Genomic DNA, 288,358 nt, shown 5'->3' on the forward strand with positions numbered 1-288,358 from the left:
TCAGGCTCCATACTGGGCTCTGTGCTGGCAGTGCGGAACCTGCATGGAATTCTCTCTCTCTCTCTCTCTGCCCCTCCCCTGCACTCACTCTTTCTCTTTCTCAAAATAAATAAACTTAAAAATATACTTTAAAAAAAGAATTCATTCTCTATCCTAATGTCATGGAGACATCTTCCTATTTCATCTGCTTGAAATATCACTGTTTTACTTTTCATATTTAAACCTATAGTCGACCTAAAATTGATTTTTGTGGATGGCAAGATAGGGGTGAAATATCTTTTCTTTCTATATGGATTCTCGGTAGACCCAGAATCAAAAGGCATACTTTCTACAGTGACCTTTACCTTTGTCATAAATCAAATCCATTTGTAACATTGGTTCCTCCTTTTAATTTCAATTTCAACCTTACTGTGATCTTATGCTTCAGAGTCATGTTTCATAAATGGCACTTAGGTTTTCTTTTTTATTTGTTTTTAATCTGACTTTTAAATGGTTATTTAGTCTATTCACATTTATTTTGATTATCATATACTTGGACTTGTTTCTACTTTCTTTTAGATTTTTTTCGGTCCAATTTCTTTTTCTTTCCTTTAGTACTTTTTAAAAATTCTGACTGAATACTGTCATTGTTCCTCTTCTCCTTTGTGTGTTTCCCCTTAAAGTTTTTCTCTTTACAAATCTGGCATTTATTTCCTCTACTTTTATTCTGTTGATAATAACTCTTAAAAATTTATCAGGAGCACCTGGGTGGCTCAGTCATTTAAGCATCCCAACTCTCGGTTTCCACTCATGTCATAATCTTGTACTTCATGGGTTCAAGCTCTGTGTCAGGCTCTGCACTGGCACTGCGGAGTCTGCTTGGGATTTTCTCTCCCTCTGCCCCTCCCCCTGCTTGCACTCTTTCTCTCAAATTAAATACATAACTTTAAAAAGTTATCAACTTTTATCAAGCATGTCTAACACAGTCTTAAAACTGAACAACTTCTCATCTACCTCAGATAAAAAGACTTTAGAACATTTTTGCTTAGGTGTTTTTAAATTTTATTTGGAAATAATTTTAGATTTACAGGAAAATTGCAATAGTAAAGAGAATTCCTTTCTACACTTCATCCAGCTTCTCCTAATATTAATAGTTTTCATAATCATAGTACAGTCATCAAAACAAGAACACTACTAACTAAACAACGAACTTTATTTGAAATTTATATTTTTCATTAAGGTCTTTTTTTCTGTACTATAATCTAACCCAGAATCCCCTGTTAAATCCAGTTGTCAAGTCTCCTTAGTCTCCTATAGTCTGTGATGCTTACGAGTCTTTTTTTGTCTTTTATGTCCTCAATATTTTTGAAGATAACTGACAGTTATTTTGTAGAATGTCCCTCAATTTGGATTTGTCTGATTTTTCCCCCTGATTTGACTGAGGTTATGCATTTTTGGCAAGGAAAGTAAAAGAGTAGGAAAAAAATCCCAGCATTTAACATATTGCTGGGGCTTATAATATTTAAAACTTTTATAATGTTTAGAATTTTTGCCTTGAGTAAAGTTGGCCTGTAATTTTTCATACTGTCCTCACTAGGTGTTGATGCCAATGTTAGTGCTAGTATCATAAAATAAGCTGGAAAATGTTCCCTCTTTTTTTTTTATTCTCTTGGTGAATCTGTGAAATGTTGAAACCATACCAGTTTAATAGAAAGTATTTAATATAGAGAGACATGTAGACAAATATTGGAGACCAGAAAAATAAAAAGGGAAACTTCAGTAACACAGAAGATAGTAAAGGATGAAGGGACCAGGGAAAGAGGTTGGGTTATTAAGAAATATACACTCAGAAGACAGACTTACAAAGCTGGGATCCAGACCTCTGAGGGGGTTGCTGGCAGCTGTGCAGATCCTTCAGGAATCACACAAAGGACTCACAGTTAGGCTTCACTTAAGTTGTTTTTACTTCTAGTTATTCTTACAGAAGTCATCTCCCTTTCTTAAGATATTTTACTTCCATCTATTAGAAAGTTATCATAATGTACTGAATTTGTTGGGAAAAGACACTTCAGTACCATAAGTAAACCTACAATGTCCACAATGCAAATGGCACTCTGCATGTCAGGGAGGTGCTGGCATTTTGTCTTCCAAAAATTTGCTGAATTCTTTCATTCCTTCACATTTCTTTTCTCATTTTCTTTGACCTTTTTTATTCCTTTCTATATATTTTTTAAAAATCTTAAAATATTTTTTAAAATGTTAATTGATTAAGAAACTTTGATGTTTATTTATTTTTGAGAAATAGAGAACATGAGAGAGGGAGAGGCAGAGAGAGTGAGGGACAGAGAATCTGAAACAGGCTCTGTGCTCACAGCAGAGAGCCTGATGCAGGGCTCAAACCCACCAACCATGAGATCATGACCTGAGCCAAAGTCAAAGGTTAACTGACTGAGCCAGCCGGGCGGCACAATGTTTATTTTTGAGATGGGGGAGGGTGTGAGCTGGGGAGGGGCAGAGAGATTGAGGGTCAGAAGATTTGAAGGGGCCTCTGCACTAACAGTTAAGAGCCAGACGTGGGGTTCCAACTCATAAAATGAGATCATGACCTGAGCCAAAGTTGGATGTTCAACTGACTAAACAACCCAGGCACCCTTCCTTTCTATAATTTTAGTATGATTTCAAAAATATCATGTGATAAATGCATACAATCAATAAACTATTTTTATTTATTTACTTTTTATTTTAAAAAGTTTTTAATGTTTTCTTTATTTCTGAGAGAGAGAGAGAGACAGTGTGAGCAGGGGAGGGTCAGAGAGAGAGGGAGACACAGAATGTGAAGCAGGTTCCAGGCTCTGAGCTGTCAGCACAGAGCCTGACGTGGGGCTTGAACCCACGAACCATGAGATCATGACCTGAGCCGAAGTCAGATACTTAACTGACTGAGCCACCCAGGCGCCCCTCAATAAACTTTTTTTAACTAGCAACCATATATAAAATTAACATATTAGTTATAAATGTATTATTTTTGTATCTATTAAATTACTCACTATAGAATAAGAATTATTTTAAAATTAATTTGTAGTTTTGACATCTTTATTATATCTCTTCTTTTAACATCAACATTTGTTTTGTAGGTTCAAAGGAGAAATTTAACATGAAAATTAAAATTGAGTTATAGTCTTGTATTGGTATAAAACATACCAGCAAATAAGATGTCTGAAAAGGAGGGTACTTCAGAAGAGCTAGAAGATATCACTAGTCAACTTAGGAAAGAATCTGGATTATGGTCAGAAGAGCCTGAATTTATTAAAGAAACATCAAATTCTTTAGAGGAAGTTTGTGATGGGAAACCTTCCAGTCAGATTTGTGAAACACATCCTAGAAATGATAAATTAGGTATATATGATGATACATCAGCATTGTCCCCTGAAAAGTCTGAGAGAAATGAAGATCAAAGGAAAACTCTTCAATCTTCTGAAACAATCGCTCTATCTGACACCTTCCAGTCAAAAAGTGATATTTCACAAAGTCCACCATTATCAATGACTGAGGTGGTTGCTGAATATCAGGATTTTACTGGTTCCTCTCATGAAACATTAGAAAAAACCAGTCCACAACTCTCTGAGGAAAATCAGAAAGAACTTCGCTTAGGATCAGATAACTTTACAGTTAACCTCAAGGCCAAAGGTTTACAAGAATTCCCTAAGGACATCTTAAAAGTCAAATATGTAAAATATCTATATTTGGATGAGAACCAAATCAAAAATTTTAAAGGGGCAGACTCAGGTGATCTGCTAGGACTTGAAATTCTGTCCTTGCAAGGAAATGGGTTATCATCTCTACCATCTGAAATTCAATTACTTCATAATTTAAGGATATTAAATGTCAGTCACAATCAAATATCACATATACCTAAAGAAATATCACAGCTTGGGAATATCAGGCAACTCTTTTTTAATAACAATTACATTGAGAATTTTCCTTCTGGCTTAGAAAGTCTTGGAAACTTAGAAATTTTAAGTTTGGCTAAAAATAACTTAAGACATATACCAGACACTCTGTCTAGTTTGAAAAACTTGAGGGTTCTCAATCTGGAATATAATCAGTTAGCAATATTTCCTAAAGCTCTGTGCTTCCTTCCAAAGTTAATTTCACTAAACCTTACTGGAAACCTGATAAGGAGTTTGCCAAAAGAAATTAGAGAGCTTAAAAATTTAGAAAAACTTGTACTGGATCATAACCAGCTTACTTTTTTGGCTGTGGAAATTTTTCAGTTGCTCAAAATGAAAGAAATTCAACTAGCTGATAATAAACTGGAAGTTATTTCACAGAAAATTGAGAATTTTAAGGAACTCAGAATTCTAATACTTGATAAAAATTTATTGAAAGAAATACCAGAGAAAATTTCCCACTGTGTAATGTTGGAATGCCTTAGTCTTAGTAATAATAAATTAACGGAACTTCCTAAGAACATCCATAAGCTCAAAAATTTAAGAAAACTCCATGTAAACAGAAATAATATAGTGAGAATACCTGAAGATATCTCACATCTTAATAGTATGTTCAGTCTAGAATTTTCAGGAAATATAATCACAGATGTTCCCATTGAGGTAAAAAATTGCAGAAAAATAACTAGAATTGAACTGAGTTATAACAAAATAATGTATTTTCCAGTAAGTTTGTGTGCCTTAGAATCTCTTTATTATTTGAATTTTAATGGAAATTATATTTCAGAAATACCTGTAGATATATCTTTCAGTACACAAATGCTTCATTTAGAGTTAAATAAAAATAAACTCCTCATATTTTCTGAGTACTTATGTTCTCTTACTAATCTTGAGTATCTAGATCTTGGTAAAAACCAAATAAGGAAAATTCCACCATTTATCTCAAATATGATATCACTCCATGTTCTTATTTTATGCTGTAATAAATTTGAAGCTTTCCCTATAGAAGTATGTACTTTAGAAAATTTGCAAGTATTTGATCTTTCAATAAACCAAATACAGGATATCCCTTCAGATATCTGTAACCTAAAAAGAATCCAGAAATTAAACATCTCAAGCAATCAATTTATATGTTTTCCTACTGAACTGTGCCGACTTCAATCACTGGAAGAGCTGAATATAAGTCAGATAAATGGAAGAAAGGTAAGAGATTTATATTTTCGGCTTTAGAGGAAAGTTGGCATTGGAGGGAATTAGAATCTAAACTGTAGTGTATGTGTGTCTGTTTTAAAATTAGCTGGAATATTTTATTTTTTAAAATAGGCTTTTTTATTTTTAGCCCCAAACATGGCTTAAAAATATATTTCTCAATCTGAAAGCTTCATAGGAAAATATTTCATTAAAATAAAATTCCAAGTAACTATAGCTGACAATTTTATAGATTTCTTTTTATTTCAGTTTGATTGTAAAAGGAGTTTTAAAGTCATGGGATTATAATATAAACATTACAGAAATTTTACAAAATTGAGAAAAGCAAAAAAAAAAATCATTCCAGAAACATACCATTGTAAGTATAACTATTGGTCACTGGTCATATGTTGATACAACTTACTTTCAGTCTTTTTTATGTGTATGGTTTTATAAGCAATTATAAAAAGATTCTACACTCAATTTTAGTTTCTTCTATTTTCACTTAACGTAAGCATTTCCAGATAATATAACACAATCTTCCCAGTAATTAATTGTGAGAGCCAATACATGATTTATGTAACTAATCATCTGTTCTTAAATATTTAGAGATATTGTAATTTTTCCTCATATATAATGCTGTGATGAACTTCTTCATAAATACAACCTTTTATTCATATTTTAACTATTTCCTTAGGGAGCTTTCCCTAAAGAACTGCGAGATCAATGGGAATAAGTGTTCTTATAGTTTAGCATTTTACTTGAATGTAAGAATGAATTTTATGGGAATACTTAAAAAAAATCAAACAATGTTGATTTATATTAAGATCTTAGTAAACTAATGAAAAGGGCCCAGCTATCATCTGGTCAAGCTTAATTTGACTACCAGTCAAATTAAAGTGCTTTGACAGTGCTGGACTATTACCTAGAGCAAGATTTCCCAAAGTCTGTCCTTAAAAACACTAGTCCTGTAAATGCTCCTTAAAAGAAATGGTGGGGTGTGGGAGAGAGGAGTTCCTGTAATCAACTAGCTTTGAGAAGCACTGGTTTCTTCTCTTAAAGATTCACAACGAATTTTAGTGTATCAAAAGCCCTGTCGAGTCCTGCACTAAAGAAATTGGTTTGTCTCTCTTTAACTCACATTTCCCAAACTTACTCAACCTTTTTAAACCTAACACCTGCTATATAATACATTTCTAGAAAGCCTACTCCAGGGAATACTTGCTTAAGTCGCTGGTTCTGCATTATAATCATCAACTAATTCCTTGGCTGATTTATAATCCTCTCACTTTCTCCTCCTGTATTTTACTATGCAGATCTAGAAGGTTGTGTCCTTAATCTCCTCTTTTCTATTAACTTCATCCCAGACCTTACCACACCATGCACATGACCCTCAACTCTGCATAACTGGAACTGATCTCTCACTACTACTTTAGTACCATAGTTCCCAGTTTCCCTGGAAATTCCCTGTTCTTCTATTGTCTCAAACTCAACATGACTTCAAAGTCAAACTCCTCTTTCTTCCCAACGTAACTCCCTTCCCAACTTCTCCATTTCTGTCTCTAATGTCGCTTTCTTCAGACCTACCAATCTAGAAATCATGAAATCAGTTTTCTTTCCTTTCCATCACTAGTTATACTGAAACTTATACCAACATTGTCTCATTTTTCCTCTGACAAAGCTCTTGGATCAACTTCTTCATTTTCCAGTGTCATTATCTCCAACCTGATCCATGCTTATCACTCACTTCATTCCTAGACTACTCCAGGAGCCTCCTGAGTATTCTCTTTGATTCAGTCTCCTCTTTCATCAGGACTTGTCAAAGCTATCAGATTTCATTATTGAGAAAATTACAGAGTACTATTCTCAGGAATCCAGACTACATATCTATTGCCTATTCATGGCGAGTGGTTGCCAAAGGTAACATTATTAACATCACTTCAAAGATCACCAGATGGGGGTGCCCGGCTTGCTCAGTCAGTAGAGCCTACAACTCTTGAACTTGGGTTGTGAGTTCCAGCCCCATGTTGGGCATAGAGCTTCCTTAAAAAACAAAACAAAAAAGAGTATGCAACCATGTAAAATAAAGCCAGATATCCTTTAAAATTTTTTAAAAAGTTCACCAGATGGAAAAATGATTTATAAGAACTAGTTTCGGGGCACCTGGGTGGCTTACTTGGTTAAACATCTGACTTCGGGTCAGGTCATGATCTCATGATTCGTAAGTTCGAGCCCTGCGCTAGGCTTGGCGCTGACAGCTCAGAGTCTGGAGCCTGTTTCAGATTCTGTGTCTCCCTCTTTCTCTGCCCCTCCCCTGTTTACACTCTTTCTTTCTCTCAAAAATAAACAATAAAAATTTTTTTAAATAACTCTTTTCAAAAAGTATATATAATTGGAAATATCACTTTGATAACCCACTTAGGGTGGAGGTGAAGTGCCCAAAGGATTAATTTATAATGACAGATGGTCACTAAAAAGTCATCTAAAGAAGATAAGTTCAGGTTCGTCAGAGGGCTTTTATTTTACTAAGTGAAGGATAGCCAACAGGGGTCTTTCTTCCATAGTAGCTCTACTATCACACAGTTCTTAGGTACTTCATCTAATAAATGTTGAGCAAACAGTGAAAAATAATTTTTGTCTGAAGGGAAGTCAAATTATGAACCTACCCACCTGTCTTGACCTGACTCCTACTTCCTAGGGCCAACTCTTGAGGCCTGGTTCCATATTCTTTCTCCAAACATATCTTACTCTGCATCTCATCACCTCTCTTTACTATTAAGCCTCTCTCTGGCCCGTTAAAAAAAAATTTTAATGTTTATTCATCTTTGAGAGAGAGTGGGAGCAGAGGAGGGGCAGAGAGAGACACACACACAGAATCCGAAGCAGGCTTCATGAAAGCTCTGAGCTGTCAGCATAGGGCCTGATGCGGGGCTCAAATTTATGAACTGTGAGAACAGGACCTGAGCAGAAGTTGGATGCCTAACCAACTGAGCCACCCAGGGGCCCCTCTCTGGACCATTTTTATGCACGGTATTTGTCTCGCCTAAAGTGTTCTGTGACTTCCATTCAATCCCATTTATGCTTTTTAAAAAATATATTTACTTATTTATTTATCCCACGAACTGTGAGATTATGACCTAAACTGAAAACAAGAGGTAGATGCTTAACCAACTGAGCCACCCAGCTGCCCTCAGTCTTATTAATTCTCTTAGGCCATTTGACTCCTATCTGCTACATGAAGCTTTCATTTAGTTCTCTGATTTGTACTGATATACATTCTCTAAACTTCCATATATCTGTTATTGTACTCTTTATTTTGGCACTGGATTACCTATCATTTAATGCTGTTTCCTGATGGTTTCATATGTGTGTATTTTGTGTTCTGAACTAAATTTTAATCTCCTTTAAGTTAGGGATTGTCTTTTATGCTTCTTTTATATATGGAAGAACACTGAGCACAATATTCAGTATTTACCGTGTTTGTTTCTCAATTCAAAATTCTCTTGTTTACTTGTAGAAGTTCCTTTGTTTCAAAAGCCATTGGTGATGGCCATATTTTCTCTAAATACATGTATTTCTTCTTCACCATAGCAGGGTATCTTAATTCCTGTTATTTAGCAATACTTTTTTGAGGCTACACAGCCAAACTGTGAGTCCATTCTAAAGGAGTTTACTGAGCATTTACTCAAAATATATCATGATTGGGAACATGACAAAAAGTATAAAATGTATACCATGTCATTTAAAAATCCAAGGAAAATACACACAAGGGACTTATAAAAACCAATGCAGATGAGAACAGGAATAAAGAGATCAAATGTGCTACAGAATAGTTTGGGGAAACTTTGGGGAGGAAAGAAAGAGATTGTAAAGAACATCAAGTGCTGGGAGAGTGAAGAAAGTGGGTTAATAAGCCATAGGGTTGAATGGTTAGCATTGGTCAGACTGGGGAGGTACTTGGATGCCACACAATATATTGTGGATTTTAGCAAGGAGGGTGAAAATATTCCTTTTTAAGACCAAAACCAAATTTCCATTTTAGACAAAGTCTTAGTCATAGAAATACTTATTAAAGATAAAATTGTTTGATCTTTGTTACAGTTAACAAGACTTCCAGAAGAGCTGTCTAATATGACTCAACTTAAAAGACTTGATATCTCAAATAATGCAATCATAGAGATTCCAAGAAATATAGGGGAATTGAGAAGTTTGGTTAGTTTAAATGCATACAACAATCAAATAAGTTATCTGCCACCATCTTTTCTATGTTTACATGATCTCCAGCAACTAAATTTGAGTGGTGAGTGTCAAGTGTAATCAATACATATAATTAGTAAGTAGAGTATTCATGTCTAGGTTTCAAGACTTGCTGACAAGACAGAACAGCAGTCAATATATTGCATTAAGTGCTCATTGGAAGGAAATGACCATCCTACATACAGAACATGAGAGCACAGCACAAGGTCCTGTTGCTTTCCTGAAAGAGGTTATAAACCAGCGGAGCACCTTGAACATATTCTCATTTCTCTTCTGTCCTCTCTGCCTATACCCAGGTATTCAGTATTTTTTCCCTTTCTGAATCTGACCTCATCTCTTCCTCTACACAAACTTCACAACCTCAGGTCAGCATTTTCTGTATTTTCCTTTCTGGCTACCCTATTCCTACCCCTATATACTGCAATACTCAGATACCTTATAGTCTTCTACAAAGTAAATCATTACAATAACAACAAAAAGTAAATCACTCACTCTAAAGGCATCAGAAAAGATTTCCCAAGGTACAATAAATACCAGATTGGTATTTTCTTAATAGTTTTTATTATGGCGGTGCCTGGGTGGCTTAGTTGGGTAAGTGTCCAATTCTTGATTTCGTCTCAGGTCATGATCTCACGGTTGATGGGATTGAGCACCATGTTGGGCTCCAGCTGACATCATGGAGCCTGCCTGGGATTCTCTCTCCCTCTCTCTCTGCCCCTTCACTGCTTGTACTCTCTCTCACAAAATAAATAAGTAAACTTTAAAAAATAATAAGTTTTATTATGAAATACTTCAAACTTACAAAAATAATAAATACCTAGGTACTTACTCTGAGATATAAGCAATATTAACATTTTGTGATATTTGAGATATTTTTTAATTGTTAAGAAATAAAATAATGGAGTTGAAATTTCTTTTCTTCTTTTACCCAAACTAAAAGTAGCCACTGTACTGAAATTGGTATGTATCTTTTTTCTTCCATGTTTTTATACGTATATATATTTATATCCATTAACAAGTAATACTATTTTGAGTTTTCAAATTTTACTAAATCTTATCATACTATATGATATGTAATTTACTATTCTGTAAACTTGCTTTTTTATTTGTCATATTTTTAAAATTAATTCATATTAATATATACATAGACTTATTTCATTCACTTTAAATCTTGTATGATATTCAATTATATGATTAAATAACAATCCATTACATGGTTGATAGACAAGTAGGTTGTTTCCAATTTGTTTGCTATTATAAACATCCTGTACATGTTCCTTGTGTACATCTGCTTGAGCTTCTTTAGTGCATATGGCTATAAGCGGAATTGCTGCATTGGAGGGTATGCACATCTTCAGCATTACCAGATTTGGGCAACTTGATCTCCAGTGGTTGTACCAGCTAACCACATGAACCATTGTAATGTATGAAATTTTCTCTTTCAGTTGGAAGTAGTATTTACAACCAGAGCCCTGTGCATCTTTTTAGATTTAGAGGATTTTCAGAATAAAACAACAAAGTTCATCTTTTTTGGTCAATTGTCCTAGTATTATAGTAAAACCTACAGTTGTGCATAAATACTTAGATATAATGCAACTGGCATTTGTCCCCTGAACCTCCAGAACTCCCAGTAAGCTGGCTGTGCAGGTAAGTATCAGTCATTTCACTAATTTTGCAACAACTTGCAGTGAGTTGTAAAAACTCAGCCTGGCACCTGAATTTTCTTGTTTAACTTTTGTGTTTTGGCCAAGTTTTACTCTATTTTAAGGTTACCTATTATGTCCAAGTGTAGGGTACACTGCACTCACCTACCATTTGTACACGAAGAAACAAAAACAAAAAACAGAAGCTGACAAGAGCCCCCTGGCCCACTGGAAAACACAACGACCCATCAGAAGCATGATTCTCTGGAGGCTTTCTAGTACAGAATGAAGACAGAATGGGAAGATCAAAGACTTCTGTAAGCTTTACCTGTTCTCTGCTGGTCCCTACGAGAATTAGGAAAATATATCAGTCAGGATCCAACCAGGAGACAGAAATCATACCTTAATAACTAAGGATATATACATGGTATTAACTACAGTACTGAAAGGGTACAAGAGAATTCGAGGTTAATCATAAAGTAGCAATGGCAGAAAGCAATAACCACCCTATGGCTAAGAGAATAAAGCAGAAAAGGCAGAATGATTAAAACTCAGAAGCTTGGAGGAAGGGGCTACGCAGGGGTCAAACAGGCATCTGAGAATGGAGAAGTGTTTGGCGGGTGCTAGTTTCTCTAAGCTTGGGGGTGGTATGTGTATGAGTGCGCGTGCGTGCGTGTGTGTGTGTGTGTGTGTGTGTGTGAGAGAGAGAGAGAGAGAGAGAGAGAGAAAGAGAGAGGAGAGAGAGAGGAGAGAGAGACAGAGACAGAGACAGAGACAGACAGAGACAGAGGAAGACAGAAGGAAGAAAGCCGGGAGAGAGAGAGAGAACGCGCACGCGCGCGCAGCGCTAGTTCTGTGAGGGTCGGGACAACTACAAACTGCAATACGTGCTGCTGGTGGAGTAAGAGTGTTGCCAGGGTGACACTAAAAGAAAAACAGTCAAGAAACCCAAAGAAGTAGGTTTGGAGCTAAGTGACAGTCGGTAAGCAACCAGCTTTTATTGCCACGTCACCAGCCTTTATTGCCAAGTTTGAAGTTAGAAGAGGTGAGTTCAAGTCTTGTCATTTAGTCTGTTTCCTCTTATTTATAAAGTGAAGCTGACTGGAATATCCATGCCATAGATTTGTTTGCAGACTGAATGAGACTTTGAAAGCAGATAGCATACTGGGAAAGCACTATTCAAGCAAAAGATGTTTATATACTCTTGTGAAATAATCCTGTCTGTCACAAACTAGCAAATTTAGGAAGATAACCCTTCTGAACCTCAGTGTTTTCATCAGCAAGACAGAAAAGTTACGACTTCTGCTTGTGGGAATATAACTAGATAAAACTTATGAAAAAAGCTTCACAAATGGGAGGTAATGAGCCAATGAAAGGGATTTAGAGATTGATTCCTTTCTTTCCTCATAGCATGGGCTTTGGAGTAGAACAGACCTTCGAATTCTAGCTCCATCTTTCAACAGGAATTTTTTTTTGAACATTAATTTTCTGTTTCCTAATCTGTAAATGGAAATAATATCTACTCTTTGATTTGTGAGGGTTAAATCATTAACTACTAAGCACAAAGACTGATACAATATAGGTTTTAAACAGATGTTAGAGCCTCTCTCCAAGGAGCCAAAATAACAAATGAAAGGAAGTGGGTTGGCATGAAAAGTGCCGGTTGTCGTCCTCAGGGAGGACAGTTCTGAGGACAGTTCTCTTGCCTGACGGTTCTCTCTACAGGCCTTGGTAATGCTTCCCTGCAGGCTTCCATCTTCTTCTACCTGTAAGACAGCTAATTAAGCTGATATTGTTGTATCTGTTGTTTACAGCTGGCATCTGTTCTGATGGATCAGTGCTTGTGCCAAATAAGCTGTTAAATGTATATATTTTTAAATTTTTAAAAATATGTTTAATGTTTGTTTTTGAGAGAGAGAGTGAGCACGTGAGAGACTGGGGGAGGGGCAGAGAGAGAGGGAGACACGGAATTTGAAGCATGCTCCAGGCTCAGAGCTGTTAGCACAGAGCCTGACGCCAGACTCGAATTCAGGAGCAGTGAGATGACCTGAGCTGAAGTCAGATGCTCAACCAACTGAGCCACCCAGGTGCCCCAGTTGTTAAATATTTTGAATAGCACCACTGCTTACATGTACTAATGTAACAGCCTCTGAAAGGACTCCTACCTATAGCCTCTCTCTCTCACTTTGTTGCTGTCAGTATTTAAAAACACTTTTTATTAAAGTATAATATGCATACTTAAAAAAGTACATATTATCTCAAAAGATTAATATTAAAAGTAGAACTACCATATAACCCAGCAATTATATTTCTGGGTATTTATCCAAAGGGAAAGAAATCAGTAACTCAAGATATATGCTCTCCATGTTCATTGGCATTATTTACGGAAGTGTCCATCAATGGATGGATAGATAAAGAAAATGTGGCATGTATACACACACACACTCACACAGACACACAATGGAGTTATGTTCAGCCATGAAAAAGAAGGAAATTTTGTCATTTGCAACTACATAGATGGATCTTGGGGGCATTTCGTTAAGTGCAATAAGCCAGACAAAGACAAATATTATACTATTTTACTTATATGTAGAATCTAAAAACACAAACAAAACTGAACAAAACAAAACTGAACTCATAGATACAGAGAACAGATTGATGGTTGCCACAGGTGGACCTGGGCAAAATAGAGGGGAACAAAAGGTACAAACTTCCAGTTATAAAATAGCTAAGTCCTGGGATGTAATGTACAGCATGGTGACTATAGTTAATAATACTTTTGGTATATTTGAAAGTTGTTAAAAGAGTAGATCCTAAAAATTTTTATCACAAACAAATGTGTAACTATGTATTTTTTTAAATGCTTATTTATTTTTGAGAGAGAGAGTGCAAGTGAGGGAGGGACTGAGAGAGAGGGGGACAGATGATACAAAGCAGGCTCTGCATGGACAGCAGCATGCCCAATGTGTGGCTCAAACTCACAAACCCTCAAGACTATGACCTGAGTGGAAGTCATAGTCACTCAACCGAGTCATCCAGGCACCCTGTAACTATGTGTTGTGATGGATGTTAACTAGAATTGTTATGTTGACCGTTTTATAATATATACAAATATTGAATCATCATGTTATACATCTGCAAGTAAAATGTTATATGCCAATTATAATTCAGTTTTTTAAAAGTACATATTTTAAGTATACATCTCAATGAACTTTCACACACTGAACAAACCCATTTTCAGAACCTAGATCAAGAGACAAGACATTCCCAGAAACCCCTTCTTGCGTCCTTCCCATCATTTTTCTCCTTTCTCTCAACCTAGGGAAATACTATCATGATTCCCAATAGTGGGCCTTAAGTGAAATCATGAAGTATATACTCTTTTATATCTGGCTTCTTTCAAAACTCAACATTATGTTTGTGAAATTCACTCATATTACTCTGTGTAGTTGTGGACCATTCACTTTCAGTGCTATTGATATTCTGCTGTTGATAAACATTTAGTAGAAAAGCAATTCTTGTGGTCAGATAACAAACTATGATTTTAATCCTTTTAAATTTATTTGGACTAGCTTTATGGCTCAGCATATAGTCTACCTTGATAAACACACCATACACTTTTTTTTAAAATCTAAATTTTAGTCAACAGTGTAATATTGATTTCAGGAGTAGAATTCAGTAATTCATCAATTACATTCAACACCCAATGCTCATCACAAGTGCCTTCTTTTACACCCATCACCCATCTAGCCCATCTCCCACCCACCTCCTTCCACCAACCCTCAGTTTGTTGTCTATTGTTATGAGTCTCTTGTAGTTTCTTTTCCTCTCTCTTCTCAACACCCCCTTCCCATACTTTCATCTGTTTCATTTCTTAAATTCCATATATGAGTGAAATAATATGGTATTTGTCATTCTCTGATTGACTTATTTTGCTTAGCATAATACATTCTAGCTCTAACCACATCATTGTAAATGGCAAGATTTCATTCTTTTTGATGGATGAGTAATATTCCATTGTATATACATACTACATCTTATCTATTTATTGACTATTGTTGATAATGCTGCTATAAAAATTGGGGTACATGTACTCCTTTGAATCTATTTTTGTATCCTTTGGGAAAATACTAGTGCAATTGCTAGATCTTAGGGTAGTTCTATTTTTAACTTTTTGAGGACCTCCGTACTGTTCTCAAGAGTGGTTGCACCAGTTTGCATCCCACCAACAGTACAAGAACATACCATACACTCTTTATAAAGTATATTCTGAAATGTTAGCTACAGGGCTTTATGAATATCATGTTAAGTCCAGGTAGTTGATAGTTTTGTGGAATCTTCTGTCTTTACTGGTATATTGTCTTGTTATGCTTTAGAGAACAGTGTTAAAATCCAAAACTATGGTTGTGGAATTGTGTATTTTTTGCTTTCATTGTCAACTTTTTTCATGTATTTTGAAGAACTGTTATAAGAAAAATGCACGTATATAATTATTATGACTTTCAATCCTAATAATTTTTTTATCATCTGAAATCCCCAAATATCCCTCTTTATCTCCAGTAATTATCTTGAAGGGTATTTTATCTAATATTAAGATAGCCACTCCAGTTTTGTTAAACTTACTGTTCACATGTTATATCTTTACGATCAATTTACTTTCAATGTATCTGTGTCTTTATGTTTCAAGTACATCCCTTGGGGGCACTTGGATAGCTCAACTGGTTAAGCCACTGACTCTTGATTCTAACTCAAGTCATGAGATGAAGCCCCGTATCTGGCTCTGCATTGACAGGATGGAGCCTGCTTGGCATTCTCTCTCCGTCTCTCTCTGCTTCTCTAAATAAAATAATAAATAGATAGATAGGTAGATAGATAGATAGATAGATATTAAATAATAAAGTACATCCCTGTAGACAGCATCTGTGTCTTTATATTCAAAATGCACCACTTAGAGACAAAATGTAGTTGGGCCTTGATTTTCATCCTTTCTCGCAATCCCTGCCTTTAACTGGAGTATTCAGTCAATGAACATTTAATGTAATTGTTGGTATAGTTGGACTTAGATCACCATTTCACCACTTGTTTTCTGTTTCTTTCCTCGGTTAACTCTTTTTCCATCTTCTTGTTGAACCATTCTTGTTTGGTTGCTTTCAAGATGTTCTCATCTTTGGTTTTCAGCAGTTTGATTATGTTGTGCCTAAATGTGTTTTTTATTAAAATTTAGGTGAAATTCACACAACATAAAATTGACAATTTTAAAGTGAACAATTTTAGTGGCATTTAGCACATTAACAAAGTATTACAATGTACCACTACCTCTATCTGGTTCCAAACATTTCATCAACCCCAAAGGAAGCCTTTGCTCATTATTAAAGTTGCTCTCTGTTCTCCACTCTCCTTTCCCTCTTGTAACTGTCAATGTGCAAGGCACCTCTTGAACATGCCTAATATTATGGATATGTCATACAAATGGAATTGTATAATATATACCTTTTCTGGACTGACTTCTTTCTTTTTTTTTTTTTTAAAAAATTTTTTTTTTTTTTTTTTATTTCTAGGAGAGAGAGAGAATGAGACAGCGTGAGCAGGGGAGGGTCAGAGAGAGAGGGAGTCACAGACTGAAACAGGCTCCAGGCTCTGAGCTGGCAGTCAGCACAGAGCCCGACGCGGGGCTCGAACCCACGAACCGCAAGATCATGACCTAAGCGAAAGTCGGACGCTTAACCGACTAAGCCACCCAGGCGCCCCTGGACTGACTTCTTTCACTTAGTGCAATGTTTTCAAGTTTCATCCATGTTGTAGCTTGTATGAGTAGTCCCTATCATGGCTAAATAGTATTACACTGTATGTATCTACAACAGTTTGATGATCCATTCATCCTCTGATGGACATTTGGGTTGCTTTCATCTTGCAGCTATTGTGAATAATGCTGCTATGGACATGTGCACACGTGTTTATTTTGGTATGTTTTCAATTATTTGGGGGCATATTCCTAGAGATAGAATTCCTGCGTCATTTGGTAGTTTTGTATAATTTTCTGAGGAATTGTCAAGTTGTTTTCCACAGAGGCAGAGCCATTTTACATTCACACCAGCAAATGTATACCAAGTCCAATTTCTCCATATCCTTGTCCATATCTTGTTTTACAAGTTTTGGATTACAGTTATACTAGTGAATGTGAAGTGGTATCTCATCATGAGTTTGATTGAAATTCCCCTAATGACAAATGATGTTGAGCATCTTTTTTAGGTGCTTGTTGACCATGTGTATATCTTTTTTGGAGAAGTGTCTATTCAAGTCAGTAGCCCATTTTTAAATTGGGTTTTAATTGGGTTATTTTGTTGCTGAGTTGAAAGAGTCCCTTATATATTCCGAATACTAGATCCTTATCAGATATGTTTTACAATTAATTACTCCCATTCTGTAGGGTGTCTTTCCATTCTGGATAATGTCCTTTGATACATAAAAGTTTTTCATTTTCAGGAACTCCAATGATCTATATTCTTGCTTTTTGTTGCTTGTGTTTTTGGTGTCATAGCTAAAAATCCATTGCCAAAATCCAAGATCACTAAGACTTCCCTATGTTTTAAGAGTTTTTATAATTTTATCTCTTGTATTTAAGTTGTTGATTTGTTTTGAGTTAATTTTTATATATGGTGTGAGGTAAAGGATCCACTATGATTCTTTTGCATGTGGGGGATTTGTAGTTATTATAGCACCATTTTATGAAGATTATTTTTCTTCTTGGCATGATCTGAGCATTCTTGTTAAAAACTAACTGTCCATAATATATTTATTTATTTCTGGACTCTCAGTTCTATTCCATTGGTCTGTATGTAGAACCTATGCCAGTCTCATACTACTTTCCACTTAGTTAACATACAATGTACTATTAGTTTCAGATGTACAATATAGCGATTTAACACCTCCATACATCAGCCAGTGTTCATTACAGGTGCACTCCTTAATCCCCATCACATATTTAACCCATCCCCCTACTGCCTACCTTCTGGTAACCATCAATTTGTTCTCTGTATTTAAGAATTTGTTTCTTGGTTTGCCTTTCTCTCTCTCTTTCCCCCCTTTATTTGTTTTGTTTCTTAAATTCCACATATAAGTGAAGTCAGTTTCTCTGACTGACTTATTTCACTTACCATAATATTCTCTGGCTCCATCCATGTCATTGCAAATGGCAAGATTTTATTCTTTTTATGGCTGAGTAATATTCCATTGTATTACATGTATCACATCTTCTTTATCTAGTCAACAGTCAATGAAAGTTTGGGCTATTTCCATAATTTTCCTATTGTTGATAGTGTTGCTGTCAACATTGGGGTACATGTATCCTTGTGAATTAGTATTTTTGTATTCTTTGGGTAAATAACTAATAGTGCAATTGCTGGATCATAAGCTAGTTCTATGTTTAATTTTTTGAGGAACCGCCATACTGTTTTCCAAAGTGGCTGCACCAGTTTGCATTCCCACAAAGAGTGCACAAAGGTTCCCCTTTATCCACATCCCTGTTGTTTCTTGTGTTGTTGATTTTAGCAATTCTGACAGGTATGAGGGGATATCTCATTGTAGTTTTGATTTACATTTCCCTAATGATCAGTGATGTTGAGCATCTTTTCATGTGTCTGTTTGTCATTTGTGTGTCTTCTTTGGAGAAATATCTGTTCTTGTCTTCTGCCCATTTTCAAAATGAATTATTCATTTTTAGGGTGTTGAATTTTCTAAGTTCTTTATATATTTTGAATACTAACTCTTTACTAGATATGTTATTTGTAGATATCTTCTCCATATTCCATATGTTGCCTTTTAGTTTTGCTGATTGTTTCCTTCAGTGTGCAAAAGCTTTTTATTTTGATGAGGTCCCAATAGTTTATTTTTGCTTTTCTTTTTCTGGCCTTAGGAGACATATCTAGAAAGAAGTTGGTACAGCTGATGTCAAAGAACTTATTGCCTGTGTTCTCTTGTAGGATTTTTATGGTTTCAGGTCTCACATTTAGATCTTTATTTAATTTTAAATTTATTTTCATGTATGGTGTAAGAAAGTGGTCCAGTTTCATTCTTTGGTGTGTTGCTGTCCAGTTTTCCCAGCACCGTTTGTAAAAGAGACATTCTTTTTCCTATTGGGTATTCCTTCCTGCTTTGTCAAAGATAAATTGACTATATAATTGTGGGTTCATTTCTGGGTTTTCTATTCTGTTCTTTTGATCTATGTATCTATTTTTGAGTCAGTACCATATTGTTTTGATTACTACAGCTATGTAATATATCTTAAAGTCTGGAATTGTAATACCCCCAGCTTTATTTTTTTCAAGATTGCTTTGGTTGTTTGGAGTCTTTTGTGATTCCATACAAATTTTAGGATTATTTTGAAAAAGGAGCAAAGTTGAAGGACTCCTACAAACTGATTTTAAGCTTTATGAAAGGCTATGATAGTAAAGAAAGTGTAGTATTGTCAAAAGAGCGGACATAGACCAGTAGAACACAAAACAGTCTAGAAATAGACCTATGCATATATGGTCGATTGATCTTTGACAAATATGCAAATGTAATTCAACAGAGAAGATGGTATTTTCAACAGATGATGCTGGAACAACTAGATGGCCACTAGCCAAAAACCAAAAGAAACTGCAACAATAAAAAAACTTTGATCCAAACGACATACCATATAAAAAAATCAACTCAAAATGAATCACAGATCTAAATGTAAAAACTAAAACTATAAAACTGCTAGACAGAAACATAGAAGAAAATCTTTGTAACCTTGGCAAAGATTTCTTAGATATAATGCCAAAATCACAATCCTCAAAAAATTAATAAATTGCACTTCATCAAAATTAGAAACCTCTACTCTTCAAAAGTGTTGTTAAAAGAATGAAAAGAAAAGCTACAGACTGGAAGAAAATATTTGCTGAATACATAAAAAGTAACTGTCAAAAGTCAACACTGAGCAGTTAACTCAATAAAAAGTGGCATACAAGTTTGAAAAGAGCCCAAATGTCCATCAACTGATGAATGGATAAAGAAGATATGGGACGTATATACAATGGAATATTACTCAGCCACAGAAAAGAAAGAAATCTTGCCATTTGCAATAACATACATGGATCTAAAGAGTATTATGCTAAGTGAAGTAAGTCTAAGAAAGGCAAAAAACCGTACGATTTCACTCATATGTGGAATTTAAGAAACAAAACAGATGACCATAGGGGAAAAAAGAGGCAAACCAGGAAACAGACTCTGAACTATAGAGAATAAACTAAGGGTTACTGGAGGGGAGATGGGTGGGGGATGTGTTAAATGGGTGATGGGTTAAGGAAGGTACTTGTAATGATAAGCCACTAAATTCTACACCTGAAATTAATATTACTCTCTAAGTTAACTAGCTGGAATTTAAATAATAAGTTGAAAAAAAGAAATAAAGAAAAATTGGCATAAAGTTTGAACACTTTACGAAGAATGTGTATGAATGGCAAATAAACACAAGAAAATATACTCAGATCATTAGTCATGAGAAAAATGCAAATTAAATGACAATGAGATCTTTGTATTAGAATAACCAAAATTAAAATATGATAATACCAAGAGCTACACCTGCAACTCTGATACACTGATGGTAGGAATGCAAAAGGGCAAAAGGAATGAAAATGGTTTCATAATTTCTATAAAGTTATATGTATATTTACCATACAACCCATCAATCACACTCCAACTACACTTTCATTTTGAGTAAAATGAAAACTTATATTCAATAAAAAACTGAGTAAAATATATAGAGTGGTTTTATCCATTATTGCCAACAAGTGGAATCATTCTAAACATCACTTATTTAGTGGTAGATAAATTATGACATCCATATAATGGAATACTTATCATTAATAAAAAGGAACAAACTGTTGACACATCAGTAAACAATAAACCTCTAATGTATTATGCTAAATGAAAGCCAAACCCGAAATACTATATGTTGTGACTTATATGTAGTATACCTATGCATAAACATGTATTTCTAATTATGTGCTTACAATGTATATTATAAAACCTCATATACATATGTAGGTATGTATTTGTACATCTATATACGCATGCCCATTCCCAAAAGCAATGAGCAAAACTAGTATCAAGACCTCCAGATCTTGGTTTCTTTCTTTTTTGAGAGAGAGAAAGCAAAAGCATGTGCAAGCAGGGAAGGGAGGGTCAGAGTGAGAGGGAGAGAGAATCACAAGCAGGCTCCAAGCCCAGTGCAGAGCTTGATGCAGGGCTCTGTCCCCCAACCATGAAATCACGATCTGAGCCAAAATCAAGAGTCAGATGCTCAACTGACTGAGCCCCCCCAGGTGCCCCCAAACCTTGGTTTCTGAATCCCATTCTTCATTAAAAGGAACCAGATTCCTTTATTTATGACTATAAATAATATATTTATATTTATAGTCATTTGTAATTTATTATAAATTATTAAATTTGTTATAATAAATTATTATAAATTATTATTATTTATTAATACTAACTTATAAATACTATATAGTACTTATACTATGAATAATATAACTATAAATGTATAAATAAAGGCAAACTTTAGGTCAGTTCCTCTCTAAATGATTACAAATTCTTCTCAGTTACCACAATTTTACTTTTTTTATGTTCAGTTTATACTGATTAAGGTGATGTTGAAAACATTACATTTAGGGAAGTAGAGTTTATCCTATTCCTTGACGGTGGACTAGACTTAGTTTAGTTTGGAACTCAGTTCCAGAAAAAATAGAGTATGGACAAGTTAAAAATGAAAACATTCTTTGGAGAAACTTGGAAAGACACTAATTTAGCTGTGGGATAAAGCTTAACTTCGCTAAGGGTATCATATGGGTATGATACCTTTCTGGTATTCACCTCTGTGATATTGTTTCCAAAAACCCCATAACCCAAGTCTTATAATGAGAAAATATATCAGATAAACTCAAATTAAGAAAAATTCTACAAAATACCTAGTCAGTTCTATTTAAAACTGTCAAGATCGTGAAAACAAGGAAAGGCTGAGAAACTGTCCCAGACCAGAGGAGATTAAGAAGACATAACTATATGCAATGTGTTATCCTAGAATGGATTCTGGAACAGAAAAAGGACACTGATAGAAAAACTAATGAAATCTAAAATTGTCTGAAGTTTAATAGTAATGTGCCAATGTTAGTTTCCTAGTTTTGACAAAAGTAATATGATAATGTGAGATGATGACATTAGAAGAAACTAAATCTGAAGAATATAGAAGAATTCAGTCTCTGCAACTTGCTATAAATCTGAAATTATTCTAAACAATCTAATTATTCTTTAAAAGTTACTATCATGCTTACTCTGTAAAAGCCTTTCCTGTACTATAAGAGGACAGCCTCTTAACTCATTTTTCCATCCTCTGAGAGAAAGGAACCACAACTCTGTTTCTATACATCCTCCTTTTCGCTCCTTGCAAGTGGACTTCAGTAAGAATTTGCATCTGCCAGCACTTTAAGGGTCCTCTGGTACTTTGCCAGCGAGACACAGTAAATGCTCCATAAGTAGTTGTTACTTATCTTCATATTTTTCGTTATAATTCAATTATAATTTTTTTCTACTAGGAAATAATCTGACAGATCTGCCTAGTGGTATCCACAACCTTTTTTCACTGAAGGAGATAAATTTTGATGATAACCCTTTGCTGAGACCTCCAATAGAAATCTGTAGAGGAAAACAACTCTATACAATTACACACTATCTACAGAGGGCAGATCAAAGAGATGGTAGGTGATGAGTGAGTGACTGACTAGCTTACATGGCATTTTCTAGTATTATCTATAAATTAAAAGATAGTTTGCTTTCATTAGAGGTTTTCAATCTGGCAGAGGAATGAAAAATTTTATCATCTTCCCCTTTCTGAATGTTAGGGATTTATATTATTTAATCTGTGTCCATACAAACTAAACCATTGAAAACAGGCAAACTCAAGTGGAGGATTGGGCTGCTTTCCACCTGTTGGCCTCAATGCCTTTAACAGGTTTTTCATTATGGTTGTGGCCAGACTTAGATATTCCACACAAAAATGTATTCACTGGTTCTGATCTATAGTTGTTCTAAAACTCTTATCTGGCCTTGAAGAAAGTCCTTAGATCTTTCCATTAAACCCAATCAGGTTTTGGCCCACTATAATCACCTGTCTGCAGTCTGTGGGTAGTCTTCATTTTTTGTTCTTAAGCATTCCTTTGGTTGTCCCTGATTATTTCACACAGCAGGTCCATTTTCTTTAAGTGTCTTTCCACTGGACCAGATAGAGACTGGTTTCTCCAAGCCTCTGAGATGGAAGTTTCACTGTCCATTTTTTTTCCTTGGGGCTAGGTTCCCATCAACTAAGCTTTTTCCTAGGATTCTGACTTTGCTTCTCATTGTCAGTCCTTAGACTGGATCCAGATATTGGTACTCCAATTCAATGCAGTACTTAAGAAGTATTAAATCAATTTAATAAGTACTGATCCAGATGTGGGGAAAGGGAATATACAAAACTCTCCACCCAAATCATTCTATTATATTCCCTGTCTGTGTAATCAGAAGCTTACATCAGCATAATCTCATAGTTTAGTGATATGGTCACTAAAAATGTACAGTCCTTTTTAAGCCACAATATGCATTCATATGCATGGCTATCAGTCACAAGTTTTTGCAAGACTTGGGCCTCACTGACGGAAGGAACCTCAGAGATAAAAGTTACAGTAGCTGTTTTCTCTAACATGCTAAGCAAGTTGGTTCTGCTAATTATTACCATAAAAAGGAATATTTTTGGTAACTATTTCTATAAAATAAAGTTTTTAGAAGTGTCCAAGGATCCATAAAGTATTCCTGTTAGGAATACAGTACTTTAGAGAAGGGCTGTAAAGTTACACAATTGAACTTCCCTGCTAAAATTCTGTCACTCAAGTTCCCAAGGAAGAGGGATTCATATTATTCTAGCCTCAATGGGGAAAGTGCAATGGGAAACGGCAACAGATCAAAGTCAGCAAAAATGAGAGAACCCTAGTCACTTATCTCCTTTCTATGTTCAATAGGACTTCATACTGCAGACACTCAGGGACAGTGGAGAGGAAGTTGTCATGAGAGACGTATTTATTCCCCAGTTAACAAAGAACATGGGGTTCCTTCCTTATAATTTTGCTTAGGATAGTGGGCTTTCATTTATATTATTAGCATACAGTGTAGCATGAGGGACTGAGATGATTACAATGGGGTACGAGATTGCTAGTTCTTTTTTATTTTTTAATTTTTTAAATGTTTTATTTATTTCTGAGAGACAGAGAGAGAGAGAGAGAGAGAGACAGCGTGAGCAGGGGAGGGTCAGAGAGAGAGTCACAGACTCTGAAACAGGCTCCAGGCTCTGAGCTGGCAGTCAGCACAAAGCCCGTCGCGGGGCCCGAACCCACGAACCGCGAGATCATGACCCGAGCGAAAAGTCGGATGCTTAACCGACTAAGCCACCCGGGCACCCCGCGAGATTGCTAGTTCTTGAAACTTCCCAAAGTACCTTAGTCAACGGAATAAATCTAGTCCAAGTTAGTTAGAAGCTTAAAAAAACAAAACGAAACAAAACAAAAAAATCTAAAAACTCTTCTACTTATATCTAAGCTAGCATTCATTAAATAAGTGATTTGAATATAAAATATACATATACACACTATATTTATATAGTAGATATGAATTTGGTTTCTCATGATGGTACATAAAGCCAATTAAAAAGCCAGAATCAAAGGAAAGAGTTAAATTCATTTCAAACTGTGAAAGAATTAAAGAAAGGATTTAAAAATCACTTTGAGGTTGCTTATAATATACTTTTATATGGCCATTTTATGTTATAGGTTATTCAGATTTTAGAAAAGATAGAACAAATGATCCACATTTCAGTTTGTAAATGAGATCTGCATCTTCCTTTTCAATTCTACTTGACATAGACATTTGATAGGAGCACAGAAGTAAGGAACACATATTTAATATTAACCCAAAATAGAGTATGTCTTTCAAAAGAGATGGCTTACATTTTCTTTTATGTTCAAATGTAGAGAAAATCCTAGAGAAGATTTTCAACATAGTTGCCAAAAACATCACTGAAACAAATTTTAAGGTTTTGTGTCAAAAACTAAACCTGGCAATCTCAGAAACAGACATGTCTACAAAGAGGTATGTGAATGACTACATGGGGCATAAATTTATTCTCATGTTGATTTATATCATACTGATATTTTAAGGTTTTGAAACAGTCATATTAACATGAATTCTGATTTGTTGTAAAAGACTCTGATTTTAGTTTACTATATATTTGAGAATTAGGCGAGTAGAGCAGTTAAGGGTAAGAGCTCTCAAGGCAAACTGCTTGGCTTTAAATCATAACTAATTTTGTGGCCTTAGTTTCTCCACTGGGTAAAATAGATATACTTAACTAAGAGAGTTGTCATGAGATTAAATTATAAAGCATGTAGTACTATAGCAGTAATATACTGCCTGAGAATAAAAAGCCCCCACAATTATTGTTTTGAAATCTTTAATAAATTTCTCTTAGAACTGAATGTTAATTGACTGATGAGTTGATTTTCTACCAGGAAATAAGATTTGGCATGGAGCTTACATTCATTCACTATTTGCCAAGCTCTGTGCTAAATTTTATATGAACTTTCTTCAGTTAATTTAATCCTCACTTCAATCTGGTAAATTGGTTTGAAAACATAGGGGAGCATTTAAGTTACATTTAAGTAACTTAAAACAATCTTCTCAATTGGTAATTAAAATAATATTATCTTTAAATTTTTCAGCACTGTTTCATTAAGTGAGAGAGTCCACCAAGCACTTAATAGGTGGAAAACGGACAGTAACAACTTGTCACTAACTACAGCTGCTTTAAGAGACCAACTAACTCGGACACTAATGATGATAGGAGCTTATGAAATTATGGACAAGATAACAGCTTTAAAACTTTTTACATGTGCAATTAAATTCTGAACAGTGTACACATAATAAAAACTGAAAATTTATGGTGTACTTACATAATTGAAACTGGATATAAGAGAATTGCATGTCATGTTTCTTTTCATGCATTTTTAAAAGATAATGACAATTTATGGCTATCACTTTAATCACTGTGATAATAAAATATCACACACACTGGTTTGTGTATTTGTTATGTTGCCCTGGAACTATGGTAATAATAAAAAAATTATGTTTATTTTGAGAAAGAGAGAGAGAGATCGCTTCTTGGCTTTTTGGCTAAGATCAAGTGGAGAAAGAGAGAGAGAGCAGGGGAGGGGCAGAGAGACAGGGAGAGAGAGTATCCCAAGCAGGGCTTGATCCCATGAACTGTGAGATCATGATCTGAGCTGAAATCAAGTGTTGGATGCTTAACCGACTGAGCCACCCACGTGCCTCAGTAATGATTTTTACAAAGAAATAATTCTATTTAAAAATTCTTTTTTATATAATGCTTTTAAACAACCCAGGATTTATAGGTAATAAGGTCATTAGTAACTTTCATTGGAGTTAGAAATCAGATCAATTTCATTTTAGATGCTAGCTTAAAAATTCATTCCTCCATTTGGAATGCAAGAACTCTGTTAAATATAAACCAGAGCCAAGATCAGTAATCCTCTACAGAGCTCCCTCAACTTTTAACGGGGTTCCATCCCGATAAACCCACTATAAGTTTAAAATAACATAAATCCAGAAAGTAGTTTATACCACATCTTCTTTACATGGACACTTGGGCTGCTTCCAAATTTGGCTATTGTATATAATGCTGCAGTAAACCTAAGAGTGCATGTATTCCTTTGAATTAGTGTTTTTGCAGTTTTTGGGTAAATGCCCAGTAGTGTGATTACTGGATCAAGGAGTTCTATATTTTAATTTTTTGAGGAACATCCAAACTGTTTTCCACAGTGGCTACGCCAGTTTGCATTCCTATGAACAGTGTAAGAGGGTTCCTTTTTCTCTACATCTTTGCCAATACTTGTTATTTCTTGTGTTTCTAATTTTAGCCATTCTGGCAGTTGTAAGCAATATCTCATTGTCATTTTGACTTACATTTCCCTGATGATTAGTGATATTCAGCATCATTTCATGTGTCTACTGGTCATTTGTATGTCTTCCTTCAAGAAATGTCTGTTCATATCTCCTACCTATTTTTTAACTGGTTTACTTGGGTTTTTTTTGGGGGGGCGGGGTGTTGCGTTGTATCAGTTCTTTATAGATATTGAGTACTAACTTTTTATTCGATATGTCATTTGCAAATATCTTCTCCCATTCACTAGGCTGCCTTTTAGTTTTTGTTGAATGGATAAAGAAGGTGTGGCATATATACACAATAGGATATTATTCAGCCATAAATAAGAATAAAATCTTAATTTTTTTTTAATTTTGGAGAGAGAGAGAGAGCATCAGTGGGGAAGATGGGCAGAGGGAGAGAGAGAGTATCTCAAGCAGGCTCCACACTCAGCGCAGAGCCCAATGTGGGCCTCCATCTCACAATGCTGGGATCATGACCTAGGGAGACATCAAGAGTCAGATGCTCAGCCAACTGAGCCACCCAGGAACCCTAATAAGAATAAAATCTTATCATTTGCAACAACGTGGATAGAGATAGAGAGCTAAATCAATCAGGGAAAGGCAAATACCATATAACTTTACTCATATGTGTAATTTAAGAAACTAAATGAGTTAAGGAAAAAAGAGAAAGAGACCAAGAAACAGACTCTTCCCCCGACCCCACCAAGAAACAGACTGATGGTTACCAGAGGGGAGGTGGGTGAGAAATCAGTAAAATAGCTGATGGTGAGTCAAGAGTATTCTTATTATGAAGAGCACTGAGTAATGAACAGAATTGCTGAATCACTATACTTTATACCTGAAACTAATATAGCACTGTATGTTAACAATAATGGAATTAAAATTAAAAATTTAATTTAAAAGAAGTAGTTAACACAGCTAATCTACTGAACATCATAGTTTACCCTAGCCTACCTTAAATGTGCACAGAATACTTACATTAGCCTACAGTTGGGCAAAATCATCTAACACAAAGCCTATTTTATAACAAAGTGTTAAATATCTCATGCAACTTATTAAATACTGTACTGAAAGTGAAAAACAGAATGGAAATATGGGTACAGAATGGTATTTGTTCTTTAACTCTCTTTCATCATGGCTGAGGGGCTGCTTCTAGGGGTTATTCCACAGCACTTCTGGCCTACCCAGACTAGCCAAGAGAAAGCCCTTAAGTTGGAAAGTTACAGGTACGTACATTAGACAACATTATCTATAACATGAATAGGACATGTCTAGGAGATTTGAGTAGGGCATCAAGAATACTATATGGGGTAACAATATTTTGCAGGATTGTTGTTGTGGGGATTTAAAAAAAAGGTTTGAAATGGGGTGTTGCTGCTTATCTGAGACTCAATATCTAGAATCCTGCTTTGTCACAGCCTCTGATGACCTGAAGAAGGCCCTATGAATGGAGAGTGAGATCAAGTAAATGCTGTTTTGTCAAAACTCTTTCCATCGCAAAGGACAGAAACCTTATCTAGTTAAGCTAAAAAAACAAAATGAAACAAAACAAAAAACTCCACAAAAACACAAAAGCCTACTCATGTAACTGAAGCCAGAGAAGACCTAGGTGAAACTAGCTTTGAGTTAACTGTGAGGAAGAAAAGTTTAATGAAACAAAACACATTGCACTGTGTTTGGGTTCTAGACAAAAAGTGTTTAAAACATTTTATTAAATTTTACTTGTAGCAAGAAGAGAACAAAATAGTTAAAATTGTAGTTTCTAGAGTTCAATGCATTTTTTAAAAAAAGCTGAGGCTGACTGTTTGATAATTTACATAAACAAATACAATGTAAAACTGTGTCTAATTTTTAGAATTATTATTTATGAATTTTTAAATTAGCTAAACAAGTTTTTACGAACATTTGAAGCAATAAAGTCAGTAAAGTCTTCATTTGTGTAACAGAGAAGTGAACTAGTTAGTTTATTTGCACTAAGAAAATTATCTAGTGAAAAGTAAGTTGTCAAAACAAAAATGTGGTTTTTTTGGCTTTCTATCTAGCTAACAAATTTTACTGATAAGAAGCTAACTTCCAGGGTGCCTGGGTGACTCAGTCAGTTGAGCGTCTGACTTCGACTTGGGTCATGATCTCATGGTTCGTGGGCTCAAGCCCTGCATCGGGCTCTGTGCTGACAGCTCAGAGCCTGGAACCTGCTTCGGATTCTGTGTCTCTCTCTCTCTCTGCCCCTCTCCCATTCATGCTGTGTTTCTCTCTGTCTCAATAATAATAAACATTTAAAATTTTTTTAAAAAGAAGCTAACTTCCATTCTTAAGGAGAAAGTTAATATTTTTAAAAATACTTTTTCCCCTAATGAATGAGAGAGCCTTCTACTTTTATTTCAGAGCGACATGATATACTGAGCAGTTTAGGGATTCTTTTCTTTTGACTCAGATTCCATGTTTTAGCCTCATTTTCTCAGTCTCTAATCTGTGACAAAGAATGCCTTTTGGTAGCGCATTGAAAAAAACGTTGATTTATTTCTTTGTATCTAGATATTCTAGAAAAGGAGTGCAATTAGCTTGGTTTGCACTGAGCCTACATCTTGGAGTGATATATCTTAGTGGATTATAAACAGAATAGATAAGTACTTACTTTTATCCCTAACCTTATTTTCACAATTCTGATGAAAGACAAATTCTGATGAAAGACAAATTTAAGAAGAATACCAGCAAAAGGAAATTGTTCATCCTAAAGCCTAGAACATAGCGTCATCCATCCACTCCCCCCAGGCCAACCTAAGGCATATGTGGTTACTGTTACCACTTACCTCAACAAACCCCATTTTCTTTTCCTTTTTTGGCATGCTACCAAACTACATTTCTAAACATCCCTTGTGGTTATGGGGGTCTACTGTGATTGAATTCTCACTACTGAAACATAGGCAGAAGTGACTAAGTTGTTTCCAGATCTAGTTTCTAAATAGACATTCCATTCCTTAACTGGAGGTCCTGTTTTGTGGGCATGGTACATCCACAAAATTAAGGAATCTAGGTCCCTGAGTCTCAACTCAGAACACAGCTCCTCAACTAGGCATGACTATTTTGTACTGTTGCATAAGGGAGAAATAAACTCTTATTGAGAGTCTGAGGTCTTGGGATGTTTTGTTGTAGCAGTTAACCTACCCTAACCATAGGAGTGACCCAAGAAAGACCAGATGCAGGACTGTCCTAGTGCCAAAGTCATGGAAGAGAAATTTGTAAGGATTCTATGATTCAGTAAATACCCTTACTTTCCTTTCACTTATATTAGCATTTCTCCTTATTGGTACAATTAAAGGAAGTATTATAAAAATTGAGAGGAGGCTGAAACTTTCTATAGAGTCATCAAAAGAAAAGTGCTTTATATAAAGAAGATGCTTAAGAAATAGCAGCCTTTAATAGAGTTCTGTTTAACATTTAATCATTGTAAGCCCTGTTAACCTTTATCACTGTCTATTATGGTCCTTCAGGGGGAGCCTGGGTGGCTCAGTAGGTTAAGCATCTGACTGGCTTGGATCATGATCTCACGGTTCGTGGGTTCTAACTCCATGTTGGGCTCTGTGCTGACAGTCAGTTCAGAACCTGGAGCCCATTTCAGATTCTGTATCTCTCTCTCTCTGACCCTCCCCTGCTCACGTTCTCTCTCTCTCTCTCAGAAATAAATTAAAAAATAAAATAAAATAAAATACTGTGCTTCATCAGGAATCTATAACTGAATTTTCCACACTTTACCTTGGATTATTATCATGTATACTATACATCTATTTTATTATATTCTAGTTAGAAAACATGGTGAAAAACAGTAAAAGAAGTTTTTAAAAAGGAAACAACATAATTTAAATTTAACATTTACATTTAAATATAATTAAATTTAATTTAATTAAATCTAGAGGGGCTGAGATGACAGTTAACTTTAATTTTATTTTTGCTCATTTGTATTTTCCATTTTTTTCCCGATGAGTACATGTTGAAAAAAGAGTAAAAATGGGGTGCCTGGGTGGCTCAGTCAGTCAAGCATCTGACTTTGCTCAGGTCATGATCTTGGAGTTCGAGCCCTGCATTGGGCTAAAAATAAAATAAATAAAAACATTTTTTAAAAAAAGAGTAAAATTAAAATCACATAATCCTATTCTCTTAGCACAACCAATTTAATGTTTGCATGTTATCTTTTACCTTGGAGTTTATAACATATGCATATAGTTTGTTTTATATAATGGCAGTACAGTAAAATACTGGACTTTGGAACCAAACTATTTTTCATCCCTACTCTACCCCTAAGTAGCTCCTTCGTCTTGTGAAAGTCATTAAAACATTTTTTGAAATGTTTATTTATTCTTGAGAGAGAGACAGAGCATGAGTGAGGGAGGGGCAGAGATAGGAAGGAGACACAGAATCTGAAACAGGCTCCAAACTCTGAGCTGTCAACACAGAGCCTGATGGGGGACTTGAGTTCACAAACTGTGAGATCCTGACCTGAGGTCGGATGCTTAACTGACTGAGCCATCCAGGCAATCCTCTCGTGAACATCATTTAATCTGTTCCTTGATTTTCTCTTCTGATAAAAAAATTCCTAAGGTGTCATGCTGTAGTGAAGATTTAATGTATATAATGTATTAAATGCAAAAAAAAAAAATCAAAACAATTTCTAGCACATATGTTTTTGTAGTTAGCAACTATTAATATATATTAAAATTGTATATTTCCCCATTTTCTATATGGTCATCATAATTATATTTTGGTAAGCATCCCATCTGTTATTTAATATTCCATTATGAAATATAGTAATAAAGAATAATTGACCCTTGAACATCGGGAGGTTGGAGTACTGATCCTCCAGGCAGTTTCAAATCTGTATATGACTTTTTCTTAATTAAAAAATATTTTTAATGCTTATATTTTTGGGACAGAGAGACAGCACAAGCTGGGGAGAGGCAGAGAGAGAGGGAGACATAGAATCCGAAGCAGGCTCCGGGCTCCATGCTGTCAGCACATGGGGCTCGAACTCACAAACTACGATATCATGACCTGAGCCAAATCTGAGCCAAAGTCAGACACTTGAATGAATGAGCCACCCAGGAGCCCATTTATATAACTTTTGAGTCCCCCAAACCTTAACTACTAATAGCCTACTGTTAAGCAGGAGCCTTACCAATAACATAAACAGTCAAGTAATACATATTTTGTATGTTATATATATTATATATTGTATTTTTACAATAAACTAGGAGAAAAGAAAATGTTATTAAGAAAATCATAAGGAAGAGAAAATATATTTTCAGTACTGTACTTATAAAAAAAATCTACATATAAGTGGACCCACACAGTTCAAACCCATGTTATTCAAGGGTCAACTGTAGTTTAAAAATGTTGGGCAGTTGACATTTAGGTTGCTTCCAATACTTGACTTTCATAGCCATTGCTGCATTAAACACTTTTTTTCAAAATTTTTATTGCAGTAAGATATACAAAAAAATTTACTATCTTAGCTATTTTTAAGTATGGTGTTAAGTATATTTATAGTGTTATACAGTCATCATTACCAACATCTCCATGACTTTTGTCTTACGACACTGAAAGTCTAATTAAACCATAACGCCGCATTTCTCCTTCCCTCCAGTCCCTGACAACCACCATTCTTTCTGTCTCTATGATTCTGACTACATTAAGTACTTCATATAAGTGGAATCATAAGGTATTTGTGTTTTTGTGACTCTTATTCATTTACAGTTAAACTAATTACTGATGGAGGATTTAAGTTCTGTCATTGTGCTGTATGTTTTCTATATGCTATATAACATTTTTGACACTCATTTCCTGTCTTGCAGTCGTCTTTTGTACTTAGCTGATTTTTTCAGTGAACTGTTTAAATTCCCTTCTTATTTACTTTCATGTATATTTCATAGCTATTTTTTCTTTGTGGTTACCAAGATTACATTAACATGCTTAAGTTGTAACACTAATTTGAATTTATACCAGCTTAACTTCAATAACATACAATACAAAACTGCTTCTTTAGAGCCTTGTGCCTTTGGTTGTTATGTCACAAAATTATACAATGTGTGCCCCTCAACATAAATTAATAATTCTTTTAAAGGAATTAATCTCTTAAGTATGTAGAAAATATATAGAGTTACAAACCAAATTTATAATATATTAGCTTTTAAAACAGCCTATGTATTAAGGCCAACATTACACTGATACCAAAACCAGAGAAAGACACTACAAAAAACAGAACTATAGCCAATATCTCTGATAGGCATAAATGCAAAAGTCATCAACAAAATATTAGCAAATTGAATCCAATAATAAAAAAAATCATTCATCATGATCAACTGGGATTTATTCCTGTGATGCAATGTGTTTCAATATTTGTAAATCAATCAATATGAGGCATTACATCAATAAAAGAAAGAAAATTATATGATGATTTCAGTAGATGCAGAAAGAGCATTTGACAAAGTGCAATATCCTATTCATGATAAAAACTCTTAATAAAGTAGGTTTAGAGAAAACATACCTCAACATAATAAAGGTATATATGAAAAACCCACAGCTAACATCACACTCAATGATGAAAAACTGAGAGCTTTTCCCCTAAGTCAAGGATGTCCACTCTCACCAGTTCTATTCAACATAGTACTGGAAGTCCTAGCCATAGAAGTTAGACAAGAAAAAGAAATAAAGCCATCCAAATTGGTAAGGAAGAAGTAAAACTTTCACTATCTGTGGATGATATGATACTACACAAAGAAAACCCTAAAGACTTCCCCCAAAATGATCAGAACTGATAAATGAATTCAATAAATTTGCTGGGTACAAAATATATAGAAATTAATTGCATTTCTCTACACTAATAATGAAGTAGCAAAAAGAAAAATTAAGAAAACAATCACATTTACAGTTACATCAAAAATAATACCTAGGAATATACTTAAGGAGGTGAAAGACTTGTACTCTGTAAACTATAAAACACTGTTGAAAGAAATTGAAGATCACACAAACAAATGGAAAAATATTCTATGTTCATGGGTTGGAAGAACAAATACTGTTAAAATGTCCATATTATCCAGAGCAATCTATAGCTTTAATGTAATTGCTGTCAAAATACCTTTTTCACAGAACTAATACAAACACTCCTAAAATTTGTATGGAACCACAAAAGACCCTGAATATGAAAGCAATCTTGAAGAAGAAAACCAAAACTGGAGGTATCACAATCCCGTATTTCAAGAGATACCACAAGGCTGTAGTAATCAAAATAGTATGTTAGTAGCACAAAAAATAGACGCACATATCAATGGAACAGAATAGAGAACCCAGAAATGAACCCACAATTATATGGTCAATTAATATTTGACAAAGGAGGCAAAAATATCCAATGAGAAAAAGAATGTATCTTCAATAAGCAGTGTTGGGAAAATAGGACAGTTAGATACAAAAGACTGAAACTGGACAACTGTCTTAAATTATATACGAAAATAAACTCAAAATGGATTAAAGACCTAAATGTGAGATCTGAAAGCATAAAAATTCTATAAAAGATCACAGGCAGAAATTTCTATGACAATGGCCTTGCAATATTTTTCTAGGTATGTCTCCTGTGGCAAGGGAAATAAAAGCAAAAATAAACTAATGGAACTACATCAAAATAGAAAGTTTCTGCACAGTGAATGAAGTATCAACAAAACTAAAGACAACCTACTAAGTGGGAGAAGATAATTGCAAATGACATATCCAGTAAAGGATTAATACCCAAAATGTACAAAGAACTGATGCAACTCAACACCAAAAAAACAAACAATGCAATTAAAAAATGGGCAGAAGACACGAATACACCTTTCTCCAAAGAAGAAATACAGATGGCCAACAAATACATAAAATGATGCTCAACATGGTAAATCATCCGAGAAATACAAATCAAAACCATAATGAGATATCACTTCACACCTGTCAGAATGGCTAAAATCAAAAACACAGGAAACAACCAGTGTTGGCAAGGATATGGGGAAACAAAGGAAACCCCATGCACTGTCAGTAGAAATGCAAACTAGAGCAGCCACTGTGTAAAACAGTATTCCTCAACACAGACTCCTCCTCCTCAAAAGATTAAAAATGGAATTACCATATGACCCAATAATTCAATTCAATAGTTACACTACTGGGTATTTACCAAAGATTATGAAAACACAAATTTGAAAGTATATATGCACCCCTATGTTTATTGCAGCATTATTTACAGTAACCAAACTATGGAAGTAACCCAAGTATTCATAGGTAAAGTGGTAGGTATATACAGTGGTATAATAGCAATTCAGCAATAAGAAAAAAATGAAATCTTGCCATTTGCAATGACACGAATGGATAGAAAAAGCATAATGCTAAGCAAAATAATTCAATCAGAGCAAGACAAATACCATATGATTTCACTTATATGTGGAATTTAAGAAACAAAACAAACAAGGAGCGCTTGGGTGGCTCAGTTGGTTAAGTGTCTGACTTCGGTTCAGGTCCTGATCTCACGGTTTGTGGGTTTGAGCCCTTCATCGGGTTCTGTGCTGACAGCTCAGAGCCTGGAGCCTGTTTCAGATTGTGTCTCCCTCTCTCTGCCCCTCCCCCACTCATGCTCTGTCTCTCTGTCTCAAAAACAAATAAACAAAATTTAAAAAAGAAAGAAACAAAACAAACGAACAAAGAGAAAATCCAAAAAACAGACTATTAACTATAGAGAACAAACTGATGGTTACGAGAAGGGAGGTGTATGGGGCATGGGTGAAATAGATGAAGGGGATTAAGAGTATACTTATCTGGACAAGCCCTGAGTAATTTATAGAATTGTTGGATAACTATATTGTATACCTTAGGCTAATATAATATTGAATGTTAATTATACTGAAATTAAAATAAAACAAATAAAATAGCCCGTATATTTACCATTCCTTATCCCAATCCCCTTACAGGCAGTTGTGCACATGTTCCAGGAGCAGCCTGCAAATATCAGATATCTGAGCTCTCTGGCTGACCGCTGCTTCTATACACAGAGGTATAGTTAATAAGTGGGTGGCCATTATTGCACCTCTCCCAAATGTTGCAAGACCTTCCTCCTCAGGCTGAAGTGACTTCTCTGGGATTTAAAGGGCTAGTGCCCTTCCCTTCTCCCTTCATTTTTCCTTTTCCTCTTTTGGGAGCCAGACATTAAAGATCAGGACATTCAAAAACAATTGCATGTGCAAGGAAAATCAGAAAGTGAGCAATCTGCAGGGAAAGACCCAGAAAAGGCATGAAGTTTAAAACTCAGGCTGATCCTCAGCACAGCCAGCCTACAACAATCAAAACAAAAAACAGCAAACCAAATTATTAGGTCCAAATGCCCTATATGAGACCAATATTATCCTGATACCAAAACCAAACAAAGACATTCCAAGAAAAGGGCAGATTAATATCTCTTATGAATACAGATGCAAAGGTCCTCATCAAAATACAAATCAAATCCAGCAACATACAAAAAGAATTATATACCATGACCAGGTTGGCTCAACAAATGAAAATCAATCAATGCAATATGATATATTAATAAGGAACCAGAACCACATGATCAGCTCAGTAGACATACAAAAGGCATTTGAAAAAATGCAACACCCCTGCAAGATAAAAACACTCAACAGACTAGGAATAGAAGGGAATTAACTCAATTTGATAAAGAATATCTACAAAAAACTCACAGCCAGAATCATACTTAGTGGTGAAACAGACAGGGATGTCTGTTCTTACCACTTCTAGTCAACATTGTGCTGGGGTTTCAAGTGATGGCAATTAGGAAAGAAAACAAATAGAAAAAATCATACCGGAAATGAAAAAATAAGATTATATAGGCAGATGACATAATCTTATACATAGAAAATTCCAATGAACTACTGAAAACCCATTAGAACTAGTAAATGAGTTCAGTAAGGTAGCAGGATACAAGATCAATTTACAAAAATTAACTGTAATTCTGTACAGTTGTAATGAACAATCTAAACATGCAATTAGGAAAATTATCCCATGTGGAGTGCCTGGGTGGCTCAGTTGATTAAGTGTCCGACTCTTGATTTTGGCTCAGGTCATGATCTCATGGTTGGTCCTGAGATTGACCCTTGTGTCAGCTCTGTGCTGGGCATGAAGCCTGTTTAAGATTTTCTCTCTTTCCCTCTGTCCCTCCCCTACTGGAATGCATGGGCACACTCTCTCTCTCAAAAAAAAAAATCCCATGTATAACACCATGTATCCATGTATAACATCAAAAATAAAATATTTAAAAATTCATTTACCAAAAGAAGTGGAAGGTTCATGAACAGAACACTTTACATCATTCAAATAAATTAAAGAAGATTTAAATAAATGGAAAGACATCGATGTTCATGGATTGTAAGGCTTCATGTTGTTAAGACGGTAATAGTACCCAAGTGGATCCACAGATTCAATGCAATCCCTTTCAAAAGCATAGCTGGCTTTTTTTTCCTTGAAATTGATAAGCTGATTCTAAAATTAATATAAAAATTTGAGGTACACAGAAAAACCAAAAGAATCCTGAAAATTAATAACCAAGTTGGAAAACTCATACTTTCCAATTTCAAACTTACAAGAAAGGTACAGTAATGAAGACAAAATTCATATGTTGAAGTTTTAAACCCTATGTGCCTATATTCAGAGATAGGGTCTTATGTAAGGATCTGATAAAGATTAAAATAGATTATAAGGGAGGGACCCTAATCTAAGGTTGATGTCATCCTTATAAGAAGAGAAAGAGACACTAGAGTTCTCTCCACCATGTGAGGACACAGCCAGAAGGTGACAGTGTATAAGCCAGGGAAAGAGCTCTTGTCAGGAACTGAATCAGCTAGCACCTTGATCTGGGAATTCCAGCCTCCAGAACTGTGAGAATATTAAATTCTGTTGTCTAGGCCAAAAAACAAACAAACAAACAAAAACCCCTCATATTTTGAATTATGTGCTTTAGAAAATAGCCACCCCTTCTATTATATTTGTGTATTTCTTAAGACGATATTAGGCTTGGCGTGAGGCATTCTGGCAATAGGGTCCTGGGGAGATGAGCTGAAATCTGAGACGATATTCCTATGGATACAGGAGGGGCTCTTCTTGAAACTAGGGAATAAACAGAGAAATTTTTTTTCCAACTCACATAAGGAAGAAATTACAGGTCCATAATCTGTATCTGAGACCTTCAGAATAGATTATTTTGCCGTCAGAATTTTTCACATCTTAAAAATGAAAGACATGCAGATTCTTCACATTTAACACCTTCAGCAGAACCTGGGGTACCAAGGTACTATTATCAAACCATATTTCTGTAATGAAAAATATGAGTACCCACACTACATGGGATAAAGATTATAAATGTCTGCTAATCAGTTTAGGTCATGTTATTTTTAGTTTAAAAAAAATTTTAAGTGTATTTATTTTGAGAGACACAGAGACAGCATGAGTGGGAAAGGGGCAGAGAGGGAGAGAGAGAATCCCAAGCAGGCTCTGGGCTGCCATCTCAGAGCCTGATTGATGCAGGGCTTGAACTCACAAAACTGCAAAATCATGACCTTAGTGGAAACCAAGAGTCAGATGCATAACCAACTGAGCCACCCAGGTGCCCGTTTTTAAATTTTTAACATTTATTTATTTTTGAGAGAGAGAGACAGAGTGTGAGCAGGCGAGGGACAGAGAGAGGGAGACACAGAATCCGAAGCAGGCTCCAGGTTCCTAGCTGTCAGCACAGAGCCTAACGTAGGGCTCAAACTCACGACTGTGAGATCATGACCTGAGCTGAGGTTGGTCTCTTAACCAAATGAGCCACCAGGCGCTCCTAGGTCATGTTTTGATGCCAAATGACTTTGTACCAAACTTCCAAATAAAAATCTGTCTCAAGAGCTTTTTAGTTTTCCTCTCTGTGGGTAAATATATATATTATTTCCTCTCTGTGGGTAAAGGATTATTATATATATTATTAATATCCGTGGGACTGAAAAGTCTGATTTGGAGTGGAAGATGTCAACTCTTGTCTCTAAATGGACTTTTTTCTCTTGGTTCTAACTTTCTGGCGGAGAGGTAGAGCACAGAGAAGAGGATGGGAGTCTGTGATGCCTGAATCTCAAATCAGGCCTAGCTTCCTGTTAACTCTCACATTTAATTTCCTTTTGTTAATCCCTAACTCGATAGTTACTACATGGTCTCCTATGAAGATTATGGAGAAAGATTTTCCTCTGTCTAGGCGCACTGCAATAAAACATTAAAGCCCATTGATTCTGACATTTTATTTTATATTAATGGTTAATAAGAAGGTGAATCTCAGGACAAGATTTGAGGTAAGAGGATGAATTATATTTTCCTTCCTGGTGGTTGGTTCTTCTTCCATTTCCACCTTGGAGAATTTTGGTTTGACTACATTAAAGTGGGCAATGGTCCTTTTTTTATTACTGTTTACTTACCTTCACAATATACCTTAAACCCACGAGCACTAACTGCAATATCAGTGGTCTAATGTAGTGAGAACACAGATCTGGTACTTGTTACCAATGGCAGCAAGATGGATCCTGTTAACCTAAAAACATACATGGAATTAATTGTTAGAGCCATAGATATTTTACCTAACAAAGTTGAAAGAGCATTAAAAATTATTTTATCAAGTTCCCAAGCTTTGTATAAACATGCACATACATATGCACACACACACATATATATGAGTTTATTACATATTAATTAGCAGTCACTCATCAAAGGAAATTATTGTAAGTTTATAAATTTACACTTATTTATGAATATGTGTGTATTACTGAGAAGATGATGATGGTGGTACTAGAATAAGGATAGACCTATAGATCAATGGAATGGAATTGAGAGTCCAGAATTAAACCCTAATATATATAGTCAATTGATTTTTGACAAGGGTGTCCAGATAATTCAGTGAGGAAAGGACAGTCTTTTCAATAAACAGTGCTAGGACAACTGACTATCTACATGCAAAAGAATTAATTAAAGCCCTATCTTATAACATACACAAAAATTAATTCAACCAAAGTTCTAAATATAACAGGTAAAACTATAAAGCTCATAGAAGAGAAGAGGGGCATAAGTCTTCATGACCCTGGGTTAGGCATTGGTTTCTACCTATGACACCAAAGTGTAAGCAACAAAGAAAAAATAGTGATAATTTGCTGTGACCTAATATTGTAAAGATATAATTTCAAAGCACTGAAAAGTACACATCAGCACTAGATAATCCTGTTATTTCAAATGCTGTATTTGGCAATGGTCTGAAACCCAGAGGATGCACAATGTGAAACCACTTCTCTTTGCAAAATCATATATAGTACCGTCTCTATTAAGAGGAATGAGGGGTGCCTGGGTATCGGATTAGTTGGTTGAGTGTCTGATTCTTGATTTCAGATCAGGTCATGATCTTAGGGTTGTGGGTTTGAGTCCTGCGTCAGGCTCTGCATTGAGCATGGAACCTGCTTATGATTCTCTCTCTCTTTCTCCCATCCCCCCCCCCCACCATGCCTCTCTTCTCTGCTCAAGTGCTCTCTCTCTTAAAAAAAAAAAATAGAGCAGCAAAGTCTGTGTGAATTTAGCTGCATTTAAGAAAATGTTTCTCTTCCTTTATTTGTCTTTGCATTATCCCAGAGCTGAAAAATATTTCTCTTTGGGGTGTGTGTGATCCAGTAAGTTACTAGAAGACTATAGGAGAAATGAAGATGTACATTTCATTTCACACTGGTATAGTGTTTCTCATTGAGGTGTCTAATGAGACAGTTTTGCTTAACAGCCTCTTACTGAAAAACTCAGACTTAGGGAAATGTATTGTGGATTTGTGTCCTATGGACTTCCCTTCTGTGGAGTGGGGCAGCGTTCGGGTTTGGGTGTGGGTGGGCGGTGGATCCTAGGGTGAAATAAATTTCTGTGGATAGGGATTAGAGTTCTCCCAAATGGTGATTTTTGCTACAGTAGAGATTAAAGAAAACCCCTTCAACTGAGGAACAGCATAGAGGTACGTTTTACACAGGAAAAACAGATGCTGTTCTGTGTCTATGAAGGGAACTCCCAGTCCCCATTACATATTTCACATTTTGTTCGTTTGACTTTAGAAATAGTCATATTTAGAGGCACCTGGATGGCTCAGTCAGTAGAGCGTTGGACTTCAGCTCAGGTCATGAGCTGGGTTTGTGGGTTTAAGCTCTGCAAAGGGGTCTGCGCTGGTGGGTTGGAGCCTGCTTGGGATTCTCTCTCTCTGTCCCTCCTCCACTCCCGCTGTGTGTGTGTCTCTCTCTCAAATTAAATAAATTAACTTAAAAAATTGTCATATTTAGCATATGGTTTTAGTTCTCTTGGGTTCTAAAATTTTACTTTGTTATCTAAAATCCTTCAGTAAAATTGTAAAGGTAAGGTTATATGTTGAAATGTGGTTTGGGGGATTTTAAAGGAGTCGCCATTCCTGTCAGAGAGCAGCATTTAATTGAGGAATTATGGGAGAGCAAAGGTTTAGGGCTGAGCTGAATGGGGAAGAGCTCTCTTGAGAAATGGCCAGAATTTATACTGTAATTAATATAATCCTCCTCCCCCTGAAAAAATATATATGAGGAAGGTTACAGAAGAAAACCATTTTCTAACAAAATTATCCTAGCTAATTTTCAGCCAAGCATCTCATTATGTAAATATTACAAAATATTGAAAACTTTGTCTTTAGTCACGCATGCTTTATTGTTACCCAGAATTTCAGTTCACTTTTAGTTCACAATAAGGAATTAAATTTAATTTCAATAATGTTAAGAGTGGTCTGATGAGAAGTACGGGCAGCATAAGAAAAGGATAAATTACTACACTCAACTGATAAGATAATAGTAGGGTTTATTCCATGCTGAATCAACAATCTCCTTTTTCTTTTTTAAATTTATATTGTTTAATTTACATCCAAGTTAGTTAGCATATGGTGTAAAATGATTTTAGGAGTAGATTCTTAATGCCCCTTACCCATTTAGACCATCCCCCCTCCCACAACCTTACTAGCAACCCTCTGTTTGTTCTTTATATTTAAGAGTCATATGGGGCGCCTGGGTGGCTTAGTCGGTTAAGCGTCCGACTTTCGCTTAGGTCATGATCTCGCGGTTCGTGGGTTCGAGCCCCGCATCGGGCTCTGTGCTGACTGCCAGCTCAGAGCCTGGAGCCTGTTTCAGTCTGTGACTCCCTCTTTCTCTGACCCTCCCCTGCTCACGCTGTGTCTCCTAGAAATAAATAAAACATTAAAAAAAAATTTAAAAAAAAAGAGTCATTTATGTTTTGTCCCCTTCCCTGTTTTTACATTACTTTTGCTTCTCTTTCCTTACATCCATCTGTTTTGTATCTTCAATTCCTCATATGAGTGAAGTCATATGATATTTGTCTTTCTCTGACTAATTTTGCTTAGCATAATACCTTCTAGTTTCATCTGTGTAGTTGCAAATAGCAAGGTTTCGTTCTTTTTGATTGCCGAGTAATACTCCATTGTATATATATATACACACACATTTATATATATATTATATATATATAACATATATATTATATATATATATATATACGCCACTTCCTCTTTATCCATTCATCCATCGATGGACATTTGGGATCTTTCCATACTTTGGATATTGTCCATAGTGCTGCTATAAACATTGGGGTGCATGTGCCCCTTTGAAACAGGACATCTGTATCCCTTGGATAAATACCTAGTAGTGCAATTACTGGGTCGTAGGGTAGTTCTATTTTTAACTTTTTTGAGGAATCTCCATACTGTTTTCCAGAGTGGCTGGACCAGTTTGCATTCCCACCAGCGGTGCAAAAGAGATCTTTCTCTGCATCCTCGCCAACATCTGTTGTTGCCTGAGTTGTTAGTGTTAGCCATTCTGACAGGTGTGAGGTGGTATCTCCTTGTGGTTTTATTTTTATTTCCCTGAGGATGAGTGACATTGAGCATTTTTTCATATGTCGGTTGGCCATCTGGATGTCTTTGGAGAAGCATCTATTCATGTATTTTGCCCATGTCTTCACTGGAGTATTTGTTTTTTGGTTGTTGGGTTTGTTAAGTTCTTTACAGATTTTGGATACTAACCCTTTATCTCATATGTCGTTTGCAAATATCTCCTCCCATTCTGTCGGTTGCCTTTTAGTTTTGATGATTATTTCCTTCGCTGTGCCGAAGCTTTTTATTTTGATGAGATCCCAATAGTTCATTTTTGCTTTTGCTTCCCTTGCCTGCAAAGACATGTTGAGTAAGAAGTTGCTGTGGCTGAGGTCAAAGAGGTTTTTGCCTACTTTCTCCTCTAGGATTTTGATGGCTTCCTGTCTTACATTTAGGTCTTTCATCCATTTTGAGTTTATTTTTGTGTATGGTGTAAGAAAGTGGTCCAGGTTCATTTTTTTGCATGTCACTATGCAGTTTTCCCAGCACTGTTTGCTGAAGACACTGTCTATTCCATTGGATATTCTTTCCTGCTTTGTCAAAGATGAGTTGGCCATACGTTTATGGGCCCATTTCTGGACTCTCTATTCTGTTCCATTGATCTGAGTGTCTGTTTTTTGTGCCAGTACCATACTATCTTGAAGATTACAGCTTTGTAACATGTCTTGAAGTCTGAAAATGTGATGCCTCCAGCTTCGGTTTTCAAGATTGTTTTAGCTATTTGGGGTCTTTTGTGGTTCCATACACATTTTAGGACTGTTTGTTCTAGCTCTGAAAAATGCTGGTGTTATTTTGATAGGTATTGCATTGAATATGTAGATTGCTTTGGGTAGTATCAACATTTTAACAAGGTTTCTTCTTCCAATCCAGGAGCATGGAATATTTTTCCATTTTTTTGTGTCTTCTTCAATTTCTTTCATAAACTTTCTATAGTTTTCATTGTATAGATTTTTCATCTCTTTGGCTATGTTTATTCCTAGGTATTTTATGTTTTTTGGTGCAATTGTAAATGGGATCGATTCCTTGATTTCTCTTTCTGTTGCTTCATTATTGATGTATAGGAATGCAACTGATTTCTGTCTATTGATTTTATATCCTGTAACAATTTATTGAATTGCTGAATTCATAGATCAGTTCTGGCAGTTTTTTGGTGGAATCTTTTAGGTTTTCCATATAGAATGTCATGTTATCTGCGAAGAATAGAAGTTTGACTTCCTCTTGGCCCATTTGGATGCCTTTTATTCCTTTATATTGTCTGATTGCTTAGGTTAAGGCTTTCAATACTATGTTGAATAACAGTGGTGAGGATGGACATCCCTGTTATGTTCCTGACCTTAGGGGGAAAGCTCTCAGTTTTTCACCATTGAGGATGGTATTAGCAGTGGGTCTTCCATATATGGCTTTTATGATCTCAAGGTATGATCCTTCTATCCCTACTTTCTTGAGGGGTTTTATCAAGAAAGGATGTTGTATTTTGTCAAATGCCTTCTCTGCATCTACTGAGAGGATCATGTGGCTCTTGTCCTTTCTTTTATTGATGTGATGGATCACATTGATTGTTTTGCAGATATTGAACCAGCCCCTGTATCCCAGGTATAAATCTCACTTGGTTGTGGTGAATAATTCTGTTAATATATTGTTGGATGGTTGGCTAGTTGAGGATTTTTGCATTCATGTTCATCAGGGAAATTGGTCTATAGTTCTCCTTTTTAGTGGGGTCTTTGCCTGGTTTTGGAATCAATGCAATGCTGGCCTGATAGAAAGAGTTTGGAAGTTTTTCTTCTATTTCTATTTTTTGGAACAGCTCAAGAAAATAGGTGTTAACTCTTCTTTAAATGTTTGGTAGAATTTACCTGTAAAGGCATCCGGCTCTGGACTCTTGTTTTTTAGGAGATTTTTGATTACTAATTCGATTTCTTTACTGGTTATGGGTCTGTTCAAATTTTCTATTTCTTCCTGTTTCAGTTTTTGTAGTTTATATGTTTCTAGGAATTTGTCCATTTCTTCCAGATTGCCCATTTTATTAGCGTATAATTGCTCATAATATTCTCTTATTATTGTTTGTATTTCTTCAGTATTGGTTGTGATCTCTCCTCTTTCATTCTTGATTTTATTTATTTGGGTCCTTTCCTTTTTCTTTTTGATCAAACTGGCTAAAGGGCTTATCACTTTAGTTAATTCTTTCAAAGAACCGGCTCCTGGTTTCATTGATCTGTTCTAGTGTTTTCTTTTTGGTTTTGATAGCATTGATTTCTGCTCCAATCTTTATTATTTCCTGTCTTCTGCTTGTTTGGAGTTTTATTTGTTCTTTTTCCAGCTCTTTGAGGTGTAATGTTAGGTTGTGTATCTGAGACCTTTCTTCTTTAGGAAGGCTTGGATTGGTATATACTTCCCTCTTATGACCACCTTTGCTATGTCCCAGAGGTTTTGGGCTGTGGTGTTATCATTTTCATTGGCTTCTATTTATTTTTTAAATTTCCTCTTTAATTTCTTGGTTAGCCCATTCATTCTTTAGTAGGATGGTCTTTAGTCTCCAACTATTTGTTACCTTTCCAAATTTTTTCTTGTGGTTGATTTCAAGTTTCATAGTGCTGTGTTCTGAAAATATGCACGGTATGATCTAGATCTTTTTGTACTTGTTGAGGGCTGATTTGTGTTCCAGTATGTGATCTATTCTGGAGAACGTTCATGTGCACTTGAGAAGAATGTTTATTCTGCTGCTTTAGGATGAAATGTTCTGAATATATCTGTTAAGTCCATCTGGTCCAGTGTGTCATTCAAAGCCATTGTTTCCTTGTTGATTTTCTTTTTAGATGATGTGTCCATTGCTGTAAGTGGGATGTTGAAGTCCCCTACTATTATGGTATTATTACCAATGAGTTTCTTTATGTTTGTGATTCATTGATTTACATATTTGGGAGCTCCACGTTTGGAGCATAAGTGTTTACAATTGTTAGGTCTTCTTGGTGGATAGACCCCTTAATTATGATATAATGCCCTTCTTCATCTCCTGTTACAGTTTTTATTTTAAAATCTAGATTGTCTGAAAAAAATAAAATCTAGATTGTCTGACATAATCATGGCTACTCTGGCTTTCTTTTTTGCAACCATTAGCGTGATACATGGCTCTCCATCCCTTTATTTTCAATCTGAAGGTGTCTTTGGTCTAAAATGGGTTTCTTGTAAACAGCATGTAGAAGGATCTTATTTTCTTATCCATTCTGTTACCCTATGTCTTTTGATTGGAGTGTTTACAGCAATGACGTTTAGAGTGAGTACTGAAAAATATGAATTTATTGCCATGAAGTCACCTGTAGAGTTGGAGTTTCTAGAAGTGTTCTCTGGTCCTATCTAGTCTTTGTTGCTTTTGCTTTTTTTTTTTTTTTTTGTCTTTTCTCCACTCAGAGAGTCCCCCTTAAAATTTCTTACAGGACTGGTTTAGTGGTCATGAACTCCTTTAATTTTTGTTTATCTGGGAAACTTTTTATCTTTATTTTGAATGACAGCCTTTCTGATAAAGAATTTGGCTGCATAGTTTTATGATTCAACACATCGAATATATCCTGCCACTCTTTGTGGCCTGCCAAGTTTCTTTGGATAGGTCTGCTACAAACCTGAGTTGTCTTCCTTTGTAGGTTAAGGACTTTTTCCCCTTGTTGCCCTCATGATTCTTTCCTTGCCTGAGTATTTTGGGAATTTCACTATGATATGCCTTGTTGATGGTTGGTTTTTGTTGAATCTAATGGGAGTCCTCTGTGCTTCTTGGATTTTAATGTCTGTGTCCTTCCCCAGGTTAGGAAAGTTTTCTGCTATGATTTGCTCACATAAATTTTCTACCCCTTTTTCTCTTTCTTCATCTTTTAGGACCCCTATGATTCTGATGTTATTCCTTTTTAATGAGTCACTGAGTTCTCTAATTTTTATTTCGTGCTCTTTTGCCTTAGTCTCCCTCTTTTTTTCTGCTTTATTATTCTCAATAAATTTGTCCTCTGTATTGCTGATTCACTGCCCTGCCTTATCCATCCTTGCTGCTGTGGCACCATTTGAGATTGCAACTCAGTTATAGCATTTTTTTTATTTCATCTTGACTAGCTTTTACTTCTCTTATCTCCACAGAAATGGATTCTAATCTATTTTCAACTCCAGCCAGTATTCTTATTATCATGATTCTAAATTCTGGTTTAGAGATCATGCTTGTATCTGTGTTGATTAAGTCCCTGGCTGTCATTTCTTCCTGTCCTTTCCTTCATTTCATCATTTTGGAGGAAGAAAAGCAATAAAGTAAAAAAAAAATAAATAAATTAAAAAATTAAAAACAACATGAAGAAATCAAATAAAGGATGCTAGATCCTAGGTATGTTTTGGTCTGGTTGCTGAAAGAAGCTTGATAGATCAGGAAAAAATGGGAGAGATAAGAAAAAAAAGAAAAAAGAAATAAAAAGGAAAAACGTTTGAAAATTTGAAGAAATGAATACAATAAAACAATAAAACGGAATGATGAAATAAAATAGAATTTAAAACACAGAAAGTAAAAAATATAGAAGAAAAATCTTTTTAAGAAAAATGGAAGATAAAAGTAGATTTTTTTCTCTTTCTGTATTCACGAATAAGAAAAGAAAACGAAAGAATAAAGAAAGTGAATAAAAGGACCAGGGAACAGAATGAGGTACGATTGAATTTACATCTGGTTTCCCCTAGAAGTCAAGCTATGAAAGTATTTTATAGTCTGTAAACTAAGCAGGCAGAGATACTTGTGTTTGTGAAGAGCACTGTCGGTTCAGTTGGGCAGGGTTTTGCTTAAGGCTCCCTTCTCCACTAGATGGCGCTGCTTAGATTACTGGGATGGATCGCTGTGGCACGTGTAGGCGTGCATGCGCATGTGGGAGGTGTGAAGATGGCGTCACCCACCTACCCAGTGTCTAGTATCGGAACTCTGTGCTCGGCACACGTGGCAATCACACACCCGTCCTTTGTCTCCAGCTTCCATCCACTCCCAGCTTCTACACTGTCTGTGACCCAGCGGTCAGGCTGCCCTGCGGCACCTCCCTCCCGAGTGTTATCTCAAATGGGGCTGTATTTCCCAGCTCCTCGCTTCTGCGGGACCGCAGCTTTGACTTGTTCAGACCTTCTTGGAGAGGGTTGGGCTGAGCAATGGATGGGTGCTGGTCCATCCCTCGGAACGTTCGTGAGACTGCACTGCTGCTGATACCCAGAGCCTGTAGCTGGGTGCCAGCCCACCCCAGAAATAGTTCGTATGATCTTGTAGCAACAGCGTTTCATGGTTTATGGAAAATCACAACACAGATCTGCTGCCAGGCTTTCACCCTTCCTGTCCTTGTTCCAGCACCAGTGAATGTGGCTATTCTCCGGGGTCTCTTGGGGATGTTGCCTGTGGCCACATAACCTCTGCCAATTGTTCTCCCAGCAGGGGAACTGCCTCTCCCTGTGTGGCCCTTGGACCTTCCATCCTTGCTCTGATCTTGGGGATTCACCCTTCCCATCAAAGCACCACCAGGTATTGAGCTGTGGAGTTTCAGACTCTGTGCTCCCCCTATTTATAGAATCTTAATGGAATTTAAACCTTCTCGTTTTGCCTTTCTCCCTATTTTGTTCAGTCCCTGCAGCTGTTTCCACTTTCTCTCCAGCTGTTTTTTTTTTTTTTTTTGGGGGGGGTGCTTTTCCGGTACTCTTCCCCCATCTCCATCCTTTCTCCACAAGCAAAAGCACGTCCCTGCCCTCTGCGGCTTCTCTCTCCCACAGTCCACCTCTCTGTGCTGTGTACCTGCCGAGTTCTGTGGTTCAGGTTGTGCAGATTGTTGTGTTAATCCTCAAATCAGTTTTCTAGGTGTGCAAGATGGTTTAGTGTTGATCTGGCCGCATTTCAGGGATGAGAGATGCAAAAAAACCTTCCATGTTGTTCTGCCATCTTGGCTCCTCTCCCAACAATCTCCCTTTTCAATTTATGATGTACTTTTGAAATATCACTTTGGAAAACTCACATTAAACTAACAAAAACTATGGTTATACTATAACAAGAACTACCTCGAAGTTTTGATGAATAAACGGTCTTGCTTTAAAACTATTTCACACAAGGATCTTACTGGTGGTATAGAATGTGGTTCCAGAGAGAACAAAAATTGAAAACCTGGGAGCGCCTGGGTGGCTCAGTCAGTTAAGTGTCCAACTTTGGCTCAGGTCATGATCTCATGGTTAGTGAGATCTTACCGTTAGTGCTGACAGCTCAGGGCCTAGAGCTTGCTTCAGATTGTGTGTCTCCCTCTCTTGCTGTCCCTCCCCTGCTCGCACTGTCTCTCTCTCAAAAATAAACATTAAAAAAAATTGAAACCCCACAAGTCAAATTGTAGGTCAGCAGTTTTCAATGTTTTTGGTCTCCGGTCTCTTTCACAATCTTATAAATTATTAAGAGCCCTAATAATTTATAAGAACTTAAAAAAAAATTGGGTCATATCTATATGTATTTACAGTAATGCAAATTAAAGTGGAGAAATAAAAATACTAATTTATTTATTAAAAATAACCCATGGTAACACAAACATGTGCATTTTATTTTTTTAAATGTTTTTTGTTTTTAAAATTTATTTCTGAGAGAGAGAGAGAGACAGCGTAAGCAGGGGAAGGTCAGAGAGACAGGGATATACAGAATCTGAAACAGGCTCTGACTAGCAGCTCAGAGCCTGACATGGGGCTCGAACCCACGAACCGTGAGATCATGACCTGAGGTCAAGACATGAGATCATGACCTTGAAGTCAGCCGCTTAACCGTCTGAGCCACCCAGGTGCCCCAGACATGTGCATTTTAATGAACATAGTTACGTTTTCAAATCAGAAAAATAGAAACATGCTACTATTTCAGATTTTTGCAAATCTCTTTAATGACAGGGTTACCGGAAGTTAATTGAATTCTTATGTGTGCTCCTGTATTCAATCTGTTGTGCGTTGTTTTGGTTGAAGTATATTAAGAAAACTTGGCTACACACAGATGTATAGTTGGAAAAGGTAGGAACATTTCAAAAACTTTTTCAGATAATTATAGATATTTTCTTTATGAGTAATAGTATCTTAAAAGTTAGTTGCAATGTAGAATCTGAAAGCATGTCAGTGAACTTTTTATATTACATGAAAATCTATTGGTCAATCTTGTACTTTGAGTGAGAGTTTTACCCACACATGATTTTGTAACATCATGCACTGGTCATCTGAAAATAGTCGTTCAATGAATTATGCAAAGATTCTAATATTGACACATCTTATACAAAATCCATTTGTTACTAAATTTTCGTCTCAAAAAAGTCTCAAAAATTAGTAAGTTGTCAAGTTGACAGTGGTAAATATGTTCTCTAAAATTCTTAATTTTAATTTAAAACCCTTAATTTTATTACTGACAACAGATATTGCTAATGGTTTTCTTTAAAAGGACAGACGGTTGATTTAATTTTCAAGAAAATGTCAAATTACTGAATCTGAATGACTGGCACTAGGCAGTTGAACTTTGAGAAAATTAACATTCACTGTTTCATCAAGGGCATTCTTAAGTGAAATAGACCTTCCCCCCCCCCGCCCCCCCCATTGCAAGTGCATGGCGGTAAGAATAATGATTCAGTCTGGTGCCCCTGCCTTTCATTTGTGCTGAGGAGGAGAAGCTTTATTTACTATTGATTTTACACCATCAGTGCAAATTCCAGCAGTTAAAATGAAAATTACAGTATTATTATAAAGAGCTTTGACTTTGCAAATACCCTGAAAAGGTCTTGGAGATACCCAGAAGGCCATGGATCACAATTTGAGGACAACTATGGTAGGTATTAGGATAAATTCAAAATATAAAAACAATTACGGCATGATCCCTAGTCTCAAGTTTATCTTTTAACAGAGGAAACCTGTAGACATGATTACAACATAGCTTTAGAGATACAAGAAATGGCAACAGTGGGAAGGACCCGTTAAAGAGAAGAAGTAGAGAGCACATAGAGTATTTGCAATGTAGACAAGCAATGATGAGGCCTGACCGTACGTAATGTGGAGTGGAGAAAGTTTCAAGGTGGTGGAATCATAGGATGTAGTTACTGATTAACTGTAAGGAATGAAAGAGGCGGGCAGCGGAGTGGATAACGATGCCCTTCCTATATACGCATTACAGGAGGGGCAGGTTGGCCGCGGGGTGGGAAGAGATAATAAATGCAGTTTTGGATTTATTGACATTGAGATGAATGTGTGGTCTCTAGAGTTGTACACTAGGCAATTCGGTATTCCTGTTCTTCCCGACAACGCTGCAGTTTTCTCACTCATTGGTGTATCCCCAGGACCTAGCTCTTAATGTTGACTGAATTAAATACATAAATATGGTCAGGAGCTCGTGAGAGTAATATAAAAGGAGAATTGAATTTGGTAGTCATTATATATATTATATGTATATAATGTGTGTGTGTGTGTGTGTGTATACTTATTTGAAACCATAGGGGTGGGTGGCTGTAGGAATGAACTCCCGCTTTGTATCTCTGGCCGCTCAACAGGTGAAGTGGAGTTCTCGGGGAATGTTGCCTCAGAAAGGTTGCAACGCCCTATAATAAATTTATTTCGGAAAACCTGTTTCTGTATAATCCAGAAAACAACCGAGATTTGTTACCTTTATGCCGGATATTAATACCCGTCCGACTGGTTTTAATTGGGGTGGGATGGGACTGGCATCATCCCACCCTTTAGCGTAAAGGCATATTTCACCATCTCCCTTTCCGGATTTTGTGGGCGGTTTCTCAGAGGCTTTAGCACCCGGGCCTTCAGCAGGATCAGGTGCGGCCGCCCCGCGTGCCCCGGAGAGGGGCGGCGCTCCGGCCTCCCGCCCAGCTGACGCGATGTATGCTGAGATCACCTCACGCGCACGCGGTGCAATCATCGAGCGCGCTGCCGTCCCCGCCGTCGACTCGCAAACCTCGCTCTGAGATCCCTCCGCCCGTCCCCTCCCCGCACCGAATCGTGGCGACCCGCACCCAGGGCGCTCAGGCTCAGGTTGTCCGCGATTCTCAGGGGTGATCGCCTCGTAAATTCACATTCTCTCTGTCTCTGTACTAGCCGTACCGTAGGCGCAACTTGCTTTTTCAGGCCCCCTTTCCTGGCGTAAGGAGACCTCGGTGCTCTGAAGTTCTACGTGAGAGGCGTGGCCAGCATCGGGTCCCGCCTCGTTGTGTGACGCCGACGGTGGTGCGCGTGGGAGCCATGGGTAGGGGGTGGGACGGGGTTTAGTAGGAGAGCTGGGGGCTGGGGGGCCGGGGCCGACTGGGAACGCCAACGCCCGTTTGCCAGGTTTTCTTGCTCCGTGGATTCGGAGGAGCGGCGGCGACCTCGGCCTCTAGCGTCTCCAGCGAACTCTAGCGGATGCTGCGGCGGCCAGGATGCTGCTGCTGGGATTACTGCAGGCGGGCGGGTCGGTGTTGGGGCAGGCGATGGAGCGGGTGACCGGCGGCAACCTCCTATCCATGCTGCTAGTCGCCTGCGCCTTCACGCTTGGCCTAGTCTACCTGTTCCGCCTCGCAGTCGGCCACCTAGCCCCCATGCCGGCCGGGGCGGTACGTGCACCCCAGGGATCCGGGCGGGGGACGCAGCGACCGCTGTGGCTGAAGGATTAGCGGGGTGACAAAGGCGGCCAAAGGGCTAGAAGGGGTGTTGACCACGGCCGTGCTCGGCTGGGCGGGGGCAGCGGGCGCGCTGGGGGCTGGTTCGTGACCGCAACTCTGCAGCTTGTGGTCGAGACTGCCTTGACTTTGCTCGCCTTGGTGCTGGGGGTCCCGGCTGGCCTGGACCCCCAGGGACCATAGAGGCGTTACAGACTTTGGTGGAGTCCCTGGTGGGGATGCCTTTGGCAGCTTCGGTCCTTGTGGCGGTCGCCTTGATGACTGCCCTTGGGTTCAGTGTCCTGCGGGCTGTGACACTGCCCCTAATGGTGACTTATATCAGTATGAAGGGGGAGTGTCTCGTAGGGTGGGAGTGACTGGATTGTCACTTTATGCCAATGAAGCTTCAGTTTCTGTAATTTAGTGCCTTTGTTGATCATTAGCTTCATACTTACCTAATGTATTTGATGAATACATCCTTAACCAGCAACACCAAGTAGCTCTTAAATACTGCCTTTTACTAACAATGGAATGTACGAACTAAGCTTTATGAAAGTACCTTTTATAGTGAGTGCTAAAGCGTTCCTGCTAGGGCTCATATACCCTTTTTTTGAAAAAAAAAAAAAATCAGTGGATGAGATGTGTTCTGTTTACTAATAAAAACGTAGCTTCTTAAACATTTCACTTTCTGTACTTCAAGTTACTGTTTGTCTTTTTCTATACCTTCTTTAGGCAAGATTCTGGGACTAAAATTGTGAGTGGTAGTGGTGAAGATACTGTTGCTTGATTGTCCTGTTCCCCCACCCTCGCTGCTATTGATTAAGAAAGTTGTCTCGAGCCACAAATAAATATTCTGGACAGTTTAGCATGTTTAGTTGCAATTTGTGTTTGTCTAGTCATTTATGTTACATTTATCTAGTCATTTCTCTTACACCATTCTGCGTTTCTGTTTACTATGGCTACTCCTAAGATCTTTGCAGTTTAATTGTTCTTAAGTTACTATTGATGCTTTATTTTTTTGGTAACTTTTTTAGTACTTGTGGTAAATTTCATTTGTTTGGTCATGAACCTAAACTGGATTTCTCTTTTGGAATGAAATGTGAGTTCAAATTTTGTTTTCTCTTGCAGAAAAGTCCACCATACATTTCCTCTCCAATTCCATTTCTTGGACATGCCATAGCATTTGGGAAAAGTCCAATTGAATTCCTAGAAAATGCATATGAGAAGGTAAGTCTTCCAAACAATTACAGGAAACGAAATTAGTGCTTTTCAAACTTTCTTTTAGATGGTAGAACATTAAAAAAAATTTTGTAATCTTGTGCTTATCCCCAGTATAGGAAACAGATTAAATTAGAGCTTCTCCTGCTTAAGAATTGGAAGGGTCTTCGAGACCCTCTTAACCTTTCCACGTCCTGGGCGATCTCTGAGACATCACCTGAGGAAACCTGTAGTTTTGTAGTTCTGGCAGCTATGGTCTAAACATCACTAGCCTAAATTTTGTACTTGATTGCTAAAATTGATACTGATTGACCCTTCTTTTTCTTAATCAGTCATCTGTGGGATTTTCTAACCTGTTTTAAACATCTTCTGTGACTTCGGTTCTGTCTTCTTAGATGATGCCATGGCCACTCAGATCTTTGGCCTTCTCTCTAACGAGCTTTCCTGTGCTGATTCAGTCATTTACTCCAGTCCCACTTTGAATGGTTGTCAACTCTTAGATGTTTCATTTCCACAGTATAAATTTAAGACACTTTATTCTTTTTTTTTTTTGTAATTTTTTAAATTACAGCACAGAGCCCAACGCGGGGCTCGAACCCACGAACCGCGAGATCATGACCTAAGCGAAAGTCGGACGCTTAAGCGACTAAGCCACCCAGGCGCCCCTAAGACACTTTATTCTTAAACCACAACTTCTTTTCCCAGCTTGCCTGTGCAGCTCCTTCCATTGTAACCATTCTTTGGCCTCATTAGATCTTCCAGTCCATTGTCCCATTTACTTTTTCCTGATCTATTACTAGCCTCTTTACTTTCCTTCTTTTTTCCAGTCTGGCACCGTGGTGCATCGTTTCAGTTACACTTTGGCCAATATCATATGTTTCCTTTTCATCTTACTTACATGGTAAAATCCCAATCTTGGAGGGAGGCTATTAGTCATTTTCTTCGTCCTTGCACCAGATTAGTTGCTTCCTAACTTCATGATTCCCTACCTTGAATGAAAGTTCAACACTGCTCAACAATCGTATTATGCTAAAGTATGGTTGGCAAACTTTGTACTTGCCACAGTGACCATTCACACCTTAGTCTCCTAAACTTCTAAATAGATGACTCTGTCTCCTCTTTTTTTTTATTTCTAGGGGAGAGAGAGAGAGACAGCATGAGCAGGGGAGGGTCAGAGAGAGAGGGAGTCACAGACTGAAACAGGCTCCAGGCTCCGAGCTGGCAGTCAGCACAGAGTCCGATGCGGGGCTCGAACCCACGAACCGCGAGATCATGACCTAAGCGAAAGTCGGACGCTTAACCGACTAAGCCACCCAGGCGCCCCGACTCTGTCTCCTCTTTAAAGAGAGCTATAGAACCATCCAAAGAGAACTGTCATGCTCCCACTTTCAACATACATTGTCTTTTCTTCCTGTTACACTAATTATAAAACACTTCGTGCCAATACTGGGTGCTTTAGACAGTTTATCTCACTGAAGCTCCCCAAATTTCTTTCAGGTATATCCATTTTATATATGATAACACTGAGAAACATGTTATATAATTTGCTCTTGGGCTCACTGCTGGTTAGTGGCAAAGGCAGGATTTATACATGGTCTGATTTATGACTCTGTATGCTTTTAATAATAATAATAGTAATACGACACATGTAATGTTTATTTTGGCCAACACGCTTTTTGGCCAACACGCTCTTCTGTAATATGTCTATATCCAATATACACAGACATATCATGTATATGATATATTTAATCTTGACAATAGATCAAGATTTCCATTTTATGGATAAGGGAAACTGAAGTACAGAGAAGTTAAGTTCTCTGTAGGACCAAGGTCACAACAACTAATGCGAGGAGCCAGGATGTGAACCCTGGTAGTTTGGCTCCAGAATCTTGGGCTCTAGCCGACTATGTACTGTCACCTTGGTTTTTACTATTTTGTTTCCTATCGAAAGTTAAAGTCTCAATCCATCTTTTGTCTCCGGAACATTATGCTGTTTTTCTTCTTACTATAGTGACTTCTTCAACTGGATCTTTCCCATTTTCTCTGAAAAAAGTTTCAAAGGTCAAAAGGACTAGAGCTTCTGTTGACCGCTCAGTCTCCTCTCATGTCCTTACCCCGTTAGCAAGTTTTCTGTACTTACTGTCTCTGTTCCCACATCTGATGTTTACTCTTTAGTCCACCTTTGATTAATGCACTCCATGTCCTAATTCAATGAACCTGACCTCTCAGCTGTATTTGTCACTGGTTACCACAACCACTCCCTCCTCCTTAAATGTGGCTTCTCTCATTTTTTTCCCCGTGTCTTCTCTCCATCATTTGTGGGCTCATGCCTGGGCATTTACTGTTGGGGTTCAAGGAGGTTTGGTCCTTGGCCTTTAGTCTTTCCTAGGTGATCTCCTCTCTACCTGCAGCTTCAGTGAGCAGCCATATGTGGACACCCAAATTAATGAGCTCCAGACCTGGATGTTCACCTCTAACATGATTCTTTTCTGAGTTATCTCAAAGGCACCAGAAATCCAGTATTTCTAGAGTCTAATCCTTGGTTTTTGTCTCTCCAATCCTGGTGTCCTGTTCTTTCTTCTCACCCTTGTTGTTTCTGTTTTGAAGTGTACCAGAAGCCTAGGATTCATTCTTGATACTTCCCTCTCCCTCTGTCTACTGCCGTCTGCAGATTCTCTCTCCAGAATAACTCCACATTCATCTGCTTCTATGTGCATTGCCCCCCATTACCATGTGGCAAGTTTACATCATCAGTCTCCTTTAATAGGCTCTAACTCCTCTTCTGATATGCTTTCTGCTCCTGTTCCTCCCTCTTGTCCCCATAACAGCTAGAGGGATCATTTTTTAAAATATGTATACATCAGTGTATATACTACATGCAGGTTAACATCTCCCATGGCTTTCCATTCCTTGTAAGGAAAAAACCGCTGAATATGGCTTATGAGACTCCTGTGGTGTAGGCCCTGCAGACTCTATGCTCATCCTTCCTTTCCTCCACTCTCTCATTCAGGACCTTTGTGCATGCCTGCCCACCGTGCTGATTCCTTCTCCTTCGAGCCTCAGCTCAGGTGGCCTTTCCTCTCTTTGGTCCCCCTTGTATCAGTTCTTTTATCACAGAGTTGCTTTCCTTCCTGTAGTATTTGTTACATTTGCAGTTTTACATTTGTTAATATGATTATTTGATTAAGTGGTATCTTTTTCAATGTAGAGTAAGTGTCATGGGTCTGGAACAGTATTTTTGTTCACGATTGTGTCCTCAGAGCCTGGTCTTCAATAATAATCACAAAGCAGCAAGGGAAAGCATTTAACACTCAAGCAGATTAACAAAAACTTAAAAATGAAATCATTCAGTGTTGGTGAGACATTAGTAAAATGGATAACTAAACTTCTGAGGTCTTTACACAGCAAGTACTGTAACTTGTATAATAATGTAAAGGTCATAACCTTTGGTGACTCCTATAAGTTTCTTTTTAAGCAAGGGAAAAAAAAAATCTATATACTCAGCGATACTCATTGCAGAATTATCCATAATGAAAAAACTGACACATCACCCATTTGTCCAGTAATGAAAGAATATTAAATTATGTCTGTTTAAAGGATAGTAAATATTTTCAGTATAAACTGAAAAAAGCAGAATGAAAGTTAATTCATATTTCATTTGGAACTGGATGAACGTAATTATAAATTTGCACAAAGACTGGGTGAATAACTGCATAAAGGCTTACGCATGTTTTGATTTTCAAAAATGAAGAAGGTAGTAATTCTTTAGTGCTCCATATTTTTTAGCATCATCACTAAGGCTACTTTTCTTTCTTTAGTATGGACCCGTATTTAGCTTTACCATGGTGGGCAAGACATTTACTTACCTTCTGGGGAGTGATGCTGCTGCACTGCTTTTTAATAGTAAAAATGAAGACCTGAATGCAGAAGATGTCTACAGTCGCCTGACAACACCCGTATTTGGGAAGGGAGTTGCATACGATGTGCCTAATCCAGTAAGTGATGCTCTTCTCGCCAAGAAAGGCACATCTATACTATAATCTTATAGGTAGTAGTGTAATATTGTACATGGAAAATGTAGAGACAATTCATTGCTTGGTTCAAAAATCTGAAGAATGAGACGTTCAAAAGACGAAAAGCTCTGGGTAACTGACAAAGAATGGATATTTGTTTTATAGTCGCAGGCATGGGCTAAGCAATTTTCAGCGTTTTCCTGCACAAAGAAATACAACCAATGATAACAGCATATTGGAATTTGTAGTGGGTGACAAGAAAATCCCATTATTTCGTCAGAAGAGCCTCCTACCATCCCACTCCTGCCTGAAATTCTAGCATAAGAACTTGTTTTGAGCTAGAGATTGTTGGCTTTTAGAAGCTTGTGTGGTTTCTTTCCCCCTCCTAAAGTCTACTATTGAAGTGCTGCAAGTTGATGCAAAACGCAAATGAGATCATTGGCTCAATTGCTTGATGTGGGCTCTGGCTGAGATCCTACCACACATTACCTGGTATCCCAGTGCAGCAGTTGGGGGTAACATCAAGTGTTATTTCTGGGGATGGGGGAGGAGGGCATGCGGGGGAATAAATGGCTCCTCAAGGCTGAAAGCAAGAGCCCTGGAAAATCCCTGTGGTCAGATATATCTATTCATTTTTCATACTGCTGCTAAGATTCTTAAAATAGAAATGTCCCAGTGGGTTAAAAGCATTAGTTTTATCTTAGAGTGAGTTTATTTCAGTCAGACTATATTGAATGGCAATTAAACTTCTGGAAGATCATGAAAGGAATGATACTTGTTTGGGAATAGAGTGGGAGAATATGTGAAGTAGGATAAAAATGATATCAAGGCGTAATGAACCTTTGGGAGATGGTGTTGGTATCTGGGTTGGGTTGGAATACCAGCAGATATCAGGATAGGAGAGGGAAGCCCTGAGGTGAGAAGTGGCAAAACATATGTAGGAAGGAAGGTGGAGGTGGGGTTCCTAATTTATCATTAGTCTAGGGCCCACACACCAAGTGTTTCTCCACATGTTACTTCAGATCTGCGTAAATGCTCTAAGTTTCCCATGTCTGATGTAGTTAAAAAAAAATCCTTTTTATTTTTTCAACTTTTTTTTCAGAATATTTTCTTTGAGTGTTACAGAGTTCTTATAATAGTCTAAATAAATCTTGTGATAAAACAAAAATGTGTTTTAATGCTTGGTATTATACCATTAATATTTTTAAGGTGTTTTTGGAGCAGAAGAAAATGTTAAAAAGTGGCCTTAACATAGCCCACTTTAGACAGCATGTTTCTATAATTGAAAAAGAAACAAAGGAATACTTTCAAAGTTGGGGCGAAAGTGGAGAAAAAAGTAAGCAAAATGTTTTGGTTTTTCATTTATCTTAATATTTCTACTTTTTTGTGACTAGAAGTATAAGACTATGTGGTGTGTATAAAAAAACTACAGCATTTGTAAAACCTCCTAGATTTAATGGAAAGAACATGTTTTGATAACCATAGAGTTAAAAAGACCTGAGAGGAAGTGATTATTGCCACTCATTTCACAAAACTTTTAAAATGGGTTATCTAACATGCAGTTTTCTCAACTCATTTGTACAAATAATATAAAAATGGTTTTTTAAAGTTTGAAATCAACTGAATGTAAAACTTTTTGCGAGGTCATTTTAAGACAATAAATAAAATAACTTTAAACCCCCATTGGGTAGTAAAAATCTAAATGATTTGATTTTATATATAATACCTTATTTAATATTTTATGAGAATGATTTATTTCATGAAAAAAGTAAATTTAAATACATAGGTTTACTCTACCACCAAATGTATGATATGCTCTCTCACAAATATTATGTACAGAGTATACGGAGTATAATTTGACATTCTTTGGATATTTATGTGAATCCATTGTGAACACTGGACAGGAAGTGTTCCTTTCAGAGAAAGTTGTAATGCCCAAAACAAAGCAGGAAGCAACATCTGCCAGCAGAGCATCAAGACCTTTTTGTAGGTCGTTGTGTTCTTCTGGGCGTGGTCTTCAGTTTCTGTAAAAGGTCCAGAAATTTGATTTTGTTTTTCATATACCTAAAGTTGATGTGATCTGTTTTTAACCATACAACAAGCTGATGTATAAGCTAGAATGCCAACTTAATGAATACAAGTGACACAAAGTTGCAGCACTGAGAACACCAGAATTTGCTAAACTTGATTGGCAACTCATTGGAAAGCCAGGTGATAACTGGAAGTTCATTTGGTACATGTGGAATTAAACAGCAAGGTGTAACAAAATTTTATGACATTTAAATGTCATCCAAATATGCCTGCCTGATGCACTGGTCTCCAATTTGGGATACACTAAGTGGTGATTAGTTAGTTTTCTTTCACATATGGTTAAGACTTCAAATTGTAGTCATGATTTTCCTGCTTTTGACCTGGGAAATAACCCATTCTTCAGTCTTTGGACTGCTGTTCTTTGGGAAGCACCTCCTATGCACTAAATAACCTTTTACTGCTTTTGTTCTACTGCGGCCTGAAACTCCTGCAGCCATATTCATTTTTATATTCAATTTATCTTTTCAAGTTGAAGAATTATGAGTGAGGTTTAGAGATGTCTTTGTGGCCTCTGTTTTGGCCACCCGGGAGTGCTACCCATCATGAGTTTCTTGCCTCTCTTTGTTGTGTCCACATATCTGTCTGTCTAGGCTTTTTTTTTGATGATATGAACAGGATTTTGTTCTTGATTTTGTTCTCAGTTTTCCTTTTTATAATGATTTTATATCTCTAAGAAAACATTTCAAAAAAATATTTGGTAATAGAATGGGAGTGATCTTTTTTCCTCTAGATTTGTTTGAAGCTCTTTCTGAGCTCATAATTTTAACAGCTAGCCATTGTTTGCATGGAAAGGAAATCAGAAGTCAGCTCAATGAGAAAGTGGCACAACTGTATGCAGATTTGGATGGAGGTTTCAGCCATGCAGCCTGGCTGCTGCCAGGTTGGCTCCCTTTGCCTAGTTTCAGGTATGGATAAAGAAACTGTACTTGCTTATTTCACTGTAGAACTGCTGTATCATCGGTATGCTTTATGTTAAAGATTAAAAAAATAAAAAACATAAAACAGACAAATTGGGAAATTATGAGCCCCCATTCTTCTATAAGAATTCAAGAGACATTTTCTGTATATAGTGAGCGCACTGAAGGTAAGTTTCTGTTTATTAAAGAAGCAATTTATTGTCTAGCTGTTTGAATATTTTAAAACCTACTTATCTCACATATTCCTTGTAGTCAGAAAAGTCTCTGGACTCTATCTGAAGGTGATACACCTCTCTATGCCCTTATTTGAAAATATTTGACTTTTATAGTATATTGTGAAGTATCTTTCTTTTGAAGTATTAGTGGCTTTAATTTTCTCTGTCTTCTTATAACTATACTGTGATTTTCATTTTATACTGCTTATTTTCAAAATGTTATTTTTTAGTTATTTTCATCTTTGAATTGCAGACGCAGGGACAGAGCTCATCGAGAGATCAAGAATATTTTCTATAAAGCAATCCAGAGACGCAGACAGTCAGAAGAAAAACCTGATGACATTCTCCAAACTTTACTAGATTCTACTTATAAGTAAGAGCTGTTTTAGCATGTGTCATGCTAATGCAGGAAATTACACATTAAAACATAGTTAAATAATATCTCCAGTTAAAAAGTAATGATGGTGACAAAATTAGTAGCTATCACCCTTGGACTTTTTCAATGGATGAGACCTAAAATACTGGGATGCTATGCCTACTGAAGTCCCAGTGACTGTGCATGGTAAAAAGTTTGCTGATAAACTGCAGGGAAGGCTTTTGTAATCAAAATTTTATTTTTCTTTCATCTGTCTCCTTAAGAGGGGAAAATTCTTACTTGTGATGGGCAAATGCAAGAGACTATTCTACCTGAAAAATTGTATTCACCGTGCCTATTTAAATGTTGAGGCAACGGGCGCCTTTGTGGCTCACCGGGTTAAGCCTCCGACTCTTGATTTCGGCTCAGGTCATGATCTCCAAGTCATGGGATGGAGCCCCTTGTCGGCCCCCGTGCTGGGCATGGATCCTGCTTATGCTTAAGATTCTCTCTCTGCCTCTCCCCTGCTCTCTGTTTCAAACTCCATATCAAGCGCCACTGTGACAGTACGGAGCCTGCTTGGGGTTCTGCCCCTCTCCCCCATTTGCACACTCTCTCTCTCAAAATAAATACATAAACCTAAAAAATAAAAAAACGTTGAGGCATGAGATGAGTCTGCCACAGCGGTAAATTTTGTTTGTGATTGATTCCACAGGGATGGGCGTCCTCTGACAGATGATGAAGTGGCCGGCATGCTTATTGGACTGCTCTTGGCGGGGCAGCATACATCCTCAACTACGAGTGCCTGGATGGGCTTCTTTCTGGCCAGAGACAAAACACTTCAAGAAAAATGCTATTTAGAACAGAAAATAGTCTGCGGAGAAGACCTGCCTCCTCTAACTTATGACCAGGTTTGTGGATTTTGAGTTTTATTGCTGCCTTATGACTTTGAGTATCTAATGGTTAAATTGATTAAATTCTTTATTTTTAGAAAATTACGCATAACCCTCCCTGAAACGTCTTAATGTTGGATTCAGTTTGCTGGTACTTTGTTGAGTTTAGGATCTAATCATAAGGGATACTAATGTGTAGTTTTATTTTTTATTTTTGAATGTGTAGTTTTATCATGATGTCTTTGACAAGGTTTGGTATCAGAGTAATGCTGGTCTCATAGAATAAGTTTGTAAGTGTTTTCTCTTTTATTTTTTTGCAAGAGTTTCTGAAGGATTGGTATTGATTCTTATATGCCTGGTTAGAATTCACCATTGAAGCTATCTGAGTCTGCTTTTCTTTGTGGGAAGTTGTTTGACGACTTACTATAGATCTGTTCACGTGTTCTGTTTCATCCTGAGTCTTCAGTTTGTGTCTTTGTAGGAATTTATGCATTTCATCCGGATTACCTAATTTGTTAGTTTACAATTGTTACAGTATTCTCTTACAATCCTTTTTATTTTTGTAAGGTTAGCAGTGATGTCTTTTTCATTCCTGATCTAGTAACTTTTAAAACAATAGCTTAATTGATACATAACTTAAATACCATAGAATCCAATTAGAGTGTACAATGTAGTGTTTTTTGGTATATTTAGAACTGTGAAGGCATCATAATTTTAGAACGCTTAAATCACTTCCAAAGGAAAGCTGGTACCCATTAGCAGTCAAGCTCCATCTCTCTTGTGTCTAGCAACCACTAATCTACTTTTTGCCTGTATGGATTTGCCTTATTCTGGACATTTCTTATAAAATGGGACTGGCTGCTTTTGCTTGGCATGTTTTCATGATTCACCCATGTTGTAGCATGTACCAGTACTTTGGTCTTTTTTATTGCCAAGTAATACTCCATCACGGATATGCCACATTTGTTTATTCATCATCAGTTGATTAACATTTGGGTTTATACCTTTTGGCTATTATGAATAATGCCACTCTAAGCATTTAATTATAGGTTTTGAAAAAGCCGACACTGAGAATTTTTGCTAGTGTTTTCATTTTTTGGACAAGCAAATTTTTGCAGGTCCTTACTATTCCATTCTTGACGGTGATTACCTCTCTTACTGGTATCTTACCTCCTTTGTCTTGGCTGTGGATAGTAACAGAACATGATAATCTCAGCAACTGAACTAGTTACTTCTGTACTTCTACCAGATTATAAACTATCTTATGATAACCTAGAGGTTTAAATAATACTGTGTACTACTGAAGTAAGTTAAAATTTGTAAAAGTCAGGAAATGTTTTCCCTTTTTAGCTGAAGGATCTAAATGTACTTGATCGCTGTATAAAAGAAACATTAAGACTTCGACCTCCTATTATGACTATGATGAGAATGGCCAAAACCCCTCAGGTGAGTCTCTTCGTTAGATTTCCCCTTCCAGGGGCGCCTGGGTGGCTTAGTCGCTTAAGCGTCCGACTTTCGCTTAGGTCATGATCTCGCGGTTCGTGGGTTCGAGCCCCGAGTCGGGCTCTGTGCTGACTGCCAGCTCAGAGCCTGGAGCCTGTTTCAGTCTGTGACTCCCTCTCTCTCTGACCCTCCCCTGCTCACGCTGTCTCTCTCTCTCTCTCTCTCCTAGAAATAAATAAAACATAAAAAAAAAAAAAAAAGATTTCCCCTTCCATGCACCCAGTTTTTAATTTTCAAAAGGCAGAAATAATAGGAAAGAGAATTTTTCTGATTAGAAAAGAATAACCATTTCCATGTAATTTCAATTTTATATATTCTAACTCTGGATATATAATTATATATATTCTATTTATATAGATATTTTTATATAATTATAGAGAACATACATGCTAATCTGTTCCCTGCATTTTTACTTAACAATTAGGGTTTTTAAAATGGTAATATATTTTTTCTTGGTTTAGAAAAAAACCTGTTTTGTTGTTAAAAAAATCTGACAGTATGAAAGTATATGAATTGGATTATGAAAGGCTCCTTGAAATCCCTCTGCTACCTCTGAGGCATTTATGGCTTTTTACTATTTCCAGTCCAGTGTTGGGTCACTTGTAAATTATCTTGAGTTATAATAATTTTCAGCTGGGGCGCCTGGGTGGCTCAGTTGGTTAAGCGTCCGACTTCGGCTCAGGTCATGATCTCACGGTTCGTGGGTTCGAGCCCTGCGTCAGGCTCTGTACTGACAGCTAGCTCAGAGCCTGGAGCCTGTTTCAGATTCTGTGTCTCCCTCTCTCTCTGACCTCCCCCTGCTCACCCTGTCTCTCTCTCTCTCAGAAATAAATAAAACATTAAAAAAAGTTTTTTAAAAATAAAATAATTTTTAGCTAGCCTACCATCTAGCTGGTTTTTAAATCTATGTATAGCTCATGTGTGTTAATGCTTTATTACACAGTGGTCTGGTTAGTTGGTAGAATATTGTTTTATTATCTAAGGAAATGCGTTGCTTTCTTTTGTAGACTGTGGCAGGGTATACCATTCCTCCAGGACATCAGGTGTGCGTTTCTCCCACTGTCAATCAAAGACTTAAAGACTCATGGGCAGAACGTCTGGACTTTAATCCTGATCGCTACTTACAGGACAATCCAGCATCAGGAGAGAAGTTTGCCTATGTGCCATTTGGAGCTGGTAAGATACCATTTTACATTTGAAATGTTAGTTCTGAGAATGTGTTTATGTATGTCAAAATACCCCATGTGAATTTTATTTATAAATATCTTCCTTTTCTCATAGGGACATTCCTGTAAATATCTGTAGGAGTATAATCTTTGCCAAGTTAGAGAAAGTACTTTATTTGTACTAAAGGAAATAGTTTTACTAATTCCTACATAATGTTCTTTTACCTTCTAACCAATTTAGTTTTATCAGGGTTAATTTTGATAGTTCACTCTCTTTTCCCAGTTATTTCAGACTAAATATAACATTATCAGTGTGTCAGAAAAGAGTAAAAGCAGTCTTTAAATTGAAGCTTTTCTGGATTGTTAACTTTTCGGTTCTCTGCCTACGTCCCTAAGATAAAATGGTCTTTAAATTTGGTCAGGTTGTGCATAAGCTTGCAAACTGCTGCATTTCAATTAAGACCCTTATATTATCCAGGCAGACCCTTGTTCCTGCAGTAATTTCTCAGTTCACTGGTACTCTGCAGATTAAACTATATTCTAGGGCTTCTTTTTCAGTCTTCCCAGAGATTTTAAGTGGCATGACCTTTTTTTTTTTGTCATTGGTAACACTTTTTCCACAGGTAAAGGAAAGTAAAAAGTTCCTTAGGAACTTCAGATCTTATTAAATTGTAAACATACTTAATAATATGGTGTACAAAATCTCATATGAAAGAGTCCCAGATATTCAGTTACCTGACTTCCACTTGAACTTCTTTAGGTAACAGGTTGCTCAGTTACCTTCTATGGCAGCTCACTTAAGTTTTCTAGACTGCTCCCATTTTTAAAAAATTGTATTAGAGCTATAATCTGGGGGTGCCCGGCTGGCTCAGTCAGTAGGGCACGTGACTCAATCTCAGGGTTGGGAGTTCAAGTCCCACACTGGGTGTGTACGTTTAAAAAAACAACAAAAACTGCCATCTGTTTCCTTTTAACATCACATTTATAGTCAGTCCTAACTGTGTTCTCTGAAGCCATATTCTGTATCTCTGAGCTATCTGAATGACTCTTCCCTCAAATCTTTCATCATTGTGTTAGTTTCCTAGGACTACTGTATCTCCCACAAACCAGAAGACTTTTAGGGGCACCTAGGTGGCTCATTCGGTTAAGTGTCTGACTCTTGGTTTCGGCTCAGGTCATGATCTCATAGTTCTGAGTTTGAGCCACATGTTGGGCTCCACAATGACACTGCAGAGCCTGCTTGGGATCCCCCCCACCCCTCCCCTCCTCATGCTCTCTCTCAAAAATAAACTTAAATTTTTTTAATTAAAAACAAAAAAAAAATAGACATTTATTCTCCCACATTTCTGGAGGCTGGAAGTCTGAAATCAAGGCATTGGCAGGACCTTGCTCTCTCTGAAGGCTCTTAGGGAAGTCTTTCCTTGCTTGTTCCTAGTTTGCACTGGCTCTTGGCAATCTTTGGCATTCCTTGGCTGTAGCAGTATTCACCCGAGTCCCTGCCTCTGTCTTCAGATGGCCTCCTGCCCTTCGGGTGTCTGAGTCTTTCCATTGCTTTCTTTTGAAAGAGAGTGGCCTTGGATTTTGGGTTCACTCTAACCAAGTGTAACTTCATCTTAACTAATTATATCTGCAAAGTCTGATTTCCAAACAACGTTACATTCTGAAATTGAGTGGATGTGAATTTGGGGAGGAGGGAGGGGACACTGTTCTACCCCATATGATCATGTTAAGTATGTCCACTTTCTTCAGTCATTCCTTTACTTTGCAATTGTATAATTTTTTCTGTTGGTGCATATAGCATGTAGCTTATTCATATTACATTTTGTGAATTTATCCATTTTTTTTTGTTAATTCAAGGATACTTCTAGTTTGCAGCTATTAAAAATAATCTTTTGGTGGTTCCTGGGTGGCTTAGTGGGTTAAATGTCTGACCCTTGATTTTGGCGCAGGTCATGATCTCACAATTGTGAGATTGAGCCCTGCATCAGGCTCCAAGCTGATAGTGCAGATCTTGCTTGGGACTCTCTCTCTCAAAATAAATAAAAACTTAAAGTCTTCTGTCTTCACTGGAGGTAACCACTAAAGATCATTTAATTTCAAAATATGAGAAAGAGCTCATTTTAAAAACCCAGCAGGGGAACCTGGGTGGTTGGCTTAGGTCATCTCACAGCTGTGGGATAGAGCCCCTGTGTCTCCACCCCCCCCCCCCCCGCCCCGGTCAGGCTTCATGCAGGACATGGAGCCTGCTTAACATTCTCTCGCTCTGTCTGTCCCTCCCCTACTCTCTCTCAAAAAAACAAAAATAATCCTGTAACCAGTCTCCCTGTAAGCCTATAACCTCCCTGTGGTCCTGTCTAAAAACCTTGGCCTGGCCCCCAGTCATGATGACATTCGCCTCTTCTTCTGTTAAAATTTGCTGGTTTTATCAAGTCACGTTGGGGTCACCAAAAACCAAAAATAATAATAAAAAAATTGATGGTTTAAGTCTATGATCCATCTGGAATTAGGTTTTGAGTATAGTGTGAGACAGGAATTGGGGTTTGGGTTTGTTTTTTGTTTTTTTAAAATGTTAGATATCTAGTTATTCCCGCACTGTGTTAAAAAGACTTTGTTCTTCATTTGCTTGCTTTATTTAGTGCCTTTGTTGACAATCAAATAACCATAAAAGTATGTCTTGGCTCTTTGCTTTCTTCCACTGATCTATAGGTAGAGCCCCATCCAAGACCAAATTGCTGTGAAAGGGAAAAACCCAATTTCTTCTCTACTCTGAGAACACTTTATTGACATTTCTGGTCACCAAATGTGTGTTTTCCCCCCACACCAATTCTCTATGGATACCCACTGGGTGTCCTACAATTTAGTTCATTTCTGACACTATCTACCCGGGGTTAGCACAGACCTCAGAGGTTAAGGGCTTAGTCCCATTAGTTTCCCCCTACTCCCCATCATTTCAGATACCAATTGCAAGTTCAGGTTGCTGCCTGTTTTTCTGACCAGCTGGCTGGAAGCCAGAGGTTTTCTGGATCCCCTCCTTGGGGTTGCACAGTTTCTTAAAATGGCTCACAGAACTCAGAAGTTTACTTATTGGATTAACAGTTTCTTGCAAAGGGAGGCTACAACTCAAAACAGCTGATTGAAGAGATGCATAAGACAAGGTATGGGGGAAGGGGCACAGAACTTTCATGTCCTCTGAGTACACCACACTCCGGGCACCTCTACATGCTCAACAACCTGGAAATCTTTCTCGGTACTACCTATCAGTCCTTCCATTCTATAGGGATTTTTGTGAAGGCTTCATTATGTAGTCACAACTGATTAAATCATCATCAGTCATTGGTGATGAATTCAACCTCCAGTCCCTCTCCATCCTAGAGGTCAGGGGGTGGGGGCTAAAAGTTCTAACCCTCTAATCACTGAGTTGGTTCCCCTGGGAGTCAGGCCCCACTCTGAGGGCATTTCCAAAAGTGATCTCATTAACAAACTCAAGTGTGGTTGAAATCGGCCTGTTTTGAATAAAAAGTCTTCTTCTTTTATTGCTCTCTTCACTTAAATTCCAAGATGTTTGAGGAGCTCTCTGCCAAGAATGGGAGGAACAAGTACCTGTTTATTACAAGTTGGTATTGCAGTTGCTGCACTTTTAGTACTGAATTCAGATTTGAAGTTTTAAGTTGTCTTTTTTTTTTTTTTTTTCCAAGACTGCTTTGGATATACTGGGTCCTCCTTTGTGTTTCCATATGTATTCCCTTAAAAGTTTTTATTTGAATCTAGTTAACATACAATCTAATATTAGTTTCAGGTGTACAGTAATATATTCAACAATTTCTTACATCACTTGGTGCTCATCATAAGTGCCCTCCTTAATCCCTATCGATTTCCCCTATCCTCCCACCCACCTCCCCGCTGGTAACTTTGTTCTCTACAATTAAGAGTCTTTTTTTTTTTTTAATATTTTTATTTATTTCTAGGAGAGAGAGAGACAGCATGAGCAGGGGAGGGTCAGAGAGAGGGGAAGACACAGACTCTGAAATAGGCTCCAGGCTCTGAGCTGGCAGTCAGCACAGAGCCCGATGCGGGGCTTGAACCCACGAACTGCGAGATCATGACCCAAACGAAAGTCAGACGCTTAACCGACTAAGCCACCCAGGTGCCCCAAGAGTCTCTTTTTTTAAATGCTTATTTATTTTTGAGCGAGAGAATGTGCATGTGCATGAGCAGAGGAGGGGAGCGGGGGTGGACAGAGGATCTGGAGTGGGCTCTGTGCTGACTGTAGACAGCCCATTGCTGGGCTCAAACTGTGAGACCATGAACTGACCCTGAGTTGAATGCTTTAACTGACTCACTCAGACCCTCCAAGAGTCTGTTTCTTGCTTCCCCCCCTTTGCTCATTTTCTTAAATTGCACACGTTGAAATCATACGGTATTTGTCTTTTCTGACTTATTTTGCTTAGCATAATACTCTTTAGCTTCTATCCATGTCACTGCAAATGGGAAGATTTCATTCTTTTTTACAGCTAATATTCCATTGTGTACACACACACACACACACCGTCTTTATGCATTCATCAGTTGATAGATACTTGGACGGTTTCTATAACTTGCTGCTATAAACACTGGGGTGCATGTATCCCTTCTAATTAGTATTTCTGTATCCATATGCATTTTAGAATCAACGTTGACAGCTTTTATATGTACAGACCTTATACGTTTTGATCTTGATAGCGTTGAGATTAAATCCCTTTTTCTTATTTTGAAAGATTTGAATTTTTTAAAAAATATTTCATTTTAAGTAATCTCTGTATCTAATGTGGGGCTCAAACTCACAACCCCAAGATCAAGAGTCGCTTGCTCCACTGCCTGAGCTGGCCAGGTGCCATTGAGACTGAAAGTTTTGAATGGTTCATATTGACTTTTAACTAGTGCTTTTTAGGACAGAAGCTAAGAATATTCTAGTTTATTCCCAAAGTAGACTGTCATCATAGATTTCAATCCTTAAATATATTTAAACTTACTTACATGTGACATTTCAAAAAAAAGAAAAAACCCTAACTGGAAGAGTTTATCATATAATTATCCAAGTGCTGTTTCCCCTAAAAATAATTTTGAAAATCTCCTGGTATTTTTTTTTTTTTTTTTTTTTTTTTTAGCTATTTAGAACTTCTATTATGTGAAAAGAATATGTCATCTTTTTTTCCTATATTATTTCTATATCTGCTGTCCATTCAAATTTATCACTCTAGGTGAAAAGGGAGAAAATTTCAACTGATTCTTATGAAAACTTTTTTTTAATAGGGCGTCATCGTTGTATTGGGGAGAACTTTGCTTATGTTCAAATCAAGACAATTTGGTCCACTATGCTTCGTTTATATGAATTTGATCTCATTGATGGATATTTTCCCACTGTGAATTATACAACCATGATTCACACCCCTGAAAACCCGGTTATCCGCTACAAACGAAGATCAAAATGAAAAAGGCTGCAAGGAACTAAAATGTGAAACATCACTGTAAACTGCAAAAGCATTTAAAGTGAATGAAGTTTACGAAACAACTCCTGGTATATTCTGAGTTTAATTTTAAAAAGCTTAACTTACGGTTTTTATATTTTCTTAACTGAATGGTTCCATCAAATCTAACGGCATTTCAGGTATTTCCTAATAGTTTTATGATGGACATTTACTATATATGCCTTATTTAAGGAAATCAAGTTCATTAATAAGAAATTACCTAGGGGGATCTTGGTAATTGACAGACTCTAAACATAGTTTCCAGGTATTAAAGTTAACAAAAATAGCTCTTGGGAAGTAGGTCAGGGTATTCAAATCATGGACTGGATCTTACAAGTATAAAGGCCCAGGGAGATACTTGAAACCTTGGGTTATTTACTGGGTAATGCTTGTGTATGTGTGTGTAAGTTAGGATGAGTGGGTAGGGAAGAAACTCACTCACATTTTAAGCCTTGGATAAAAGAGAATCCCATCAGTTGTTTTTGTTTTGTTTTTATATTACTCTCCCAAGTACTAGAGAACATAATACTAATAAAGACTGCACATGTAACTGGTTCCACAGTCACGTGTTAAAGCCCAAAATAAAATCCTTAAAGGATGATGTTTGTTCTCTTTGGCTCTAGGTGGTTTCCTGCTTCCTCTCCAGAATCTAATTAGGGATATTTGTTATTCTGTTTATTAAAACTTAATTTAGGTGTTTTTTTTTTTTTAAATTTGGAGATTTCGAAATCTGGCTTTAAGATGAAGGTAACATAGAGTCTTTGCGGGGTGGGTAGTATCATTGGTCACATTGTGTTGAAGCCTGTCAAGAATCAGCTCAAATTATAACTTGGGACCTGACTATGTATACCTGTAATTTAACCATGTTGCCTGCTGTCACTAGGTGAGGCTAAAATATTTTCCCTTATGTCTAAGGAAAGACGCTAGAGAACTCATGTTAAACTATTTTTGAAGGTAAGATCCCTGCTGAGTTTTTCACATTGAAATGGTCTCTGAGAAAAAATATGGTCCATTCACTAATTGTAAAGTGGTGTGCTTCAGTGAGTAGAATTCAGGAATCTAGGACTTGGGATGGGGAAAAAATTTCTATCTCTGTACTAACTTTAAACTGTAATTTAGTATTTCCTTTATGAATTTAAGCAACAAACTACTAGTATTAGCAGCACCCGTAATTTTGTTAAAAAGACTTTCATATCCTAGTAAGATGTTGCAGATCTCTCAAAATACCTTATTTCCATCGCTATTCTGAAATTATGGTAGTTACTAGGTATGATCGGTCTTATTTAATCTTATGTATCAAATTTTTAAGAACTTACTATTGCTATATAATTTTTCTTTTGCAACCCTGTACATGCTATGTCTTAAAGGCACTATTCTGAGAAGGGACCCTTAGTTTCCAAGACAACTAGAGGCTCATGGCACAAAAAAAGTTAAAACCCTGAGTAAGGCTAGTCTTTGTTTAGTGAATAGTTCATTTTAGACTTGTTTTTAACCACTTACTGAGAAGGAGTGACAAGTTGGACTGCAGAGGCCTCATGTCATAAGGAGAGCTGATGGACAAGTGTCTGAGGAGTCTCATTTCACCATCTGTTAGCTTCTCCATTCTCTCTCAGCAGAAGGGCCTTGAATGGCAAGCTATGTTAACTAAGGTACTATCCCCATCTCTCTTCACTTAAACTAACTGCTTTAGAATACCTTTGTTATTTCTGGAACCCAGATGCTAATATGGAAGAATCAGATTAATTTGAAATCTTCAAGAATGTAGAATTTGTTACTGCAGCCTCTTTGTTGGTATAAAATCATAGAATGTCCAGTGGTAAGAAAATCCTGAGGATTTTCCTCTTGCTGTTTTAGCAAGCTGCCATGTTTCAGGGAAGACTCTGGTTAAAAAAATACTGAGATTTCATATTAACTCTGTGGGAGCCTCCCAATCTGGAATTTGGCTTGGACAGCAAGCATACTGCTTAATTCTGCTGCATTTAGCATTGTGATTAATAAAATTTAAGATTCTTTGCATTAAATGATTCCTGCATTATCTTAGTGGGCATCACCTATGAGTACACACCTTGGGGAACAAGTAACACTAAACATAATAGGGCAATTATTGGCTAATATTGAAAATATCACTATAGTGAAAAAAACTACATGTACATGTAAAGTTGACAGAAAGTGCAAAAGAAACTCTTGCTCAAGAGAGGGACAGAAAAAGTATACATATTTGAGATACTCTGCCCTGCCACAGCCTGAATGTTTGTGCCCCCCGCCCCCAACTCCCGCCCAGATTCTTGTTGAAACACAATCCTCAATGTGTTGGTATTTGGAAGTGGGGCATTTGGGGAGGTGATAGGTCATGGGGACGTAAGTCTCAGGAATGGGATTAGTGTCCATACAAAAAACCTCTCCGAGAGCTCCCTTGTCCCTTCTGCCATCTAACAGGGACATGGCAGTCTATGAACAAGGAAGCAGGCCCTTACCTGACACCAAATCTGCTGGCACCTTGACTTCCCAGTCTCCAGAACTGCAAGAAATAAATGTGTTGTTTATCAGTTATCTAGTCTACGGTACTTGGTCACAGCAACCTGAATGGTCTAAGACCTACACCAGGAACTATGGCTCAGTTAAAGTTCCAAAAAACAAAAGTGAAGAAGGTTCAAATACCCGTGTGGTTAAAATGGTGAAGTCATTTTTATTTCAGTACTTGACAAAATACCCCATAAAATTCAAAACTTCTACCATTATACAAAAATAGGTCTCTACAAGTGATATTATCTGTCTTCATCACCAGTAGCAAATATATTAGGGCAGAAACATGTAACTTCAGTAGCCTTGTAGGAAAAGTGCAGGACACCTCAAGCTACACATTCAGCAGTATCATAATGCGCAAAAGTTTAATCTTTTCACCCATTCGATAAATACACAAGGTTTATAATTTAATCATTTAAATTAGCATTCCACAAATATACATGTAATTTAATGATTATTGTGTATGAATACATACACAATGCTAATATGTACACATTCCAGTTTGTTTTCATGTGCTGGCAAGGGATTTGTATACAATCATAAGCTGTGTTCATATTGGTCCCGCTGAATATCCACGATACAAAAGCACAAAAGAACAAGTGATTTACAAAAGGGAATTTGTTTAAAATCACTTTGATTCATGTTTCGAAGGATTATCTTCTCATGCCCACATGAAACTGGGTTGAACCTATGAGAGAAAAACAAGGTATGTAAAATTATTTCAAATTGTTACTTATCCCAGAATAATTAGCACAGGCATTCTCTGGAGATACTGCACGTCTGGTTCCAGACCACAGCAATAAAGTGAATATTGCAATACAGAGATTTTTTTTTGTTTCTCTGGGCAAATAAGTTTATACTGTAGTCTATTAAGTGTACAATAGCATTAGGTCTAACATATTAAAAAAGGCTAATCATCATCTGAGCTTTCAGGGAGCTGACAATCCTTGCTGGTAGAGGGTCTTGCCTTAATGTTGAAGGCTGCCGACTGATAAAACAAAAATGAAGTTTGCTGTTATCGGTTGGCTCCTTTCATGAACAATTTCTCTGTAGCATGCGATGCTGTTCAGCATTTTACTCAGTGTAGAACTTCTTTCAAAACTGGAGTCAACTGGGGCACTTGGGTGGTGGTTCAGCTGGTTAAGCGTCTGACTTCTGCTCAGGTCATGATCTCATGGTCTGTGAGTTTGAGCGCCACATTGGGCTCTGTGCTGACAGCTCAGAGCCTGGAGCCTGCTTCGGATTCTCTCTCTGTCTCCCTCTCTCTCTGCCCCTCCCCTGCTTATACTCAGTCTCTCCCTCTCAAAAATAAACATTAAAAAATTAAAACAAAAACTAGAGTCAATCCTTTCAACCCCTGCTGCTTTATCAGCTAAATTTTATGTAATATTGTAAATCCTTTGTCATTTCAACAGTCTCCACAGGATCTTCACTGGAAACAGATTCCATCTCAAGAGAGCTCCTGTTTTGCCCATCCATGAAGAAACTCCTCATTCATTCAAGTTTTATCATGACACTGCAGGAATTCAGTCGCATCCTTAGGCTCCACTTCTAACTCTAGTGCCCTGGCTATTTCTACCACATATGCAATTACTTCCTGCACTGAAGTCTTCAACCCCTCAGAGTCATGCATGAGGGTTGAAATCAACTTCCTCCAGACTCTTGTTCATACTGATATTTTCACCTCTTCCCATGAATCACAGATGTTCTTGCATCTATAATGATGAATCCTTCCAGAAGGGTTTTGATTTACTTTGCCCAGACCTGTCAGGGGAATCATTATCTATGGTAGCTAGAACCTTAGAATATGTATCTCTTAAATAATAAGACTTGAAAATCAAAATTACTCCTTGATCCATTGGCTGCAGAATGGATGTTGTGTTAGCAGGCATGTAAACTCATCCTGTTGTACATCAGAGCTCGTTGGTGAGCAGGTGCATGGTCAATGCGCAGTAATATTTTGAAAGGAATCTTTCTTCTTGAGCACATCTCAACACGGCTTAAAATATTCAGTATACCATGTTGTACAGAGATGCAGTGTCTATCCTGATGTAACACAAGCAGAGATTTAGCATAATTCTTATTTTTTTATGTTTATTATTGAGACAGAAACAGAGCATGAGTGGGGGAGAGGCAGAGAGAGAGCGAGGGAGACACAGAATCCAAAGCAGGCTCCAGGCTCTGAGCTGTCAGCACAGAGCCCGACACGGGTCTCGAACTCACGAACTGTGAGATCATGACCTGAGCTGAAGTCGGACACTCAACCGACTAAGCCACCCAAGCGCCCCAGATTTAGCATAATTCTTAAGGGCCCTAGGAATTTTGAAATGGTAAAAGAGTACGGGCTTCAACTTACTCACTTGCTGCATCAGCCCCTAATAAGAAAGCCCATCCTTTGTAGCTAGACCATGAGTCTTCCTCTCCAGTTAGGAAAGCACTTGATGGTATCTTCTTCCAAAAGAAGGCTGTTTTTGTCTACATTAAACATCTGTTTAGTGTATTCACCTTCATAAATTACTTTAGCTAGATCTTCTGGAGATCTTGGGGCTTCTACATCAGCACTTGTTGCTTCACCTTGCACTTTTATGCTGTGGAGACGTCTTTCCTTAAAACTTGTCAACCAACTGCTGCAGCTTCCTCACCTCGCTTACCCTTCAAAGAACTGAGGAGAATTATGGCTTTGCTCTGGATTAGGCTTTGGATTAAGGGAATATTGTGGTCGGTTTGATATTCTACGCAGACCACCAAGACTTTCTTCTTATCAGCAGTAAGGCAGTTTTGCTTTCTTATCATTCACATGTTCACTGATGCAGCACTTTTAATTTCCTTGAAGAATCGGCATAAGGATGAGTTCTTGAACTTATCTTCTGCATTTACAGCTTGGCTGTCTGGTGCAAGAGACCTACCTTTTGGCCTATCGTGGCTTTTGTGTCCCTCACTAAACTTAATCATTTCTAGCCTTTGATTTTAAGTGGGATGTGTGACCTCCTTTCACTTGAATACTTTGACACCACTGTAGGGTTATTGACTGGCCTAATCTCAACACAGCTGTCTCAGGGAATAGAGAGGCAGGACAGGAAAAGAGACAGAAGAATGGCTGGTCCCTTGAGGACACAGAACACACTCACTTATCGATTAAGTCTGCTGTCTTCTATGGCACTGTTTGTGGTGCCTCCAGAACAATCACACTAGTAACATCAAAAAATCACTGACCAAAGGTCTAAAGAAAAAGTCTGAAACATTGTGAAAATTACCAAAATGTGAGAGATGTGAAAATAAGCAAGTGGTGTTGGAATAAATGGCACCAACAGACTTGCTCAACATGGTTGCCACAAACCTTCATTTGTTTAAAAAAGAAAGAAAAAAAAAAAGCTTATCTGTAAAGTGCAATAAAACGAAGCACAATAAAATGAGGTATGCCTGTAGTGATTTCAAATTAGATTGTTACCAACACCAGATTGACTAGTTCATGAAAGGCAGAAGATTACGATTACCCTCTATTTAAAAATCTGCTTTTTATTTTTGTAAAAAAAGTCTTATTTATCCTTAAACTGATTTTTAAAAGAGGTCTAAATATATATTTGAAAGTCACTATTGCTCTATAGCAAGGTAAGACTAATGTTAAGCTTCTCTTTAAAGTGCCCTGCAGGTTGAATGTTCTATACTCTATACCTCCTGCCTCTTGAAAAATCTTTGGGTCTTCAAAATCTGAGTCCTATGAAATCTAGATGCTCAAAACACGATACAAACCACACCAAACCATACCAAAGTCCAGCTATGATCATAACAGCTTCCTAGGACTGTAAATTGCTTGGGTTAGATGATCTCTTAATGTGAGGAGACAAACTACTAATCTGAAACTAGCCCTAGACAGTTTGTGAGAATAGTAGGAAAAAAGTCTTTAACAAAAGTAATAAGAGGTAAAACTTGATTTAAGTTAATTTGAAGCACATTAAACTGACTCAAACATTTGAATCAGGAGTGAATTGAAGGGAGACAGGGAAAATAGGTCTTCCCCCAATGAACAGGGAATCCATTTCTATTAAGTATGAATTTTTGTGTTTTTGAGCAGAGGAAAAAAATGGGTCATTTTCATAAAGTACTTTGAATGGAACAGGGACCATGGATAAAAGTACTGGGTACTAGCAGGGACAACAGCTTCTGTCTTTCCTCTCCCCACCCCTGATTCACATGCCTCACCACATATCACAGTTGACCCTTGAACAATGTGGAGGCTAGAGGTGCTGACCCCTTGCACAGTTGAAAATCCGTGTGTAACTTCTGACTCCTCCAAAGCTGAACTTACGTACAAATCTTACTACTGACGAGAAAGCCTTACAGGTAACATAGAGGCAATTAACACATATTTTCATATGTTGTATTCTTATAATAAAATAATCTAGAAAAAAGAAAATGTTAAGAAAATCATAAGAATCATAAGGAAGAAAAAAAGGCATTTGCAGCACTGTATGTAAGTGGAACTGTGCAGTTCAGACTGTGTTGTTTAGGAGTCCACTGTAATTAGGAACACGCTCTCTGGTGAACTCTGTAAGCCTCTCAGGACTCTCTACCTTGGTGCCTATTGTGAATTTCATCTAATCAATCTAAGTAGGGTACCTTTTTTCGTGGGAGTGAAACTGGGGTCGTTAATCATTTCTTGAGTTAAATTCCTAAGTCTAACCTGGTAACTCATGAACTAAACTCTAAGATTCAATTATCCTAATGAAGGTGGTAAGGAATCTCAGAAAGAGAAAGGGGAGCTCTGGGTCCGTCTGACACTACGAGGCTGCCAATAATACAGAGTAACGCTGAAGAGTACCTGACTGTACAGTTCCAAGTCGTCTTTGCAGTGCCTCTAGCCGAGTGATATAATCTGTCAAGGCTCTGTCAGGGTCATAATTCTGAAGCTGAGAACATGCTAAGGAACCAGGATTTAAATCAGCTGGAGGGCCCGGGTACCTGTAAGATTAAAAATATGAACATGAATCCAAAATTAGCCACAGTTAACGCAAGTAATTTAACAATCTGCCACCACCCTGCCCTCAAAATCTAGATCTTTAACCCAAGTTATGAACATAATAACTGATAACTGGCAAGAACAGTTAGAATTCACATTTGAACCTTTCTTTATGTGTCGGCTGCTGGTCCACAGGTTTGACTAGAGATTTCAGTCTTTTCATGGGCAAGACGATATATGGATTAGAGATTCTGAAGGTATACAGCCCAGAATCTGGTACAGAGACTAAGCATCAGATACTTAATATTTGTACATTATTAGGGTTAAAAATTGAAACTAGAGAGAAACTGTAACTTTGCAATATTTCCAATATGTGGCCATGCTAAAAATAGACATTATCTGTTGGCTCTTGTCTGTCAATACCATCTGATGTGTTCTTCCAACTTTATAACCATATTTCTTAAATCATTCTTTTCTTCACTCAGTTGGCTGATAGGTCCTGTCAGCTCAGCATTACGCTCGGTAGTCCCTTCTGTCAATGAGCCACAAGAAGTGCTTGGGGACACTAAGCTAGGCCTAATCTATACCCCCAAAGTTCTGAGCTTCCGATGTACAAGGTGAAAAAAGTTCAATAAACTTAAAGCAGCTACAAAGTCCTCATGAAAGTGTCCAGCAGAATGCTTGTTGCAGAAGTCCTCAATGAACGCTGTGTACACAAATGCATCTTGTTGTGGAGACTTGAGAGGTTTTTTTCATGATCTCCAGGCACTGTCAATTTAGTTAATACTTTTCCCAGCGTCCAACCACAGCAAATATAAATAATCAGTTCGGTTTCCAATATTCTTGGAAACCAGGTATAAATTAAAAAACTGTTTTTGATTCTGAGCCTTAGCTTATGTAAAGTCATATACAACTAAGACATCAGCTATTTCAAAGCAAAGCAATCAGAGCCCTAACACGGTCCTCCTTTCTCTGTTAAGCGTCAGTATATGTAATGACTCAGGAGCTTTAGCACACTCTTACCGATTTTGAAAAGGTAAAGGAGACCTAGGATAGTCCAGCTCTGATCTTGAACGATACGCAGTGTGTCTTTGCTCCCCATAGAGCTCCAGCCCACCAGAAGAATGATAAAACAGGTCAGTCTTTTCAGCACCTAAAGTAATCCAAAACGTACCATATTGTACCATATTGTACCATATTGTAAACGAAAAAAGAAAAAAAATCAAGTCCTTGAAAAATTTCTACAAAACAGATATTTGCTCGAAAGATTACTACTCTGTACTATACAACACTACTTATTTAGAGTTATTTTCAATTAGTCTTCCGAAAGAAGAGGGGGGGGGGGAAACAAAACCAGTAGAACTACTGTTTTATTTTCCTTTGAATATAAGTATTTCTGATAATCAGGAACTAGATGTCAAAGAAAATTCTTCTTCATAATAACTAGCAGTGATATGAGGGGTATTCTGAGTATGTGTGGTTCAGAGAAAAAGATGATATGGATAAAAAGTATTACATCACATCATTCTACTGATTTATTAGAAAAAACTTGAAATCAAGATTTGCTAACTTACAACAGAGAACTCATTATAGTGCAAATTTCAGCTGTTTATGTGCAAGGATGCATATTTCAAAACACTTTGCTTAGGGTACTGAATATTCTCTTTCTCTGCTGCTCAGCCACTGACAGAATGTGTAAAGGTGGTTTAATACCAATCTGCAGCTGTATTAATACAGTTATGCTCTGTGTCTGAAACTCTGTGTCCTCCCCTGTTTCTAAGCTCATCCTTATACCTAAACTGTTGAAGTTCTAATGTCTGTTTCCACTTGTAGGTAAAGAGAGAAGAAATTTTAACTGTTACCATTACATACAGCCTATTTGTAAACTCAAAACCTGAGTACTCTGAAAACTTCAAACTATAACTTCTACATGACTGAGTAACAGCAACCCTTTCTCGAATCAGAGTCTTAAATGCAACTGTAAGGAGAGTGGGCTCTAGAGCCAGACTGCCAGTGTCCAGAGCTGCCTCTGCAGCCAACAACAAATGCTTTACTGGCCTCAGTTTTCCTTGTGTAAAGTGGGAATAACAGTAACTATACTTACCTCACAGGACTGGGAGAATACATGGAAAAAAGCGGGGCTAATGTCCCATAAAAATGAGCTCTCATCACTCTTTAAAAATCAGCAAGGTCCCCAGTTCTGTTGCTTATTATAAGGGGTCTTTGGATAATACAATTTCCAGAACACATTTTTAGGAAGGCATTATATGTACAGTAATTTAAAAGAATCCTAAACATAAGAAAAGAAATCCTATTTTGACTTTACCTGGATTCAGTCCAAAGCCATCCCTGTTAATATTGATGGAACCAGAACTTGTGACTCGTTGCCAACGTCGAACCAAAAATTTCATTCTAAAAAAAGATGCGAAGACAAAGTTTCACAGCACATCTATAACGGAAATAGTGTAAATATATACTTCCCACAAAATTCAAGTCATACATTTATGAACATGGAAAAATTTCAACACAATCACATGACTGCCTAATCTAAAATCATTAAACGTCCCCTAGTCTGTTGCAAACTTAACTGGAACAGGCTTTCCAAGAGGCATCAGAGGTCTCATCTGTTCTGACTTTAGAGGTATAAAGGACTTAAAAGAGATGAAAAGCAAAAGTAGAAAGGAGGAAAGTGGATGGACAAAGAAAGGGCAAGAAATAATGAAAGGAGAAAAGACTGGAGAGACTATAGGCAAATGAGATGGAAAAGAAAATAAAAGACCTTTAAACGAGCAGTGTGACTAAGCTGGGAAAGCTGGAGGAGGAGTGAGGCCATGTGACCAGGGAGGAAAAACAATGAGGCACTAAGAGCAAGGGTGGTGGTGGCGGCGGCATCACTGCTGCAAACCAGCTGTAGACAGAGTCTGGCCCAAGAAACTTTCTGGAACACCAATTTTGCTTTCCTCATTCTTCCGTTTCAAAGCTCAGTTTTAGGAGGCTGAAAATACAACGAACATATAAGAGAACAACAAAAAGAGGGAGATGGGATGACGTCCTTCAACGGTGACTGGCTTTCAGAGAGACTTACCGAATCTTCCAGTAAAAGTAATAACTGAACTCTTGTGACCTGCGTCTTCTAAGAATTTAGTGTCTTCTAAGTTATGAGCACACTAGTCTTCGTCAGTAGGAAGTGAGCTGCCTTAAGGGATTCAGGCAAGGATTATGTTTTTTCTTTCTTTATCACTGCATCTCCTAGCACTTAGACCCTGTACAAGGTGTACAAAGTGATGAAAGGAATGAAAGACAAGGAAGGAGAAACTAGAACCACCTGACAACAACGTGGAGAAGAACAGGCAAGGAGGGCTTCAGACCATAACAAGATAAAATGTGAGTTCCTTCTGCTGAGCCAGCATGGATGAGAACTGGACTAGGTGATCTCAGACAGCTTTTAGTTAAAAAACTGTCATATTTTTCAAAGAAAGATAGGTAAAGGAAAAAGGACAAAACCCTTTGAAGACCTATCAGATGTGACCTGATAGGAAGAACTTTAAAAACTGAAAGTAGTTATGAGACTGCCTGGTTACTACATACATAAAAGGGAGCGGAAGCAAGGAAAAGCCTAGGAGTCGCGATATATTGCCCCTGGGTGAGAGGATGGCAGGAGGCCAGGTCCTCAAGGGAGTTTGAGTCCTGGCTCCATTTGAACCACAAAGAGAAGGAGTGGCAGAGTTGGCGGCTTAGAAGTACTAGAGAAGCCGTGACAAAAGCATTAGCACAGTCCAGTGCCCTAAAGGCTAATCTCGGGTTTGAACGCAGAGTTAGGCCAGGGCTCCGTGTAGCTGAGCCCCAAGGGTGCGTGATTTTAGCATGGAAGACAGCAAATGCATGTAGCCCAAGTAATTTTTCAAAAACATATTTTCCCTCTTATGATCTCTTTCATTTATAAATCTGAGCTACTTCATGGGCTTATTCAGGGACAAAAACCAAAATGTAACAGAACAATCCAGAATGGATGTGCCAGCTGTGAGTTAACAGGTGCCTGTGCCTGGAAGTCCTTTTCATAGGGCCTCCACAGTGCAACATAAAGTATCCCTGCTAAAAGGATGAAAGAAAGAAGCAGGCAGGGTCTGGTGATGGCAAACATCTCATACTATATGAATACCGAGCACAATAGGCGGAGATAAGAGTAGATTAAAAATCTAAATCCTTTTAGTGTTTATTAAAATGTATTTTCTTTCAAACACTTTACCTTGAAATTGCCATGGACACTCTGACAGCTGACCGAAACCTGGTGAATCCCTTTGGACGGTGGGTGATCACCTCTAGGTCAGTGAAGGCTGGCTGTCCCCCCATCCGGGCGAGCAGAGCCAGTGTGGCGTCTTCACACTCCTGGAAGCCACCCAGTAACAGCAGCAGGTATTTCTTCTGATAAATGAGAGCTTTCCGAAAACTTTCCGCCCTCAGATATTTACCATAAATTCTCTATGTTTAAACAAGGGAAGAACACAAAAACATTATTAAGAAGCCATTCAAATTGTTCTCTAGAGAAAGATAACCTAGATTTTATTAAAAAAAAAAAAATAGTAGTAGAATGGCAGATACCCTACTACTGTTTTCTACGTTATCAGCAAAGTTGAAAGTAAAGATAATCAACCTTAAATTTCACACTTCTGCCTCTTTTTAGTCAGTGGAATGTGAACATAAACCGTATACCTATATTTTTGGATTTTAGCCCCTATTCATAATTACTGCAAATGTTTTTGTCATTACCTTATCATCTCAGTTTTTCTTCTCTAACTGCACAGAGCCACTTTTACTATTATAGTTGCTAATGTATTTAAATTTCAATGCTAATGTTCTCTGCCCCTTTAAGAGGCATAAATTCATGTTCACTCCATAGTTAAAAAAATATTCCAAACATTTTTCTCTTGGATTTTATGTTAACAGATTAAAAGTAGTTTTCCTACAATATTCATCATAGTGACGACAGGTTCTTGAGAGGGCTTACGATCTTACAGAGAGCGATGCTCTGACACTGAAGGTGGCAGAGCTTCTGCTAGCAGTGGAAAAGAGAATTTTCTGTTGGTCCCTTAGAGATGACATGGTGGGAAGCGGACCATGAGCTCAGGGTGCTGCCACTGTGACATGCCTCGTCTCAAAGTTTTTGTGACCAGCTAGGGGCCTGCATTTGTGTCACAGACTGAATGGTGACACTCAAGGACAGCCTGAATGCAACCTCAATTTCTTTCTGTTTGGTTAAGATTAGTGAAAGATGAAATGAAGCAAAAGCAGAGGACCAGCTTTGGTGTACGTTTAGATGGAACATGCCGCTTACCTTTATAGTGGCATGCTCAGAATCAGAGCTCAGATTCTGAAGTAAAGCTTCATTTCTTAGTTCAGCTTTCAGTTTGTACACTTCAGCTTCTGCTCTTTTCAAGGATTTCTGGAGAGTCAACTTTTCTCTGTTCCAGACTTCTTTTTCAGAAGCAATGATTGCTTCAATGTTGGCACCACCATTGAATGAAAACCTAGAAGACTGAAGAAACCAGAGCATGCATACATGATTTTTAGGAATAAGTCTCTGAAGAAAAATCTAAATTAAACACATTAAAGGTATCCCCATGAGGTATCAGCATTCTAGTCTCAGATACAGAGTTCAAAGACAATCTCAACTAAAATTAAGAATATACACTTATATCCTTTGCTTAGATTAATTCTAAAACTAAAAATCCTTGTGAAAGCCTAGCCCCAAAGAAACTGTTTATATTTTGCAGAGCTTTATTATTTTATTTTATTTTTAATGTTTATTTCTTTTCGAGATAGAGACAGAGCATGAGCAGGGAAGGGGCAGAAAGATAGGGAGACACAGAATCTGAAGCAAGCTCCAGGCTCTGAGCTATCAGCATAGAGCCTGATGCGGGGCTCAAACCCACAAATCGTGAGATCGCAACCTGAGCGGAAGTCGGACGCTTAACTGACTGAGCCACGCAGGGGCCCTTATTTTGCAGAGCTTTAAAATAAAAAAAAGTCTAGAGGACTGCCTGGGTGGCTTAGCTGGGTAAGGATCTCATTTGGGCTCAGGTCATGATCTCACAGTTTGGGAGTTTGAGTCCTGTGTTGGGCTCTATGCTAGCAGTGGGGAGCCTGGTTGGGATTCTTTCTCTCTTGCTCTCTCTCTGCCCCTCTCTGCTTGTGCTCTTGTTCTCCCTCTCTCTCAAAATAAATAAATAAACATTAAAGTTTATTAAGTTATTAAGTAAAAAAGCCTACAGACTTAATAAATGGGCCATTAGGGTTCAAACGCAAAGCCTATGCATGAAACAGTACACTATGGAAGTGGGGAAAAAATAACCAGGCATGTACTTAGAGAAGTGGATCTCTACAGAAGCTTTGTGGGTATGTTATGTATTTGACTACACAACTGTCTACAAGTCTTTCCTATCTTTATATTATGTTCTTATTTTTGTATTACAGATGCTAGCAATTTTGTAGTTTTTAAAAGGAAAAAAATTAAGTGAATTGCCAGAGTGGTTTATTAGACTGAAATATATAATTTAATGGCATCTTTCACTTGAGTTACAAACATAATAACCGATAAATAACTGATGAGAACAGTCAGAATTCACATTTGAACATTTCTTTACATGTGTCTGCTGCTGGCCCATAGGTAGCAACGTATATGGCTTGGGAGAAAAGCAGTTCTTGATTTGACTACAGACTTCAGTTTTCTCATGTGTAAGGCTGAATGCAGATGAGAGATTCTGAACATATATATCCCAAGATCGGGCAAAGAGAAGGCTCCCAATAAACAGTATCTATTATCATTATTGTCATCCTTATAATATTTTCCAATGATCTTACTAAGAATCAGATACTTAATATTTTTACCCTGTTAGGGTTAAAAATTGAAACTAGAAAGCAGAACTTGTAACTTTGCAACATTTCTACTGTGGCCATGCTAAAAACAGACGTACATAATCTCTGCCAGCTCCTGTCTGTCGATACCATCTAATCTGTTCTTCTAGCTTCATAACCGTGTTTCTTAAGTCATTCTTTTCTTCGGTCAGTTGGCTGATATGTCCTGTTAGCTCAGCATTTTGCCTCAGTAGTCTTTCGGTCAGTGAGCCACAAGAAGTACCTGGGGACACCAAGCTAGGCTAGAAAAATAAAATGGCATTAAGGTTGTGTAAGGATAATGTTTATAAACAATGCACATAAAAATGTGAAGAGGCACTGAGAACAACAGATTTCATGAAGAAGTGGTGCTGGAGTTGAGCCTTATATACAAGAACAAATTTAATAGACAGGAGAGGAGATAGGGAAGGGTATTTTAAGCAGAAGGAATAGTTTGTATAAAGGCACAAAGGTTTCGTGTGAGAGTTTTGCTTTTAGGGAGCTACAAGTTGCTTGGTAAGGCTAGAGTAAGGACTGCCTTTACTCATGGATAATATACCAAAATGCAGGCAGTGGAGAGCCATATATGGCTTTTAGACAAGACCATGCAACAAAACTTATGTGTTACAAAAATTTCTTTGGTAGTAGCATGCAAAGTACAATAAATTAAGGAAGAGACAGATCTTGGTGTCAGGCAGACACATCAGGAAGTCCTCAAAGCAGTTCAGGTGAGAAATGCTGAAAGCCTGAGTAAGGTAATGACTAAGGGCACATGGAATAGATATTTAGGTTGTAAAAGCATAGGACTTAGTCAATGCTTGGACACCTAAGTGAGAGGGAAGGAAGGTGGTCCATGGTGATCTTCGGCTTTCTATTTTTTAAAAACTTTTCTTAATGTTTTATTTATTTCTAAGAGAGAGAGAGAGAGAGAGAAAGAGAGAGACACACACACACAGCATGAGCAGGGGAGGGTCAGAGAGAGAGGGAGACACAGAATCTGAAACAGGATCCAGGCTCTGAGCTAGCTGTCAGCATAAAGCCCGATGCAGGACTTGAACCCACGAACCGTGAGATCATGACCTGAGCCGAAGTCAGACGCTTAACCGACTGAGCCATCCAGGCACCCTGACCTTTGGCTTTCTAAACTGGGTGATATCAGGACCAGAAACGAGGGTTTGGGACAGGAAGGAGAAAAGAAAGATGATGCTCAGTTTGGAACGTGCCTTTAAGGTTCCTATGGGGTCACTATGGCGTACATTTCCCCATGGAAAGAGTTCCAGTAACTAATGGAAAATAGTTACTGGACCACAGGATAAAGGTATAGGCTACACTAGAAGATAAAGTCCATAAAGGCGAGATTTTTATTAGATTTGTTCAATGCAGCCCAGAACCCAGGATGGTACCTAGCATATAACAAGTGCCTGACATAAGTGTTTGCTCAGTAAGTAAGTCTACGGAGAACTCAGGCTGTGGGAAAGAATGAACCTTCACAATTAGAGGGAAAAAAATGGATGAAGACACGGAGAAAGAGAATTCATGAAGGTGACTGATGAAAAGAAATGGAAGAAATGAGAGAATATTGACACACATAAAGAGTTTTTGCTCTTTTTTGTGGCATTTCGGAGGCGGTAGGCAGCCTCAAGAAGCAGCTGAACATCTCTTTCCCAGCTATTGGCTGCCAGAAACTCATTGAAGTGGATGATGAACGCAAACTTCGTACCTTTTATGAGAAGCGAATGGCCACAGAAGTTGCTGCTGATGCTTTAGGGTAAGAATGGAAGGGTTATGTGGTCCGAATCAGTGGTGGCTATGACAAACAAGGCTTCCCCATGAAGCAGGGTGTCTTGACCCATGGCCGTGTCCGCCTACTGCTGAGTAAGGGGCATTCCTGCTACCGACCATGGAGGACTGGAGAAAAAAAGCGCAGATCTGTCCGGGGTTGCATTGTGGATGCCAATCTCAGTGTTCTCAACTTGGTCATCGTGAAAAAGGGGAGAAGGATATTCCTGGACTCACTGATACTACTGTGCTTCGTCGCCTGGGGCCCAAAAGAGCTAGCAGAATCCGCAAGCTTTTCAGTCTCTCAAAGGAAGATGATGTCCGCCAGTATGTTGTGAGAAAGCCCCTAAACAAAGAAGAAATCTCGAACCAAAGCACCCAAGATTCAGCGTCTTGTCACTCCACGTGTCCTCCAACACAAATGTCAGCGCGTTGCTTTGAAGCAGCAGCGCACAAAGGAAAACAAGGAAGAGGCTGTAGAATATGCTAAGCTTTTAGCCAAGAGAATGAAGGAAGCCAAAGAAAAACACCAAGGACAGACTGCCAAGAGACGGAGGCTGTCTTCTCTGAGAGGTTCTACCTCAAAGTCTGAGTCCAGTCAAAAATGAGATTGTTGTAAGAGGAACAAATAAGTAAGATTATACACACACAAAAAAAAAAGTTTTTAAGATGGGAGAAGTCAAAAGTGTCAAATGCTACAAAGAAACCAAAGACAGGGAATGAAAAGATTCATCAGATTAGTCAACTGTGAAGACACTGATACCATTCTGTGGGTGGTTACAAGTGATAAGGTAGAAATGAGACTATTCTTTCAAGAAACATGCGTTATACTATAATAAAATGTCACAATTATTCAATAATGATAATGAGGGTTAATATCCCTTCAAACTTTTACTATCTTCTATTTGAGAAAGGCAAATATTATTATTAGTATTTAAAATAAATAAAAAGACAAAATTAAAACTCTTTAGAAAATACGGTGCCAGTTTCAAATGACTCCTATAGCTCCATTAAACCTTTGTTCTTGATATCTTTTATAAAGAGTTTTTGAAGTCTTACCTCTTGCCCTGGCTGGCCAGTTAACTTTTGTAGTTGTAAAATAATTCCATCAATATTTTCCTGAACCCAAATAAAATCTTCATCATCTGCTGTTTCAAAGTGTAGTCTTTAAGAAAAAGAGAAAAAGTCAAAACATACCTTTCTCAATCAGTGGTATTCATTAGCACAAACATTAGAGATTAGGTGACGCTATGTTTCACCTATCACTTCTCCCTTACATTAAGTCTTCTCTTTCCACGGTGTTAAGATACTTGTTTTTAGGTATATGAGGTTTTGTTAAAAAGAATGACTTCATGGGGTGCCTGGATGGCTCAGTTGGTTGCGTGTCTGACCCTTAATTTTAACTTAGGTCATGATCCCAGGGTTGTGGGCTGGGCTCTGTGCTGAGTATGAAGCCTAAGATACTCTCTCTTGCTCGCGCGCATGCTCTCTGTCTCCATGTTGGGTTCTGTGCTGACATCGTGGGGCCTGCTTGCAATTCTGTCTCCTTGCTCTGCCCCTCACCCTGGCTCCAAAACAAAACAAAAAAACACCTAAAAAAATTTCTTTCCCTGTGCCCTCCTCTCCCCTGCTTGCTTTCTCTAAATAAAAAACATAAACAAACAAATACATAAATACTATCATCTCCTAATGTGAGCATGCATTAACTAATATTTCAATTCCTGGAGCACCTTTGTGGCTCAGTCTGTTAAGTGCAGACTCTTGATTTCGGCTCAGGTCATGGTATCACAATTCATGGGTTTGAGCTCCATGTTGAGCACTACATTAACAGTGCAGAGCCTGCTTGGGATCTCTCTCTCTGTCTCCCTGCCCCTCCCACACTCATGCTCTCTCAAAAAAAAAAAAAAAAAATTCACTTCCCCACCCTTGGCCAGCTATTAGTAAGGAACAGATTCTATCCAGTTTGTCTAAGAATGTCATTTCCAAAAGTCAGAAGAAGAAAAAAAAAATCTAACCTATTGGAGGCTTTCTGGGCCAGATGCTGCAGCTTTGAAGCCACATGTAGAAGCTTTTGTCTGATCATTTCTAATTCATGATTACAGCCAGTCCCTCCTTCGTTCATTTCAATCAGTTTAGGATAGCCTGATTCCTTTGTCTCTCCTTCTATTTTCTGTTGAAGAACCCAATTTCTAGTTCGATCACTGGTTAAACTCCATGTGGCAGGCTAGCAATTTTCAACAGAAAAAGAAAAAGCAGTAATTATAAATGAATAATGAATCATATTCTTTCTCAAGTAAACACAATTATGGTTCATACTCCAAGTAAATTTCTATGGATTTTATATTATTTGCTCATAACTACTTAAATAATTTAGTCCAGTATAGGGACACCTGAGTGGCTTAGTCGGTTGAGTGACCAGCTTCGGCTCAGGTTATGATCTCATCATGGTTGTGTGAGTTTAAGCCCTGCATTGGGCTCTCTGCTCTCAGTGCAGAGCCTGGTTCAGGTCCTCTTTAACCCTCTCTCTCTCTGGCCCTGGCCTGCTCTCGCTCTTTCTCTCAAAAAAAAAAAAAAAAAAAAAAAAAAAAACACAAACATTTAAAAGTAATTAAATGAATGAATGAATAAATTACTCCAATATCAAAATTCTATGTTCAAAGGGCTGTAGTGCTTTTAAAAAATATTTTAAAATATTTTTAAAATTTAAAAAAATATTTTAAAAGGGGCGCCTGGGTGGCTTAGTCGGTTAAGCGTCCGACTTTCGCTTAGGTCATGATCTCGCGATTCGTGGGTTCGAGCCCCGCGTCGGGCTCTGTGCTGACTGCCAGCTCAGAGCCTGGAGCCTGTTTCAGTCTGTGACTCCCTCTCTCTCTGACCCTCCCCTGCTCACGCTGTCTCTCTCTCTCTCTCCTAGAAATAAATAAAACATTAAAAAAAAAAAAATTTTAAAAGAGCATCAACTTACCTCATTAAGATTCTGATAGAGAATTCTTCTACTTTCACGTTTTTCTTCCCGTTCTAGTTCTTGCTTCTGGAATTCCTGCATAATGCCCTGCAGTCGCTTTCCTTCAAGGTCTAACTTATAAACTTGTTGCCTTTTCTCTTCCAGCTGGCGCTGAAGATCTTCCACTTTGGACTGGAGCTCATGCATCTTCTTCTGTCCCTCAGTGTTGGCCTCTTGTTCTGTCTGCAACGTCTTCCTGTGAACCTGCCTATCCTTTTCCATTTGCTGCCTTGTTTGCAGAGAATCCAGTTTATATTTCTCGGTCTCATTTAACAATTCTACGATGCGACTGTGTTTCTCCTCCAGCTGTTTCTGTAGCTCTCTAAGGAGGTCCTCAGAGGGCAGCGAGGGCCGAGGCTGCCCACTATCCCCGCCGCTCTGCAGCTGCGCATGCAATTCCCGCTCCCTGTCCAGGGTGCTGCTCATTTCCCGGATTCGCACCTTCTCGGATTCAAGAAGGACTTGCAGCTCTAAGTTTCGACCCCGTTCTTCTGATAACTGGGCATCATGTAGCACTCTTTGTGATTCTATCTTCTCCTGTGATTCACTTAGTAGTTGTTTCTGTTGTTCCAACAGTAAATTTAGTTGAATATTCCTTTGTTTCTGACCCTCAAGTGAAAATTTCAAATCCTTGTAGAACAAAGTTGAATTTAAGAATATTAACATTTAAAAAATCCTTTATAAGTATACTACTGTGCCTTTATTAATACTAAGTTGGTAGTGTTTGGTAACAGAACTGATTATCCAGTTTATTAACTGAAATTTTTAGCGGTTAGAGCATAATTATTTGGGATAGCCAGATGATTTTCATTGAAGAACGTAAGCAAAAGATCAGCTAAATAGTACTTTTTCCTCCAAACACTAATCATACCTAATTAAGGAATATGAAGTAGGGTACATTTCGTCTAGAAATAATGACCTTTAAAAATACAAATATTTCCAATATAATGTGACATGAGTTCCTGAAAAACCTCACGTTGTCCAATGTCACATACTAAGAATAATAGGGCTTGTGGGGAAAGCAGCATAACGGACAAACTACTCAAATCTTAAAAAAATTTGTAATGATAAAAAAAAACCAGTAAGGACACCTAGGTGGCTCAGTTAGACTCTTGATTTTCACTCAGGTCATGATCTCATGGTTTGTGGGATCGAGCCTCACATCGGGCTCTTGCAGTAACAGTGCGGAGCCTGCTTGAGATTCCGTCTCCCTCTCTTTCTGTGGTGCGCTCCCCCCAACCCTCAACTTGTGCTCACTCACACAATCATCCCTAAACAAACATAAAAATTTTTTTTTAGGGGCGCCTGGGTGGCTTAGTCGGTTAAGCGTCCGACTTTCGCTTAGGTCATGATCTCGCGGTTTGTGGGTTCGAGCCCCGCGTCGGGCTCTGTGCTGACTGCCAGCTCAGAGCCTGGAGCCTGCTTCAGTCTGTGACTCCCTCTCTCTCTGACCCTCCCCTGCTCACGCTGTCTCTCTCTCTCTCCTAGAAATAAATAAAACATTAAAAAAATTTAAAAAAAAAAAAAAAAAAAAAAAAAAAAAAAAATAAAAAAAAAAAAAAAAATTTTTTTTTAAAATAGTACTCTGTATCAAAGGGGATATCATGGCCTTACCAGGTAGAGACCTCACTATGCCTGCCTGAAGGCCACCAAGATGGACAATCAGAAACCCCCCAACAAAATTAAACAGAAATACAGCAGAAATGCCAGCTACACAGTTTTTTAGCCTACAGCTGGTGAGTACCACGCGTGGATGGAAGACCTCTGAGCCGGTGGGGCTACCATAGGTGGGCACTGTGTGTGCAACACGACCTGCCCCGAGCTGTCAGCTGTGCAGGGCTGAGGTGTGGAAGAGAGACCAGCATGAAGGGACTCATTTTAAATTTTTTAAAAATATAGCAGTGAGGGCTCCTGCTGGCAGAGAAGTGTCACCATTCCCCTTTCCTAGGGAAAACAGGTGAACCAAAATTATTCTGCATTAACTGGAAGTGGTTGCCCTACTTATCAAATTGTATATGCACTAACTCAAATTCCCAAAACACATGCTATAGCAGAAGTGTGTGTAATGCACCCTTGGATGTAGCAAACCAAAAATGTACCACACCATTAGCATTTCCTGATGATACTGTAACAGTATTCCACATATAGCGAACAACTTACTGGACTTCATGAAGGCTGACCGTTTAGAAAGAGGAAAGTCTCCAGACTCTCTCTCTCCTGCTGTTTTTGGATTTTCCACAGATATTTAAAGACAAAGATAATAATACCTCAAGTTCTTCTTTATCCCGCTCTTCACTGCGTCCTAGTTTGGCTTTCTCTTTCTCCAAAGCCCACTGGAGCTCTCTGGACTTTTTCTGTTCACTTGCTAACGTGTCATTAAGCAAATGTACCTCATCTGTTTTATCTTTAACTTCCAACCTAAATAAGAGACAAATGAATGTTCATAAAATTGCTTTGACCAAGTTTATATGGAGATAAAGAGAGACAGTTTCCACTGACAAGTGGAGGCATATTATAAACCAACTAATAGGAAAATATAAACCACATAATCAAGATTTTTGACTGTGGTTTATTTCATATTAACTGTTTCTAGTAACACAATTATGAACTATTCTTTACCACTAGAAACAACTTATTTTTACAAAATAACATTAATACAATTTTTCCTTGTCTTTTACTGAACATGAAAGCCACCAATGTTCAAAATAAAAAATGACTGTCCTTGGCAAGCAGAACATCTCAGTATTTACACCAAGAATTTATCCTTTTAAAAGGATAGTTTAAAACATTTTGCATACTTTAGCTAAATGAACCACAAATTCTATTGAGACAATAAATACCATTTCAAATTACTTGGCAGTAATATGTATCTTATACAGCACGTCTCACATAGAACTAACCCACAGCAGCGAATATGGCAATACCTAATCACGAATTTATCATTTAGAAAAATTTGGGGTTTTTCCTTTCCACTATAGCTTTTTCCACAAATAACAAATTTCATGTTATGTATACATTATGTATAATATTACGCTTTTATAAAATCTGCACGATGTCTCTGACATAACTACTCCAATTCCTTCACCAATACATGTTTACAATAAGGAAGTCTGACACACCTGAATGCCTCTAACTCTTTTAGGTGCTTATGCTGTGCCTTGAGCGTGGTTTCTAGTTCCAGCTTAGTTTGTGCAAGTTCGCTCTTCAGTTCGGCAACCACCATCTTCTCAGAACTCAGTTGTTCCTGCAGGTCTGTTGCTCTGTCCTTCATGCTGCTGAGCTCCACCTGCATCTCCAGCATTTGAGACTGCTTCTGCTGCATATTATACTCCAGGAGTTCTAAATGCAAAATTATTAATACTTACATTATGATCTTCCAACTCCTATCTGGTTTATAACTATTTTGTTGATGAGAACTGGTTTTTAACTTAGGAGATTACTACAAAGAAAATGTGAAAAGATTACAGTCTCAAAGTTGGTCATTTATAGAAATAAATATGAATACTGTCCTCATAGTGCTAATAATCATTAAGGTTTCAGAACTACAAGTACATAAGGATGATAAAAGTTTAACAGAATATATTAATAAATGCAAGACTTGAAATAAAAAGCAACTGCAGGTGTTCACACAACACTCTAAACAAAAACGTGTATTTGTTTATTCAGAATTTCAACAGCTCAAACTAAAAAATTCCAATGGTTTCTGACAGCCACACAAAGTCCTTGCAGGAGTGTGGCGTGTAACTTATGACCACAGTGAGTAGCGCGGCTTATTTTGTTTAGCCCCTGCTTCCCAGATAGTCCCAGAAACTTCATGTTTGTTTGTTTGTTTTTTTTAACAAACCAACCAAGCCCCTGCTATGGGTCTGTTACAATGAAAACAAATGAAAATACTTAACTCTTTAGGTTATTCTAATGAAAAAAAAAATGCTACAAAATATGCATCAGTGTCGCATTTTTGCAAAAAACAAACTTGTGTACATATGGCTTTAATAAAGGCCTGGAGATATATTTTACCTGGGTGTTAATGGTCATTATTTTAGGATTTAGGAGATTCTGAGGAGTGATTTTACTCTATTCTTTTGTTTCTCTATTTTCCCTTAAATGTATTTCCAACTTAAAAAACTTTTATCAAAGTTCACCACATTATATTACAATTCATACTACTGATGTTAGGAGACAGGAATAACATTGGCTTTAGAAGATAATCATTTAGTTTAAACATTTAAAACTATTTCCTAGGGTCGCCTTAGTGGGTTAAGCGTCTGACTTCAGCTCAGGTCATGATCTCATGGTTCATGGGTTCGAGCCCTGTGTCCGGCTCTGTGCTGACAGCTAGCTCAGAGCCTGGAGTCTGTCTTTGGATTCTCTATCTTTCTCTCTCTCTGACCCTACCCTGCTCACGCTGTATCTGTCTCTCAAATATAAATAAAACATTAAAAAAAAATAAAAAACTATTTCTTAGAAGAAACCAAGGATTTACAAATATAAATATGTATCTATTAAGCTTTCAATGGGGTTTTATTAACTTAAATAATAAAGTAAAATATTAATCAATTCTCAAAATAATCTTTAATCAATCTTATGTCTAAATATAAGATATATATGTGATCTCAATACACTTGTTTTCTCTGAGATATTTTAAGATATTTAAAATTTTTAGTTACTCAAAAACTAATGTGGGATTATGGTATAACTTTAAAAATTTGTAAAAGCACAAGTGTGTCTACCATTATGTGAAACAAAACTGAAGACCAAAATGTCTCTTCACTAGATGGAAATGAGATTATATTTAATCCTTTTTTTTTTTTTAATGTTTTTTATTTATTTCTAGGAGAGAAAGAGAGAGAGAGAGAGACAGCGTGAGCAGGGGAGGGTCAGAGAGAGAGGGAGTCACAGACTCTGAAACAGGCTCCAGGCTCTGAGCTGGCAGTCAGCACAGAGCCCGATGCGGGGCTCGAATCCACGAACCGCGAGATCACGACCTAAGCGCAAGTCGGACGCTTAACCAACTAAGCCACCCAGGTGCCCCTGAGATTGTACTTAATCCTTAATGATTTCCATCTGCAGCTCAATTTACTGTAACAGACACTCCTGCCAAAAAGTGGGGAAAATATCTGAACAAACATTCCATGAAAGCAAACAGCTAGCCAATAATCATATGACAAAGAATGAAACCACTTCAGTAATTAGAGAAATGTAAATTAAAACCACAACAACGATCCACTGCACACCCACCTGACTGGCAACAAAGATCTGAGAATACCAACTACCTACCAGCAAATAAGTGAAGGAGCAGAGCTCTCATACTCTGCTAGTAAGCATACGAATTGATAGGAGCACTTTAGAAAATAGTTTGACGTTACCAAAGAAATGTGAAATTATGTATTCTATCACTCAGCAATTCCACCCCTGGGGTATATATACCCAGAAAACTTATGTATGTATGCATCAGAAACAGTATTCACAATGTGCAGAACAGCACTGGTTGTAATATCTAAAAAATACAAACAATCCGAATATTCAACCACAGAATGGATATATAAGTTGTGGGAGTTCTATACAGTAACAAAAATAAATAAATTGGACATAAATGCAGATAAATACTCAGAAAAATATTAGAGAGAGGTGAAGGAAGACACAAATATATACAGACTAATAAAGTTCAAAAGCAGGAAAACTTAAAACTTACATGGCTTAGGAATGTACAAAGAGGTAGTAAAACTCCAGAAAAATCAGGATAATCGTTACCTTTAGGTTACTACAGAGGAGTATGTGTTTGGGAAGGAGCTTCAGAGGTACCTGACGTAGGTGAAGTTTCCACAAATATTCATTCATTTAAAGATTTGTTCTGTATTTTTGTACTTTGCACTTTTCTATATGTATATTATAGTTTACAATAAGAAGGATTTAAAAAGAAATAGTTACTTTCACTGTGGATTTCTTTTCCTTTTAGGTCATTAACCTCAGAAAGAGCTTCAAAACAAAGAAAGATAATTAACTTAATGGGCTAAACAACCTGATTAAAGCAATGCTTGCTTAGTTTATTTTATTTTTTAAATGTTTATTTTTGAGAGAGAGCATAAGTGCAAATAGGGGAGGGATAGAGAGAGAGGGGGACAGAGGATCCAAAGCAGGCTCTGTGCTGACAGGGCTCAAACTCAGGAACTGTGAGATCATGACCTGAGCTGAATGAAGTCAGACCCTTAACTGACAAAGGCACCCAGGCGCCCACATTTTAAATAAATGTACCTGTTTAAAAACCAATTGGACAAGCCTTTAAATCCCAGAGTAATTAATGTAAATGATTTCCATGATATGAGAATGAGAAGAAAATGTGACTAAAAAGAAATGTGTTTTAAATGAATAATTATACAAGGAGGGGAAACGAAGTGAAATATTTCCACCTATTTGTTGTTACCACATAAGCTGGACACACAGAATACCTTGGCTTGGTTGATCACTCTCTTGTTCTCTTTTCAGAGTCATTTTCCGCCCATTCATTTGAGCATGTAGTGCTTGAATTTCAGATAACAAACTCCTTCTATCTGCTTTCTGAAGGCATTCCATAGCTGCTTGATATTCAATACTCTGTTATAATGCAAAATAAAAAAAAAATCAAGTGAAGAGATTTATTAAGAACAATAAAATTAACAACCAGGAAGTCTGAAAAATAAAATTGAAACACGTATGCTAAAATTTTGGAAAGATACTAATCTTCTCTTCCTATTTACTAGGGTTTACTTTTTAATTATTAATCTTCACACTTATTTTGAAATTCTTCAAACACACAACAAGAATAAACACCCCTGAACACAGCCTAAGAAATAGTACCTACACAGCTGAAGTCCCCCCGTGCTCCCCAAATGTGTCCTCTGCACGACCTGCTTGAGAAATCATCAAATTTGAAGTCTGGTGTTATTTTCATGTGCTCTGCATATTATGTTATATACACACACCCTAAACAATATACAGTACTGTTCTGCAGGTCTTAAAACTTTATCTAAAAACTCTACTTTCACTTAATGAAATTAAGAGATTTTCATGTTGAACCATGTGGACTGACACAGCTCTATTTCACAATCATTTTCAACGTTAAATAGTATTCCATAGTATGAATAATACATTTTATTTGAGCTTCTTTTCTTATACTATTAGATACTTGTTTTGTTTGCACATACTTGTAGCACTGGTTCACTTTCCCAGTGGTGGTTTATTCTCATTGGATATTTGTCTTTAGTTTCCTTTTCTTATGACGTCTTTGCCTGGTTTAAGAAAGAACCAGAGTAATAATGGCCTCACAGAATGGATTGGGAAAGATTGGGAATTCTTTCTTTCTTTATTTCTGAGAGAGAGTGAGCGAGCAGGGGAGAGTCAGAGAGAGAGGAGACACAGAATCTGAAGCAGGCTCCAGGCTCTGAGCTAGCTGTCAGCACAGAGCCCGATGCAGGGCTCAAACCCACAAACCGTGAGATCATGACCTGAGCCAAAGTCGGACGTTTCACTGACTGAGCCACCCAGGCGCCCCAAAGATTGGTAATTCTTATAACATTTGGTAGAATTCACCAGTGAAGCCATCTAATCACAGGTTTTCTTTGTGAGAAATTTAAAAATTACTAATTTAACTCTTTGTAATGGGTCTATTCAGATTTTCTATTTTTTTAAGAGTAAATTTTTGTAGTTTGTATATTTTTAGAGATTTGTTTACTTAACACTATAGAAATAATTATTAAAATTTTTTTCTTAATTTTATCTTTGAGAAAGAGAGACAGAGTACAGACAGGGGAGGGACAGAGAGAGGGAGACACAGAATCTGAAGCAAGCTCCAGGCTCTGGGCTGTCAGCACAGAGCTCGATGCAGGGCTTGCACCCGCAAACTGTGAGATCATGACCTGAGCTGAAGTTGGATGCTTAACTAACTGATTGAGCCACCCCAGCACCCTGGAAATAATTATTTTTAAAGTTACATTTTGTTGTTAAGAAATCAGATGTTTTAAAAACTATATTTATTTTTAGAGAGTGAGAGAGCAAGAACAGGGGAGGGGCAGAGAAAGGGAGAGACAGAATCCCAAGCAGGATCTGCACTGTCAGGGGAGAGTCTGATATGGGGCTCGATCTCATGAACAGTGAGATCATTACCTGAGCTGAAATCAAGAGTTGGACACTTAACTGATTTGAGCCACCCAGGTGCCCCAAGAAATCAGATTTTTACAATTTGATCTTACATCCAGCCATATTCCCAAACTTAATTAATTCTAAAATGCTATGTGTATAGATTCTTTATGGTTTTCTATATGGATTAATATAGAAAACATCCAATCATACCAATGATGGGTCTTCTCATCCCTAATCCTTATTTATTTTATTTTTCTTGCTTTGCTTTGTTAACTAAATCTTTAGGACAAGCTATAGAAGTTAAGAGTATTTTTAATCTTTAACTATAGATATAATGGTTGTTGTAGGTTTTTATTAAATAGACCCTTATGTAGTTTAAGAAATTCCTTTTTATTTTTAAACTGCTATTTGTTTTAAAGTATTTTAAAGTATTAAATTCTTCATTTATTTAACTTGCTGTATCTCTTGAAATGATTACTGGTTTTATTTTCCTTTTAATTATGAAAATAATGAGTCACATGAGTTACTTTTAATGGTATGCTACCTTTGCATTCCTGGATAAGTGTAAGGTGACTGTGTTTCTAAAAAATATACATTGGTGGATTTGGCTTAATATTTTGTTTAGGATTTCTGCATCTGTGTTCATGGATAAAACAGGTCCCTAGGTTTTCTTTCTTATATTATCTTTGTCTGATTTTCCTAACTGGGTTACATTAGCTTCCCAACAAAAAGACAGGGCACTGCCCTAGTCATCCAACAATGGGAAGTGTATGTTTAAGACTGGAATTAGCTACTACTTGAATGTATGCTAGACTTCATCTGTAAAACCATTTGAGCTAGGTATAATTCTTGTGGGGAGACTTTTTTTATTTCATATTTTACATAATTTCAGACCTATAGAAAAACTCCAAATATTGTACAAGGAATCCTCACATATCCTTCATCTAAATTCTCTAAATGTAAACCACATTTGCTTTATTACTCTCCCTGTATGTATCTAGGTGTATCCTCTCCCCAACCATAACCCCCTGATAAGCACTGATCTGTTCACTATCACTGTATTTTTGTCAATCCAAATATTACATAACATATACGACGTTTAGGGTATCATTAGTTTGTTCTTCGTTAATTGGTACGTAGTATTTCATTGTATGGATGTACTGTAATTTGTTCTTCCATATACCTGTCAAAGGACATGGGGTTGCTTCCAGTTTTGGGGTGCTACAAATAAAACTGTGAGAAATAATCTTGTATAGATTTTTACAAAGACATTTGTTTTCATCACTGTCTGATAACGACAAGTGTGCCTTCTAGGTCATATATTAAGTGTATAACTAACTTTATAAGAAACTGGTAGATCATTTTTCAGAGTGACTCTCCCATTTTACTTTCCTGTTAGCAATGTATGAGAGATGCAATTTCTCTGCATCCTCACCAGCACTTGGTACTTCCACTAAACTTTATTTTGGCCATTCTGAAAGATGTATAGTGGCCTCAATTTGTTTTGGTCTAATATATTCCTACGAGTAGATTTTAGCTCTGCACGTTAAGTGTGGTAGTATACTTCATGTCAGGAAGTACATGATGTCTGGATTGTTCTATTACTGATGATATTAATTCTGATCACTTGCTTATGGTGGTATCTGTAAGGTTTCTCCAATGTACAGTTATTACTTTTCCTTTTATAATTAAGAGATTTCCTGGGAATTTACTCTGAGACCATGTAAACATACTTTTCTAATCAAACATTTTCATACTAGTTTTAGGACCCATTGCTGATTATTGCTTGAGTTATTACTATAAGGTTTACTAAAAGGTGATCTATTAACTTCATCATTTCTTCCACACACTAGCTGGCATTCTACCATAGAAAGAATTTTTAGGGGAGACTGGGTGGCTCAGTTGGTTAAGTGTCCGACTACTGCTCAGGTCATGATCTCACAGTTTGTGAGTTCGAGCCCCACATTGGGCTCTGTGCTGACAGCCCAAAGCCTGGAGCCTGCTTCAGATTCTGTGTCTCCCTCTCTCCACACCTCCCCTCATGATCTGTCTCTTTCTCTCAAAAATAAATAAATATTTAAAAATTATTTTTAAAGAATTTTTATTCATTTATTTATATCACTATGAATTCATAAGTTCTTATTTTACTCTTTGGTTTATAACCTGTCACTATCATTATTCAGTTTGACATTCTGATTGTCCTGAATGTAGACACTGGGAACTCCTTCAAGCTGGCTACTGTGATCTTCTGACATCTCCCCTTCATTCTTTGAGCACTTCCTTGTTAGTAAAATAAGATATTCCAGGTTCATCTTGTACTTTCCCTGCTCCAGCCCTGGAATCAGCCATTTCTCCAAGGAGTCTTAGTTCCTTTTAATGGAAAATGTAGTTAAAAATTCAAGATCTGGGCACGAAGTATTCTATGAGTTTTTTAACTATCGATTTTATTATTTTTTTTTCACTAACTATAGGTATTTTCAGGTTTTCTATTTCTTCTTGAGTCAGTTTTGAGAAGTGATTATTTTTTTAGAAAATCTATTTCACCCACAATTTTGAATTGATGTAAAATTATTCGTAAAATTCTATTATTTTATATTTGTTATTTTTAGTTGTGATCCCATTTTCATTTCTATTATAAAAGTGTACTTTACCTTTTTCCTTAACTGATTCTCCAACAAATGTTTGTCTTTTAGCCTTTCAAAGAACAAACTTTTAAAGTTTTTATCCTCTCTTTTGTACCAGTGTATGTATTTCACTAACTCCGTTTTTCTTTATTAAAGTTTTTCTTTGTTGTGGATTATGTATCTACAAATCTGGCTATCCACTAAAAATTATCTGTAACCCAGAATTAATATTAGCAGTGCTTTTACAGTTATTTTTAAGCATGCAAACAGGGGCAAAATATTTAAACTGCCAGCTGTGCATGATCGGAGCTGAAGGTGAACTAGGTGATGTTCTGCTGTTTTCTTTCATCTCTTAAATTGCAAACAAGGGTCTTTCTTGCCATCTATTCACTGCTGTGTTCTTTTGCACTTCTTTGCTTTTTATTGGTGATCTTGCTGTTTGGAATGGTCGCCAAGCACAACAATGAAGGACTATCGAGTGTTCCTAAGCACAAGAAGGCTGTATTTTATGCAGAGAATACATGTGATAAGCTTTTAGGCATGAGTTATATAGTGCGATGGGCCATGAATTCAAGGTTAATGAATCCCAATACATATAATTAAGGCAATCTTTAAACAGAAACATAAATCAAACAAAATTAGGTATTGACTGGTTGGCCAATGTCACGACCAGGGGCTCACAGGAACCTACCTGCGGTATTCCCCTAGTAGCAATGACTCAGCTTCTCAGCAACTTTCCAGAATCTAACTGCTGCAGACAGTGAGAACTGACCATGTCTTACTTCTACATTCTTTGGGCTTATTCTGTTGCTGTTTTCTAACTCCCTAAGTTGGATGAACAGCTCATTAATTTTCAGCCTTTGCTTATTTTCTAAAATAAAACATTTAAGGTAATAATTTTTCTCCTAATAGTCTTGGTGGCTCCTGTTAAAATTTTAACTTGCAGACCTTCTATAAAAGTAATCAATAACTCATTTTCTTACTTCTGTTAAAAAGCATTCTTTGTTTCACAGTTTAATTCTGATACCTGTTCTTGTATTCTCTGTTCCAAACAGTTCAATAATCCAACTGTATCTCTAGTACCTAGAGCTATCAGCTCAGTCTGAAACGCAGCTAGTAAAACATTGCGCTCCTTTAAGAAAACTTGCTGAAGAGCAAGCAGAAGTTCACCTCGCCAGTCTGGGAAGCTCTCATGAGACTGGGAACTATCATAAACCTAGCAAAGAATAAAAAAAAGCAGTTAGTTTTTAAGTAAGTATGCTTACAAAAAGTCTAAAAATGGTATTTATCTACTAACCAAATTAAATATTAGAAGCCAAAAAGTGTATGCATTTACTTTCAAGAGTATGGCTGGTGGCATTTAAATAATACAAAGTAATTCACGTGAAAATACATCATAAAAAACAGTAACAAATTATGAAGTGCCTCACTATAATAAAAGGCACATTAAACTGTTAAGATGCATAATATTGAGTACCTCGGCATCTCTTTGCACTTGCATTTTGGTAATTAAATCCTTAAGAGCTGAGATTGTACTGAGATAAGCTCTTCTTTCTTCTAGCCAAGATTCTGAAACTTGCTGAACAGAATGGTCCTCTCCATCACTGTAGGGAGACTCGGTGAGGGAGAGCACCTGCATGCCTTCATTATGGACAGCTCTTAGTAATCCCTAGAAATCAAAACCCAAAGGCTAGAATTATGACAACTTCTTCAAAAACAGACATACAAAGAGAACTACATTTTAAGCAAGATAGCTTTATCGAATTAGCCTGACTTAGAAGAGCCACTGAAGAAAGGAAATGCCAGGCTACTATTACTGATTGCCTTTTTCTAATGGATGGGTAAGTCAATCCCAGAAGATAGTGTCTTTTGTGTTGCTCTTACCTGTAAGTTCCTTCTGTTTACCTAATGTGCTCTTCCTGGATTTAACTATTAACCACTAATTTGGCCAAAAGAAATATGTAGGAGATAAATTCTAGCCCTTGAGATTGCTTTAATAATTTTGGCACTCAAAAATACCAGGAATAAGAAAATATTTTAAAACTCTTTATCTCTTTATACAATGATTAAATACATTATTCTTTATTATCTGCAAAATACAGGAATAAACCTGTATAGATTGTCAAGGTTCCTTTTATTCTCTCTTAAGAAAGTTACTGTACATGTTCTAAAAAACGGCTATGTTCGATACAGAAATCACACTGGCTAAATTTCACTAAAAGCTGTCTTATAGTACCTTTATTTTCTTTGGAAATGAATCTGTTGAACTTTCACCTTCATCTCCTCGGTCTTCTGATGCCGTGTCAAATCCCTGGCTTTGTGTAAGATAAATTCCCTGACCCCAGTCTGATCCAGAATCTAAAATAAAGAAAACAACTGACTACTGAAAAGAAACAAATACTTTTTATTTATTATTAAAAATTTTTTTTAATGTTTATTTGTTTTGGGGAGAGACAGAGTGTGAACGGGGGAGGGGCAGAGGGAGAGGGAGGCAACAGAATCCAAAGCAGACTCCAGGTTCTGAGCTGTCAGCACAAAGCCTGATGCAGGACTCAAACTCATGAACTGTGAGATCACAACCTGAGCCAGAGTTGGATGCTTAACTGACTGAGCCACCCAGGCACCTGGAAACAAACACTTCTTAATTAAGTAGTACAAAAATGTCAGAAATTTATGTAACTTACCACTTGAACATATTTCTCTAGTTTGGTAAGCATCAGAATGTGTTAATTCGGGAAGTGAGGATCCCTAATTAGAGAAAACAAAAGAATACATAACATTTTTGGCCTATATAAAAATAAAAATAGGACGTAATAACTAGCTTTGTTCTTTTGTAATGCTGTCAAAGAAAAAAAAAAACAAATGAAAAACTCAATTAAATGTGTCCAATCTTTCACAGTAAGTGGAACTATCTATGGTTTAAAAGTCTTCAATATTTTTCTTAATGGATATTATCATAAGAAAACATTCATGAATTAAGGAATGATATTATCACATTCCAAATTTGCAGAGGAACTTTGTAGGAAATTATTACTGGACTACACAAGGCAAAGAAGATTGAAAAGTGCAATCATAAGGAAGAGACTACCCCGTATTTCTTTTTCTCTTAAAAATAAAGAATTTTGGGTAAAAAAAAACCACACACAGAATGTTGAAAAAACACATATTATGAAAACCAAATACCTCCTTCGATTTCAGACACTGTATCACTGCCTTCAAGGTACCACATTCTTCTGTCAGTAACTGAATGGCAACATAGTGCTCCCTCTTTAAGGTTTCAGTTTCTGAAATATGTCTGGATTCCATATCCAAAATTTCAGCAGCATGTAGTTCTTGCATCTGCTCAATTTTTTCAGTAAACTGATTGATTATTTCAGTGACTTCTTCTGATGAACATTCACTCTGTAAATCAATTTGGATTCCTACATTTCTAACAAGAATATGTGGAGTTGGACTGCTATCAACCTTGAGAGTCCCCTCTGTCTGGGATGCCAAACTTTCACCCACTGTAGTAGGAAGAGGCTCTAATACGCAGACTTTTCTGTTTTCCTGTACCTCAGTCTTATCTTCTTTTTCTGAGAAGTAGGATAATTTCTCTTCTGCTTCTGTGAGCTGATTCCTAACTTGGCTTAAATCTTTCTGGAGAGATGCCATACTTGTTTCTTTTACCTAAAACATAATGAACAGAACAGTAGAATATTCAATTAAAAATATTAAATGTAGAATTTAGAGACGAGAGTATATTCATTTTCCTTAGAATAGGAAAATTTTTTAAAAAACACTCCTAGATTCCATATATAAATTTCTATTATATGTATATTCACAGATGACCTTAGAAATGAAATTATTTTATCAGCCTCTTCTTTTTGGTTTTCATGGGGTAAGAGTTCTCCTTAACATCTATCTTCTTGATCATTAAGAGACTTGAGTCTAAAAGCATCCTTTTAAAAACTATTCAAGGAAAACTAAGCAAGAACATACCAGTAAAGAAATCTGTAGTAACTTTAAGCCAAAGCCACAAAAGATTTGTTTCCAGCTTTTAAGTTATAAATTTGGTTTGGTTTTATAGAAGAGAATAAACTTTGAAAAGAAATTAAGAGTATATAAAAATAAGTGAATTAGGAAGTATGTTACTTATTTTACCAAAAGCTCTTCTTGAAGCTTTTCTGCTTTCTCTTTATAATTGGCAAGTTCTTCTTTGGTGGCTGATGCTTCAGCTCTAAGAGCCTCAAGTTGACCAAAAAATGCACTTTCTTCACCGGGACGAATTAGCTCAGTAGATGTCTGAACGACAGTGGAAAACATTTAAAAACATATTATTCTCAAAAAAATACGACCGATTTCAAGGTACTGATACATTCTAATAAAGCTTTTTCAGGAATGACTGCCTATCAGATTAAACGGTATAGAAATAAATGATTCATGCTCTTTCAACAAATAGGAAAACTTTTTTAGAATCATTGTATATTCTTTTTTTTTAAGTTTTTAAATTTGTTTTAACATTTATTATTCATTTTTGAGAGAGAGAGGTAGAGTGTGAGTGGGGGAGGGGCAGAGAGAGAGAGAGGGAGACACAGAATGTGAATCAGGCTCTGGGCTGACAGCTCAGAGTCCGATGTGGGGCTCGAACCCACAAGTGATGAGATCATGACCTGAGCCAAAGTTGGATGCTCAACTGACTGAGCCACCCAGGCCCCCTAGAACCATCATTTTATATTCTTGAGACAGTAAGAAAAAAGTTATTTTCTGGGAATGAAAGATATTTCATGTTAATATGTATCCTAAATATAAATTATTAATGAAAATACCATCACCATTCAAAAACTTTCATATTTATATCACTTTCCTCAAAAAATGCAAAGTCTTGCTAAGATACTTTTTACAAGTTTCATATGCATAGAAAGTCACATTAGTGCTCGCTTCGGCAGCACATATACTAGAAAGTCACATTAATATTTTAATATGACTACAGTAAGTTTTAGTTCTGGGGAAGAGAAAAAAGCCTAGTAAGTGGAAAGAATTCTCATCCTTTGTTTTTATTTTTTAACGTGTATTTGCTTGAGACAGACAGCGTACACATGTAAGCAAGGAACAGGGAGAGAGAATTCCACAGGTTTTGCACTGTCAGCACAGAGCCTGACGTGACACTTGACCTCATGAACTATGAGATCATGACCTGAGCCAAAATCAAGAGTCAGACACTTAACTGACTGGGCCACCCAGGTGTCCCAGAATTAACAGCCTTTGTAAAACATATATTCATAGAATCTTGATACATGAGTTAATCTCCTGGTATTCAGATAAGACTGCATATTTAATACTCAATATTATAAATACATAAAGTGAGGTTGTGAAAATTAAAGTCCTTCTATATCTGTCCTATGCTAAGAAATAAATGCAATTTCAAATCTTTATATAAGCAGACTTACAAGGGTGAAATACAAATTATTTCTAAGAAAGGAAAGAATCTATTTACCAGCTATAAAAGTCTGCAAAAGCTAATGACTTCTTACTGATATGTTAATTCAGTGGAATACTAATATATTTTATCAATTTCCATTATTTAAAATGAATGATCACATAACATGCATACTAGATGGGACAGGAAAAAAACCCACACAAATTCCAAAGGATATTTGCTAAACTTAACACCTCTAATTTTGACTGGTCTACTTAATGAGTATGCTAGTGAAATAGATAACATGATTTGAAGGTAACAAAATATAGATTTTCCCATTATTTTAATGATAATAATGGGACTATAAAGTAATTTTTATAAAAACCCTTTATATACGAATTGATAGATATAAAGAACACCATATTTAATTTGGTAAATTAGCAATCAAGCTTAGAGAATGAAGAAAAGAGAATTTCTTAGGGTATTTAAGTGAAAAAAAAAATTAAGTACAAACTAACCTTGAGAACTTCAAAACTTCCTTCAGGGCTTCTTTTCTTGTCTTTACCTCCCTGTTTTTTCTCCTCCTCCAATAACTTTTGTAGTTCTAGGAGCCTCTTTTCTTTTTCCAAAGCATTTTTCTCTACAATTTCTACCTGTTCTTTTTCTAAAATCAAACTAGTCTGCATTTCAACCACCTGGCTTTCTAATTCTGATATTCTCAAGGTTAATGCTAATACATTTGACTCCATCTCATTATCCATTACTTGATTTAAATTCTGTGCATTTGTTCTTTCAAGTTCTGATGAAACTGTTTGTTTATCCTGACAGAATTTTGCATATTCCTTAACTGCTTCAAGTTGGACTTGACTCACAAGAGCTGCAGCAACTTTTTCTTCAAGTACATTCTGTAGGTTTACAATCTTCCTTTTTAGTATTTCTGTTTCAGACTGGCCTTGCTCTTGCATGTCCTTTATTTGTTTATAACACCGGGTGAGTTCTAAGTCCTTTGCACTCACAGTGCCCTCAAGTTGTAGCACCTTTGTTTCCAAACTGGTAATGGAGCCTTTGCTGTTTTCTTCAAAAGGTGTGAGGTAAGTCTGATTTTCTAGGGGTTTAAGAGCATTCTCAGAAAGGACTACTTCCAGTTCAGGTTTGATTTTGCTCAGATCATCTATAGTCATGTTAATGCTTTTCTCTGGTACACTATGGATTTCTTCCATATTTCCATGTTCTCTCTTTAAGCTGCATAATTCTTGAGTTAGCTGGTTCATTTTTAAATTGGTTTCTTCAAGTACATTTTTCATAACAGCCATCTCTTCATTAGTAGTTTCTACTTGCTGTTTCAAAGCCAATTTTTCAGCTATTACCATATCCAATTGATGTTTTAAACTGTCTGCTTCTTCTGGGAAAGAAATAGCATCCACTGATGTCTTCTGTTCAATATTTGCCAATTCCTGTTGAAGTTTTTCAATCACTTCATTGAGCTGCTCAATTTCTTCTTCTCTATTTTTCTTCACACGTTCTTGGTCACTCATCAAACATTCTATCTGGGTTTCAAGATCCCTTATCAGTTCATTTTTTTCTTCAATAACCTGTTAATGAAAAAGTAACAGACATAATAAATACAAATTTATATTCTGGGAATTTTATTTTTTATTCTAAAGGCAGGAACTGAAAGCACTGATCTCACACAATATACTTCTCAGACGTATTAGATTAAGTTTAATATAGACCAAGAGTCCCCCATCAGATCAAACAATGACCTTATTTTGAAATTTGCTCAAAAAGTTCTATTAAATATAAAGTGATTTACACTTTAGTAGCTGATTTTCTGTGAGTAAAATAGTTAACATCAATACATTCTACTTGAGAAGAAAGAAGTATTAAAACAAAAATGGTCTCTAGCAGGTTAATTCATATCAAATACAAGAATATTTATTACATTTGGTTAGAATGATATGATGAAATCTGAGTCACCAGAGACTCTCCGGAAAACATCGAAAATCTCTGATATTAGGAGGGGATAAAAATATACACAGAGCTTATAAAGCCAACGTGTCATTTTCTTTTTCATTTCATTTAAACATAAAAAAAAATTTTTTTTATGTTTATTTATTTTGGAGAAAGAGAGTCAGAGTGCAAACAGCAGGGGGGCAGAAAGAGCCAGAGACATAGGATCCGAAGCAGCCTCCAGGCTCTGAGCTGTCAGCCCAGAGCCTAACGGAGGGCTCGAACTCAATGTGTCTTAATAAACTAAACTTAATGGGTAAAAGAGAATTAAGGTTTATTCACTTTTATAGTTAAAGAGAAGCTGAAAAATAACCATTTACCCTTATAATTCTAGCTTAATTTTATGTAGTAATTTTACATTTGTTTACCTTATTATCTGTTGTAATTTTAAGTTGATGCTGCAGTTTTGTAATTTGTTCATTTAATTGCTCAATTTCCATTTCTTTTTCCTGCATTATTTGAGCCAGTTTTCCAAATAACACTTGTTGGTCCTGAGTAGAGACAGCATCAGATTCCTTGATGGCAAATCCCAGTTTCTCCATTTCATCCTAGAAACAAAAATAACCATCCCAGTTGGGTAGTAGATCACTACATGTCATTTTCTGAATATTGTTTCCATTGAATCTTACAAAAGATAAAGTACCCAAAATGTACAAATAAATAAAATCAGATAACATCATAGTAACTGTAAGTTAATAATTCTTAAAATTTTTTGATAACCGTTCTCAAAAATTTTTCTCTCATGATGCACTCAAATGTTTATGTTGGGTTGAAAATAAGTTCCATGCAAATCCATTGGTAGGTAATACCCCTTTGTTAAGTATGATTTAGCAAGTAGATCCAGAAATGCTTGCTACTAAGACAAAAATTATGAATTATTTGTAGGCAAAGTTTTTCTTAATTAATTACCTTAAATAGTTTGTTTTCTTGTTCAAGTTCTTGGAGGCGGGTAGTAGATTCTTTTTTTTGTATTTCTAATTGCATATGTAGTTGTTGAACTTCTTCATTCTTATTTTCCAGTTCTTCTCTAAACTGCTCTAATTGTTCTTCTAAGTTTGTAATCTTTGATACCAAAATTATCAAAAGGAAAGAGAAAATAAAAACCTATTTATACAAATGTTTATTTGTCAAGAGAGAACAAAGAGCTGCAGAAGCTGTATAAAATGCAATTAAGTGCTTAAGACATGAGTGATGAGAATAAAGGAGTTTCTCTAAGCCAGGTTTAACTGTGTGGTTTCTAAGTATTTCAAACTGATTATCCACCCTTAAATTCTCCTACCCAAAGCAAAGAAGAGACCTTCAAATCAAGGATACAAGGAGCCATTTCTTACCTAAAATATCATCTTATAAAGCAGGAAAGAGTCATGGGAGGAAGGGAAAGGGTTGCATTTTAAATTTTCCTTGATGTTAAATTTAGCTGCTATCAAAAAGTTCAAAAAGCTGCATAATTTGGTCACTTGCTTTAGCAACCAAGTGAGACTAGGTGAAATTAGTCCATACTGATACTTAACCGAATGAAAGATTTGGCTGCCATGTGCCTTGTTTAAGTAAAAGAAAGCAGAGGTAGACACTAAGACCATGAGATCCTTAGGTCTGAAACACAGAAACGTAAACAGTGAGTTATTAGTACCATTTTAGGAGAAAATTAGAGCACTCCTACATGTATCCTATGTGTAGGACAAGAAAAATTTAGCTTTTTTCTGAGCCTAGATTACTATTAGTGGTAAAGCAACTGCTCTTTGATGGTTATATAGAGACTGAAACTAATGACAAGTTTTAAGCGTTATCAATATATTTTAAAAGTTGGGTTTAATTAGGGAATAGTCATTGGGCATAGTGCTTTATAGGTACTTAATATTTAATGGATTTCCAAATATGTATTTACCTGATGATCAAATCGCTGCATTAGAAGCAACCTAAAATGCAGGAGCAATATTATTCACTGGCAGCTGGCTCAGAGAGCAGCCTACAAATCATTTATTGCCTTAGAACTTGAAAGGAACCATATGCTGCTAACATCATGTCTTGGCACTAGCAAGGCAAAGCCCTTGAAAATCATTTAGCCTAATATTTCCTTAACAGAAAAAGTACGGATGCTAGTAATAATAGCCATCATTTATAGACAGTTTACTGTCAGGCACTGTGTAAGGTGTTTAAAATGTAAAAAAAATTTTAAAGCCTGTAATAACCTTATAAGATCTTCAATTAACAATCCAAATATCCCCATTTCAGAGATGAGGAAGGGAGTCACTCAAAGCAAGGTACCTTGCCCTGAGGTCACAGGCTCTAGCTTTTGAACCTGAGAAGTTTACCTGTGGAGCCTTACATTCTTAACTATCACTTCTCCTGCTCCTAATAACTAATGTCCAAAACTTATACTTGAATTATTTTCTGTACACTGGAATTAAACTCAGTACACACACCTTAAGTACATTTAGTAGTTGTGCATATATAATCATCAGGTTAGACTGGTGAAAACTGGTAATTATACCTTCTTCAAAGTTATCTAATGTAATAGTATTGATACCGATCCCTATCTTCCACAACTGCTTTTGATGAAAAGGTATTACTTTACTATATACATGGACACTAAAGTTCAAAATTGATGCTCTACCTCAAATGCTATTTGTTTTGGGGGGTACCTCTTAATCGTCTTCACTATTTCACCTACTCCCTCCCCACCCCCCAGGCTACCTGCTCTCTGACAACCACCAGTTTGTTCTCCATATTTAGAAGCATGTTTGGTTTTTTGTTTGTTCATTTGTTTTCTTTTTTGATCTATCAGTTTATAGTCAAATTCTAAATTTGATCTAAAGCCTTGCTATTCAAAGTGTGGTCCCTAGAGCAGCAGAATTAGTATCACCAGGGAACAGGTTAGATGCACAGATTCTGAAACCCCACCCCAGACCTCCTGAATCAGAATCTTAATTTTAACAAGATCCCCAGGGGATTCATATGCACATTAAAGTTTGAAGAGCACTCGTTTAAAGCACTAACATTTCTGTTACAGGTAGCTGAACCTGAGTCATCACAATAGAGACTTCAATTCCCAAAGAGGACACTGTACGATTGTTTCCTCCTATTCCTCTAATTTAGCCAGTTTCGCTTCCAGGCTGTCCTGTTACTGAGTCTATAACAACCAAAAACTACGAGAATATTATTAGGCCTTAAAAGTAGAGTGGCAGTTATTTGTTTTAATCTTGTTTAATTTAGCTACCAAAGGTTATCTAGGTTGTTTGGATTAAATTAATTTGTGCTTTCTTTTTAAGTCTTTATCTCTTTCAAATGTGTATGTCTTCTTTGACATCTGGTACTGGTTTTACAACTGGAGAGTGGTAGTCAACACATGTTAAGAGCCCAATAGATGTTGAGTGACAGTCTTTAATACTTCTCACCAATAAGGCAAAACATTCCCCAATTCTTTGGCAGTACGGCATCAAAGGACTCCAGAATCAGAGAAATCCAGGAGAAATTCTTGCTAAAATGCTTACTATGACCATGAGCAAGTTACTTAACCTCTCTTAAAGACTCAGTTTATTCATCTGTAAAATAGAGGTTAACACCAGAGCCTAATCTAGTGCTAGGCGTCACTCTCCTACCCTGAGGGGGAGAGTGTAAGGATTAATGGCACAGGCATTTAAAATACCACTTTCTAGCACAGACTTCAACAAAGTTAACCATTACTTTTTGTTACTGCCATCCATAAGTTAGATCTTACTAGCCCTGTAGAGTTAAAACCTATTGAAGGCATCTTTTTCTTGAAGAAACTCTTCCTTCTGTTTCTCTCCTCATTATTCCGCATTCTCTTATCATCCTTAAACTATCTTTCAGTTTCTTCTCTAATCATTCTGCATTTCTAAACATACAATAAACTTAAAAAAGTTTTACACAAATTAAGCCTATGAGAGTAATGGAAAAGATCTCAAAATATAATGATGCATACAGACATCTTATGTTTATACTCCACCAGGTATTTGCCTAGTACAGGAGAGAACATTCAAGAAGTAATTTTCATTAAAAGATTTAGGTTTTAATTCTATATTCCTTTAGGTTTTAATTCTATGTTTAATTCCAGACAAGTGAGTTCTGACAGAGTATTTGTTACTGTGATTAAAAACCAGTAGACCAGGATGAGCTATCACTTTAACCCTTCACTCACTCAACATGTCTGGCTCTATCTTGTCTATAAAAACTGGGAGTTGGCTGACAGAAGCTGGTTGACAGGTCTCTTTGTAGTTCCGAACAACTATGAGTCTGAGAAAAATGTAGATGGCTACTGGACGTTCACTTTAAAAACTTAAGGTGTCAGTAATGTCATGCAAAAAGATAATTAAAATATAAAGTTAGTAAACAATCATCTGCCCATAATTAACAATCATTGCTTCTGGGTCCAGTTTTGAAGGTCTATCTTTTTAGAAAGCAGATTATTTTTTTGATTAATTAATGTAAGGTAAATCTTTAAATTTAAATGTTAATTATTTTCTTTCTTTTTTCTTTTAAGTAGGCTCCATGCCCAACATGGGGCTTGAACTCATAACCCTGAGATCAAAGGTTACATCCTTCACCAACTGAACCAGCCAAGCTCCCCAATTCTTTTCAAAACACACAGAGGTGGTTACAGGTAAACAAGTGTTCCCTGCTTTTTGTGGAAAAGCCAAAAAAAGCAAAATAAACACAAACCTTTTATATAAACATTGGTATTACATGATGGCAAGGAAATAATCCTTCTCATGGAGATGATCATTTCTATTCATCATTTATGTAGATGTTTTTTCCTTCTCTAAACTACAAGTTTTCTTTTTTTAAAAAAAATTCCTATCGTTTAAAAATTTTTTTTATTTTTATTTTAGCTTTTTAATGTTTTTTTATTTATTTCTGAGAGAGAGAGACAGCATGAGCAGGGGAGGGTCAGAGAGAGGGAGATACAGAATCTGAAACAGGCTCCAGGCTCTGAGCTAACTGCGGGACTCTAACCCACGAACCGTGAGATCACAACCTGAGCCAAAGTCAGATGCTTAACCGATTGAGCCACCCAGGTGCCCCTAAAAAAAATTTGTTTTAAGTATTTATTTATTTTGAGAGAGAGAGAGAAAGAGAGCGAGCGAGAGCGTGTGCACAAGCAGGGGAGAGGCAGAGAGAGGAAGAGAGAGAAAGAATCCCAAGTAAGCTCTGTACTGTCAGTGCAGAGCCTGAGACAAGGCTCCAACTCACAAACTGTGAGATCATGACCTGAGCTGAAGCCAAGAGTCAGATGCTCAAACAAATGAGCCACCCAGGTGCCCCCAAAACTACAAGTTGTCTGAGCTAGAGTTTGAGTTGATGTCTAATTCATTCTTGTATTCTCCAAAGCACTTATTAACATTTATATACTGTTTAAGTTCAATAAATATTTGTTAAAATTTACTAAGTACCCTGAAAAAATTATATGGAAATGAAAATGTAATTTCAAAAATTTTAAATATTTGTAATGATATGATACAGCTAAATAATGTAGAGTACATAGAAAAATTAATAGACAAAAATTCAAATAAGTTTAAAATAACTTGAAACTGGAAATTACTACTGTATTAAAGCAGATTTTTGTTCCTTTTTTTTTTTCCTTGAGAAGGGAGGGAGTAGGAAACCATAGGAGAACTTTATTTAACTACCTTATTGTTAATTTTTTAAGAACATGTTTAGTATTCTGTAAAATAGCACTATAACCTCCCAGGGCAATACAACTTAAAACAAAACAAAACCCAAACCCTACAGTAAAGTAGCAATAATTCTAAGCTCACAGTAAGGAAGGGAAAAAGAGAGATCCAGCCTTTGTCCTAACACAATTCTCTCTCTACTCTCCTCTTCACTGAATTCGTACCTTCTTTTTGTCTTCAAAGTTCTTCCTGTGTCAAGGCCTTTACGTTTGCCCCTCTACATGGAACACTTCTATGTGTTCAACTCTTTATGGTCTTCAAGGTCAATTTAGGCAATGAGCTAGGAAACCGTCTAAACAGTATAAACTCCATTCTGTACAAATGATATTCCCGAGGTGACTTATTTAAAATTATTTAAAATAATTCACACCACATTTTGTCATTAAAGGTAAACCCCTTACCTCTTTTTCCTTTCGGTCTATGGCATCTCGCTCGGCCTGCAACTGTACTTCTAGGGACAATTCTGTTTTAGCTTCTACAGCTCCAGACTGCTTTTGGTCCTCTACCTTTAAATACATGAGAATTTTCTCAAAACTTCAGGCATTAAATCAAATTATCCACTTTAACTAGAGAAATAGCAATGCCACTAGCAGTTGATAATCTACATTAGTGAATAATCAAAGTTATAGATCCTCAGTTTTGAACACACTTTTATACAAATTCAAAGAGGAATGCTTGACACCCTTAACATTCATTCCTCTGATAAAATGGAGACTATACCTTTAGATGCTCCCTTCCCAGGCTTCCTTATCCTGCTCTTCTTTGATTCATTCTTGCTTTCTGCAGAGATTTCATTCCTTCTTACTCTGGGATAAAGCATCAGACTCAATTGGTGTCCAGAGCTTTTTCACTTGGCTATTATTTTAAAATCACAACCTTACTGACTGTTAAAACGATCTTTCATTCCTCTGGTTTACTTAATCTTCCTTTCTTGGGACTATGGTATGCAAGCAACATTTGGAGATAAGAATAAACAGATATAGTTATGATATGACTGAAGACATAAAGGTAGATTTATATTTTGTAATAGTATCAAAAAAATAGTAATTTTTTATTTAAGGGAACTGATGTTCATGTAACTAAGAGGAACCTACATTAAAACACTTGATGAAATTAGCCTAAAGAAAATGCCATACCTTTTGTAAAGTGTCTGTACTAACAAGTAAGGCTTGCTCCAGTTCCCTTACTCTGAACTCCAGTTTCTCAATTTCTTCATTCCGTTCTTGTATATCCCTCTGAAGCTGCTCTTTAGAGAGCAAAAGCTCACTGCACTTGTCTGTTTTTTCTTTCAGATGATTTGTTAACTGTTCAACCTAGACATATAATAAGCAAAAACTGTAATTTAACAAAATTTCAATAACATACCTATCCTCATTTCAGAAAGTATTTTCAGAGGCCATGCTCATAGTATTTTGATAAGGATAGCAACTATTGTCTCCAACTATGGTGACATTCTCTGAGTTGATAAAACAAGGTAGTACTAACAAAAAAGGAATAATACTGCTCTCACCAACCCTTTACAAAAAGTTCTTTCTCTTAAAACTAAGACTTTCTACAGCTAGAAGGAGAAAAAAGATTACATTTTTGAATAATTTTAAAGTATAAGTGCTAATGTTACAATGACACTAAAACCTAATAAAGATGACAAGTTTGCAGAGTACTGACTTACGCTCTTTGTTTATTTTGAGAGAAGAGAGTGAGTGTATGCAGAAGCGGGGAAGGGGCGTAGAGAGGAAGAGAAAGAGAATCCTAACCAGGCTCCACTCTGTCAGCGCAGAGCCCAAAGTGGTGCCTGAACTCACAAACCCCATGAGTTCATGATCTGACCTGAAACCAAAAGTTGAGTGCTTAACAGACTCAGCCACTCAGGCACCTCCCAACTTATACTCTTAGGCGAGATGAGATAATCTTAAGAAATCTTTAATGGATTCTACTTTTCTTTCCACAAATGGTTATAATTGATACATATAATAATAATATGGTTCTAAACACCACAGAGATGGGAGAGAATGGAGGAGCTTTAATACACTCACGTAGAAAGCTTTTTCAGCCTGCACATTCCAGTGGCCCAGAACAGACATGAGAGAGAATACTGGGCGGTAAGAAGGATCTGTGCACACTGAAAGTTTCCCCAAGTAATTCTGATATGCAAGTCCATTTAAGAGAATGGCTCTGTGATAGAAGGATTCAGAAAGAATAAGATAGCTTGTGAAATTAGTTCTCATCAAGTAAAGAGACAAAGCTTTCTAAAAAAAGAAGTGTGATGGTAAGAGAAAAAAAAGAAATTCTACCTTAGTGAGATACTTTAAGGAAATTTTCTAAAAATGATACTTATTCCCCAAAACATTAAAAGAAATGCAAACTTACCTATAACTACAGGTTCAAGGATGACTGTAATAAAGCTACTGAAGAGAAAATTTAACAATAATGGGTGGGCTAAGATTTGGAATACACTCAAGGAAAAAGACAAAAAAAAAAAAAAACCAGCAAAATAGTACAATATACTGTAAGAGATTATTTTGATCTTGAGAAAATCAGAACCTGGAGAATCAGATTTGGTAAGGTTAAGGACAGAACAAATGGATCAAAACGTTCCAGGAGACAAATCAAATACACACATCCATGTTAGTTTCTTAAGATACCATGAATGAGGCATGTCACACTTCAAAGAAAACAAATAATGTACTTACATACTATAAGATTAAAAAAATATTTTGGATTTATTGAGAGAGAGACAGAGAGACAGACAACACAAGTGGGGGAGGGGCAGAAAAAGAGGGAGAGAGACTCCATGTTCAGTGCAGAGTCCTATGTGGGGCCTGACCCCATGACTCTGGGATCGTGACCTGAGCCAAAATCAAGAATTGGAAGCACAATGACTGAGCCACCCAGGCACCCCACAATCTCTATTTTAGAATGAGTAAACAAGTTTTAGAAAGTTATAAAAAGTGAGTTAGCCATTGTCACACATGTGGTAAATGACGGAACGATGATTCAAACTAGGATGGTAACCCCAAGCACGATGTCTTTATACCCGTAATAAGCCATCCTTAGCAATTTATAAATCCTCCTTCATTCATGTAGCATTTTTTGGTAAATATAGAGTTCTATGTTTCTATATGAGGAAATAGATAATTGGGACGAAAAAGTAGAAACAAGTACAGTGGTAAGGAGGCTACCAAAATCATCCAGGCAAAAACAGTGACAAGCTAGGATTTCAGGAGATGAATGAAATGGAAATAAGAAGATGTAAGATACAGTGCAACATGACTCACCAATGGGGTTGAGAAAGAGTAGAATCAAGAATGAATTCTAGGTCTTAGCAATAAGAAAGGTGAAGACAGTATCTTATTTACTGACATGGAGAAAGAACATGTTTTATTATTATCTTTCTTTGATGGGGGCTAGTTGGGAATCAAGAGCTCTCTTTTAAACATGTTAATTTTGAGATATCTAAACGCAGATAGATGGTAAAGCATCTGAGTATTCGAGTCCAGAGTTCAAAAGAGATGTCAGGGCTGGAGATATAAACACACATTTACACGTAACTACCTGGAAAGAGAATATTAATAGGAAAGAAAAAGGGAGCCCAAGACTAAGTCTTTGGGTTCTCCATCATTTATTTTGAGTTGAGAAACAAAGACTATGGAAAAAGACCAAATGAAGTAGGTATGTCACAGAAGCCAAGAGAAGGAAGTGTTTCAGGAAGAAGGCTGACATGAAAGCCTCTGAGGATGAGTATGATGAAGACAGAAATGATTAACAGACATAGCCAGGAGACTGGTAACCTTCACAAGAACAATTTCAATGAAAGAGAGGATATAAAACCACACTGAGACAGAAGGGTTAGAACTTCACTGCACTGGACTGAGAAAAGAATGGGAGATGGGCAAGTATAATTGTCTGAATACAGAAAACTCTTGTTCAGTTTTGTTGGGAATAGGAATAGAGAAATAAATAGAGAAGTTTATTGAATTGGGAGATTAGAAAATAAATACAGGTAGAAAGGACTCCAGATTTCAATGCAAACAATTTTTAATGTTTATTTATTATTGGCGGGGGAAGGTGCAGAGAGAGATGAGACACAGAATCCAAATCAGGCTCCACGCTCTGAGCTGTCGACACAGAGCCCAACATGGGGCTTCAACCCACTGCCAGATCATGACCTGAGTTGAAATCGGATGCTCAAGCGACTAAGCCATCCAGTCACCCCAGTGAAAACAATTTTTAGAGTTTCAAGAACTTTTCACACTGAAGCAATATTTAATTTTCTGATTTTGAAGATTTACATGTGACAGAAAGAATTTTAAGTTCTTCACAACACACATATTACGCACAACATACTGTAGCACAGACAAGATCAGTAAATTTTTACCTCTCTAGTTTGATGTTCACTGATAGGCTGAAATCGAGGTACGACCTTAAGCTGCTGTTCTAGTTTCTGTATTTCCTGTTGGAATACATCTCTTTCGTGTTCTCTATCAATGGCTTGCTCCTAAAGTTTAATAACAGTAACAGTAACCGAAGAGACAATATATATATTGAAACTATTATTTGTGCTACTTCCCTTTGGTTATACATATAGTTTTATTTGAAGATAAACAACTGATGGCCACAGAAAACCCCAAATCAAAAAGTTTAAAGAAAAGAACACCTGTACGTATGGTACACAGTCTATTTAGGCTCTTTGACAAGAATTTATGCATTTAAATATTATTGAAGCACAACATTTTTAAGAATTTAAGTAATGTTAAATACAGAATGAAATAAAAATATTCTTCCCAAAATGAATTTATTTTTTTGGAGCAAAAGATGAATTTCACTATTAATTTAGTCATTAAAAAAATAGAACTATTTAGTAAATCAATTTCTTTCATCCTAATATAGGTTTTATATCTAAAATTATAAAATGTGTGAAAATCTGATTCCCTGATATATGAAAAGAATATCAGGCCTTAAGTGAAACCCCAAAGAAGAAAATCCATGTGAAATTAGAGATTTAGTATCATTTTGGAAGAGAGTAATGACAAGATAACAACTGTTCCAAGAGCACAGTGTTCCGGTGTGTATCTTTTGTGGGTGAAACAGTGTTGACCAGTTAGCTCTTAGGATACTCACCCTGCTTTGCAGTTGGTTAAAGAAAGTCTGGGACAAGCTTCTTACCTCTGAATATGAAAAGGCTAACTGGTAGGGTTTATTCATAATCTGTCTGTACTGCTTTTAATTGTGATAGGTGTATAATAAAAATTATTAGAAATTTGTATTTGGAATAGTACTTTTCAGTTAATTGGTGAAAAACACAGGTTGATGAAAATGTTAGAATTCAAGAGTCTCTTCATAATTTAAAATTCACAACCTAGAGTAGCAGCAAGTAAGCATTCTACTGAGAAAAATCAGTATTCAAGTTGAGAATACTTACATCTAAAAACTTTCTCGTTTTTTCTAACTGCTTTTCCAGTGCTTGGTTTTGCTGCCTTAAATCCATCAGCTCAGCATTTTTTTCTTGTTCCAGCTCTATAAACCTACTGACTTGTTCCTCAACATCTATTTCTAGAGCTTTCACTTGTTTTTGAAGGTCGTCACGTACTTTTTCAGCTTGGCACTGTACTTCTAGTTTTTCCTTCATTAATTTTTCTGTCTCCTGTAGTAATTCTGTTTACAATATAAAAACATACAAAGTTAAATCACAGCAACAGTGAAATCAACCGTAACAATGCTCATATTTCACCTCCATGAAATAGATCTGAGTTTTACTTCAAACACACATAAAAAAGGAAAATGTTCCTATGAAAATATCAAAGCAACCTATTCCTATAGAAGTAAGCAAGCTAGTAGCAAAAAATTATACCATATTAACAAAAAGAAATATTATGTCACTAAAAACAATACTTTGTGAAAATGCCATAGCAAATGACCAAGAAAAAAAAGTCCACTTTCACTATAAGGAAAAGAACAAAGTCTAATTAAATTTAAGCACAGAAATAACTCACCTCAGGCAAAAATCAATTCATTCCAAACCAATAAAGTCACTTTATATGCATACATAACACACATGAAGATCAAAGACTGTAAATTTTTAACCAAGGCAAGTAAGAGTTACAGAAAAAAAAAATACAACTATAATCAGAATTTCCTGTTAGTCTTTCTCCTCATTAGATCCATATTCCTGAGTTAGTCTTGCATGCTCATACATGTATGTATCAAGAGAAAACTGACAAATATGAGAGGCAGTATGGTGTAGTGCTTAAAAGCAGAGACTGTGAATTCAAATCCTAGCTCTGCCACTTATCTCCTATGTGATACTTAACAAACATGATGTCCTCCAATTTCCTTTTATGTAAACATGGAGATAGTAATAGTACTGATCTTGATGAGTTACTGTGAATCAAATGAGTTAATAAATACAAAGAATAGTGCCTAGAGTATGGTAAGCACTACATTAAGTGTTAGCTATTATTGTTAACATTAACAATGCAACAATAAAGTATATATGGCAAAGTAAAACAATCTTCTAATGAAAAAATAAAGGAACATAACCTGAAAGTCTTTACACTAACCAGTCTGCCAACACTGTACTCAGGACTAGGAATCTATAGAAAATAGCTTTCCTTTTAAAACAATAGTGATTTAGATGTTAATATAAAGCTAATTGAACCAGAAAGTCTCTTTACTAAATTTCACTGATCCTTGGTATCATCATCTTATATATTTCCTGATTTAGAAAGAGCATTTTGAAAAGTTATAGACTGAGAGAATTTAATACATTTGTTTCTGTAAAAAACTGAAATTGTCTTAAGCTCTGTGGAAAAACAGATATAAGATGATGATCACTATGAATCTCAGTTGTTAATTTCAAATATAAATATGTATTTTTATTGTAAGAAAAGTTTTTGTTAAAGAGAAAAACTGTAAGTATGAAACACAACAGCAAATTTAGAGGTATGTTAGTTAGAAAAGTAGGGGTATGTGATTGAAAATTCAAGTGTCACCCCATTTTTGGAGTTGTAAGTTTACCACCCAAAGACTGGCCATGCAATTGTATAAACACACCTGCTCCTTGTGCTGCATCGACTGCAGCATCTACTAGTCCTATAAGAATAGAAAGAAAACACACACACACAGAACAAAGATATAATTTACACGTCTATTTCCTAAAATAGGATAATATGTAAACACAAAAGAATTAGAAGTAAAAATTGAAACCACTGATTACCATCATTGGTAACATTCTGATGTAACAGTATTTCTTGAATGTTTTACATGTAGGATACATACACTTTGCACATTAAAAAGTCCAACCTTAAACCTGTGTTAAACAAATCTGAGCAACCAGAAACTGCGCCATGTTTTAAAAACATATGCTGTATTTCTCAATTAGTAAAATTCAACTAGTAAAACTACACATTTATAATTCCAGCTGCATGTGTAATATAAAAGTGGGAGGACATATTAAAAAAGATTTAAAGTTCCATTGTTATAATGACTGACACTTATTTTTTTACTGTGAAAAAAACCAAGATATTACACCTAATTTCTCATTTAAGCAAAGATTAAAGGTTATTTATAAACTGTACATTCTTTGAACTCCTACATAGATTAAACCAGATGTCAGCCAGCTTCTAACAGCAACTGACGTTTTCAATCTATTCTCCTGCAGGCTGAAATCCACCCCCACCTGCTTGCTAGTAGTACTGGCTCAGTGCTTTTTCACTTAATCCAAGTATACATTTTTGCTGCCTTTCTGCTATCAAAAGATGAATCTTACACAGTTTAAAACATGTCCTGCTATATTATGTGCAGCTATTTCTTGAAGCAGAAGTTTAAGGATAAAGAATTATCTTTTCCTGTTAAAATCTGGCAAAGGGGGAAAAAAAACCCAAAACTCCATAAAGCTGGCTAATAAAACATTTATCAATGAGGTAGATTTTGTTGTAATTTTTCAACCCCAATATAAAATACATGAATCATGGCAGTGAAAGGGGAAAACAGTCACTTTGAACTTTCAAGGAATGTTTCATACACAAAGTCTAAAAATACATACGCTGTTCAACTGGGCCTGCCTCTGCTTTCATAGCCTCTTTCTGTCTGGACAGTAATTCTCTTTCTTCTTGGATCTGCTGCTGTTCTGCTTCCAATTCTTGTAATCTATTACCTGCACATAACAATTCCTGTTCAAGGCGATCTATTATATCGGTTTTTTCCTGAATTTGTCTTTCATAAAGAGTTTTTTCATCTGCATAGCCATCAATGACACCTATAAGATAAAATTAACAAGGAATGGGATGAAAACTTATTTTAAATCTTACCATTAAGCGTTATATAAATATCTTGAATGAATCTGCTGCTGCTGATAGCAGCAATTATGGTACATTCGATGCAGTTTTTCTTGTTTAACCTTTGTGCCTAAATACGATGTTCCTTTGAACTTTCTATTACTTTGCTCTGCCAATGTATCACATTATGTAGGTGTAACTCACCTTATTAAACAGATGCACATAGACAAGAAAGCTTAATATAAATCAGATGCTTGTGAATCAAATCACATTTTAAATATTCTAAAGAAAGGGGATGTTTTAAGTAATTCTAGAAGGCCAACAACCACAATGGTATGGCAGAATATAAACAGTATGAGGCCTCAGAAGCTTAAAGCCTGGCATCACCATTTAATGGTTACCTTGAACTATCTATTTATCTAGGTAGGCTTCATGCCCAAAATGAGGCTTGAACTCACGACCCTGAGATTAAGACCTGAGCTGAGACCAAGAGCCAGACACTCAACCCACTGAGTCACCCAGGTGCCCCAAACTTGAACAATTTATTAACATCTCTTGTCTTTAGTCTTTTCATTGCTAAATTATAAGACTTGTCTTAGGATGGTGGAATTATGTTAACAAATCACCATCATCCATTTCTATATTTTCTAAAAACTTTAATGCTTTCTATAATTCCATTAAATACTTTTTGATAATTAAAAGTATAAAGTTTAAAAGTTGCTTAGAAAAAGTCTGAAGACAAATTACAACTACATTTCAGTGGTTACTCTACATTAGAATAGACTGGTGATTTCCCAAGCTGGCTTGCATCAAAATATCTATTTTTAAACTTGAAATTTTTCCATACTCAGTTGCCAACAACAAGTTGCTCACCCTCAGCCTTACTGAGCTCCATAGCCAGCTGTTCTCTAGCCCTGGTCTCCTCATGAAGGCGCTCTCGCAATTCTTCTTGGCACTTAAGGGACTCTGTCACTTCTTGTTTCTGTCGAAATGACTCCCGCATCAATTCTGTCTGTGTAACTTTTGCATGTTCAAGCTAAATGAGGAGGGAAAGCATACGTGAAGGAAGGCAAGGTGTTGGGAATACCAGTGTCATTCCCCACTAAAGCTTAACAAAAAAAGGGTTTTAAATTAAAAATAAACTGTTCAACTACAGCCATTTAATATTTCTAGTGCATGCTAACATTAGGTGGGAGAAGCAGTACACAAGTAGATTACCTACATATAACTTTCCATAAGAGATGTATTCTGATTTTATTAAACAAACAAAAACATGCTGCTTTTGGGGGCACCTGGGTGGCTCAGCTGGCTAAGTGTCCAACTTTGGCTCAGGTCATGATCTCATGGTTTGTCGTTTCAAGCCCCACGTCAAGATCTGTGCTGACAGCTCAGAGCCTGGGGCCTGCTTTGAATTCTGTCTCTCTTTCTCTCTCTGCCCCTCCACTCCTCCTGCTCTGTGCCTCTGTCTCTCTCTCAAAAATAAACATTTAAAAATTTAAAAAAAACACTTCTTTTGGAAATAAATTTAGATCACTAGATCTATATTCTATCATATAAGGAACGATATAAAATTAATAACACCTAGGGTCATTTTTTATTTGCAGAAGCATTTTATGTGACTGTGCTTTATGTAAAACTTAAATTTCCTTTACATTTAACATTTATCAACTGTGGACTCCTGCTGTACACTGTGAGGAATATATGATTCATATAATGGCCTTAATTAACAAAATCATAGTGTCATAATAAAATGAAATTATAACCCATGTTGTAACTAAAACCTTTATATTTCTGTCCATTTGTGAAACATCTACAAGACTTTATATGGTTATTCAATTTATTTTCAAAATCTTAGAATACAGAGGCATTACCCATAATTACTCATAAATATAGTCTCCTTTAAAATGCTGTTATTGACATGACTACATTCTTGAACAATTTTTAAGATGACAGTCAAATACAGACTCAAGGCCAAAGCTCTCTAAAAACAGTGATCACTGTTACCAGCTCCATGAAATTACAGGAAAGCACTATTGCTGTCTTTGTTTTCTGAGCTTCTGACTGACAGCCAATACTTGCTTATCTGCTTTTATTTAAACTAAAAACTGAACTCAAATGTTTCTAGTATTTAGTCCTATGACACTAAAAATTTTTAAAAAGCAATCACCATATATATTAACAGACTCACAACACAATATCCTAAGAATTTGTAAAATTATAAACTACTTAGTATATGAGAAAGATATTACCATGTTTTATGTTTAAAAAACTGTAGTGGTTTCTAATTTATAGGCAAATATCAATAATGTATTATCAAATTATGATATTTAAGAATATTTTATTTTTAAAGGCTTCTGCTCTTCACATCTAAGTAGTATTTACCATAGCAAACAGATTTTAGAGTTACTAAATGAAAGACTTTTATGGTCACTCTAAGTCAATTTCCAAAATATCAAGTATGTGACTATTCTTGTTTTATTTAATGGGATGTGGTCATTTATCATTTACAACTTATTACTTAGAGACAATATGAATACACATTTCATTTCAAATCACAAAATATTTCCTAAAACATCTCTGATGTCATTGCTACCTCAACAAAGATAAAACTTTATATATATTTCTACTCTTGACTGGGAAAAGAGTATTTTCCCTTAAATGTAGATAACTAGTATACATTGATTTTTACTATAAAGAACATGACCATAAAGTATGAACTCAATTATATATAACTACTCTTCTGAATTTACAGTACAGCCTGTATTTTTAAAACATATCAACTGGTTCTACATATGTAGATAGGTAGCTTCTTCTGTGCATTATAAAGTGGCTGTCTGGTAAATACATAAAAACTCTGTAAGAGTTCAAAGCTCTAAAGAGGATAGATGTTTTTTCCTTTTCCAAATTTATTGTACAAGAAGCACTTAGCATTTATAGCAAGATAAATATTTTATTTAAAATTTTTTAATGTTTTTATTTATTTGTGAGAGAACGAGCGAGCGAGCGCGTGAGCAGGGGAGGGTCAGAGAGAAAGGGAGACACAGAACCTGAAGCAGGCTCCAGGCTCTGAGCTAGCGGTCAGCACAGAGCCTGACGTGGGGCTCGAACCCATGAACTGTGAGATCATGACCGGAGCCAAAGATGGATGCTCAATCGACTAAGCCACCTAGGCGCCCGATAAATACTTCAGATAAGAAAATTAAATTGTTTTTGCTTCTATGTCTACTTCTTAACAAGATCTACAGCATTTAATTTATTAAATATTTAAGTCATTTAAATATTTCCCATAGAACCACGAACAATAACTTCAGTTTTACAAAACAAAAGAGAAAAAATAGAAGAATCAAATACAGTAAAGCTAGCAAACAAATTTCATTTATTATAGCAGATGGTACTTATACTTTACTGGAATAAGACACTCCCCCTTCAAATGTTCATCTAAGTATACTTTAAAAAGTCTTTTCTATCCTGTTAAAGTAGGACTTATTCCTAATACCTAACAATATGAAATACACAAAAATTTCATTTTCAGTACTTCTAAATAAGTTAAGAAACTTATCATAAGTATGTATAAAGCAGCAATAAATATTGCCACTGTGATATAAAAGTTTCAGGGGGAGGTAACAAAATTTCTGTAAACCATCTGTCTTGTTAAATATTAGCTACTGTATTATAATTAAAGCCATGAAAGTCATAAAAAGTGCTGAATAACTTGTAGTTATATTGAATAACTTCAGGTGAATCATTCACAACATATTTATGTGTTAAATAAACCTGAAGTACTAACTATGCTAAGTACTTATCCTTAACAATGTTTATAAAATACATGTCACATAAAAACTAGAAAACAGTATTTCCTCACAGGATTACTAGGCATATTAAAAATAAGTTCCTTATGAATTAACAAGAAAATTAAACTTAGAATCCAGATTTTCTTTTTCCTTGTTTGGAACTACAGCCAATATACCATATGATTGTAAAAAATTCCTAACTGGCTCACTTAGCTGTTTTAAGTATCATAATGCCTATTGACTTTTAATCATTCCCTTTTTACTAAAGATTGGGATCATAAACATATAAAAGCAAGAGTCTTAAGGACAAGCAGGATCTTTTTAAACAGCTTGCCTGGCATGAGAGAACTGTAATACTATCTCGGTCTGCTTTCTGGAATAAAAAACATAGTCAAGGCGAGGCTCTTAGAACAAATTTAGCCCTTCAATACATCCAGGATAAATGAGTAGTCACATATGAAACAATAACAAGATTCTATTCCAATTACCCTTACTGAGGACACTTAAAGTTCATTTCTCATTACGCAGATATTACTCATAAAACTAGATATATAAAAAACTGAAAAGTATAAACTAAAACTAAAAGAAACCAAGTTTTTTATACTTACTGAATAAGGTGGGGTAGGCAGTGAAATTTTAGAAATAAGCTTTAATATGTGCCCATTTCTTTTATGAATAAAATGAAAAATAGAAGTATTAATAATTACTGAGTTATTTTCATCCAAATGTTCACAAAGAGGAAAAGGATGTGGTAAAGGCACACGAGATTCAACCTCATAAATATCTTCATCTTGTTCTTCCAACCACGAGCCACTGAGTTTGACAGTTGCCAAATAGGTCCTGTAAGAATCCATTCTAGACGATGCAGCTGCCAGTTTTCCTCACTGGTTTTAACAGTTTTCCACTACATTAAAAAGTTCTCTTTAGTTTATCAAGATACACCATTGTATGAAAATTTCTTTTCAGTACTATCAAATAAATATTATATTAATTCATACAACTTGAATAAAAGAAAAACCCCACAAATCTATTTTAAAAACTACATCTCCATCAGTCTTCGTCAAAAACAAAACAAAACCAACAAAAATAAAGGCATTTTAACTGGAATAAGTAATTAAATCCTCGAAGAAGAGAATGAAAATATAAATATCTAATTAGCTGAGCAATAAAACTGCTTTCAGTATTAAATGGATCTGTGGAAATAAGCCTTCCAATCAAACTCGCAGGGAAGGTCAAGTTTTAAATCTCCATAGTAGCAGTCTTCAGAAGTGTAGTTGCAACATTATTTCCCTTGTTCTTGCTGCTTAACTCAATTCAAAAGTAAAAGCTCCTCTGAACTGAGCTATTCAAACAGCCTCTCATGCTAAGCCAAAGGATTCTAGTCACTGTCCCCTGAGGAAAAGGTCAGAACAGAGGGTGTGGTTTCATGTCTTTACCTATAGGTACTGGCAGGTGGAGTGTGAATTAATACGCCCACAAAAAAGCCTGCCTAACAGGATCCAAGTTCCACGTCAGAGCTTTGAAAAGGGTATTCAGACACGTTTATGATGTTTCTAAGATAAGCTAGTACTTTTCCATCCTATCAAAAATTATTTTAATCTGAAAATGTGAAATCAAGTATGTTTGAGTCCACATTACCAATTAGTTCTTAGAGTATATTAATCATAATAATTCTAGAAAACTAAATTAGTACTTCCTTTTGATATTTCCTTAAAATAATACTCATTCTTTCAAGCAGTCACTAGAACTAAATATAGATAGTTCAGTTATAACCTATTTCTACACTGAATTGTTTTTAGAGTGAATGTTAAGGGAAAAAAATCACTCTTTTTAGAAGCTGCATTATATATAACACTTGGTAATTACACCACTTACGATATTCTATGAACTCTGACTGAAACTCAAAAGGGCAAGTTGCATATAACAGCCTCTGGTAGCTCCAGAAATGTCAGTGATATTGAATAAACTAGACACTCAAGAGTTTTAAAAGATGAAAAACTTACTTTTTAACATCAAAAGATCAACAGTGAGAGTTGTTTCAAATAAATGAAAAAGCTTTCTTTGTGGTGCCTTTTTTCTATCCAGTAACTAAATAGCCTAAACCCATAAAACCAAAACCTTTTATCTACTATGGAAAAACCCATACTAAAAAGCAAGCAGGTCATAGCAAAAAAAAAAAAAAAAATCCATTTTATAGCCACTTTCACTATATACAATTATTTAAAGGAGTTAACTCTCCTTTAGTAGAGGAGTAGGCTAATAATTACGGAAGAGAAAATGAGATTTTCCACAGAGAGCCCAGAACCTACAGAAGGATGCTTCGGGGAAGGGCATGGGCAGTTGCCTCTTTTAATTCTGGACTAGGGAAGGACAAAATGTTGTTCATTTTGTGTGTGTGTGTGTGTGTGTGTGTGTGTGTGTGTGTGTGTTTGTAAGCCTGCCAGTTAGTCTGTGCAGATGTTTTAACATCTTTACAAAATGAAAGCCTAACTACACTGGTTCAGCCAAATTTAACTTTTTTGTTCTTCAGCAGATATAAAATCATCCATATTCTAGCAGCTCAGCTTTATGAACTGGTTGGTAGGGCCCATGCTTAGCATATCATATAGTTCTCAAAATATTCTTTCCTGGCTCCCTCTGGAAATTAGTTTATTTTGATAATGTGGTGTCCAATTTCCCTTATTTGAAGACAAAACAAAACTCTGAGAGTAAGAAATATCTTTTTAAAAATGGAAACATTCAGGTTAAGGTAAGAACTAATTACAAAGGAAAAACAAAACTTAAGGAGAAAAAAAAGCAGTAGATTAATAAGACGATTTAGAATGAGGTCAACAGACCTCAAAACAACAGTATATTAACTAATGGCATATTAATTTGTGTTCAAAAAAGTGACTCTAATACAATAAAATAATCCAAATTATGTTTCTCCCATTTTTTTTAAAGCATGTAAAACTTGTTTCCATCCATGTAAAATATAAACTTTAAGATGTATCCCCTTATAATAGAACATAGATCACAGTTAAGAAACTAACCACAAAGAAAAAACAATAAAATTAGGGAGGGGAAAAAAGGACTGAAAACAGTGGTAAAGTTTATTTAAGATCGAGGAAAATACCTCTCCTAACAACAGTATATTAACCAATGGCATATTAACTGATGTTCAGATTACTCTGCATTAGAATAATTTTTTTTTTAATTTTAGAAAGCACACAAAACTTTTGTTTACAAAGGCAGTTAAAGCAAAATGACTTCAATTTTTAGGAGGATGCCCTTTTAATTGTCCAGACTAGCTCATTATTCCCAAGTTCCAGATAATCAAGATTTCGGGCATATTTGAAGGCTATTAACTTGTGGTATAGAGCTATGTTTCCCTAAATAAACAGCTTTATTTTAATCACACAATGTCAAGATATTTAACTTTGTTCCCCCTTAATCATTGCTCTCAAATTGTAAAACACTTTTGTTGTTCTCTTTCGGATACTCACTTGTTCACGTATTGGTGTTAATTTAATAGAGGGGCTGAATGCTGGATACTATACTCTGACAGAACTCTGACCAATATAATAAGCACATTGGGGAAAACACCTAATGGCAAAATGTATTTCAACACTTTGATTATACTTATGTTTAAAATTTAACAATGACGGGGTGCCTGGGTGGCTCAGCTGGTTAAGTGTCCGACATCAGCTCCAGTCATGATTGTGTGGTTTGTGAGTTAGAGCCCCACATTGGACTTTTGTGCTGACAGTTTGGAGCCTGGAGCCTGCTTCGGATTCTGTGTGTCTCCCTCTTTCTTTGTCCCTCCCCTACTCATGCTCTGTCTCTCTCTCAAAAATAAACAAACATTAAAAGAAATTTTAAAAACCTTAACAATGACAAAACAAAATCTTAACTATTGCTTTGTCCACAGAAAAAGTCATCTTTTTTGAGAAGATACAGAAACATGTAGCTTAGATTCCATTATTCTCAAAAATGATAGTAAGCTCATGAGAGCTACCTACAATAATCATCATTCTGTGGGAGTAAGTTCTTCATTACTTTTTTCCAAGGCCTAAAGGAATCTCTCAGTAGTACCTCTGAACTCTGGAAAAGCTGAAAAGGCTACTCCCATGGAAGAGACTGAATTCCTTTTCTACCTGATTCAAGAATCAAGAATCTGAAACCATACCCTCAAAGATAACTTTTCTGCAGAACCACAAAGAGACTAGTGAATAAAGAGAGACCTCTCTAAGGGCCTGTGGGTAGTCTCTAAGCATTTTTCCTCATAATGAAAAGTATCCCAACAAATAGGAAACTGCAACAGGTTGAATATAAGCCCAATTTTATAGTAGCCCATCTGGGCAAAAGAGAAGTACAATTTATCACAAGAAGTGTGTCATTATATGGACTTACATATATATACCATAGGACAAATCACCTGTCAAATCAAATAAAGTAAAAGAATCCTTTAATAGATATTATGAAATAAGCCTAGAAGATACATACCCTGATACTTAGTAAACAAAATACTCACTAGTTCTTTTATTGAAGCAGGATGTAACTATGGAACCTAAAGCATACGAAACCTTAAAACTAAGTACAAGGCTTAATCATATGTCTTCTACTAAAATCACACAACAGATAAATCCACACTATTAAAAAGAAAAGAACCTTGAATATGACAATATTTACTTAGGCTATGGGTACTTCAATGAAACCCCTCTTCCATCCCAAACATAAATCCACAATAATCTGCAATCATCTCTTTCTCCAATCTGAAAGGAGGCAAGTCTTTTTGATCCAACCACCACACTTTCCACCTGTGTTCTGAATTCCAGCCTCACTTATTCCAAGGACCTGGCTTAAGCAAGTCCATCTGTTTGTAACTTGCAATCTTCAACTTCTTCACTTTTACTGAGGTATACTATTCCAACATTTTAAAAAAGCACCTCCCTCCTTTTAACCTAGTATTCTGTTTTCTTCACAGCTAGGAGTCACAAAATTGTCATCTCTATTTCTACAACTCTGAATTTTGACTACTCCTCCACCAACTCCATGAAACCATTCTCATCAAGGTCACTGGAACACGTACAATGGATACTAAATCCTCAGCCACCTATAACTTTCCATAGTGACTGACAACTTTTGGAAAGTTTTTTATTTTTTATTCTCTTCTAAATGCCAGCATTTTATCAGCACCAAAATAGCTCTGAATATACTCTAAAGACATGGCTTCAAGGTCTTTAAGTGATAACAACCTCCAATCTACTCCTACCCAAACTCTAGACTCTAGTGATTATCTTTACTTGATGCCTCTTCTATGCATTTCAAATGAAATACACCAACAACTTGGTCATTAAGGATTTATGCTTGGTTTCCTCTCTTTCTTTTCCCCTATATCCAATCAGTCATACCAAATTCTACTAAATTCAGATTCCTAAAAGTTTTAAAATCACTTCCTCCTGCCTTAACTTGATTTCTGTCAGTTTTTACTTGGAATATAAGGGACTTCTGTTTCCCTACATTATATTTCCTCACCATCTTTTTGCCTATCTGCGTATCACACCACTGCCTAGAGGAAACTAAGACACAAATCTGATTACTTTTTAATGTTTATTTATTTAGAGAGACAGCATGTGCACAGAAGCGGCAGAGAGAGAGGAAGAGAATTCCAAGCAGGCTCCGTGCTGTCACAGCAGATCCATTCACAGGGCTTGAATCTACAAACCTGATCATGATCTGAGCTAAAATCGAGAGTTGGATGCTTAACCGACTAGGCCACCCAGGGGCCTCTGATATTATAGTCTCATTAAAAATATTTCAATGACTCCCACACTTTACAGCATAATGTCAGCCTATGAAGGACTCTGACATGTAACTACTGGCTATTTCTCTATCTTCACCTTCTATTAGTTTTCCATCTTCCATCCTCAATGTTTCATATCACGATACTATCCACTGTTCGCATACATATCATGCTGGTTTACACTATGCCTTTCTCCACAAATTTTCTTCTGACCTACCTACTTAGTTTCTACTTGTCTTTTAAGTCTTTTACTTCCTTTCCCCTCATTTTCTCTTGAATTACACTTTCATCTTCATTATTACACCAAAGTGCTCTTGTAAGATTACCAATGATGCTCAAATTTCAAAATCCATTCTTCAATCTGTGAATAACATGATCAATCAGCAGTAATTGACCTCATTCATTTTTAAAGGGCAGAAAAATTGGCAATTAAGAGCACAGATTCTGACCCGAGACTGCCTGGGTTCATATTCTAATGCCAACACCTAACTTGTATGTCTGGGGAAGTGACTTCTCTAACTGATACTCTAAAGCCATGGCTTTAGACTTCTCCATCCTCTCAGTCTATTTTTGACAAGGCAGACAAAATGATCCTTTTGAAAAACATAGGTTAGATCAGTTACTCAAAAATTTCTAACGACCCATCCAAAGCTGGAAACAATCTGTATGTCCTCTAAATTAACTATATAGTACATGAATACAACAGAATACTCCTTAGCTATAAAAAGGTACAAATTATTTACAAACTATTAATACATGTAACAAGGCTGATGAACTGATGATGAATCTTAATGCACTTTAAGACAATGAGGCCAGGCCGAAAAGAACACACAATGTATCATTTTATTTACACCAGTCTGGTATAGGGATGGAAAGCAACCAGGGGTTGCCAGCAGCAGGAGATAGAGGGACTGACTACAGAAGAGCAAGAACAAGGAATTAGGGGGGATGGAATGATTCTGTATCGTGTTTGTGGTGGCAGATATAAAACTCTATCCATCTGTCACAATCAAAAGCACTACACATACAAAGAGTGAAATTTACCATATGTAAAATTTTAAAAAATTAACCAGAATATGGGAAATCCCAAATAGGAATAAAAACTGTAACAAATAATTCTAATTGTATTAAAAGCGAAGAACAAAACCACTGAAGAGAGTGAGGGAGAAGAGAGTTCACCTAACATAATTTCAAAAACAGTATTTTTGACTATGTGAGGCTAAAGACAAATAGTGCTATACATGAATCCTCTAGTAAATTTGTTCTTCATGGGGGTATAGGCTTGCAATTATGAAATTACTTTATAGGTATATTTGGCTGAATAAATAAGTAAAATGAGAGCCTATTTCTAATGATGGGGAACCAAGTTACAGAGGGAAGGGGAAAGGTAGAATGAATGCTGTGGTACTGGATTGGAATTAGAGATAATGTATGAACTTATGTTTTTACTATATATACATAAAGATATGGAAATAAAAACAGATGCAAGGGTTAATATACCCTATGTATTTTCAAACTGTCTACTAAGAGGACCTACAAGTCATGATACCTTGGTTAACAATAAATTCATATAGCATCCAGATCTTGGTTTGTAAATATCATTCTCTAATAAGAAGACCCTAAATTCCTGGGAGAGGAGGTGGATTTCAGGGCTGCGGCAGGAATAACATGAAATTGGTCTGGAGCCTCTCATCATGCAAATGTTCAAAAAAGTAAGAAGTACTCTGAAAAGGTACCAGAGCTGACCTGAAAGAGTTCTCAATGCCAAAGCAGGAACAAAATAAACTACTATACAACTGAATTATAACCCATTGAAAAAAATAAACAGGCATGAGTACATATAGGTCCTCATTATAACTATGAGTAAAGAAGTAGCTCTCAGAGAATAATTCCAATAGATAAAGGAATGAGGAAAACAGAAAACCACCATTAGAATACAACAGTAATAATTACACAGGCAAGATCTACCAATGAATGCTCAAAACAGTGGGTGAAAGTTTAAGGATAAACAAGATATTTGCATAATCTCAAAGTACCTCCTCCAAGATATGTACTAATTAAAAAGGGAAAAACAGTAATGGTACAGTGAAAAAAACCAGCAGATACCACAAGAAATCAAGATTAACATCACCAGTAATAAGACATATTGATATCATGTGCCCTCTGATATGACACACTGAGAAGGGCACATCATTTTTGTAGAATTCTTGTCAAAAACGCATTAAGGCTCATGTAATCATGAGAAAACATCAGACAAATCCAAATTGAGGGACATTCTTCAAAACAACTAGCCAGTCCTTATCAAGTGTCAAGGTCATAAAAGACAGAGACTCAGGTACTAACTGTCAGAGACAGCTTAAGAGAGCTGAAGACATGATAACTAAACGCAATGTGGGATCCTGGAATGGGAAAAGGATGTAGGGAGGAAAAAATGATATAGTCCAAGCTATAGTCTATAGCTTGACTATAGATAGTCTGTTGTATCTAGACTACTAGATACAGTCTCTATCACTGTACTAGTTTTACTTTCTAAGTTTTTATAACTATAACATGGCTATGCAAGATGTTAACATTAGGAAAGGCCAGTGAAGGTTACATGCAAACACTATTCATACTATTCTTGCAACTTTTTTCTAAGTCTAAAATTATTTCAAAATAAAGAGTTAAAAAGTTATATACAGTGACTCCATATCTCATTAAGAATTGAATCCCAAGTTCCAGGTTATCTGGTTCCCAAGTATCACTCTGACCCCATCTTCCACTCTCCTCACTCTCCTTGCTCCAGCCACACTGGCCTCTTTGTCTGCCACACAAAGAACAAACACGTGACCTCCTTAGGGCCTTCATACTTGTTATTCCTTTGACTAAGACATTCTTCTCAGACTTACCTACATGGCTGTCTCCAAATCTTACGTATAGAATATGCTGGACCATTTCTTCATCAGAGAAGTCTTCCTCCATTTTCCTATATAAAACGTCCCCTTTCGCCATCATGATCTACCTCCCCTATTTTATGTTTCTTCCCAGCAGATATAACCACTTGACATACTGTATACATTGTTGGTCTCCACCACTGAATTATAAGCTCTACATGAGCAAAGATTTCATCTATTCTGTTCAATGTTATTCTTCCAGTATATAACATAGCAATTGCTATATAGTAGGTACTCAATAAATATGATGAATGAATGATTCATCTCAAGCATCAAGTGTTCCAAAAGCTTTACTTGGCCCCACCTTACTCCAAAGTATGAGACACTACTCTCTTTCCTAGTCTCCGGGTATACTGTACAGAGCTACTTATCTGAACTTCCTGGTCACTGCAAGCACTAACATACTATGGCAACATCGCTCAGTTCTGTTTTAGAATTTCTTTGTAACAAGTGGGAAAAGAAAATAGGTAAAAGGGAACGATACTAATATGAAGAACCAAACGATGACACATTAAAATGAAAATGGAATAGAAGTTATTTCACAGAGGTGGTTAGACATTATTTTATCTCAATCTAACAAACTCTTAATAATATTCATTAGGTTCAAGATAATTTTAGTTATTAATAAGAATATTCTGAAGAAGTCAATTGCTTTAAACATCTATCCATGAGAGAGCAGTAGGTGAAGTGAATCTGGACTAAAAGAAATCACGTAAGAAACACCTGCTTTTTATACCAAATGTCAACAACTACTTTAATCTTTTATATAATAGATATTAGTAAAACATTTCAAAATTCAGCTGGAATAATGTGAACATTATACCAGTAATCTCTAGATCAGCGGTTCTCAAACTTCAGTGTGTATCAGAATCATGTAAAGGACCTGATGAAACACAGGTTGCTGGGCTCCATCATTCAGTAGGTCTGGGGTGGGAATTGAGAATTTAAATTTACATCAAGTCCTCAATGATGCTGATGCTGCTGGTTTAGAGACTGCAGTTTGAGAACTACTTACTGCTCTAGGCAAAATTTTTGTGACCTGTTCATTGATGTTTAAAACAATACAATAACAAATAGCTATCTTATTTTATTATTTTATTTTACAAATTGCTATTTGCGTTATTTGACAGATTGAGAATTTGGGAAAATGACATGGTCAGGCTCCGACTGTACCTCACATCTCGGTCACATAAGCAGATGTGATGATGTATGATCTTGGCCTAGGAAACTGAGTATTTCAGTTAGATTCCACACAGTTTTCTGTTGGCAGTATTCATGGATTATGGGGGAAGTTTCTCTATAATAGCCTAAAGGAGTAAGTCCAAACACAGATCACTTCTAATTTATTTACTATTTTCCATGGTGTTTGTCAAAACACAGATATTATACAGCTGACCATTGAGCAATGCAGGGGGGTTGGGTGCTGATCTCCTACACAGTCAAAAATCCATATAACTTTCTAAAAAAATATTTTTTAATGTTTATTTTTTGAGAGAGAGTGTGAGTTGGGGAGGGGTAGAGAGACAGAATCTGAAGCAAGCTCTAGGCTCTGAGCTGTCAGCACAGAACCCAACATGGCACTTGAACTCCTGAACTGCAAGATCATGACCTGAGCTGATGTATGCCACTGAACCGACTGAGCCACCCAGATGCCTCCATAATCCATATAACTTATGACTCTCCAAACTTAACTGCTAATGGCCTACTGTTGATCAGAAGCCTTACTGAGGACATAAGTGATTAACACATATTTTATATATGTGTTATATATTATATACTGTATTCTTACAATAAAGTAATCTAGAAAAAAGAAAATGTTATTAAGAAAAATCATAAAGAAGAGAAAATACATTTACAGTACTGTACTGCATATGCTAAAAAACATCTCCATATAAATGTAGCTACACAGTTCAAACCTGTACTGTTTGAAGGTCAACTGTACTGCTGGACTGTCCATAATTTACAATGGTATCAAGTGGCAGTGATGGTATTAATGGTGCTCAAGATCCAGGTGAAAAGTATTTAATAGTGGTCAAGAAAAGGAAAGTATTACCAAATTTTTCATAGTTGGAAAGAGTACAAGTCACAGAAATTAAATGCTAATGTAGCTGAAAATTTTTTTTAAAATGTGGCAGGAAAGGGGTATTTATGATGCATGTGTATTCAAACTTTAAAAGTGGTGACAAGTGGGGCACCTGGGTGGCTCAGTCAGTTAAGCATCCAACTTCAGCTCAGGTCATGAACTAGTGGTTCGAGGGTTTGAGCCCCGCATTAGGCTCTGTGCTGACAGCTTGCTCAGAGCCTGGAGACTGTTTCAGATTCTGTGTCTCCCTCTCTCTCCGACCCTCCCCTGCTCATGCTGTCTCTCCCTCAGAAATAAGTAAAACATTATTAAATGTTTTAAAACATTTAAAACATTAAATAAATAAATAAATAAATGTGATGAAAAGCAACAGCTGAAAATGCTGGAATTGGATCAGTTCACTCACTAGACTAGCGTACTATTAAAGTGGCTTATATGTAAGCATTCTGAAAGAAAGCCAGTATTTATGATAATTTAGAAAAGAAAAAATAGTAAATCTTACTAGAAAATACATTATTTTCTTATAATAGTTATGGAATTCCATATTATGATATAGTACTCAGAATTTCAATGTTTGAGCTTACGTAGTCTAAGGCCGAAGAAAAATACAATAAACACTGAAATTCTTTGATTCAAGAGTATTATGTCTTAAATTAATAACACAAATGAACTGGTTTTTATTGGTGTTATTTTCTCATCGGCACTTAGGATGTTGGCAATAAAAAATAATTCTTGTAGTTTTAGCAAAAGATGGGACCACTATTGTTTGTGTAGTTTTCCTTTTTATTGTGTATTAGTAAATACACAAAGATTTGACTTTTCAGAAATTCTTTGCTTCTTTGTGATGCTGAAGGAAATCTGTAAGTAACTGAAGCCTTTTAATCATTTTGTAACTGTTCTGAAAGCTTCAGAAGAACAATAATTGCCCAAAGACAACAATTTCTTCTGTTACATATATACATACACATATCTTCAGAATTTATCTATGAAAACATTTCTGAGGGGCACCTGGGTGGCTCAGTCGGTTAAGCGTCCGACTTCGCCTCAGGTCATGATCTCACGGTTCATGGGTTTGAGCCTCGTGTCAGGCTCTGTGCTGACAGCCAGCTCACAGCCTGGAGCCTGCTTCAGATCCTGTATCTCCCTCTCTCTGACCCTCCCCTGTTCTCCCTCCCTCCCTCCCTCTCACAGAAATGTTTTACTTATTTCTGAGGGAGAGACAGCATGAGCAGAGGAGGGTCGGAGAGAGAGGGAGACACAGAATCTGAAACAGTCTCCAGGCTCTGAGCAAGCTGTCAGCACAGAGCCTAATGTGGGGCTCAAACCCTCGAACCACTAGTTCATGACCTGAGCTGAAGGTGGATGCTTAACTGACTGAGTACAATAAAACATTAAATATTTAAAAAAAAAAAAAAAAAGAAAGAAAGAAAGAAAACACTTCTGAGACCTACTTAAGTGAATATGAATACCTTAGTTTGGCCAACCAAATTGGTTTCTCGTACAACCCAGAAAATTAGATATATTCTGATGTATCATTCCTCTGGCCAAATAGTGAATTCTCATTCCAAGTGGTGATTTGTGTGTGTGTTTTTTTTTTTTAAGTTTATTTTTGAGAGAGAGAAAGAGCACACAGGAGGGGCAGAGAGAGAATCCCAGACAGGCTCCACACTGTCAGCACAGAGCCTGACATGGGGCTTGAACCCATGAACTGTGAGACCATGACCTGAGCCGAAACCAAATTGGACACTTAACGAACTGAGCCACCCAAGCGCCTCTGGTAATTTGCTCTTAAGATACAGTCCATACTCTATCACAGAAGAGAATTTAGACTATGTCCTTACAAAGAAAAATGAACCTGGGGAAAACTGTGGTTATCTGACGACTATTTAGAAGACAAATATTTCACTGGAAATATGCTGTTTTGATAATGCCTTCTTTGTTAAATGCCAATAGCAAGTTACCAAGAGAAAAAGAAATGGATTGATAATGAGAAAGTAACCAAATAGTAGGTGGTTAACAAGTGATTTCAAGGGTCAATTAACAAAGAGAGGTCTCAATCACTAACTTAGCCTAAAAGCAAATGAATTTGGCATTAAAATATAAAATATATAACAATATTTGTCAAATATGGTACATCCAATAGTCACTGCTACTGCAGAGTATAACAGAACAACTTCTTAGAGGAAAAAAAAGTAGCATCAATAAAAGCTAGACATTAGAAATAACAAGACAAAAGATACTCTTTCAACTTCTCAACTTGTTTGAAATACACATGAATCTATGATATTCTGAATAAAGATATCAATGAAAATGTTAATATTGGCTGTAACTGATGACAATGCAATAATCATTCAATTAACATGATAGCTATGATTCTCCAGTTATTTTAAACATTTTTTAAACTATATGAATTTTCTTCATTTTTAAGCAACAATTTTTTAAATCCTACATTCGGTAACTGAAGAGATAATTGCCATATATACTGTAAAAATGTTACAGAGAAAACTGTATTTTAACTTATAAATGGTTACATCCCTTTAAAGTTTCTATAAAAACTGTGCTTCAACATAGAAACTGTCCCTTACTACCAAGAGACATTGCCTACCAAGAGACAGTAAAGCAAGGTAATCTAATAACATTCATGAGAAGGAAGTAAAAATCATGTGAAGGATTTTACAAGCTGCAAAATGATCTTAGTCCCTTCTATGGTCCAGCCTGAGCTGGCGATGCTACCCAGTACTGTGTTCTGAAATCAGAGGATCTTTTCCAGACAAAATCAAGCCCTTCTTCTATCCTCCCATACACCTGAAACATCGCATTGCACAAATCATAGGTATGATTTATCATATGATAATAGTGGTTAGTGTGTTAGGACAGACTTGAGCATATGGTTTTTTGAAGAGATTCCTGATACTGTATCTTCAAATAAACATTACAGAATATTACAGATAAGGGTGAAGTTAAAATCTCTTTTGATATCAAAAAAGTAATGTGCAAGAGTCTAGAAAATCTGAAAATTAAAACACTGAATTTTGAACTTGAAGAGTCCATCAGGACATTAAATGAACTCTTAACACATGAAAAAAAACCTGGTGATATCAAAGATCCCCTGTTGTTACAAAGACAACCAGTTATTAAGAGGAACCTAACTAAATTTCTGTGAGACAACAGAGAGAAAACATTTAATTGTTCACTGGCTTAAAGAAAACCTACTACAAATTTAGTACATATTAGCAACATAAGGAGGTTACCTGACTGCTGGTTTCACTTATAGCTTCTAGGAGTTTCTCAACTGCCGCCTGTAGTCGAGAGCTAATATTCAGCATCAGTTCTTCATTTTCAGGGTCTATTTCAGTTTCAGCAAAACCACTCCTCAAGAGCTGTTCTGAGAGATCTGTCCCTTCTTCAGTTACTTTTGACCACATACTATTGTCATTTCTTGGCATATCACTTCCAGAATAAGAGGGTATAGATTCATCTGTAATTGGAACAACAGTATTTTAAGGGCATAAACCAATTGTACTTAATAATTATAGTAACAAAAAGGTTATAAAATAAAATCAAATCAAACCCTGAAATCAGTGAATTCTAAGTGTCTTTTTTTTTTTTTAAAAGATCTTTTAACAACAACACTGCAACATAATAGGCAGATATAGAATGTAGTATTATTTGATAACCAAGCAGGTAGGAGAAGAATAATGCTATGCTAAGAGGACTTTCTAGAAATTAACACTTGGGTTATTCAGTATTTTTTTCTTTGATTAAAACTCTTAAAACAACTTTCAACAGATATTTACTAAGTACCCACCATGCAGAATTTACTAAGTAATGGAGACACATAAGTGGCAAGATCTGGTTCCTATCCTCAAGGATAATATAATGAGAAAATACATACATAAATGACATGAAAAGAAAACTACTGTGCAATGCGATGTGTCAGGTATATGGAAGGATAGAAGAAGGGCTTGATTTTGTCTGGAAAAGATCCTCTGATTTCAGAACACAATACTGGGTAGCATCGCCAGCTTGGGCGGGACAGTCAAAGAGATTAAGATCATTTTGTAGCTTGAAACTTTTTAAGAGGTACACTACAAAGAGATCAGAAGCTAATGAGTAGTACTAATTTAACTAAGGACCTATGTATCCACACTATTCTTATTTTTTTTTTATTTAGACAAACTGAATTTACATGGGCAGAGAATTTGGGAATGTTTTCTGTAAACTGAAATAAAAGCACAGGTTATTCATTGCTGTTACGGAACACGGTACTCATCTGTGAAAGCACAATACAACCCAACGATGAAACGTCCTACAGAAGAATTACCCATTCTTTTATTACATGTAGTATGTATTTCTTATCAGTTACTGTAGAAAGTTAACAAATTAACACCCAGTTTTAATTTCTAAAGTACTCAGAATATTCAGTTTGATATGGTCATCCAGGAAAATAAGAGCTATTTATTAAAATGCCTGGCTGAAGTAGCTGGTGCCATGGAGTTCTCTCACTCTCATGTGTTAACAGTATGAGATGCAGTTCAGATACAAGATCTGAATGCAGCACAGTTCAACACTGACTAAGTACCACCTCTGTAAAGTCACTGGCTAAAGAATCCAAGACTGCATTCTAGGAAATGAGATAAAAAATTGTTCTTTAATGTTTGTTTATTTTGAAAGAGAAAGAGACAGACAGAGTGCGAGCGGGGAAGGTGCAGAAAGAGAGGGAGACACAGAATCCAAAGGAGGCTCGAGGCTCTGAAGGGTTGGCACAGAGCCTGACATGGGGCTCAAATCACAGACTGTGAGATCATGACCTGAGCTGAAGTCTGCCACTTACCCGACTGAGCCAGGCAGGTGCACCATCTAGGAAATGATTTTAAATGTTGGCTATTACATAGTTTATCTTATTCTTAGTGTAACAGCTAATACAAATTTTCCTTTGTACTTTTAATCTCAAAATTTAAACACAGAAAGCAACCAGCCTAATATTTGTATTATTCTATGTGTTCAAAACTGAATGTCTTGATAATAGGGATTAATACTTTACAAGTATTCATGAGTGCAAAATGATCTTGGGATTCAAAATGAATTCATATAAAGTATAGTACAATGTATATTACAAAGTCTAAATGAAATGAATGTAGCCTAGAAAATAAATATTTTTGGAAAAACTATGGAAGAAATATTAGTAGTTTATAACCAAGTGTTTAAAACCAAAAATATGTTACATAGCATCTTTAAGGAATTAAATGCATTCTACAGTGCCCTTTTCTAATAAATAGAGAATCAGACAAATCAGAGGAAAGAGAAGAGTCTGATATGGGGAGTGAAGACTTTATGGAGTCAAAGTGTGTGGAGAAGTTAGGATGGGGCAGGGAAGAAAGCTGAAAGATGACAGCTGGAAAGGAGGCTCCATCCAAGTTGTCAATGGTCTGAACTTTTATAGGAACCTTGGGGTTGTACTATAAATTAGTGGGGTAGTGAATGATTTTTGTAGAGGAAGACATCAAATCTATGAATCAGGAAGCAAACTGTAGCAATGCAGAGGAAGGGATGAAGAAGAGACTGGGTGGAAGACTAGATGACAAGTGTTGAAACGTGAGATAAAGATGGGGGGGCGGGCTGGACACAGGTCAGAGAAGACTAAATGCATACATAAAACTAGGGAAGATAGAAAAGTAATAAAAGATGACCCTGGCAAGTGTAGACTGATTCTTAGGTGAAAGAAAAGTCATTAAGGAAAATATTTTAAAAATCAGGAGACAGTATACAGAGTAGGCATAAAAAATGGTAAGTCTGAGCTATGTGGAGATGAGTTAACTTTTAGAAATTTGGGTCTGCAGAGACATAGGAGTCATTTGTATTAAAAGGAGCACTGACATCTTGAAAGTGGATACATTTATTTCATGAGCAATAAACAAGTGCTTTCCTGTTTCAAGAGAGAAGGAGGAAAAACATAGTTGAAGCCTCCACAATATAATAAGGCTACAAAAGAAACTGTGTAAACGCAGGGTCACAGAAAGAAAGGAGATATTCCAGGAGACAAGAAGAGAACAATCCAAAAAAGGTAGAGATATCAGAAATGTTATTTGTCTACAAACTCAAATAGGAGGACTGAGAAGATACTTTTGGATAACTGGGAGGTCGCTGCTGTCGTACTGCGGGACAGGAACCGAAACTGGTAGAAATATGGGCGGTCTAACTCCTCATCGAGTCTCAAGGTTTACCTTGACTGAGGACAAAGATAAGAAGAACCAATGTCCCTTTTTTTTTTCGCATTATGAAGAAATCAGCAATGCTTTGGGGAAAGAGAAAACAACATCAATGATGACAAAAAAAACCCTGAAGATATTGTATATTGCATGGGAACAAATCTCAAGCACAAACTACAAAAGATACATAAAACAAAATGGCTTATGACAGGCCAGTGAAAGTTAATTTTTTCAAATGCTAATAAAACACACATTAAAATATCTTTTCTAAAAGATGAAGATGTCAACTAGCTTAATGTATTTTATAGTAACACTTTGAAGATATAAACAAAAATAATGTTCCAATGAAGAAATTGAATTTTTTTTTGTTTTTTTCCAATGCAATAAAAAGAATGAGAAAGACAGCACATTTATGCTACATTTATAAGAGTCTTCGGGGGGGGGAGGGAAATCAGAGAAAAACACATACTGGCAGGGCAATTTTGTAAAATGCCAATGGAAACCTCAGAATTGCCAGCTTGGTGAAGAGACTCATGATTTCAGATTGGTGAGCCACTCATTTCTGTATCTTAAACACAGCAGATGATGGTTTAAGTATTTCCTTTAGCCATTTACTTTATGGACTCATACCATGTTCATTCCCTATCTTCTCAGGTTAAGCAAGGTAGGTGATCTGATAGGGCATTCCCTAAACCAAAGGCCTTCTGAAGATCTCCAGAGCCCAAACTGGAAACCATGGACTCTATTTTGCCTCTCATACCTCACAGATGAGTGAACTGAACTGAAGCCTTGGGAGAGACTTGCCCAAGGTTGCAGAGAGTTATAACAAACAAGAATCCAGGACCTCCTGATAACTAACCCAGCATTCTATCACTTCACACTACTCCAAAAGGAAGCTGCAGGTGATGAAATTCAGTGTGTGGCTACCTGAGAGAGAGGTAAGCATTGTAACACTGAGCCATCACAGTGCTGGGTCAAAGAAATTTCCTAGGGGAACTCATTGTTATGAACTACTTTCATATTCACTCAGGTTCAAGTAATTTGACAGTGGCTCAAAATCTCCCTTCACTTTCATAAACTAGGTTACTCTTATGAGGCAGCAAACATTAGCAAATCAATTATTTACTTTTTTAGAGAGTTAACAAGTCTATACATGTTTAAAATCTAAACAAGTTTGGACTTGAAGGCTGAAAATTAATCACAAGTGCTACTACCTACAATAAAAAATCATATGTAAAAACTGAAAAGCAAATGATGCTTCATAATCAGATTAAGACTAACTCTTTGTTATATTAAATAAGACATAAAAGAAATATTTCAATAGTTCTTTTTAGCTTTTACAATAATGCTTCCATGAAAAATATGAAGGAACATCAGAAAAAATTCTTAAAAATGGAAGTGTCAATTTTTAAAACCAATATATTCTTCAAAGTTTATCAGAAAATTTAAAGTTTTAAATTATAGACTCTATTAATTCAATATTCCCTTCAAGATGCAAAAAGGATCTGTAAGTGTCCCCAGTGATATTAGTGGCCATCCTAAATAGTCTGATAAACACTTTTACAATGAGACCAAGAAAGTATTACCTAATTCTTTCCTTTACATGAAGATCCATTTGTAGAAACAAAATACCCAACTGAGAGGTTAACAAAAGAGTGATGTTAATTTGAAAAAAATATTTATATAACTTTTGAAAACAATGATATGACAGAGAGTTTAAAAATTCAGTAGTATGGGACAACTGAGTAACAGAGTTGACTGAGCATTTATTTCAGCTCAGGTCATGATCCTAGGGTTGTGGGATTGAGCCCTGTGTCAGGCTCTGTGCTGAGTGTGGAGCCTGCTCAAGATTCTCTTTATCTCTCTTTTTCTCTCCCATCTTCACCTTTGAGTCTCTCCCCTGCTTGCTTGCTCTCTTTCTGTCTTAAAAAACAAACAAAAAAACCCTTAAAAAAATAAAAGAAGTTTTTAAAATTATCTTTGTACTCAACTGAGGCAGTTTTACTTACAATTTCAAATCAAACTTTTCTCTGCACATAGAAACATGCTACTGGCCAAACTATAATCAGATAAACTTTCTATAAGTGGGATAGTCTCTTTTCATTTCTCCACAAGAATCTTCAACAACATGCTCTCAAAAATTGCAAATACTAGCACTTTTATATGATTGGCCTCTAACTGGGGAGACATGCTTAGGTGTGGAATGTAGGGCTTGATCTGCTGATATAATAGTCCAGACCCTATCCTTTCCCATCTGATGTATATTTTCTCACCCTCTGATTTCCTGATTCTCTTATCAACAAAGAATTAAAAAACAATAGAGACTGGATGTCAGCAAGTATGAAACTAAGAAATTCCAAGAAGAAACTCCAGCTCACAGAGCTCGAAGAAGACAACATTAGGAAGAGAGTGATGTCTTTCAGGATCCAACCTCTGGATCCATACATATTGTCATACTTCAAACCACTTTTCCAAAAGGAAGTAAGGATCTAGCAGAGGATAGCCTAAAGATAAGGTCAAGCCGTGGTTTCTTAGAGAGACCTTTTTTTTTACTTTAACCATACTCAACAAATATGTAAAACAGATGCCTGATTCCTAAAAGTTCTTTATTTCTAATCTTACAGGGTGGTTTCAGGATGTTGCCAATACTTTATAGATAATGATAAAAGTCCTGAGAAATGATGTAGAATTTTTATTTTATTGGTGGAGAAATTAATAGCCTCTGATTTCTAGTATACTAGAAATATAGCACAGTATTTCTAGTATACTAGAAATATAGCACAGTAGTATCCCTGAGTATGTACAATAACAACTCTAAGACACCCACTTGCAAAAGCTATAGAATAATGGTGTTCTGAGAACAGTGGCTCCAAAATATTTGTGTCTGGAGATCTTTTTGTTGGAAAAAACTTTAGTATTCTATCTTCTGTGTTTTCAACACATACCAAACTGCCTTGCTCTCAGAAAGATTTATTGAAGATGAGGATAGTCTCAACAGTATATAAAATTAGTACCTCCTACGCGCTCCTCATGGATGCATGACTTTACAGGTGCCTCTCCTTCTGACCTCCAAATCAAGCTGGCAGGTGACTGGACCTTACTAGATCTATCTAGAATACCGAGGACATGGCGACCAATTGTTTCTTCAACAGCAGCTGTTGTCTTTACAACTTCTAAGAGGATCTTCAAAAGTCTGTTATTAGCTTTCTGGAGTGCGAACCTGTATAGAGAAAGAAACATTTATTACAATGCTTAATCTTTTTGAAGCAAACACTGAGCTTATGTTCCACACAAAATGTACCACAAAATATCTGACATGAACAATAAAATATGATATGATCATCTCTACAAATATGCATAGCACTTAAAATGAAGTGTTTTTTGTTTTTTAAATTTATTTTCTTTTTAAAAAGTTTGGTCCATCAGTAAATTACAACATCTTTTACAAAAGTGCAATACTTTACTGACCTTAATCAAACATGTAAAGTTTTAAGCTAGTAGTTTCCAAATTAGAAGAAAAATTTAAGGAGATGCAAAAGTTAAGTTTTAAAAACTGTGGTAGTATCAAGCATATGCAGGCTTATAGTACCATTTGAGGTTCTTATACATAAGTCATATTTAATCTTTTTATGTGTCAAATATAATTAAAAAATTTCACTAGACAAATGTGTATTTCTACAACTTAGTGGTGATAATCTAGATAATTACAAAAACAGGCAGAGACCTGTTTTTCACAAAGTCTATTGTGCAGTATCACTATCCTCCAACACTAGAGAAAATATCATTTATTATATCTGCTCCAGAGACAAAAATTTCTCAAGTTACATAAACTGTATTAATTTCAGCCCAGTAGAAGGGACCTATTTTCAACCAAATGGAATCAAAAGAGCATCTCTCTTTTTTAAAAGATGTCACACACTCTCATTTTCAAAAAATGAGAAAATACTGCTACTTACCCATCTAAATATCTCAGCAAAAATAATCAGTGTTAACATTTTAATGCCTCTCTTTCTAGACTTCCCCTATGCCTCATAAACATACACATTTTAAAAACAAAAAAGGAATTATCCAGGTGAAAAGTGTTTTTGTAAGTTTTTGGTTTTTTTTTTTTTTTTACTTAATATAAACATCTTTTCATATCAAGATATATACTTCCATAAATGGTAATTCAGGAGATTGTCTGATTAACCTTCTGAATAACTAAACAATTCTCGTGTCCTAACAGCTTAATTCATTAAGAGTACTACAGTAGCAAACTTTGTATTTAATACATATAGATAAAATAAGAGACTTTCATAGTAAAGGTCCTCTGCTTTAAGACTGTTTTCTCTCTCAACTTCACACTGTGGGAGATCACCAACAATCAGGTTAAAGGATATGTTTTCACAGGCACATGACATCACTATTTTTAGACAAGGTAATAAATGGGCAAGTGTTCCTTCAGTATTTGTCAAGTGAAAGAGACCGTTCTATTTTTGTACCTAGATCAAGTTCTCTGCTTACATGAGGCGAGGATATTAAAAATAAAACCCTAAGTAATTTAGTTAGTAGGAAGTAAGTCAAGGGTTTTATTTAACTTTTTCTCTGAAGCTCTGTTCAAGCCCTAAACACCTCAGGATTAGGACAATTTGAAAATATTTCTAAATAAGAGAAATAATTAAAATTAATATGATGGTAAAAAGAATAAAAATATGAATACTCATTTACTAGCACTACAAAAATTCCTAAAAATTAAACACTGCATAGTTTTAAAAATATACCAATTAAAGAATATAAAATAAACAGTTTGTTTATTTTATATTGCCATGGTAACTCTAATTTTCATACACTGTCTTTCTTGTTTGAGTTCCATACTGACTGCGTTCCATACTGATGATCCAATGGGGAAGCCAAAATCTTAGGGGCCAAATTCCTCCATGCAAGCTGAGGAAGGAGGTTAGGAGGACACAGAGGGTTGACAGTCACAGAAATTGGAAAAGGAGGAAATTAAGTTAGTAGATATTAATTTAATTTAAAATTAAAGAAATTATTTTCATTTGAGCAGAACAAATTTTAAAATACTATTCTTACAATCCTTAATGTTATTATGGGGATAACTATTCTTACTTAATATTTTACATTTTTATTAACCTCTACAAAATCAAATCAGGGAAAGTTCTGTTAACAATAGATCATTAATTTATTTGTCTATAAAAGTGGGATATGGACTGAAAGTTCCCATCTGATATGGAGTAAATCAAAGAAAGAAGCTAGCTGTAGACTATCACACTTCATTTTTTTTCTCATCACAAACAAGGGGTGGCTTATATTGAATGTATGTCCATACAATGAAGAAATATATTCGCACATACAACTGTGTTTTTTAGGATAAAAAATGGCATAAGAACAGAATAAAATTAATCAAGAAAGGTTTGAAAACCAAATAATGCCTTACCATTTACTGAAATAGATACATGATCAATATCCAATTAAAAATTACTTTACATAAAAAAGATTTTTAAAAAGTTTGTCTATCAAAAGTTGGTAATTCTTTACAGAGTAAAATGAACAAAATAAATGTACAAGATCAAAACAAGGACATATAAAGTTTATCACACTGAAACAACTATTTTAATTCCCTCTTTGCTGACAAAATACACATTCTGTATACCTTTCATTGGTCAGAATGTCAGGAAGCACATCTTCAGGTTTTCTGTCTAACTCCTTTTCTTTAAAGGTCTGTTCCTCAACTTCCTCTTGGTTTTCATTTCCATTCTGTTCAAGATTGTGTAAAGGTAAAGAGGACAAAAGAGAAAGAAAACCTGTCATCTTGGAAACAGCATGTCATTCTTCTATACTGCTATAAGGTGAAACAGAAACCTCTGCGTGCAAGATAGGTTTTCTTTGAAATAATATTTAACTACATTTTATCAAGAGATCAGCATTATCAAAAAAGCTAAGGCAGCCTAATGCACAGATGAAAACAATTTTACTGGGTTCAGGCTCACGCATGCTGTAGGGTGACATCCAGTTTGTGAGGCTGCTCCCTGGTGAAGCAACAGCTGCTGCTACAGCAATGTCTGATTCAAATTACCTTAAATGGAATGTAAAGTATCTTGACTCCACCTACCTGGCATGTAAACAATCACAAATCTGTTAAGCTCCACACCCATAAAAAATACATTTCACATGGACAACAAAGACAAACAGATCCTACTGCATGTTGACCCCTGGCCCCTAGGTGGGGCAGAGTCCATACTACCTGTGTTTGCGTACTGCTGTTGCGCAGCTCACAACACAGCTTCTCTCTTCCCGCTAGAGACAGCTGCTTTAGTGCTTCCAGCTCCTCTAAAAGCACCCTTTCTCTCTCTGAAATCAGGTTTTCATTATCTATTGAGGATCTCTAAATAAGAAAAAAGGTCATGAGAGAATATTGTTTGCGAGAGAAGAAAAAAGCAGAAATAATAAGCAGATTTGTTTTAACCCCAGGGACCAAGAGAAAGCCCTTTTATGTATGAGTCACATCCCATGATTAGGGGTTAAAAGCGTATATAAAATTCAATGCAAAATTTAAAAGGTAAAATAAACTAATCAGGCCTAGAATATTCAGGACTTTGTGAAGCTCAATAGTATATTCACATGTCAATTTTGCATTGAAAATTCAGAAATTTAAATTCACAAAATGCAATGAAGAAAAGCAAAATCAATTTTTTCAAATGTTTTATGTTCAGCTGCCAATTTTCCTATTCTATACTGGAAAGAACATATTTTAATATTTTGCTATTTTTGTATCTGTTAAGTTTTTGAAATAAAGTCAATAACTTTGTTTTTATAGGAACTTTCAATAAAAATATTTCTTGCTTTTCTGTAATGATTTTGTGAGTATACCATATACAGCAATTGGTAAGAATCCAGCTCCCAAATACCAAGGAGTCAGAAAAGGGATAAGAATGTTATATAAATTCGCATTTCTCAAATCAAGAAGAGATGTTTCCCTGGAGAAAGTCCCAGAAACATACCACTTCAGATTTCCATTCATGATTAAAAAGATAGATTAAAGGTAAAGGTAAACCTTAGAGATGCTAATTGGTGGACTCACAAAACTATAGATGAATATGGGAGAACTGAGTATCAACTACACCTCAGCACAAAGAATTTGCAAAACTGTCACAGTGCTTTTGCATGTATGATCAATGAAATGATTAAAAACAAATATACAAACAGCCTTGTAGCCACTTTTCCCCAAATGCCTAAAAAGGCAGATAAATAAAATGGCAGAGATGCAATGCACTCCAAGGTTGAGTCAGGTGCTCCTAACAAGATCTAAGGCTGTTGTGCTGATGGGAGTCTGTTCCCGATGTTAAACACTTGTATTTATTCAGATCTTGGCAATAGTTTTGACTTTTGTAAAAAAGGCTATATAAAGAATACTGTTATTTTAACTGGAGAGAAAAGGGACACTAAATCTCATACCTGGGCTAACTGTCTATTCAGTCTCTTAATCTCTTCTTGTAGTTGTTCCTGGTCTTCTCGTTGTCTCTCCATTTGGCGCATGTGTGCCTGCCGTAACAGTTCTGTCGCCTGTTGATGTTCTTGGTATTGTCGTACAAGTTCCTGCCTCATATCTTCCAACTGTTCTTCATTTAACATCAGTTGTCTAGAAGCATCCATACTTGATACCAAAATCTCATTATGGATCTAAAATAGTTAAAAAAAAAAAAGAGAAAAGAAAGCAATCATAAAACATTTTGTGGAAATCTGCCAGCATCAATATTTTAAATAAACATAAAAGCAATTCTACTATAAAGCACATGATTTTTTATTCCCATTATTTAACTAAAACATAAAGAAAAGAGATCTGTCTTAATTCCAAATAAATGTGAAGTTAGTTGATTATCATTACACAAAAGCAAAACAGCTATTTTTCAGTTAGTTTAAATGCAATCTAAGGGAGAAGAATAAAAAATAAAAACTCTCAAAATGCCTTTAGCTCTTAATGAAGCTGTAGCTCCCTATTCCTTTGGACATTTATGACAGGGAGATAATATAAATGGAATACTTGTAAAGCATGAAAAATTTTACCTAATTTATACTATGCAGTGGTCATCACAGTACTACAGAGAAAATATATAAGAATACCGAACAATCTACAAGACATAATTTTCAATAATTTTTATTTGGAAATTAAAGCTTTATATTCTATTTTTACATACTCATTAGAAATCAACTCCTTAATGAATTTCTACAAGTGCTTCAATTCCCGAAGCACTCTACCTTGAACAGTTGCTGGTAAATTAGATATAACCTATCCTGAATATTAATAAAAATTTTTCATTTAGATAATTTTTTAAAAAGCAGGATATATTTCTTTCCATTAAAGGCACAAACAGGGGCGCCTGGGTGGCTTAGTCGGTTAAGCGTCTGACTTTCCCTTAGGTCATGATCTCGCGGTTCGTGGGTTCGAGCCCCGCGTCGGGCTCTGTGCTGACTGCCAGCTCAGAGCCTGGAGCCTATTTCAGAGTCTGTCCCCCTCTCTCTCTGACCCTCCCCTGCTCACGCTGTCTCTCTCTCTCTCTCTCTCTCTCCTAGAAATAAATAAAACATTAAAAAAAAAAAAATTTAAAGGCACAAACAGCTACAGTATAGACACAGAATAGATCCTCCATTAATAAGTAAAGAAGAAATAATATTTACAGATTGAAGTATTTTTTTTTTTTTTAATGTTTATTTTTGAGAGAGGGAGAAACAGAGTGTAAGCAGGAGAGAGAAGGAGACACAGAATCTGAAGCAGGCTCCAGGCTCTGAGCTGTCAGAAGAGAGCCTGACGCAGGGCTCGAACTCATGGACCACAAGATCATGACCTGAGCCAAAGTCAGATGCTTCACCGACTGAGCCACCCAGGTGCCCCTACAATGTTTTATCTTCTTAAACATGAAGCTATTTCCTTGTGATGTTAGCATTACATTAAATGAAACAAATCTTTCATTAAGCTATGGGATAATTAACTTTAAAGTGACTGAAACAAAATTGTCTTAAAACGATTTTATCATGCATAATATGCATAATATACACAAGATTACTATGAACCAGATTTGTTTTATTTAATAAAATAGTAAATCACCTATTCATATACCTTAGAAGTAATAAAACACATTCAAAATGCAAATCCTTAAGACTGGATCTAATAATTTCCTTCCCCATTAAGGAATACTTATGGGGAATACTTCCCCATTAAGGAATACTTAATAAGTATTACTGAAAATACTTTTACAGTGAAGGAATTCAGACTTTTTTATACAAAGAAATACACTTACAGAGTCTCTGATTATAAATGCTTTATCTTTGGAGAACATTTCTTCTGAAATAGTCAGTTCACGGTCCTTCAATTCTAGCGTATCATCAAGAGTATCACCGTTTGATAACAGAACTTCCTTTCCATCTTCTCCCAACTCTTTACTAAGTGGCTTAAATTCTTCTTTAAATTTCATGTCCTTTTCCTCAAAAGCTTGACCCTGTGATAATTTCATTTCGTTGCAATAATGTTCTTGCTTACAGAAAGCATGTGCTTGTTTTGATAATGTAGTATCCTCTTTTTCCCCAGATATTCTAGATAGTTCAGTTTGTTGAGCAAATGCTATACTCATTGACACAATCACCTAAAGAAATAAAGTAAACAAAAAGGATTAGATTTATAAATACCAGCAGCAATTTAAAAAGTTACCACTCAAAATAGTTTTAAACTAAAAGAAATGTTATAGAAACTGATTCAGAGATATTCTCTATTTTATATACCTTCAATCTTCTCTAACTAGTGGTCAAGATCTCAAGACTAGCTTTTATTTTAATTTCCTATCTTGATCCTGATCTGCTTCTCTCTTTGTCTCTCAATACTAAGAATGCAACAAAGACAAAAATATTAAAAATATGAAAGAGAAGCTGGGACGCCTGGGTGGCTCAGTAAGTTAAACATCCAACTTCAGCTCAAGTCATAATCTCACAGTCTGTGAGTTCGACCCCACATCGAATTCTGTTCTGACAGCTCAGAGCCTGGAGCCTGCTTTGGAGTCTGTATCTCCCTCTCTCTCTGTCCCTTCCCCACTTGAGCTCTGTCTCTCTCTCAAAAATAAATAAACGTTTAAAAACTTTTTTTAAATACGAAAGAGAAGCAAAGAGTAATGAGCAAAATGAGAATGTTCAACCCCCATCTAATTATTGTTCTAGGAGGTTATATAAGAGAGAAATGGAAAGGAACTATTTCATGAAGTAACAGGTGAGAATACAAAGGTACCACTCCTAAGAGTCAAGAAGACCAATGAGTTTTGGAAGGACAAATAAAGAGAAGACCAAGAACAAATAGTTCTTAAAGTTTCCAGAGAAAAAAGATGTATTACCTATGGGAGAACAACAATTAAAATGACAAGGACATTCTCAGTAGAAACAAGAGGAAGTCGGAAAACAATGAAATGTAGTCTTTAAAGTTCTGACACAAAAACAACTGTCAAGCCAGATTTGAATAGTCAACAAAATCATCTTTCAGGAATAATAGCAAAATAAAACATGAAATAAAAACAAACAAAAAGAGTTCACTCCCAATAAAGAGATCATCCATAAAAAACTTCTAAAGGATGTCCCTCAAAAAGCAGAAAATGATCCTAGAAGGAAGGAGTAAGATGAAGAAAGGATTAGAGTATTAAAATTTTTTTTTGTAAACATGTGGAGAAGTCTAAACACTGATGGGCACAAAGCAATAATTCTATCTACATTGTGGAATAAAAAAACATTAAGACAGAGACTTGTAATTCCAGTTAACAGAAATTAAACCTACTACAGCCTCTCTCTCCCACTGATTATAACTGAAAATTGAACAAAACACAAAAGCAACTACCAGAGAACCAGAGAAGTAAACAAAAGCAGGCAAACTGCAGAGGGAGTCAAAACTTGAAGAAATCTGTATGCGGAAGGGAAGACAACCTGTGGCCTGAATCTGAGTTTTCTATTTAAAAATATTTTTTCTCCCACATTTTCCAGAACATCCTAAGACTAAGACTTTACACAATATTTAAAATATTCACTATATAATTCAAAATTAGATGACACAGAATATATCGTTATGTTGAATTTGTTGCCAGCAGATTTGCTCTAAAAGAAATGCTACAGGAAAATTTTCAGGCTGAAGGGTAGTAATACAAGAGGCAAACTTGAAGTCTGAACAGCAGAATACTCATTCTTTTTGAGTATGCACGTAGCATTCAACCAGAACACATTTAGGACAATAAATTTAAATAAACTGAAATCATACAAAGTATGCCTGACCACAAAGAAATTAAAAATTATACATTAAATTAACAGGAAGATATCTGAAAACCTCTAAATGTGAAAAATCTAAACAACACATTTCTTTTTTTCTCAATTTTTAAAATGTTTTTTATTCATTTCTGAGAGAGAGAGAGACAGCATGAGCAGGGGAGGATCAGAGAGAGAGAGGGAGACACAGAATCTGAAACAGCCTCCAGGCTCTGAGCTAGTTTTCAGCATAGAGCCCAATGTGGGACTCCAACTCACGAACCGTGAGATCATGACCCGAGCTGAAGTTGGACGCTTAACCGACTGAGCCACCCAGGCGCCCCTAAACAACACATTTCTAAGTAACCCATGAATCAAAGGGGAGGTCACAAAATAAATATTCAGACTGAATGAAATGTGTAGAATGCAGCTTAAAGGAGTGCTTAAAGGGAAACTTATAGCATTAAATGCACATATTAGAAAAGAAGAAAGGTCTTTTAGGAAATCAGAAAAAGAAAGTTAACTAAACCCAAAGCAAGCAGAAACAAGTAAAAAATAAAGAAAAGCAATCAATGGAAATAAAACAAAAACAGTTTTTAAAAAACCCACAAGTCGGATCCTTGAAAATAACAATATAAATTGCTAGCCTCTAGCCAGGATGACAAAGAAGTGAGATGACGAAGTGAGAAAGAGACATTTAAGTAATAAAGGAACACCATAAACAACTTTACCAACATAAATTCAATAGCTTAGATGAAATGGACCAATGCCCTGAGTGATACAAATAAAGCTCACTCTAAAAGAAATAGATTACCTGAGTAAAACAAAATCTACTAAAGAAATCGGATTCATAGTTTAATAAAATCTTCCAACAAAGAAAACTCCAGGCCCTAATAGTTTCACTAACAAATTCTATAAAATATTTAAGAAGAAAATATTATCAATTCTACATAAATTCTTTCAGAAAAGAGAAGTGAAAATATATTTCAACATTTTACAAGGCCAGCATTAACCTGAAACCATAACCAAAGACATTACAAGAAAATGAAACTATGGATGATGTTCCTCATGATTACAGACATAAATATTCTAGATAAAATATTAATAAACAGAATCCAGCAATATAAAAAAGGAGACTGCGCAAAGGAACGTGAAGAAACTTTGTGGGTCACAGCAATGTTTTATATCTCGATGGTGCTGCTGGTTTCATAACTAAATACCTGTTAAAACTCACTGAATTTTGCAATTATAATCTGTGAATTTCATGGTATGTAAATTATACCTCAATAAAGAAGATGACAAACAACAAAAATCTGACCCTATGTTAAGTCACAAAGGAAGAGTCTGAAATTTGGAAAAATCTGTATAATAAAGATCACTTTCTTTAGATTAGAAATGAGTAACAGAAATAATTAAAAGAACAGTATGGTCTGAAAACAAAAAAACTCAACTAAAGACTCAACTACCTTGTGATTCTCTCCCTTCCATTTCACTATACCATCTAACCAAATTCCACCTGTGATTATAGGTAACTGACTACTCCATGCCTGTGTAAGCTAAATTTAGCTGAGGAGGGAAAAAAAATCCAACTGAGCTGAAGAGTCTTATTTTAAATTCATAACTACTATCCTGATTGAGCCCTTCAGGATACTGGGCAATTCTACTCAATTTCCCTTGTCTTTTCCTTCTAGAAAGCTCTTTCTCCTTAAAGCTTCAAGGTGTTCCCTTCCGTTCTCATTCTCAGGTGCTGACTTTGCTTCTTATTTTAGAGAAAATAGAAGCAATCAGAGGAGAACTTCCAAAAGCTCCAAATACCACATCTGAAAACATCCTCATGAACCAAATATTCTCTGCCTTCTTTCTTATCATGGATTAAACTGCCATGCTCCTACCTAATGGCAACCCTCCAGGACATTGTACCTCCTCTCCTCTACTCAAGGACACTGCTCCAGTAACTGTTTCTCTCTCTCCTGAATTAGCTATTCTTTTCCTTCTCTCCTCCATAATTACTGTTAACAAATAGGACACCTTTCTCCTTAAACAGAAACAAAATACCAACAACAAAAATCTACTGCTTGACTCTACATCACCCTTGAGCTACCACTGTATTTCTCTGCTCCTCTTTCAAGTAAAACTCTAAATTTCATCTCTTCATTCTTCCTCTTCACTGTCTCAAATCCAATCTAATCAGTTTGTCTGTACCACCCCATCAAATGTGTTTCTTGAAACTCACCAACGATTTCACATTGTAAAATCCAATACTTAATCTGTAGTTCTAATCATTTGTGATGTATCAAAAACATTTGACAAAGTTTAATAAATTCTTTTCTTGATATATTCTTATTAATTTTGTTCTTCCCATATTTAATTTACTGCTTTTTCTCTATCTTCTTTATTCTTCCTCATTTCTCTGATTTCTAAACATTGCTGTTATCCAGGCTCAGCCCCCCCGACCTGTTTTATCTACACTTCTATATTGTTTTTCAATTTTTTTCAATGCAACCATGGTACACACATACACAAACAAGAAAAACATTTTATATTGTGACCCAAAGCATACATATGTTTTGTGTGTATGTTTATATAATTGAACTTTCCTAGTATATTGAAATCCTAGTCCAAAACCAGATTTTCATGACCTAAAAATGAGTTACAACTCAGTTTGCAAACCACTGTCCTATTCACCACCCTATTTTCATGTCTAGTTTTATCCTATTTTCTGAACTCTATAAGTGTCTAATCACTTCTTCAATATTTATTTTTAAGCATTTACTGTTTGCATTTAATGGGTCTGAATTTTTTTTTTTTTTTTTTTTAGAGAGTGCAAGCAGGGGAGGGGCAGAGAGAGGGGGCTGGGGAATCTAAAGCAGGGTCCACGCTGACAGCAACGAGCCCAATGTAGGGCCCAAACAGAAACTGTGAGATCACGACCCGAATCAAAGTCCGATGCTCAACAGACTGAGCCACCCAGTGCCCTAATGGGTCTGAATTCTTAAGCTAAAATCTTAAGTCTATCTCTCTTCTCAAAAAACTGCTTTTTTGCAGTCTTTTCTGACACCTAACAGCAACTTCATTCTTCTAGTTGCTTATGTCAAATAACCTAGAGTAATATTTTCCCCTAGCCCTTGTCCCTTTTCCTTTTATTTCTTCCTCCTGTGCCCAGTTACAGTTGCTGAGAAGATAAGGAGTATTTCACCAAATGGGTTCCCTGACTGTAGGGGTGGCAGGACTAACTCAAACCGTCCTCTCACTCAGCAGAGCTGGCAGTTGGGCAAATGGCCTTCACACTCCTGCCACTCTGCTTGGCCACCTCTTTGAAACATTCACTGGTGTAATTCTCGACTTTTTCTCTTGCATTCCACTTTCTCAAAAGATATTCAATCCATATCTTCATAATTTACTCCCTCACTTCCTTCGGGGCTTTTTCTAATATCACTGTGAAAGTGAGGTCTTCTGTAATAACCCTATATAAATGACACCGTCTCAACTCCCCAAGGAATTTCCTAACAGTTCTAGTGCCCAGGTCTGTTTTCTTTTCATAGTATTTACCACCATCTATCTACACTGACTAGAATGGAAGGTCTATGGGAGCAAAGATTTCATTTTCTTACCTCTGCTATACCCAAGCACTTGGAACATTGCCTGGCAATGAAATGTAAATAAATGTCTATTTACAGTGGTAAGTACACAAATCACAGGTTGAATCTAATGTGATCTATATTGGGAATCACTACCCCTACTGGGCTTCCTCTATATACTTTGTGTTTTTGAAGCAATGGTTGGTTCTCAATCTTTTTCCAACATCCCACCTAAAGAGTATAGGGTAGAGCATAATCTCATCAGTACTGGTGGCTCATGTCAACAACCTATACTACTCTATAATCAGGCTGGACCATCAAATGTTACATCTTGGACCATTGTACCCTGGATGTCTTTAGAGCAGTCTTCAATGACCTGCATCTTGGTGCTCTGCTACCTGGTTAGATGAATGATGCTTTACAAAACATACTTCTATCATCACCATTATCAAAGTAATATGACTACTTTAAAAGTTTCATTTATGAGTCCATCATCTGGTAGATGATTTATATATAGTAGTTCACCAAATTCTTATAAAAATTACTTATCCCTATTTTTTCCTCTTTTAACAGAGGAAATAGACTCGGAAGTTAAGTAACTTTCCTAAGATCATAAATCTAGTAAGTCATTAGAACAAGAATTTAAAGCACGGTATATCCAATATCAAACCTCATGCTCTTAATTGCTATGATGCCCTACTGTAACATTCAACTTGAGAAATTTTTCTAAGAGCTAAGTGCAAAAAACAACCTGCATTTCTCTAAAGAACTAGATAATGAGAGCTATATAAGCAATGGTGCCTCACTTTTTACTCTGATCTCCAGGAACTAAACGTTGAATTCAGATACAGAGTGATTAAGTCGTTATGGCCCACATGTTTCCTTGGGTGTTGACTTCCTCTTCTAATTTATGCTTAACCTAACTCCTTAGGCATTTCCTATATAATCATTCAATCCTCCTCTTTTAAAATGCATATATCCGTTGGAATTGTTATATTGGAGCAGTTGAAACATTATTAAAATGCAGACAAAATTCAAAATTCAACTGTTCCAAGAAAGAACACAATCAGGTATATTCATTTTATTATTTTATTTTTAAAGTTTATTTCTTTATTGAGAGAGAAAGAAGCACACATGAGAGAGAGAGAAACAGAGAACATGAATAGGAGAGGAGCAGAGGAGAGAGACAGAATAACAAGCAGGCTCCATTCTGTCAGCATAGAGCCAGGTGCGGAGCTTGAACCCATGAACCCTGAAATTATGACCTAAGCCTAAACTGAGTCAGTCAATTTAACTGACTGAGCCACCTAGGCACCCCAGATACACACTTTGAAAGGGAATACAAAGATAAAAGAAATGGAATCATAATGGGAAATTAGGTGATATGCTTGGCATTCAAGAATTTAAAAGAATGGCTCTGGGACTAGCAGCTAAGAGTATCTCTAGTCATAAACATCACAGTAACTTCTCAGGGAAGAGATAGGCAAAGAAAATATATAAAAGACAAACCACCTTCTTTCTCATTTCCTACTACATCCCCTACCTTTGAAGGAAGGCCAAACTTCATCACGAGGTACTACTTCCAGGTAATATATTTATAAAGACTTGTTTTGGCATTCTCAAAAGTTTCTAATTACTATTCCATATCAAGAAGAAAATGTTTTTCTAAAGGAGAAGTTCACAGAACATTCCACTTAGAAGCAACTGTGGTCGATACCAGAAACTGACAATTTAAAAATAAGCTATGTATCAAAGTTGTAACAAAAAATAAAGTGCAGAGGGGTGCCTGGGTGGCTCAGTCGGTTATGTGTCCAACTTCAGCTCAGGTCATGATCTCAGGTTCGTGGGTTCGAGCCCCACATCGGGCTCTGTGCTGACAGCTCAGAGCCTGGAGCCTGTTTCAGATTCTGGGTCTCCCTCTCTCTCTCTTATCATCCCCTGCTCATGCTGTCTCTCTCTCTCAGAAATAAATAAAAAAACATTAAACACACACACACACACACACACACACACACACACACGTGCAGGGGTGCCTGGCTCAGTTGGTGGAGCATGCAACTCTTGATCGGGGGTCATTCGTTTGCGCCCCATGGTGGGTGTAGAGATTACTTAAGTAAAACTTTAAAAAAAATGTCGTTACTATCAATAAAATCTATGTTTTTTGAAGGCTCGAAGGGAATACAAAAACCGCAATAATCCAACAAACTATGAACTTACCTTAGCTACTTCTTCTTCTAATCGTTCTTGGTACTGTTTTTCCAGCAATTTAACCACATTTGTTTCCTGTTTCACTCCAAAGTAATCAGAAAACTAAATTAAAAAGCAAAATATAACAGACTTGTTTATATGAATCATATACCACTTACTTTTAAACTTCTACTCTCAAATACCCTCAAAAGATCAATGTTTCTTAGAAAACTTCTGAGAAGTTTTAATAAGTAAATTTCAGTTCTACTCTTAATTAAAAACAATTTTGGCAAATAATTCTGGTGTAGAATTCTAAATAATGTACTTACTACTGTGAACTTAAAAGATGAAAAGTGAGAAATATATTTACAATTACCAACATAGTTCTACAGTAGGATAAAGATACTTCTTAAATATAATTGTGTATCTAATTTCACCTAAAGTGAACAGTGGCTATCTTTGCCTATGAAATTATAAGCAAATTTTATTTTCTTCTTGATATTTATTAACAGCATCCAGTTTTCTACAAATACAAATTACTTTTATAACTAGAAAAACCTATAAACAGTTTTTAAAAATGTAAACATATTCTCAGCATGAAAGTATTTTTATGTTTACCAATTATGGAATGGCATTCAAATAGATACTCCATACAGGATAAGTATGGTACAATCAAGATAAGTAGCCAATATCTCTCCTCTGTTTCCAAAACAAAAGAAAGTAATGATCTTTGTTTTCTATAGGAGTTAAGAACTAAAAGTCTACTGAATGAAGACAAATGTTTTATAGTTGTAAGTTTCTGGAAAGTGGCCACAAATTGAGAATATATACAATGTTGAGGAGAGACAGAACGTGATTTAACTAGCTGGCCTATACTGTAAAAGCGCTCAAGGAAGCCTCACCTACTGTCCTAACCATAGCGTCTTGAATTTTGGGGATTCCTAAACACTATTCTAGAGACAGTCGGGCTCAACTTCCCACCGTGGGAAGAAAAGTTGTTGGCAAGGGCATTAAAACTAATTTCTTACATAGCTCATGTTACACAAAACATGACTAATTTTAAACTAGAACATATTTAGGGGGGGAAAAAACCCTCAATTTTAACTTTGTGTTATTCCAATGCTATAAAAATACATTACATCTATTTGCATATACGCTTCTGAGTCTTTTATATAGCGTTATCCTCTTATTATGCTTACTTCTTAGCAACTATTTTACTGTAGACATAAAAATGACAGGAAAATAGTATCAGTGCACACAACAGTTTAAAAATATAATACCTCTATTGTACCATCAATGTTGTGATTTAGACAATTTCCAGGGTATACTGTTTTCTGGACATCAGATTCAGGAATTACCATTGAATCACTGGAGAAACTAAACATGAATAAAAGAGAGTGAATGAATTAGAGTTGTGTATGAGTTTTACTGTTAGTTCAAATTTACAGCATGCATAGAGTTATAGGTACTGTAACTTAAATTGTATATTTGACTAATTTTTCCATTTAAAATTGAAGTAACACACTTCAACGATAGAGAACTTCAATACATCACCACTGAATTCTATTCCATTTTACAAAGTATACTACAAATAGAGGACATGGAACTATTTACAGGTACATTTTTAAAAAGTAATCTATGATATATATTACTGAGTAAAAGTCTGTAAAATCTCATTTTTATTAAAAAACTATTTATACACATACACAGAGAAAAAATCTGGATGAATATAGGTCAAAGGTAACAATGATTACCTCTGGTGGAACTGCGGAGCAAAGGCAGCAAAAGGAAGATTCTTAATTTATATAATCACTTCCACATTTTTCTGTTGTTAATCTATTCACGTATTTTTTGGTATTCATATCTTTATTCTTTTTTTTTTTTTATACAAATAGTTTATTGTCAAATTAGTTTCCACATAACCAGTGCTCATCCCCACGAGTGCCCTCCTCCATGCCCATCCCCCCTTCCTCCCACATCCATCAGTCCTCAGTTTTTGTCAGCATTCAAGAGTCTCTCATGGTTTGCCTCTCTCCCTTTCCTCCACCATTTCCCCCCTTCTTCTCCCCCTTGTTCCTCAGTTAAGTTCCTCCTAATCCTCCTATACGTGCAAACATATGATATTTGTCCTTCTCTGCCTGACTTATTTCGCTCACATAACACCCTCAAGGTCCATCCATGTTGCTACACATGGCCAGATTTCATTGTTTCTCATTGCCATGTAGTATTCCATGGTATAGATAAACCACATCTTGATGGACACTTAGGCTCTTTCCATGTTTTAGCTATTGTGGAGAGTGCTGCTTTCATATCTTTATTCTGTATTACAGTTTAACAAGCATTATTTTGTAAATTTTTTTTTCCTTAAAATGCTTAACTTGGGTCATAAAAACAAGGTGAGATTAGTATTTAGCAACCATGGGGAAAAGGTTAAAGGAGCAAATTTTAATTTTGGTTTAGCTAATACAATTTCTCGCATCATTTTTGATATATATCCACACTGCCTTCTTTATTCCACTCCCCTTCTGCCTACCTTCTTTATTCCTTCTATCCTCTTCTTTCATTCTGTCCAAATTTTCAGATATAAGTTATCATCGTCCCATTTCATAACTTATAAAACTAACCCACTACTGACAGACATTTGGTTGTTTCTAAATGTTCACTATTACAAATAATGCAATAATATCAATCCTTATAATATCTGTGGACTTTCTATATAATAAATCTTACAAATATTTAAAACTTTAATATAATGCCATATTCCAAAAAGTTACATTAATTTTACTCCCACAACAGTTTTAAGTATTTACTCAAAACTTGAGCAACACAAAGTTTTAAAACTTTGTCAGAACAATTCCCTTTTTTGTTTTTGAGATTACATATCCTTCAGCTTCCACTAGCCATATAAGTTTCTTCTGCTGTGAACTGCCTATTTGTGGTAGTTAAGTGATTGTAAAAACTCATCTCCCCTGTTTTTCTTCTCTGTCCTTTCCTGGCTTTTCTGTCTCACAATTTTGTCTGTTTTCTCAATGCTTCTTTAACACACTACTCTGATCCTTGGCTCTATGTTTTGATTACCTTTTTCATAGCTGAGAAAACCTTCCTGATTACCTACCCAGCTATCAAGACCCAAGCTCTAATAAAAAATGCTACCTAGTCCACAATGATTTCATTATATAGCTTTATAGCATTAGAAAGCATTTGAATTTGTCCCAAATTCAAAATATAGTCTGGCTAAAACCAAACTCACTGCTCCCCTCTTAATATTAAGGTCCAACTCCCCACCAGCCTGATTTCTCTCTATTAGTGTATTATTATTCTCCATATTCTCCAGCTCATACAACACAGCACCATCTTTGTTTTTCCGCTTCACCTTGTTTTCAACACTCCTTCTATCCAATATCTCATATTCATCCCTTCGTTTCCATTTTCTCTGGAACCACTCCAATAGGCAATTATAAAAATGTGCAGTAAAAGATGCCACACAGACATGGGTTTAAATTCCAACACTTTGGTTATATCATCATGTTATATTCCTTAACCACTACTTCTTAAAAAATATTATTTTGTGAATAAGTATTATTTCAATGATTAGATTGAAGTCACTTGAGGGAAAAGGTCACTTTTTATACATCTATAGCTTCCTCCACGGCATCTAGCTAAGGCCCATCCCAGTCACTGTTTCATTTAATATTCACACTCTTAATGGTAGTTTTATTGACTTTCATATTACTTAACATGTTAAAATAACCTGCCAAAAATCTTATATACAGTACAAGGTTAAATCAGGTGTCAAATGCAGATCTGTCTGACTCTAGTCATTGCAATTCTATACTCTATTTCTAAGAGGCTCCTAGTATATAACCCCAACAAATACATGTTAAATGAATGACTCAATTACTTCTTTAAACTAGTTCAAATCTATCTTAGAAGAACAGTACATTCTTTATTCAAAAAGTATCATAGTTGTATTAAAAAATGTGATGACATTTACAAGAAATAACTTTGACTCATCAATATTAGTAAGAGTGAACATGACCGTTGGTAACCTGTTTTGGGGGGTGGGAGAAAACTAATGGTCTTAGCTGAAAGGTACTGTCAACACACTTCCACTGAATATTCTATAAACTCTGAGAGGAGCAGCTGGCCGACAAAAGCCCAACTGCAATAATAGCAAATAAGTTTACATTTACAGAAGACTCCCTTTTCTTCATACTTAGAGAGAAAGCATCATTGGTTAAAGGAAGGCTATATGAAATAGTGCAGCTGATTATTACAGAGTTCTTGCTATCTACTTATTTTCATTTTTATCAGAAAACCTAAAGTAATGGTTTCCAAATGTCAATTCACGGACTTTCTGCATCAGAATTATCTTGTTACAAACATCCACAGCTGGTTGCTACAAACATCTCAAAGCTATTAAGTCTGACTCTCGAAATGGATAATCCAGTCAAATTTTAAGTATTCAAAAACCTCCAGTGTTTCTGATACATGGTCAAGTTTAAGAGCTAATGATCTCAAATGAAATGGAAGCTTTAGAAGGCTGTGCCAAGCCGGGTAAATGACTACAAAGCCTACAAACAGACCCTGAAAAGAAGGAGAAACAGACGGTTTCCCAAAAAGTGTGGACAATCATTATTTTGTCTCAAGGAAAAAAAATGTTTTTGTTGTCTTGAGGTACGATTAATAAGTGCATATGAAGATAGTCCTAGAAGAGCAGAGCTAGCCAAAGTTAGATGAAATCTCTGGACATTTTATAGAGCTAGTTAAATATTATACCACACTTCCCAACTAACTTATGAACTGTTCGTTCATTTAACAAATATCTACTGAGCACCAACTATGCAGAGGAAATAATTATAAGGTCTGGGATACATCAATGACTCAAATGGACCAAAATCCCCACCCTTACAAAGCTTGAAGTCTTTCATAAAAGACAGACACTAAACAAGATCAAACTCCTCTATAAATATATATAAACTTGGTTTTCATCTTGTACACATATAGCTTTATATATACATAACAGCCTATATAGAAAGAAATGAAGCAGGAATCAGTGTACAGAGTTCTAAAGAACAATTTTAACTTAAATGGGGTAATCAGAAAAGACATGAGAACATGATATCTGCATAAAGACCCAAAGGAGGTGAGCGTGCTGGGCATGTAAATGTCTAGAGAAAGATCATTCTAGGCAGAAAAACCAGCAATGAGAATCCCTAAAGCAGGAGGATACTGATGGTTTGAGAATCTCAAGGAGAATGCATGGCATAAGAATAGTGACAGGTGATGCAACAGAAGATAGAGTCAAAGTAATAACAGGGAACCATCACGTAGGACCTAGCAAGGTACTGTAAGGACAGAAAAGCCCTAGACCAACATAATCTGTCTTAAATTTTAATAGCACAAAGTTGTAGAAACGTGTTGAGGACAGACTTTAGGGAAGAGTTAGGGTAGAAGGAAAGAGGTCAGTTGTTGCAGTAATCCAGGTGAGACATGATGGTAGGGAGCAGGGGGCTAGTGAGAAGTAGTCCAGTTTAAATGTATTTTGGAAGCAGAGATAACAGCATTTCTTGACAGACTTGAAGTGAGGTCTGAGAAAAAGAAGAGTCACCCCAGACAGAGATGGCTTCTGAAGGAGCAAATTTCAAGGGAAGATCCAGAGCTCTGGACATGGTGAATCTGAGTATTATACAACTAACTGGTAAAGCCTAGCCATGACTGGAATGATCAAATATTGTATTTCTTGGGTGTTCCCCACATCAAAGTAGTAAAGACCAGGCATATGATAACAGACACTCTGATTTAATCCAGGAGATTAACGACAATCAGCATTTTTATAAAATAAAGGTATAAGTAAAATCCCTATAATGTCTTCAGTTTATAATAACATTTTACACATTTCAAAGAATTATCTCCTACTCTTATTTCTTGATAATACTACATCCCCATCTCTTTCATGCAACTTTGCGTAAATCACATTTTCTTCTGAAAAACATTCATGTTATTACTGTTACTAATCTACAAATACTGCTGAATGAAATTATAAGTAGAGAGATACCTTGGCTGAACTGTGGACTCACTGACAGCTTGAAGCCTTTCCTGCAAACAATGGATCTCTTCCCCATAATTTTTTTCAGTTTCTTTTAGTTGTTGCTGCAAAGAGGAGATGAGGTTTCCTAACTCTTGAACTTGTCCTTCCAGTTGCCTAATTTTTTCAGAATCTTGCAGAGTAGATAACTTGCTTTTGTGACTGACATCTAAGTCATATGAAGAGAAGAAAATACATATTTCAACAGAAATTTCTTAGTGAAATACCACAATCACGTTTTTCTGTATGGAGATATTACTCATTCTTCTTCGAAAAAATAATGGTTTTTTTTTGGTAGTAATAACTTCAGTTTCAATTTAAATTCATTTTGACTCAAGAAAACAAAAAAAGTGAATAGTGCAATTCAAGACCATTTCTTTAATCTTCACATCTGTAGTACCCCTAAATCTACCAATTTTATGTCTTTAAATTAAAAACAATTTAGAATCACAGAATAAGAAATGAGAAGGGATCAAAGAGAGCAGTAGTCCAAACCTTCCACTTTAAGAAAGAGAAAACTGAGACCAGAGAGATTATACTGAAATGCTCAAGGTCACTAAGTTATCTCAAATTTTAAAGTTAAAAAAAAAATTCAAATGACTAGGGCACCTGGGTGGCTCAGTCAGTTGAGCATTTGACTTAGGCTCAGGCCATGATCTTACAGTTTGTTTGTTTGAGCCTGGCATTGAGCTTGCTACCGTCAGTGCAATGCCCGCTTCAGATCCTCTGTACCTGTCTCTCTCTGCTCTTCCCTTATTTGCGCTCTCTCAAAAGTAAAAATATCAAATAAAATAAAAATTTTAAAAAATCAAATGACTAAATACTTGGTATAAAAACACCACATTGTGGTATACAATCAAAATTTACCAATGTCATGCAAATCGGTCATCTGAGGGGCTGATAAAAACTCTGTTTCCTCTTTTGGTAGGCTTCCTTCTGCAACCTCAAGTTTCACACCATCTGTCTCTTGTCCCTGTATCTATTGAAAAGAACAGAAAAGGAGTGACATAAATATATGATCTAGCATTTTGAAAACTATATTAAAGTAGCTTTACACTGAAAATGGTTTTTTGAAATCACTTGGAATTTTAACACTGATACAAATATTTTCGCTCCCATGTTATTCCATGCTTTCTTCTGACAGTGATTCACATTCCTGTCACAGCACTGCAATTATATTACAAAGTGTACTGTTCTTTCATACCCAGAAAGAAGTTAAATTTAATACAAAAACAGAAGCTGCACAGAATTTTGGTATAAAACTCATACAGTATTTGTAATATGTCTTGGTCTTTGGAATTTCAACTCATATACAGTAATTTTATGTTGAATCAATACTTCGTAATATAACTTATGAATCTCTCGATATAACCTATGTATCCAGGTAACTGACAAATGGTACGGGTTCTTTACACAAAAGGAAGGAAAATAATGAGAAAGATAAATCTTATCTCCTTAACTATTTTAATTAGGCAGCAATTTGTCAGATGCTTAGGTGTCTTAATTTAGTTATTCATAAAATACTTAATAATTATCTACTACATGGCTATCACTGTGACAAGGGAGACTAAAATGAAAAGTAAAAAAATATATATACATGGTATATCTGCCCTTACAGAATTTATCAACTAGTTGGGGAAATAAAATTAAGTAACTAGAAAAGCACTAAACTATAACTGACTATAAGGACAATAAAAGAGAAGAAAGACTAATGTGTGTGAGTAGTTATGGAATTAAGTCAAACTTGATTCGGGCCTCAGTCACTTTGGGCAATGATCAGAAAAGAGTAAGAGTATTTGTGAATGAACAGCCTAATGTTAGTAACTAGTAAAGAAAATGATCTTGTAAAGAGGGGTTTAATTTAGATAAGGATGGGGGAAGATGGCTCTATAATTAAGATAAATCTAGACTAAAAAGCACCTTAAAAGGAAGAGGAAAGAGTTTGGATTTGCTAGACTAGGTGAACAAATAACACCACAAAAAGTAGGTGAGCAACAGGATAAAACTGTGTCCCATGAAGGCTACTTTAGTTGGTTACTACTTTTATCAAGTCCCCTACCCCATGCCTAACTCCCTGAGTTCAAGTTCAACAGAAGACCTTGCCTCTTACTTACCGAAGGAAATAAAGCCCATCAGGTAAATTTGTCAGCCTACTTTTCTAAATATATTTCTTCACTTAATTCATTTAGCAAACATTTGTTAAACCTTTACCATGTGCTCCAACCAAGGGTCACGCTAAGAAGAAATAAAAATAAAGAGAAGACTTCCTGATTCTGAAGGGTTTAGAATCTAAGAAGTGAGTTACTTTAAATATATCATTATGTCCCCCTTTTTCCCTCCTCCCATAGTTCCTTGTACAAACTTGCATTTTATTACTTTTCTTTTTATTATAATTAATGGAAAAAGTTAAGTGCAATAAGCAAAGGCTAAGAGAATGGAGGAAGAAATGCCTAAGTCAAGGAAAACAGGTAAAGAGGATACAAAGGAAATAACATCTGAACCAATTAGATGGAACACACCAAGCAGACTGGAACCTGATGGGCAGTGTTAGGCAGAAGAAACAGCATGCAGTAAAGGCCAAGGGTGTGAAAGATCAGGGTGCATTTGGGAAGCTCTGAGAGTATTTCAGTATGGCTAAAATGAGGAGGATGGTTAGAAGACGAAGCTAACAGGTTAGATACTGATATACTGCAGTGCTGGGTTTGATCACAACCAACCTCTGGATGCCTTTGTGGTTGCAGCTACCTTACTGGGTTAACCTATGAATTTTACTTTTTGACTTTTTTTTCCCCCTGGGATGAACTAAAGAAGTGTGGGTATCTGTGTTCCAGAGTAAGCCTCCTACATTCTGGCACTGGGGAAGGGAGGTATGTGTCTCATCAAACCAAACTGTTTCCTACTCAGTGCCCTAGAAAGAAAGAGGCAAAATGACACATCACTCACTGACTCACAAATCCATGACAGTGGATTACTTGCTTACTATAAACCCTCCTACACTATTTAATATTTTCACTGTGTACTGCCATGAAGAGAAGCAATATATTTTTAAAAGAAAGAAAGAAAACAAGGAAGGTAAAAAAAACAGAAAGATAATCTGACAATTAAGAATTCACTGCTGACTTTGATCAAAGTTTAGTGAAGTGGAAGTTGGAAGCTTGTTTACAATGGGGAGAAGAGAGGAGGAGATGGGGAAGTTCTAGCTATAGTCTTTTCTTTCAAACAATGTGACCATGAAAGAGAAAGAGAATCACAAAGGAAGATGAGGGATTGAGGCCAGTTATGTTCTAAACCGGAGAGACAAGAGGAATGTGTGAGGGGAAAAGACAGAAACAGAAAAACAGAGAAAACACAGACAAAGCAGCTGAAATCACAGAAGAGAGGGAAGGGAAGAATCTTGGTGGAGGTAGAAGGGGATATTAACAAAGTCACAGGAAACAAAATAACCTTGGTTATGGAAAGGAATAACTTCTGAGACAGAAAGAAAATAAATTAGGGCATTCAGATATTTAAAGAAATACATATGGTCTAGAGGTAGCAGGCTGAGATAATTTATAATTGATAGCTCTGATACTAGCAGAGAAATAGGAGATAAGGCCAAATACAAAGAAAAAGAGGGGGCAGAAGTGGAATATATGACTTGAAAGAAGTTGTAAAGTTGAGAAATATCCACTGAAGAGACTGTGAGAAGGTAAATTACTATATAAAAGAACTGTCAAGTGATCCTGAGGGTCCGGCTAATGTCAGACCATGATTACCTAGTGTCATCAAACCACAGCTGCATCTAATTTTCTTAGCAGTCAAAGCAACCCCCATCAGCGATACAACTTTTGCTGCCTGTCAGTTAAATCTTCCAAATCTGCCCAGTTAAACAGAATGACATCAAAAGTACCCCAAATAAACAGACATAGAGATCCTTCTGGATTTTTTCTACAACATGAAAATTATAACACTTATCTTTGCCAATATATGTTATTTATCTTTCTGATACAGTTAATAAATTACACTATGTCATCTATATTGTCTTACCAAGTTTTATATGCATATCCTTCTAAATCAACTACTTGAAAACAATTTGAAATATCTAACACTGTGTGAAACTAATAAGCTATGTTCTAAACTATACTAATTCCATTTTTCTCTAAAACAGACCCGCTACTTTAAGCTGCTACATATAAAATTAAATACAACTGCTTCACCAAGTTTACAATTTGACATTATATCTATATATATATATATAGATAGATATCTTACTTTATCAGTATTTCGAAAACTCTTAAATGGGGTAAAAAGTATTCAACTTGCAGATTATTTCTTTAGATCAATGATGCTATGAATATATCACTTTTCCCTCATCTTTTTCATGTTCACTTATTTTAGAAATGCTTAGGTGATGAAGCTTACAAAACAGCACATGATACAATAAATGAAAACATTATAATACATTTTCCATTTCACAGACCTTACTCAATCTTGTTTGAAGTACCAAGAGTTTGTTGTATTCTTCTGTCACTTTGTTGAGAAGAGTTTGCATATTTTCTTGAAAATCTAGATGGTAAATAAACAATTAAAATAATTTTATTTCACAAGGAAACTTGTGGACATCTTTGGTTCTCTTTATATGCCAATTACTGCAGTACATAAATAAAAATGTGTATTAAATATAAGATTTCATGAATTCGAAAAAATATTAAATTACTGAATCATGATTAAAAGTAAAAGTTCATCACATTAACTGACTTAAGAAAATAATGTGGAAAAGGGGACCTGGGTGGCTCAGCTGGTTAAGTGTACAACTCTAGATTTTGGCTCAGGTCATAATCTCATGGCTCTGAAATTGAGCCCTGTGTCGGCTCAGCTCTGAGTGTGGAACCTGTTTAAGAATCTCTCTCCCTCTTTCTCTGCCCCTCCCCTGATTGCACTCTATCTCACAAAATAAACATTTAAGAAAAAAGAAAAAAAGACTGTAAGATTACCTTGAACTTCGTATCTATAATCTTGCAATTCTTGTTCTTTATTTTCAGAAGTATGCACACCAAAACTTTCTTTCTCGTCTACATTTACTTCAGATTTTATAGCAGGAGTATAATATTCACCAAGGACATTGCAAAAAGTCTATTAACAAAATTAGTATTTTACAGAATTAAAAAATTTTTATTTCTGCCTCTGAAAAATCATTAAACCTTATTTTTCCTAACATGCAAAATACAGTCAAAATGACACAGAAAAATCAGCAAGGAAACATTATTCCATACACCAAATCAATCTGCGAAAGAAATGGTTAAGTCTAAATCTCTCTATATATAGATAAGACATAAAATACTTCTTACAGTGGAAAAATATTGATAATCCAAACTGCAAAAACTACGGTTTCCTGCGTCTAATAATGAATATAGCTTGTACCATTTTCTAGCTTGGATCTTAGATTGATGTTATCTCTGTAATGCCAACTACCCTTGGGAAAAAAAACACCAGAAAACAAAGAAAGAAGTTAAAAAATGATGACTGGGGCGCCTGGCTGCCTCAGTTGGCAGAGAATGTGACTCTTGATCTTGCAGTCATGAGGTCAAGCCCCATAATGGGCATAGAGCTTACTCAAAAACAATTATGACTAGAAAGTAGTCTATAAATTCTGAAGGCACTTGTGATGAGCACTGGGTATTGTGTGTAAGTGATGAATCACTGAACTCTACTCTTGAAACCAATACTGCACTGTATGTTAACTACAATTTATATTAAAAAAAAAAATAAACTATATGAAGTAGATTACATTCATATATTTTCTTTAACACATGGGTAGAATTCTATGCTTTATATGCACAAATTAAAAATATCTGACACATTGGGGCGCCTGGGTGGCTTAGTCGGTTAAGCGTCCGACTTTCGCTTGGGTCACGATCTCGCGGTTCGTGGGTTCGAGCCCCGCGTCGGGCTCTGTGCTGACTGCCAGCTCAGAGCCTGGAGCCTGTTTCAGTCTGTGACTCCTTCTCTCTCTGACCCTCCCCTGCTCATGCTGTCTCTGTCTCTCTCTCCTAGAAATAAATAAAAATATTTAAAAAAAAAATATCTGACACATTATTCATTTTTTTTCTTCTGAGCAAAATACAATTCTACCATCATTTAAAAACAACACCTGACCCGTAATCATTTCAAAAGCCCTCAATTTAAGTTTCACCTTTGTGCTGCACACAATGAAACATCTGGAAAGAAACAAATTGTTTAGGGGCGCCTGGGTGGCTCAGTTGGTTAAGCATCCGACTTCGGCTCAGGTCATGATCTCATGGTTCCTGGGTTCGAGCCCCGCATCGGGCTGTGTGCTCAGAGCCTGGAGCCCATTTCAGATTCTGTATTTCCCTCTCTCTCTGACCCTCCTCTGCTCACAGTGTCTCTCTCTCTCTCAGAAGTAAATAAAACAAAAAACAATAATAAAATAAATAAAAAGTAAGTTGTTTATTACTGCTATTTCTTGAGATTCGCTTAAAAGTTACACTTTACTGTCAATTAACATTGAGTGTATTGAATTTTCAGCAGTTTCCAAAATGGAATTTTACCATAACAGAGTTGGTAGAAACCTGAACGATCACTCCATTTACTAATGAAGAAATGGACTGAAAAAGATGAAGAAACTAGTCCACGGCAACATGGTTAGTGACAAAACCAGGTTTCATGAAGAACCCTCAGAGGACCCCTCTATTAGAATAAGTGATTCATATTTCAACTTGAGATTAGGGATCTGGTGATAATAAAAGGAAAAATATATATAAAGTCAGCTTATAACTGAACTAATTCAAATTGGGCCCTTTTTCCATTATTTACTGAATAACAATAGATATGAAAGCACAATGCCTGAACCCTTCAGAGGTAGAGGTGGACACTGCTGAGTAGCTGAATCAAGACACGTCGCAGAGGTGGGTGGTTGTCACTTTTTGAGATTTTTGCAATACTGTTTTTTGGACAATTTCCTAGATAATCAGAATCAGTAAGGTAGCTCTACCTGTCCCAACTAATACCACCCTCTTCCTCCAATTTATAAATACAAAAGCCTAGGATAGAGATTAGGGACAAACCAAAGCGCAGATTTTAAATTCTGAACAATTTCTAATATGCAGAAAAATAGTTTATTACCCACCTTTAACAAATAGTAAATTTTGTCATATTATCGCCATACTTTTTTAAAAGAAACTGAGCATTACATATAGATTTAAAGCTCTCTATTTTAAGTACTGCTTACCCATTTTATTTAGCTTTCTCTCTACCCAGAGGTAATTATTCTAGCATACATGCTTTATACTTTTGAGATTTACTGATATTAGTACAGATGTCAAACACTGCTAAATGGGGTTCCAGTGCATGGAGATAACACTATTTATTTATTACCATTGTTCATGGGAATCTGAGTTGTTTCCCATTTTTATCTTAATAAAGACACTCTAGCAATGAACAGATCTGGTTGTGCACAAATGCTTGGGTTGTAGGATGTATATATCTTCAAAAATATACCGTGCTAATCTCCTTCTCAAGGTAGTACATTTCTACCAAGAGTGTATAAGAGCTTCTATTTCACTCCACCTTCACAAATATAATTGTACTTGGCATAATTAGAGTTTCTAGACTTTGGCAATCTGAAGTGCGAAATCAATCGTATCTCAATGGTCTTGTGCAATCTCCCCAGGTGAGTCATCAGATACACTCAACCACCAAAGTTGGCAGGAGCAGGAAACAGACTTTTTCTGGTTTCTCTTGGTCCACTGTTTTCTGTATTAGGTACACCTTTTGTCTGTTCTACTTCTGAGATAATTTGCCTCTATTTCTTGTTTCAAAAGATCATCAGAAAACATTTAAGTGCTCATTTTAAACTTAAAAACTCAGGAATATTTTCTAAGTGCAGCTCTTAAGTATATAGCATTTCCTGTCTAAAAGTACTCTTTAATATCTTACCTGTGTAAAATAAGAACATTCTTCAGACACTGCCCTGTGTAGTTTTCCTATGAGCATTTGTAAAGGCTTCACATCACCACCTAACAGAACAGACACTGCATTAAACATTTAATTTATATACTGAAGAACTATTATCATCTTAAACCTATGTCAAATGGAAGCCTCCCTTACAATAAGATTAGTTTTAAAGTCTTTCTTAAAAAGTTATTTTCTACTGCTCATTGTTAATGGTCTCAGATAATTTGTAAGAGTCTCAGTTTATATCCTACAAAATGGTATAAAGTGGTGACTTAAAAATTTTACAACTCCGCAATATGTCATATATTGTAACCTATTATACACTTCCATGCAAAACTTAAACTAGAATTTCACAAATCATTACTCTTCTACATGCTATACACTTTTAACGTTTCTGTTCTACTGTACTTTTATTTATTAAAAAACATGCTGGTTGGGGTGCCTGGGTGGCTTAGTCGTTTAAGCGTCTGACTTTCACTTAGGTCATGATCTTCCACTTAGGTTTGTGGGTTTGAGCCCCGCGTCGGGCTCTGTGCTGACTGCCAGCTCAGAGCCTGGAGCCTGTTTCAGTCTGTGACTCCCTCTCTCTCTGACCCTCCCCTGCTCACGCTGTCTCTCTCTCTCCTAGAAATAAATAAAAAAACATTAAAAAAAAAAAAAAAAAAAAAAAAAAAAAAAAAAAAAAAAAAAAAAACGCTGGTGTGGATCCATTAATTAACTTATAGTTGAAAAATCACTGGACAGATTATATCTAAAGAGGATATCAATAAAAATAATACATGCTAAAAATCTTATCACATTCGAACCCAAAGAACTCCTGAAGTGGAAAATATGATATGTGAGCCACCCCTTAAATTCTACTCTGTTCAACAGAACAACCAGACGAACTTAGGAACCACCTCATTCTCAAGGGTGAAAACCTAGAGATGTTTTGAACAGAGGAAGTCTAGTTAATAGAGTGATTAATTACTAGAGACAAAAGCTAACTACAAGTTGTCTTCTACTTCAGATTCCTTCTATGTTGTTGCTTCTCCCAGTGGCCACTCTGCAGCCTTCTAGGACAACTCATTCTTTTCTGTGGCCTCAAATTATCTTTTGATTTCCAAATCTTTATCTTGAGCCTAAACCTCTGCCATTTCAGACTTCTATTTTTAACTGGCTACTAGACAACTCTTTTTTAAAAAGTCAGATGGTATTTTTAACTCCATTATGTTTACTATTCTTCCCACAGATCTGCTCTGCATACACTTAGTGACTAGAGTCACCTTCAATCCAGTTACCGAAGCTAGAAACTTTTGGGTCACTCTCAATTTTTCCCCCTTTCCTCCTAATATTAGCTGCAGACTACAGCCTACTTCTTTGACTCTCTTTTCCATCCTAAATGACATTTTATTCAGCCTCTTATTGTTAGCAGAATTACCTCCGAAGTTGCTTAACTGGTCTTCCCAGAACTAATCACCTCCCTTAATTTGCCTCACAGTGTTACCTCAAAATAAAATTTTACTGTTACTCTCATTACTTAAAATCTTACAGGTCTTATCTCATCTAGCATGAAGCTTAAACATAGTTCAGTCAGAGTCTACAAAACCTTTCCTGTCAATCTTAACAGCTTTATCCCCCCCCCACCCCTACTTTCTCATGTAACTTGAACTCTCATTCTCCAAAATAGCTACAATCTCTCACACCTCTATGTTTAACACTCAGGAACCTTCCCTAAAATCCCAACCTCCCTACCCCTGCCTGCATCTTCACTCTATTCTTCTTCCCAGAAAGTATGAATCTTTTCTCCTTTCTTCTTCCATTCTTTCTAGTCATTTTTCTATGATGGAAATTGATCTATTGTTTTCTAAGAGTTTATTTTATATTGCTTTCCCACTTGATTACAACTATGAGAAAATGATTTGGTGATTTTAGATTTCCCAAGCACTTAAAAAAATATGCAGTGATTACATGAACAAATGAATCCAGGACTGGGATATACAGTTACTTTCCTCTATGGGTTCTAAGACAAGGACAGAATAATGGAATGCTGGGCTATAAGTGATATTTACTTGTTTTATAGTACTTACAATTTTTTTAGAAGCCACTTACCGGTTTCTTTTGTTTTTATATTCTGTAGCTCTTGCTGGTGTATTTCCTGAAGTTCCTTTATCTTTTCCTCTTGAACAGAAATAAGCTCCTCCTTAAGACTACGAAGAGCTTGATCTTTTTCATTTTCCATATATTCACGAACCTGATCCACATGAGTTGAATAAACCAGTGAGAGGCATATACGCTGAGCTTCCATCTGTAGCCTTAAATCATTCTTGAAGTGAATATATATATATATACACATTAGAATATTTTTAAATGACTTAAAATTTTAAAATAACTTCTATTTTTTGCATATACTGACTTCACGGGGGAAATACATGAAATCACAGTTCAAAACTTCATATAAGAGGTGTTTAATTTTTTTCTTGCTTCTTTCTGTTGCATTGATATACCTATCTTTTTCAAAGAAAGTAGCACAATACTGCCATTACTTCAACTTCATGGTAAGCTTTGATAGATGGTATAGTAGTAGCATGGCCTGCCTCATCATTTGAAAATGTTTTAGGGGTGCCTGGGTGGCTCAGCTGGTTAAGCATACAACCCTTGATTTCAGCTCAGGTCATGATCTCAGTTTGTGAGACTGAGCCTCACAACAGGCTCTGCGCTGAAAGCATGAGCCTGCTTGGGATTCTCTCTCTACCCCCCTCTCTCTGCCCCTCACCCACTCGTGTACGCTCTCTAAAAATGAAAATTTAAAAAATAAAAATAAAAATATTTTAAATATAGAGAAATGAAAAGAATAATGTATAAATGTACTCACAACCCAAATAAATACATTTTGTTTTTTCCCCATTTTTCTCCTTTCTATATACTTTTTTGGTTTAGAAAGCAAACATAAATAAAATTTAATCCACTATGTTCCCATTCCTCCTTCCCCAGAGGCAATTATTATCATACATTTGCAACAAGTCCACTCTTTTTCTTGCATTATCACTTTTCAGTACATGTAAACAATATATATTTTATGTTTTTAAGAATTTACATAAATGGTGCAAAATGGTGTTTATTTTGTAAATCATTTTTCTCATTCAATATATGGAGATCTAGCCATGTAAATAGAGGTTATTTTAACTGTGGTACAGTGTACGTCAATACACCACAGTTTGTCAATTTCCTTCATGGAGATCAACTGGATTACTTCTAATATTTTGGTATTTCAAAAATACTGCACTAAATTCTTAGATATGCTCCTGTACAAATATACAAATTTCCCTCATAAAGTGGTTCTCAAACTTTTAGCAGGCACCAGAATACCCTGGAGTGCTTATTAAAACAGGCTGCTGGGCCCTTTCCCTGAGCTTCTGGTTTAGGAGGTCCGGTGTGGGGGCCCAAAACTTTAATTTTAACCTGTTTTCAAGTGCTGCTGATACTGCTAGTCAGGGACCAAACTGAGAACAACCTAAAAATGGTTCTGCAGGGTCATCGATAATGTACATTAAATGTATTAAATTTTACCAAATTATGTTTTCCGTAACTGTCCCCATTTACACTGACATTAATGGCATATGTGAGAACTCATATCCCCATATCAACACATTTTATTGTGAGACTCATAAGGTTGAAAGTACCTTTTCATGTTTATTAGCCAGTTAATTTTGTCCAAGAGTAATGTATTCTGGGGGGACTTAGCACTGTTTCTAAGCACATATAGATTGCTTGTACGTGTTACTGTTGTATAAAATTATCTATTTCTTCTGTGAGCTTCTTTATACACACACACACACAGTTTACTCTCCTCTCCACCAGTAAGGGGGTTTGTCATGGAAGTGACAACTGGGAAGGGATTTACTGGTTTGCTTCTCTTTACTTCATGTAAGTTAATGTCAAGGAGAGGGTATCTGAATGTCACTGAAAATGTTTTTAGAAGAGAAAGTAAAATTCTTACTGAGAAAATCTGATCATTTTGACAGCTTCAAATTCACTCCCAATTAAATCTTTTTAGAAAATTTAAATTTTCTCTGCCTTGTAAGAATAATTGAATTAAAATCACATTATGCGTTTGAAAACACGGCATTTAATAATGAAGCATTAACATTATGCAACTTGAATATTTAAACTATAAGTTATTAAATGTAAAATATCTTTATTTTTGATATAAGATCATAAATGTGAATATACAGTCTACAACTTATGGCCCAGAATTTTTTGACTTTATAATGGTATAAAAGTGATACACATTCAGTAGGAAACTATACTTCAAATTTCTAATTTGGATCTTTCCCCAGGCTAGTGATATGCAGTATGGCACTTCTTGTGGGGCTGGACAGCAGCAAGTGAGCCAGAGCTCCGAGTCAGCCACATGATCACTAGGATGAAGAACCAATACATTTACAATCATTCTTTTATTTTTTAATGTTTATTTTTGAGAGAAAGAGACAGCGAGATGGACAGAGAGAAAGGGAAACACAGAATCCAAAGCAGGCTCTAGGTTCCAAGATGTCAACCCAGAACCCGACGCAGGCCTCAAACTCACAAACTGTGACACCATGACCTGAGCCGAAGTTGGATGCTTCAATGACTGAGCCACCCATGTGTGTCGACAACCATTTTGTTTTTTACTTTCAGTATTCAATAATTACATGACATAATCAACACTTTATTTTAAAATAGGCTTTGTGTTAGATGATTTTGTCCAACCCTATATAAGCTAATATAAGTATTCTGAGCACGTTTAAGGTAGACTAGTTTAAGCTATGATGTTCAGCAGGGTAAGTGCATTATCTTCATTTTCAACTTAAGAGATTTCAATTTACAAGAGATTTATCATAATGTAATTCCATCAAAAGACCTGTATTTATTAGAAGTAAAAAGAGAAAATCTTCCAGGGGCTTTCTATTGTGTATAGAATAAAGTCTCAACTTCTTAAAAACTCTGTAAAGCTCTCCAAGATCTAGTCTCTTCTTTCTTCTTCAAACATTTTTCCTTCCACTCTCCTGCTTTCAAACTCAACTAAACACATCTTCATTTGGTTCTTCCAACTCACCCAGGTCTTCACAATTGTCCTAACTTGCATTTGGTAGGCTCCTCCTCATTATTCAGATTTCAGCTCTAAGGTCAATTCTTCTAAGAGACTTTCCCTATTTAAAGTTGTCACTACCACTACCCATCAATCTATATCACATTATGTTTTATTTTCTTGATAGGACTTATCACCACTTATAACTACTCCACTTGCTTCCTCGTCTATTGTCTGCCTCCCTCACAAGAATATATTCCTGCTCTTTGAGAGCAGGAAATCTTTCTCTTGTTTGTTACTATACTCCCTATACCTAGCTAGACATTTGATAAATATGTGCTGCATAAATGAAGAAAATTAAAGCCTTATTTAGCAACATTACACAAAGTGCCCTGTGGAATCTTCCAGTTACTTCTAATATTAGTATCTCTCAAACTGTATATTGGTCAGGAGTAATCTATTATTATATATCTATTTTTATTATATTTAATACATATGTAATATCTGCTATTATGTATAATAGTAGCTATTATAATCTAACTCTATTAGACTGTATAATACAGCATTCTTTTCTTTTACGTACATAATAGTAAATACAATCTATTATTATTCCTTATGCATTCTTTAGTTATAAGTAGAATGAATACTTTTTACCCCCTTCAGCTTTTCAGTACTTGGGGAAAACCTTGGGACTTAAGTTGAGATTTTTTTTTATGGTTTTATAACTACTGAATAACAACTATATAAAGTACTAAAAAGTTTAAGAGTTAATTTTTAAACTCTGAACTTTGAAAATACTAATATGAAACAAAATACTGAAATCAAGCTTTCTAATTGCAACATAATATTACAAAAAAACCTTTTTAAAAACTCAGATTCACAACAAAGGTATTCAAACTCTTGCGTTTCCAAAGAAAATGTGAAACCATTACTATGTTTTATTTCCTGAACAGAATATGTAACATAAATTAACTGAAAGGCAACAATGCTTAAGAAAAAATAGATAAGTAATCTTTACGCCCTATGTGGGGCTCAAATTCATTACCCCAATATCAAAAGTCGTGCTAAGTAAAAATAGATAAAGTCAATGATAGACAAGAGCCCCAAATGAGAATTACATTACAGGGTTCCCTTTCACTCACTTTTAAGATTTAGGTTTTAGGAAGATGAAAACATTATTTGCGTGAAATGTACATTTTCACTGTGCTTTAACATATAAATAAGTAAACATACCTTCTCTGATTTAAGTACACTGAGTTCCCACTGAAGTTTATCATTTCTACTTGGTTCGGCTGTCCCAAGGGATGATCCATTTGTCACTAACGGCAAGTGATCCAAAAACAACTGTTCTTGCTTGCCTTCTTTTCCAACAGTCCTATTTTCCAAAGGAATTTTATCTCCCTCCATTATTTTTGATTCTTCACCAAAATCTTTATTTATTTTAGAAACTGAGTCTCCAGAATCCTTGCTTGTCATTGTCACAATTCCATCTTTTAGAGAGTCTACTGGAACATCACACAAAGTTACATTTTCTTTCCTATTATGATTAATGATGATTTCCAGCTCTCTACATCTCAATAAAACTTGCTCTTTCTCTTGCTTTAAAGACTTAACTTCTTCGCTCAGAAAACTAATCTCCCCATGTTTCTGTTTTAATTGTTCAGAAAGATCAGACAGCCTCTGTGACAGTTCTAATTTTTCTCGCTTGGTTACCTCAAGTTTTTCCATTAGTTCTGTTGTGTCTTTCTCAACAACCTCACCAGTTTCCAAGGGTTCTCCTATAACAGTTTTGTCATCATCAAAAACTGAACTTTTCATTTTCACCATAGTTGGATTTATTCTTTGCAAATGATGAAGCTCTTCACTAAGTGTTTTAAGCTTACTTTTATACTCTACTTCTTGTTTGTTTTTGCTGTCTTCTAAATCAGTTTTTACCTTGAGAAGGCAAGCATAGTCTTCCCGTAACTCTTGATAGTTAACTTCAAAATTTTTTTCAGCAAATGAAAAAGTGTTCCTTTGCCTTTCAATCTCTTCAGTTAGCTGAATACATTGTTTTTTGAGGACCTCATTTTCCTCTGTAAGTACTTCTATTTCTTTTTGCCATTTATAGTCTTGGGACTTGGACTTAATGGAGTCTGTGAAAATTAATCTTTCTTCTTGGTTAACAGGAGTACACATTTTCAACATGTCTTCAAGAGCTTTCTTTTCATCTTTAAGAATGCTATTCTCTGCTTCAAGATGTGTAAATTTTTTTTGAAGGTCATCCTCTTTTTCCTTCATTTGTTTCTCCAACAATTCAGTTTTAAGTTGTAATTCTTGAACTTCTTGTTCGAGTGTACCCTTTTCCTTTTCTTCTTGCCTGAGTATTTCAATTTCTTTTTGAAGTTCATTGATTTGAAGGGTCATTTCTTCTGACTTTGAATTCACAAGGGACTGCTGTAAATCTTTTAGCTTTGAAATTTCCAAAACTAATTGATTCTGCTTGGTTATCAAACTGTCTTTTTCAAACTGCATGGTTTCTATCTTTTGACTCATTTCATTCTGTAAGCCATCTATCTGCTGTTTATAGTGAATGCCTAAGTTATCTTTAAGTTTCTCAATATTTATTCGATGTTCGATTTCTAAATCTTCTTTCAGTTTGGAAAGTTCTTCTTCATGACTAAACAGAAGCTGTGTCCTCAGCCTCTCTAATTCAGCTTCTTGTGATTCAGCCATTCTGTCTAATACAGCATTCTTTTCTCTTTCTAACATTTCAAGTTTTATCTTGTAATTTGTAACTTCTGCTTCATGCTTTAATTCTAGTTCTTTTCTGGATTCAGATGCAGAAACAATCTCAGCTTTCAAATCTTCCACTGTACTAAGGGACTTATGTGCTTCACTGAGTTTACTTTCTTGTTCAGCTATTGTCTGTCTAGCTCTCTGAATTTGTTCCCTTGAAAAGCTCAATTCTTCAAAAAGGTCTTCAAGCTGTCTCTGTAGAGCAGACTTTTCTCCTGAAATTACTCCTAATTCTTCCTTGAGTTTTTCCTTTTGAGAGTTAGTATCTTGCAGTTTTATATTCAGTTCATTTATTGCCATATTCATTACTTTTATTTGATCTTCATTAACTGTAATACTTGGATATGCTCTTAAAGCATTCTCCATTTCTCCTTTATGCTGTATTTTAAGTTCATCTATCTGTGATACGTGTTGTTTGATTAATTCCTGTTTCATCTGTACTATCTGCTGCCCATACATTTCATCCAGCTCTGCCCGAAGCTGTTCTAACTTTCTTTGCGTTTCTTGTTCCATTCTTTGTAGAATATCAGTTTCAAATTGGCTATCTTTATGATTTTTCTTTTGAAGTTCTTCAACTGTCCCCATTAACTGCTTTATCTCCTCAGAACACTGTCTTTCTTTTTGCTTGGAATGAGTTAGCTCTAATTTCATATTTTTAATCTCTTGGTTCTTTTGTACAACCTGTTCTTGTAATTCTTCTAGTAATTTATCAGTGGCTATGATTTTATCCATTTGCTCTAGAGTTTTTTTTTCTTCTTCTATTATTTTTGCTTTCAGTTCTTCAATGATTGCATCTTTTTCTTGTATTTCTTTATTTGAGCTTTCTACTTTTTTATCTTGTTCCTTTAGAAAGAAAAACATGAAAATATAAAAATGTCATTTTTAGTTTCTGGCAACTTACACTGTTTAACCTCAATACCAAAATATTGAGAGAAGTCTGTTTTTTCAATAATTCTATAAAAAGTAACTGCTAGGCTTCCCTTCAGTTTTTCCCAAGCCAATGAGACAAGACTTGTGTACCCAACACTACTTCTGAGCAAACACTACAGCAGCATTGGTCTTCCTGGAAAAAAGAAATTTTTCTTACACTGCTATGGTTAAAAACATTAATTTCAAAATTAGTAAGATTAAAATGTCTAAACCATTATATTTTCATCTTTCTTATTAACAAACATTCTAAGTACTTAATATTTTCTATAGCTATAGTACTATATACTCTTTACAGTTCTAGAAGAAAGTAGTAAAAATAAATCAAGATTCCTTCCATGTATTCTAGTGACTTGAAGGTGTTTGATGGGCAAATGCTATGAAAAGACCAAAACAACAAAGACAGGTTCTTATGGGTGTGCCTTAATTTCATTCCTGTGGCTAAGTAAATCAGAAATTTTAGGGATATCCAACACATAAGTTGCTGAACTTCAAGTGACATGCAAAACCACCTCATCATTTATGGCAAATCAACTTGGCCCTAAACTTTGGGTTTGAAGAGAAATCTGAAAGCAGGGCAGATTTTTTTCTACTTCTGACCTGGGACTCTATTTTGGATCTGTATATAACCCTAAGCCTAGGACACAGGCCAAGGCATATTTATAATCACCTTAAGAGTGTTATCACATAAGGGAGTTAAGCAAAAGCCCTAGAAACAAAGGTTAGCCTCCATTACTTAGTTGCCTAAATATTTAAGGGCTGAGGTACCAAGTACAAAGAAAGTTAATTCACAGAATGGAACAAATGCAAGTAGGCAAGTAAAATCACCTAAATGAGTCAGGAGTCCTAAGGCCAAGAGGAGTCAAAGGCACCTTGAATGGATTTATTATTATATCTAAATAAAAAGTGTCAAAGCCTAGAAAAAGGAAGGTGTCAAGACAGAAATGTTGGCAGTGCACATTCCAGCACAGTCCAGGTGCCGTGAGACTGAAAATTCTGATCCAAATGGGAAAATCATACCTAACACAGAAAGCAATGTAAGGGGTTATAACAAACAGAATTTAAGAATTTCACCCACAGGAATGACTTTTCCTACTGTGAGATGGATACATCAGGTTATCGTAGCATAATGCTACATTTGATTCCTCTAATGTCTTTTGATCTCATGCTCACTAAATAACTTTCTATTATTTGGCTTTTCAAATTTCATTTGCCCATGGAAAGAAAAATCCAATCAACCTGAAGTATGCAGATCCCTTTGATAATCATTTCTCACTGTAAATTAATAATCTTATCTTCAAGATTTAAACATTTAGCCTCTTGAACTTGGAAAATATGAACGTACCTCTGAGATAGCTCAAGTCTCAGATGATAGAAGATAATAATCAGACTTATTTTTTCTTCCAAGATTTCATTTAAATTCAAGTTAGATACCATATAGTGTACTTTTGGTTTCAGGAGTAGAATTTAGTGATTCATCACTTACATATAACACCAGTGCTCATCACCACAAATGCCCTCCTTAATGTCCATCACCCATTTAGTCCATCCCCTCATCCACTGCCCCTCAAAAAACCCTCAGTTTATTCTCTATAGTTAAAAGGCCCAAGTCAAAGGCCAGAATCTGAACTATATAAATTAACTAAGGTAATGAATGGTATCCTATGAACCTTTCTGAGAAAATCCTATCAGCTTTTTTCTTGGTATCACATATTCTATCCAATGTCATCATAAGTTATTATCAAATGCTGAGCCTTCCGACTTTTGTATTGTAATATGACATTTAAGTCACTTTAATTTCTTAAATCTCAGTGTTTTCATCTGTAAAATATTATTTCTTCTACCTCACAGAATATGTTTGAAACTAAAAGAAAATGAAAGTATTAATGTATTTTACGCACACTGTACTATATACAAATGGAATAAATACATTTATATACTAGAAAGTATCTAAAAGGCATTTGGAACCTATAAGAAAATAAAATTAGTTCACAGAGGTCAACTTCAGTTGAACTGTTAAAGAAGTACTTAGTCTTGAAAATATTAACATCTGTTAATACTTCTATTTTCTGATTTTCTATTCAGAGGGTAGGAAACCTCAGAAAACAGTGTCACTTAATTCAAAATTCTCCAACATGTGATATAATTGCAAACAACAAGAATTCTTCATTCAACTATTAAATAATATAAATTCATTGTCCATTTTTCTTAGTACTGTTTATTGTGTTACAAAAGACAGCCCTGTGGTTGAAGATACAATCCTTCTATTTTTAGAAACAGACTTGAGAGAGTGGGGAATAATATACTTCTTGCTGTGACCACTGCACCATGCGAAGTTCAGAATATTAGGGGCAAAGAGAATGAGGCTGTAATCATCATGACAGTTTCAACTATCACCCCAATGCTCTAGTCCCTCAGCTGATATGACGGAACTACTGCTCAGGGGGAATCATTCAAAATCAAAAATAAAAATAAAGAAAAGAGAAATTTAAAAATATATACATAATAAAGAAGAGACTAATAATTGGGGTGCCTGGGTGGCTCAATTATTTAAGCATCCAACTTCGATCAGATCATGATATCATGGCTTGTGAGTTGGAGCCCCACATCGGACTCTGTGCTGACAGCTCACAGCCTGGAGTCTGCTCTGGATTCTGTGTCTCCCTCTCTCTTTGTCACTCCCCTGTCTGTGCTCTGTTTCAAAAATAAAGGAAAACAAATTAAAAGAGAGACTGATAATATAAAAGTATTCTGCTAACAGAAGCACCTGGGTGGCTCATTCGGTTAAGCATCCTACTCTTGATTTCAGCTCAGGTCATGATCTCACGATCTCTCAGGTTTGTGTGATCAAGCTCCCGCATCCGGCTGTGCGCTGACAGCAAGGTGCCTACTTGGGATGCTTGCTCTTTCCCTCTCTCTCTCTGCCCTTCCACTGCTTGCATGTGCTCTCTCTCTCTTTGAAAATAAATGAACTTAAAAAAAAAAAAAAGTAGTCTGCTAGCATTCAAATAAACAAAGGGTTTCCCCAATGAAAATGAATTATTTGGGGCACCTGAGTGGCTCAGTTGGTTAAGCGTCTGACCCTTGATTTCTGTTCAGGTGCAGAATCAACGCAGAACTTGCTTGGGATTCTCTCCTTCCCTCTGCTGCTCCCCTGCTTGTGTGCTCTGTCTCTCTCACTCTCCAAATAAATAAATAAATAAATAAATAAATAAATAAATAAATGTTAAAAAATAAAATAATGATTTGAAATTTAAATACTTTCAAATAATACTGCCTGCTGACTATAATAAATACAACAAAATCCAATTTCCAGGCTCTTATAATGAGGCCTAGACTATCTTTCTACTCTTTCCTCCTGTAAAGGCTCACTTTGTCTTAATTTTTTTAATGTTTATTATTTTTTAGAGACACAGAAAGACCAAGCATGAGCAGGGGAGGGGGAAGACGCAGAACCCAAAGCAGGCTCCAGGCTCTGAGTTGTTAGCACAGAACCCGACATAGGGCTGGAATCCATGAACCACAAGATCATGACCTGAATCAAACTGAGACACTCAACCGACTGAGCCACCCAGGCTCCCCAAGAAATGTTTATCTTTGCTGCTTCATTTCATATTATACATGTTGAAAATATCTGTATAAAGGCTCACTTTTAAAAACATTTTTTAATGTTTTATTTTTGAAGGAGACACAGAGCGCCAGTGGGGGGAAGGTGGAGCAGAACAACAGAGGGAGACCAGAATCTGAAACAGACTTTGACAGCTCAGAGCCTGACGTGGGGCTTGAACTCACAAGCCGTGAGATCATGACCTGAGGCAAAGTTGAACGCTTAACCACCTGAGCCACCAAAGCGCCCCTATAAAGGCTGACTTTCAAAGACTATTTCTGGTTAAACTATTTTTTGCTACCTATATATTTTTAACATCTGTTGTCCTGGGACTTTATGTACACTCTACTCTCTAAATGTCCTTCCTATCTCTATCAGTTCAGATTCATAATGTATTTGCTTATTTACCCAGTGAATGCTGAGTATCTACTACATGCCACACACGCCTATTGCTGAGAAAATAAAATCTAATTACAGAGAGGTTATTCCAACTTACACACCTGTGTCAAATATCTCCTCCTAAAGCCTACCCTGAGTCACTTCCCTTATGAAGCCAGACCTCATTAGGAAAGCATGAATGGTGAAGAGAATGGAGACAAGAGGGGACAGTGCAGTACACAAGAAATATGGCTCTGGGCCAGCTGTATGGGTTTGAGTCACAACTCTGACAAGTGTCAGCAGGGCACCCTCAGTCAAGTCACTTAACACTTGTGGACCCCATTTTCTCTTTTGAAAAATAAAATATCATCTACAGAGATGAGTGCCTTTCAGGATTTAAGATTATAATCTGTGAGACAGGTTATGTGTGTGTATGTATATATGTATACACTAATATATTCTGTAGGATATATGTGTGCATGTGTATAAACACACAAATGCACATATTTACATACATATACATACATACATGTGTTACACACATAAAAACAAATATGAGTTATATATATCCCCCCTTTTCCCCATTACTACTTATTTGCTACGTAAGTATTCCACACAACCTTATAAAAAACATAACTACCATGAAAAGAGAATCTACTATATTTTTTGATAATTAAAATGCATAAAATTTCATTTTGTCTTGGAAATATTTTTAGATTTTCATAACCATTGCTAAAATGAGTAGACATACTTATAGATGAAAAGAAAAAAAAGAATGTTAATTATGCTTATAAATTTAGATTCACCTGAGAATTCACTTTAACGTAGGCTGATCACTTACTTCCAAGGAACTCAGTAATGAGTATCATCTTAACAATTATTATTTTAAGACTCCCAATTGCTTTTCAAATAAGTTGTTTTATATAGAGAGCATTTCTTAATTATGAAATTTTGTAATTCATGTATATAACACAAAAAGATAAATACTTGCATAAAATTTCAATTATAAAGCTGCTGTACATTGGCTAACTTCCTTAGAATAAACATACCATTTCATATGCTCTGATTTTCTCTTGTAAGAAACTAATTTGCATTTTGAAGTCTTCTTTCTTTTTTTGATAATCTTCTAATAAATGGTCTTGTTCTTCCAGCTGTTGCTGATGACTGAGGATCTGTTGTTTGGCTTGTAACAAATCTGCAGCTGTGTTACTATGAGTGCTGTTTCTCAGAGTTTCACTAGCCTGTAACTTAAAAACAGAATGAAACCCCCAAATTAAATTCTGAAGTGACTGCACTAGGGAACAGACATCTTTGGGGACATTACTCAGCTCACAACTGCTCTCTGGGAAATTTGCTACATTCATAGGCTTGAAACCCCATCAAACATGCTGTCATGGCTTATCAGATGAGTATGGGCACATTATCCAAGCTGAACAGTAAGATTCCATAACAAAGCACAGAAAGCCTAGTAAAATAGGGAAGACTAAGGCAGACCTACAGAAAGAAATAGGGCCTGAAAGACAGTACTTCCTGGATTCCTGATGTCCTTCTCGTTTCTGATTCCAATCCCCTTCAGAGGCCTGGTTGTATTTCCACCTTGAATTCTGTAATATAAGCCTGTATTACATTAAATTTCTCCCTTTTGCTTAACCTATCTCAAATTATTTTCTGTATCTGCCATCAGAAACCATGATTAATGGAATTACATTTTTATGGCTCTGATGAAAGGTAAATGGAATATATTCTGTCTAGTTACCATTTTAGAAAATAAAATAAAATCATACCAGGTTGGCAAATGTAGGATGTGGCTACATGTTAATTTCTGCAAAAATCCACCCATCAGACTTAAAAGATTGTGTAGGCTTTCAGTATACAGACAAGGAAAAACAAAGAAAATAAGAGAAAGAAACCACACAAGAACTAGTTAAATTCTTTGTTAACATAATAACAGGTGTTCACTATTTTTTCCAACATGATACATTATAAAGCAAGTTTAAATTGGTTCTGAAAATCATGAGCATTTTTTAAAAAATTCATTACCAAAAATCTAATAAATTTTGTTCTATTAGTTATACTTACATGCTGGAACTGAATCTGTAATTTCTGACTTTGTTATGTCAACTCTAAAAATTCTCTCATTGTCTCATCCTTTTCTCTTCTTGCTTGTTGTAAATTAGCAGTAAGCTGGGTTATGATGCCATCTCTTTGTTTAATGGCAGCTTCAAATTCTTGTAACTAAAAGACATCAGTGAAAATAGTTAAGTGTTAGACTTATTTTTTTTTAAGTTTATTTATTTTTAGAGAGAGAGATCGTGTGGGAGCGTGTGTGAGTAGGGCAGGGACAGAGAGAGGGAGAGAGAGAATCCCAAGTAGACTCCATGCTGTCAGGCTGGAGCATGGTGTAGGCTTCAATCCCATGAACCATGAGATAATGACCTGAGCCAAAATCAAGTGTCAAATGTTTAACCGACTGAGCCACCCAGGTGCCCCTGATTATGAGTACAGGTAACGATTCAAAAATATACTAGATGCACTGGCAGGTTGTAATTTGTAAGCAATCTTATTCATATTTAAAAAATTATCTTGCAGAAACTGGTTTTACTTCCAAATCAACTTAAAAAAAATTACCTGAATAAACAAAATACACTAGGTCTAACTTATCGATTATCTGCTTCTAGAAGGACAAATGCCTTTATATTCAAGGATGCCCCAATCTGTTCCTAGGCAACATCATCATAGACATGTTCAATTCTCACTTGTTCCTGTAGAGGATGAAACTAAGATGTATTGTCATCTTCATCAATGGTCTTTTTCACCTTGTTTTCATAACTGACTGCCGCAAACAACAGATGTCATTTGAACCAAAAGAGGTCCCTTTACAAGGACTTGTTGACATTTTTAGTGAGTATAAGTCATAATATTCTGATGTGGTTTGCACCATATTTTCTCTCAGGTTAATTACAAAAAACATTTATTCTACTGAAGTGATTTCAGCCTAGCTATCTCATAAAGTTAAATAAAAGATTTCAGATTCTATTACCCCTGTTCATGGAATCTTAGTGTTAAGCAAGGTTGTTTATAAGTATAAGAACATATATTATGTGAGGCATAGTTGGTTAAGTGTCCAACTTAGTTAAGTGTCCAGCTCAGGTCATGGCCTCAGCATCCGTGAGTTCAAGCCCCACATCAGGCTCCGTGCTGACAGCTCAGTGCCCGGAGCCTGCTTCAGATTCTCATTCATATTCTCTCTCTCTCTTTCTCCCCACCCCCCCTCAAGCTCATGCTCTGTCTCTGTCGAAAATGAATAAATGTTAAAAAAAAAAAAAAAATTAAAAAAACAAATATTATGAGTGAACTTAAGTTACGACTTAAAAACCTCATCTTTAAAGGATGTACATACACTGGCATTCAGATTTCCTGTTTTTGTAACAAAACAAAAGCCACATAAAGTAAGCACACCTGCTGTAGCCCTTCAGTTCCATAGGTGGCTCTCATTTCTTCTAGTTCTCTGTTCAGCTCTTCAATCTCATGTTGTTTGCCAGCCAATTCGTTTTCCATCATCTCTAGGTGGGTCTGATTGTACTGTGCTCCATGTTCAGAATAAGAATCATCAGCCCCAAATTCTTCTTCCTAAATCAATCCAAGATATTTAATAATTCATACTAACAACATTCCTCAGGAAGAGGGATTCAAATATTGAATTCCGCAGTGAAGTTCACTTTAAAATATCACTTATCACCTGAGAATTTACTGGAATTTACCTACTTTGTTACTAATGTGCTATATATTTTAAAAGCAAAAACAAGATATCTACAAATTCTGTTATAACTGAGCTTTGTAACATAAGGTAGCTAATTGTTTTCTTAAACGTTAAAAGCATTTGGAAATCTCACGCAGAAAGAAGTGCATGCAGGAAAAAGCTTTGTTAGTAAGCCAGATGGTTTTAAATAGTGTAAAACATTAGTATTGTTTAAGTAGCTTTAAATACTGTACCCTTAATAAATTTGTGGGCTTTCTTGTTTTCATCACAAAACTGCAACCATTTACCTGTACAAAAACAATTTCCTGATATATTATGATTTTAGATAGAACTTTATTTAAAGCTAACAGTCATATTTCTGCTAACTGTATTCGCGCATATTTTATGGATAGGGAAAATGCCTCATTGGCAAAAACAGATACAGTGATATTTAAATATATAAAAGACATTATGATCATTTCAAATGCCAATGATTCCTAAAACACTTGAGTGCTTACAATCCGGAAGATACTATACTATATACATTTTTAAGTGAATTTAAGTTGTAACTAAGTGCGGTTTCTATTTTGTCTTCAGAAGGGTAAATATAGACCTCAAGTTACTAAAATCTCTTCTGCAAAACACTGCCTTATAATCATTTAAATAATTATTGTCTGATTAAGCTCTATTCATTTTAAAGTAAAATCGTTTACTGGTGCAAGGTCACTGGAGGTTGGTAATCAGGTCAAGAAGTATGAGATGAAGAGGTAAACAACACTCCCCCAACTTTCCCCTGGGGAAATTACAGCCATGCCAACCCTAACTGATGTAGAGATTTTCCATAACATATTACTGCCTCTCTCTACCACAGACATTTGGGGACGGGAGGAAGAAGGATGACAGAGTAGGTCTCCTGGGTTGATCTGGTGGGAGATTAATTTCAGATCAATTAATCTATTTAACAATCCCCTCCTTCCCCCAACAGTGTACAAAAGAATTTTATTCCTGCTTACATCTTAATTATTCACAATTCTACATTAACAGAATTCAAGATAATAAAGTTTTTACTTAAGAATACAGGACAGAATATCCTAGAATTCGGATATGAACCACATCAGTTTAAAAAGTGAAAATATTGCAGCACCTGGCTGGCTCACTCAGTAGAGCATGCAACTCTGGACCCTAGGGGTCATGAGTTCAAGCCTGCCCACTTCAGGTGTGGAGCCTACTTAAAATAAAAAAAATTTAAAAAATAGTGAAGATATAATTTAGGAGTTCTTTAACAGAGTTTTATTCCTTTGTTTTTCTTAAAACAAAACTATAGTAAAAAAAAAAAACAACTCATCTTTATGGCAACACAATGTTGCAATTTGTGAAAACTATCAGAATATGGGAATACTATTAAAATTATTAATATCAAGTCACTTGAAGTAACTTTCCAATTAAATCCTTCTAAATTTCACTTAGCTTTTCTTGATTCTGGAACAAAGCATTTTAATAAGCATCTACTAACATGTTTTCGTTACAGTAACAGTGTTATGAAATGGATTTTAGGAAAAGCTTCAAATACAATAGTAAGCAATGGATACTCCTTTAAGTGGAGATGATACAACTCTGTAGTAAGTTACTGGCTTATATTAATTGTATCTAACATTATATAGCCAGTGGTCAGCTTAATTTTTCTATAACTTAAGCAAAATTACACATGAAAAACTTGTATGTATTGGCTTCTTAAAATACTACAAGGCCATTTTCAAAACTTAATTACATGTTATTATAAAAAACATAAAAATCAGTATTAATATATTTTTAAATTTTAATACCATGTAAATAGATAAAAGATAATTCACCAGAACTAAACTAAAGTATATTCTGAAGTTAGAATAGAAATACTCAGCAGAATACTGGAATCACAAATAGTTAACATTGTTATTCTATTGTTTTAATGTGGATAATTATTTTACTGATGCCTAACGGGTAGAGCACACATCTCTTCTTACATATTTAGCCTTTAGGCTGCACTAATACATTCTTTCTCAATTCACAGATTTACTCAATTTATATGGGTAACATGAAGACTTAGGAAAGTATAAGTCAAGTACATTTAAAATTTTTAAATGTTCTATAGAGGTAAGTATCATCTCACAAAAATACTTCCTCCACAACTAGCCCAGTGTCCTAGATTCAACCAACTCCTATGTTAGCAATCTTAATGAGACACTACCAAATACTTCATAAACTATCAATTTTTCTACTGTTTTCTACAAAGTGAATATGTAACTTCGTCATAGTAAAATCCATTGTGAATCCAAGTCCAAAATATATAATATCACAAAGGTTATGACTGATATCAGGTCAATCTGTCAAAAATTATTTCATAAATATCTCAATGAAAACTTCTAAGAAATTATTTTTTTAAATTATAGGTCAGTTAATCAATTTAGTTTTTGTGACCAGCATTAAAAAGAGAAAGCATCAAAGGATATGTCACACAGTAAAGAGAAGTGTGTTTTTCCTGAAACTTTTGTTTGGAAAAAAAATTCACATGTATATATAGGTATATACTCATGTACACAATCATTCATATATATAATGATAAACATATATGTAATTACACATGAAAATATATAGAAATTACACATAAACATGTAGAATCTATTTCTTGTTGAATCACTGTCAACATATTCTAACTATTTTCTGTAGGAATTACATTTAAATATTACTTGTACCTTACTTCAAAATACCTATTTACTAGGTATCACAGATAAATAGTTTCAATAAATTTTTCCGGACCTCATAATATCCGCCAGTTTTAGAATTTAAACAATCTAGGCAAAAAATATCTTATTGTAACAAGAATTTCCAATATACTGTTTTCAAAAACAGAACTTGAAAACCACAATCTTCTAATGTTTTTCTTTCAAATATATATTTAATAAAAATTAAAGTTTACGCTCATCCCAAGGTGAGAAAATGGCTATATAAATTTAACCAAATTTCACAGGCATATAGGACATGGTCTGACCTGTAGCCACTTGGCTTATTTAAAAAAAAAAAAATCAACTTTGTGTAAAGAAAAAAACGCATTTTGTGGAGGGAGTCCTTGGGTGTCCCAAAGACACAGGCAGTTCGAGAACAAAAATACCTGAAACTTTTAATCAAGAAAGACAAGCTAAAAGAATTAAGGCATTATAGGGGCGTCTGGGTGGCTTAGTCAGTTAAGCGGCAGACTCTAAACTGGCTCAGGTCATAAGCTCATAGTCTGTGGAATCAAGCCTCGGCTGGGCTCCAATCCGCAGTGCTGAGACTGCTCAGGAATGTTTCTCTCCTTTTCTCTCTGCCCCTTCCCACTTGTGCTCATTCATTTGCTCTCACTCTCTAAATAAACTTAAAAAAAAAAAAGGATTAAGGCATTATAAATAGAGACAGAGAAGACAGCCAAGTAGGAGTTTCCTGAGCTCACCTCTCCCTGGAATGTACCAGGGCCACAACTACATGTACCGCAACTCACTGTGAGAGAACAACCTGGAGACTAGCAGAACAGTTTTTCCAGAGCTAAAGCTACAAAGAAAAAGCCACATGGTAGGAGGGACAGAGACACAATCAGAAACTAAACCTGTGCAGCAAGCCACAAGCAGGAGAGATCTCACAGATGTGAAGGCCCTCCTCAAGAAGCAAGACGTTCCAGCCCCACACTGAAGATATGCACTGGGAATATGAGCTCCCAGAAACATCTGGTTTTAAATTGGCTTAACTTTGGGGGAGCCAGAAGGCTGTAAGAAACCAAGACTCTGTTCTTAAAAGGCCAGTATACAACATCACTTGCTCGAAGATCCAGGACAAGACAGCAGTTTGAAAAGCAGCTGGATTATATGTGAAGGGTTATTAATTTTGGGGTGAGTGCCACGGGGACAAAGATCTGCAGGAACTTCTTCCAGGAACAGAAGTGGTGGCACACACCATTTTTCTTACCCTCCTTCAGCACAAGCAGGCCCCAGTTCTGACACTCTCCCTTCCTAGCACCACTCACCCTGCCCTGGTGTTGCCCTGTGGAACCACCCCAACCCACCCAACTGTCCTGGCAGGGGCCCTTCCAAAGTGACTCCTACTCTAGGGAGCCCCACCCACCTGCTGCAGGCCCAAGAGAGTGGCCACCAAGCCTCCCAGGCAGTCACACTGCATACTAACCCCACCTGCCAGCATGCCTGCGGCAGCTGCAGCCTAGCCTCTTGGCCAGCCTCGCCAGGGCCAGCCTCGCCCACCAGTGCAGCCACAGCAGCTGCAGCCCAGTCACTATTTGCAGATGACAGGATACTATATATATAAAAAAAAAAAAAAACCCTCTAAAGATTCCACTAAGAAACTATCAGAACTAATAAATGAACTTAGTAAAGGTTGCAGGACAGAAAAGTAATATACAGAAATCTGTTGATTTCTATACTCTATTAACAAGCTAGCAGAGAAATTAAGAAAAATACCATTTATAACTGCATCAAAAAGAATCAAGTATCTAAGAATAAATATGACCAAGGAGGTAAAAGACCTGTACTCTGATAAGTAGGACACTGATGAAAGAAAGTGAAGACACAAATAAAGGGAAAGACAGACCATGCTCATGGGCTGACAGAATACTGTTAAAAATGTCCGTACTACCCAAAGCAATCTGCAAATTCAATGCAACGCTATCAAAATACTAATAGCATTTTTCACAGAACTAGAACAAATAATCATAGAATTTGTATGGAAACACAAAAGACCCCAAATACTGGAAGTAATCTTGAGAAAGAAGAACAAAGCTGGAGTCCCTGATTTCAAACCATACTACAAAGCTACAGTAATCAAAACAGTATGATACTGGCACAAAAATGGATACATAGATCAATGGAACAGAACTGAAAGCCCAGAAATAAACCCATGTTTATGTGGTCAATTAATCCATGACAAAGAAGGCAAAAGTACACAATGAGGAAAAGACAGTCTCTTACATAAATGGTGCTGAAAATATAGGGCAGTTACAAGCAAAAGAATGAAACCACTTTTACACCATACCCAAAAATAAGCTCAAAATGGATTAAAGACTTAAACTGTTAAACAACTAGAAGAGAACATGGGGAGTAAACTCTTCTACATCAGTCTTAGAATATATTTTTCATCTGTCTTGGCAGGCAAGGGCAACAAAAGCAAAAATAAACAACTGAAACTACATCAGACTAAAAGGTTTTTGCACAAAGAAGGGAACCATCAGCAAAATTAAAAGGCAACCTACTAAATGTACTGAATGAGAGAAGGTATTTGTAAATGGTATGTCTACAAGGTTAATATCCAAAATATATTAAAAAACTCAAAGCAGAGAGTACAATGCCCAGTGAAGTCAGAGGAAAACAAATACCATATGATTTCACTCATATGTGGAATTTAAAAAACAAGACAAACAAGCAAAGGGGGAAACAAAAAGAGGGACAAACCAAGAGACTCTTAACTATAACGAACGAACTGATAGACACTAGAGGGGAGGTGAAAGGAGAATGGGTGAAATAGGTGATGGGGATCAAAGAGTACGTTTATCATAATGAGCACTGAGTATTGCAGAAAACTGATGAATCACTATATTATACATCTGAACTTAATATAACACTGTATGTTAACTACACTGGAATTAAAAACTTAATAAAATAAAAATAAAAAAGTTAAAAAGAACTCATTGCACTCCACACACACACACACACACACACCCCAATCCAATTAAAAAATGGGCAAGAGGGTCTGAATAGACATTCTTCCAAAGACATATAATTAGCCAACAAACACAGGAAAAGATGCTCAACATCACTAAATAACAGAAAAATGCAAATTAAGACCACAATGAGCTATCATCTCACACTTGTCAGAAAGACTGTTTTCCAAAAAAAAAAAAAAAAAAAAAAACCATGAAATAACAAGTGTCGATGAGAACATGGGACAAAGGGAACCCTGGCGCACTGTTGGTGGGAATGTAAATTGGTGTAGCCATTATGGAAAACAGTATGGCAGTCCCTCAAAAAAATTTAAAATGGAAATACCATAGGATGCATTAATTCCATTTCCAGGTATTTGCCTGAAGAAAACACCAATTCAAAAATATATATTGCACCCCTATGTTTACTGTAGCATTGTTTATAACAGCCAAGACATAGAGGCAACCTAAGTGTCCGTCGACAGACAAATGGATATGGAAGATGTGGGGGGGGGGGGGGGGGGTGTGAGTGTGTGTGTGTAAAGAAAGTTACTCAGCCATAAAAAGGAATGATCTTGCTATATGTGACAACATGGATAAGTGAAATAAGTTAGAGAAAGACAAATACTATATGATTTCACTTATATGCAGAGTTTTAAAAATGAATGTACAAAACGGAAACAGATTCATAAATACAGAGAACAAATTGGTGGTTGCCAGAACAAACTGGGGCTAAACAAGTAAAGGGGAATTATAAAATAAATAAGATGCAAGAATGTAAAGTATAGCATAAAGAATATAGTTAATAATATTGTAATAATTTTGTATGGTAGAGTGCCTGGGTGGCTCAGTTGGTTAAGCATCTGACTCTTGATTTCAGTTCAGGTCATGATCTCAGTTTGTGAGTTTAAGCCCTGTATTGGAGCTCACTCCTCTCTCCATTTCTCTCTCCCCCTCCCCTGCTCATGTACGCACTCTCTCTCAAAATAAATAAACTTTAAAAAAATAATAAGTTTGTGTAACAGGTGCTAACTACACTTATTGTGGGAGTATTTTGTAATAAATATAAATATCAAATCACTATGTTGTACACTGAAATTAACATAATATTCTATATCAACTATACTTCAATTTAAAAATAATGAATAGAAATAAATTTTTTAGGGGTGCCTAGGTAGCTCAGTCAGTTAAGTGTCTTACTTCGGCTCAGGTCATGATCCTGTGGTTCATGAATTGAAACCCCATGTCGGGCTCTGGGCTGACATTTCAGAGCCTGGGAGCCTGCTTCATATTCTATGTCTCCCTCTCTCTCTAACTCTCCCCTGCTCGTGTTCTCTCTCTCTCTCTCTCTCTCAAAAATACACCTTAAAATTTTTTTTAATAAATTTTTAAAAAGAAAATAATAAGGCATTACAAAAAGAAGAGCAGTGTTACTTTCATATGTAAACTTCAAATTTAAAGTCACAAGGCTAGATTCTCTGAATTGCAAGTTTTGATTTTAAACTGAGCTACTTCCCCTACAGGCAACTTTATGCAGCCTAAACCAGGTACCAATTTATTTATTTAACCATGGTTAATTTTTTTTTCCTGATCAGATTACTAATAAGTATATTCCCAGCTTTTAAGCATATTAAACTTTTGAGGTATCAAAGTTTTTACTCCTATTAGCACTTCAAAACAGTAATCTGTTCACTTAAGAACATTAAGTTGTCTTTTCCCCGCCTTGTATTAGAACCCTACAGGGGCACCTGGGTGGCTCAGTCGGTTAAGCGTCTGACCTCGCCTCAGGACATGATCTCACAGTTCACGGGTTGGAGCCCCACGCTGCGCTCTCTGCTGACAGCTAGCTCAGAGCCTGGAGCTTGCTTCAGATTCTGTGTCTCCCCCTCTCTCTCTGACCCTCCCCTGTTCACGCTCTCTCTCACTCTCTCTCAGAAATAAATAAAACATTAAAAATAATATTTTAAAAAAAGAACCCTCAATATACCAAAAACTCATGGAACACACTGAGTTGCTGAACCATTCAGAGTAAAGAATACTTGTCCACATTCTCAAACTGTGGACCAATGGAATACACTGAGTTGCTGAATCATTCAGAGTAAAGAATAATTTTCCACCTTCTCAAATTCTGGACCAAAGAAATGACAATGATATCTAAAAGAATAAGAAAAAGATAACAATATGACATATACTAATAACACATAAAGAAGGTATTTCCTAATGTCACCAATGCCTACATTACATTTTATCACCTAAATTTCAAAATCACTCCTGCAATATTAATTTCAATAAATGAATTCATATAATTATACAGAATTCAAGCATTTGTAAAAAGCATTACTTAAAATGTGAAATAGTCTGTATAATAAAATATTTATGGTGTTGAATATGGATACCTATGGCAATGATGTATCCTAGAATCTCAATATCATTTTGCTAGAAACTCAAGGCCTCTATTTAATTAAGGTCCATGCTATGTAAACAGATTTAAGACCTTAGTTAACACTCCGCAAAAATATATAAAGAAAAACATAACCTTCAGGGGATCTAGGTCATTTACTTTATATTTTGTTATGTTATATTCTAGTATATATATACTTTATATTTTGTTATGCTATATTCCAGTATATATATATATTTATATATATAGGTATATATATATAAATACATACGCATGAGTTGCAAGAAATAATAATCAAGAAGTTTCAAAATCAATATAAAAAGTCCATCATACATAATATTAATTATACTTACCTCTGAACTATAATCATCTGCTGTAGTTGAAATTTCACTTTCTGGCTAAAAAAAAAAAATTTTTTTTGATTAGATTAAGGTCTCTTTTCTTCCCACTGTGCTTTATTAACCCATTACTATTAGTAACAGGATAGAAAACTCACATAAAAATATCAAAAAAAAAACTACTAAAGTTATACAAACACTTAAAAATTTTTTTAAAGTACGTGGATTTTATTTTATTCATTTTTTTTTTTTAAAGTAATCTCTACACCCACGGTAATGCTTGAACTCACAACCCCCAGATCAAGAGTCACATGCTCTACTGACTAAGCCAGCCAGGTGCTCCTAAACCTGTAAAATTTGCACTCTGATTATGAATTATAATGGCTATATAACACATGATATTTATCACAAGGCATTTTTCTAAATATAAGTATATCACGAGGTACTTTCTTTCACACAGAGTCATACATACAAGTCATTTGTAAGACAAAAGCACCAAATAAGATATCATCCCTCAAATTCTTATGTCTTTTTTAAATAAAAGAAGACCTTTATCACAATGTTAGTCAAAAGGGGTCGATTTCTCCAAAAAGAAAAATCATTGGGGCATCTGGTTTAGTTGGTAGAGCACATGACTCTTGATCTTGACTGGGGTCAGAAGTTTGAGCCCCATGTTGGGCCTAGAGATTTAAAAAAAAAAAAAAGTTAAAAAAAATCATCAAATCTTGATGCTAGAAAAGGAATAACAACTTGAAGAAAAATAACAATCTTTGCTGTTATTAATACCTTTGAAGCTTACAAAACACTTTCCAAGCCTCCCTCAGAAGTACTAGAAAGAGTCAAGGAGGAAACTTAAATTTTTACTGTTTTTTTACTGTTCACCCACTCATCTAAGAATCTCATTTTACAAGTGAGAAAAGAGACCCAGATATTCATTCAACAAAAATGAACCATACGGACTCCTTTCTCATCTGTATTTTAAGGAAATTTTCTTCAGCACTCAATACCAAGTTCTAAGTCTACCTACTCTCCAATGTAGTAATTGATGCCAGGAACAGAAAGAAGCTTACCCATATTCTAAAATTCTATCTCAGTGGTTCCTACCTTATGTGACCCTCTATTAAAACAAAAATACTTAAAAAAATTTTTTTTAATGTTTATTATCTTTGAGAGGCAGAGAGAGACAGAGCATGAGTGGGGGAGGGACAGAGAGAGAGAAAGGGAGACACACAATCCAGAGCAGGCTCCAGGCTCTGAGCTGTGAGCACAGAGCCCAATGCAGGGCTTGAAGTCACGGACTGTGAAATCATGACCTGAGCCGAAATCACTTAACCGACTTAGCCACCCAGGCACCCCAAATCAAAAATACTTTTTTTTTTCCCCCAAAAAAGGAAATTTTATTGAGGGCACTAGTTTATTTCACTCAAAGGACCAACTGTAACCAAATGAAGTGAACATAACCTCAAGATTTTATTGTCTTCATAATGTAACAAAATACGAAGCTTAGAACTGGATCACTTGGCCCTTTCTCTTCTTATCTCCTCCCAGTTCAAAATGCTTGGATCTCTTAATAGCCAGCATTCTCTTAGATCTGCAGTTGGGCTCAACACATTCAAGCCTCAGCACAATCTTCTTTGTAGTCTTAGCCTGTTTTCGGAAAATCGGCTTAGTTTGTCCCCCATAGCCACTCTGCTTCCTGTCATAACGCCGCTTTCCCTGGGCATAAAGAGAATCTTTGCCTTTCTTGTACTGTGTCACTTTGTGGGGTTGGTGCTTGCCACACTTCTTGCAGAAAGTCCGGCGGGTTTTAGGAACGTTCACCATGGCTGCGAGAAGGCTAGCGGCACGGAAAGTTCAAAAATACTTTTATGACACAAGCCCTCATGGTTCATTCACTTATGCCATTTAACCAGCTATAGATTAAATGTATACTGTGTACTAAAAACTGTGGTACTGAGGATAAAATAGTGAGCAAAATGTTCTTTGCACTGGAAGTTCATATTTCAACAATTACAAGATACACAAAGAAAAAGCAAAGTATGTCCCGTACACAAGAAAAACAGTAGCCATTAGAAATAGTTCCTAGCTATTTTTAAATGGTCAAATAGGTGAATAAAGTGAATAAAATAAACTCTAAAACACTAAAGAAAACTGTAAGGTACTGCCTTACAAAACAGAGAAGATCATTACAGAGATATAACTTAGAACCAAAGAGGGGTGTCTGGCCAGCCCCATTGGTGGAGCACGCAATTCTTGACCTTGGGGTTTCGAGTTCAAGCCCTATGTTGGGTACAGAGATTAGTTTAAAACAATTTTGAATAATAAATTTAAAAAAGAAGTAAAATAACTAAAATGAAAAGTTCATTAGAGGGGCTTAACAGATTGGAGGAGGAAGAAGAAAGAATCCACAAACTTTAATACAGTTCAAATGAAATTAGGCAGTCTGAAGATAAAGAATGAAGAAAAATGAAAAGAGCATCAGAAATCTGTGCAGCAATATCAAACATACTAACAGCCTTAACAGGAGATCATGAATGGGACAGAATGGAGAAAGAATATTTGTCTGAAAACTTCCCAAATTTGATGAAAACCACTAATCTACATATCCAAGATGCTCAACAAGTTCTAAGTAGGAAAATCTCAAAAAGATCTATTCTTAGGATGAATAGCAAATCTCTAACACTCCTGACTTCTTGAATAAAGCTAAAATCCTATATAATACCTACATCTTTCTGTTTCCACATAAATATATCAGGGCACAATCCAAATTATAATTATTATCTGCCTTGTCCACCACTCTTTCTTCTAAGCATCCCAACCTTTTTTACTCCTGGTCTTAGTTGGTGATTCATCTCACCCACCATCCCAATCCACTTTTAAATTCTCTCTCACTGCCATATTCTGGAAATTATAGCATTAATGAGAAGAAGAAAACTAGCCTCTGTTTAGGGCCTTCTGTGGACCAGGTGCAATCTCCTTCCCCTCATCTTTATCATCACCCCATTCCCATCATTGGGTAATCCTTTTAAAACTAAACTTTTTTTTTTTTTTTTTTAGATAGTTTATTGTCAAGTTGGTTTCCATATAACACCCAGTGCTCATTAAAACTAAATTTTCTAATGGGCATGGAGGAGGGTATTTGTTGGGATGAGCACTGAGTGTTACATGGAAGCCAACTTAACAAACTAAAAAAAGAAAAAAAAATCTAAAAAAAAATAAAAAAAATTAAAAGAAACTTAAACTTTCTACAGTTTCCAAGTCATATCACGGTTTCATGTCTTTGTGAATATTGCATCTTTACCACAGAGTTTGCCTTGCTGATAGCTAAAGCCGATTTGGCATTCCCCCAAATCATGGTAATCTAGGGTACCATATGCATTTTTGTTACCACAGCTGAAATCAGAATACACAGCTTATCTTACATCTGCCTTCTCCCCTAGACTGACTTTGCTAAAGTGCAGAGACCATCATATTTACCTTTGCATCCGTGGTGCTGATTCTTTGATATATCACAGTTGTATTACAATATTTGTTGAATCAAGCTCACAAAAACTGCACAGGGTGCTAGTAAGTATTGTTATTAAAACAACTTTCCACTTAGAATTCTGATGTTCAAATATCTAGATGAATACTTACTTCAAGAAAGGCCTCGTCACGTTTGATTATTGTGGATTCAGGAGTCACAGCTGTTCCTACTCTCTGAGAACTATTTATGTACATTTCATCACCCTGTGAGTGCTCAATATTTAAAGCATGATATGCTGACACATCTTGTTTACTGCTTGAAGTTTTCTTCTTTTTTTTCTGCTTCTTAGGATTCTGTCCATCCGATTGAGCTTTCCTTTGTCGAAACTGGGCAAGCTACAGGAAAAAAGAAGTTGTCCTTATCAGTAGAGATACTTTTTCTTGATCACCACTATTAAAAAAGCAAGTATCACTACCTAAAGCACTCTACACATTCAATGCAATTCCAATAAAAATTGCACCAGCATACTTCTCAAAACTAGAACAAACTATCCAAAAATTTGTATGGAACCACAAAAGACCCCGAATAGCCAAAGTAATACTGAAAAATAAAACCAAAACGGGAGGTATCACCATCCCAGACTTCAGCCTCTACTACAAAGCTGTCATCCTCAAGACAGTATGGTATTGGCACAAAAACAGACCCATAGACCAATGGAACAGAATTGAGAACTCAGAAGTGGACCCAAAAGTATACAGCCAACTGATCTTTGACAAAGCAGGAAAGAATATCCAGTGGAAAAAAGACAGCCTTTTTAACAGATGGTGTTGGGAGAACTGGACAGCAACATGCAGAAGAATGAAACTAGATCATTTTCTCACACCATGCACAAAAATAAACTCAAAATGGATAAAGGACCTGAACGTGAGACAGGAAACTATCAACACCCTAGAGGAGAAAGCAGGAAACAACCTCCTTGACCTCCACCGCAGCAACTTCTTACTTGACACATCCCCAAAAGCAAGGGAATCAAGAGCAAAAATAAACTGTTGGGACCTCATCAAGATTAAAAGCTTCTGCACAGCCAAGGAAACAACCCAGAAAATTAATAGGCAACCAACGGAATGGGAAAAGATAGTTGCAAATGACATATCAGATAAAGGGTTAATATCCAGAATCTATAAGGAACTCACCAAACTACACGCCCGAAAAACAAACAACCCAGTGAAGAAATGGGCAGAAGACATGAACAGACACTTCTCCAAAGAGGACATCCAGATGGCCAACAGACACATGAAACGATGCTCAGCATCCCTCCTCATCAGAGAAATACAAATCAAAACCACACTGAGATACCACCTCACGCCAGTCAGAGTGGCTAAAATGAGCAAATCAGAGAACTCGAGATGCTGGCGAGGATGTGGAGAAACGGGCACCCTCCTACACTGTTGGTGGGAATGTAAACTGGTACAGCCCCTCTGGAAAACAGTGTGGAGGTTCCTCAGGAAACTAACAATAGAACTCCCTTATGACCCAGCAATAGCACTGCTAGGAATTTACCCAAGGGATACAGAAATGCTGAGGCATAGGAGCACATGGACCCCAATGTTCATAGCAGCACTCTCCACAATAGCTAAAACATGGAAAGAGCCTAAGTGTCCATCAACAGATGAATGGATCAAGAAGATGTGGTTTATCTATACCATGGAATACTACATGGCAATGAGAAACAATGAAATCTGGCCATGTGTAGCAACATGGATGGACCTTGAGGGTGTTATGCTGAGCGAAATAAGTCAGGCAGAGAAGGACAAATATCATATGTTTGCACGTATAGGAGGATTAGGAGAAACTTGACGGAGGAACAAGGGGGAGAAGAAGGGCGGAAATGGTGGGGGAAAGGGAGAGAGGCAAACCATGAGAGACTCTTGAATGCTGACAAAAACTGAGGACTGATGGATGTGGGGGGGAGGGGGGATGGGCATGGAGGAGGGCACTTTGGGGATGAGCACTGAGTGTTATGTAGAAACTAATTTGACAATAAACTATTTGTAAAAAAAATAAAAAAATAAAAAAAATAAAAAAGCAAGTATCTTTGCAGTTACTTTCTTTACAAGATCAAATATCAGTAAAACGGTAATAAAGGACAGATGTTATAATCCTTAATATAACTACTGAATTGCAAAGAAGATACTTCTGAATAATGCTGTTCAAATATTGTTAACTGAAAATGTCGTATCTAAAGAAGAAAAAATTAGCCCAGAGATGGGCAGAATAAGGGAAAGCAGGCACTCTTCGTCACTGCTTGGTGAGAGTGTAATCTCTGGATGTTAGATTACACAAAAATATGAGTTCTAGATGTATTTGCTTTGTGAAATTTCTGGAACTTCTGCTAATTTATACTAATTAGCCCAGGCAAATGATTTAGCTATACAAATGATCACTGCAGCCTTGTTTTCAATGGAAAAAAAATCTGAAATAATTTAAATGCCAAACAATAGAACTTCCTATCTCTTAACCGTTTCCATATCATCATGAGGAGTTCTGTGGTGTCCTAGTGCCATCTGTACTTATCATTGTTTTAACTAGTATACTTATCTAAATTTATCTTAAGAGGAGACTTTCTATCCTGGTATAAATTAAAAGCCATGATCACTTGTGATTTCCTTAAAGAAAACAGTAAACAGAAATGAATGTAATGAAAAATAAAACTACACTAAAATTTTAGTTCCGTATTACTGCTGAAGTTTTAATAAGAGAAACAGGCAAGTGTTAAAGGAATATTCAGGATATATGAGCAAAGAGACTTTTGGCTTATTGTAAGCAGATGGATAAAAAAACCCCTAGAAAGGTATTAACTTTCTTATAATACTATTCACTATTATTTAATACTGAATCAGGATATGACCTAAAATATCTTGTCACCCCCTTAAATCAGAAGTATGCATTACATACCTTGGACAATACTGGATTAACTCAATTAAAATAATATTAATGTAAATCATCAATAATAATAAAGATGTTCATACAAAAAATATACATAAAAAGTAAGATGTTTACGACAGTAGTAGATATAAAATAACATGCAATAAAATATTTTTTAATAAAATGAAAATGGTGTGCATCTTTTTCAACAAAGACACAGCCTTCAACAATTCTAACTAGCTTGAAATTTAATATTATACATATCAGCATAAATACTGAAAGAATATAACCACAACTTTGGTATCTCTCTAGACTGGAGATTACAGATATTTTTCCTTATGTTTATTCAAAATTTCCTTTTTTATGCAGCAAATTTTCTTTTTTTTTTTTTTTTTTTTTTAAATTTTTTTTAATGTTTTATTTATTTCTAGGAGAGAGACAGCATGAGTAGGGGAGGGTCAGAGAGAGAGGGAGTGACAGACTCTGAAACAGGCTCCAGGCTCTGAGCTGGCAGTCAGCACAGAGCCCGACGCGGGGCTCGAACCCACGAACCGCGAGATCATGACCTAAGCGAAAGTCGGACGCTTAACCGACTAAGCCACCCAGGCGCCCCTAGGCACATTTTAAAAATATCTCTCAGAACACAAAACTCAGAAAAATGTTAGTAACATTTGTGATATTTAAGTTCAACTTCAGAAACTTCTTAAAATTCCATTTTGTGTAGAAAATATACCCAGACAGTGGAAGATATAAAAACAAAGGTGAAGATTTTGTTTGAAATGCCCATTTGTTAGATTATATATATATATATATGTATATACACACATGTATATACATATATTTCATATTTAATAGTAAATTTTTTTAATGTTTATTTATTTTTGAGAGACAGAAAGAGCGTGTGCACGGGAGGGACAGAGAGAGAAGGAGACACAGAATCTGAAGCAGGCTCCAGGCTCTGAGCTGTCAGCAGACCTGACACGAGGCTCGAACCCACAAACCTTGAGATCATGACCTGAGCCGAAGTCCGTATGCTTAACCAACTGAGCGACCCAGGCACTCCTGTATTTAATATTTATTTCTACGTACAAAAGAGAATACTAAAACTGTATTACAAAAAAAATTTTTAAAAACACCTCTGAGACAACAGTATCCAATACTAAATGAACTCAAATGCAAAAGTTATTAATGGACAGATATGGTATAAAAGTAAAATGGTTCTTGGGGTGCCTGGCTGGCTTAGTCAGAGGAGCACAAGACTCTTGATCTCGGGGTCGAGAGTCTGAACCCCACACTGGGGATACTGATTACTTAAAGTAAATAATTTTTTTGTTTAAAAGGTAGAATGGTTCTATTACGGTGTTTAGAACAAATCACTTCACTTCTAAGAAAATAAAATTACCAAGACATTGTTTTGGGTCTTTACTGATTATATGAAGTCATATTATATTTTCAGAACAATTATTCAGAAGGTAAACTCCATGAGGGTTCTGCTCACTGCTATATATTCAAAGTCTAGAACAGTACTCAAAAAACACATGTTGAGTGAAAAACAATAATTTATCTTTTACAAAAAAGTTACCACTAAACCATTTTAAGCACTGATCCACAGAACCAGACAAGTAAGATGATATAATAGACGTATCTAATTCTACTATATAAAAAAGAAGTTCCATGGTCTTAGAAATAAAATAAGAAATTAAATGAATTAAAACAAAATAATCCTTCTTGCCATCTCTTCCTCCATCAGGCAAAAAACAAGACAAAATTAATTCTCAAAACTAATGCCCACAATAGCTCTTTAGAAAGAGCTGTTTCATAAAAAATGTATAAAGAACTTACACAACTTAAAGCCAAAAAAAAATCTGATTAAAAATGAACAGAAGATCTGAAATAGACATTTCTCCAAAGAAGACATATACGTGGGTAACAGATGCATGAAAATATACTCAACATCACTAATAATCAGGGAAATGCAAATCAAAAAACAACGTGATATCATTTTCCTATCAGAATGACTAAAATCAAAAACACGAGAAACAAGTGCTGGCAAGGATGTGGAGAAAATGGAAAACTTTGTTCGCTGCTGCTGAGAATGCATACTGATGCAGCCACTGTGGAAAACAGTATGGAGGTTCTTCAAAAGATTAAAAATAGAACTATCATACAATCCAGTACTTCCACTACTGGGTATTTACTAAAGAAAATAAAAACACTAATTTGAAAAGATATATACATCCCCATGTTTATTGCAGCATTATATACAATAGCTGAGATATGGAAGCAACCTAAGAGGCCACTGATAGACAAACGGATAAGAAAATGTGGCACATACATACAATGGAATATTAGACAGCCATGAAAAAAGAGATTGTGCCATTTGAGACAATGTGGGTGAACCTCCTGGGTACTATATTAAGTGAAATAAGTCAGACTGAGAAAGACAAATACCATATAATTTCACTCATGTGGAATTAAAACAAAACAAAACAAAACAAAACAGGGGCACCTGGGAGGCTCCTTTGGCTAAGCGTCCAACTCTTAATTTCAAATTCATGAGTTTGAGCTCCATACTGGGCCCTGCACTCACAGCACAGAACCTACTTGGAATTGTCTCACTTTCCCTCTCCTCCCCCAATACCCCCTACACACACACTCTCTCTCTTAAAATAAATAAACTTTTAAAAAATATAAACAAATAAGAAAACAGAAAGAGACAGACTCTTAAATACAGAAAAGAAACTGTAGAGGGGTGGCGGCAAGGGAGACAGGCGACTGAGAGTACACCCAACCTGATGAGCACTGAGAAATGTGCAGAATTGCTGAACCTGAAACTAATATACTATATGTTAATTATACTTTGATTTTTAAAATAAATGAAGCTCACAATTGCTCTTCACATTAAAAATGTGAGAGAGGGAGTAAGATCACATCATAAACCTAATTTCTTATCGCGATCTAAGCTATTTTTATTTTAAATTTGTAAAGTGGCAAGCTAGCAGATAACAAAAATCAGAAACTCTACTCAATTAGCTAATCATCTGATATTGAAATGATACACTTTAAATTACTGGGAAAACATTTATTCTAAAACATGCTGAAAATTCAGACTACAGCCATCTGTGTTTGTCATTTGGAAGCCAATTATAAAAATGTTAACATATGTAGGCACCGAAATAGTTGCAAGATTTAGTGGAAAAATATTATGTCCACATACACTTGTCTTTCAAAACTGATTCAGATATCAAGCAAATATATTACTTTAACTAGAACATGAATAAATGACTAAACAAAATGACTGATAATTTATTCAAATTCAATATTTATAAGCAATCATTCTCAATAAAAGAACAAATGCTGTATAAAAACATGCCAAGTTTTTATAATGGCAGTTCAAAAAACAACTACTAATTGCAAGGTTTGTTTATTGAGTATTCATTGAGTGTTTACAATGCACCAGGCACTGTGCTAGACATGAATCAAAATATATAGGCCTACTTTTAGTCGCGGCCAGCCTATTACTTCACAAAGTTGGTAGAAACAAATAAAAGTTAGTGTACAATTTCATGAATGAAAGTAATCCTACATATCTGTAAAGAGATGGTACAGGAGCCTCTCATACCCTGATTTTTTCAAGGCTTTCTATAAGAGATGTGGTTGTCAAGTTTTAAATCTGTGAAGGAAATTACTTAGCATATGACAGGTATTAAGTAGTTCATTTATTTAAAAATATTTATTGGCTGCCTATCATGTATCCACCACTGTGCTAAATGCAGAGCAGGTAGTAATGAATCAAACATACAAACAGCACTCCTATGAATTGTAATCCAGGTAGGAAGAATATAGATAAACACAGAATTATATCATTTCAAGAGATAAAAAGCACTTTGAAGAGAAAGTACAGGTACTAAAGACAGGCTATGATAGAAAGACTTAATATGGTTGAAGATGTAGAGGTCAGGGAATATCCTACTAGAAAAAAAGAATGTGGAGGCTGAGATTTAAAGACAAATAGGCATCACTTGCCTAATATAATCGATTAAGAGGCAAAAGAAAACAAGAACACCTGACTCCAAATCCAGTAGTTTTTCCATTATACCAATTTATATTCCATGCATTCTGAGTTCCTCCCCCCCCATTTGTTATTATACTTTAAATCCTAGAACACTAAATTTAAAGGCATGAATATATGAAATTACCAAATGAAAAAATTACTTTTTTGACAAGACTGGGGGCAAAACACACCCAAAACAACACATACACACCAAAAAGAGAATATTATAAAATATTTTTAAAATGTTATCTAGTCTCTCCAGTTTCCAAAAACAGCTATAAGTTGAACCATTTTCTATGTTTTTGCTGTAGGAGATTTAAGACATCCTAATTAATTCTAATTATGGTGACTATTGGTACTTGTCAGTGCTGCCTTTAAACCTTTTTAATATTCCTTAATGAATGTTGCACAAGAATGCTGAAACTATTACAACAAAACCCCAGGGGCCTAACTATGGAAACAAAAAGAAGATTACAACAGTTGACCCAAAGACAATTTGTATGTAGGGCAACTGAAAAGTAGACAAAAGCAACATTTTAAGGATGCTCTGAAGCACATTTTCCAAATAACAGTGCCAAATAGCCCCCAACATATCAGATATGGAAAAGACCTCAGAACTTTACATTAGTAAGTCGTTAGTCTTACTTATATCTTATATTCTCATTCAATGTAGATTTTTTAAAATTAGTTTTGGAACACTTTCATGTCTAAGAAGAAAACAGATGCTGCAGTCTAAGGAATCACCTTAATTTTGCATATTTTAACACATTTCATTGTATGGCACATCGTAGGCACAAATATTTGTTGAATGAAAGTACTGTTTCAGGGGCGCCTGGGTGGCTCAGTCAGTTAAGCATCCAACTCGGTTTCGGCGCACGTCATGATCTCATGGGTTTTGTGAGTTCAAGCCTTACATAGGGCGCTGTGCTGATGGCGTGGAGTCTTCTCTCTCTCTGACCCTCCCCAGTTCACCCTGTCTCTCTCAGAAATACACTTTAAAATGCATTCCCCTAATGACAAAAAAAGTTTCAAAAAAATATGGATTATATACAATAGAGTACTGGACCACTGTGTCTAAAGAGAGACTAATAAGCTAGATTTGGAACACTGGAGAAGCCACTCAGCAGAACGTCGTTATCTTCAACTGTAAAATGAAGAGGTAGATTAGAAGGATATTTTAGGATTTCGTCTAGTTTTAAGGGCTCTCTTGAAGAATGTTTTTCAATTGTTCCCTATCCTTTTTCCTCTCCTATTCTCAATTACAAAGAAGGAAAAGATAGAATTTTACATCACAAAAGTTTTTTAACAAACTGAAAAAACAATGCAATAAATAGTATCTATTACTAAATGATCCCAAATGAAAAAAGATGATATATGTGGAATAAAAAGTATAAGGACTATAGTGTTTAGAACAAATCTCTTCTAAGCACATAAAATTATCAAAATACTATTTTAGGCTCATGTTACCAATTATGTGATCAACTTATTTCAGAACAAGTAACTAGATGGTAAGTTCCAGGAGAGCAGGGATTTTTAATCAAAATCAAATACTCTAATAATACTTTAAGTCTAGAACGGTGCCTGCACATAGGTTCTTTTTTCTTTTTTTAGCTTATTTATTTTTTGAGAGAGAGAGCAAGCGAGCAGGAGGGGCAGAGAGAGAGGGTGAGAGAGAGAATTCCAAGCAGGCTCCATACTGTCAGCATAGAGCCCAAACTGGGGCTTGAACTCATGAACCGTGAAATCATAACCTGAGCTGAAACCAAGAGGTGGCTACTTAACTGACTGAGCCACCTAAATGACCGTGCACAAAGAGTCTCAGTAAATATTTGTTGAATAAAAAAATGATTAAAAAAGAGGCACCACTGGTTGCCTGGGCAGCTCAGTCAGTTAAGTACCCGACTCTTGATTTCCGCTCAGGTCGATGGTTTGTGAGTTCAAGCTCCACATTGGGCTCTGCACTGACGGTGTGGAGCCTGCTTGGGAGACTCTCTTCCCCCCACCCCCTCTCTGCCCCTCTCTAACTCATGCGTGCTCTGTCTCAAAATAAATAAACTTAAAAAAAAAAAAGGCACTCTAAACAATAATTTTTTAAACGTTTATTTGAGACAGAGACAGAGCTTGAGTGGGGGAAGAACAGAAAGAGAAGGGGAGACACAGAATCCGAAGCAGGCTCCAGGCTCTGAGCTGTCAGCACAGAGCCCAATGCAAGGCTCGAACCCACAGACCTCAAGATCATGACCTGAGCCGAAGTCAGCCGCTTAACCAACTGAGCCACCCTGGCACCCCTAAACAATAATTTTAGACATCATTACCCAGAACTTCAGAATATATGCATAGTTCCTTAAAAAAAAAAAAAGATGGGGTGGGGATACCTGGGTGGCTCAGTTTCTTGAGCATCTGATTTTGGCTCAGGTCATGGTTTCACAGTATGAGTTCAAGCCCCTCACTGCACTTGCTGCTGTCAGTGCAGAGCCTGCTTGGGATCCTCTGACTCCCTCTCTCTGCCCCTTCCCCGCCTTGGGCTCATTCTCTCAGACAGTAAAAAAAAAAAAAAAAAAAAAAATTAGAAAAAAAAAGATGGGGTGCCCAACTGGCTCAGTCAGAAGAGCATGTGACTCTTGATCATGGGGTCATGAGTTTGAGCTGCACACTGGGTGCAGAGATTATTTAAATAAAATTATTAAAAAAGATGATATATCTGATCCATGGTTACATTACTGCACAATCATACAGTGTAAATTACATAAATGTGGAAAATGTTTTCAAAAAATTTTTCACGTAAGAAAATGCTCTCAACATAAAGTCAGGGGAAAACAAGCCAGAACTGCCTGAAGAGTATGATTCAAGTTAAGTTTAAAAATACACAAAGAAACAAAGAATCATCTAAGTAAGAGTGATTACTTGTGGGTTCGACTACAGGTGACTGTTTTCCTCACTACGGGTGACTGTTTTCTTCTTTGAAAGATCTTTGCCTCCCTCTCCCACAGATCTGTAAAGAATATACACTGATTAAATTAATATCACTTTTTAAAAAAATTATTTATTTTGAGACAGCGCATGCAAGCAGGGGAAGGCAGAGGCAAAGAGAGAGAGAACCCCAAGCAGGCTGTGTGCTATTAGCACAGAGCCCAATGCGGGGCTCAACTCACCTGTGCCAAAACCAAGAGTCGGATGCTTAATCGACTGAGCCACCCAGGCGCCCCTAATAGCACCTTTTTTTAAAAAGGATATAATACAACTACACACCCACCACAAATCTCATTCCAAAAAGTATAAAGAAGGCAAAACTCCAGGAATATGCTGTCCTGGGCTAGGTCCCATGAAACTAAACTTTCATGAAAGTCACTGGCTGATTTTCATCAGCCTCTCCAGACGCTGTGACCACACCTCATAGGCACGACTGCCAACACTGACAAGTCATTACACCTTCCCTGTTCACTCTCCATCTACCTTTGCATCTTCTCATGGTCACCTCAGTTATTAACAATAAACAGTGAGAAGAATGGCTCTTTGCCCTAATCTTATTTAGTGTCTCTATATTATAAAGTTTAATCTCTTTAAAAAAAAGAAAAAAAAGACATGTACGGTTCTTAAAAAGGAGAATTCTTATATCAAGGTATGCTGTAACAGATATTATTTCTCTCAGCAACATAAATACATGTCAGTTTATCACTTGAGGTTTCATTTTTTTTTTTTAATATTTTTATTTATTTCTAGGAGAGAGAGAGACAGCATGAGCAGGGGAGGGTCAGAGAGAGAGGGAGATACAGACTCTGAAACAGGCTCCAGGCTCTGAGCTGGCAGTCAGCAGAGCCCAACACGGGGCTCGAACCCATGAACTGTGAGATCATGACCTAAGCGAAAGTCGGATGCTTAACCGACTAAGCTACCCAGGCGCCCCACTGAGGTTTCATTTATAAGTCACAAGTTAGAGACTACTATTCTGATATATATATATCTTCCTCTTACAGGATTATCAACTTAATAATAAAAAAACTGCTACATCTAGTCGGTTCAATGGCCCATCCCATCAGGTATCCAGCGTTGATCAACTCTGAAGGACATCTGTCAGAGATCATTTCTGTGATGTACTGAGATACATAATAAAATGTTATTAAAAAAACATTTATAATAATAAATGTTTTTGGCTTCAGTTCCTCTTCCTACCACATTCCCCAACACAGTCACTACTCCCCAAGAACTGACAGATCTTGGGATCACAATCTCTGCACACATCAAGGCCCTTGGCAAGTGCTGGGCATCAGAAGATGGGCAAAAGTTAACACAGCAGCAACAGTGGTGTAAAAAAAAAAAAGTAGAAACACCCAAATGCTCAGATACTAAGGCAAATTCCTAGAATAGAGTATTATACATAGGAAAGAACACTCTCTACGTTAACACTGAACATAAAGCACATCACCAAAGACTGCTTGCAACATGATACCATTAAGTTCAAAAACAGAATGAATAGATTGTTTATGTACACATAGGTGATAGAGAAAAGCAAGGCAATGATAAAATTCAGATTTGTAATTACTGTGGTGGGAAGGGGGTGAGATTAGACTGGGAAGTTTCAAACGTATCTGAATGTACATATATCTTAAGCTGGGTGATAGGTATAAAGGTAGTTTTTTTAAAATCATTTATCTTATCTATACAGTTTATAATTATTCTTTTGTAGGTGAAATATAATTAATTTAGGTATTTTAAAAGTATACTGTAGACCTTCCTTCTGAGGAAATTAGCCAGTGCTCATAGCTCCTACCATCCATGACACTCCTGCCTCTCCTCACACTCTAGTTTGGTGAGAAAAGAGGGAGGTCTACTCTATTCTTCTGGAATTAGAGAACAAGGAGGTAAGAAAGATGTCCAGAAAGGTAACAGAGGGGAGAGGCATCTTATATGAAGGTCTAAAATCAATGTATGATATGATAATCATAAAAATCTATAAATATTCATGAAATCAACCATAAAGTACAATTTACATGATAAACCTACTAGTCATGCTGCAGACTGAACTATTTTTCTCTGTATCCGACATGGCCAGTTCTCCTATTTCTTCAGTTGCACACCAAGGAAAGGAACTGGCTTATGAGAGCTCATGATGTAGAATCACTCAGTGTTGCAGAATCACACAAAGTGGCTATGCTTCTGGAACTGAAACTTTGCTGCATATTGAGGATCTTTAAAAAAAAAATAGTGAGTCCTGGCTCTCACCCCAGATATTCTGATTTGAGGATGGAGTGTGACCTAGGAGTCAAAATTGTTCGAAGCTTCCCAGGTGCTTCTGCTGTGCAACAAAGTTTGGGACTACTAGGCTAGATACTTGTTCCACGAAGAAATACACTTACACTCCTTAAATAAATTTTCTTTCCCCTTTCTTTTTTTAAAGTGTATACAGTGAGGGGCGCCTGGGTGGCTTAGTCGGTTAAGCGTCTGACTTCCACTTAGGTCATGATCTCTCGGTTCGTGGGTTCGAGCCCCGCGTCGGGCTCTGTGCTGACTGCCAGCTCAGAGCCTGGAGCCTGTTTCAGTCTGTGACTCCCTCTCTCTCTGACCCTCCCCTGCTCGCGCTGTCTCTCTCTCTCCTAGAAATAAATAAAACATAAAAAAAAAATTTTTTTTAAGTGTATACAGTGAAAAACCTCATTAAATAGACTTGATGACTCATCCTATAACTTCTGGTCACGTGTAAGCTAATGCACAGGCAAAGGAAGCTGACCTGCAAAAGGAGGAGTATCAGATATTGTGAAAGATAAGAGATGATGTAGAGAACAGCACGGGTTCCAAATGCCTTTTCAGTTTCCCATGAAGCCCAACTATACTTCATTTACCTTCCTTTGTAATCTATCTTTAAAATAACCCAGGGCGGGGCGCCTGGGTGGCTTAGTCGGTTAAGTGTCCGACTTTCGCTTAGGTCATGATCTCGCGGTTCGTGGGTTCAAGCCCCGCATCGGGCTCTGTGCTGACTGCCGGATCAGAGCCTGGAGCCTGTTTCAATCTGTGACTCCCTCTCTCTCTGACCCTCCCCTGCTCATGCTGTCTCTGTCTCTCTCTCCTAGAAATAAATAAAACATTAAAAAAAAATTTTTTTTTTAAATAAAATAACCCAGGGCACCTAGGTGGCTCAGTTGGCTAAGCAGCCAATTTTAGCTCAGGTCATGATCTCACGGTTCCTGGGTTCGAGCCCCGCGTTGGGCTCTGTGCTGACAGCTCAGAGCCTGGAGCCTGCTTCAGAGTGAGTGAGTGAGTGAGTGAGTGTGTGTGTGTGTGTGTGTGTGTCTCTCTCTCTCTCTCTCTCTCTCTCTGACCCTCCCCTGCTCACACTCTGTCTCTCAAAAATATACATTAAAAAATAAATAAATGAAAATAAAATAACCTTCTATTTTCTCTCCCTCACTTACATAACCTCAGGTTTTTGAAGATAAAACAGCCCTACTAGAATTAGGGTATTTACCTTTAGCTATGTTAATCAAGTCAGTATTTTATATTTTTCTAAATAATGATTTTACTGCTTCATCTGTGTAACAATAACAGAACTGCCACCTGGTGGCAACATACCTAACTGACTAGAGGATAGAATTTTTGGAAAGGAATAATCTCTTCAGAGCTAAACATACTAAATACACATTTTTTAACAGTTTTTTGCTACTTTTGGGAACATATCCATACTACTTTAAGTAACACCTATGGCTTCTCATTAGATGATCCCAGCCTGTCTTGAATCTAATATTCTGTTCTATAGCTTGATCCTCCATGCTCCAGCATGAAGAGGATGATAGCTAATATTTCTCAAACACTTAAAAAAAATTTTTTTCTTATGTCTTTGACAGAGAGAGACAGAGAATGAGAGGGGAAGGGGCAGAGACAGAGGGAGACACAGAATCTAAAGCAGGCTCCAGGCTCCCAGCTGTCAGCATAGAGCCCGATGCAGAGCTCGAACTCACGGACTGTGAGATCATGACCTGAGCTGAAGTCAGACGCCCAACCGACTGAGCCACTCAAGCAGCACCTGAACACTTTTCATAATCTGGCAATATTCTAAGCATTTTATATACGTAAGCTGAATTCTCTTAATAAGCCCAAGGCAGGTACTGTTATTATCCTTACTTTCCAGATGGGGAGCAAGGGCACAGAGAGGTTAAGTAAGTTGCCTAAATTCACAAAGCTAAAAAATGGCAGAGCTATAATTTGATCCCAGATGGACTGGTCTAGTCCAAGCTCATAACCACTACAATTATACTGCTTTTCACAGTAAAAATTTTGAAAATTTAGGTAGCATACACCACCTGATTTCCATTCATTTCCAAATGTGAATTCTACATTTCCCTTTCTGACCAATTGCTGCTAAAGCTAAAGGTCACTTTTCAAGTCTCCATTACACTTGATTGCTCATTTTTGACTGTTACTCTTCCTTACTTGAAACTCGTCTTCTCCGTTTCACAGACATCATCAACTCCTAGCTTTGTTAACAGTTTGTGTGTCAGTGTCCTGTGCAGATACTTCTTCACTTGCCTTTTAAACATGGGTGCTTCCACAGGATTCAACTCAGTCTGCATTAATCTTCCTGAGTGAACTCCTCATTCCCAGAGTGCCAGCGAGTATCTTTAAACCAAATATTTATCTCTAGCATGGGCTTCTGTCTTCAGCTGCAGACAGATACTCAATTATACACTATATCATTCCTCTAGGATGCCCAACAGGCATCTCAACTCAACGTATCCAAAACTTACCTTCATCTTACTCAAATATTTGTTTCCCTCGAAACATATTTACATTTCCTATCTCAGACACTCTTTTTTTTAAATTTCTTTTTCTAATGTTTATTCATTTTTGAAAGGCAGACCATGAGTGGGGGAGGGGCAGAAAGAGAGGGAGACGCAGAATCCAAAGCAGGCTCCAGGCTCTGAGCTGTCAGCACAGAGTCTCTTGTGGGGCTCGAACTCACAGACCATAAGATCATAACCTGAGCTCAAGTCAGAGGCTTAATTGACTGAGCCACTCAGGTGCCCATCTCAAACACCCATTTCACTCAAACTCTCCTATTCTCTCTGCCCTCTTAGCTCTGCCCTCATGACCTAATCACTTCCCAAAAGCCCTGCCTCCTAAGACTAGTACCATGGGGGTTAGGATCTCAACATACACATTTGGGGGTGGAGGGGGACACAAACATTCAGATGACAGCATCTTCCTTACCCTTCACAACAAATAATTACCAGGGCACCTGGGTAGCTCAGTGGGTTAAGCATTTGGCTACTAATTTCAGCTCAGGTAATAATCTCATGGGTTTGTGAGATCAAGCCCACATCAGGCTCTGTGCTAACTGCGCAGAGCCTGCTTGGGATTCTCTCTCCCCCTCTCTGCTGCTCCCCCTGTCCCTCCCCCTTGGAACACGGCTCTCTCTTTCTCAAAAAAATAAAATACATAAACTTAAAAAAATGTTTAAAGTCCATGTAGGGCTGAAGTTAAGGACACAATCTCTTGAGGCACACAGACTGGGTTTGAATCCTTGCTCTGCCACTATGACTTTGTGCAAATGACTTAACCTCTCGAATTTTCCCACCTATAAAATAGGGATAGCAACAGTATCCACAGCTCTTAAACAGTTCTAAGTATTAAATGAAGTAATAAATATAAAATCCGTAGCATAATGCCTACTAGCATTAGATAGTACTCAATATTTAGTAGCTAATATTATTACTGAATTTATATTCCTTCTTCCACTGTCAACTTTCCCATTGTCCAAGTGAGAGATAATGTGGAACAGAAGTGAGAGGATAAATCAAGAAACATTCAGAAGGTAAAACCAACAGAAATATGGTGACTATTTGGATCTGAAAGGTAAAAGAGTGCCAGGGAAACGAAATAGAAGGTGAGGTAAAGTGGGCCTGGTTTTACTGGGTACTGATTGAATGGTGTTAGAATGGAAAGAAAAAGGCTAAGTACGAGACAGATTTTGAATAAAAATTAAAAAAAAACAAAAGGACTGGGTTATGAGTTTGAAGGTTATAGGAAAATAATCACAGGATACTTCAAAGGATCTTAGTTTTCAACTGAGATGCATTCTGAATAGGTATAATCTACTAGGCCTCAGAAGTATGATGGCAAATAAGATATAAAAGAACTCCAGAACACTAAAAAAGTTTAAATTTGGGGGTGCTTGGGTGGCTCAGTCGGTTAGGCCTCCAACTCTTGATTTCAGCTCAAGTCACGATCTCACAGTTCTTGGGATCAAGCCCCAAGTCAGGCTCTGTGCTGATTGCATGAAGTCTGCTGGGATTTTCTCTCCCTCTCTCTCTACTCCTTCTCTGGTTACTCTCTCACTCAAAAATAAATAAACAAAAACAATTTTTTTTTTTAAGTTTAAATTCAAATCCTAAAGGAAAAAAAGACTGTATATACACTCTTCTGTCCTAGAATTAAAACCCTGAGGCCTATTAAAATTACTTATATTGGATCTTATCCTTTGAATTTTAAAATTATATACTCTTCTTGGGGCGTCTGGATGGCTCAGTAGGTTAAGTGTCACTCTTGGCTTTGGATCATGTCATGATCTCACAGTTACATGGGTTCGAGCCGAACCTCTGACAGTGTGAGCTTGCTTGAGAATCTCTCTCTCTCTCTGCCCCTCCCCCGCTCACATTATCTTCAGTCTCTCTCAAAAAAAAAAACAAAAAAAAAAAACTTAAAAAAAATGTTTAATAGGGGTGCCTGGGTGGCTCAGTCAGTTAAGCATCTGACTTTGGCTCAGGTCATGACTTCACGGTTCATGAGTTAGAGCCCTGCGTCGGGCTCTGTGCTGACAGCTCAGAGCCTGGGGGCTGCTTCAGATTCTGTGTCTCCCTCTCTCTCTGCCTCTCCCTCACTCATGCTCTGTCTCTCTCTCTCTCTCTCAAAAATAAACGTTTGTGCTCGCTTCGGCAGCACAGATATTAAAAAAATAAATAAATGTTAAAAAAAATTTAAAAAAAGAAAAATGTTTAATATATACTCTTCTCAACTACAAAAAATAAATACATATATACAAATATATATACAAATATATATCCCAAATTATCTTCTCTTCTTTTCAAGCTCAATTATAAAAAGTCCTATTGGTTGAAGTGGAAAAGTGAGAGCTCTCGTGTTAAAGGGAAGTTACTGAGTAAAAAGGCTTAGACAAATATTTTCATTACAAAAGGAATTTATGCAAATTAAAATTTAAATATTAATTTGATAAATGTAAAACATTTTACCTAAAAATATTTCCAATATTCTCAAGTTTTCTAATAGAAAATAGTTTCTATAACTTTTAGCCAAAACACATTATTTTGTATATAAACTTCCAGCAGACACTTGCTAATGCAGTTTTTACACATTTTCTAATACCTTGTCCTTTAGAGTATATACTCATCTATTTGACTTAAGAAATCAACATACATATGCACAGTCAACAGACCATAAATGGTGTGTTAATTAACTGAGACCACTGCCCTATGTCCAGTGCAATCCTCTACACCTCCTTCACATACTTTCGTATGTTAAATTTGATGATAAATATGGAAAACAAATATTTATAGTTATAAGTGATCCCTAACTATATCTTCTTCCCTGGGGAAACGATAAGGCAATATCAACTTGAATAAAAGTGAGACTCCTGAGGAATAAATACAGCTTCATCACAAAGACCATAATAAATGATTCTTTTTGAACAAGGAACTTTGCAGTGTGTTCACTATCAAAAAAAAAAAAAAAAGAAGAAAAATGATTCTAGATTTTATATCCTGTTTTTCAGAGAACTGTAAACCAGAGAATATATTCAATTAACAGAATTTACAAATTCAAATTTTTACAGATTAGGACTTTAAATTATACAGTTTAGCGTAGTTTTTACTAGTCAAAATAGTAACTTTGGGGGCTTTAAGAAATCATCCCTTAAAAGGGGGGAAAAAGACTTACAGAAAAATTTAGACTACATAAAAATCTACATGAACAGATTGTTAAATTGCTACATGAACAATCATAACACTGATAGCAACTTAAACACTATACTGTTCATGAACAAAAAGGATAAAGGACTTTTTCATGGTACAAAAGAATTTATAGATATAAATAACCTAGGCAAGAAATAAATAACATATGAAAACTTCTGAAACAATGAATAGTATCAAATCCATGTGCAAATCCACCTAAACTTTATGCAGCATACAAGATATCATTAAGTACCCTACGTATATTTTGATGACTACTACCACAAAAACACTAATAGTAAAAGGGAAATATCTTATACTACTGAAATATTACTACAGATCGATTGTGTTCACATATGAAAATGACAGGCCCTTTTGTTACTAAACAAGACTAGGGTTTTTGTAACCATAGTGAAAATGGATTGGTAATGATGAAGCCAAAAACCCAACAGGTGCCCCTTGGACTGACTGCATGCACTTGTAAAACAGCTGGCCATGGAATGGAATGACTCACTGGCCCACACAGAAATCAAACTTTAGCATCATTCTCTCATCAATTCACCAAGAACTATTATTCAAAGGAATCAACAGTTTAAATTTTGGGGGAACCCAGAGGGTTTTTAAAAAAAGCATGAGAGGGTCACCTAGGTCTCCAGTCGGTTAAGCATACAACTTTGGCTCAGGTCATGATCTCAGGTTCATGAGTTCAAGCCCCACATCGAGTTCCAAGAGGACAGTATGGAGCTTGCTTGGAATTCTCCATCTCTGTGTCTCTCTCTGTCCCTCCCCTACTCATACTTTGTCTCTCTCTCAAAATAAATAAACTTAAAAGAAAAAAGTGAAAGATGATCCTACTGAAATGTATGTCTCTCTCTGTCTGCCCAAGCACATGTATTCTCACTCTCTCTATATGTAGAAAAAAATTATTTATACATATAAATACAAGTATAATAATAATATTATATAACAATTGGCAACAACTCAAAAAAAAAAAAGCAAAGGACTTTAGAAGACACATTTCTCCAAAGAAGATAGACAAATGGCCAAAAAGTACACGAAAAGATGCTCAATATCCTCAAACACTAGGAAGGAAATCACAAATCAAAACAAATGAGACACCACTTCCCACCCACTAGAATGGATATAATTAAGAAGACAGAAAACCGGGATGCCTGGGTGGCTTAGTCGGTTAAGTGACTCTTGATTTCAGCTCAGGTAATGATCTCACAGTTCCAGAGATAGAGCCCCACATCAGGCTCTGTGCTAACAGTGGGGAGCCTGCTTGGAATTCTCTCTCTGCCTCTCCCCCACTGATGTTCTCTCTCCCTCAGTATAAACATTTAAAAAAACAAAACAGAAAACAAGTGTTGGTGAGTATATGGAGAAATTAGAACCCTGCTGGTAGACATGTAAAATGGTACATTTGCCTTGGAAAATCACTTTGGCAATTCCTTAAAACACAGAATTAACTTATGATCCAGTAATTCTACTCCTATGTATATACTCAAGTGAAATGAAAATAGGTACTCAAATACTTATATATGAATGCTCATTGCAGTGCTATTCATAATAGTCAAATGGTGGCAACAACTCAAATGCCCATCAATGGATGAATAAACAAAATGGAGTAAATGCTACATAAAATGGAATATTATTCAGCCATAAAAGAGAATGAGGTACTGATGCATACCACAACATGCATGAGCCCTTGAAAATATTATACCAAGTGAAAAAAGCCAATCAGTAAGGGTCAAACATTATAGGAGTCCATATATATGAAATATCTGGAATAAGTACACACACAGAAACAGAAAGCAGATTGGTAGTTGCTGAGGACTGGTAAAAGGAGGGAATGAAGAGTTTCTGTTTAATGGGTACAAGGTTTTATTCTGGAATGATAAAAATGTTTTGGAACTAGATGGAATTGGTGGTTGCAAACTGTATTTACTAAATGTCACTGAATATTTGTTTTAGGATGCTTAATTTTTGTTATGTGAATTTCATCTCAAACATAAAAAAATCACAGCTTCTTTGTATCTAGCAGAAGAAGAAAAAGTTCTCAATCACTATCTCATTTATTCTTCACAACACCTGTTGAGATTCACGTCCTGCAACAGGATTATTCCCAAAGACCATAAAGTACAGAATTTGTGATAATTTAAACAAATGCTTGCTAAGTAAATGTCCATAGTTGCAACTGTAGGCGTTCAAAAATGTCAGCTGAACAAATAGCAAATAAATGTCTCTAAAGTCCTAGTGCCTTTTCTAGTATGCCAAATAGTAGTAGTATAGATTCTCACACATAAATACCCCAGATGCAAAACAGCCTCTATAAATAAACTTTTTAAAATTCTGAAGCTTTTCCAAATTAAAGTTTTAAAAAAGATGCTAACCAATGAAATGACTAATTTCAATTTTTGTGGAATCTTAAAGAAATATAAATAATGTTCCTTATCATTAAACGTTTAATAATTTTCTAAGAGAACTTTTTCTATGTTAGAAATTTGTTTACATTTCAATTAACAGTAGGTCTATAATAGATATTTTGCAGACACAGTGTAGCTCTTCATACAACCTTTATACATTAAAATAAAAAGTGTCTTTGTTTAGTAAAAATAATTTCTGCCCAATCTTGTCATATTCTAATCACTTGGGTATATCCTACCTTTTTCACTTCCTCTCTTCTATGTGCTCAATTCAACTTTCAGTTTCACTGACAGGACACCAGGAACCTCCTTGTTTTAGCAAGATCATTGGATCTTTCATCTGATTCCTGACATTTCTTGGATTTGCCTTAGAAACCTTTCTTCAATATACATTTTAAGAAGCTTATTCTACCCATTCTTTCCTTCATATTATCCCTCTTAAGGCACATAACCTAAAAATGCTATTTTGCTTTTCAACAAAGGCTGACCATCATGAATTAGCTTTTAAGTAACAAGACAATGCACAACTGTTGCAATAAATGATGATTTAAAAAAAAAATGATGAAGCTATCAAACTGCTGTACCCACTTTGAGAGCGAAGTAAACTGTGCCACATATAATAAAAAACTAGAAAGTTCTGGGGTGCCTGGCTGGCTTACTCATGACATGAGTTCAAGCCCCATGTTGGGTGTAGAGGTTATGCTCACAAAAAAAAAAAAAAGAAGAAAGAAAAAGAAAAAGAAAGACAAGAAAGTTTCAAAGATACAAGTATGAAGAGCAACTTTCTTAGTAGTGGAGCAGAGTATCTGAAATATGCAGAGAACAATTTTATGCCACAAGTAACTTTATTATCAGCGTGGAAACAGTAATTAAAAAGTCCAGTTTTCAATAACCTAATATACAGCTTGCAGAGAACACTGTCCTTTTTGCATACAATTAGCACTACTTTCCAAAATGCTCATTAAACAAATAAAAATCATAATTACTACTGAGTGCAAGAGGGAAAAATTTTAATAATTTTTCACCAAATCAGGGTGCCTAGGTGGCTTAGTCAATTAAGGGTCCAATTTCAACTTAGCTCATGCATGATCTCACGGTTCCTGAGCTCAAGCCCCGCGTCAGGCTCCATGCTGACAGCCGGGAGTCTGGAGCCTGCTTCCGATTCTGGGTCTCTGTCCCCCACTTGAACTATATCTCTCTTTCTCAAATCTAAACAAACATTTTAAAAAAGTAATAATAATTATTCACCAAATAATGATAATTATATACAATGCTGAATAGCAAAACTTTGGTTTTACTGAATTCTGCTATATTCACAAGTATACCCAATGTGAATTTACAGGAGTAATAACACTAATAATATTAAATACACAATCGTCCTCTAATTTTGTTCACTAATATTACAATACATTTAAAAAATTTTTTGTTTGTTTATTTTTGAGAGACAGAAGAGACAGAGTACAAGCAGAGGAGGGGCAGAGTGAGAAACACCCACAGAAACCAAAGTAGGCACCAAGCTCTGAGCTGTCAGCGCAGATCCAAACGTGGGGCTCGAGCTCATAAACCATGAGATCATAACCTGAGCCAAAGTCGGACGCTTAACTGACTGAGGCACCCAGGCACCCCTACAATACTTTCTTTATATTAAGAGTGTAAATAATTTCACTTGGAAAAAAATGAAGTCACTTAAAGTAGGTTAACACAAGGACAGCCTATGCAGTGCCATCCCCGTTAGCACTCTGTTAATGCGGTTAGTCCAGCTGGGAAAATAGTTACTTAATAATACAGTAATGTCTCACATCTCCATGGGTCAAGCTTCTTGCTACATTAATACAGAGGAAGTAGCTGAGGACTCAACAGTAATCAAAAAAATCAACAAGTAGTAGAAAAACTGAACTGTCATAAAGCCCACTCACTGCGCTCCATCAATTTTGATTTTTATAAACCATTCTATCAAACTCACTTACTGGGTTGTCTAGTCACAGCAAATCTAAAAAGCAAATCAGGGGAAGAGGCAGATCAGATGGAGCAAGGCAAGAGGAGCGTGACCATGGCAATGAGAATAGACAGCAAGGAAAAAAGAACTACGAAATACAAAGGCAGTCTGTGCAGGTCTGATACTGTAGGCTCCCAAATATGTAATATAAGCAACAGTAAGAACTAAAGTTGCAGGACTCCACCAAAGTAGGGCCCTTAGGAAACTTATTATTCTGTATCTCATTTTTTTAAATTCTCTATAATAACCATACAATATAACAAGTTCTTCCTGTATTTGATAAGGTTTTGTTATCTAAAAATGGCATTTAAACATGTTTTACTGATCTTGAAATATACTGTAATTTGGAAAATACTAAAGTGTAAAGAAAACAAAATTGCCAATAAACCCCAACAAAAGAGATAACCGTTATTTTTATCACTGCATTTTTTTCCAGGTGTCTTCACATATACATATGTGCATATACTTTTATAGTAACGTTTTTATTAACCTCACATTATTTGTGGACATTTTCCCAACTCAAAAAGTCTTAATAGTATTATTTTAATGGCTACATTTACCAGAATTTATTCCACCATTGCCGATTTTAGTTATTATAAAATATTTTACAAAGCATACTATACTGCATTCAAGTCATAAAAATAATCATTTATAAAGTCTAGGTACAAAAAGGAAATTTTTCAATGAACAGCTTGCCAAACACTAAGAAAAAAATTTAGAAGTTGTGATTGATAAAACTAGATTACCAAATACAATATTTAAGTCCAATGAATAAACAAGCCATTTAGAAAACCAAGTTTCTAAATAAGTTTTGGGAATGATAACTTTAAGTGATTTCAGATGCCAGGAGTAACGATTTCCAGTTAAGAGAATTATGGATTACTGTTATTAAATTATAACTTGCTAGTAAAGTATTACCATGAACAACTGGTAGTCAGTTTGCTAATTCATTCATTAAGCTAATATTAATTGAGAACCTACTATGTAGTAGGCCCCCTGCTGGCTGCATTAATATCAATGAGAGCCTCCTTTTGTAAAGTAGTCTGAAAAACAAGGTAGCAACATTTAATGCACGTTTCCAAACAAAAAAATTCATCTGAAATTCTACTGTTCCTTCTCTTTCATTGTACTTCTTATTCACTGTCCCTCCCTCCCACTAAACTGTAAGCAACTTGAGAAGAGAGACTGTCACCACCTCTAAATTTCCAACTTTGGTATAAACCAGTTCAATACAGGTTTGCTAAATGACTTTACAGTACAAAGTTTTTAAGTCCTAATCTAAAAGTACACAAGTTTCCACAATAAAATAAGTTATACGCTAGTTTAATGATGCTGTTTTTAATCTATTTCACATTCTATCAGTCTTCATAATCTTAATGGCTATATAATATTCCACTGAAGTTACATGATATGGCTGAAAAAATCACTTATGCTAATATTCTCTTTGAACCTTGTTTCCAGTATTTCTACATTATACAGCTAATGTTCGAACAAACATATCCTGCCTTATAAATCTGACAGATTTCTGACTAGAAAAATTGGACTCAACTCCAGAAGACAATCTTCTACAATAAAAGTGAATATTAAAAGAAAAAGATTTTTAATCTACAGGCAAAGTTTTGAAGGACAAAAACAAACTAGAATTTTTTTCCACATCAATTTAAATGAATCTGTTATTATATGTGTTATCCAAAATAAACACTGTTTTGTAAGCCTGCTTTACATATATCTTTAAGAAACATATTTCTGGGGGGAGGCAGTACAAAATGTCTAATTAGAGTATCAATGCTTTCAAAGGAAGCACACATTTTATCTCCACCTTCTCGGATTCAGAGCTTGCTCAGACCCTCAGGTTAAAGAAATGTGAGCAACTCTGGGCTTCTGAAGATGTCACCATTCCCCTTTCCCTCCTACCTGGTAACATAAAAGTGCTTAAGCTTTGGTCTTAGACAGAAGAAACTTAAGGAAAAGCCAAATGTATTTCAGAAATATGAAGCTAGTTTTATATGCATATTCATTTAAGAAACTTGTGTTGAGCATCCACAATGGCATCTCTGTGGTTATGGCCCTTTGGTGATTACTGAAATCATGGATCCCCTTTCCTTTGTTTTATTTTTAGGGAGACAAGGACAGGAGAAAAGAAAAAAACAGTCAACTCTACTATCATTTAATTGTGGTCCAAGTATGAATGCTAACAATTATCTCTAATAAGATAGAGTATAATCTATAAAAGCTAACGTCGTCATAGGAGAAAGGGGGCCTTTGAGGCCAGATAGAAGATATACTCGAATATGTAATTTTTAAAAGAAATATGCCATTTGATTTATATCTTGTCTATATTACATTTTTCACGAAGCCCAGTAAATAACACCTGTGCATAGTCTTGTTTTACAGGTTTCTTTCTTTCACACAGACATAAAATAAGGACTCACAGAGACATATATGACAATTCAATTATTTAAAGTAGGAACCCTATAGGTGTTGCTTAGAATATGGAACCTTTTCGTCCCCCGCAGTTCCCATCCACAGACTGCATTAACATTCCACACAATACAAAAGAGCAGGCCATGACAAAGACCTCCAAACACAAATATACAAAGCTACAAAAGCCCCTAACGCGAACTTCACAGCTGGTACTTGGGGCACACTCAAGCCACTGCTAAGGCAGCTGTCACAGGCCAATCACATATCTAAGAGTGCCAGCGTGCCACCAAAGAAAGCTAAGCTGATGATCAGCGTACAAATCCCCCACCAAATAAAGAAAAGCTCTAAATCCCCACCCTGAAAAGCACAATGCCTGCACTACCCAGGGAACTCCCTAAAACTGAAAAGCTGGAGATTTAGAAGCAATAAATATCAGCTTACAGCAATACAGTAAAGGAGGGGACTTAATTTGGACAGTAACAAAAAAGCCACACCACCCAATCATCACGGAAGTATCCTCTGCTAGGTAGTTAATACCAGGCTTTTTTAATTGGGAAAAAAAAAAGAGAGAGAAAAGAGCAAAGGGAAAATTCAGGTCCTGCAGCACCTCCCTCCCGGGCAGCGAAGCGGGACTGCGATCTCCGCTTCCCAGGCCCTTCCCACCCCTTTCCAGCCACCGCCTCCCACCACGGGCCCAGCAGCCCCCGGCTCTCTTACCTTCGCTTTGCCGGCTTCCAGTTTCTTCTGCCTCTCTTCGTCCTCCATGGCCTCTGAAGAGAAGGCTGGGGGAACACAGGGAGGGTCGAGGGTAAAAAAGGAAAGGTCGATTCCAGCAGAGGTGGGACCGCGAGCTCCACCGCCCAGGGAGCAGGGCCGGGCCAGGCGCTCCCCCCGCCCAAAGCGGAGGCAGTCTACGCGCTCACTGGCTGACCGTGCTCAGCCGCACGAGCAACGCCGTCGCCGCCGCCGCCATCTTCGTCTCCACGTAAACACACGGCGAGGCAGGAGGCGGGGGGGAGGGGGGCGACGTAGGTCCGCGCAGCCGCCGCGAGCCCCGACGCGCCGGGCAGGTGCGCCCGCGGCCCAGCCCCACGCGCCGCCCCGCCCCAGCCAGACCTGCGAGCCGAGGCCGCGGCTGCCCTAGTCGGAACCACGGCTCGGACCTCGACTCCCACAGATAAAACCCCCGCAGGGGTGAGCGCCCTTCCCAGGGACAAACCTTCCCCATGTGGCAGCCTGACTGAGGAGCTGGCAGAGAGGGGGTGTGCCTGGGGCGCTGGCGGGATCTCCACCCACTGTGCAAAGGACTCAATGGTCGCTTTTTTAAAACACGGAGATTTTTCAGGTTATAAAAATAATATATGCCTAACGGTGAAGTCGGTGACCCATGAAAAGCCCCAAAGGAAAAGACCCACCGGACGTTATTTTTTCAGCCTAGATCGACTTCTCCAGTCGGAGAACTGGGAGACCAGCCAGCAGCTCTCATTACTTCTTTAGCTGAAAGTCCCTCCCTCTTCCCCACACCGGCCCGCCCCATCTCCGGTTTATCCTTCAAGGCCCACCTCACACGCCGCCCCAAATGGCTTTCCCGATCTCTTTGTTCCCTCAACCACAGTTAGAAGTATCCAGCTATAGCTTATTCTCCTTCCACTCCTCTTTGGATTTCCCTCTTAGTAATGATGTCCTGAAAGGAGCCTCGGCTTTGGAACCTGGGTTGGGGACAAAAGCCAGTATACACTTTCTAGCTTGAATGACCTTGAACAAGTTACTGATTCCCCCTCAACTTACCTGGAAGTTTTGGAAGGGTTGTTAATATATGTGAGTCAGTATCTGTGACTGCCTCTGGCATATTAAAATGTCTTAATTAAAAGTAGTTTTTTCCTCTCTTTGTATTTCCTATATGAACTCTACATGATATTTGAATACTTTATGCACCACTTCTTAGTTTACCTCATAGACTTGATTCCTTGATGGCGAAGACTATTTTGCTCATCTTGGTATTACTAAAATGACTAGCACAGTGTTTTGCACTTAATAAATACTTGTTAGATTGAACTGAGCCATTTTTATAATTTTCATCTCTTACCTCAATACTTACTCTCTTACCCTCAAATACATTTCTGAGGTGAGCTACACAGCTTAATATCTCAGGTTGATAACTCAGGCTGATCGTGTTTCTTCCTTGTTTGAGCTAAGGTGGACTCAAAAACCAGCAGGTGTGAACTAAAATAAGCTATGGGGGGCACCTGGGTGGCTCGGTTGGTTAAGCATCTGACTTCAGCTCAGGTCATGATCTCATGGCTTGTGGGTTGAACCCCCCACATCAGGCTGTGTGCTGACAGCTCACAGCCTGGAGCTGCTTTGGATTCTGTCTGTCTCTCTCTCTGCCTCTCCCCTGCTCGCACTCTCTCTCTCTCAAAAATAAACATTAAAAAAATAATAATAAAATAAGCTATGAGTTCAACCATAGAAGTGGTGCTAGTGAAAATAGGATTAAAAATGAAAACATTATGGGGTGCCTGGGTGGCTCAGTCGGTTAAGTGTCCGACTTCAGCTCAGGTCATGATCTCACGGTTTGTGGGTTCGAGCCCCGCGTTGGGCTCTGTGCTGACAGCTAGCTCAGAGCCTGGAGCCTGTTTCAGATTTTGTGTCTCCCTCTCTCTCTCACCCTCCCTTACTCACGCTGTCTCTCTCTCAGAAATAAATAAAAACATTTAAAAAAATGAAAACATTAAAGATATAAAGTCTACTATAACCTGAATACGAGTTTTAAATAGCTCTGATTTAGAAATTCTTAGATTTAAAAAAGACTTTTATTCTCAAACTCCATAATGCATACATATTTGTGCCAGTTGGAATACCCAATTATATACTGACCTGGTGCCTTTACCTGAATTAGGCAATAGATGAGATTAGTCATTTTATCATAGGAATAAAAGAACTAAGCCAATAGTAGAAGTAATTTAGTCAACCACCAAGCTAAGAGTCAGACTGGGAACCAGGTGTTCTAATTGTGCAGTGATTTAATTGCTGCCTGGATTGAAGGATTGTTTGTAGATCCCCATTGCCTAGAATGCGGAAGCCCTAGGTTATCTGACAAGATATTTGCTTGTTAATAGATACTTTCTCAATGACTACGGAAGTCAGCTCTTTGCTTCAGTATGTGCTAAAAATATTCAAGAACTTTCTAAAGCAACAAGATTAGTTCAACGTTTCCCTTCACTAAGACCGGCCAATCATACACATCTATTTTATATATAACAGGTGTTCAATAAATGTCGAAGGGTAAATTACGTGTTGACTTCTTTTTGAAGAGCATGTGGCATTAGTGCTCTGATGCCTCCTGATGCACCTATTCAATTCATTCATTCATTCATCCATTCCGTGAGAAGATATCTGAGCAAAGATTTGAAAGAGATGAGAGAATGAGCCATGGGGATAAGCAAGCGTATAGTTAAGTGTAAAGGCCCTGAAGCTAGAACATGGCTGTCATATTAAAGAAAAAGCAGGAAATAAGGGTGGCTAGAGTAGAGTAAGCCAAAAGAATAGTAGGAGATGAGGTCAGAGAAGTAACAGGAGGCCAGATACTATAGAGTCTGAAGTCCTTAGAAGGACTTTGGCTTTTACCCTTAGTGAGACAGGGAGCCATTGGAGAATGCTGAGCAGAAGAGTGACATGATCTGGCACATGTTGCTAAAGTACATCCGGTTGTGAGGATGGCTTGTGGGGGATCAGTTTGAATGCTATTGCAATAATCCAGACAAGAGATAATGGGAGTTTGGACCATAATAGTGCTGGTGAATAAGAATCTGGATATATCTTGAACATGCAACTAATAGTGCCATAGGAGCCATATGTTGAATGTGAAGTTTGAGACAGGAAGGAGTCAGGGCTGACTCTAATGTTTTTGGCCTGGTCAAATGATGGAGTTGCCAGTAACTGAGACGGGGAAAAGCAAATTTGGAGGAGACCAAGAGTTCAGTTTTGGATATAAATTGTACACACATTTTAGGTGCCCAAGAATTGATGTCACATAGACATCAATTAGATCTCTGAGTCTGGAGTTCAGGAGACAGGTCTTCTATGTAGATACAAGATCATATGACGAAAAACTCTTATCTTATTATAACCTGGACCAAAATTATTCAAATAAAACTTTCATCTATATTTTTCTGCTAAATCAAAGAGCAGTTATCTATTCTGTTGTTTCACCATTTTGTCAATCTTCACAGCTTTGCTTCTTCCTTAATTAGAAGACATTAGCAGCTACCATTTACGCTAAACTTTCTCACCATCATTTACCCTTCAAATTTCCTATAATAATGCTCAAGATCTTCCCTCCCATAGCAACATTTCCAACTTCTCTATTTTAGTTAATGACCTTCTTCCAGTTTCCTCAACTTAAAATTCTGGAGACCTCTTGTATTCCTTTCTACTTCAAACATCCTATCAGGAACATGTCCTGTTGTGCATTCTTTCCCAGATTTTAACTCCTTCTCAACTTTTCCTTTTCCACTGTCAACATGGTAGATTAGACCCTCATTATTGCACACTTTGAAACTTCAGAATATTCTAAACTGGTATATCAGCTTCATTCCTCCCCATTACATATTAGTCCCCATAACTGTAAGATTAGCTTTCTAAGATACAGCTTTCACTCCATTATGAGATGACTCCCTGGGGCACCTGGGTGGCCCAGTCAGTTGAATGTCCGACTTCAGCTCAAGTCATGATCTCACGGTTCATGCGTTCGAGCCTGTGCCAGGCTCTGTGCTGGCAGTTCAGAGCCTGGAGCCTGCTTCGGATTATGTGTCTCCCTCTCTCTCTGCCCCTCCCCTGCTCACGCTCTATCTCTCTCTCTCAAAAATAAATAAACATTAACAAAAATTTTTTTTTTAAAAAGGTGACTCCCTACTCCATGTAAGATGAACTTTAAGCTCCTAAATCCATCATTCAAATCCATCATTTCCATAACTTGCCCCCATTTTACTGTGCCTCATAACTCCAAGTCCTCTCTCTTGCCAACTCCTCATTCTAGTTGGACAGGTGCTCATGGGGCTCCGCGTGCACTGACTGCGGAATCACATTTCTTGCAACGCCAAAAATCCACACACATGACACAGCCTTCGTCAGACAAATATTTACAGGACAGACAATTTAGTTTATTTTGCAAATGTGACTAGGGCCCTTTGTCATTAAGGTTAAACTGAAGAAAAAGGAGAGGCCCCTGGTTGGCTCAGTCAGTTAAGCGGTTAAGCGTCTGACTTCAGCTCAGGTCATGACCGTGATTGCTGCTTGTGAGTTCAAACCCTGCCCTCATCAGGCTCTGTGCTGACAGCTCTGAGCCTGGAGCCTGTTTCAGATTCTGTGTCTCCCTCTCTCTCTCTCTCTCTGCTCCTCCCCTGTTCATGCTCTGATCTCTCTCTCTCTGTCTCTCAAAAATAAATAAACATTAAAAAAATTTTAAACTGAAGAAAATGAGACCTTAAATGCTAAAACCAAAAAATGGTTATTTTTACCATTATTTACCATATTTTTACCATTATTTTAAGAGATGAAGTTTATATAATAAAGAATATAGGAAGAATAGTGATGTATCCTCCACATTTTATAGAAGAAGAAACAAAGGCCTATGAGGTTAAACAACTTGCCCAACTTTCCATGGTTGGGTAGGAAAAGTCCTACCATGTCCTAGTCCCAGATCTCTGATCTGTGTTACTCCATTTTGCTAAACCACTTCCCCAAACAAAATTAGCACATACTTACAGAATGCACTAAATAAAACTTAGGACATTTTTAGTTAATATTTAAGTTTCAAAAGATTATTCATGACTTATGAAATCAGTACTTGTTTAAAGTGGTGTAATGATGTATAGGAGGATTAGGAGGAACTTAACGGAGGACCATGGGGGAGAAGAAGGGGGAAAATAGTGGGGGAGAGGGAGGGAGGCAAACCATGAGAGACTCTTGAATGCTGAGAACAAACTGAGAGCTGATAAGCGTAGGGGGAAGGGGGGATGGGCATGGAGGAGGGCACTTGTGGGGATGAGCACTGGGTGTTATATGGAAACCAACTTGACAATAAACTACTTAAAAAATAAATAAATAAATACAATAAAGTGGCTTAATGAACCCATGATGAAAAATCCAAGGCAGTACTATCATCACAATGGAATTATAAACAAGTAGTCCAAGGCATGGCAATTGTTTACTGAATAGAATACATACTAATTTCAGATCTTCAAGGATTTTAATACTTCCAAGCAATAGATATAAACTACATAAGTTTTCAAAAGAGGTGTATCAAGGCTCCATGTAGTTTTTAGAGTCAAGACACATTTAGTTTAAATATGAAAGAAAATTTTAAATAATATTTCAACGTCTCTTCTGTTTCAGCCGAGAATCTGTGAAATGCTGACTACTCACTATATTTATGATGCCCTCCTTAAGCAAACTGCTCTTAGTAGCTATGACTTGTGTTAGATTTTAGTGAAACCAGCCTATTCATCCTGGGCTACAAATGTTTGAATCTCTGTAAAGACTGAACACAAAGGAGGCTGACCTCCTGTATGCTGGCGTGGCATTAAAATTCTAACCAATTTTAGCATTCCATTTTGAATGGTGGTACATGGACTTAATCACATTCTCTCCCTCTGTAAAGTAAAAATGCCTTGTGAACTAAGAGAATATAGGCATGATTCCAATTTTCCGTGAGACCTGCCACGCCATACTTCCCAATCGTGGAAGTTCCCAGAGTAACTCTATGACTCAGAAATAATGTCCTGGGCTACCTTATATCTCAGTATATTCTTGTACTAAAATTCCATTGCCAAAGGTGATCTGAGTATAACTTTTCTTTCCATTTTTAAGGAGCCTATTAAACAGTATGCCATTTAAAATATGAACAAAATAATAGAAAATATTTAAACTTTTTCTGTATCTCCAGAACTAATATATATTTTCACTATGTATTTTCACATTAATTTCTAGTCCTTCATCATTCATCCAAGAAACCAAGAATAGAATTCACCTTTGTGAAGGTATGGAAGATAATTCTGAATGTGTTTATATACTCCTCTGTGTGCGTGCGTGTGTGTGTGTGTAGTCTATAAAACCTTACTAGAGAGTCTCTTGGAATAAGTTACCAGCCAAAAATCATCACAAAATTCTTTTTCTTTTTTTCTTTTCTTATTTTAAAAGATTTTATTTTTAAGTAATCTCTACACCCAAGATGGGCCTCGAACTCACAGCCCTGAAATTGAGAGTTGTAAGCTCCCCCAACTGAGCCAGCCAGGTGGCCCACAAACTCCTTTTTCTAATCTAATGACTAGAATACCACTTGGAACTCTCTGGCAATCATATACTAAAAACTACCTAAAGGTTTAAAAGACTTAATATATTAGAAGAACTTGAATCTAACATCTATATTGATAAACTTAGATATGACAGTACTACTTTTTGAAAGAAAATATCCTAAGTTACTGATTTAAATTATAAAACTTCAAAGTCTACAGATATAATTGATTTAGAATTATAAAGTTTGCTGATTTTCCTTTACAAGAGTGATTTTAACCTCAAGCTTTAAACATTTCTTTTTTTTTTTTTTAAATAAACTCTTTATTTATTTATTTTATTTCTAGGAGAGAGAGAGAGAGAGACAGCGTGAGCAGGGGAGGGTCAGAGAGAGAGGGAGTCACAGACTGAAACAGGCTCCAGGCTCTGAGCTGGCAGTCAGCACAGAGCCCGACGCGGGGCTCGAACCCACGAACCACGAGATCATGACCTAAGTGAAAGTCGGACGCTCAACTGACTAAGCCACCCAGGCGCCCCTCAAGCTTTAAACATTTCTATAGTAGCTTAAAATTTTTTAAAAAATATTTTGTTAATGTCCAGATTACATTTGCTGATTTCTTGCCTAGTGTGTAATTCAAAACCATTGTTTCCTTATTGATTTTCTGCTTAGATGATCTGTGCATTGATGTAAGTAGGCAGTTAAAGTCCCCTACCATTATTGTATTACTATCAATGTCCTTTTATGTTTGTTATTAATTGTTTTATATATTTGGGTGCTTCCATATTGAGGATATTTATAATTGTCAGTTCTTCTTGTTGGATAGTCCACTTTATTATGATATAGTGTCTTCATCTCTTGTCACAATCTTTGATTTAAAATCTAGTTTGTCTAAGTATTGCTATTCTGGCTTTCTTTTATTATTATTTTTTTTTAATTTTGCTATTCTGGCTTTCTTTCGACGTCCACATTTGCTGATTTCTTGATTTCATAGTTTCTACTACAGTGGTTTTCAAACTTTAATATGCATATGAATAGCATTGAGTATTTTTCAGCAGTGTAAATTTCTAGGTCAGAAGGCCTGAGTCAGACCTAAGGGACCTCAGAACCTGCACATTTAGCAGGCAATCCATTGTGACAGTGACGCAGGTGGTCTGAGGACAGGCTAGTGCTGTATACTGAATGTTTGTGTCCCCCTCCAAATCCATATGTGGAAATTTTACCAGTGTTGTTATGATATTAGAAGGTAGGACTTTTTATAGGTGATTAGGTCTTAACAGCAGAGCCCTCATGAATAGGATTAGTGTCCTTATAAAAGAGATCCCAGAGAGTCCCCTCCTTGTTGCCTGCCATGTGAGGATACAACGAGAAGCTGGCAGTCTGCAACCCAGAAGAGAGTTCTCCCCAGAACTCCATCAACCTGGCACCCTGATCTCAGACTTCAAGCCTCCAGAACAGCAAAAAATTTCTCTTACTTGTAAACCACCTGGTTTATGGTATTCTATTAGCAAAACCCAAACAGACTGAGACACATTCTATTATATAAATAATGCCAAATACATTACAACACAGATATGAAATTAGCATTTCTTTTCTTTTTCTTTCTTTCTTTTTTTTTTTTTTTTTTACCATTTTAACTGTAGCTTTTGCTGTAGAATTTATATTTGGCAAAATGTATATATGATATAACTCTAAATACGGGAAGATAATCTAGCCACCGCTCTATGATATTTCTCCAAATCAATTAAGATTCTATTCCAATGATGGAAAATCATTATTATTCGTTATCTTGCCCCTCTTTTATGAGCAGTGCTCTTCTATAAAACTTTCCATGATGACTGAAGAAATATCCTATATCTGCACTAATATGGTAGCCACTAGCCACATGTAGTTATAGCAATCTTCAAATGACGCTAGTGCAACTAATGGACTGAATTTTTATTTTCTTTTTAATTTAAACAGCCACATGCAGCTAGTGACTATTATATTGGACAGTGCAGTTTTGGACAATATCATTTTTTAGTAGTCCAATTACACAGTTCATAATTTTATTTTTATTTTTTAAACAATTTATATATTGTAATTTAAGAAAAGTTTTTTAATTATGAAGCAAACAGCTTCACAATTCTTATTAAATTTTTTTTCACTGGTTTCTTTCTAATTAAAGCTTCTATTTACCTTGGAATTTTTGTGCATCTCAAATAGTAATATACAAATATGATAAATAAGATAACCAACACTTTTCAATAAAAAGAATGAAACCTAGGGCGCCTGGGTGGCTCAGTCAGTTGAGTGTCTGACTCCTGATTTCAGCTCAGGTCATGATCTCACAGTCATGGGATCGAGCTCTGTGTCAGGCTCCTTGCTGAATGTGGAGCCTGCTTCAGATTCTCTCTCTCTTCCTCTCCCCTCTCCCATTCTCCCTGCTTGTGCAGTCACTCAACCCATGCTCTCTCCCTCTGCATCTCTCTTTCTAAAAATAAAGTTAAAAAAAAAAGAAACCTAAGTTTCATCATAAAATTTAAAACTATGAAATTCATTTTAGCAGGTGGTGTTGTTTGGGTACTCAAAAGCCATTCCCATTTTGATCCTTTTTTATAACCTCCCATGATAGAAGCTAGAAAGACAAATACTTTCCTAGCCTCCCTTGCAACAAAGACTGGCCATGTAACCAGATTGCCCCATGAGATGCAAGTAGACATTTACTAGGCAAGTATCTTAGAAAGTTTTTGGTATCCTGACTAAAATGGTACAGGCAATGAAATACTACTTAGCAATAAAAAGTCCAATCTCTTGATATATGTAACATAAGAGAATCTCAAAAGCATTATGTTGAGTGAAAAATTGCAGACAAGTGTATAAGTTGTGTGGTTTCATTTTTATGAAATTCAAGAAGGCAAAACTAAGCTTTACTGATAGAAATCAGAAGTACAGTGGCCCTGGGTAGATGAGGTAACTGACTGAAAAGAAACACAAGGGAATTTCCAAGGGTGACAGAAATATTCTATATGTTGATTTATACAGTTGTCAACAATCATGGATTGGTATGTTGAAGATAGTTCATTTCATTTTCCTACACATAAATTATAGTACAATTTAAAAAAAAAAAAAAAAGGAAGTACCACAGGCGGCTGATGTGTTCTTCAGCCATCACCCTTTCTTCCTGGACACAATTCCTGGAGCTGACACGGTCATTTTGTCTGTGCTCAAAGACCAAGAGAATTGCAGAGATGTTTGCCCTAACTTTGTTAAGCCACTGATAATTGTTCACCTCCAGAGTTCTTAGGTAAGAAAAATAAATTCCTATTTGTTCTGGCTACCATAGTTAGGTTAATCAATGAAATGAAAAATACATTTACTTGGACTTCTGAATGAACCTAGTGATGTAATGGTTTCATATTATGTGACTTGCTTATATTTCACATGTCATCAAATGGGATTTGACAATAGCCCCAAATGGTTTATCATCATAGAAGCACTGACACGAGAAAAACAGGCATATCAAGGAAATTTACCTTATTATTGATTAAATTTAGTAATAACAGACTAGAATGTACATTTACAAAACTTAAGTATTGATTTTTAAATAAGCAAGAGAACAAGTGAGAAAAAAAATAAGCTGTTACACCACATTCTTTTGTTGTACAATTTCAGTTCCTAAAAGGGAATGAAACTATAGTTGCTAAAATAGGAAGAAATTATGCAGGCTGATACCTATCAGTCATGTTCTAAATGCTTCATTCACATTATCTCAACATAATTCTAACAACTCTAAGAACATATTAATCCATATTGGTATTAGGACATTGAACTGCAGACAGATTATGCAACTTTCCCAAGGTCATGGGGCTGGTAAAAGGCAGATACAGGGTTTGATCTTGGGTCTTTCAGATGGTAAACTTTAGTACCCTTAACCATGACTATGTTTACTTTCTTCTTGCCACCAAGGACAATGCATCACGATTTTATTAGGTTTAAAGCATGATTTTTAATACATGAAATATATTTTATATGAATTTTATAAATACATGAAAAGGTCCATGATAATTTCTGATCATCAATAGGGTATTCTTATAACTGTACATTCAAAAACTGGATTTCCTTCTAAAAATTAAAAGGCAATCTTACTTTGAAAGAAAGGTATTGTGGCTATTAATTATAGTTCTTGTAGACCACACTGCAATTGTGCAGCTTGACACATTCTATAATCTGTCATAATTTTAACATTTAAATGATGATAAAACTGCATAAGATATTAAAATAAAGATCAGTTATAATCTATTAAAAAGATCATCAGAGCGTCTCAAAGAATTGAAAAGATAATGATATGTAATGTCCACAGTGAAACTTTTTTTTAAAAGTTTATTTATTTTGAGAGAGACAGAGTGTGAGTGGAGAAGGGGCAGAGAGAAAGAGGGAGAATCCCAAACAGGTTCTGCATGATCAGCACACATACCACAGGAATTGAACTCAGGAAACTGTGATATCATAACCTGAGCCAGAATCAAGAGTCAAACGCTTAACCAACTCAGCCACCCAGGTGCCCCTATAGTGAAACTTTTTAAAAGCAACTAGAATATTTTCAATTTTGCAATTTCATCTTTGTAACCTTTAAGATACAGTGGTGTCATAACTGAAAAACCATTAATTAAAACTGGTCAATCAGGGGCACCTGGGTGGCTCAGTCAGTTAAGCATCTGACTTCGGCTCAGGACATGATCTCATGGTTCATGAGTTTGAGCCCCACTTCGGGCTCTGTGCTGACAGTAGCTCAGAGCCTGGAGCATGCTTCGGATTCTGTGTCTCCCTCTCTCTGACCCTCCCCTGCTCATGCTGTCTCCATTTCTCTCTCTCAAAAATAAATAAAACATTAAAAAAAAAACACCTGGTAAATCAAAGTGGTTTCAAAACATTAAATAACCTTTTTTTTCCAAACAAGGAAAAAAACAAGGAAAAAAATCAAAGACCTTTTGAGAAAACATTTAGTAAAATTATATAGAGATTAGTATCTCCCCCTCACACACTCAGTTGTTGAAACCATCTGGAAAATCTTCATAAAAATAGTTTACCTGATTATAGTTCGTGGTCAAGTCATGAGGCGCACTATACTGTGCTCCTTCATTCTCAGAAAACAGAAGAAGCATTTACAATCTGCTATTCATTTTCTGCAGGGTTGGAGAATGTAAAGAGATGAAATAAAGAACTGCTTCTGTTGAATTCTGTCAAATTACTTTTAATTTCTTGTATGTCTAATACTGATAAATATTTAGTGGTCAAGCCTCAATTATGTACCTCATATAAACATCTAAGTTTTTAACTCTCAACCTCATATAAACATTGAGTTTTTAGCTCTCATACTAATCCACACTAAACCTCCAGCAATTCATCAATTAAAGTTCAGGTTTTCTGACCTCAGCACTGGTTCCCCCAGCCAGTTCCACCCACAAGTTTCTGCTCTAGTCACAACTTCCCTGTATTCACCCATCTCTCTAATTTTGGGAGCAGCTATTTGCCTTGTGTCCTCCCTTCTCATGGATCAAAGAAGAGTTGTTGATTTTTCAGGCTATTCAGCTCTATACTTATTAGGACAGATTTCCAAGCTCCTTATGTGCAGAGCTGGGTATCAGAAGTCCTATCTAGAAATTTTGAATCAGAGATTCTGAACCTGTAGACACCAGGAACAGCTGAGGTTAAGAGTAAAGCACTAAACTGATATAAGATTTAGCAAACCTCTCTGCCTTCATTTCTCTTCTTGACTTCCAGAATTTTGGAGGCTGGACAAATACTCCTAGATGGGGTATTGCAAGAATCCTAAGGAAATGCATAAATCCAAGAGAAGATGAGAAAGTAATTGGAGGCCCTCTAACTCAATAGTCCTGCTAAATCTTCCTTACAGGAGCCCACTCATCAATGAGCCCTTCTAATATATATATATATACAAACAATCAAGAATTACCAGACACTTGAAGGAAACTTTTAACATTTAAAATGGAAGCCAAAATAAACAAGGAACTTAGAGAAAACAGAAAAAGTGTAAAGAGTGAAAAAAAATTTTAGCACATATAATGTATATCTACAGAGATAAAGAGAAGGTATTGTTTGTATATATGAGGCAAAAGTAGAAGGCTATAAAAAAAGTAATATTTCGTGACCAAGAATAAGCTCTTGGAAAAAAGAAGAGTGAAAATGAAAAATTCAATAGAAGAGCTAGAGGCCAATCTTCAGAAAATTTCTTAGATGGTATAACCAAACAAGGCAGAGAAGGAGATACATGAGAAAAAAATAAGAAAAATAGAGGTCTAACACCAACTAGTCAGAGTTTTAGAAAGTGATTAACAGAGGGGTGCCTGGGTGGCTCAGTCGGTTAAGTGTCTGATTTCAGCTCAGGTCATGATCTCACGGTTCGTGGGTTCGAGCCCCACGTCAGGCTCCTTGCTGACAGCTCAGAGCCTGGAGACTGCTTCTGATTCTGTGTCTCCATCTCTCTCTGACCCTCCCCCGCTCTCACTCTCTCTCTTTCTCAAAAATAAAAAAGTTAAAAAAGAAAGCGATAACAGAGAAAGTGGAGGAGATAAATATGAAAGAAATAATACATGAGAATTTCCCAAAATGAAAGAACATGACATTCCACTTTGAAAGAGCCTATATTAGCATAATGAATGGAAGTACTATGCCTAAGGAGCCACTGAGAAATTATGGAACTCTAGGGATAAAGAGATCTTGTATCCTCATCTTCCTTGCTCTTCTTCTTTGTTCTTGCTTGAGAAAACCACAAATCTGGTTAAATCCAGCTCTAACCCCACTCTTTGTATCCAATCCTTTCCAAGAAGACTGCAAAAAACCCATGCTGATTGGTTTCATTTTAAATTAATGACACTAATCCCTAGTGGGTTCTCAATGCTATATTACTTGTTCTGTATTTCCATGTTTCATTCTCTCTCTTGGTTATTACTTCATACCTTTTCCTCTCTTACTGAACTCCAACTCTATTCCACTATCTTCACTTTCAGCTAACAACCTTGTTTTCTTTTGCTGAGAGATAACTGGAGACAATTAAAGGAGATCTTCCACAAACTCTCACCACCACTATATCCTCCTACCTGCATCATGAGGTCCATATCCTACCTTCTCTCATCACTTTTGATGAGCTCTTCTGGCAAAGGCAAACTTCTCTTGTGTGATAAATTTCACCCTTCCTTGCATACTCAAGGAGATTGTTCCAGCAATTCTTCTCTTTCTCTCCTGAATCATCAATTTTTCTCTCTCCACAGGATCAGTTTTCATTAGAATACAAATATGTTCCCTCTCTTTCTCTCTGTCTACATGTGTGTGTAAAGCCAACTTTCTCTTAGCTTTACTTCTCCAGCCATTGCTCTATTTTTTTCCTTCTCTTTTTAGCAACTCTCCAACCATCTCCAGTTTCTCTCTGCCCAGTTCTCTTAGGCCCACTCTACTCATTTTTTCTTCACCATCAAGCCATTGAAACTGTTCTACCAGAAGTTTCTGATGATCTCCATGATGCCAAGTCTAAGATCATCTCTTGGGCTTCATCTTCCATGATCTATCAGCAGGATTTGACACACACAATCACCCCCTTCTCCTTGAGAAATTTCTTCATTTGACTTGCAGGGATATATGACATTTACATAGTTTTCCTCCTAACTTTCTGGCTCTTCCTTTTATTCTTTTCTACTCATTCCTTTTCATCTCTCAACTTCAAATTGTTGAGTGCCTCAGGGTTTAATCCTTGGACTTTTGAATCTACTACATTCCCTGAGTGATCTAATCCAGGTACATGACTTTAAATACCATCAGTATGCTGAAGACTCTTTTACATCTCAGTTTCAACTTCTCCCCAGACTCTCTTTTTGTTATCTTCATTTGGTATCTCAAATTTAATATGAACAAAACTATGCTATCGATATATAACCTCCAACCTGTTCTTCCCACAGGCTTCCCTACCTCACTCAAAAGGAACTCCTTTCTTCTATCTTTGTAGGTCAAAAACCTTGGAGTCATGCTTGACTCCTCTCTTTCTCTCACACTCTACATCTAGTAAGTCAGAAAATACGGTCAGCTTTACCTTTAAGATATATCCAGGATTTGACCATTTCTCATGTCTCTACTATGACCACTCTGTTCCAAGCCACCACTACTTCTCATCTGAATTACTGCAATAGCATTCTAAGTGCATGCCCTACTCTGCCCACAGGCAATTATTTACCCAGCTAATGCAAGTCAGCGCAGCCACATTTCTGCTCCAAACTCTCTAAGAGCATCTAATTTTTTTAAAACAAAGAGTTTTTTTAAAAAAATGTTTATTTTTGGGAGACAGAGAGACAGAGTGCAAGTGGGGGGGGGGTAGGCAGAGAGAGAGAGGGAGACACAGAATCTGAAGCAGGCTCCAGGTCCAAGCTGTCAGCATAGATCCTAAAGCGGGGCTCGAACTCACAAAGTGTGGGATCATGACCTGGGCTGAAATTGGACACTTAACCAACTGAGCCACCCAAGCACCCCAAAGAGCTTTTAAAAAAATGATTTTATTTTTAAGTAATCTTTACACCCAACATGGGATTTGAACCTACAACCCCAAGATCAAAAGTAGCATGCTCTACCAACTGAGCCACCCAGGCACCCCTGAATAATCCAATTTAATGATGGGCAGAAGACGTGGATAGACATTTTTCCAATGAAGACATACGGATGGCCAACAGACACATGTAGAGGTGCTCAACATCACTGATTATCAGGGAAATGCAAAACTACAATGTGATTATCACTTCTTACCTGTCAGAATTGCTAAAATCAATAACACAAGAAACAGGTGTTGGCAAGGATGTGGAGAAAAGAAAAACTCTCTTGTACTGTTGGTGGGAATGCAACTGGTGCAGCTGCTGTGGAAAACAGTATGGAGGTTCCTTGAAAAGTTAAAAATAGGGGCATCAGGTCATGATCTCATGGTGGTGAGACTGAGCCCCATGTTGGGCTGCATGCTGACAGCACAAAGCCTGCTTGGGATTCTCTCTCTCACTCTCTCTCTCTGACCCTCTCCTGCTCCTTCTATCTCTCTCTCAAAATAAGTAAACTTAAAAAAATGGAACTACCCTATTATTGAGCAATCATACTATTAGGTATTTATCCAAACAATATAAAAATACTGATTCAAAGGGATACATACATGCACCCCAATGTTTACAGCAGCATTATCTATGATAGCCAAATTATGGAAACAGCCCAGGTGTCCACTAATTGATGAATGGATAAAGAAGATGTGGTATACATATACAATGGACTGTTACTCAGCCCTAAAAAAGAATGAAATCTTGGGGCACCTGGGTAGTTAAGCATCAAGTAAGCATCTGACTCTTGATTTAGGCTCAGGTCATGATCTTGGAGTTTGTGAGTTTGAGTCCTCATCAGGCTGAGTACTGACAGTGCAGAACCTGCTTGGGATTCTCTCTTCCCTTTCTCTGCCTCCCCGCTCTCAAAATAAATAAATAAACTTTTTTTTAAAGAATGAAATCTTGCCATTTTCAATGATATGAATGGAGACAGAAAGGGTTATACTAAGCGAAATCAGTCAGAGAAAGACAAATATATGTGGAATTCTACTCATATGTGGAATTTAAGAAACAAAACAAATGAACAAAGGGGGAAAAAAGGGAGAGGCAAACCAAGAAACAGGCTTTTAACTACAGAGAACAAACTGATGGTCACCAGGTGGCAGGTGGGTGGAGGATGGGTTAAATAGGTTATGGGGATTAAAGAGTACAGTTATTGTGATGAGCACTGAGTGATGTATGGAAGCGTTGAATCACTATATCGTACACCAGAAACTAATATTACACTGTGTGTTAACTGGATTTAAATAAAAACTAAAAAAATAAAGCCAAGTTCTTGTAAGACCTGACTCCATCTTATCACTCTGGTATCATTGCCTTTTACCTTGTTCATTTTGTTTCAGTCATGCTACCTTCTTAATTGCTCCTTAAACAACAGTCTTATGACCTGTGCACTTAGTGTTCTCTCTGTCCAGAATGGTCATCCTCTGGATGTGGGGGCTTTCTCTTCCACTTCCTTCAATTGCTTCCTCAAAGTGCCCCTCAAAGTAAGGCCTTTCTTATCCAGATTTCCACTTCTTATATTTCATATTCTTCTCCTCTGCTCAAATACTTATAACTATCTAATGTCCTGTATATTTTACTTATTTATCTCACTTATTCTTTGTGGGCCTTCCCCCACTAGAATGTAAGCTTCACAAAAACAGGGATGTATGCCTTCCTTTTTTTGATGCTATAGTCCCAACCTTCTAAATCAGAACCTGGCACAGTAAATGGCTGCTCAATAAATATTCATTAATGAAGGAATGTATGTTTATAAAAGCTCCCATAAAGGGGAAAAAACCAGATACAAGGATCCTAATGGCACCATGTTTTTCAACAGAAATACAGGAAACTGGAAGACAAGAGACCAATGGCATAAAAAATGTAAGGGAAAATGATTTATAAAGTCTCTCTTGATTACGAGACAAATCGCTAAGGAGGGTAAATTAAAGAAACTTTCAGTTTTGCAAGATTTAAAAAATATTGTCCTCGGGGGGCGCCTGGGTGGCTTAGTCGGTTAAGCGACCGACTTTCCGACTTTCGCTTAGGTCGGGATCTCGCGGTTTGTGGGTTCGAGCCCCGCGTCGGGCTCTGTGCTGACTGCCAGCTCGGAACCTGGAGCCTGTTTCAGTCTGTGTCTCCCTCTCTCTCTGACCCTCCCCTGCTCACGCTGTCTCTCTCTCCTAGAAAAAAATAAAACATTTAAAAAATAAATAAATAAATAAAAAATAAAAAATATTATCCTCGGGGTGCCTGGGTGGCTTAGTCGGTTAAGCGTCCGACTTTCACTTAGGTCATGATCTCGCGGTTCGTGGGTTCGAGCCCCGCGTCGGGCTCTGTGCTGACAGCTCAGAGCTTGGAGCCTGCTTCAGTCTGTGACTCCCTCTCTCTCTGACCCTCCCCTGCTCACACTGTCTCTCTCTCTCTCTCCTAGAAATAAATAAAAAAACATTTTAAAAAATTTTAAAAAATATTGTCCTCATGAACTCTTTCTTAAGAAGTTATTGATGATAGATTCCACTAAAATGAGGGGAACCCCCCCCAAAATAGGAAGATATAGTTCCAGGAAACAGGAGATTAACACAAAGGGAGACAAGAAGGAAAAACTTGGGATAATACTTAGTAAAATTCTAGGCTGTTGCCGTGAACATCTGGAGAGCAATCAATCCAGAGACAGAAGGAGCTGGACTTCCAGGAAGAATGTCTCTGAGAAGAAAACCAGAACTGAGAGCTCACCTGATATGTTTGCTCATAAGGACTTCTGCACTGTTGAAAAGTTCATGAAACAATTATAACAGATAAATAGAAAACTAAACAACACTGTGGCTTAGTTATGAATAATACTGCATAGTAATAATTATGTAAAATAATGGTCAAATGATTTGACCAAAAGTTGGAAGGTGGGTAAAAAGGAATGTGGGGGAGGGATGCTTGACTGACTTAGTAGAGCATGACTCTTGATCTTGGGATTGTGAGTTTGTGATCTCTATATGTTGAGTGTAGATATTACTTAAAAATAAAATCTTAAAAAATAAAAAGGAATGTGGAGAAGTTAGATAGAGGAACTGAATCCAGATTTTTCATGGTAAAAAGGAGATGTATACACATCTAAAATGGAATAATAAACAGTAGTATAAACATATTATTTAGAATTATGAATATAAATAATTAAAGAAAGAGATGAAAGAATTGAAAGAAAGAAGTTGCTTCTGGAGCCTGAGTGTGAGAGACCCAAAAGAGACAGGACCCTCAAAGTCTACTATTCTTCATTTAAGCTTTGTAGTACTATTTGACTTTTTAGGTTCTATAAATGTCATTTTAATAAAAATAAAAAATTAAAATTTAAGAAGTTGATGTGAAATGAAGAAACAGTATTATAAAAATGTCATTTAGAGTTACGGAAGAAATAAAAAGAATCAAATATCAATGAGTAAAAGAAGGAGTGCCTGGCTGGCTCAGTGGATAGAGTATGCACCTCTTGATCTTGGGGTTGTAGGTTTGAGCCCCACATTGGGTGTAGAGATTACTTAAAAACAAAATTTCAAAAATAAAATAGCAGAAGACAATGGTTACCTCTGAAAGATGGGATTGGGGGCTTATTTTTTATGACCGTACGTTTGATAGCTTTAACAATAAAAAATAAAACCAGGGGCATCTGACTGGCTTATGACAGCAGAGTGGGTGACTCTTGATCTTGGGGCTGTGAGTTTGGCCCCATCTCAGGTTAGGAGATTACTTAAGAATAAAATCTTAAAGGGGTGCCTGGGTGCCTCAGTCATTTAAGCTTCTGACTTTGACTCAGGTCATGATATCCCAGTTCCAGAGGTCAAGTCCTACGTTGGGCTCTGTGCTGATAGCTTAGGTCCTGGAGCCTGCTTCAGATTCTGTGTCTCCCTCTCTCTCAAACCCTCCACAGCTCGTTCTCTCTCTGTCTCTCACAAAAGATAAATAAAAATAAATGTAAAAAATAAATAAAAATGAAAATAAGATTAATAAAACCAAACCACAATCTGTGTTGGCCTATCAGGTATCTGTGAGAATAGGATAATACTGAAAAGCAATTGTGCATTGGCCTGCTTTCATTAAAGTCAGTTGTGCTAACAAAAAGAAACTACTACTATTTTGAGAAAAAGGGATATATTTTCACTTTAATGTGATGATGTTACAATGATTTGTCATTCTAAAAACTCAATCCAGTATCTTCACATCAAGGAAAGGTGCATCTTGGTTTAAAAGGAGTTACTCAAATACTGAAATTCAAATTCAAAATTGTCCAGTTGAATTGAAATGACCTTCCCAGAAGAATTAATCCTCTGGGGATTTTGTTCTAATCTTATTTTAGGAACAGATTTTCTCTAATACCAAGTGGAGTCATTGAAGGTCTGACACAGAAATAGCAAAGAAATAGTAACGATAGGTTAAGTATTTGGTCAGAACTTCCATGTGAAGTCCCCCATAGGGGGCTGCATGGAACCCACTCATTAATTTCATTGAGTTCACTCAGGGGAAAGTATCTGTTTTTATTTTTTAAGACACTAAGGCAAACATTTCACAACATAACTCATAACTCATTTGTTTTAAATTTTTCTTAAAAAAATTTTTTTTTCTTACAGCAGCACCTGGGTGGCTCAGTCAGTTAAGTGTCTGACTCTTGGTTTCAGCTCTGGTCATTATCTCATGATTCGCTGGTTTGAGCACCGTGTTGGGCTCTGTGCTGACAGTGCAAGGCCTGCTTGGGATTCTCTCTCTCTCTGCCCTTCTCATCCCCTGCTCTCATAAATAAACATTAAAATTAAATTAAAATGTTTTATTACATGTTTTAATACATACTGAAAGTATAACCCATACATAAGGGATAAAATATTGTAATATAATGAGCACCAGTCAATCCACCACTCAAATTCAAGAACTGGAACACTACCAGTGCTATAGTAATAACCTCCTGATGCTCCTTTCCCCATCCCATCCTCACTGTTAAAATAGTTTTCTCTATACCTTTAATACGTCCTGTTATGATTTTATTTCTTCTGGCTCTATTCTCTGGAGATGACTAGCTATGAAACATCTGCTCTCACTTACAAATAAGGAAGCCTGGTGTTTGGAGTTGGTAGATCTGGTTCCAAGTGCAGCTCTGCTACAACCTCACTAACTGTGTAACTGTAGACAATTATCCAACTCTCCTGAGCCACACTCTCCTCACTGGTAAAGCAAGGACAATACTTTCTAATTTCTAGGATTATTGTGAGACATAAGTGAGCTAATAAAAGTACAGCATTCATTATCTATAGCTGTTTTTATAGAAAATAAATCATTGTGATCTTAGAGACTTTTTGCAAAGTGTGAAGGGAAGTAATTACATGTCTGGCTAATTTCTTCATTTGCTAATCGTTGCTTCAAAAAAAACCCCCATAATTTAAAAAGAAATACTTCATTCTGTCTTTTCTGGATATTTTAATAACTGAATCCAATCAACCTGTATGGATGATTTTTGGTTGGCTATGTAGATACTGCTTGTCAGGGTGCCTAAATGTCCTGTTTATTAATGAATTTAATGCTTTTCAAAAGACTAACATAAGGATGAAGAAAACAGTAGAAACTGCACATCAGAAATTCAGTTGGATATTAAGTAAGTCTAAATCTTGTGGTTAGCTGGGACAGCATCATAAACAGAAAAAGTGACAGTGACTTGAAAAACATTTTATTTTAATCATTTATTTTTTTAAATCATTTTTCTGCTTTAAGAAATAATGTAACCAGCTGTTACAATAAAACAGTCCAGAATGTTACCAGTTAGTCTGTCACCATGGTAGCAGCATCTGGGGAACATGTAAGATACATCATTCTAGAAATCCTGAGGTTGACGCCTACATTTGTACCAGGAGACTTGTTTATCTGAAGAGATAACAAATCAATTCTCTTTATACTTCTGAATTGCGTGAAATGTTATCTTCTTGAGAGAGAAGATATTAGTGTGTAAAATTCCAGGACATCTTAATGATGGCCAGCATCAAATAGCTGCAGAAATGACATCAGTGCCAAACAGACAATAGGATAGAGAACTGACCCTTTAAGCTTAGAACTACTTAGTGTTTTGGTAGCACATATGGTGCAGATGGTAGAAATGGTGATGGGAATGACGATGATGAAAATGCAACTGTTAGTGAATCAGGCCAGAAGATTTGATATTAGTGTTAAACACAATCGTTTTGGAACATTTTCCCCCATTCTTCTTAACGAGCAGCGCTACATCATTGTCATGTGCTGTGCATCCTACATTTTAGTCCTAATTGTAGACTAATACACTGTATTAAAATATGTGACAGAGTTACATAATTAGATTAATTTAAAGGACTACTGTGAAGAAGTGTTTTTCCCACCTTTTTTGATGTCACGTGAGGATAGGGCTACAATTACACCATGATAAACATTTGAGCGAAACATGAAAAATACAGACAAGTGATGATTTGTCCATTACTTAATGTCAAAAGACTGGTTTGACTGATTTTATGTTTCATTCATTGACTTGATGAGGTGTTTGACCAAATTGTTTTCTTTGGTATTTTTTAGATACAGTTTAAATGTGATAACCAGCTGTGTGGAACTTTGTCTTTAAAACTGCTTGTTCAGCCATTTTTATAATGGGAGTTTCAATAGTGAGGTCTCCCATTGAACTATCTGGTCCAACCCCTGTAATATTATCAGAAAAATACACACAGTGGTATTAGCTTTCAGAGAAGCATGAATTTTGAATGACAAAATAAATTTTGGATGACAAAAAGAAGGACTCTTGTCAAAGAATTATTGACAATCCTTTCACATCACTGTTACAAAATTTTATAGAACAGATTACTCTGATCTTAATTTATCAATTCTTTTTTTCTTTTAATTTTAAGTAGGCTCCATGCCTACTCCAACATGGGGCTTGAACTCATGACCCTGAGATTGAGAGTCAGAAGCTCTACTGACTAAGCCAACCAGGAGCCTCCACCAATTCCTCATAAAATTACATTTTTATCTATTTACATCACAAAAATCCAGAAGTGACGATCTGAGCTGGTGCCAATACATACCTATTGTCCTTTTTACCAAACAATCACCTGGTATTCACAGAAACCCTACCAAAGGAAGACCTATCTGCTTTTATATTCATATTACTTAAGACTCTTCCCTCCAAAACTATGCACTTAGATTTTCTGTACCATTTCTGCTATTTCTATAAATCTATAAAGTTTTTTTCACTTTATGAATAAATTGTATCTGGTCTTCTGGTCAGGAATTTTTATAGCTCAACTAAATATACCTACAAGGGCTTTTTTCTCCAAAATTATTTTAAGATGTACTTCTAGAATAGCTATTAGTATTTTGAGGATTAATTTAGACTCTTGGAACATTATGATTCCTATTATTGCAATACATATTTATAAAAAGTCATAGTCCAATTATATTGTTTTATGTATCATGACAGTTTTGAATACTCCACTTAATATCTCTTTTGTTATCATTATTATTGGCAATGGCTCTTTATTACTTTTAATAATAGCATTATCAAGAGAAATAGAAAGATTTAATATTTTCATGGTTTGAGAAAATATATTTCAAAATTCTCTCTTGTAACATAATTTTCTTGCTTATCAACAAATGGAATGGTTACTATATTTTGTCAGCTTTCTATCTCTTTATATTTTCCATTTTCAAATGCTAGAGTTTCTTGACATTTATAACATGTAAAAAAAATACACTGGTGCTTTGATTCCTTTTGGAGTACAAATATGAAGTGGGTGCTAGTTAAAAACACTGTTGTCTTCTCATATGTTACTGCTGGGAGTGAAAACCGGTACAGTGTTCATGGACGGCAACTTCGTTCATACTCTTTGACTCAGTACTTTCAACTCCTAGGTTTTTATTCTATAATCTTGCATATGTACAACAGAATTTGCAACTATGTGCAAGTTAAACATTTTTTTGTAGCCTATTTGTAATAGCAAACATGGGAAACATTAGTAAATGTACATTAATAAGAGAGTGCTTAGATGAACTGTGGTATACTTGTACAGTGGATTCCTTACTATACAGACAGTAGCTTGAATGATGACTTTTGTATATACTTATTTGGAACAATGTTTAAGAATGAAAACTCAAGGAACAGAGGAAAGTATATAGTATTACTACCTTTGGAATGAAGGAAGAGAAGGGGAAAGAAAGAACTTATACACATATGTTGGCAAATGTATGGATTGTTATTAGAAGAATTTCTAAGAGGCACAGTGTTCGCCTCCAGAGAGGGGAACTGGGTAATTGAGGAAAAGGAGAGAGATTTAAATTTATATTATATATACTTTTGTATCTTTATATCACATATATATTTTTTTCTTCACATATGCATATATGTGCATACAAATATTTCTCTAACCTAAAAGAAATATAACCTCATGTCCCAAAAGAAATACTGTATGATATTGCTTTTCATTTCCTCCTTCCCCTTCCATCACTTGAAGAGGACTGAAAGTCTTTTGATAATTGACAAAGAGCAGGCATTTCTACTTTTATAAGCAGCCTGTGCAATCATTGCCAAGAAATTAGAAAAGAGTTGAACCTTTTACCCTTAACATCTTATTTAGAGAGAAAGAGAAAGAGAGAGAGAGCGACAGAGAGAGAGAGAGAGAGAGAGAGAGAGAGAGAGAGAGAGAGAATATCCCAAGAATGCTCTGCACTGTTAGCTCAGAACCCAAAGCAGGGCCTGAACCTATGAACCGTGAGATCCTGACCCGAGCCACAATTGAGAGTCGGACACTTAACCATCTGAGCCACCCAAATTGCCACTATCCTTAACATTTTAAAAGTGGGGGCTCAGTTGGTTAGGCGTCCGACTTAGGCTCAGGTCATGATCTCACAATTTTTGGGTTCTAGTCCCACGTTGGGCTTTCTGCTGACAGCTCAGAGCCTGGAGCCTGCTTCGGGTTCTGTGTTTCCCTCTCTCTCTGCACCTCCCCTGCTCATACACTGTCTCTCTCTGTCTCAAAATAAATAAACATTTTTAAAAATTTAAAAAAATTAAAAGTGTTTGGCTTTGTAAGTATGCCAATGTAGTTGGGTCTCTGCAATCTAAAGAGAAGTGGAGATCTGATAGTTACAAAAGTAGAGAAGAATCCCCTCTGGAATTGTCTGTGGTCCGAACTCAGTAACTGCCAAATTGTTTCAGTGTACTATGTACACAGTCTCAGAACAATATTCTAGCATCAAACTATAATTCTCTGAAGATGGTTGGGTTTGCACAATATAAAATATATTCAATGTTATAAAATGTGTACAACATATGTAAAACATATTTAGGGATTAATTGCAGTAGGTTTGAAAACTTATTTCAGTTTTAAAAGTTTTTAAATTTTAAAACTAAAATAACACATATACAAGAAAAAAGTTTAAAATTTCAATACAGAAAAAGAATTACAAAGATTATATAACATTTCATAAAATGCTATCTTGTTTACAGGTAAAGATTGCCTCAAATCTTATATTTTGTGGTCATCCCACTGACTGTTAAAGAGAAACAAGAAAAGTAATTTCCTTAAAAGAAATCTCAAGGACATTGGGAAAAAAATTCACATTGTCATATGCATACTCACAACTAAGTACAAATACATGCAGATCAGATCAGTGCCAGGTGACTAATGTTTTCCCTTCACCATCCCCAGGAATTCATAATCTGTTTCTCTTCTAAAGATGCTGAAATGACTATATAGTCATACATATGGACTGGCACTTGATACCCTAGGATGACTATAATAATACATACCCCCAGGAGAAAGATGTCTTTGTTTCCTGGATCTTGGAGTAGTACAACATATGGTCTGGCAGATTTTAAGCTCCAAGTATCTAATTTTAGACATGATAGTTCTTTACCCTTATCTTTTAATAAAAGAGAAAGTATTTGTTGAGCTGAGACTTGCTTTCACAATAGCACTTTAGCTAGCTTTGTCAGTTTAGAAAGTTTAGTGAGATGAATAATTTAGTCTGTAGGAGTAATATGTCTAGAGAAGAAATTTAAGTAGGGGTTAGATAATGCAGGTAATTAATTAAATGATCTTAGGATAGCTGATTCACAATGACTAATTTAAATATGTACTAAAAATACATAAAACTCATAAATCATTATTGTGATATTCTCAAGAGCAATACAGAACACATACTTCACTATATAATAGAAAAAAATTATTTTATGTGCTTTAAAACATTTGAAAATTCTCTCTCTCTCTCTCTCTCCCTCCCCCTACCCCCATCTTTTGCTAATATTCACAGAGAATAACAGTACCTGGCCAAAACAGAGAACAGAATCAAACTAAAGTTTATAATTAATATAAAAAAATGAACATATTTTGGAAAGTATCTTTAATTAGACAAATGTTTGATTTTTAAAAGCAGTTTTCTGAAGATAGTTGTAGACATTATAATAGGGATCGCTTCTTCAGACTGTCATAGAATTAAATGGGTGCAAGTGGTACTATGTCGCGATACTTTCCTTGGCATTAAGAAAATCATATATATAGTGGAGTCCCCTGGGCAAAAGAAGAGAGTAACTCCCTCACCTCACTGATGGCTGGGAAGTCATTAATCTTATCAACCAAAACAGATGTCATTAAAATCTGTGCTCATATTCATTCCTCTCCTTTGGTAAACCCTGTGACATTAGAAAAGCAAACTTCTTAGTTAAGGCAGTATAGTCCTCAATTTACAGATAAACTGGGTTCCAAAACTTTGGTACCCAAAGTAGAATTTTCGAATAAGATAATGTTATAGGTGTGCTAATCTTCTGCGAACACAATAGGTCCCCTTATCCATGGTTTCACTTTCTGTGGTTTCAATTTCCTGCAGTAAACCGCAGGATGATTCTCCTGACCAATCAGCAGAAAGTCAATAGTAGCCAAACGCTATGTCACAATGCTTACGTCACTCACCTCACTTCATCTCATCATGTACGCATTTTATCATCTCACATCATCACAAGAAGAGTGAGTACATTACAGTAAGATATTTTGAGAGAGGGAGAGAGACAACATTCATAAAACTTTTATTACAGTATATTGCCATAATTGCTTTTATTATTAGTTATTGTTGTTGATCTCTTATTGTGCCCAATTTATATATTAAACTTCATCTTAGGTAAGTACGTATAGGAAAAAACAATAGTATATACAAGGTTCGGTGCTATCCATGGTTGCAGGCATCCAATGGAGATCTTGGACATGTCCTGAGAGAGTAAGGGGGTGGGGAATATTCTAATCTACAAGATAAAGTGCTCTAATGAGTAACAGTAGAAACAACAGTAAAAACCAAAACTGTTGTAAAACAAGTATCAAAGCAGAAAACAACAAACTGATTAAAAATAATGTTTATGTTGAATGCTGGTTCCTGAATAAAAGGTTTTATTAGAGAACAATAAAGAGAATGTAGATTTTTGTGGGAATTGTGAAGAGTTTTATTAGTACTTTCATGGCCTCTAGAGGTTTTCTTTTCACATCAAAACTGCGCTTTCAGTGACTTCCCTTTGTTCTGGTTTAAAGACACCACTGGTATTAGTCTTATGCTTAGGCATGATCACAGTTAGCGTGAGGGAGGTCTGTAGAGCAGATCAAGAGATAGGAGAAGGTTCTGGATTTAGCTAAGTACAAGTTTAAAAGAAGGGGAAGAAAGGAAAGGAGATTAAAGATGAAATATCTTAGAAAAAGATTAAAGTATCACTAACAGAAGTGTGTATACTGAATAAAGAAAAACATCTGGCAGTTGACATATGCATGGCTGAGAGATATTAGGTTAGATAATTTCCTATCCATGCCTGTCACCAAGTGACACTATTCAGGACACTCTTTATTGTTCCTAAGGTTTACACTGGGAATGGCAGAAGGGACAGCAGGACTGTGAGGGCATTAGAGTAAACACCTGCTTTACTCTAGCTTTGCCTCCCCAGCAACTGTTTCACCTTCTTTTACTCCCTATGTTCCTTTAGGGTAGGAGTTTAATCATAAGGAATAACAACAGCCTTCAATTGCTGGAACTGGGAGTCTAGGCCATAGTAGGGTTAAGCCCTGAGCTGCTGAGCTGCTGAGCTGCTAGCTTAGGTTCCTTGAATTTTTCCTGGATGGGAACAGAATTGGTCCTAGAATCCACAGTGCGGCCTTAACCAGCTGGGGGAAATTAGGCAACTCGTGGCTAAGGTATGATAGTTCTCAATTCTGGCTATACATCAGAATCATCTGCTGAGGATTAAGAAGAAAACAAACCAAAAAAAACCTAAAAAAACTAGCCCTGTATCAGAGGGCCTCATGTTAAATCAATTAAATCAGAATCCCTAGAGGTGGAGAGCTGGGTGTCAGTATGTGTGAGGTGGAGAGCTCGGCATCAGAATGTGTAAAAAGCTCCCTGGGTGATGTGCAGCTAGGACTGAGAACAGCAGAATACAAGAGAAACAGAGTGGAAAGGTCAAGATCATGGGTAAAGGTGAAGAGAGATACCCTAAGGGTGGCTCTGGAGTAAGGGTGACTTCATGTTCAGTTGGATTGCCTAGTGTCAAAACGGGGCTTGGAGGACTGAAAGGGAAGCAGGAGGACACTAGCCATCTGAATGAACTGATAGTGGAGTTAGGAGTACCGTGAAGAAGGCTGGAGGACAGTAGGCAAGGCTTCCTGTTCTTTGCTATTTGGTTTAGGGGCAGCCTTAAATTCTGTCCTCAGTGATCCTTGGACAAGCACCCCCATCTCTCCTTCCCAATGTCTAGACAAGGACAGTAATCTACCACCAGAGCAAACTTCCCATTCACCAGAATCACAAATAGAGCTGGAAGGGACCCTCAATATTATCTGGTTTAACACTTCTCTTTGGGCTGTGAATATCTCCACAGACCTATTAAAGGCAGGGAGTGTTTTTTAATGCTTCCTTATTTCTCTAGTGCCCAGAGTGGATGCCTAAATATTAAATGACCAACTGAATGAATGAATTTCCAGATAAGGAAGATGAGTTGCATAGACAGTAAATAAGTTAGTTCATTCATTCACTTAATACCAGTACAAATAGAAAGCTTTAGATATCCATGGCATAGCATGGTGACTATAGTTAATAATATTATTGTATATTTGAAATTTGCTAAGAGTAGGTCTAAAGTGTTCCAACCACAATATAAAATAATGGTAACTATGTGAGGGGATGGATGTGTTAATTTGTTTGACTATGGTAATCATTTTACAATATACAGATATACCAAATCACCATGCTGTACATCGTAAATATTATGTAACTTTTATTTGCCAATTATACCTCAATAAAGCTAAAAAATATAAAACTAGCAAAAAGTTGTAATATACTCATAATTTTTGCTTTAATTGACACAATTTGTTTTTTCCTATGATGGATATTTGATATTTCATAAACAAAAATAAATTTTTTACTCCTGGGAAAAAGAAACATAAGAAACTAGAATATTTCTGATGATCTTAGAAATATAAGTAAATTTAATCCAACCAATATTTGGAGTACTTACCAGGAAAGGCATTAGCAGAGTTTAATTAAGGGCCCAGACTCTGGATTCAAATTGCCTGGGTTTGATTTCTGATTCCTGCTTTCTGCTGGGTAAGATTTATTTATTTATTTATTTATTTATTTAACCCCTTCCTGCTTCCCTTTTCTTAACTGTAAAATGGGAATAACACATGCCTTGCAGGGATGACTGTACATTATACATAATAAATAATAAATGTTAACTATTATAAGCATGACTTAATATTAACTGTTTTGAACCCCCAGTACTGGTAAGAGTGGGACCTGCTACCTAGATAGCACTTTATTTTATGAAGGCTCATGCTGGGTTTGGTGCCAGTGTAAAGATAGGGCTGGAGCACCTCTGAATTTAGGCAAAATAATGGGGAGAGGAGTTTAAAGTCTAGAGGATAATCCAGAAGGAAGAAAATGTGAGCCAGGGAGGATCTGAGAGTTGATTTTCTTCCTTCCTTCCTTCTTTCCTTCTCTCCCTTCTTTTTTTGAAGAGAGAGAGAGGGTACAAGTGAGCATAGGTGGAGAGAGAAAGAGAGAGACAGACAGAGACAGAGACAGAGACAGAGACAGAGACAGAGAGAGACAGAGAGGAACGGGTTTCACCTGAAGAGGGGCTTGTGCTCATTCAATGCAGGACTCAAACTCATGAACCATGAGATCGTTACCTGAGGTGAAGTCAGATGCTTATCCGTCTTAGCCACCCAGGTACCCTGAGAGTTGATTTTCTGTGCAACGTGTTAAGTAACTCCTTGATAAAACCTGCAGTGGAGTCTGCTTTGCTCACTAATGTTTTCAGATGATATGGTTTACCCTGGCAGAACTCAAAGTGGTCTTGGGTTCTAGAGTTCTGGGGAGACCACGGAGGATGTACAGCAGGCAGAGCCAGAGGATGGGAGGATGGATGGCACCTGGATTCCACAAAGATGAATGAGACTCAGTCTTTGCCCCTGAGAAGTTGTGGTGTAACAGCAGAGATTGATATGGATGCACCATATTAATTTAAACACAAGGTAGAATAAATTAGGTGTTAACAATGATTGCATAAAATGCTACAGAAATACAGAAATGGGAAAGATTTATTCTGAATAGGGGTTTGGAAAGGCTTCGGTGAGAGATGGTATTACCTTTTCTAGGTCAGGTGATCGTTATGGACTCAATGTTTGTTGTTTCCCCAAAAATTCATAGATTGAAATCCAAATAGCCAATGTGATGATGTTGGGCAGTATGGCCTTCCTTTGGGAAGTAATTAGATTATGAGGTTGAAGCCTTTATGAAGGGGATTAGTGTCCTTATGAAAGAGACCACAAAGGGCTTTTTTACTCCTTTCTGCTGTGTAAAGACACAGTGAGAAGACGGTCAACTATCAGTAAGTGGGACTTCAAAGAACACGAAATCTATCACCACCTTGATCTGGACTCCCCAGCTTCTAGAACTAAGACAAATAAATGTCTGTTGTTTAAACAACCTAGTCTAGGGCTGCCTGGGTGGCTCAGTTGGTTAAGCATCCAATTTCAGCTCAGGTCATGATCTCGTGGTTTGTGGATTCAAGCCTTGCATTGAGCTCTGTGCTGACAACTCAGAGCCTGGAGTCTGCTTCAGATTCTGTGTCTCCCTCTCTCTCTGCCCCTCCCCTGCTCATGTTCTGTCTCTCTCTGTCTCTCAAAAATAAATAAATGTTAAAAAATTTATTTTAAACAGCCTAGTTTATGGCATTTGTGTTAAAACAGCCCTAACGAACTGAGACTAAGAGAGTACCTGACAAGTGGAGACTGCGAGCAGAGGAATGAGCAAAGGATCAGAGGCAAGGAAGTGCAGTGTTGTGCTTGGGAAACTGCGAGGCTACCTGGTATTATATAAAACAATACCAAAACCCACTCCTATCTCTAGACCTTTTGCTGTGTAAACTACCACTGTTACTTGCAGCTAAATATAATATTGCTAGAGTGCTCAGTAAATGTGTTAAATGAATAAATGCAGGAAAGAGAAGGGGTCTGAGATAGGGGATCAAAGATCTTAACTCCAATTCTGGCTCTCCAACTGTAGTAATAGAGATGTTTTTATCTGCCCAACTTACCTTTCTTCATTCTATCAATAATAATACCAATCACATTATACGCTGCCTGCCTCACACTTCCTCTGAAATAACAGAGGTGGTCACATGACTCCAGAAAAGCCAATCAGAATCCTTATTTTGGATTTTTGTTCAAAACTAAGAGAATTTCTCTATGTTGTCTTGAGTTTCCAGTTAAAAGGATATAACCTTAGCGATGCTTGCAACCAATATTTTGTCCCACCACTGAGCCTGAGTGAATGAGGGATACATACAGAGGGAAACTGAGATGAGATGCAGAGAGAGCCATGGACTTAATTTAATTCTAGGATTTAGTAATACCTGAGGAAATCCCTGTCCCTCTTTCTCTCACGTTATAAGAGAAAAAAATGTCCCCCATTTTTGCTTGAATTAGTTGAGTTGTATTTGCTTGCAACTGAAAGAAGTCCATGTAGTATATAGTTACTATAATTTGTTAGAAGAATAATCTTCTACCATGTTGGGTCTGTTTCCTCTCCTATAAATTCGGGGATTGGAAAAGATAATCTCTAATATTCCCTCAAGCCGAGTTTCCACTTTTCATACTTGTATAAAAGCTGTAGACTTGGAGCTAAATATGCTCATCTGAATCCTTTTTTCTAAGGGATAAATCATCATAAAGAGAAATGCTCATAATACCAGGCTAAAATCTACTTTCCTTTCTTTTTTTTTTAATTTTTTTTAATGTTTTGTTTATTTCTAGGAGAGAGAGAGAGACAGCGTGAGCAAGGGAGGGTCAGAGAGAGAGGGAGTCACAGACTGAAACAGGCTCCAGGCTCTGAGCTGGCTGTCAGCACAGAGCCCAACGCGGGGCTCGAACCCACGAACCACGAGATCATGACCTAAGCGAAAGTCGGACGCTTAACCGACTAAGCCACCCAGGCGCCCCTACTTTCCTTTCTTTATATCAACCCTTAAGTTAGATCATCACAACAAAACTGTGAAATCTCTTCCAAAAATGGAATGCAGTCATTCAAAATTGATAAAATTACTTTGTAATTTAGTATATGATTAAGGTGCATTTCAAAGCAATGGGCAAAGAAAGTATGCATTAAATGATGTTGGAACAATTGACTAGCAACTTGAAAAAAAAAAAACAGAACTGAATCTCTACCTTGCTTTTTATTACAAAATAAAATACAGATGACTCGGGGAACCAGGGTGCCTCAGTTGGTTAAGCATCCAACTCTTGATTTCAGCTCAAGTCATGATCTCACAGTTTGTTAGTCTGAACTCTGCACTGGGCTCTGTGCTGACAGCAAGGAGCCTGCTTGAGATTTTCTCTCCCTCTCTCTTTCTGCCCCTCCCCTGCTCATGTGTGCATGCACTCATTCTCTCTCTCCAGAGAAATAAACATTTAAAAAAAATTCAGATGACTCAAAGGCTTAAAGGAAAAACAAGAAAATAATAAATTACTGGAAGAAAATATGAGTGACCGTTTTTTATAAATATGATATGGAAAAGGTCTTGTTAAGTATGACAAGTAAGTAGAAACTCAAGTACAGTCTAGGCCAGGGGCTAAGAGCACAGGTTTTGGAAGCAAAAACCTCGGCTGAAATCCTGGTTCCACACATATACTAGCTTTATGATCTTGAAAAAGTCACTTAATCTATATAAGCTTCAGTTTCCTCATCTATAAATTATACCTTCCTTGTAGGCTGAATAAAGAAAAGAATTTTATGTTGAGGAGTATTCGGGAAGAATGTAAATCAAAAGAATATAAATAAAATGAAAGTAGTGATTATTTCTAAGTGACAGAATTATGGGTGAATATTTTTGCCCTCTTTTTCTATTTTCTGTAGAAAAATATTTCTATTTTTATAGTTTCTACAGTGAATTAAAATGTTGTTTCTCTGAGTGTGAGCACAGCATTGCAATTACAATTACATACTCTGGAGTTGGACTTCTTAGGTTCTAGTTACTTGTTAGCTGTGTGAGCTTGGACAGGCAACTTAGCCTCTATTTCAGTTTCCTCATCCATAAAATGGAGATAATATTATTTACATTATAGATTTAAATTGAGTAATAAAGGTGAAATGATTAGAATAGTACCCAGCAGATACTGTTACATGATGTTTTTAAATATTATTAACATAGTTTAATGTGGGTGTCAGCAGACTATGACCAGTGGCCAGGTACCTATGAGCTAAAAGTTTTTACATTTTTTATTTTATTTTATTTTATTTTATTTTATTTTATTTTATTTTTATTTTTATTTCTAGGAGAGAGAGAGAGAGACAGTGTGAGCAGGGGAGGGTCAGAGAGAGAGGGAGTCACAGACTGAAACAGGCTCCAGGCTCTGAGCTGGCAGTCATCACAGAGCCCGATGCGGGGCTCGAACCCACGAACTGCGAGATCATGACCTAAGTGAAAGTCGGACACTTAACTGACTAAGCCACCCAGGCGCCCCTTTACATTTTTTAAAGGGTTGTGAAAAAAGAAAGAAAAAAGAAGAATGTGCAAAAAAAATAGTATATGGTCCATAAAGCCCAACATATTTACTATCTGGCTCTTTACAGAAAAGTTTGTTGACCATTGGCTTAATTTGTTTCCACTTTCAAATATGTTTAGGATTTATGGGCACCTGGGTAGCTCAGTCAGTTGAGTATCTTACTTTTGATTTTGGCTCAGGTCATGATGACAGGGTGATGGGATCAACCCCTGTGTTGGTCTCTGTGCTGAGTGTAGAACTGGCTGGCAGTTCTCTCTCCTTCTGCTACTTTCCTCCATCTCCTGCTTGTGTGTGCATGCTCTCTCTCTCAAGCAAATAAAAATTAAATTTAGAAAATATGTTTAGCATTTAAAATCACCATGCTATAAATACCAAGGAATAAATTTCTAAAGGGGGAATTTCAAGAAATACTGTAAAAAGGAAATTAGACAGTTATGGACAAGGAAGATTTTATTCTATTTTGTGAATGTTTGCTCCTCTCCTCTGTATAGATCACTATTTTCTACCATTGATTAAGAATCAAAATTGAAATGAACGCATGGTACTATAGGATCAAACAACCCAAAAGGTACTTAAACTCATCAGGCTGAATGAAATTGAGGCTGAATGGGATCTCAAATGATTATGGTGTTTCACTTGGCCAACTCTGTCCTCCTGATGGTAGTAATCTAACTGTGGGAATCTAGGATCATATCATGTCTGGAATCAGCAAATTTGCTAGACTTAGTATCCAGTTCCTTGCCACAGACTCTTGCGGTAATGAGTGTGGGAGTAGGAAGGCTGACTCAAGAAGTCTCTCTAGACCCCAGTTAGGGACAATTCAGAGAAAGTAAGTTGCCACCAGTTAAATCTTTAGATTTCAAAAGGAATCCAAAGTTGTTAAAAAGCAACTGTTTTGAAAAAAAGGGGAGGGATTAAGCTAAGCTTTTTGTTTTGTTTTTATGGTTTTTTTTGTTGTTGTTATTGTTGTTGTTACTTGCAAACAGAAAGAGTGTTAACCTGTGGTTATCAGGATAACTTTACTGCTTTACTCAGCAGTAAGCAATTTGTAGCCTTTTCATGTGTTTTCATAAGCATACAAAATGACCTCAGGCAAGAGGCTGGGAGAAGAGACCTGATGTTTCTCTGAGGACCTTCAAACTACACTGGTAGGTCTGTCTAGGAAGCTGCTGTGGGGTGGGGATGGCATTTGTCTACCGAATCCAGGAGTCTGGGTATTGCTATAGTGGGTGGAGGGTGGAACACTGAAGGGCTACGTTCATTCTGACCTTAATTGAGTCTGCTGAGATTCAAACATGACAGGTCAACCAAGGGGCTGTAAATTTGCTGAAAGTCTATTTGCATGAAAAACTAAGGACACTTCCTGGGCAGAGTGGGTCATGGAGGCACTTCTGACACAGGAAAAAAAATTAGTTACAAAAGGGCAGATGTGCTTCTGAATATAGCAGAGATTCTGTGCCCAGACTTGACTTTCAGCTGATCCCGTGTTAAGTCCCGTTTCAGGAGGCAGGGCTCCAGAGTCCATGCTTTCCCCTGCAACAGAGTTTTGGATGAATAAAAGGGGGGAGAAGATGCTCCGATACAGACTTAACAACCTTTTCTTGTCTCAAGTAAAGTAATTTAAAAACATATATACCATCTAATATTACCATAGTTTCAAAAAAGAAAATTTTAAAATATATAACAAAACAAATTTAACTTAAAAATTGAATTACTTTTAGACTATAAAAAATCGGAAAGTTGATAACTTTAGAACAGTTTCTAGTAAGACAGAACAGGGACTGGACTCGGGTCTCCTCACCCCTGACCATGAACTCTATCTTTCCTTGAAACTCTGTTTCTTGTGTAGCATTTCTCGGAGGTTGTGGAAGCAAGATGATGACGTAAAGAGACTAAACTATGAACATTGCCAAAGACGTAACCAAACTAGTCTGTGCCCAGGTAGAGCCTACTGCTTACTTTTCACCAACTTTCCCTCTCATTATACAACTAAAACTCATGCCCATGGGTGGAAATTTAACATGCTAATTAGACATGCAACATGTGGAAAAGCACAATTTTTAAGTGCACAGACGCCAAGAAATCCCCGCCTTTACATGCTTCAACGTCATTCCTTTCCCTGCTTGGCCTCTTTAAAAACTTGCCCTGGCCTATGTTAGGGGAATCAGCCTGAAAGACTCTTTACTTTGTATTGTTTCTCTTGTGCTCCAGAATAAGCTCCAATAAAAAGCTTTGCCTAGAACTCGCTTTTGGTCTCTAGTCAATTTCTACTGTTTAGATAGCCCATGGACCCAGTGGGTGACACTAGGAAAAACTCCACTCCACCATGTTGTAACTACTTACCCCCTTTCTTTTCCGTTTCTTCATCATTGCTTACTCCCTGCCTTTGGTCTTCTATAGTGTTTCCAATCACATTTTTTTCTTCTTAATTACATCAACTTAGTAGGGCATGGATCAGCTATGGTCTGGGGTAGGGGGTAGGTGGGGAAGGCATGTAGAGCAGCAGACACTCAGGCTGAGGGTGAGACCTATCACTGTAAATAAGGTCCAGGATGGCAGCGGCTTTGTCTTGTCTTGTTTTCCTCTGTATGCTACCTCCCCCACCATCCTGAAAACAAGGCCTGAAATGTACAGGTGTTCAATTAATGTTCGCTGAACCAAAGAATGAAATACAGGCAGGGTATATATGGGTTATAGTGTAATACACCACTAATGAAATTTGGTAGTAGGTCACTGCTTTTACTGGAGGTAATTACAATATTTCACAAATCACTAAATATTAAACCTCTTTGCAGAAATCTGAAAAGGAAAAAAAATTGATAATACACCATCCTAACCCAACCATCATTACACTTTTGTTGCTACTCTTCTTACTGTTTTACAATATGCATTTAAAATGTATTTGTAATCAGAAAATTTTGGATAGGAAATACGTCACTTATTTTCAAAAGAATCAATCTCCTATACCACAGGTATCACTAAAATCAAACGTAAGTGCTGCTGTCTAAGTCGGTCTGAAATAACCTTTGATAATATAAGGAAGTGTGAGCAGTATAAATCATAGAAGACTTACTGGTTAAGGAAGTATAACACATGCATTCACTTGCTTCTACTGTGTTTCAATATTTCATCTGCAAAATGAGAGGATTCATAATTACAGATTCATAGTTTCTAAAGTCTTCTTAAAATCTGAAGTTTAATGATTCCTAAAAAAATTTTTATTGGGGTGCCTGGGTGGCTCAGTCGGTTGAGCGACGTACTTCGGTCCAGGTCATGATCTCACGTTTCGTGGGTTCGAGCCCTGCATCAGGCTCTGTGCTGACAGCTAGCTCAGAGCCAGGAAACTGCTTTGGATTCTGTGTTCCCTCTCTCTCTGACCCTCCCCTGCTCACGCTACCTCTCTCTCTCTCTCTCAGAAAAAAATAAAACATTAAAAAAAACTTTTAAAAATAGATTTTGTTTTACGTTGATTGTAAAGAGCCTTAAAAATATATTTATACTATGCATAATTTATTCATATAAATTTATATATTTATATATAATAGTAAATATTAACTCAGATATGAGAGATCCTTCCATGCAGAAATAGATTTTAGAAACTCACATAAAGAGACTATTTCTAACATTTCAGGACTACTCTAATATCTGGAGGGACACCGGTAAGTAATTTCACCAAAAAGACTGATTATTGGTAAAGTCCCAGAGGCAAATCTTTACCCTTATAAACCAATAAAACAAAATTAATCCAAAACAAAGTGACAACATACCAGCTAAGAGTAATCTAAGGGATAGAGTGAGGATAAAACATTAATTGGTGCGGAAATGGGATAAAGATTTATCATATGCCCCTACACAGAGTAGGGTAGAGCAGGAAATTCTTCCCTGTAGGGAATTCAGGATCAACCCTCTCGCCCAGTTTCTGTTTTTCTAAAGACCAAATCACTTCCCCTGGAAGGTAACTTGGCGGCTTGATTATTTCATTAATTTAGGTCTTTTGGAGACAACAGAATTGATTTGAAATGAAGTTTAATCTCCAGTGCTACTATCCCCAGGTAAGTGAAATTGACAGGACTAGGAAGGATTAAGACAATGCCATCAAAGATGGCAAAAAAGCATCTGCTGTGGAGATTTTCTGTTGTTGTTATGATTATTATTTCTGTTGAAACTTTACATAGCCTAAACCAGTCACAGTTTCAGAAGAAGCATGGGTAATCTGTGCTGCAAGCAGTTAACTAGAAGTATGTCAGAACTGCTTCCCAGCCTGAAAGCTGAAGCTGAATTCGGATTTAGAAGCCACACTAGAGGATTTCCAAGGTGCTCAAGAAAGACCATCTGGGACTCTTTAGGAGGCCGTATCGCACGTGTCTTCTGCCGAGATGTTGACCCGCATGTGTTAACCATATTAATAAGCGTAATCACCCTATCAGGCTGCAATTCATGTATATATAATAGTGGTTTTCCTACCACAAGTCGCCAGCAGGCAATGGATCCCTGCAGACACTTCGGGAAAGCCCCGGGTCCCGCCTTCTTCCAAAACTAGCCTGAAAGCTTGTGCCCCGCGCTCACTACGGTCTCTTGCCGCCCCCTGCTGGGCTCTTCGCTTGGGCTTTACGCAGCGCGGCCGTCGGGGGGCGCAAAGACGGCGACGTCACCTGTAAGCGACCGGAAGTTAGTCCTGTTCATTTCCGCCACTTGGTCCCGCCTCAGACCCGGTAGTAAAGGCATCTGCTGCATGTTGATACAGTCCAGTTTGAGGTCTGTGGATAGCTGCGCCTGTGCGTTTTCTTTCTAATTTTTTTAAACGTTTTATTTATTTCAGAGAGAGAGACAGACAGCGTGAGAAGGGGAGGGTCGGAGAGAGAGGGAGACAGAATCTGAAACAGGCTCCAGGCTCTGAGCTGGCTGTCAGCACAGAGCGTGATGGGGGGCTCGAACCCACGAACCGTGAGATCATGACCTGAGCCGAAGTCCGCCGCCCAGCCGACTGAGCCACCCAGGCGCCCCCAATGCGTTTTCTTTCTAAAAGCGGGTTTGTGTTATATTGATGTACAGTGGAGTCCTTTTCCCTCGTAGCCGCTAGGCGAGTTGGTTTTGGGAAGGAAGAGGGGAAGAACCCATGGAATGGAATCCTTGGAATTATCACAATTAGCTGCAGTTAGATAGTAAGAACTTGTGAGAGAGCTTGGCTTTTTCCCGATTTTAAAATTTTAGGATAATGCCTTTCAAGTTGTGGGGTTGAAGAAAGACCATGTACGTGAAGCACTTAGCTCTAGTTTTACAAATCATATTCGGGATTGTGCAACCTTCTCCCATTAATACTGAGGCGTGTGTTCGCCGTTTTCTTTTCGTATCTCAGATGCCTAGTAGGTAGGAGGTTATTCATTTCACAGTGTTCTGCAGTATTAGCTGGGATCGATTTCTTTACTCTGTATTACGAAGTGCTTACAATATTTTGTCCCATCCCACTTTATTTATTTATTTATTTATTTGCCGTTTTTAGGGACAGCTGCTTTCTAGCGCTTCTGGAGAAATGCAAAGTCCTCTCTCTTTAAGACAAACGAGGTGAGAAATGGATACCTATAAAAGATCTCCAAACTTCCCTTGTTTTATCAAAAGAAGACCATCTGGAATGTTGTACCTTGAGGGCATTGATTAACCATCTTCATTAAAAGTCCCTTTATTGGTGTATTTGTTAATTTTCGACTTTGGCCCTTGGAATAATGGTTTTAGTTAATTACAGACAGCAAATTGAGAGACATTGAAGTTAATTATGAAATATTAAGTAGTTTTTAATTTATCTGGTTGTAAATTTAATTTTTTTAAAAATTTTATTTTAATGTTTATTTCTGAGAGAAAGAACACAGCAGGGGGAGGGGCAGAGAGAGATGAAGAAGTGGAAACGGAAGCAGGCTCCAGGCTGAGTGGTCAGCACAGAGCCCCAAGCGGGGCTCAAACCCACAAACCGTGAGATTATGAACTGAGCCAAAGTCAGACGCTTAACTGACTGAGCCACCCAGGCACCTCTGAATTTAATTTGTTTTTAATACTGGTTGCAAAATAACATTTATAAAATATCACAGTATTTCAGAAACAGTACATAGACCCCTTTAAACTCTCAGAGATAACTGTCAACTACCTCCCCCCCCGTACATGTTTATGTCTTCCCCCTTTCTATGAGTGATATTATTTTATCCATATAGTTATACAGTTTGCCACTTAGTATATCTTGGATATCTTTCTATTGTGTTATGCCTTTTTTTTTTTTTTTAAATAACTGGGTTGTGTAGTATTATGTTACATAGATGTATCACTATTAACCATTCTACTGTCGGTGGCTATTTGGGCTTCTTTTTTGCTATAGCAAATAATGTTAGGAAGGTCATCTTTTTATTTTTATTTTTAAAAATTTTTTTAAATGTTTTATTTATTTTTAGGAGAGAGAGAGAGAGACAGTGTGAGCAGGGGAGGGTCAGAGAGAGAGGGAGTCACAGACTGAAACAGGCTCCAGGCTCTGAGCTGGCAGTCAGCACAGAGCCCGACGCGGGGCTCGAACCCAAGAACCGAGAGATCATGACCTAAGCGAAAGTCGGACGCTTAACCGACTAAGCCACCCAGGCGCCCCTGATGGTCATCTTTTTAAATATCAATTCGTCCTTTTCTTTCCTTTGGATAATCTTAAGTGAAAATACTGGGTTAAAGGATATGGCAGATGGTGCCAAATTCCTTTCCAGTAGTGGCATTTGCAGAGAATTTCCTGTATTTCTTCAAATGCTCATCAGCAGTTGATATTAGGTACCATTGTTTTTAGGCTTAACTGAGACCATTCATACCATTTTTTCCGTCAGTATATTGTATTTATAGTATTGTAGTCAAATCCAAATTTTAGTTGTCAGTTCTAAGTCCAGTTCAGTTCTTTTTTAAAATTTATAAATAGAATACCTAGTTGTAGATTCTTTGGTAATAAGTTATTAAAAAGCAATTCACTTCAGCAGTAAGTTTTTGTTAAGTTAAAGACTTGTGGGAAGCTAGTATTTGAAAGAGACCTTATACTATGGATAGACATTAGGAGAATGGGCCTTTCTGAAAGAATATCTTCCACAAAGGCAGAGAGACAAGAATGGCCAAGAATGTTTAGGATTTGAGGTTTGAGAGGTGATAGTGCCTGGTTGTGAGGTTGTAGAATAGAACAGACAGCTAGAAAGGTAGTTGGAATTCTGTGGTGAGGGTTTTTTTAAAACATTAATTTTGTTTTTATTTATTGTTGAGAGAGAGAACTTGGGGGAAGGTCAGAGAGAGTGGGAGACAGAGGATCCAAAGTGGCTTCTGTGCCGACTGCAGAGTCCAGTGCAGCGCTCAAATTCACCAATTGTGAAATTATGACCTGAGCCTAAATCAGATGCTCAACCAAGTGAGCCACCCAGGCACCCTGTGTGGTGATAGTATTGAAAGTCAGTCTGAAGATGTTGTTTTCTAGGAGAGAACTATAGATGTCTTTAATCAGGGAATAGGGAATGTAATCACTTTTTTGTTTGCCAAGTATACTATGCTGGCATTTTTGCATGAGTGATATTCGAGAAGCAAGTTAGGTGGCTGTTACAGTCTGGATGAGAAAAAATAGCAAAGAGTTGAGATACTAAAGAAGATACTGAGGGAGCTGAATCTACATGATTCAGTGACTGGGGGTTGAGGAAGAGGAAGAAAGCAATCACTTTTAGATTTTTATCATGAGTGACAGGATAGTGGTAATGATTTCATTAACCAGAGAGGGCTAGTTTGGGTCTGGGAAAGATGTTCAGTTTAGTTTTAGACACATTAATTCATGTGAAAGATATTTCTATGGAGAGCAACTTACACACAAGACATAAAATTCACCTTCACAGATTCAGAAGAAACCTTAGTAGATTTGTGACACCTTTGTTAAGAAATTTGGCGTATATTTTCACTGTTAGTCTTTTATTAGTACAGTTGCTCTTGAACTTTCTGTGTCTTGCTCAGCCTGTTTGTCATGGTGCTAATCATCTCAAGAGTTTATTGTTTAGAGTGGTTGTCTTCAGATTTTTGTTTATATATACTCTCAGTAAAAATGGTTTATACATGTACTTCCAATGTACGTATATTTACTAATTATATACATTTTTACAATATTGTTATATATAAAACATATATAAAAAGGAATTTTTAAAAGGCTAAGACAAATTTAAAATGGGGTTTTACTGTTTTCTTCCTATATCCCATTGGATCACCTTGCATCCCTCATTCCAAAATACAGGTCTTATCTACTACTGTCAGTGTTCTGTACCATTATCCAGTGGAGGTCACCCTTGAGCATCTGGAAGAGAGAACAGACTGTTGCACTGTGCAAGAAGAGCCTTCTTTAGTTAGAAGGAGGATCTTATTTTTGAGTTTCTAAATTCATGCATTTTAGGAAGAGTCTGTAGTTAAAGAGTAGGATGTGGTATTATGGAGAAGTAAAGAATAGTGAACTCAAAGTACAGGGCAATCTAAAATATGCTGTTGTTAGGGCACCTGGGTGGCTTAGTCGGTTTAGCATCTGACTTTAGCATCTGACTCTTGATCTCAGCTCAGGTCATGATCTCACAGTTTGTGAGTTCAGGACACATGTCGGGCTCCACGCTGACAGTGTGGGGTCTGCTTGGGATTCTCTGTCTCTCTCTCTCTGCCTCTCTTTCTCTCTCAAAAATAAAGAAATAAATATTTACAATGTGCTGTTATTGTTTGATGTTTATTTTGTGAGTATCCTATGTTTTTGTTTGAATGTTATTTGAATCTACATTTTGGGAATCTTTTTCTAATTCTTTGAGCATCTATAGATTACTCCTGAGATACAGGAGTGTTCCCTGACTGAAGACATAATCTTAAATTCTTGTTAAATTGGTGTAATTCAAAGGGTAGACACAGGCTTTTTTTTTTTTTTTTTTTTAACATTTATTTTTGAGAGAGAGAGAGAGACAGAGACAGAGCATAAGCAGGGGAGGGACAGGGAGAGAGGGAGACACAGAACCTGATGCAGGCTCCAGGCTCTGAGCTGTCAGCACACAGCCCGACACGGGGCTCGAACCCATGAACCGGAGATCATGACCTGAGCTGAAGTCAGACATTCAACCAACTGAGCCACTCAGGCACCCTGAAGCTTTCTTTGATACTCACCTTGAAAGCAGTATCTCTGAAGCCTAGAGATATTAGTGGTGAGTTGGAACCATCTATCTCTGTTTTTTATTTTATGTTTAATTAGAAGTGAGAAAGGAAATACCTCCTTTATGTGATAAGAGCCTATTATTAGTAATTAGAAATTAAGAATTAAGTTTGTCACAGCTGTATAATCTAAAAAGCAAAAAGTAGGGACGTCTGCGTGGTTTTGTTGGTTAAGTGTCTGAAGTCTTGATTTTGGCTCAGGTTGTGCTCATGGTTTGTGAGATTGAGCCCTGTTTTGGGCTCTGCGCTGACAGTGCAGAGCCTCCTTGGGATTCTCTCTGTCCCTCTCTCTCTGCTCCTCCCCTGCTTGTGCTCTCTCTCTTGCTCCTTCTCAAAATAAATAAACTAAAAAATAAAAAGGAGAAAGTACAATTAAAAATATATGTATGGTGTCATGACTTAGGCCACAATTAGCTTAAGAACATAAATCATCTGACAAATTGAGTAACAGAAGAAAAATTTTCTGTTGCTTTCCTGATAAAATATTTCCTATAAATAGAAATAACTTATTTTAGTAGAGACCTAAGGTTACTTTATATAAATTCATAATTTTTTGCTCCATTTCTAAATGATTAGGAAAGTGAGTTATTGAAGTTTTGTTCACTTGCCTGAAGTTATGTGTTGTGAAATAGATGCAAAGAGCCCTGGGTTCATCTTTTATAATGTAGGGTGGAGGAGGATGGTAAAAGTAACTTTTTAATGCTTATGTGCTCTCAGCACAGTTCCACAATTGGTGGAAGTAGATCATTTTGAATATAAAAATTGCTTTGGAGTAATCGGGTTACCAAGGGGGCAATAGGGTAAACTGAAGGAGACTGAGATTCAGAACTGTTGACCAGAGGTCCATATAAAGCTAACAATTAAGACTAATGATACCATGGGTTTAAAGAGAACTATGAATCTAGTAAAAGATGTTTAAGGTGGAAATTAGTCTGAAGGGTTGGTTTTCAGAACTAGGAAGAGAGAACAGGAGCAAAGGAGTCGGGTATCTGTGGGCCAAAAATCTTGGAAGTTGAAAGACAAGACAGAATTGAAAGCATAGTTAGCAGGAAGAAACCAAAGCTTGAAAACCAGGATAAAGCAGAGCTAGAGAGGGACAACTGTTTTTGGGTAACAAATGTTTTTGGGTAGCAAATGTAGGCAAGGCCAAATACAATGAGCAAGATAAAGGAAGGAATAATTCTGGGGCATTGATGATGCTATACTTCTTTTCTTCACATTAAGATGGAAGCAGCCCCAGGCCCACAGATAATCAGAAGCAGTGACCGAGAGACTGGGAATGCAGTAGCTGAACTGTTACTGCAGCACCAGGAAAGCTGGAGCTATAGATGTTTTTTAGAGAAAAGACCATGATGCTTATAGGATCATAATGTGATTTTTAAGCTGTTTAACACATGCATTTGTATAATATTATGTATGTTGTTTTACACAGCATTCCAAAAGGTTTGCGATACATGACCATTATGGCACCAAGAAACTTCTTGTGTATGAGAAGTAATTTTCTCTTTGGTTCAAGATGTTGGATGATCCGATTTTCTGCAAAAATCCTCTTTAAATTAGTTTCATTTAGGCTTTATAGTGTAAAGTGTGGTAATGCAGACAGTGAGTCTTCGGAGAATGAAGAACTACTGAATAATCTACTTAAAATGGGAGTAGATGTTGACATGGCAAAAAAACGACAGCCTGGAGTTTTTAATAGGATGGGAACTAAAGAGCAAGACCTGAAGATGTTCCTTCTATCCAAAGGTGCTAGCAAAGAAGTGATTGCTAGCATTATAACAAGATATCCACGAGCCATTACACGCACACCTGAAAGTCTTTCAGAACGGTGGGATCTGTGGAGAAGAATTATGACATCAGACCTTGAAATTATAACTATCTTGGAACGTTCTCCTGAATCTTTTTTTCGATCCAGAAACAACCTAAACTTAGAAAATAATATAAAGTTCCTCTACTCAGTTGGATTGACCCATAAATGCCTTTGTCGATTGTTGACCAATGCCCCACGTACCTTCTCCAATAGTCTAGATCTGAATAAACAGATGATTGAATTTTTACAAGAAGTCTGTTTGTCATTAGGTCACAATAAGCCCAGAGATTTTGTTGGGAAGATAATTTTTAAAAACCCTTTCATCTTAATTCAGAGTACCAAACGGGTGAAAACTAACATTGAGTTTTTACAGTCAACTTTCAACTTGAACAATGAGCAGCTGCTCATTCTGCTGTGTGGTCCGGGAGCTAAAATTCTCGACCTTTCCAATGACTATGTCCACAGAAACTACACAAATATCAAAGAGAAGCTGTTTTCTTTGGGGTGTACTGAAGAAGAGGTACACAGGTTTATCATAAGCTATCCAGATATGGTCTTCTTGGGAGAGAAAAAGTTTAATGATAAAATAGACTGCCTCATAGAAGAAAAAATTAGCATATCACAAATAATTGAAAATCCTCGGATTTTGGATTCAAGCATAAGTACTTTAAAAAGTCGAATCAAAGAATTGGTAAATGCTGGCTATAATTTCAGTACATCAAACATTAGTCTTTTATCTTGGAGTCAAAAAAGATATAAAGCTAAATTGAAAAAGTTAAACACTGAATAGAACATTGTTCTGGGGAATTAAAAAGTGACTTACAATGTAATGATCCCTCATTTTGAATTTGGGCCTTTCAAAAAGGAGAAGTTTGGTTTCTTAACCATATATATATATCCTTTGGATATTTTACTGTAAAGGTTTGTAAAAACTCATGATCAGTATGCTCTAGTATAGTCTTTCCAGTTACCTTTTCTCTAGTTTGAATTAATACAACATCCAATTATATGATACAGGCTGTGACTGTCTTATAAGTGGTAATTCCTGAGTACAGGACAGAACAATATGTGGAAAGATAAAAAGTACAAAATAAGCTTTTGGTTTCTATTCAGATTAAAAAGTCAACAGTTATTTGGATAGTTCTGTTTCCTCTCAGGGAGGGTTTAGGATGGCAACTGATTTCTCCTATTGTTCCCACATAGCTAATTATGGTTCATCTTCAAAATAAAATGCCAATAAAAATCTGACAAACCAGAAAAGAGGGGTTTTCATCTCAAGTTCTACATTCTCCATTTAAACCATTAGTATGTTCCCCCTACCTCCCAACTTGGGCTCAATTTACTATGGGTATATCCTGATTTCTTTGAAGTCAATGGCAACTATGATGGGCAGAAAAATGGCCACCCAAAGATGTCAATATCATAATTCCCAGAATCTGAATGTGTTATGTTACACTGGAAAAGGACTTTGCAAATGGCATTAAGTTATGGACCTTAAGACAGGGAGATTATCCCAGATTATCTGTGTGGGCCCAGTGTAATCATATGGGTCCTTCAAAATGGAAGAGGGATGTAATAGAGGAGGTCAGAGTGATGTGATGTAAGGACTTGACCCTATTTACTGGCTTTGAAGAAGGAAGGGACAATGAGCCAAAGAATGCAGGTGGCCTCAAAGAAAATGGAAAAGGCAAAGAAACATTCTCCGCTAGTTCCCTTAGAAAGGAACATAGCCCTGCTGGGACCTTGAGTTTAGCCCACTAAAACATGTGTCAAACTTCTGACATTCAGAACTATAATATAATCAATTTGTGTTTTTTTTTAAGCCATTGAGTTTGTGGTTGTTGTTACAGCAGCAAATAGATGAATATAGGAATTAAATGATATTAGTTCCATTATAGGTGAAGAAGTCACAAAATATGGTTCTTTTAGTATATCTGTGTTTCTTTCTCTTGTAATTAACCTTTTTTTTCCACATACCTTTCTGGAATGACAACTAAGTTACTGTTTGTGAAGATCTCTAAATATCTGTATAAAAAAACTAAATGTAAGTAATAAAGTCTAAATAAAGGAATATTTTTGCCTGATAATGTAGTTTAAAGAAATGGTTATAGTTTCTGTATATTTATGTTTTATGGGAATTTCATCTAATGTAAACAAAAGAACAAGGAAGTTTTCGATGCACTGACTTCAAATATAACCAAACCAGGTGATGTCAATGGCTCTAAGACATTCACAGTCTAGCTCTGACTTAAACTGAAAGAGAAGGGACAAATTATATGACCTTAGTTACTTTCCATTGTTTTCCAGAGGTATTTGTTTTCTAGATGTGAATTCTGAATTAAATAACAATGGTACTAAACCTCTTCAACCTTATTTCCTGTTAGTGATACCTCTAAAAAACCTTTCATGACACAGATAGAAACATATTGCTGTTTTTTCAAGGCCATTTGATATCAATGATACTTTTATCATAATTATTTCCAATACACTATTTTATGGCAAGCATGGCATGGTTAAGAAAAATGGGCTTTAGAGAGATACTTATTTAGAGTGATAAATCTGGGCATCATTCTTGACCAGCTCCACAACTTTATATAGATGTTTAAATTTCACTGAACTTGTTTTCTCAACTGTAAGATTAAAAATTGGCCTCACAGATGACAAAAATCAGATGATAGTCTCTAAGTCTTTTTGCAGATGGTAACTGTTCAATGATAATTGTAATAAAGTTTCAATAATATTTTTAAAAATAGCTTTCTTGATAAATAATTCACATAACAAGTCACCAATTTATACAGTTCAATATTTTTTTATACTCTAGAATTGTGTAATCATCACAATCTAATTTTTTAGGATATGTTTATGCCCCTAAAAGAAACCCTTTGCCTCTTAGCAGTAAATTCCCATTGTCCCTTCCCTTAAGTGGCCCTAAGCAACCAATGATCTACTCTCTGTCTCTCTAAATTTGTTTATTCTGGACATTTCATATAAATGGAATCATAGAATATGTGGTCTTTTGTGACTGGCTTCTTTCACTTAGTGTAATGTTTTCAAGTTTTGTCCATGTAGCACATAGCAGTATTTCATTACTTTTTATTCCCAAATAATATTCCATTGTATAGGTATTATTGGGAGTAAATATTATTGTTAACAAAGCATTGGTTCCCTATATCTTTTGAATTTTATGGAAGATTTTCTGAGGCTTTGCTTTGGAATCTAACAATAAGGAACCTGAGGGAAGTGGGTAGCAGAGGAGATAAACCTCTGCATCAAACCCAGACAGCTCCATGCACAAGAATGAAACTGGGCCACTCTCTTATACCATAAGCACAAATAAACTCTGAATGGATTAAAGACCTAAATGTGAGACCTAAAACCATTAACTTCCTGGAAGAAAACATAGGCAGTAATCTCTTGGACATCAGTCTCAACCATATATTTATGGATATATCTCTTCAGACAAGGAAGACAAAAGCAAAAATAAACTATCGGGATTTTACCCAAATAAAAAGGTTTTGTTAAATTTTTTAAATGTTTTATTTATTTCTGAGAGAGAGAGACAGCGTAAGCAGGAGTGGGTCAGAGAGAGGGAGATACAGAATCTGAAACAAGCTCCAGACTCTGAGCTAGCTGTCAGCACAGAGCCCGATGCAGGGCTCAAACCCACGAACCATGAGATCATGACCTGAGCTGAAGTTGGATGCTTAACCGACTGAGCCACCCAGGCACCTCCCCAAATAGAAAGGTTTTGTACAGCAAAGGAAAACCACCAACAAAACGAAAAGGCAACCTAGTGAATGGGAGAGATTTGCAAATGATATATCTGATAAGGGGTTAATATCCAAAATATATAAAGAACTTCTACAACTTAACAACAACAAAAAGTCAAACAATCTGATTGAAAAACAGACTGGGGCACCTGGGCAGCTCAGTCAGTTAAGCATCTGACTCGATTTCAGCTCAGGTCATGACCTCATGGTTTGTGAGAACAAGCCCTGTGTCAAGCTCTGAACTGACAGTGTGGAGCCTCCTTGGGATTTTCCCTCTCCCTCTCTCTTTGCCCTCCACCCCCCTCCCCGCTCTCTCTCAAAATAAATAAACTTAAAGAAATGGGTAAACTACCTGAATAGTCATTTTTCCATAGAAGACCTACAGATGGCAAACAGATACATGAAAAGATGCTCAACATCACTAATCATATGGAAATACAAATTGAAACCACAATGAGATATCCCCTCGCACCAGTCAGGATGGCTAGTGTCAAAGCGACAAGTGTTGGTGAGGATATGGAGAAAAGGGAACCGTTATACACTGTTGGTGGGAATATAAATTGGTGTGGTCACTGTGGAAAACAGTATGGAGGTTCCTCAGAAAATTAAAAATATGATCCAGTGATTCCACTACTAGGATCAGCATCTATGAAATAAATGATATCTGGATCTTGAGATGGGGCGGGTGGGGGAAGCAAGCATAATTTTAAGTGTTAAGCTTCACATCCAAACATTATTAAAAATCCCTTTTCCAGTATTTGCTATATTCTCTTCATGTTTATGATAAATAAAGTATAAAGCAACATAAAAAATAAAGGAGGGGATCCTAAGCATATATAGAGAGGATATATATATATATCTCGTATATGCTGATCCTCAGCTGGCCATGATGATTATACCTGGGATGGCAATGGGTGATATAACAGCAACAGTTGTGGCCAAGGAGAAATGCGGGATGTGCAGCAGTACAACATAGCACGTCTCTGGGAGGTTGGGGAGGGACAACTTCTTTGTAGCAACAAACAGATGATGCCTGTCAGGCAAGATTAAGATGTCATACTTTATGTATGTAAATTTTCTTTTAAAAATTTCTAAATTATAAAAATTATACAAATTTTAAAAATTGTAACATTTTACATTTTAAGTATAACATTTTAAGTAATATTTCTTTTATGAGTAGAAACAAAACCATGTTTATAATGGGAAAAATGGAAAATAAATGAAATACAGAAAAGAATAAAAAACTGTAATTTTACTTTTTAGAGATAATTGATTAACATTTTGGGGATTTTTCTTTTGTTTTGGTATGTTTTTTGCAGACTATATCACACATGGATGTAATATGAGTAGGTATGTGACATACGTACTTAAATTGAGATCAAACTATGTATTTTATAATATGCTTTTGAAAAAAATTTTTTAACATTTATTCACTTTTGAGAGACAGAGAGACACAGAGCATTAGCAGGAGAGAGGCAGAGAAAGAGGGAGACACAGAATCTGAACTGTCAGCACAGGCTCCAGGCTCTGAACTGTCAGCACAGAGCCTGACACAGGGCTTGAACTCACGGACTGTGAGATCATGACCTGAGCCAAAGTTGGACACCCAACCAACTGAGCCACCCAGGAGCCCCTAAGTTGTTTTTTAAAAAACCTAATAGATCCTGAGCATACTACGTATTTTAAATATGTATAAATATGTATAAATGTTTCTAAATATGTATTATGTGTGACATACATATTTAAATTGAGATCAAACTATGTATTTTATAAGTTGCTTTTTAAAAAACCTAATAGATCCTGAACATACTAAGTATTTTTAAGTAATTATTTAATTACAGAATCAATTAAGTATTCACTTGTAACACATTTTTTAATGTTTGCATGAAATTCTGTCATTTAGATGAAGCAGAATTTCTCTAGTCAATTTCTCACTTTTAAACAGTGAGTAAATTTTAGTACAATACTATTTTTTTGAAAAATTCTACCTAGATTAGTTCAGTATTCCATAGTATTATACATAATACCATTTTTTTCACCATTGGTTTACTTTATTTATTTATTTATTTAATTTTTGAGAGTCAGAGAGAGACAGCACCAATCATTTCTGTCCTTAAATTATATACTTTCTAAGGCCTGGGTAGGTACATGGCCTATGACTAAAGATCCAGTAAACTTGACTATTGTCTCCTTCCCTGTGGACTGTATGTAATACTCCACACATTACACTGAAAGTATGATTTAGTGGAGATCTCTTGATGGCAGAACTCTAGCCACAAACATTAATAAAGGCAGTTGTTATACAATCCAGGAAGAGCTTGGCATAATCAAGGTAGGATAGCAGGCCTATTGCTGGAGAGATTTTGGGAAGAGATCATAGTAGAAGGCTGGTTGCCCAACACTGGGGAGAGAAGGGTTGAGCTGTAACTCATAGACATTGTGGTCCTCTAGGTAACACCTCTGGAGGTCTTGGGTTTGATTGGCCACCTGGTATTTGGGAGATGGGTGCCCTAAATTAACCAAGAAGTTCCTAGACAGAGGCCATTCATTCACTCCTTAGTTTATTCCCTGTTGAGGTAAGAACTTGGGATAAGACAGAGTTGCAGTAGAATCAGTTTGGGGGAACTGAGGAAGGCACTCATGGTGGATGTTATAAGTGACTATCTATATCTTCTCATTTTCATGTTTCTGGTATTCTCCCTCATGACAGTCTTGTATCTTAACTTTCTTCTGGTCTTTTCAAGATAGTTGATGTCTACCTTTTGGTTTCACATGTTTTTTTTTTTTCCTCTCAATTCACAAAGATTTTTAATAAAAAGAAAAAAACATATTGCAGAATTTCTTTTTAAGCCTTTTGACTAATTTCTTTTCTTTTTTTTTTAAGTTTATTTATTTATTTGAGAGAGAGAGAGAGAGAGAGAGCAAGCAGGAGAGGAGCAGAGAGAGAGAGGAAGAGAGACAATCCCAAGCAGGTTCCATGCTGTCAGTGCAGAGCCCAGTGTTGGGCTTAAACTCCCCAACAGCAAGATCATGACCTGAACTGAAATCAAGAGTTGGAGGCTAAACTGATTGAGCCACCCAGGCTCCCCCTTTTGATTAATTTCTGAGCAGAATTTGGTAGAGAGATAGAAGGCACACTGATAGAATCCCATTTTCTGTCTCACTTTCACAATTAATCAGATGGATATTTTAAATTTGTTTTTCCTTAAGAGCAATATTGTGTGAAGATTAATGAGCTTATGTACAGGAACTGCTTTGTGTTAATTATGAAAACTTTTAATACGATTTTATGAGAGTTCTTCCATCTCTGGTTTGAACATCGCAGTGCCACCTTCACAGCTGTCAAGGTACCTTCAATTTATGCCTGCAATCATTATCTTTCTTCTTTTTATTTTACAATGGAAATGAATTTATTCTCTGAAAATACAGAATCATTATAAAAACCTTCAAACAGTACGCAGAAACAAAGTCCCAGCTAGCCTATTTATCATGCAGTTGAGGAAATATTCTTTTATTCTTAGTTCACAAAGAGGTTTGTTTATTTTTTAAAATCAGGATGAATGATAATTTTTGAAAAAAAATCATCTCTTTAGTCCATTAATGAATGACATCAGTTGATTTCTTCATAGCACCCTTTGTTTTATGGAACTAAAACCTATGCTGTATTCAATTTACTGATATTTGACTTAGGAGTTTTCATTAGTATTTACAAGGGGAAGTGATCTGTAAGTTTCCCCTCCTCTCCCCTTGTTACTATGGAAGTTTCAGTGGGTAGTTTCTTTGTGTTTTAGGGGAAGGGAGGTTAACACTTTGTCAGGTTTTTGGAACAGGATTGTGCCAGCTTCATAAAATTAATTAGAAGCTTATTACTATTTTTTGCCTATGCTTTGGAATCACTTGAAAATGGTAGATACTATCTATTGTCTTAAAGATTGGCAGAACTTAAGTGAGGAACAAGGAGGGAAATGGTGGGGGAGAGGGAGAGAGGCAAACCATGAGAGACTCTTGAATGCTGACAAAAACTGAGGACTGATGGATGTGGGGGGGGATGGGCATGGAGGAGGGCACTTGTGGGGATGAGCACTGGGTGTTATGTGGAAACCAATTTGACAATAAACTATTTGTAAAAAAAAAAAAAAAGAAAAAGAAAAAAAGATTGGCAGAACTTGCCTGTAAAATCAGCTAGGGCTGATATCTTGTTCACGATAGATCCTTGTTAACAATGGAAAGTTGCTGTGAAGGCTTACCTAGAGGCTTTTAAAAAAATTGTTTTTTAATGTTTGTTTTATTGGGGGGGGGGGGGAGAGAATGCAAGCAAGGGAGGGGCAGAGAGACAGGCTCCGAAGCAGGCTCCAGGCTCTGAGCTGTCAGCACAGAGCCCAATGCAGAGCTTAAAGCACAGAGCCCAATGCAGAGCTTAAAGCACAGGAGCCATGAGATCATGACCTGAACTAAAGTTAAATGCTCCAATTCATTTTATTTCTGTTTATTTCAGTAAGAATATCTCCACTTTTGTTTTTGGTTTTATTTATGTGAGTGTTCTCTCTTTTTTTATGTTAATCCAGCTAATGACTTGTAAGCTTTATCTTTTCAAAAAAATCAGCTCTTAGTTTCATTGACCTTTCCTATTATTTTCTGGTCTCTATTTCATTTTTTTCTGCTCTGATCTTTGTTATTTCTATCCTTCTGCTGACTTTGGGCTTTGTTCTTTCTTTCCTAATTTCTTTTTTTGTTTTTTAATTTAATAAGTTTTTAATTTTAATTCCAGTATAGTTAACATACAGTGCTATATTAGTTCAGGTGTACAATTATATAGTGATTCAACAATTCTATATATAACTCAGTGTTCATCAAGATATCTTTTCTAATTTCTTGAGATATAAAATTAGGTTGTTGATTTGAGATCTTTCTTTAAATTTTTTTTAACATTTATTCATTTTTGAGAGAAAAAGAGGTAGAGTGTTATTGGGGGAGAGACAGAGTCAGAGAAGGAGACACAGAATCTGAAGCAGGCTCCAGGCTCTGAGCTGTCAGCACAGAGCCCGATGTGGGGCTCGAACACACAGACCGTGAGGTCATGACCCAAGCTGAAGTCAGATGCTTAATCGACAGAGCCACTCAGGTGCCCCGAAATCTTTCTTTTTTAAATGCAGGTGTATATCACTATAAATTTCTCTTTTAGAACTTCTTTTCCTGCATCCCATAAGTTTTGGTATGCTGTGTTACATTTTTGTTTGTTTCAAGATATTTTTTGATTTGCCTTTTGATTTCTTCTTTTACCCACTGGTTGTTTAGGAGTGTGTTGTTGAATTTCCACATATTGTGAATTTTCCAGTTTTCCTCCATTATGATTTCTTGTGTCATACCATTGTTGTCAGAAAAGATACTTGTTAATTTCCTTAAATTTGGTATGATTTGTTTTGTGACTGTAATTGTATTTGTTGTATATTTCTCCCATCAGATCTGTCTGTATTGCTTATTATATTTAGGTGCTCTGATGTTGGGTGCATATGAATTTCTATTTTTTAATTTAAAAAATTTTTAATGTTTATTTATTTTTGAGAGAGACAGAGCATGAGTGAGGGTGGGGCAGAGAGAGGGGAGACAGAATCTGAAGTAGGCTTCAGGCGAGATCTAAGCTGTCAGCACAGAGCCTGATGTGGGGCTTGAATTCACAAACAATGAGATCATGACCTGAGTAAAGTTGGACACTTAAACGACTGAGTCATCCAGGTGCCCCATGGTGCATATATATTTCTGATGGTTATAACCTCTTGAGAAATTGACCCTTTTAGCATTATATAATGATTTTTGTCTCTTATTACAGCTTTTGAGTTAAAGTCTATTTTGTCTGATATATGTATAGCTACTTCTGCTTTTTCATGTTTTTCAGTTTCATGGAATATCTTTTTCCATCCCTTCACTTTGAGCTATTTGTGTTGTTAAAGCCAAAGTGAATCTGTTGTAGGCAGCATATAGTAGGATCTTGTTTTTAATCCATCCAGCCACTCTATGCCTTTTGATTGGAGAATTCCTTTGGGTCTATCCATATTGTTGCAAATGGCAAGATCTCATTTTTTTAAATGAGTGAGTTATATTCTAGTGTGTGTGTGTGCGTGTGCATATTCACACATATATATGCACATGCACACACACACCCACACGCACACACACACAAAACCCTCATGCTTCTTTATCCATTTTCTACATTTTTATAATGGCTAGTAAGCTTGATTGTCTTATTTTTCTTTTCCTTTTCCTTTTTTTCCCACATCAGTGTGGAGCCTGATGCAGGGCTTGATCCCACAGCTGTGGGATCATGACCCAAGCCAAATCAAGAATCAGAAGCTCAACCAATTGAGCCACCCAGGCACCCCAGCTTGATTGACTTTTGAAGCTCCAAAGGGAGATTCTATCTCTATATTCCAAGATCTGTCCCAAGATCTTTCCAAGGCTTTCACTATACAAATATCTTTGGAAAGACAGCCCAGAACAATGGAAGTTACTGCCTTAAAAGAGGTGCAGAAATGTGAGAGACCCATGAAAAATAGTTTTCCAACAATATCCATTCCTTGTTTCTACACCATCTTGGCTTCTAGAGATTATCCCCAAGAATATGCCACTCTGTTGGCCACTCTGATGAATCTGAACAGAGATTAGAACCAAACTCATTAACTTTGTCTCATGCAAAAACATGCATCTCAACAGGACTTAATCAGCAGTTGAGACAAACTGCAGTATTGACCTCAACCATGCCCCTCGTGCTTCCAGATTCAACTAGCTGAACAACTCCCATAAACTCATTAGGTCTATCTTAGAAAACTAGATGGCTTTACTAATCATTAGAGAAATGCACATCAAAACCACAATAAAACATCACCTCACACCCATTAAGATGGCTACTATCAAAAAAACAACAAAAAAAAAACCCAAAAAACAAAAAAATCCAAAACAAGTGTTGAGGATATGGAGAAATTGCAACATGTGTACATGGTGGGAATGTAAAATGGTGTCAGTATTATGGAAAACAGTATGGTGATTCTTCAAAAAAATAAAAATAAATTACCATAGGATGCAGCAATTCCATTTCTAGATGTATGTCCAAAAGAATTGAAAGCAGGACCTTGAAGAGACTTTTGCATACCCGTGTTTATAGCAGTGTTATTCTTAGTAGCCAAGAGAGGGAAGAAACCCAAGTGTCCATTGATGGAGGAATGGATAAACAAATGTGGTATATATATACAGCTTTAAAAAGGAAGGAAATCCTGTCAAATACTACAACTGGATGAACCTTTAGAACATTATGTTGTAAAGTGAAATAAGCCAGTCACAAAAGACAAATAGTATATGATTCCACTTATATGAAATACTAAAATAAGTTCATAGAAACAAAAAGTAGAAATGGTATTTTACAGGAGCAGGAGGAGAGGGAGAGATGGGGAATTATTTAATGGGCATAGGGTTTCAGTTTGCAGGATGAAAAAAGTTCTAGGATCTACTGCACAACAATGTAAATATATCTAACATTACTTAACTGTACACTTAAAAATGGTTAAGATGGTAAAAAAAAATAGATGTGTGTGTTTTACTGCAATTACAAAGAACTCAAACGAACCAGGTGGCTTTCTCCTTCAATTTAGTTTCTATACTGTACCCATCACCCAACTTTTAGCAATTATCAACTCATGATAAGATTAACAATTTATTCCTCCTGCATCCTTCATTATTTAAACATCACAGCATTTCATCCATAAATCTGATGAAATTTATTTATTTATATATGTGCAAAAGATAAGGATTTCTAAAAACTTTTATTATTAATTTTATCAATCTGTCATAAAACCATCATCACATCTAAAAAATTAATGATTTCTGGTTGTGCCTAAGTGTGGTCTTTTCTTTATCCTACTTAAAATTTATATTGATTCTGTATCTTGATATATTTCTTCAGCCTTACAAAATAATCAGACATTATCTCTTCAAGTTTTCTTTCTGCCCTATTCACTCTCTCCTTTCTTGTGGAACCCTTACAAGCTTCTTAGAACTTCTCACTGTATCAGTAGATCCCTTGCAAATCTATTATGAAAAAAACCCCCAGAGAAATCTGAGTTTGAAAGTTCCTCTGAAATATATTTGGGAGGATAATGGGTATAATTTAAATTTTTTCCTACCATCTCCAGAAGCTGTTGTGTTCTGATTCTGGACTTTCTAGCTTCAGGGTGTCATAAAAAGCCTTTATATGGAAGGCCTGAAAAAAGACCATGGATGAAAATGGGAGGTTTTTGGCACCTGGAACAAAATCTCACTACTCCAGTTTTTGTTTTGGGGAACAGATGGAGGAGGAGAATGGCAGTGAGGGCATGAAGGTGGCGGGAGGCTGGTGAAGAGGGTAGAGGATACAGAGCTGACATGAGTGTGGATTAGCTTCAAGAGACTGGGGTGGGGTGCCAATCTAGGTGACAGCTTTATGAGTACTGGGAGCTTGTCCCCCTTGACCTCATAGTGAGGTCTTCTGATGGGGAGTTAAAGTAGGGTATGTTGATGCTATAAATGGTGAGCATTTATGACTATCTTAAATGCTGACTTATAGGGTTACCTGGCTGGCTCATTCAGTAGAGCATGCAACTCTTGATCATGAGTTTGAGCCCTATGCTGGGTGTAGAACTCATTTAATAATAATTTTAAAAAGCTAACGAGATCTCTGGCATGCAAGAATGGTGTGGCCCATCTTTGGATGGACTGGGAAACTTGAGTAATAAGCATTTCATGTGTGGCTGTGAGGGCCGACGATCAGGAGAGATTTACCCTGCTCTCAGGGCACCACCCTGCTGCCCATTCTGGGAAAGTTAAGGAGGAAAAGGCAGTCTCCCAATTGTGATTTGGAATATCTTGGTATCTCCGGCTGGTGGGGGCCAAGCAAAAATTTTTCCCAAGTGGAGCATACCTATTAATGTGATATATCTTGGTTTTGGATGTTATAGAACAAATTCATACCTTGTTTTGTTCTCCAAAACCTACTGTTATCATCCAGGTGTACTTTTGCCTTTCTCAACTTAATCTCATTTTTTTTTTTTTTAAATGTGGAAGGTAAATTTAGGAGTGCTCTTTTATCCCTTGACTTCCTTTGTTAGCAGCTATACCAATCTTTAGGAAGCTTCAAAAGGATATATAGGAACGAAGGGGGAAAAAATCAAGACTCCTATTCTGAAGTGCAGTAGACCAGAAGGAAGAAAGAAACCTTGACAGAAGCAACAGGTAGTAGCAATCAAAGGTGAATTAGACAGAATAATCCTCAGGGCAAAAGAAAGGAATGATGTTGCACAGGCTAGATCAAAGAGTGGGGCCTAGGGTGTATGTTGGCAAGAGACTTTCATCCATTCTTTACCAATTAGACTATCCCACACATTTACCCATTACCCCCAGTCTTTGTCTTCACCTCCTGTATGTGATTCATCTATTATGCTGGAACTCTGAACCCAAATAATAGTGGCCAGTGCTGGTAGCTTGTATTTAGGGCAAGAAAGTCCAACTCTTATTGCCCAACAGGGAGAGAGGTCTGCAAGAAGAATTAAAGAGAATATTACTGAAGCTGTGTCAGAGGCATGAAAATGCAGAACTCTCAGTGAATTTTCTCATTGAAATATTGTGCATAGTTTTATAGTATTATTTAGTACCAGTGCATTTGGTACTGTTAAACTGTTAACACAGCTAAAAGCTGTGTAAACAGGCTTTTATGGCTTTTCCTAAGTATCTAACCAGTAAGTATACCATTGTTTCTTTTTTAAAAAAAATTTAATTAATTTATTTTTGAGAGACAGATAGAGCACAAGTGGGAGAGGGGCAGAGAGGGAGGGACACACAGAATCTGAAGCAGTCTCCTAGCTCTGAGCTGTCAGCACAGAGCCCAACTCTGGGCTTGAACTCACAAACTGTGAGATAATGACCTGGGGCCAGATGTCAGATGCTTTACCTACTGAACCACCCAGGCGCTCCCATACCATTGTTTCTGTGGTAAAATGCTTTCAAAATCCCACAAGAGACTGAAAAAGAACCTTTGGTTACAATCTGTTTGCAAATTGGATTGGCCTGGCTGGGTTAAAGAGGCTCACCCTGCTTCTCAGCTTTAATGTCTATCCTCGTACAAAGAAGGCAATGTCTTTTATACTGACAGACAAGCCACCTACTCTGAATTTAAATAATGATAAAGATTGGTTCCTTGTAGCAGAGCTTGTCTGATTTAAGACAGGCCATATTTAATGAAATGTGGCATTAAATGGGCCTGCTTTAAATGAAACAGTTTGTACAAAGTTCTGTAATATTATCAAACCATCTGTGTTTACTTTTGTCTGAAAGCAAAAGTTTCATTCCTAATTTGGGTAAAAAATGGCATTGCTCATTGTGATAAAGGGTGTGACTATTACCAAGAAAAAGTAAATAAAAATGGGGTTTTACTTTTTCATTAGTTCCCTTTTCAATGGCAAATAAATGAGATATGTAGAGTCAAAAGTGAGGTAAAGAAGAGGTGGTTGATAGTTTAGTCATGGTTTATGTAACACTTGTTTTTCTTTTACATGAACACATTATACCATCGATCAGGGCAAATTAATATGTCTTGGGCCTTTAAAAACTAAAAAAAAAAAAATAATTTTAATGGCTCCAATAACAACTCCAGATGAATGCTGGAAAACAAATACTCCAAACTGTCGAATAGCATATGTATTATTTGGCTCTGTTGTAAGTGCAAGTAAATGCTGCTTTTGTGTGAAGTTTCCTTGACTGCCAGCGGAAGAACTGTAACACATTTATTGTGAACAAAATTGGAATGGGAATGAGACATGTTACAACAGAGTGGTACCTAATGCCTTCTTGCCACTTGGACTGAATTAAAACAATAAATCATTAGGATAATAAAAGATTCTTGGTTAAAAGAATTTAATTAAAGAGATTTTTTTAAAATGACAGGTTCAAGCATATATCAACTGAGATATGGAGATTTTTTTAAAAAATAGGATTTTTTCTTATCATGTGTGGAAATAGATTTAGATCTCATATAAATGTGTGTGTTAAATGGAACAAATATCAAACGAACTTCAGAGACAAATTTAACTGTGGCATGTGTTTACATAAAAGGGCAGTTCCTACTTGCTGTTTACTGCAGGTGAGGGGCTTTGGGATGCTGTCCTGTGTTTGAAAGGGATGAATCATGCCATTATTTATTGCAATTAATTGCTAATGTTTGTGAAAAAGCACAGTATGTTGTAAAGCAGGACTGAGTAATCCATGATGACCTTTTGTGCTATCAAAGCTTTATCAATTAGAAGCCCATGACTGTAAATTCAGAGAACACTCAGTGAGTGCCATCAAAGAAAAATTACACTTGGCTTCTTATGCAATCCATTTTGCAGGGAGTCGGGGGGTGTTCCATTTCCTCCAAACTGAATCCTCTCTAGGGTACTGTTTCCAAATCCAGAAAGTGAAGCATATTCAAAATGTTTTCCAACTTCAAGGAGTTTGTGGTTTTTATAAGCAATAGCGAGAATTACAGAAAAATAGTGGTTATATTTTCCTGACAAATGCCTTTCTTCTTGAGGTCCCCGCACTGGCTGCCTAACTTCCTGGTTACTCTTTCCCCCATCTATTATATTTTGTTTATTCTGGGCTTGTGTGACCTTTTGAAATTTTGTTAAATGCTCCCAAATTGTTAATTAAAGCCCTTATTTTACTAATACTTTTCACTGTGAGTTAGTCTTAAAATAGTTGTTCATTCTCATTCACTGATCTCTAGATAGGATTTTTCAGTTCTTAACTCTTCTTCATGCTACTGCAGCTTTGGACATTGTTTAATGCCTCGTTTTTGAAATTCTCTGCTCTCATGTCTGATATGACCACATTGTCCTGGCTCTTTTTCTGTTTACTTTGTCCTTTTTCTTCTTTTTAAAACTGACTTATCTTTTTTATATTCTCCAGTCTGATCATTCCTGAAAGCTAATAAGGCCTTAGCTTTCTTTTCCTCCTCTATTCTCTCAGCAAGCTTCTCTCTTAGCAATCTACTCCAACTATTTTCCAGGCTCCAGGTCTGCATTTCCTACTGCTATCAAACATCTCTACCATATACATCAAAAGCTCCAAAATCAAATTCACAATCTTCCTATGCCCAGATTCAGGATCCTAAATTGTTAACTGAATTACTCCCTGAAATCTCCTTACCATTTTTTCTTGAGGGATTATTGCTACTGAGTCCTCATGTTGGCACTAAGTTATAGTTCTTTCTCCCACCTAGCTCATCATAGGCTAGTCTACAAGACTGCACTTTTGGTTTCGTTTCTATTTATAATTGCTAGGAGTTTATGGATCAGTGAGGTAGTTCTGGTCTTAGCTGGCCTCATTCGTGAGTCTGCGGTCAGCTACGGGTTGGGTAGGTGGCTCTGCTGACCTAGCTTGGGCACACTCACATCTTTTGATGTCTGCTGGCTGTAGGTTGGTCTTTTATCTTGTTATCTTTGTGCTCAAAAGGCAACCCAAGCTTGTCCTCATGGCAGAGACAAGGTGTAAGCCTCTGACAACTCATCCGAACTAGAGTGAGAGGTCTGGTGGTCCATTCAAAGCAATAGGAAATGGAGTGAGGGAAATGGCCCCAGTATAAGAGCAGGAATGGAAGGCATGACAGTGCTGAGGGAGTGATCAAGCTTCAGAGACTAAAT

At 36.5% G+C, this 288,358-nt stretch overlaps 5 protein-coding genes and 1 pseudogene across 6 annotated transcripts in view; 4 read left to right on the plus strand and 2 right to left on the minus strand.

Moving 5' to 3' along the window:
* The window catches only part of LRRD1 (leucine rich repeats and death domain containing 1), a 31,603-nt gene extending 5,509 nt beyond the window's left edge, over positions 1 to 26,094 (plus strand). Inside the window, exons 3-7 of the mRNA XM_039222891.1 lie at positions 3,114 to 5,129; positions 9,216 to 9,414; positions 22,630 to 22,791; positions 25,093 to 25,210; positions 25,840 to 26,094. Of these exons, the coding sequence (XP_039078822.1) occupies positions 3,192 to 5,129; positions 9,216 to 9,414; positions 22,630 to 22,791; positions 25,093 to 25,210; positions 25,840 to 26,026 (2,604 nt within the window). The 5' untranslated portion in view covers positions 3,114 to 3,191 and the 3' untranslated portion in view covers positions 26,027 to 26,094. The remainder of the gene's footprint in view (positions 1 to 3,113; positions 5,130 to 9,215; positions 9,415 to 22,629; positions 22,792 to 25,092; positions 25,211 to 25,839) is intronic.
* A 25,947-nt stretch (positions 26,095 to 52,041) lies between these two features.
* On the plus strand, positions 52,042 to 71,181 carry LOC120224629 (lanosterol 14-alpha demethylase). 2 transcript variants are annotated; one of them, XM_039222899.1, is made up of 11 exons: positions 52,042 to 52,103; positions 52,398 to 52,660; positions 53,834 to 53,932; positions 57,742 to 57,918; positions 59,146 to 59,272; positions 60,758 to 60,932; positions 61,413 to 61,532; positions 62,230 to 62,425; positions 63,758 to 63,853; positions 64,918 to 65,086; positions 70,366 to 71,181. In XM_039222899.1, exons 2-11 carry the CDS (start codon positions 52,487 to 52,489, stop codon positions 70,542 to 70,544), a joined length of 1,512 nt encoding a protein of 503 aa, XP_039078830.1. In that variant the 5' UTR covers positions 52,042 to 52,103; positions 52,398 to 52,486; the 3' UTR covers positions 70,545 to 71,181. The 2 variants fall into 2 exon arrangements, with proteins under 2 accessions (XP_039078830.1, XP_039078831.1); XM_039222900.1 differs by lacking the exon at positions 52,042 to 52,103 and adding an exon at positions 52,214 to 52,295.
* Positions 71,182 to 73,241: 2,060 nt separating this feature from the next.
* AKAP9 (A-kinase anchoring protein 9) lies at positions 73,242 to 227,825 on the minus strand. The gene is given in 50 exon segments (XM_039222901.1): positions 73,242 to 73,791; positions 77,923 to 78,062; positions 79,084 to 79,213; positions 80,387 to 80,472; positions 82,307 to 82,539; positions 83,393 to 83,593; positions 85,032 to 85,214; positions 87,790 to 87,895; positions 88,746 to 88,954; positions 89,696 to 90,364; positions 92,002 to 92,152; positions 92,854 to 93,073; positions 96,181 to 96,325; positions 101,501 to 101,689; positions 101,951 to 102,142; positions 102,710 to 102,831; positions 103,158 to 103,221; positions 103,657 to 104,142; positions 104,617 to 104,757; positions 106,390 to 107,463; positions 108,250 to 108,429; positions 108,791 to 108,943; positions 113,976 to 114,080; positions 114,711 to 114,887; positions 117,950 to 118,069; positions 118,994 to 119,226; positions 121,616 to 121,828; positions 122,721 to 122,883; positions 139,691 to 139,917; positions 145,663 to 145,868; positions 148,299 to 148,402; positions 148,890 to 149,030; positions 150,101 to 150,325; positions 151,942 to 152,283; positions 159,706 to 159,798; positions 160,956 to 161,052; positions 165,734 to 165,932; positions 166,631 to 166,742; positions 170,223 to 170,308; positions 170,737 to 170,875; positions 173,699 to 173,778; positions 175,808 to 176,021; positions 180,000 to 182,387; positions 187,506 to 187,703; positions 188,536 to 188,691; positions 189,916 to 190,086; positions 190,450 to 190,503; positions 198,663 to 198,707; positions 202,284 to 202,508; positions 227,608 to 227,825. Coding segments are annotated over 50 exon segments (11,670 nt in total). The 5' UTR covers positions 227,656 to 227,825; the 3' UTR covers positions 73,242 to 73,756.
* Positions 85,515 to 87,375, plus strand: LOC120224626 (annotated as a pseudogene).
* On the minus strand, positions 200,043 to 200,494 carry LOC120224631 (60S ribosomal protein L36a-like). The gene has a single exon (XM_039222902.1). The coding sequence runs from the start codon at positions 200,469 to 200,471 to the stop codon at positions 200,151 to 200,153; it is 321 nt and encodes a 106-aa protein (XP_039078833.1). The 5' UTR covers positions 200,472 to 200,494; the 3' UTR covers positions 200,043 to 200,150.
* A 37,031-nt stretch (positions 227,826 to 264,856) lies between the features above and the next one.
* MTERF1 (mitochondrial transcription termination factor 1) lies at positions 264,857 to 274,145 on the plus strand. The gene is made up of 3 exons (XM_039222890.1): positions 264,857 to 264,916; positions 266,365 to 266,426; positions 271,510 to 274,145. The coding sequence occupies exons 1-3, from the start codon at positions 264,884 to 264,886 to the stop codon at positions 272,675 to 272,677; spliced, it is 1,263 nt and encodes a 420-aa protein (XP_039078821.1). The 5' UTR covers positions 264,857 to 264,883; the 3' UTR covers positions 272,678 to 274,145.
* Positions 274,146 to 288,358: the final 14,213 nt, after the last annotated feature.

The sequence above is a fragment of the Hyaena hyaena genome, unplaced genomic scaffold, assembly GCF_003009895.1.
Source record: "Hyaena hyaena isolate Hyena2069 unplaced genomic scaffold, ASM300989v1 scaffold_1210, whole genome shotgun sequence".
Classification (NCBI taxonomy): domain Eukaryota; kingdom Metazoa; phylum Chordata; class Mammalia; order Carnivora; family Hyaenidae; genus Hyaena; species Hyaena hyaena.

Excerpts from the sequence above, each read along its gene's own strand:
- LOC120224629 (XM_039222899.1), top strand. The coding sequence starts at position 52,487 with ATGCTGCTGCTGGGATTACTGCAGGCGGGCGGGTCGGTGTTGGGGCAG. Across the intron at positions 57,919-59,145 it reads CATACGATGTGCCTAATCCA|GTGTTTTTGGAGCAGAAGAA; the intron begins GTAAGTGATGCT and ends AATATTTTTAAG. Across the intron at positions 61,533-62,229 it reads TTACTAGATTCTACTTATAA|GGATGGGCGTCCTCTGACAG; the intron begins GTAAGAGCTGTT and ends TTGATTCCACAG.
- LOC120224631 (XM_039222902.1), bottom strand. The coding sequence starts at position 200,471 with ATGGTGAACGTTCCTAAAACCCGCCGGACTTTCTGCAAGAAGTGTGGC.
- MTERF1 (XM_039222890.1), top strand. The coding sequence starts at position 264,884 with ATGAAGTTTAATCTCCAGTGCTACTATCCCCAG. Across the intron at positions 264,917-266,364 it reads TCCAGTGCTACTATCCCCAG|GGACAGCTGCTTTCTAGCGC; the intron begins GTAAGTGAAATT and ends TGCCGTTTTTAG. Across the intron at positions 266,427-271,509 it reads CTCTCTTTAAGACAAACGAG|CATTCCAAAAGGTTTGCGAT; the intron begins GTGAGAAATGGA and ends TGTTTTACACAG.